Source organism: Hyla sarda, chromosome 8 (genome assembly GCF_029499605.1).
Source record: "Hyla sarda isolate aHylSar1 chromosome 8, aHylSar1.hap1, whole genome shotgun sequence".
Taxonomy (NCBI): domain Eukaryota; kingdom Metazoa; phylum Chordata; class Amphibia; order Anura; family Hylidae; genus Hyla; species Hyla sarda.
The window spans coordinates 231693621-231978654 of record NC_079196.1 but is presented as its reverse complement, the minus strand read 5'-3'; the positions used below and the strand labels follow the sequence as shown (position 1 = coordinate 231978654).

The window sequence follows — 285034 nt, the reverse complement described above, 5'->3', positions numbered from 1 at the left end:
ACATCCTGTCTTATCCTCCAGACCTGCACACACTATTCTGCTGTTACATCATGTCTTATCCTCCAGACCTGCACTCACTATTCTGCTGTTACATCCTGTCTTATCCTCCAGACCTGCACTCACTATTCTGCTGTTATGTCATGTCTTATCCTCCAGACCTGCACTCACTATTCTGCTGTTACATCATGTCTTATCCCCAAGTCACCTCCAGAGCTGCACTCACTATTCTGCTGTTACATCATGTCTTATCCTCCAACTCTTTCTATTCTAAAAATATAAAACATACCAGAAATAACCATTCATTGTATCCCCCCCACCAGCTGGCACCATACTCACACCCCCCACCAGCTGACACCATACTTACACCCCCCCACCAGCTGACACCATACTCACACCCCCCACCAGCTGACACCATACTTACACCCCCCCACCAGCTGACACCATACTCACACCCCCCACCAGCTGACACCATACTCACACCCCCCACCAGCTGACACCATACTTACACCCCCCCACCAGCTGACACCATACTTACAGCCCCCCCCCCACCAGCTGGCACCATACTTACTGCCCCCCCCCACCAGCTGACACCATACTTACACCCCCCCACCAGCTGACACCATACTTACAGCCCCCCCCCCACCAGCTGACACCATACTTACACCCCCCCACCAGCTGACACCATACTTACACCCCCCCACCAGCTGACACCATACTCACACCCCCCCACCAGTTGACACCATACTTACACCCCCCCACCAGTTGACACCATACTTACACCCCCCCACCAGCTGACACCATACTTACACCCCCCCCCACCAGCTGACACCATACTTACAGCCCCCCCCCCACCAGCTGACACCATACTTACAGCCCCCCCACCAGCTGACACCATACTCACACCCCCCCACCAGCTGACACCATACTTACACCCCCCACCAGCTGACACCATACTTACACCCCCCCACCAGCTGACACCATACTCACCCCCCCCCCCCACCAGCTGACACCATACTTACACCCCCCCACCAGCTGACACCATACTTACACCCCTCCACCAGCTGACACCATACTTACAGCCCCCCCCCCCCCCACCAGCTGACACCATACTTACACCCCCCCACCAGCTGACACCATACTTACACCCCCCCCCCACCAGCTGATGACACCATACTTACACCCCCCACCAGCTGACACCATACTTACAGCCCCCCCCCCCCCACCAGCTGGCACCATACTTACAGCCCCCCCACCAGCTGACACCATACTTACACCCCCCACCAGCTGACACCATACTTACACCCCCCCCAGCTGACACCATACTTACACCCCCCCCCACCAGCTGACACCATACTTACAGCCCCCCCCCCACCAGCTGGCACCATACTTACAGCCCCCCCACCAGCTGACACCATACTTACACCCCCCACCAGCTGACACCATACTTACACCCCCCCACCAGCTGGCACCATACTTACACCCCCCCCCCACCAGCTGACACCATACTTACACCCCCACCACCTGACACCATACTTACAGCCCCCCCCACCAGCTGACACCATACTTACACCCCCCCCCACCAGCTGACACCATGCTTACAGCCCCCCCCCCCCCACCAGCTGACACCATACTTACACCCCCCCCACCAGCTGGCACCATACTTACACCCCCCCACCAGCTGACACCATACTTACAGCCCCCCCCACCAGCTGACACCATACTTACACCCCCCCCCCACCAGCTGACACCATGCTTACAGCCCCCCCCCACCAGCTGACACCATACTTACACCCCCCCACCAGCTGGCACCATACTTACACCCCCCCCACCAGCTGGCACCATACTTACAGCCCCCCCACCAGCTGACACCATACTCACACCCCCCACCAGCTGACACCATACTTACAGCCCCCCCCACCAGCTGGCACCATACTTACAGCCCCCCCACCAGCTGACACCATACTTACACTCCCCCCACCAGCTGACACCATACTTACAGCCCCCCCCCACCAGCTGACACCATGCTTACAGCCCCCCTACCAGCTGACACCATACTTACACCCCCCCACCAGCTGACACCATACTTACACGCCCCACCAGCTGACACCATACTTACACCCCCCCCACCAGCTGACACCATACTTACACGCCCCCACCAGCTGTCACCATACTAAACCCCCCCACCAGGTGACACCATACTCACACCCCCCACCAGGTGACACCATACTCACACCCCCCATCAGGTGACACCATACTCACACCCCCCATCAGGTGACACCATACTTACCCCCCCCCCCCCCCCCAATGGGATTTTGCTGCAATTATATTTCAGCAGAACTTTTCACCAGCCAATGAAATAATATATTTTCCTCGCACCAAAGCTTGTGGGGCTCTTGTTCTTCGCTTTAGATCCCTTTTGCTGGTCCCCTCTCATGGCTCTCCCCATCCCTTGTGACCACAGCATTGAGGTAGTTTGAGGAAACCAGCTAAACCGGGGACCAAAATGACCCTCCACACAATGTGCACATCCGCTCGGAGCGGTGACTGAGATCACCACACTTGTGGGACAGTTTCGTCAGTCCCGGGTAAAAGACATGGATCGTATTGAGGCCCAGGAAGGCGACTGTTGGAATGTGCGGGGCAGTGTTGTCTGAACAACGGAGGCTCTGGACCAAATTACAAGTTTTTTTCAGATTTTTCCTGGGGACGTCCGTCACCTCCCCATACCTGCTCAGCCAGGTTATGATGTGATAGCAAGAAAGGGACTCATTACGTGGCAGGACGGTCACTTTCTTGACCAAAATCCCGCCAGACAGGCTCGTCCATTGCTTGTGATGAGACCAGAAGAGCTCGAGCCCTTCTGGCTTTATGCAACTGATGTCGAACTTTGAAGCCCGATTGGGTGGATCAGAGACGTCATTCGCCCTTAATCCCATTTGCAAAAGTATCTCCACGACTTTTTCCCTAGAAGGGCTCACATCATCCCCCCTCATACAGGACATTTGCCCGCCTGTTGGAAGGGAGCAGACCACCTCCCCATTGGGCTCCTAGAATGCCCCAAGTCAATGTCTTTCAACTGAAAAAGCCAAATTGACCTCCCGACCCTCTACCTGGAGCATCCTGTCCCTTCTCTTCAGGAGAAGATTCCGGTTCGGGATTGAAACACGTAGCAAATAAAGAAGTTATTCTCCACCTTTGGTTACCAGCGTCTTCTTTAGAGGAACTTATTTACACATCTCTTGCTATCTTACTCCACCTGTCCGACTGAAGTCACACCGGGAAGTTCCTCGTGGCAGCAATTCCATCTGACTATCTACATCCAGACGCTACTGTAGGTGTTGTGCTCTGAGCGCAACACCTAGGGGTAAGAACCCATCTTTGTCTCATCTCTTCACTCATGATAAACAGTCCTCACTAGGGGGCGCACCTCTTGTTGCCTTTTTTCGTTTATATATTAATTCTCTTCAGGAGGTGTCATTGCAAGTTACCTTCTCCTGGATGAAGAGGATCTCCTAGGACCCCCAGCAGCGATATAAGCATAGGTCCTTACCAGAGCAACAGCCACTAGTGGAGGGGCATCGAGACCACCCCCAGCAACAATAGCAGAAGTCACATGAGCAAAAGTAGTGCATCGAAAGACATAACATGAGCCTCCCTCTGCACTGGACTGACTGGCTTAGTTGCAGTGCGGCTGGTTTTAGTATAACATTATTGGGTTTTAGGCTGGCATCTCCGACCTCATTGGGCACATTTGATTTGGCCGTAGCTCTCCCTTTAAAAACTTCCGGAGACATCACTTTGCCCTCAGCTGCTTCTATCATAGCTTGGTTAGTATTACTTGGTTGGTTCTTATGCTAGTCCTGGCCTTGTCCATGTCATTTTGTCACTGGTCCAGTACCTTCTGAGACACACATATATACATATGATATTGTTGACAGTTGCCTGCAGAGGAATGTCCCGCAGCACTGGACCTACCTAGGGAGCCACCCACAACATTAAAGGGTGTATTCCAGCTTTATACAGCTTATCCCCTATCCAAAGGACCCCCACGATCTCGTTGCAGCCCACGGCATTCTGTGCCCAGTGCTGCCTCCAAGAGGGGGATGTGACGTCATGGCCACACCCGCTAGTGAGGACACATCACGCCCCCTCCATTCATGTCTATGGGAGGGGGCGTGACGGCCATCATGCCCCCTCCCATAGACATGAATGGGGTGGGGGCCGGCGTGATGTCCCATCTCGGAGGTAGCAACTGGGACAGAATGCCATGGGCTGCACCAAGATCATCGGGTCCCCAGCGGCAGGACCCCTGTGATCATACATCTTATCCCCTGTCCTTAGGGGATAAAGGATAAGATGTATAAACCCGGAATACCACTTTAAATTTTTTTATGGATTTTCCACCCCTACAATGCCAGAGCTCTCTGAATGGAGGCCCCTTACCTTGTCCACAACCATGTCCAGCCTCTCAGCCAGTCCCTTACTGGTGCCGGCCCTGACAAGCAAGGTTGGCATTCTCCGCTGTCTTAGTTGTCCTCTGGTCCACCTCTACACACACAGTAGTGGGGATAGGCAGATTATTGGGGTTTCACCATGAAATGGCCCACCGTGGAGATGGCCCAGGATGCACAAGAGGAACATTTGCAGTTTACTTGCTCTGATGGCTGCCCTCCAGGACCCCCAGCTCGCTCTCTCTGATCTCCTGCTGCAGAGCCTTTACCTTAGCGGAGCACTCCGACCTCTTATTCCCGGATGCTGACTTTGCTTGTGGCCTGGAAAAATTCAGGTAATCTCTAAACCCTTTCAGCTTTTTTCCTATCTGTTCATTTTCAACCAGCTTGGCTGAGATCCTGGACCCATCAGTCACCACTGACTCTCGTGGCCCCATGAGGCCCCATTGCTCTGCACCTGGACCTCCTTTTGTGCTGACCTTGTTTGTAGACTTTCCATCCATATTAGAATCCTTTTGGCCTCCACCCGTCGCTGGAAGAGTAGGGTCCACATTGTGGAGAACCCTATTAGATTTCCTTACTCCTCCACATAGAGCACTGTCCATTATCTTTATCTCAGCACCAGCCCCCCCCACCGGCAGTGACCATGAGGGCCCATGAGGGCTCACTGGGCCCATGCTGAGGTCACTGAAGCTGACACTTTCTCGGAAAGGAAGGTGGAAAAATCAGCCGCTCTCCTCCTGACAGTCTGGATTCTCAGGAGATCAGGGGCACACAGTGACTACACCCTCCTGTCCTCCTGTCACCTCCAGAGCTGCACTCATTTGGAGAAATGTATCAAAACCTGTGCAGAGGAAGAGCGGTTCAGTTGCCTATGGCAATCAATCAGATTGCTTCTTTCATTTTTCAGAGTCCTTTTTAAAAATTGAAGAAGCAATCTGGTTGCTACAAGCAACTCCACCACCCTTCCTCTGCACAAGTTTTAATGAATCTCCCCAATTGTTCTGCTGTTACATCATGTCTTATTCTCAAGTCACCTCCAAAGTGGCACTCACTATTCTGCTATTACTATTCCACTCTTATCCTCCAGTCACTTTCAGGGCTGCACTAACTATTTTGTTGATATCTTTCCCCCCTGTCCCCTGTTTATTCAGGCTCGGCCGCAGTGTATTGTTGTAGATGCAAAGGACAAGGCACATATGGCATCTGCTGATCCTCGGTGTCTATAGTGTTGATATTATTTTCTCTTCCCACAGGTTACAGGCCTCGAGTTCTTCAGGATCCTCATAACATGGACGCCCTCATGGTAGAGCTTGGGAGGGGTAAGGACAGAACTTTATATTACAGACCTTTATAAACTTCCCTCAGTTATATGTGAGTCAGTGAGTTAGAGGGGCCGGAGGAGTCATGGTGGATAGAGAGGGGGCCGAGGAGTCATGGTGGATAGAGAGTGGCTGGAGGAGTCATGGAGGATAGAGAGGGGCTGGAGGAGTCATGGTGGATAGAGAGGGGGCCGAGGAGTCATGGTGGATAGAGAGTGGCTGGAGGAGTCATGGAGGATAGAGAGGGGCTGGAGGAGTCATGGGGGATAGAGAGGGGCTGGAGGAGTCATGGGGGATAGAGAGGGGCTGGAGGAGTCATGGGGGATAGAGAGGGGCTGGAGGAGTCATGGGGGATAGAGAGGGGCTGGAGAAGTCATGGGGGATAGAGAGGGGCTGGAGGAGTCATGGGGGATAGAGAGGGGCTGGAGGAGTCATGGGGGATAGAGAGGGGCTGGAGAAGTCATGGGGGATAGAGAGGGGCTGGAGGCATCATGGGGATAGAGAGGGGCTGGAGTAGTCATGGGGGGATAGAGAGGGGGCTGGAGGAGTCATGGTGGATAGAGAGGGGCTGGAGGAGTCATGGTGGATAGAGAGGGGCTGGAGGAATCTTGGTGGATAGAGAGGGCTGGAGGAGTCATGGAGGATAGAGAGGGCTAGAGGAGTCATGGGGGGGATAGAGAGGGGCTGGAGCAGTCATGGGGGAAAGAGGGGGCTGGAGGAATCATGGTAGATAGAGAGGGGCTGGAGGCATCATGGGGGATAGAGAGGGGCTCAAGGAATCATGGGGGATAGAGAGGGGCTGGATGAGTCATGGGGGATAGAGAGGGTCCGGAGGCGTCATGGGGGATAGAGAGGGGCTGGAGGAATCATGGGGGATAGAGAGGGGGCTGGAGGAGTCATGGGGGATAGAGAGGGGCTGGAGGAATCTTGGTGGATAGAGAGAGCTGGAGGAATCATGGGGGATAGAGAGGGGCTGGAGGAGTCATGGGGGGATAGAGTGGGGCTGGATGAGTCATGGTAGATAGAGAGGACCTGGAGGTGTCATGGTCGATAGTGAGGGGCTGTAGGAATCATGGTGGATAGAAAGGGCTGGAGGAGTCATGGGGGATAGAGAGGGGCTGGAGGAGTCATGGTGGATAGAGAGGGCTGGAGGAATCATGGTCGATAGAAAGGGCTGGAGGAGTCATGGGGGATAGAGAGGGGCTGGAGGAGTCATGGTGGATAGAGACGGGCTGGAGGAATCATGGGGGATAGAGAGGGGCTGAAGGAATCATGGTGGATAGAGATATAGTATATTAACAATAAACTCCTTGGGGAATTTCTCCCCTCAGGGACAACCCTGACTAAAGACCCCCAATAAATTAAAACTTAACCTTTATTGTTTTAAAGGGGTACTCCCGTGGAAAACTTTTTTTTTTAAATCAACTGGTGCCAGAAAGTTACACAGATTTGTAAATCTTTTCTATTAAAAAATCTTAATCCTTCCAGCACTTTTTAGGGGCTGTATACTAAAGAGAAATCCAAAAAAAGAAATGCATTTCCTTTGATGTCATGACCACAGTGCTCTCTGCTGACCTCTGCTGTCCATTTTAGGAACTGTCCAGAGCAGCATATGTTTGCTATGGGAATTTTGCCAATGGGTCGTTCCCCCTGTGGGGACTGGTGTCGCGGCGGTGGTGGACGCCGCCCAGTGCTATGCCATTTTATGCTAGAGACGTTAGGGACCCACTCCTAATATGTGGCCTTGATGTGGCGAGTGGGCTTTTACCTTTTGATCAAAATGTATATTAACAACCTGTTTGTTTTTGAAATTATGCTGAGAAGCAAGTAGATCAAAATACAAAATTGTGGATGTGCGGCCATGTCTGTTTTTTCTACCTGGATTCACATTATTATTTGTACTAACACATAATCATTTTTTTGTTTGACGTTTTTTTTACCATCAGGTGAAGGAACCGCCATGGGCACGTTTTGTGCACCCACTTATGCAAATCTTTTTTTGGGGTAGTGGGAGAGCACTATTGTCTTTGGTGAGGATTTCAGTTTGTTCATTAAGCACATTTTATTTTGGGGAAGGTACATAGATTAATTTTTTGGGATGGGTTATCTTCTTTGTTTTCAGAATTTGTTAGTAGATTAAATCACAATACAGTAGGTATGAAATTTACATCAGACATTGGTTGAAGAACATTGAATTTTTTTGATATCACTTTATACATAGATAAAATTAATAAAATTCAAACAAACATCTACAGGAAACCAACAGCCACGAACAACTTATTACATTGGGAAAGTTGGCATCAAGCATCCCGAAGGAGGGCAATACCTCAGGGCAAGAAGAAACTGCTCTGAGGAGACCACTTTCAGTAATAATTTAATGAAAAAATTATATTTAATGAAAAAATTCAAGCAGAGAGGCTATCCAGCCAAATATATGCATCAAGCATTTAATAGAGCAAAGAGGACTAATCGTGTGGAATTACTGGACAGCAAAAGGAAAGAAGATGGGGAAGAGGAAAATCTAATATGATGCATAGAGACCTATGATGCCTACTCAGAGAGAATCTATGAGATTCTAAAAACACTGGCATATTCTTATGTCGGATCCAGATCTGAAGAGCAAAGTAGGCTTAAAACTGAGTCTTACTTATCGTAGAGGACAAAACTAACCCGGCTGCTCAGTCGGGCTGTTCAGGACCGCCGCGGTGAAATCGCAGTGTCCCGAAAAGATTCCAGGACACCGGGAGGGACCTTACCTGCTCCGGTGAATGACTGCTCCATGCCGGGATCCCCTGCATGGCCGGTGCTCTCCTTCGTCGTCATCACATCGTCGGCGGCGCCGATAGCCAGGGGGAGAGAAGGGCCGGCAGCAGGGCTCTAGACCCCAGGAAAGGCAGGGGGAGAGAAGCGGGCAGCGACGGCCTCTCTCCCCCTGCCTTTCCTGGAGGTGTATTGACGTATAACACGCACATAGACTTTAGGCTAAAAATTTTAGCCTAAAAAGTGCGTGTTATACGCCGATAAATACGGTAATTTTAATAGTTCAGACAATTAGCCATGCGGCAGATATGTAAAATAATTTTTTTGTTGTTTTTGTTTTAAATTTTTGTATAGCAATAGGAAAAGGTGGAGCTAATTTTTATTGGTGGGCAGTTTATTTACATTTAATTTGTTTTTACTTTACACTTTTTCGATAGCACTCCTATACACATGGGGGTATTTGCAGACTGCAGAGCATTGCACCCTAGTAGTAGTACGGACACTAGGATGCAATGCTCTGCACATACTACCATGTGTATAGCAGTGTGCATGTAGTACACACTTACATTACTATACACATGGGGGTATGTGCAGAGCATTGCATCCTAGTGTCTGTAGATGACACTAGGGTGCAATGCACTGCAGATACCCCCCATGTGTGTGTCAATAAGCAATGCGGCAGTAACAGGGGCAGAGCGCATTAAACTGCAGGAAACTGTCCTACCGGCGGCAGTAGTACGGAGTCCTCCACGGCAGGCTGAGGCTCCATAAGTGTAGAGCGTCCACAAGCGGCGGGGGAGGGGAGGAGTTCAAAGAAGCAGCCGCACACGTGATTAGTGAGCAGTGGGTAGCGGAAGGTGGGACAGGGACTAAACTAACTGAACAGAGGCTGCGGCGGTGCGGACTAGCGTCTGACCGCGCGCCTGCTGCAGTGTTATCACAGCCGAAACGTGGACAAATCCTGTTATTGAATTTTATCGATAATGGCGATTAATCGTTGCAGCCCTAGATTTTACCAATCCAGTTGATGGGAAAAAATATGTCATTTGGGATTTTGTGAATTGTGGGACAAATATTTTTATATCTGTGGCTCAATGCCCTTGTCCCAAATTATACATAGGTAAAACGATTCAGGAGCTCCGGAAGAGGGTGAGTAAAAGCACCATCCGTACAGGAGCCGATGCACCCTTGGCAAATCATATGAGCAAAGTACATGCCAAGGAGAAATATTCCATTAAAGGGGTATTCCGGCAAAAAACATTTTATCCCCTATCCAAAGGATAGGGGATAAGATGTCTGATCGCGGGGGTCCCGCTGCTGAGACCCCCCACAATCTCCCTGCAGCACCCTCATTCTATGTGGGGACTGCGTCTCTAGTTTCGGAAACCTCCAGGTTTCCGGGACTGGGGAGGTGACATGAATGGAGGGGGCGTGACGTGACGTCCCCAGTCTGGGAAATCTGGTGGTTTCCGAAACTGGAGAATCAGCACCCGCATAGAATGAGGGTGCTGCAAGGAGATTGCGGGGGGGGGGGGGTCTGGGCGGGACCCCCGCGATCAAATATCTTATCCCCTATCCTTTGGATAGGGGATAAAATATTTTTGCCCGGAATGCCCCTTTAAATTCTGGGGTTTGAGGAGGATGAAAATTGGCGAAAGGAAAGGAGACATGGAGCAATATATCGGCTAGGCAGCCGAAGTCCAAAGGGATTAAATGAAGATTTTTCCTTTTTAGCATTTTTGGAATAAGTAAATATTTATTTAATATATGTAACAATGTAGGCAGGGGTGATAATGTTAGAGTATCAATTGTTGTATAGAGCAGATCAACAACATCCACAAATAAAACAAAAGATTTATATACCATATTTATCGGGGTATACCACGCACCGGCCTATAACACGCACCCTCATTTTACCAAGGATATTTGGGTAAAAAAAGTTTTTTACCCAAATATCCATGGTAAAATGAGGGTGCGTGTGTGCGCGTGTATACCCCGATACACCCCCAGGAAAGGCAGGGGGAGAGAGGCCGTCGCTGCCCGCTTCTCTCCCCCTGCCTTTTCTGGGGTCTAGAGCGCTGCTGCCGGCCCTTCTCTCCCCCTGGCTATCGGTTCCGCTGCCCGTTGCCGCTGCCCGTTCTGTCCCCCTGGCCTCCGGTGTGCGTCCCCTGTGTCGTTGCTATGCACTGCACGGTGCGGCGCACTGACGTTATGCAGCGCATAGCAACGACCCAGGGGGCGCACACTGGAGGCCTGAAGCAGCGCGGACCCGACCCCGGCAACAGGTAATTATACAACCGGGGATGGGGGGAGGCAACGGGGCAGCGGCGCCGGCAATGGGTGCCGCTGCCCCTTCTCTCCCCCTGGCTGTCGGCGCCGCTTCTCTCCCCCAGGCTAGCGGCGCCAGCAATGGGGCGCCGGCACCGATAGTCAGGGGGACAGAATGGGCAGCGGCGCCAATAGCCAGGGGGAGAGAAGGGCCGGCAGCAGGGCTCTAGACCCCAGGAAAGGCAGGGGGAGAGAAGCGGCAGCGACGGCCTCTCTCCCCCTGCCTTTCCTGGGGGTGTATCGGCGTATAACACGCACATAGACTTAAGGCAAAAAATTTTAGCCTAAAAAGTGTGTGTTATACGCCGATAAATACGGGTAATAAAAATAATATTATATTGAAATAATGTAGTATGTCACCACTTACCGAGGAGGGATCTGGGTAATAAGTAATGGTATAATACCTATTGAATAAATAGAAAGAAAGGATCAATATATATAAAAAAGAGACAGATGATATAAATTCATGAATAAAATAATCCAGTTTAGGTAATATATATAATATTTATACCAACATAGTGAAATAAAACGGATGGTAAAAGTCAAATAATTCAATAAATAGTAATGATCTCTTTAGAGTTTCACTGATTTACTGGAGTGCATGACAAAGATCGATAAGTCCAATGAGATGCGCTGGATACAAAGTAACATATAGCCCATGAAGTATTACGGAATATTACATATATAGACACGGAAAAACAATGAAAAAATGATAAAGTCTGAAGACATGCGCAGATGTTGATGAGATAAAGAGAATATCACAAAGACCAAAACAGGCGCAGATACCGGAGCGCATTGCAATAAAAGAACTAAGTCCGAAAACATGTGCGAAAATCGGGTGATCATGCGCAGTATATACCTGGTGGGGTTAAATAGGTTAAAGTCCTCTGACATGCACGAGAAATGGGACTCACCTGGAGGGCACTGATTAGGTAACGTTTGCTGACATGCGCTGCACAAGCAATATAATAGGCACATAGAAAGATCACATGCACCAATGAATGTGCGGTAAATGACGTATTGATGTAGCTACGGATGTTAATTGGATGTTTAGAACGCTGAGCAATCAAATATGGAAATAGCTAGTCTATAAATAGCCGGAAGCCGGTATCTCTGACATGCCTCGCGCCTTTGAAAAAGCCATCTAATGGCGAAACGTTAGGAGAGAGGATAAGACATTTTAGCTCAACACTGTGACATTTGTTCCCAAAATATATGGATTGCTGGAAATACTAGTCTGTAGACGGTATAAACACATATCCAGCAATCCATTTCATTAAAGTCTGGATTCACGGACATAAGAAGTTAAAGGGATATTCCAGGAAAAAAAATTTTTTTATTTATATATATCAACAGGCTCCAGAAAGTTTAACAGATTTGTAAATTATTTAATCCTTTCAGTACTTATGAGCTTCTGAAGTTAAGGTTGTTCTTTTCTGTCTAAGTGCTCTCTGATGACACCTATCTCGGAAACCGCCCAGTTTAGAAGAGGTTTGCTATGGGGATTTGCTTCTAAACTGGGCGGTTCCTGAGACAGGTGTCATCAGAGAGGACTTAGACAGAAAAGAACAACCTTAACTTCAGAAGCTCATAAGTACTGAAAGGATTAAGATTTTTTAATAGAAGTAATTTACAAATCTGTTTTACTTTCTGGAGCCAGTTGATTTATATAAAAAAGTTTTTTTTCCTGGATAACCCTTTCATTCATTAGGAACCTGAATGCATACAGTGTAATTTTAATACACCACTGCCACCTAGTGGCCACTGCGCACAAATTTATAATTTTACTTAAAACAATAAAGGTTAAGTTTTAATTTATTTGGGGTCTTTAGTCAGGGTTATCCCTGAGGGGAGAATTTCCCCCAAGGAGTTTATTGTTTATATATATATATATATATATATATATATATAGATAGATACTGTATGTTTGCCCAATTATCCCCTGGGGACCTTTTCTGGTGTTTATGGGGGATAGAGAGGCCTGGTGGAATCATAGGGGATAGAGAGGGGCTGGAGGAGTCATGGAGGATAGAGAGGGCTGGAGGAGTCATGGAGGATAGAGAGGCCTGGAGGAGTCATGGTGGATAGAGAGGGGCTGGAGGAGTCATGGAGGATAGAGAGGCCTGGAGGAGTCATGGTGGATAGAGAAGGGCTGGAGGAGTCATGGTGGATAGAGAAGGGCTGGAGGAATCATGGTGGATAGAGGGGCTGGAGGAGTCATGGTGGATAGAGAGGGCTGGAGGAGTCATGGTGGATAGAGAGGGCTGGAGGAGTCATGGAGGATAGAGAGGCCTGGAGGAGTCATGGTGGATAGAGGGGCTGGAGGAGTCATGGTGGATAGAGAAGGGCTGGAGGAGTCATGGTGGATAGAGAGGGCTGGTGGAGTCATGGAGCATAGAGAGGCCTGGAGGAGTCATGGTGGATAGAGAGGCCTGGAGGAGTCATGGTGGATAGAGAGGCCTGGAGGAGTCATGGTGGATAGAGAGGGGCTGGAGGAGTCATGGTGGATAGAGAGGCCTGGAGGAGTCATGGTGGATAGAGGGAGGTGGAGGAGTCATGGTGGATAGAGAGGCCTGGAGGAGTCATGGAGGATAGAGAGGCCGGGAGGAGTCATGGAGGATAGAGAGGCCTGGAGAAGTCATGGTGGATAGAGGGAGGTGGAGGAGTCATGGTGGATAGAGGGAGATGGAGGAGTCATGGTGGATAGAGAGGCCTGGAGGAGTCATGGAGGATAGAGAGGCCGGGAGGAGTCATGGAGGATAGAGAGGCCTGGAGAAGTCATGGTGGATAGAGGGAGGTGGAGGAGTCATGGTGGATAGAGGGAGGTGGAGGAGTCATGGTGGATAGAGGGAGATGGAGGAGTCATGGTGGATAGAGGGAGGTGGAGGAGTCATGGTGGATAGAGGGAGGTGGAGGAGTCATGGTGGATAGAGGGAGATGGAGGAGTCATGGTGGATAGAGGGAGGTGGAGGAGTCATGGTGGATAGAGGGAGGTGGAGGAGTCATGGTGGATAGAGGGAGGTGGAGGAGTCATGGTGGATAGAGGGAGGTGGAGGAGTCATGGTGGATAGAGGGAGGTGGAGGAGTCATGGTGGATAGAGGGAGGTGGAGGAGTCATGGTGGATAGAGGGAGGTGGAGGAGTCATGGTGGATAGAGGGAGGTGGAGGAGTCATGGTGGATAGAGGGAGGTGGAGGAGTCATGGTGGATAGAGGGAAGTGGAGGAGTCATGGTGGATAGAGGGAGGTGGAGGAGTCATGGTGGATAGAGAGGGGCTGGAGGAGTCATGGTGGATAGAGGGAGGTGGAGGAGTCATGGTGGATAGAGGGAGGTGGAGGAGTCATGGTGGATAGAGGGAGGTGGAGGAGTCATGGTGGATAGAGGGAGGTGGAGGAGTCATGGTGGATAGAGGGAGGTGGAGGAGTCATGGTGGATAGAGGGAGGTGGAGGAGTCATGGTGGATAGAGGGAGATGGAGGAGTCATGGTGGATAGAGGGAGGTGGAGGAGTCATGGTGAATAGAGGGAGGTGGAGGAGTCATGGTGGATAGAGGGAGGTGGAGGAGTCATGGTGGATAGAGGGAGGTGGAGGAGTCATGGTGGATAGAGAGGGGCTGGAGGAGTCATGGTGGATAGAGGGAGGTGGAGGAGTCATGGTGGATAGAGGGAGGTGGAGGAGTCATGGTGGATAGAGGGAGGTGGAGGAGTCATGGTGGATAGAGGGAGGTGGAGGAGTCATGGTGGATAGAGGGAGGTGGAGGAGTCATGGTGGATAGAGGGAGGTGGAGGAGTCATGGTGGATAGAGGGAGGTGGAGGAGTCATGGTGGATAGAGGGAGGTGGAGGAGTCATGGTGGATAGAGAGGGAGATGGAGGAGTCATGGTGGATAGAGAGGGGCTGGAGGAGTCATCGGGGATGGGAGGCTGGAGGGATAAAAGGAGTTGGAGAAGTCATGAGGGGGATTAGAGGATGATGGGGGCTGCAGGAGGTCATTACATAACTAATATTTGTTTAATTGTTATTGCAGTAAGGCTGGGCCCAGTCCCTCTACCATATGTAAGTTTCCTGTTATATTATTATTATTATTCATTATTTTACTATTTTTCTTTTATTATTATGATTATTTTTGATATTTTTTTTATTTGTTTCACTCTCACAGATCTTTGTCTTGGTACTAATTCCCTTGTGGACATTTTTCTCCAGCCATGAAAACTCTTTGTTATTTTCTGTAAGTATTTCCCAAACCGACCCCAGAGTAGTCTCCAGGGGCCCCGAGTTGTGACCTGATAATGGAACAGAGGCCATGAGGTCCAGAAGTGAAGGACCTCTGCTGGAGCGGACCGGGGTGGGGATCACTTGATATGATTATGAGGAAGGGAGACTTACAAATTATCCGAGTTTACAATAAAATTGTTCAAGACATTGGTCAGTTCTGCACAGTGCATGATGGGCCATTGGGTAAGATCTTTAGTCGGGCCCTGCTCCACCATAGAAACTTTGTATCCTAGGTATACAGGAGCAGCATTACCCTCCCCCCCCACACTCTGTGGTCATCTTGTGTCTCTCCCTGTAGGATATTAATGGTTATTTATCTTTCCTTCCAGATGTTGGTCATCATCTCAGTCATCGTGAAGGGTTCGCTGCTCTCATGCTGGATCCTGATCAGAACGGTGAGTGGTCGGTCATGGATGATGTTTAGGACCCTTGTTTTCTGTGGATTTGCCATATATGTCTGATATATGTGGATCCCACCTTTTTCCAGATTAGGGCCCCCTGTCCCCCCTGGTGAGTTGGCCGCTGGTTGCTGCATCGAGGCGGAGACTAAACAGAGTAGAAACCGGGATTACAGGAACCGCCAAGATCCTGGGTTCTCCTCTAATTCTTATATCATCCACTGATCTATTCAGTTTATGGTTTCAGCGACCCCCTTATTAGGTGGGATAGTGGTCGGGGAGATTAATTTCCTGAGAAAAGTGTCAGTCCCAGACATGGGTCCCCATCCTGTGAATATTCCATAAATGTCTAGAATGTGACCACGTCTTCAATGGTGTAAACAAAATCATATTCCTTTATCCTGTTGGGATTGACTGGATGGTGGTTGGAGACCCCGCACCCTCTGATCCTGCCCTGTAGTGTAGCACTGTCATGTGTACCCTGGACCTACAGACTATGGATGGTGGTTGGGGCCCCCGCACCTTCTGATCCTCCCCTGTAGTGTAGCACTGTCATGTGTACCCTGGACATACAGACTATGGATGGTGGTTGGAGACCCCGCACCCTCTGATCCTCCCATGTAGTGTAGCACTGTCATGTGTACCCTGGAAATACAGACTATGGATGGTGGTTGGAGACCCCGCACCCTCTGATCCTCCCCTGTAGTGTAGCACTGTCATGTGTACCCAGGACCTACAGACTATGGATAGAGGATGGAGACCCCGCACCCTCTGATCCTCCCTGTAGTGTAGCACTGTCATGTGTACCCAGGACCTACAGACTATGGATAGAGGATGGAGACCCCGCACCCTCTGATCCTCCCTGTAGTGTAGCACTGTCATGTGTACCCAGGACCTGTAGACTATGGATGGTGGTTGGAGACCCCGCACCCTCTGATCCTCCCTGTAGTGTAGCACTGTCATGTGTATCCAGGACCTGTAGACTATGGATAGAGGATGGAGACCCCGCAGCATCTCTTCCTCCCCTGTAGTGTAGCACTGTCATGTGTACCCAGGACCTGTAGACTATGGATGGTGGTTGGAGACCCCGCACCCTCTGATCCTCCCATGTAGTGTAGCACTGTCATGTGTACCCAGGACCTACAGACTATGGATAGAGGATGGAGACCCCGCACCCTCTGATCCTCCCATGTAGTGTAGCACTGTCATGTGTTTCCAGGACTTGTAGACTATGGGTGGTGGTTGGGGCCCCCGCACCTTCTGATCCTCCCTGTAGTGTAGCACTGTCATATGTATCCAGGACCTACAGACTATGGATAGAGGATGGAGACCCCGCAGCATCTCTTCCTCCCCTGTAGTGTAGCACTGTCATGTGTACCCAGGACCTGTAGACTATGGATGGTGGTTGGAGACCCCGCACCCTCTGATCCTCCCATGTAGTGTAGCACTGTCATGTGTATCCAGGACCTGTAGACTATGGATGGTGGTTGGGGCCCCCGCACCTTCTGATCCTCCCTGTAGTATAGCACTGTCATGTGTATCCAGGACCTACAGACTATGGATAGAGGATGGAGACCCCGCAGCATCTCTTCCTCCCCTGTAGTGTAGCACTGTCATGTGTACCCAGGACCTGTAGACTATGGATGGTGGTTGGAGACCCCGCACCCTCTGATCCTCCTGTAGTGTAGCACTGTCATGTGTACCCAGGACCTACAGACTATGGATAGAGGATGGAGACCCCGCACCCTCTGATCGTCCCATGTAGTGTAGCACTGTCATGTGTACCCAGGACCTACAGACTATAGATAGAGGATGGAGACCCCACACCCTCTGATCCTCCCTGTATTGTAGCACTGTCATGTGTACCCAGGACCTGTAGACTATGGATGGTGGTTGGAGACCCCGCACCCTCTGATCCTCCCTGTAGTGTAGCACTGTCATGTGTACCCAGGACCTACAGACTATGGATAGAGGATGGAGACCCTGCACCCTCTAATCCTCCCATGTAGTGTAGCACTGTCATGTGTATCCAGGACCTGTAGACTATGGATGGTGGTTGGGGCCCCCACACCTTCTGATCGTCCCATGTATTGTAGCACTGTCATGTGTACCCAGGACCTACAGACTATGGATAGAGGATAGAGACCCCGCACCCTCTGATCCTCCCTGTAGTGTAGCACTGTCATGTGTACCCAGGACCTGTAGACTATGGATGGTGGTTGGAGACCCCGCAGCCTCTGATCCTCCCTGTAGTGTAGCACTGTCACGTGTACCCAGGACCTGTAGACTATGGATTGTGGTAGGAGACCCCGCACCCTCTGATCCTCCCTGTAGTGTAGCACTGTCATGTGTACCCTGGACCTACAGACTATGGATGGTGGTTGGAGACCCCGCACCCTCTGATCCTCCCATGTAGTGTAGCACTGTCATGTGTATTCAGGACCTGTAGACTATGGATGGTGGTTGGGGCCTCCGCACCTTCTGATCCTCCCTGTAGTGTATCCAGGACCTGTAGACTATGGAAGGTGGTTGGAGACGCCGCACCCTCTGATACTCTCTGTAGTGTAGCACTGTCATGTGTACCCAGGACCTACAGATTATGGATAGAGGATGGAGACCCCGCACCCTCTGATCCTCCCATGTAGTGTAGCACTGTCATGTTTATCCAGAACCTGTAGACTATGGATGGTGGTTGGAGACCCCACACCCTCTGATCCTCCCCTGTAGTGTAGCACTGTCATGTGTATCCAGGACCTGTAGACTAGGGATGGAGGTTGGGGCCCCCGCACCCTCTGATCCTCCCTGTAGTGTAGCACTGTCATGTGTACCCAGGACCTGTAGACTATGGATGGTGGTTGGAGACCCCCCACCCTCTGATCCTCCCTGTAGTGTAGCACTGTCATGTGTATCCAGGACCTGTAGACTATGGATAGAGGATGGGGACCCCGCACCCTCTGATCCTTCCCTGTAGTGTAGCACTGTCATGTGTACCCAGGACCTGTAGACTATGGATGGTGGTTGGAGACCCCGCACCCTCTGATCCTCCCTGTAGTGTAGCACTGTCATGTGTATCCAGGACCTGTAGACTATGGATGGTGGTTGGGGCCCCCGCACCTTCTGATCCTCCCTGTAGTATAGCACTGTCATGTGTATCCAGGACCTACAGACTATGGATAGAGGATGGAGACCCCGCAGCATCTCTTCCTCCCCTGTAGTGTAGCACTGTCATGTGTACCCAGGACCTGTAGACTATGGATGGTGGTTGGAGACCCCGCACCCTCTGATCCTCCTGTAGTGTAGCACTGTCATGTGTACCCAGGACCTACAGACTATGGATAGAGGATGGAGACCCCGCACCCTCTGATCCTCCCATGTAGTGTAGCACTGTCATGTGTACCCAGGACCTACAGACTATAGATAGAGGATGGAGACCCCACACCCTCTGATCCTCCCTGTATTGTAGCACTGTCATGTGTACCCAGGACCTGTAGACTATGGATGGTGGTTGGAGACCCCGCAGCCTCTGATCCTCCCTGTAGTGTAGCACTGTCACGTGTACCCAGGACCTGTAGACTATGGATTGTGGTAGGAGACCCCGCACCCTCTGATCCTCCCCTGTAGTGTAGCACTGTCATGTGTACCCAGGACCTATAGACTATAGATAGAGGATGGAGACCCCACACCCTCTGATCCTCCCTGTATTGTAGCACTGTCATGTGTACCCAGGACCTGTAGACTATGGATGGTGGTTGGAGACCCCGCAGGCTCTGATCCTCCCTGTAGTGTAGCACTGTCACGTGTACCCAGGACCTGTAGACTATGGATTGTGGTAGGAGACCCCGCACCCTCTGATCCTCCCCTGTAGTGTAGCACTGTCATGTGTACCCTGGACCTACAGACTATGGATGGTGGTTGGAGACCCCGCACCCTCTGATCCTCCCATGTAGTGTAGCACTGTCATGTGTATTCAGGACCTGTAGACTATGGATGGTGGTTGGGGCCCCCGCACCTTCTGATCCTCACTGTAGTGTATCCAGGACCTGTAGACTATGGAAGGTGGTTGGAGACGCCGCACCCTCTGATACTCTCTGTAGTGTAGCACTGTCATGTGTACCCAGGACCTACAGATTATGGATAGAGGATGGAGACCCCGCACCCTCTGATCCTCCCATGTAGTGTAGCACTGTCATGTTTATCCAGAACCTGTAGACTATGGATGGTGGTTGGAGACCCCACACCCTCTGATCCTCCCCTGTAGTGTAGCACTGTCATGTGTATCCAGGACCTGTAGACTAGGGATGGAGGTTGGGGCCCCCGCACCCTCTGATCCTCCCTGTAGTGTAGCACTGTCATGTGTACCCAGGACCTGTAGACTATGGATGGTGGTTGGAGACCCCCCACCCTCTGATCCTCCCTGTAGTGTAGCACTGTCATGTGTATCCAGGACCTGTAGACTATGGATAGTGGTTGGAGACCCCCCACCCTCTGATCCTCCCTGTAGTGTAGCTCTGTCATGTGTACCCAGGACCTGTAGACTATGGATAGAGGATGGAGACCCCGCACCCTCTGATCCTCCCCTGTAGTGTAGCACTGTCATGTGTATCCAGGACCTGTAGACTATGGATGGTGGTTGGGGCCCCCGCACCATCTGATCCTCCCCTGTAGTGTAGCACTGTCATGTGTACCCAGGACCTACAGACTATGGATGGTGGTTGGAGACCCCGCACCCTCTGATCCTCCCCTGTAGTGTAGCACTGTCATGTGTATCAAAGACCTGTAGACTATGGATGGTGGTTGGAGACCCCGCACCCTCTGATCCTTCCCTGTAGTGTAGCACTGTCATGTGTATCCAGGACCTACAGACTATGGATAGAGGATGGAGACCCCGCACCCTCTTATCCTTCCCTGTAGTGTAGCACTGTCATGTGTATCCAGGACCTACAGACTATGGATAGAGGATGGAGACCCTGCAGCCTCTGATCCTCCCCTGTAGTGTAGCACTGTCATGTGTATCCAAGACCTGTAGACTATGGATAGAGGATGGGGACCCCGCACCCTCTGATCCTTCCCTGTAGTGTAGCACTGTCATGTGTATCCAGGACCTGTAGACTATGGATGGTGGTTGGAGACCCCGCACCCTCTGATCCTCCCCTGTAGTGTAGCACTGTCATGTGTACCCGGGACCTATAGACTATGGATGGTGGTTGGAGACCCCGCACCATCTGATCCTCCCCTGTAGTGTAGCACTGTCATGTGTATCCAAGACCTGTAGACTATGGATAGAGGATGGGGACCCCGCACCCTCTGATCCTTCCCTGTAGTGTAGCACTGTCATGTGTATCCAGGACCTGTAGACTATGGATGGTGGTTGGAGACCCCGCACCCTCTGATCCTCCCCTGTAGTGTAGCACTGTCATGTGTATCCAGGACCTGTAGACTATGGATGGTGGATGGAGACCCCGCACCCTCTGATCCTCCCCTGTAGTGTAGCACTGTCATGTGTACCCAGGACCTGTAGACTATGGATGGTGGTTGGAGACCCCGCACCCTCTGATCCTCCCCTTTAGTGTAGCACTGTCATGTGTACCCAGGACCTGTAGACTATGGATGGTGGATGGAGACCCCGCAGCCTCTGATCCTCCCCTGTAGTGTAGCACTGTCATGTGTATCCAGGACCTGTAGACTATGGATAGTGGTTGGAGACCCCGCAGCCTCTGATCCTCCCCTGTAGTGTAGCACTGTCATGTGTATCCAGGACCTGTAGACTATGGATAGTGGTTGGAGACCCCGCAGCCTCTGATCCTCCCCTGTAGTGTAGCACTGTCATGTGTACCCAGGACCTGTAGACTATGGATGGTGGTTGGAGACCCCACACCCTCTGATCCTCCCCTGTAGTGTAGCACTGTCATGTGTATCCAGGACCTGTAGACTATGGATGGTGGTTGGAGACCCCGCAGCCTCTGATCCTCCCCTGTAGTGTAGCACTGTCATGTGTATCCAGGACCTGTAGACTATGGATAGTGGTTGGAGACCCCGCAGCCTCTGATCCTCCCCTGTAGTGTAGCACTGTCATGTGTATCCAGGACCTGTAGACTATGGATGGTAGTTGTAGACCCCGCACCCTCTGATCCTCCCCTGTAGTGTAGCACTGTCATGTGTATCCAGGACGGTGGTTGGAGACCCCACACCATCTGATCCTCCCTGTAGTGCAGCACTGTCATGTTTATCCAGGACCTATAGACTATGGATGGTGGTTGGAGACCCCGCACCCTCTGATCTTCCCTGTAGTGTAGCACTGTCATGTGAACCTGGGAACTATAGACTATGGATGGTGATTGGAGACCCCACACCCTCTGATCCTCCCTGTAGTGCAGCATTGTCATGTTTATCCAGGACCTATAGACTATGGATGGTGGTTGGAGACCCCGCACCCTCTGATCCTCCCTGTAGTGTAGCACTGTCATGTGTACCCAGGACCTGTAGACTTTGGATAGAGGATGGAGACCCCCCACCCTCTGATCCTCCCTGTAGTGTAGCACTGTCATGTGTATCCAAGACCTGTAGACTATGGATAGAGGATAAGGACCCAATACTCCCTAATCCTGTAGTTGAGTTTTGCTCCAGGCCCGATGACTTTTCTCTCTTTTGCCGCCTTCTCTCTTGCAGACATCTTGGATCCTGCAGGTGACGTTGGTTTTGTGTGGGATGATCGTTCAGATGATTCTCCTTGAGACAAGTCTTCATGCCTCTCTGTTCTCATTGGTGAGGATGAGACCCCCATCCTCCCCGAGCCTCGTCCTGTATAACCTCTGAGTCTGTATTAATCCCTTCTTCTCCTGTTTCCTCCTGAAGATCGTCCTTGTTCCTCCATCCACCTTCACTGGCATCTGTATCTTTAAATTACATCTATGGAACCGGGGAGATGTCAAGCACGAGGTGAGCACTGGGGTTTTAGGGTCTGTATAGACCCCTAACCCATTCACATTGGTGTTTGTAACCCAGCAGACAATGACACCCATCATCCACTTCCCAAATACTAGAAATATCCTCCTCCCTTGTTTCATCTGGATCAGTTCTTGGTGTTGAATTTTTCCTTTTTATTCCAGGATCCTGTCCCAAGCCCCCGGAGCAGACAGGTTATCGGGATATTCTCCCGGAGTTCAAAGGAAGAGTACGCATGGCTAACCTCTGACCTGAAGAGAGTGGGGTCAGTGGTTCCTTTCCTCATCACAAATTCCAATTCACGGCAATTTAGCCAGCAAGTCTCTCAGTGCACATCCGCCATATTGTATCACTCAAAAACGCGAGGACGGGTCAACATCACCAATGTTACGGACTCGCTGTACGACAAAGAACTGGAATACATGTCACGTGCGCTCGGTAAGAGAATGACACTCACAATTGACAATTATCAGGTGTTAAGGGTCTTCTTTCCCAAATATCTGGCATCAACACCAACATTGCAACCACACAAATGCCAGTTTAAAGGGGTACTCCGGCCCCAAGACATCTTATCCCCTATCCAAAGGATAGTTACAGAGCCAGGCTCCTGAGAGCAGTGAGTCAGCAGTGTGAGGGAGGGGGAGAAGTCATCACAGTTCAGGCAACAGAAGGACACGCCCCCTCCCTTTGACAAGATGGAAAAGACAGTGAGCAGCTGTAATATGCTATTTTTTTGTGAAATATAGGTCATAAAATCATAAAAATTACACGTACATGATTAGGATGAGGAACTGAGTAACAAATGACAGGTAATGTCTATAATTGTGAGTTGACCTATCGTGCTCTTCACACCCTTATTCTCCTCTTTTCCCAGTTCACACCATTAATCTCCATCATCCTTACAGGTAAGAGTAACGTGATTGTTGTGGCTGACGACATGGATGACAGTGGCCTTGCGGCAGAGCAGAAGATCCTGACCAGCCAGCCGTCCATCGCTCAGCTGAGCCGCCACCTCTATGTGTTCACTACAAAGGAGAAAAATGACGATCAACTGAGGAAAGATAAAATGGAATCAATGTATAATATAATCTCTAAAGGTACAGCTGAAGTCTAGGTCCAGAGAGGAGACAGTGGTGGTGGGGATAGCCGGGCAGCCATATTACATAGTAACAGTCTGATCTATGGAGATGTAGAAGAGTTTAACTTCATCTCTCTAAGATGTAACCATGCCCTATAATACTCAAACCCAACTGATCACAACCAATGGACCATCACTGTGTCCAGACGTGGAGACAAGATGGCCCCGTTGTAGGTGAAGAATTCTCTGGTGTATCACTCATGTCTCCACCCTACATGGAGCACAAAGCCTTGGAAAAAAGTCAGATCCGATCCGGCACTGGAACACGTAACGGCTTTATTCACACCACCACAGATAAAACATAAACCAACTCAACATCACAGTTTATATCTTGATGCGTTTCGAGTGCATGCGTTGTATGTTTTATCTATGTTGGTGTGAATACCCCTGGAGCCCGAGAGTAGATCCGCGCAGGGGCATGGTCTGGAGGTGAACTGGGATCTTGTTACGTTGTAGCACAAAGCCTTGAGATGGGGCTAAATGTAGAGACTGGTGCCCTGGACACAATAGAGAATTCTTCACCTGCGATCTGGATTAATAAGATGGATTCTCCCAGATAAGAGAAGAATAATCAGAGCATCGGCTCCATTAGTCGTCAGACCCTCTCACTGGGTATTTGTAGAATCTTCCCCAATACTCCCGGGTATCAGAAGAATTCTTACCCCCATCGTAATGTCTTATAAACTGTGTAATGTCTGTGCGCCCGATGGAGAAGGATCTGCCTCCTGTTTGTATTGTGTCACATTAAACATACATTGAAGCTACTTCTGGTCTAAGCTCGTGGCATCCAAACGCTCCTTCACCTTACACTGGTTAAAGGGGTACTCTTACCCTAAGACATCTTATCCCCTTTCCAAAGTCACGACTCCGCCCCCGTGTGACGTCACGCCCCATCCCCTCAATGCAAGTCTATGGGAGGGGGCTTGACGCCCGTCACGCCCCCTCCCATAGACTTGCATTGAGGGGGTGGGGCGTGAAGTCACACGGGGGGCGGAGTCGTGACATCACGATACTCCATCCCCGTGGTGGGGAGGCATAACACTAAGAGCCTCCAGTGCTTCCAGCAGTGCTTACAGGTGGGTGCTGAACCCAGCGGTGGGACCACCGCGATCAGACATCTTATCCCCTATCCTTTGGATGTGGGGTAAGATGTCTTGGGGCCGGAGTACCCCTTCAATATGGAATCACCATGGAGGGTCCCTAAGGGAGCATTTACACTACGTTTGGGCATATGACTGCCAGATCCAGCGGGAACATTTGAAATACCGCCGGCTGCCGTATCCCTGCCGGAACCCGCGCCGTATCCCTTTCATTTAAATGAGCCAGGGCGGAGTCAGTTTGTACCATATCAGTTATATTGTCGGACTGAAAACCGTGGCAGACCATGTTTTTTTTTTTTAGTCCAGCAGAAAAACTGAATACGGCACAAAAATGTGTCACAATCTGATTTCGGCCGGCTTATTTAAATGAATGTGAGGCGAAGCGGGTCTGGCATCCGTGTGCCCAAAACGTAGTGGGAATGTAGCCTTACACTGTGTATTTCTAATGTATCACTGTAGAACCCACTGACTGTAAAGCTTTGAGTATATTGTCCCTATAGGACAGCACATCCTTAAAGGGGTACTCTGCCCCTAGACACCTTATCCCCTATCCAAAGGGGATAAGATTGTGACATCACAACACACCCCCTCCATTCATGTTTATGGGAGGGGGGGTGTGACGGCCATCATGCCCCTTCCCATAGACATGAATGGAGGGGGCATGGTGTGACGTCACGATCACAGCCACCGGAACCCAACTTCTGAACATAATGTTCAGAGCGCTGGGTGCATGCACGATGACTGTGGGGGTCCCAGCTGCCGAACCATGTGATCAGACATCTTATTCCCTATCCATTGGATAGGGGATTAGATGTCTAGGGGTGGAGTACCCCTTTAAATAAACTAATCGCAATGCGGACGGACAATGAGTGTGCATGCAGTCGTAGACTGACCCTCCATTATACAGGACCATCACATTTGTCCATGCAATGGAGCTATAAATACAATGACTTATCCAAAATGATGTCTGTCGTATTCATACAATCATTCAATACAATTGGGTCCAGCCAACCAATCAGAAAGTGATTTAACAGATGCATTTTAGCTTCTTCCTTGGTCACTGGTAATTGTTGGGATATGGTTGATTTCACCTAAAAAAGTGAGGGAACTGTGTGATTTCAGATATGGTCTGATACCTCACTGAACAGGTAGGGCTGAATAAATTGGGGTACGATACATCTGCCAGGAAGTAAGGCTGACTAATGTCATGGAGAACAATCAATAAGGCAAAGAGATTGGCTGGGTGGAGAATGTTATCTCACAGAGGAGGCAAGGCTGACTAGCTAGGTGGGGTACATGACCTCATTGAGGAGGTACGGATGGACATCTTGGTAGAGTATGGTGCCTCATCTAGGAGGCAAGGCTGACTAGCTAGGTGGGGTACATGACCTCATTGAGGAGGCACGGATGGACATCTTGGTAGAGTATGGTGCCTCATCTAGGAGGCAAGGCTGACTAGCTAGGTGGGGTACATGACCTCATTGAGGAGGCACGGATGGACATCTTGGTAGAGTATGGTGCCTCATCTAGGAGGCAAGGCTGACTAGCTAGGTGGGGTATGACACCGTACTGAGGAGTTGGCCTGACTTATCTGGTGAAGAACAATACATTATGGGAAAGATAAGGCTGAATAATTGGGTGGAGTACGATACATCATTGAAGAGGTAAAGATGGACATCTTGGTAGAGTATGGTGCCTGTCGAGGAGGTAATCTAAAAGCAAATGTAAGAGCGCTCCATGGTGTATTAAAAGAGATATAAAAAGACAAAGAGGGAAGGCATGAAAGCCGCTCACCCCCGGTGGTTGTGTGCACAACAATGGTAGGCACATAAATGTAAGCGAGTGATCCGCTGCCCTCCGGCTGGTGTAGTCACAAGGAGTAGTTGGGCTTCAAGCAGGACGCCGACTCCACGAGGTGCAGGACACACTCCGAGGACGACCAGGCAAAACAAAGGTAGTTTATTCCCAAGATGCAACGCGTTTCACTGCAGTTCACACAGCTTTATAAGGCATAACACAAGGGGGTAAAGTGCTTATTTATAGGGACAATTAACCCCGTCACTGAAAGTGCAGGGGGTAATAACACAGTAATCCAAAAGATTGATTAAAATACACAATAAATGTATAAAAATATATTTAAAAAAAAGTATAAAAAAAACACAATATAACGAGAGAAAACCAAAAATAAGAGAAAAAATTAAAAAAAGACATACGGTGCGAAAACAGTCAGGAAACACAAGTGCGCAAGTGCCGCAATATCGCATCGGGTGTCCCGAAACGAACGAATGTTCTCTATAGTCTCATTCAGACCATGTGGTACCAAAGTAGACAACTTAAATATCCAGAATGATTTGCAGTTTATAAGGCATTGAAAACGATTAGGGGAATCATCAGGTATTGTATCAATAATTATACGTAAAGAAGACGTCTTTTTATGGATTACAGAAAAATGTCTGGAGACACTATGTAGTGCGAAGCGTTTTTTTTATATTAGACTTATGCTCGCACATCCGAGAACGCACAGTCTGAATAGTGCGTCCAATGTATTGAAGATGACGACTACAGGATAATAAAACAAACGTATATTGTGTGTCGCAATTCAAAGAATGAGTTATAGAGAACGTCTTCTCAATTTTATATGATTCAAATCTATCACTATGATAATATCAAGAATCATGCAGATAACACACAGGACATACACAGAGGCGATGCGTTTCGGCCGGTGGCACCGGCCGAAACGCGTCACCTCTGTGTATGTCCTGCATGTTATCTGCATGATACAATAAAGCCGCATATCTGTGAGAATCTGCGCTGGACCCTTTTCTTGTTCTTGATTGCTACAAGGTGAATCCGCACCTGTCCGTGCTGCAGCGAGTCTATGCCGGGTGAGCTGATCCTACTCTTCCTTTACTATTGACTATGATAATATGACCAATCGTATTACAGCATAAACAACCGTTTTTATTAAAGGGGAACAACCTTTTAATATCGGACTAGAGGGTAAATTCATTAGACTAGTCTTCTTAAATCTATTAGGGGCTAGAATATTGTGTAGATTTTTTGACCTCCTAAATGTTATACCTGGGGTGCTTGGTACTAAGTCTTTCAATATTGGATCACTCCGAACAATGCGCCAATTACATTTAGAAATTATAATTTGTAATAAAACTATATTTAAATCGATTATCTATATCATTTTTATTTACTTGTTTTTTTTGTATTTTTCTTCCTACTGTTTTGTTCCTCATTATTCTTTTTCTCAGGGTTAACCAAATCTAATAGTTTCATGTCTTTTACTTTTTGATAAGTTTTGGTCAGTAATCCCTCAGGATACCCCCTGGCTGAAAAGTGTTCCATAAGGAGGGCCACCTGATCGAAAAAATCTGAATCTAAAGTGCAGTTTTTACGTATCCTAAGATATTGCCCATAGGGAACGCCTTTCAGCCAATTGGGGTAATGGGCATTATTATAATCAAGGAAGCTATTGACGTCCACAGATTTAAAGTGGGTTTTCGTATGAATACTACTAGCTGAATTCTGAATTTTCAAGTCTAAAAACTGTATATTTACTGTAGAGAAATGTAAATGCCCATGTGGGGGAATTTAGATAGTTGAAAAATTCCCTATCTTGTAACTCGGTCCCTGTCCAAATAAAAAAATACATCATCTATAAAACGACGGAAAAATGAAATGTATGGAGAATAGATCAGAGAAAAGTAAATAAAAATGATATAGATAATCGATTTAAATATAATTTTATTACAAACTATTATTGTGGAGCAAAATAAATAAAAAACATTTCTAAATGTAATTGGCGCATTATTCGGAGTGATCCAATATTGAAAGACTCAGTACCAAGCACCCCAGGTATAACATTTAGGAGGTCAAAAAATCTACACAATATTCTAGCCCCTAATAGATTAAAGAAGACTAGTCTAATGAATTTACCCTCTAGACCGATATTAAACGGTTGCTCCCCTCGTAATAAAAACGGTTGTTTATGCTGTAATATGATTGGTCATATTATCATAGTGATAGATTTGAATCATATCAAACTCATATCAGACGTTCTCTATAACTCATTCTTTGAATTGCGACACACAATATAAGTTTTTTTTTATTATCCTGTAGTCGTCATCTTCAATACATTGGACGCACTATTCAGACTGTGCGTTCTCGGATGTGCGAGCATAAGTCTAATATAAAATACCGCTTCACACTACATAGTGTCTCCAGACATTTTTCTGTAATCCATAAAAATGACGTCTTCTTTATGTTTAATTATTCTTGAAACATTACCTGATGATTCCCCTAATCGTTTTCAACGCCTTATAAACCGCGAATCATTCTGGATATTTAAGTTGTCTACTTTGGTACCGCATGGTCTGAATGAGACTATAGAGAACGTTCGTTTGTTTTGGGACACCCGATGCGATATTGCGGCTCATAGCTGAGTTCACACACTTGCGCACTTGTGTTTCCTGGCCGTTTTTGCACCGTACGTCTTTTTTTAATAAATTTTTTTCACTTATTTTTCTTTTTCTCTTTTTTGCTTGTTATATTGTATTTTTTCATACTTTTTTTTTTAAATATATCTTTATACATATATTGTATATTTGAATCACTCTTTTGGTATATTGTGTTATTACCCCCTGCACTGCACTTTCAGTGAAAGGGTTAATTGTTGTCCCTATAAATAAGCTTTCTACGCCCTTGTGTTATGCCTGATGAAGCTGCGGAACTGCAGTGAAACGCGTTGCATCTTGGGAATAAACTACCTTTGATTTACCTGGTCGTCCTCTGAGTGTGTCCTGCGCCTCGTGGAGCCGGCGTCCAGCTTGAAGCCCAACTACTCCTTGTCTCTAGGAGGTTAGGCTGACTAGCTGGGTGGGGATGTTACCTCACTGAGGAGGTAAGCATGACTATCTTGGTGGGGTATATGACTTCACTGAGGAGGTAAGGATGACTATCTTGGTGGGGTACATGACTTCATTGAGGTAAGGATGACTATCTTGGTGGGGTATATGACGTCATTGAGGAGGTAAGGATGACTATCTTGGTGGGGTATATGATGTCATTGAGGAGGTAAGGATGACTATCTTGGTGGGGTATATGACATCATTGAGGAGGTAAGGATGATTATCTTGGTGTGGTATATGACTTCATTGAGGAGGTAAGGATGACTATCTTGGTGGGGTATATGACGTCATTGAGGAGGTAAGGATGTCTATCTTGGTGGGGTATATGCCTTAATTGAGGAAGTAAGGATGACTATCTTGGTGGGGTATATGACTTCATTGAGGAGGTAAGGATGGCTATCTTGGTGGGGTATATGACTTCATTGAGGAGGTAAGGGTGACTATCTTGGTGGGGTATATGACTTCATTGAGGAGGTAAGGATGACTATCTTGGTGGGGTATATGACTTCATTGAGGAGGTAAGGATGACTATCTTGGTGGGGTATATGACGTCATTGAGGAGGTAAGGATGACTATCTTGGTGGGGTATATGACTTCATTGAGGAGGTAAGGATGACTATCTTGGTGGGGTATATGACTTCATTGAGGAGGTAAGGATGACTATCTTGGTGGGGTATATGACGTCATTGAGGATGTAAGGATGACTATCTTGGTGGGGTACATGATGTCATTGAGGAGGTAAGGATGACTATCTTGGTGGGGTATATGATGTCATTGAGGAGGTAAGGATGACTATCTTGGTGGGGTATATGACGTCATTGAGGAGGTAAGGATGACTATCTTGGTGGGGTATATGACGTCATTGAGGAGGTAAGGATGACTATCTTGGTGGGGTATATGACGTCATTGAGGAGGTAAGGATGACTATCTTGGTGGGGTATATGACGTCATTGAGGATGTAAGGATGACTATCTTGGTGGGGTATATGACGTCATTGAGGAGGTAAGGATGACCATCTTGGTGTGGTATATGACGTAATTGAGGAAGTAAGGATGACTATCTTGGTGGGGTATATGACTTCATTGAGGAGGTAAGGATGACCATCTTGGTGGGGTATATGACGTCATTGAGGAGGTAAGGATGACCATCTTGGTGGGGTATATGACGTCATTGAGGAGGTAAGGATGACTATCTTGGTGGGGTATATGACGTAATTGAGGAGGTAAGGATGACCATCTTGGTGGGGTATATGACTTCATGAGGAGGTAAGGATGGCTATCTTGGTGGGGTATATGACATCATTGAGGAGGTAAGGGTGACTATCTTGGTGGGGTATATGACATCATTGAGGAGGTAAGGATGACTATCTTGGTGGGGTATATGACTTCATTGAGGAGGTAAGGATGACTATCTTGGTGGGGTATATGACGTCATTGAGGAGGTAAGGATGACTATCTTGGTGGGGTATATGACGTCATTGAGGAGGTAAGGATGACTATCTTGGTGGGGTATATGACTTCATTGAGGAGGTAAGGATGACTATCTTGGTGGGGTATATGACATCATTGAGGAGGTAAGGATGGCTATCTTGGTGGGGTATATGACTTCATTGAGGAGGTAAGGATGACTATCTTGGTGGGGTATATGACGTCATTGAGGAGGTAAGGGTGACTATCTTGGTGGGGTATATGACGTCATTGAGGAGGTAAGGATGACTATCTTAGTGGGGTATATGACTTCATGAGGAGGTAAGGATGGCTATCTTGGTGGGGTATATGACATCATTGAGGAGGTAAGGGTGACTATCTTGGTGGGGTATATGATGTCATTGAGGAGGTAAGGATGGCTATCTTGGTGGGGTATATGACATCATTGAGGAGGTAAGGGTGACTATCTTGGTGGGGTATATGATGTCATTGAGGAGGTAAGGATGGCTATCTTGGTGGGGTATATGACGTCATTGAGGAGGTAAGGATGACTATCTTGGTGGGGTATATGACGTCATTGAGGAGGTAAGGATGGCGATGGATCACAATTCTTTTTCATGGTCCTGTTGATGAAATAAATGACCCCAATCTCTTGTCCCCTTCAGGGTCGGTGAGTGGCGTTGTATCTGATCTGGTAAGTGTATGGCCATGTGATACTCCTCGTGATGCCGTTGTCTTGTGATACCGATGGATTGTTTCTTGTGCTCAGGTCTTGCTCTTCTTGGTCGTGGTGCCCTGGTTCTACTTCATCTATAACCTCTACCATGTAAGGAACTTTCTACTTTTTTTTCTTTTTTTTTTTGTGCTCCTCAATAGATACTTTATGGCGGGAGGTCAGTTCTTACACATTTAGCCTCATCTGTATACACCAAAACAACAGTACACTAACAATATGATGCAGTGAAAAATACCAATCTTTATTAGCCAGACAAATATAAAACAAATACAACAAACCTATAATAAAATGGCGCCAGTACACTGAACGCATACATGAGTGACCTCTGAATAGACAAAGAAGAAGCAAATAGTAAAGTGAAGCTACACAAGTAAAGCGGAAATCAAACAACACAAAAGACAAGAACTGTAGACACCGCCTAAAAATAATTATAAAAACACATGTATGTGACATGAATATAACGCACGACGTTCCGCTGTTGGGTGCTTCGTCATCGATCATTGATCCTCTCTTTTTTTTTGTTGCCATTTTTAGATTATTTTATTGATCACAACAAACCTGAACGGATCCTTTCTTGTGTATTACGCCATTTGTTCTTCGAATCATGTGAGTAACAGAAAAAGCTATGCGTCCAGGCTTAGATACAATGATACCTACAGACATTAGATACATATATACCCCCCTCTTCCTCTGGATAATCTCGCCGTGGATATACTGTATATGTGTCAGCATCCAGTGTACAGGGCTGTGTATATTTGTCCATGTATATTGTATGTAGTGTATATTGTGGTGGGGGGACCTGCCTGGCTCTACATATTGGGGTCTATGGGATATATTGTGATGTTTATAACAAGTCTCGGCCCCTGACCTCCCCAATGACTGACCTGCGTTTTTAGGGGAGACATTTTCTTTTCTTATTTTTATTACACCTGGTCTAATTTCGCCTCCCAGTGCGACTCTGTGCTTCCATCTACGTATCCCATCCAGAGGCAAAGAAACCTATGGAGGAAAAGGAAGGTAGGTGGGGGTCATGATTATTATTGAATCAAGGGATGAAGCTGCCAGAAGTAGAAGGGCACGCACTTTACAGAACAGAGGGCCATGTCTCATCACCATTAGGGCCTTTTGTCTTACAGGGTGCCCCCATGGTGGGACTGGCTGCTGTCCTGGTGCTGATGGTGGTGGAACTGTCCTCCCTGTATTGGGTGACATCACATATGGACATGGTAAGTTGTCCGTACCCTTCGGCCCCACCATGAATCTTCACCCTCTCTTCAATAACACGGCTCTACCTTCTCTATAGGTCTTGCTTATTGCACAGTCACTTGGGACCGGAGTGTTCATCCTTAAGATGTCCTTGCCTTGACCAAAGATCAGCCAGGTACGTAACCTTTATGGTGCGCTGTAAGAATCACCCCTCACCAGGCTTTTCTTTTTGCTCTCTGGTATGGTAAGATTTACAGTCTTGGGCCAATGAGCAGCCAGGAAGGGTTATTTCAGGCATCTAGAGCCTTCCAGCCCTTGCTGATGATTTTACTTTGCCCTTTTCTTTTCCCTCTTGTCTGTGCACACTTGTACGGTGTATATATCTTGGCTTATTAGTTCAGTCATGTTTAGCTTTTACCTTGTATTAGTGACTTGTTCCTTGTATTTTGGATTGTGTTCACACCTGTTTCGGTGTTGTTCTGTATCTTGACCAATGTTTGGATCTGTTTTATATTTTGTATTCTTCCATGTTTGATGTTTGGTTTTGAAGTTAACCCTATTCCTCTTATAGCTATTTCCTTTCTTGAGCTTGGGTACTGTATATAGTCGAGTATAAGCCGACCCAAATATAAGCCGAGGCCCCTAATTTTACCACAAAAACCCAGGAAGTTATTGACTCGACTATAAGCCTAGGCTGGGAAATACATCATCCCCCCCATGTAATCATCCAGACCCCCATCATTAACACCCCCCCCTCTTCATCATCACTGCCTGTCAATCCCTTCATCAGTGGTCTTCAACCTGTGGACCTCCAGATGTTGCAAAACTACAACTCCCAGCATGCCCGGACAGCCATCGGCTGTCCGGACATGCTGGGTGTTGTAGTTTTGAAACCTTTGGAGGTCTGCAGGTTGAAGACCACTACGGCCTTCGTCAACATCCTGCCCCCCCCCCCCCCCTTCTGTTTTGTACTCACCTCCACACAGCGGGAAGTTAGGGTGAGCTAGTCCGGGCCATCTATGCTGCAGGGACCGTCCGGTGGGGATGGTTAATCGTTGCAGGCTGTCCATTTTCACTGGGGGGACCTCTTCTCCGCGCTTCGGGCCCGGACTAGTGCATTGCCTTGACGACAACGCACAGGGACGTTGCGCATGAACGTCCCTGTGCGTCGTCGTCAAGGCAACGTCACTACTCCGGGGCCGGGCGCGAAGCGCGGAGAAGAGGCCCCCCACCGGTGAAAATGGACAGCCTGCAACGACTAACCCTCCCCACCGGACGGTCCCTGCAGCAGAGATGGCCCGGACCAGCTCACCCTAATTTCCCGCCTAGGGGAGGTGAGTTGTAGTTTTGCAATATCTGGAGGTCCGCAGGTTAAAGACCACTGATGAAGTGATTGACAGGTGGAGAGTTCACTCGAGTATAAGCCGAGGGGGGCGTTTTCAGCATGAAAAATCTTATACTCAAGTATATACGGTAGTTTTCTAACCTAAGAGTTAGTTTGGTCCATGTTCAGACCTGTTGTTCCTTGTGTGTTTTTGTATCACTTCTTGTTATTCAGTATTTGGCTATCCTTAATCTATATAGTGTCTGACTTCAGTTTTCCTGTTGATCCCCGGCATTCCTGGTTATTCTCGCCATTAGAAATGTTCCAGTTATCCTGTCTTGTTCCTATATTCATATGTGACGTTTCTCTTGCCTTGGTCCTAAGGCTGTTATCTGTATACTATATACCTGCTGCTGATGTTTATTATTTTGCAATCCTGAGATTATTCAGTATGCTGGTTCTGGTTTCCTTTCTTTGTTAACTTGTAACCTTTTGCATCCTGTGTCCCCGACTTTGCACAGTTCCTGCTTGTTGTTTTGACCTTGACGTCCCTGCACTTTAGTTAGTGTATGGATTGTCTCCAAGTTGTAGAGCAACTTTTCAGGGTGGCTTTACAAGTAGGCAGGGAAAGGGGTTCTGGGTAAAGCTCTGGGCTCACTTATTTCCTGCTCTATAGGACGCAATTACAAGACATGTGCATCCTATTCTTATCAGATCTGAGTAGGAAGAGCAATGTCACATGTAAGAATGAATATAAGGAAAGCGACGTGACCTCAGATGGCAGCAGAGGGCTCCTCCCTCTAAAAAGCATAGGAAGACAAACACAGCGCCCCCATTGGTTGTTATTTGAAATGACTACATTTACTTTGCTCTAGTTGAGATGTTTCTTTGTCTGGAGGGGACGCTTTTTCAAATTATGTCCTAAAAAAGGTGAAAAAGGAGAACTCCGTAAAAATGTTAATTTCTCATATATGCCCATGCTTCCAGAATAAAAATAATCTTTGATTTACCTTTCCCCGCTATCCTGTTGTGGCTTGAATCGGTCTCCTGTCTTCTTCCCTATTTTGGTGCCCGACACATCACACCACGTTCAGCTAATTGCTGGCCGCAGTGATGTCCAGCCTCGGCCGGTGATAGGCTGCGCGGCAATGGGATGTAACTGGCGGTGGACACCGGGAAGAAGACTGAAGCCGGAGGACGGAAGACCGATTCCAGCAGTATTGGGGAAGCGGCTCAAAGTAAGTCAAAGTTTTTTTTTTTATTATTCTGGCAGTCCGGACATTTAGGAGAAATAATAATTTTCACCTGAATTTCATCTTAAGTGCTGTACACATCCTACTGCCAACTTATAGACCGATCCCATCCCCCGTGCTCTGTCCTGTCATATAAAGACTATGACTCCCAATGTGAGATGATTCATATTTTATTTTTTCTTCTCAGGAAACGCCAGGAAAATTATCCAAAGATCAGAACCTCAGTGAATTGTATGCAGCCTCGTGCGGAATAATGGGAACCATTATAGAGTCCAATATTACACTTGTTTTCATCCCCTGACACCCCAGAACCATTCCTGCTCACCCCATTTCATTACGCAATTACCTCTCTTCTTACAGCTTTTGCTTCAAAAGGGAATTGTTTTATACAATTATTATGTACACGACAATGTGTGAATTTTGTAAAAAATAAAATGTACAATGTAACAGATTTCGTATTATTTTCCATAGGTGGCGCTATTCTAGAAGAGGGAAGCAGTATAATAGTAACTATATCCTTATACGTGTAACAGTTGTGTCTGCCTTAGTTTCTGGCAGCAGTTCTAACTCCTCCTGATTTCAGCTGCAGCATCACTTGTTGCCATGACAACGCCCGGGAAAATCAGGGGGTGTGGAGGACGAGCCAGTGGTATCCGCCCTTGACATCCACACCCTCCTGAGTTGTGCTATTTAAAACTCAAAATGTCCTTTGCCTGTGATAGAGATTTCTTCTTGTCACTGACTTTGTACCTGCTGTATTCTTGCATTATTGCCTTGGCTTGTGACCTGACTACTCTTTTGTTTCCTGATTCTGTACCTTGCCCCTTTATTGATTTTGACTTGGCTTCCCTGACTTCTCTTTACCTGTCTGTTTGTTCTTTCACTGTGTTTTTTGATGACTACTTGGTTTGTGTCTGTTTTAATCCACTTTGCCCTGACATAGTAACTAACCTCAGTTTGTTTTATTGTGTTTTATATTCCTACACAATTTTCTAAGAGTAACGACCATGAGCAAAATGGGGGTCAGTCTTGAGAGTAGATCATCAAATAGACAGGGTCAAGGGTTACCCTAGGGCTGCAATTACCCCTGCCTAACATGACATTATCATAGGACCATCTGCTATCCAAGAATTATGGATGCAATGTCAGCCATGTTACATCATATGTGGGGACTGACCCCGCTGGTCCACAATTTAGGGTGTTCAGGATGATAAAACTTTCCAGGCCCCTGTACCTCCTGTTGTTACAGCTGCTTAACCCAAATATAAGTTACCAGGCAGTTTTTTTTATTTTTATTTTTGAAGACCATAAACAGTTTTTCGTGATGGCTGTAAAATATATTATTGTTTGAAGCCTCAATAAGTTGGTACTGAGGCCCAGAAGATGGGAATTGTACTGTTTCTCCTCCAAGGAGACCCCAGAAGTGAGTTTTCTCTCCCACTTGATGCTCCTGAGTTGATGCCTGTGGATGTATTCTGACCTGGAAAAAGTTAACAAAAGCCAAGACTCTTCCTAGAGCTGCTACCCCGCCAAAATCAGGGGAGAACGGTCTTTGCTAGGCAGGTGACCAAGAACCCAATGGTTAATCTGAATCTGATCAAGCTTCAAATATCCTGTGTGCAGATGGGAGAAACTTCCAGAAGGTCCAGAACCATCACTGCAGCCTCCACAATCTGGGCTTTATGGCAGAGAAACCTCCTCAGTAATAACATGGAAGACGTCAGAGGAAACCAGGCGCCTGCCCAATATCATCCCTACATCTCAGTTCAGTGTGAGATGAGCTATGATTGGCTATGGCTGCACACCTTCACACCCTACTCAGCATTTCCTAATTTTGGACTTTTGCCAGGTTAGCAGGAGTCCAAAGTCTGTGCAAGAGATGGGGGGGAAATGTGCTCTTGACAAGTAGGGAGACATCTAGTGGCAGCTTTTTTAAACACAAATAAAACCTAGAAAACTTTTTTTTAAAACAAAGTAAATTAGAAAGATTTTTTATTTCCCATAAGGAGTGCAATAGCAAAACTTAGTTTTAATGACAGTGTCCATTTAATTATTTCCAGAACCAGGTCCGTGGCAGGTAATTAGGTAGAATAGGATTCTTGTACGGGGCCTCGCTTTTCAGGGCGATCACACTGTCTAGAAGTGAGTAACTTATTATATCAGGGATTGGTAGAAGGGTCATATCGATCACTGACTGTTGTGGTTCGTGGCATGGGGCCGAATTGGATTTGGCTCCAACGGTGTCACGACCAGTTATAATCTGCAGACCATGCATCTGAGATACAAAATGGCTGAGACCATGCGGGCTAGTGAATACAATATATTCACACAGACCGCAGATATTTAACTAGCTATATCACCGGAGATCAAATGCATTCATAAATAACCCACAGACCAACCTATTTAGGAATTTTGGAAGAGTTATATCCTAATATCCAATGCACAAATTAACACTACACATCCAAACACTGGCAGAAATAAAGATGTTTAATACACAGTCGTAAACTAAACAAACTCTAACTAAGAGAGAGAAGAGAAAAGATATTGCTAATACCTAGAAGTTTAAATCCGCAATGTAAGGAAACACATATACTACATTTATAGCAGAAATCCTATAATTGGCTATATGGGTGGATTTTCCTTAAAAAGATACAACTATACTAAATGAAACACACAGAGAATATAATACTGAAATACTTAGCTTCGGGGACCCTTTACAGCAAGTATGATGAACAAAGACAGGCATGGGGGTAGCTGCAGTCCTTTGTTTCAGGATTCAAGCCCAAACAGGAAGTTACTTGGCCAGGTGTGTTGGTATCCAGCCCCGCAATAGAAAGAGAGCCCTTTGCCCCCTTTGAATGGGCTTTTATTAGATGTTCTCTGCCCCCCAGCCAGCCCCCAGGTGGTCTGTCTAATGTTACAAAAGCCCCTGTAAGCATGCCTTGGAGACCCCTACTATAAAGATGATCCTCCATCTTTTCTTTTGTCTAAACTCCATGCGGCCTCCTTGGACTAGAATCACAAAATATAGCAAATAAAATGTATGTCATTTTCATGTCCATAACATTCCACCTCTTGATTCTAGTACCAGAAAAGCACATTAGAGTTGCTTGCTGGATGGGTAATAATCTAAACTCAGTATTCACAAATTATTAAATTTACATTAGGTAGCCCTAGATTCTTGCTGTCAGCTTACATAGATTATGGTGGACATCGCCCGCATTGTTCACTATGTAGCTATAGCACCGACTCTACTGTTGCCAGTAAAGGGATAGTCTAGGTCTTAGGCGAGTGATGGAGCTACTGTCCTCATTTTGTAGCTTCTCTTGAGACAGTTTTTTTTTTTTTTAAAGCGTCCTCTGTGGTGTCCAAAAGCCTTTTCCAAAATGTTGGAGGGAATCCTTTGGTTCTGGGTTCTCCTGCCTCGCGATGTCATCCAAACCCAGTCTTGACGACTTGATCCTTGTCATCTTCCAACCACGGGATGCTGGGGAATAGGTAGCCTTCTTCACTCCATTAGAAGCGCTGGTCATCTGGTCATCTGTTTGTGGTGAGCTTGGATTCTTCTGATTGGAGGTCCATGGGTTGAGCGGGGTTACACTGCCACTAATCTGCTGAATGGAAAATAAACAGGTTTAGAGTCACTTTCCAACAATACAATTTTAGTATTTCCAGGTCCATCAGAGATTCTCTTCTGCCTGTGCTGATCAGTGAACATTGGTAAAACCCAACACTAGACACAGTTGAACTCCACTCTGCATATCCACACTCACTTTCCCAGCATTATTCCGACCATTGCTAACTAATATTTGAGTGTGAGTGTTACCTCAGTCCCTCTAGGCATATTGCCTTCTAGTGGAAGGACTAGCTATTGCTAAACCTCCCCCACCTCTTGAAAAAAATAAATCAAAGTGGTTACTTAGTTTCTTCCCAATTAGTTTTCCCCACAAATTTGGGGAGGCTCCTGTAAATGTCAACCCTAAACTAACAAATGAATTGTCATTTTTACAAGTAAGCCTATGGTATGGCCCTAGTGGGCAGAAAGAAAGTTTAGTCAGTATCTTATGTACCTCCATTTTTCCCCAAAAGACAAAAAAGTGAACACTATTTACATGCAAAAGGAAGGTGGTCCTTGTTTACTCTTTAGTCTCCCTTCGCCCGTTTGACCAACAGGGGGCATGGGATCCTCCACCTGTATATACGGTTTCTGTAAGAATATTGCTACCTGTGCACACAACTCCTTGAACACGTATTTTGTAATGTCATCTTTCATAGGATTAAACAGATGAGGTTTATATGGGAAGCTGAGAGATTTCTCTGGAAAGTGTTGTTTGGAGGAGGAATGTATATTTCGGGATTTACCTGGTTCCCTCTGCTTCATGTTTCCAGTAGAATAACAACTTGTGGAGATATGGCCACTATGACCACATGTAGTACATTTAGCTGAACAGTGTTTCGTTTTGTTACTATGTGCCTTACAATATCTAGCGATATGGCCTGAAACACCACATGCAAAACAAGACTTTACCCTTTTAGCCGTATTTACTATCTGGGTCTCATTTTTCATAGCTGATCTATACCGCTTCACTGCCAGAGACACTTCTAACAACTCTTACACTTCTCCAATTTGCTTTGTATTTCCCCTTATTGTTATTCAATTTCTTTTTCTTACACAATTGAGAACCAACACTGGGAACTTCTACAATCTCACTCTCTAGCGCCCCCTTATTTGCACTTGAAACACAGACCTTTACAGAGGACAAATCTGCTGTGAAATGTGGCTGTGAATTGTGGGAAGAGGCCAGACCAGGCACCATTTTGGGGAACTCGCTTTTAGCAATCTCATTCCTAAACTCCTGGATTTCAGCATAAGACTGAGACAATTTTTCATCAGTATTTATACATTGGTTCTCCCATTCCAGTAATTTTGATTCCAACATGCGAATCTGCTTATCTTTATCACGAATCATCTGTGTTTTTGTCTGCAACTCTTTCTCAAGTTCCTCATTTCTCTGCACCTCACATTTTAGGGCATGTAACAAAGTCCAGCCAACTTCAGCCGCAGCTCGGCTCTCATTTTTGGGATAAACCCCTAAATCAAGCTTCAGAGCCATACCTCCTATCTCATCCCCCATCTCTGGGTAAACCGGTGCACCATAGCGTACAAGCTCTTCTGCTACAACACTCCATTTTCCCATAGTGGTAGCCCAATGTGGTACAGCCCCAAATTTGGGCCTTCTATCCTGCCGCAATGCACAAAACTTCCGTCTAATGAAGCTCATTCTCTCAGTCAGATATACTTGGAATATGATCGGACAAAGGAACCTCAAGCACAATATCAGATGGCAGGATAATCACCAACACATACACAAACAGGCTACACTGGGGTATCTCGTACAAACACTTGTGTATACGCCCTCCGACACTAGATAATACAGTGGAGAGTTACAGATCGCACAACTAAAGGTACAATCACAATATAAAACACATGTACAACAGGAGACTTTCAATACGCTTTACAGTCTGTGTCTAATAACTATCATGGATGCAATACAACCAACCATTACCTAGAAAAGCAATACTATTGATTACCAGTGACAAATCACTAAATAACTATCATGGATGCAATACAACCAACCATTACCTAGAAAAGAAATGCTATTAATGACCAGTGACAAATCACTAAATAACTATCATGGATGATATTCAAGTTACCCTTAAATAAGGAACACAAAGCAACAGTCTATGAGAATCCTGTATAACTAGTACAGTGCTACACGTGATAACCACATCTAAACAGATTAACCTATTGTATAAGAGTACAACAAAACATGCCCCTCCCCCGACCATGTGCTTTCTTTGTCCCCAAAAATGGCCACCAGCTATGTATAAAACGAAAGCAGGAAGTACAGGCCAACATACAAATCACCCTTTTAGTTAAGAAGCCCCTTGAAGACTACAAAGTTAATCATCAGAAAAATATTCCTTTATAGCAGTTTCATAAATAAATTATAATTGTTAGGAAAATGTTTGTTAATTTGGTCAATTGGTTACTAATATTCATAACTCCTGCAAAATCCCATCCTCGTCGCCATTTGTTGTGGTTCGTGGCTCTGGGGTTGAATTGGATTTGGCTCCAAGGGTCACACGCCCAGTTATAATCTGCAGACCATGCATCTGGGACACAAAATGGCTGAGACCATGCGGACTAGTGAATACAATATATTAACACAGACCGCAGATATCTAACTAGCTGTATCACCGGAGACCAAACGCAATCATAAACAACCCACAGACCAACCTATTTAGGAATTTTGGAAGAGTTATATCCTAGTATCCAATGCACAAATCAACACTACACATCCAAATACTGGCAGAAATAAAGATGTTTAATCCACAATTGAAAAATAAACACACTCTAACTAAGAGAGAGAAGAGAAAAGATAGCTAGAAACATAAATCCGCAATGTAAGTACACATATACAACAAATATAGTAGAAAACACTATCTGTTGGCTATTTGAGTGGATTTTCCTTAAAATATACAACTATATATATATATATATATATATATATATATATACATAACACACAAAAGAATATAACTGAGAATACTTAGCTTCGGAACTCTTTACAGCAAGTATGAAAATGGAAAAGGCTGCAGTCCTTTGTCTCAGGATAAAGGCCCAACAGGAAGTTGAATGGCCAGGTGTGTTGGTATCCAGCCCCGCAAGAGAAAAAGAAGAGCGCTTGGGCCTGTTCAATGGGCTTTCTTGGACTAGGATCACAAGTATAGCAAATAAAATGTATGTCATTTTCATGTCCATAACACACATCAATAAAGTTTCCCCCCCCCCCCCCCCCACACACACACCCGTATTCCCATTAGAGTAGGGAAATGGCCCGCAGAGTGTTTTCGGCGGAGGAGGCATATGACATAATTGCCTCCGACACCGAGAGCGGCTCAGAGGACGATGAAGACCCCACCTTCCTTATTTCATTGTCCGCCTCATCATCTAGTTCTGATGATGAGCCACCAAGGCGGCGGAGACGCCATTGTGCGGCGCTGCAAACCTCCTCTGTCCTTGACCCTGTGCCCCATGCTAGTATGAGTCCCCCTGGCGCTCATACTAGTGAAGCCCCCCAGCCAAGGTCACTGGTACATCGTACCGGAGAACTTGTCTGGACTCAGCCAGCAGACCACGAGCTGTGATTCCTGAGTTTGTTGGCGACTCAGGAATCAAAATTAACATTGTCGGGTTCACTGAAAAGGACTTTTTCGGTCATTTTTTCAGTGACGACTTTGTTAATTTGATGGTTATACAGACGAATCTGTATGCCCAACAGTTCGTCGCCGCTGACCCGGGCTCACTTTTAGCTAGACCCGGCGGCTGGACTCCAGTCGATGCAGCCAAAATGAGGACCTTTTGGGGCCTCGTGCTGCATATGGGTCTAGTTAAAAAACCCAGTGTCAGGCAATATTGGAGTGGGGACGTCCTTTACCAGACACCCCTCTACAGTATGGCCATGGCACGTTCCCGGTTCGAGGCCATTCGGAGATGTTTGCATTATGCTGATAATGCGGCATGTCCCCCCCGAACTGATCCCGTGTATGACCGCTTGTATAAAATCAGGCCGGTCATCAATCACTTCGGGGCCAGATTTTGGGAGGCCTATGTCCCGGGGCGGGAGGTCTCTATTGATGAGTCGCTCATCAGCTTCAAGGGGAAACTCAGCTTCCGGCAATACATCCCTACCAAGCGAGCGCGGTATGGCGTGAAGATGTATAAACTTTGCGAGAGTACCTACGGGTACACTTGCAAGTTTATAGTGTATGAGGGACGAGATTCCCGTTTTGAACCCCCAGAATGTCCCCCCACTCTGGGTGTTAGCGGGAAAATCGTTAGGGGCCTCTTGCACCCATTGCTAGATAAAGGTTACCACCTTTACGTGGATAACTTTTATACTAGTATCCCTCGCTTCACATCCCTCGCCGACAGATCCACGGTCACTTGTGGGACAGTCCGGAAGAATCAAAGAGGCCTTCCGCCCCATCCCCTACGTGCCTTTTACCATGAGAACCTGTTGTTGGTCCGGTATAAGCACAAGAGGGATGTCCTTATGCTCACCACAATTCATGGGAATGGCAGCACCCCTGTCCCTGTGCGAGGTACCGTGGGACCGGTCCTCAAGCCCGATTGTATTCTGGACTACAATCGGTATATGGGGGGAGTTGATCTTTCTGATCAAGTACTCAAGCCATATAATGCCATGCGGAAAACACGTGTATGGTATAAAAAGGTTGCGGTCTACATGGTACAGGTTGCCATGTACAACTCTTTTATATTGTACAAGTACGCTGGCAACACAGGGACATACCTGGAGTTCCAAGAGGTAGTTCTAAAGGCCCTCATCTATGGTGACCGCCAGGGAGCAGGTAAGAGCACCTCTGGAACTTTAGGTCCCCGGATCGTCCCCGGCCAACACTTTCTAGGTGTGATCCCCAACACTGGAAGGACGGGACGAACCCAGAAGAAATGCAGAGTGTGTCACAAGAAGGGGAGACGGAAGGACACCACATACCACATACCATACCAATGTGACACTTGCCCCGATCATCTGGGCCTCTGCATAGGCTGCTTCAGGGAGTATCACACTTCCATGGAGTACTACATTTTCCATCCTTTGCCCTAATTTTCATTCCCCAGAATTTGGCTCCAATGTACCAGTCCAGGGTACATTGACTTCCAAATTTTAAACCAAAACACCCCCCCAAAAAACAAAACCTTTTTCCCAATAGCCCAATATCTTTTTTTTTTTTCTTCCCCCTAAAAAATGGGTCATGGGACACAGGGGAGTCAACAGCATTGGAGGTTTGCAGTTGCCTCAAATGCGCAACGCTCGCTCCCCACCTGAGCAGGTTGAGCATTTGAGGTAACAGAATAGGGACGGCTCCACACATCCCCTTCCCAGAATGATGATTCAGAGTATAGGGTTTGGGGCGGGCATCATTTTAAAAAAAAAATTTCTTTCAAAGTTTTTTTATTTCAAATTACAAAATTACAATAATGCATTTCAAAATTCGCTTTACACAATATAAATAATCCCACCCACACCCCTATCCCCCCACCCACTACCAGCTAGGATGCCTCATCCCATTTCTTCCACTCGTTTTCAACTTTTTGGCCTATCTTTTTTCCCTGATAGTAAATAGCTTCAAATCTTCTCGTTTGTTGAACTTCCCTCTGCCACTCAACCCAACATGGGCCCTGGGGAGCAAACCATCTCCTAAGAATAATTATTCTAGCTAATCCGAAAGCCTTTATCAGAACACTGTTCTTACACTGCACCCTAAGTCCTATCCCTAGAATGGCCGTTTTAATATCAAAGCTTATCTTAGTACCCAATTTTTCCTATCTTATACAAGAACCCCGGCATATATGGGATCCTATGTATCAGCTTTATCATAGAGGTTTTATGGTTCATATTGAGAGATGATTGGGAAATATTTATAAATACTTCCCTCCATTCTTCCCCATCGATCTGACCTACTACTTGCTTCCATTTATCCCTACTCTTTGGAGGAAATTTTTCAACGGAAAATCTAACTAGGCCCTTATATAAGTTACCTAATACCTTTGTCGAGGAGGACCGAAGCCCAAACATATAGTCCATTAACTCATGTCTATTTATTGCCCATCTAGGGTTGTTCTTCTCCTTCTCAAAGCGCTTTTGATTTGTAAGTATGAAAAGTAATCGCTCTGACTAATACTAAATTCCCTATTGAATGTTTTCCACTCTTTTAACGTTCTTTCTATCACAAAATCTTTAACTCTAATAACCCCATTTCTTTCCCAGTTAACATATTCCTTTAGTTTCACCATTTCTGGAAAATTTCCATTCCCCCACATTAGTGTGTAGTGCATACTACCCTTAATCCCTAATAAACGTCTCGTGAATCAACATACTTTATTAAACATATTACAAGTGGGGATTTTTCCCCTGTGCATACATCTTCCCCCTTCAATTAATCCCCCCTAATACCTAGTTTAGAAAAAAAAACTTTTAAAACATCATCTTCCTTTATCATGTATTCAATTTGTGCCGCTATATAATACAGTTGCATATTTGGTAAACCCAAACCACCACTACTCAAGGGAGGACTCAGAAATGTGGGTTTCATCCGTATTTGTTTCCCATCCCATAAAAAATCATTAATCTCACTCTGTATTTTATTAAAATGGTGTTCCCCCAACCAAACCGGTGCTGCTCTAATCACATGCAAAACCATAGGGAAAATAATTGTCTTTATCAGAGTAATCCTTTCAGCCATATTCATACGCAGCTTTTTCCATATTTGAATTTTGTTTCTTACTTTCTGTCTCAATGGGGTAATATTCAACTGGGCAAACTCTTCTATATTTCTCGAAATCTTAATTCCTAGGTATTCCAGGGCCTCGTTTTCCTGCAAAACATGTATCACTCCCTGGCAGCCCTGGCTATCACCTGACAACATTAATAATCCTGATTTATTCCAGTTTATCTGAAAGCCAGAATATTTAGTGTTGCTCGCGAATATTCGCAATGCGAATTTTATTCGTGAATATCGCATATTCGCGAATTCGCGAATATTCGCGAATATAGCACTATATATTCGTAATTACGAATATTGTTTATTTTTTTTTATTTTTTTATTTTTTTCACAGTACACATCACAGTGATCATCCCTCTCTGCTTCCAGCTTGTGTGGTGTAAAGAAGGCTCTAATACTACTGTGTGAGACGGGGGCGCGGATTTTCGCATATGCAAAAATTTGCATATGCTAATTTTCGCATATGCAAATTTTCTATTATGCTAATTTTCGCATGCGCGATTATTCGCATATGCGAAAATAAAACGAAAATATTACGAATATGCGAATATTCGCGATTATATGACGAATATTCGTCCATATATTCGCGAATATTCGCGAATTCGAATATGGCCTATGCCGCTCAACACTAAGAATATTTACCAAAATCCTTTATCAAATCGATAATGCTAACAAGCTTTCTTCCTGGATCTGTGACAAACAATACAACATCGTCTGCATAAAGCAGTATTCTCTCCTCCTCTCCCTCGACACCAAACCCATCAAACAAGCTGGAAGATCTAATCAACTGCGCGAGTGGTTCAATGAGGAGGGAGAAGAGGAGCGGTGATAGGGGGCATCCCTGCCTAGTTCCTCTCTGCAGCGTCACTACCTCCCGGGAAATAATATTATTAATATTAACTTTGGCTTTGGGGGATCTATATAGGGCCCTAAGCCCCTGTAAGAAGCCTTCTCCAAGATTCATATGTTCTATTATTTTAAAGAGGAAGCCCCACTCCACCCTGTCAAATGCTTTTTGAGCGTCAAGAGACAGGATGGAGTGGGAGCCCCCCTCACCCCTTGCCTGCATATTAAGAAAAACTCTTCTAATATTATTATAGATATTTCTTCCCTGCATAAATCCTTTCTGTTCCTTCCCTATTAGCTTATCCATCACTCGTTGCAAGTGCCTGGCCCAAATTTGAGCTAATATTTTCTGGTCTGTGTTTAGGAGCGAAATTGGCCTAAAATCATCCATTACGCCACTTTCTCTACCTTTCTTAGGAATCAGTACAATGATGGCTTCAGCCATAGTTGGGGATAACTCCCCCCTACTCAAGGATTCATTATAAACCTCTAAAAGGTATGGCAGTGGCACCCCCCCCCCCCCCCCCGAAACATTTATAAACTTCAAAGACCAGACCATCCGAGCCCGGGGCAGAGTTATGTACAAAAGGGCTTTAGGGCAGATTCCATTTCTCCTATACTAATCTCTTCCCCCATTTTCACCTTTTCTTCCTCGCTGATACTAGGGAGCCCTATTTTCTTCAAAAAAATATCAATTTCATCATCTGACACAAAGCTTTCCCTCGAGTATAAATCCTGGTAAAATTGGGTTGCCACACTTGTTATTTCCTCCTGTTTAGTACATTCCCTACCCTCTTTATTTTTTATCCCAATAATTGTTTTTTTCACTTTCTGATTGATAATTCCCATCAGTTTTTTGTTTGGTTTACCTGTTTCAACATATTGTCTCTGTTTCCTGAAAAAAATAGCGTGTTGAGCCTTCTCTAGGGCAATCTTACTGTACAGGTCTTGCAGCTTTTTAGATGATCCCAGTTCTCCGAGTTAGGATTAATGCCATATGTATTTTCGGCTGCCGCTATTTTGCCCAGTATCGCGTTTTCCTTCTCCTTACATTTCCTTTTAAACCTGGCGATATTCCTAATGAGAAGCCCCCTCAAGAAAGCTTTTAGTGTATCCCATACTATCAGAGTATCAGCTGTGCTTTTGTTTATTTCCCAAAATTCTCTAATCTCGGAGCTTACCCCCTTTGTTACATCCTCAATTTTTAACCAATGGGGATTTATATACATACTCCTAGAGGCTACCTGTGTCTTCCTCTCCTTTTTAATATAACAGACTAACATTGCGTGATCTGACACACACCCCGGCTCATACACTATTTCGTGAGTAAAAATCAGACCTGCATTATTAACAAGGACGTGATCGATTCTGGAGGCTGTTTTGTGGCATTATAACAGGAGAATTTCTTCTTGTACGGGTATAACTTTCGCCAAGCATCCTCCCATCCCACCTCCTGACACCAGCTATAAAGCAGAGTATTATTATTTCCCAAATTTCTACAAGATCCTTATTCATGATGCCATTCATATCACCCATTACCCAAAGGTCAATAAACTCTTTATCCATTTGAAAATCCATTAAGACTTGAAATAGTTCTGTTGAAAAGGGAGGGGGGATGTATGTAAACGCTAAGATAGATAACCTACCCTCCCATTTAACATAGAGAAATACAAATCTACCTCTATGGTCGATTAGAGAGTTTAACACTTTCATGTTTACAGCCTTATGAATTAAGACTGAGACCCCTGAGGAATATTCTGAAAAAGTAGAATGAAAAGCTTCCTTTATCCAGCCCTTACTTAGGATATTCAGCGAATCCTTGGTCAGATGGGTCTCTAGGAGACATACAATTGTTGGGAGGCGCTTGTTTATTCTATCGAATATTGCTACCCGTTTACTCCTGTTTTTTTTAACCCTCTCACATTCCATATTAATATTTTATTACTGTTATTCGTAGACATAAACATTTTTCTGTTCTTTTTTACGGAACCGACAGGCTCCACTTCTCGCTATGGGGTGCATCCCAGCTGGTAGTGCCTCAACCCTCCCCCCAACCTCCCATCCTCCCCCCAACCCCCCCCCCCCCCCCTCTGTTGACTCGTGATACCCACGAATCTCTAAACTGCACTATACCCTCTCCCTCCGGACCCCACTTTCCCCACCTTCTACATAATTTCTGCTTCCCCTACCACTCCTACAATCCCCTCTCCTCCAGCCATTTACTGGTCTCATTGTCACTAGTGAAGAAATACACCCTTTCCTCAAATGTTATCCTCAGTCTGGCGGGGAACAAAAGAGAGAATTTAATGCCGGCCGCATGCAGTCTCTTTTTAACAGGATTAAAGGCCATTCTTCTGCGCTGGGTATCTCTTTTAAAGTCCGGGTACATGAACACCCTGGAGTTGCCGACTGGGATAACTCCCTTTTCTCTTGACAATTTCAAAAGGCAGTCTCTATCTTGAGAGCATAATAGTTTGACCAAGAGCGTTCTTGGCGCGAGACCCGGAGCAGGCTTTTTCATGGGGATCCTGTGGGCCCTCTCGACATGAAATTAATTTGTGAGTAGGGATTCCCCAGCAACCTCCTTCAACCATTTTTCAAAGTAGGATGTTGGGTTTTCCCCTTCTTCACCCTTCGGGATCCCCACAATTCGTACATTATTACGTCTTGATCTGTCCTCTAAGTCTGCCAGCTTTTCTCTGAAATATTTGTTATCCTCTTTCAGAACTTCTCGCTCCTTTCGCATTTCGCCCAGCTCTTTTTCCATACGTGGAACATTTTTACTTTTGGCTGTACTCTGGGTCATCATTCTGGGAAAATAATTGGCATATCAATATTAAAATTGCAATTTTCTTCCCCCCATAGTACACTTCATCCATTCCTGGAAAATAAATGAAGGGAACACCCGTCTGTTCCAAATCTCCACTTCACCCTATACACCTTCCCTAGGGGGTGCACTGTTTGTAGTATTCTCACATGTGGGTGTTCCTTTCTTGTATTTTCCTCTGAATGTATGTAACTGTTAGGTCCGTAACAAACATCCGCCTCAAATGCGAAGAGTTCTCGCTGAGCTCTGTCGTATTTCCAGGCGACAATTTTGAGTCACATGTTAGTTGTTCCCAAAAAGATGAAGCAGAGCAAAGGTTGAAAATTGCAATTTTCAAAAGCTACCCTTCATCCATTCCTGGAAAATAAATTTAGGAAACACCTGTGCATTAAAAATGTCCTCTTTACCCCTATACCCATTCCTCAGGGTGGGTACTTTCTGTAATGGTGTCACATGTGGGTGTTTCATTTTTGTATTTTTCTTGGAATGTATGTAACCGTCAGCTACTGATATGCCAAAGGTCACAAATACAAAGTGACCTCTATGACTTCTGAGCCTTGTTGTGCGCCCGCCCAGCACGTTACCCCATATGTGGATGTATTTTTATAGTCAGGGGGAAAAGCCCTCCAAAATTTGTAACCCAATTCCTCATATTACCCCTTGTGAAAATGTTAAAAATTGGGTAACCCCAGCATTCTAGTGTAAAAAAAATCAAATTTACACTGTACCCCTTGTTACGTTCATTGAGGGGTGTAGTTTCTAATGTGTTTTTCTTTTTTGCTGTTGGGGGCTTTATAAATGCACATGACCCCCGACTTCAATTTCAACAAAATTTTCACTCCTTCCATTCTGAGCATTGTAGTGCGTCCACAGAGCAATTTACATCCACATATGTTTTTTTGTTTTTTTTTCTCAGACAAAATTGTTCTACAAATTTTGGGGGCCTTTTGCCCTATTACCCAATGTGAAAATGAAACATTTGGGGTAACACTATCAATATAGTGCAAAAAAATAAAATTTTTCACTTTTACGTCCCACTGTTCAAAAAACCTGTGAGGTGTAAGTACTCACTGTAACACTGTTACGTTCCGCAAGGGGTCTAGTTTACAAAATAGTATGCCATGTGGGTTTTTCTTTGCTGTTCTGGCACCATAGGGGCTTCCTAAATGCGGCATGCCCCCAGAGCAAAATTTGCTTCCAAACAGCCAAAATGTGACTCCTTCTCTTCTGAGACCTGTAGTGTGCCAGCAGAGCACTTTTCACCCCCATATGGGGTGTTTTCTGAATCGGGAGAAATTGGGCTTCAAATTGTGGGGGGTGTTTTATGCTTTAGCCCTTTGTTAAAAAGTCAAATTTTTGGGAAACCAAGCATTTTAGGAAATTTTTTTTTTTTTTTTACATATGCCAAAGTCGTGAAACCCCTGTGGGGTATTAAGGTTCACTTTACCCCTTGTTACGTTCCCCAAGGGGTCTAGTTTCCAAAATGGTATGTCATGTTGGAGTTTTTTGCTGTCCTGGCACCATAGGGGCTTCCTAAATGCGGCATGCCCCCAGAGCAAAATTTGCTTCCAAACAGCCAAAATGTGACTACTCCTCTTCTGAGACCTGTAGTGCGCCAGCAGAGCACTTTTCACCCCCATATGGGGTGTTTTCTGAATCGGGAGAAATTGGGCTTCAAATTGTGGGAGGTATTTTCTGCTATTACCCTTTTTTAAAAATGTAACATTTTTTGGGAAAACAAGCATTTTAGGTAACATTTTTTTTTTTTTTTTTTTTACATTTGCAAAAGTCGTGAAACCCCTGTGGGGTATTAAGGCTCACTTAATTCCTTGTTACGTTCCTCAAGGGGTCTAGTTTCCAAAATGGTATGTCATGTGTTTTTTTTTTTTTTGCTGTTTTGGCACTCTAGGGGCTTCCTAAAGGTGACATGCCCCCCAAAAACCATTTCAGAAAAATGTTCTCTCCAAAATCCCCTTGTCGCTCCTTCCCTTCTGAGCCCTTTACTGCGCCCGTCGAACACTTTACATAGACATATGAGGTATGTGCTTACTCGAGAGAAATTGGGCTACAAATACAAGTAAAAATTTTCTCCTTTTACCCCTTGCAAAAATTCAAAAATTGGGTCTACAAGAAAATGCGAGTGTAAAAAATGAAGATTTTGAATTTTCTCCTTCACTTTGCTGCTATTCCTGTGAAACACCTAAAGGGTTAAAACACTGACTGAATGTCACTTTGAATACTTTGGGGGTGTAGTTTTTATAATGGGGTCATTTGTGGGGTATTTCTAATATGAAGACCCTTCAAATCCACTTCAAAACTGAACTGGTCCCTGAAAAATATTGAGTTTGAAAATTTTGTGAAAATTAGCAAAATTGCTGCTGAACTTTGAAGCCCTCTGGTGTCTTCCAAAAGTAAAATCATGTAAATTTTATGATGCAGACATAAAGTAGACATATTGTATATGTGAACCAAAAAAAAAAATTTTGGAATATCCATTTTCCTTACAAGCAGAGAGCTTCAAAGTTAGAAAAATGCTAAATTTTAAATTTTTTCAAAAAATTTTGGGATTTTTCACCAAGAAAGGATGCAAGTTACCACAAGATTTTACCACTATGTTAAAGTAGAATATGTCACGAAAAAACAATCTCGGAATCAGAATAAGTAAAAGCATTCCAGAGTTATTAATGTTTAAAGTGACAGTGGTCAGATGTTCAAAAAATGCTCTGGTCCTTAAAGGGGTACTTCGCCCCTGGCATCTTATCCCCTATCCAAAGGATAGGGGATAAGATGTCAGATCGCCGGGGTCCCGCTGCTGGGGACCCCAGGGATCGCTGCTGCGGCACCCCGCCATCATTACTGCGCAGAGCGAGTTCGCTCTGTGCGTAGTGACGGGCGATACAGGGGCCGGAGCAGCGTGACATCATGGCTCCGCCCCTCATGACATCACGGCCCGTCCCCTTAATGCAAGTCTATGGCAGGGGGCGTGACAACCGCCATGCCCCCTCCCATAGACTTGTATTGACGGGGGTGGGCCGTGACATCACGAGGGGCGGAGCCGTGACGTAACGATGCTCCGGCCCCTGTATTGCCCGTCATTACGTGCAGAGCGATCTCGCTCTGCGCAGTAATGATAGAGGGGTGCTGCAGCAGCGATCCCCGGGGTTCCCAGCAGCGGGACCCCGGTGATCTGACATCTTATCCCCTATCCTTTGTATAGGGGATAAGATGCCTAGGGGCGGAGTACCCCTTTAAGGTGTAAAATGGCCTGGTTCTTAAGGGGTTAAAATTGAGACATTAGCCAGTATATCCTTATATGAAGGACATACCTGAGCCCGCACACCAACGCCAAGGTTTCTTAAATGGCACGAGACCTAACACTAACCTACCTGTGCATGATAAGCAAAACCAGGCGCCAGTGGGCAATTACGGCAGCATTAGGTCCAACTCCCAGCCAGCTCCCAGTTACCTGCAGTGTGACAGCCCGCTCCCAGTTACCTGCAGTGTGACAGCCCGCTCCCAGTTACCTGCAGTGTGACAGCCCGCTCCCAGTTACCTCCAGTGTGACAGCCACTCCCAGTTACCTCCAGTGTGACAGCCCACTCCCAGTTACCTCCAGTGTGACAGCCCGCTCCCAGTTACCTCCAGTGTGACAGCCCACTCCCAGCTACCTCCAGTGCTCCCAGTTACCTCCAGTGTGGCCGGGCACATACAATGGGAGGAGGGAGGCCATGAGCCGTGTGTTACTGGTTTCTCCCAAGCATTGAATGGAACATTTAGTGCAGGTTACGAAGTAAGTGACATTTTTACTGTTACAATCGATATCGCTGCCAATGTCATATTGTACTCGTGTGCCACAAGAAGAAAATGGATTACCACCTTCCATATGATGAGACCCAACGACAAGGTTTAGTTCACAATAAATCTTTATTATTTTATATAACTTGTCTGTATTTTCGTTCTTTGATACAACTACTACCCAGAACCAGGCCTTTACAATGTCCATTTCTTCTGAGTACAATTGGAAGTAGGAAAAATACGGTTTTGGAGGCGCTGCTCAAAGTGGTCACGAAATGATAGACTCAGGCCGTGAGATTGTGGTGCCGGCATGGACTCACCCCGGGGTGTCCACGCCGGCACCACAATCTCACAGGATCCAGACCAGCACTCTCCCACTTTACCAACAACGAAGAGTGTACTAATTTATTGGACCTGAGAAAGGCATCCTGTATATGCCGAAACGCGTTCTGTTCTTTGCAAATAAAATATTCATTGTCCTGTGCCGGCCTGAGTCTGTAGTTTTGTGACCACTGCGAGCAGCGCCTCCAAAACTGTATTTTTCCTACTTCCAATTGTACCCATACTTGCTCCCCCATGGGATTCCAGTACCAGTCGTGAGTGCAGCAGCTCTATAGCATCCACCTACAATTCTATCCCACCACACTAAACGAAAGGACCGTGAATCAGATTGCCATCACCAAAAAGGTGAGTATATCACTTAGGTGTGGTGGAGGGCTTACAACAAGCTGATATACATAACAAGGGAGCGCCCCCTGGTCTTTTTTGCCAACCTCGTCTTCTGAGGGCTCCTGTCGATCTTATGGCTCACCCGGGGGCTCCCATAGATCTTATGGCTCACTCGGGGGCTCCCGTGGATCTTATGGCTCACCTTAGGGCTCCCGTGGATCTTATGGCTCACCTTAGGGCTCCTGTGGATTTTATGGCACACCTTAGGGCTCCTGTGGATTTTATGGCTCACCTTAGGGCTCCCGTGGATCTTCTGGCTCACTCGAGGGCTCCCGTGGATCTTATGGCTCACCTTAGGGCTCCTGTGGATTTTATGGCTCACCTTAGGGCGCCCGTGGATTTTATCGCTCACCTTAGGGCTCCCATGGTTTTTATGGCCCACCTTAAGGCTCCCATGGATTTTATGGCTCACCTTAGGGCTCCCGTGGATCTTATGGCTCACCTTAGGGCTCCCATGGATTTTATGGCTCACCTTAGGGCTCCCATGGATTTTATGGCTCACCTTAGGGCTCCCATGGATTTTATGGCTCACCTTAGGGCTCCTGTGGATCTTATGGCTCACCTTAGGGCTCCCATGATTTTATGGCTCACCTTAAGGCTCCTGTGGATCCTATGGCTCACCTTAGGGCTCCCGTGGATTTTATGGCTCACCTTAGGGCTCCCGTGGATTTTATGGCTCACCTTAGGGCTCCCGTGGATTTTATGGCTCACCTTAGGACTCCCGTGGATTTTATGGCTAACCTGATGGCTCCTGATCTACAGTTAATTTTAATTATCATTTTCTTTATTTTTCATTAATTGAGACGTGTGGTAAATTTTTGCATTAATAAGTCTTCTACAGTTCTTCATAGAACAAAGGTGGCAAATTTTCTGTTATTTAGACAGCATAAGTACTAGATGAAGATGGCCGACGGCCTGTTTGTCATCTGCATCTAGAACTTATACTGTCTGAATAACAGAACATTTGTTGTGATACATGGTGAGTGCCATCTTTGTTCTCTATAGAAATGATTCAAATGCGCCTATATCTGATAGAGCACCACCTAGGGGTAGCTTTCCATTGTGGATAAAGAGGTGTTTACCATTGTGTGGCTACTAAATTTTGCTTCTTGGCTTGTAATGGAAACTTCTACAGTGACATTACCATGGTGACACATCCTTTATATAGACATCTCCATAGTGACACGTCTTCCATAGGACATCTCCATCATGACATGTTCTATAAGCCATCAGCATGGTGACATGTCTTCTTATAGCGCCATCAACAACGTGACACATCTTCTATAGGGACGTCACCATGGTAACAATAGGTTGCTGTAATCACGTGGAATGACACGGGGTTGGAGGAGATCTCTTATGGTCCACGTGATTTTATTTTTTTTGTAGATTTAGCAAAATACGCAAAAATATAAAATAAATAAATAAAGTTAAATCCAGAAAATGTTCTCAAAAATATTTTTTTATTATTTCTTTATATTTTATGTAATATTATATCCTATACTCGGTACCAGGAGATACATTGATCCACATTACGTCATCACGGCTGGAACGTCATAAACAGCAGCAACAGAGAGAGAGAGAGCGAGACCCCCTGAGGGGATGTCCCCAATGCTTAAAAATGTGGTTAGAAAAAAAATAATAAAAAATTATGAAAACTGATTCCAAAAACATCTGAAAAATATATCTTATGTATAAATAACAGAAAATTTGAATAAAAAAACCAAATTGTTGTGCGGTCACCGGGGGGCGCTCAGGGCAGCGTCTCTATGGCGCAGGAGGCTGGACTGCTTCTCCATCAGTTTACTGAAGAGGCCGTTCCGGTTTTGCAGGAGTTGCTCGTGTTTACCGCATTCCACCACTCGGCCCTGGTCCAGGACGGCCACAGCATCTGCGTTCTGAATGGTGGACAACCGATGGGCGATGATGAGAACCGTCCGGCCTTCCATCAGACGGTCCAGGGCTTCCTGCACGAGGTATTCGTTCTCTGCGTCCAGGGCGCTGCGCGGAAACAAGTGTGAAAGTCAATAATGAATATGGAGGGTATCAATAATGGGGCACTGAAGTGATATGGTAGATGTTCTTAAAGGGGTACTCCAGTGGAAAACTTTTTTTTTTTTTCAATCAACTGGTGGTAGAAAGTTATACAGATTTGTAAATGACTTCTATCTAAAAATATTAACCCTTCCAGTACTTATCAGCTGCTTTATGCTCCATAGGAAGTTGTGTAGTTCTTTCCAGTCTGACCACAGTGCTCTCTGCTGACACCTCTGTCCATGTCAGGAACTATAAAGGGCAGGAACAATTCCCCATAGAAAACCTCTCCTGCTCTAGAAAGTTCCTGACATGGAAAAAGATGTCAGTAGAGTACACTGTGGTCAGACTGGAAAGAACTACACAACTTCCTCTGGAGCATACAGCAGATGATAAGTACTGGAAGTATTAAGATTATTATATAGAAGTAATTGACAAATCTGCATAACTTTCTACCACCAGTTGATTTAACCCCTTAAGGACCGGGGCTTTTTCAATTTTTTTCATTTTCAATTTTTCCTCGTTAACTTTAAAAAAATCATAACTCTTTAAAATTTTCACCTAAAATTCTATATGATGGCTTATTTTTTGCGCCACCAATTCTACTTTGTAATGACGTCAGTCATTTAACCCAAAAATCTACGGCGAAACGGGAAAAAAAAAATCATTGTGCGACAAAACTGAAAAAAAAATGCCGTTTTATAACTTTTAGGGCCTTCCGTTTCTACGTAGTACATTTTTCGGTAAAAATGACATCTTATCTTTATTCTCTAGGTCCATACGGTTAAAATAATACCCTACTTATATAGGTTTTATTTTGTATTACTACTGAAAAAAAATCATAACTATATGCAGGAAAATTTATACGTTTAAAATTGTCCTTTTCTGAGCCCTATAACTTTTTTTCTTTTCCGTTTTCAGGGCGCCATGAGGCCTCATTTTTTGCGCCGTGATCTGAAGATTTTGTCGGTACCATTTTTGCATTGATTGGACTTTTTGATCACTTTTTATTAATCTTTTCATGATATAAAAAGTGACCAAAAGTACGCTATTTTGGACTTTGGAATTTTTTTGTGCGTACACCATTGAACGTGCGGTTTAAAAAGCGGTATATTTTTATAATTCGGACATTTCCGCACGCGGTGATACTACATATGTTTATTTTTATTTACACTGTGTTTTTTTTTATTCTTGGAAATGCCGGGTGATTCAAACTTTTATTAGGGGAAGGAATGATTGAAAGAGTTAGTGATTTTTTTATTTTTTATTATGTTAATATTTTTATATGGAAAATGGAAAAACTTTTAGTAAGGAAGGGTTTAATTTATGTTAAACTTTTATTTAGTTTTTTTTGTTTCTTTATTGTTCCCATTGAGGAGGAATCATTAGATTCCTCATACAGATCAATGCAGTTCTATAGAATTGCATTGATCTGTGTGCTCTGCGCTCATCAATAAAGCCTGGTCCAGGTGCGCTCTATAAAATGTAGAGCCTCAGGCAGGCAGGAAGGAGAAGTAAGCCCATCCGGGGCTCCCGCAATGGTGCTGCGGGGCGGGTTGGGGGAGGGCTTTACCGTGGCCATCCACCCCACTAGACCATGAGGGGCCATATAAATGTCCCTTTAGCGTACGTTCAGATGAGCGGATTTACAGCGTATTTTACGCTGTGGATCCTCCGCTGAAGGACCACTGTATGCTGCCTTTACATGTGCCTGCTCGGAGCGGCAATACGCCACTACGTGCAGACACACTGCGATTTACTAGTCGCCTGCGCAATATACTCTGACATCGCGGCAGCTCTCGGCCTAGCTCATAGAGCAGGGGGAGCGGCCGCGATGTGTGCGAGTACACCGCGCATACGCGGCGACTCGCACATCGCTTCAGTGTGTCTGCACATAGTGGCGTATTGCCGCTTCGAGCAGGTACATGTAAAGGCAGCATACAGAGGTCCTTCAGCGGCGGATCCGCAGCATAAAATACGCTGTAAATCCGCTCGTCTGAACGTACCCTTAAAGGGTTAATAGCCCGCCAAATCTATGGCAGCCCTTAACTACTTTAATCAGCTAAGGACTGACCCATATGGCACAGGCTCGAGTCAGGAGCCCCTGCCAAACATCCTTAAAGGGGTACTCTGCCCCTAGACATCTTATCCCCTATCCAAGGGCCTATCAGTTGCGGCACCCCACACATCCGGTGCAGAGTGACTGGTGATGCGGGGCGGAGGCTCGTGACGTCACGGCCACACCCAGCGTGTGACTTTGCGACCACGCCCCCTCAATGCAAGTCTACGGGAGGGGGCGTGACGATGTCACGCCCCCTCCCATAGACTTGCATTGAGGGGGCGTGGCTGTGACATCACAAGTGGGGCGTGGTCGTGACATCATGAGCCTCCAGAGCTGCACCCGACGCTCAGCAGCAGGGAGATCGCGGGGGTCCTGCTGCTGGGATAGGGGATAAGATATCTTGGGGCGGAGTACTTCTTTAACACCACCATGACGTGTTTACGTCTCGTTAAAAGGGTTAACCCTATTGGTTTTTCGGCATCTTTTTGCCGCTATTCAGGTGTATATTCGGCGCAGCGTAGGAAATTTATTGATGGCCTAAAAATTATATGATGAAAAGTTAAAATAAATGAAGAAGGATCTCAAAAGAGGGAAAATGGGACGGAACAGATTTCTAATAATTCTTAAAAAAAAAAAATATTGGGTTATAAATGTAGCGAGAGATCACGACAAATAGTAAAATGTGGAATTTTCGGGAATAATATTGTAGCGTATCTCTCCGCCGCCGCCGCGCGTTCCAGCTCGTCCTCAGTTCTTCACTATTTCTAATATTTGCTCCGTATTAACCTTTGATTTTTGGTCACAGGAACAGTAAAGAAAAACATAAACCTCCCAAATCCGGTCGTACCGGCCCTGAGCGCCGAGGTTTGGATAGGGATCAAATATGTCCGTGATTAACCCTTAGCTGGTCGGAGGATCTGTGTAACAGTGCGCAGGATATTGGCGATGATTACGTTACCTCGTCGCTTCATCCAGGAGAAGAATTCTGGGGTTCTAAAGAAAAGGAAAAAAAAGGAATAAAAGTTATGGGGAGGCCTTTTACTCAAGGAGAAGTTTTCCATTTTTAATACATTTTTATAAATTTGCAAAAAAATTTCTAACATTCTGTTGTCATTGTGGGGTATTGAGCTCAGAATCATGGGTTAAACTGGATTATTTTTTACATTTTTATATTTTATGTTGCTCAGTACCTTAAAATGACAACAGAATGTAAATGCTTATTTATAAAAAAAAAAAAATATATAAAAAATAAAAAAAAATTATATACCGTAATTTTCGCCCTATAGGACGCACCGGCATATAAGACGCACCCAATTTTAAAGGTGCAAAATCTAGAAAAAAAAGATTCGGGAACCAAACAGTGATCTTCAACCTGCGGACCTCCAGATGTTGTGAAACTACAACTCCCAGCATGCCCGGACAGCCGTTGGCTGTCCGGGCATGCTGGGAGTTGTAGTTTTGCAACATCTGGAGGTCCGCAGGCTGAAGACCACTGGTATAGGAGGTAATACTCACGTGTCCCCGCCGCTCCAGACCCGTCACCGCTGCCCTGGATGTCGCTCCATCGCTGTCGCCGCGTCCCTGTGGTGTCCCCGACGCTCCGGACGTCTTCTTCCCCGGGATCCATGCTCTCCGTCGCCGTCATCACGTTGTTACGCTACGCACGCCGCTCCTATTGGATGACGGGACGACGCCGGGATGACGTCGAAGGAGAGCGCCGGCCATGCAGGGGATCCCGGTACGGAGAAGACACCGAGGAGGCAGGTAAGGTCTCTCCCGGTGTCCTGTAAGCTGTTCGGGACGCCGCGATTTCACCCGAACAGCCCGACTGAGCAGCCGGGTTAGTGTCACTTTAGGGTCACCTTTGATCGCCGCGTCTGAAGGGTTAATACAGGGCATCACCGCGATCGGTGATGTCCTGTATTAGCCGCGGGTCATGGCCGTTGATGGCCGCAGGGACCGCCGCGATAGGGGTGTATTCGCCGTATATGACGCACCAACTTTCCTCCCCCCCCCTCCCAGTTTTGGGGAAGAAAAAGTGCGTCTTATAGGGCGAAAAATACGGTATAGTATACAAAAAAAGAGGATTGCAGCAGCACATATTGGTCAAAAAATTGAGGCTCTTAGTGCACTCTTTGATCAAAACGTATCCCCCCACTGGGAGGTGGCCTAGCCGTGGTAGATGGGGGGACACGTTTTGATCAAAAAGTGCGCTAAGAGCCTCAATTTTTTCCACCAATGTGTGGTGCTGCTGCAATCCTCTTTTTTGGATATTCTGTATCTGCCACAGCAGCGTGCACCTGTGTATTAGGTTGTTGTGCTGACATATATATATATATATATATACAAATCCTAAAATGTCGCAGTATCTTGTAATAACCTTTTTTATTGGACTAACAGCATTTTGTAGAGAAGCTTTCGGGATTCCTCCCTTTAAAGATTTGCTTTGGACTTGATAAAGGGAGGAATCCCGAAAGCTTCTCTACAAAATGCTGTTAGTCCAATAAAAAAGGTCATTACAAGATACTGCGACATTTTAGGATTTACATCACTGGACTAATACGGCTGCTCAAATTTACTATATATATATATTATGTTTTATTTTAAATTATTTTTAGGTCAAGGCCGCAACAAAACAAAATGTGAAAGGATATAGAAGGGCGAGAACATTTTCCTAGTGCACTCTATAATGCAGCCCCCCAGTACCCCATTTGTCATTGGGCCGGGGGTCTCCTCCCACCGAGTGGCACACAAGGACGGTTTTATCATTTGTCAATAACCATATTTGTGACCAGATTGTGATCCAGTCCCAGGGACCCGATAGGAACAATGTAGAGATGAGCAAATCCATTTGGACTGTGGGGAAATGTCTTCTAAATTTTCAAAACACTTTGAGTGAATCAGAATCCAGAACATTTTGGATCTAATTTCAGGGACCTCGCTCACAATTTGGTGATCAGGAAAAAGGTGATTAGTGTTAGGGGTTATGGGGTCTTGGCGTTAAAGGAGTGCAGCAGCCAAAATTAACTCCACAGGATAGGGGATAACTAGCTGATTGTGGGGGTCCGACCACTGGGACCCCCATGATCTCTGAAACAAGCCCTATCACTGAGTAAGATAGGATCCCATTCCAGAGATCGCGGGGGTCCCTTCGCAATCAGCTACTTATTCCCTATCCTGTGGGAAGGGGATAAGTTAATTTTAGCTGCAGAACTCCTTTAAAGGGGTACTCCGGTGGAAAATAATACTTTTTAAACCAACTGGTGGCAGAAAGTTTAACAGATTTGTCATTTACTTCTATTAAAATATCTTAATCCTTCCAGTACTTATCAGCTGTTGTATGCTCCGGAGGAAGTTGTGTAGTTCTTTCCAGTCTGACCACAGTGCTCTCTGCTGACACCTCTGTCCATGTCAGGAACTGTCCGGAGCAGGAGAGGTTTGCTATGGGAATTTGCTCCTACTCTGGACCGTTCCTGACATGGACAGAGGTGTCAGCAGAGAGCACTGTGGTCGGACTGGAAAGAACTACACAACTTCCTGTGGAGCATACAGCATCTGTTTAACTTTCTGGAGCCACTTGATTTGAAAAAAAATAAAATAAAAAAAAAAACGTCAGATACAACAAAAAAACTTTTTTTTTGTAATATATCACTCAGTACCTAATCCTGACCATGTACAGTGGTCCCTCAACATATGATGGTGATCCGCTCCAAATGGACCATCGTTTGTTGAAACCATCGTATGTTGAGGGATCCATGCAATGTAAAGTATAGGACAGTGGTCTACAACCTGCGGACCTCCAGATGTTGCAAAACTACAACTCCCAGCATGTCCGGACAGCCAACGGCTGTCCGGACATGCTGGGAGTTGTAGTTTTGCAACATCTGGAGGTCCGCAGGTTGAAGACCACTGGTATTGGAGATTATACTCACCTGTCCCCGCCGCTCCGGACCGTCACCGCTGCCCTGGATGTCGCCTTCCATCGCTGTCCCCGACGCTCCAGCAAGGCCTCCGCTTCCCCGGCCTCCTCACTCTCTGTTGCCGCCATCACGTCGTTACGCACGGCACTCCTATTGGATGACGGGACGGCGTGCGCAGCGACGTGATGACGACGATGGAGAGCGCCGACGATGCAGGGGATCCCGAAGAGGACGGTCCGGAGCCCCATGGACAGGTAAGTGATCGTCAGCGGAGCACACGGGGCACCGTAAACGGCTATGCGGCGGTAGCTGAAGCAGTCTGCGCTGTAGGATAGCCGTTTATGCGATGGCCCCGACATACAAAAGCATCGGATTTTGAAATGATCGTAGGTCGGGGGTCACTGTACATCAAAGTTTTATGTGTCTAGCACCTTTATTTTTTATTACACTTTTATTTTAGCTGACTAGTCTGAATTCCTCTCAAAGGGAGGGGGCGTGGCCTCACTGTGCAGGTCTCCGCCCCCTCCCTCAGTATGCTGTCTGCTCACATCTCCCCTAGCATTAGCAAAACTACAACTCCCAGCTTGTCCTCACTGACAGTAGCGGGACACAAGCTGACAGTGGGAGGAGCCCTGCACTCACAGCTGTCAATCAAGGAAGTGTGTCCATGACATAGGTGATGACTCATGGACACAGCAGGACTAGTATGTGTTAGAGCAGGCAGGGGGGGGGGCAGTTGTCTGACTGGATTGTTCTGTATGAAATACTGAAAATTTTCTAATGAAATCAATTACAAAACCTATTGGTTATACATGCTTTACAACATATCAAAAGTTTTTGTATCTGACAGCGCCCATTTAAGGAACTTAGATACAGTAGGATACAGTCCTGTGAGACCTACACAACTTTTCAGGGCAATCGGGGCACTTCTAAATCTAAAACAAATCTGATGACTGATTCGGTAGAACATTGTATTATACGGAGACTCACCTTAAGTAACGCTCTGGCAATGGCAATTCTTTGTTTCTGTCCACCTGAAAAAAATCAAAAAATGGCGGATGTGTATTTTAAAAGATAACGGAAAAAAATGTTTTTTATTTTATTTATTTTTTACATTTCGACTAAACACAACATCGGGTAAGAAATAATAATATTGGAGAAAATAATAATATCTCTGGATGGAGGCTTCAATTTTGTGAAGATTTTCTCCTTTAATTTTACTCAAGTCTACACCGTGCACCCACAGAATGAATGGGAGGGGTCTCTGAGAAGGTGCCAGCGTGGTGAAGGTTAACGTGTCGCTGACTAATAACTCGTTAGATCAGGTTGTACTATCGGAAGGCGGATTAGATGGCGTCTAGCTGTCTGTGAGGTGGATATGAAGTTGTGTCTAGAAGTAAATCCACGATGGTTGGTCCCATAGCGATGGCCGTACCTGACAGGAGGACGCCTTTCTCCCCAACAACAGTGTCAAAACCTTTTGGGAAGTTTTCAATGAACCCCATGGCGTTGGCGACCTCAGCCACCCTCTGTATCTGCTCCGGTGTGACTGTAGAAGGGTCTTCTGCCCCATAGGCAATATTCTCCGAGATAGAGCAGGAGAACAAGACCGGTTCCTGCAGTGATGACAAAGAGAAGACAACAGGTCAAGGGAATCCTCCCTATATTCTCTTACGACAAATATATTCTGGGGGCCAGAGTCTCTCCTAGGGGGCTGGGGTAGAGCGGTGAGACACCTTAAAAGGGGTACTCCACTGGGCAGCGTTGAACTAAATGTTCCGAGCGCTGTTATTGCGCTGCGGGGGTCGGCCTCGCTCCGTTGTGACGTCATGGCCACGCCCTCTCAATGCAAGTATGTGAGAGGGGGCGTGGTGGCTGGCACACCCCCTCCCACAGACTTGCATTGAGGGGCGTGGCTGTGACATCACGAGGGGCGTGATCAATGCCCCCCAGCGCGAAAACAGCATTCAGACTATTTAGTTCCACGCTGCCCAGTGGAGTACCCCTTTAACCCCTTAACGATGCAGGAAGTAAATGTATATCCTGGTGAGGTGGTACTTAACGCACCAGGACGTACATTTATGTCCTATACATAACCGCGAGCATCGGAGTGATGCCCGGATCATGCGCGGCAGGTCCCAGCTGCTGATAGCAGCCAGGGACCCGCCGGTAATGGCCGACCTCCGCGATCACGCGGATGTCCGCCATTAACCCCTCAGATATTGTTATCAATACAGATCACGACATCTGCAGCATTGCTGACACTAAAATGGATGATGGGATCGCCCGCAGCGCTGCCGCGGCGATCCGATCATCCAGAACAGCAGACGGAGGTCCCCTCACCTGCCTCCACTGGCTTCCATGGGTCTTCTGCTCTGGTCTAAGATCGAGCACAAGATAGTGGATAACACTGATCAGTGCTATGCCCTATACATAGCACTGAACAGTATTAGCAATCAAATTATTGCTATAAATAGTCCCCTATGGGGACTATTAAAGTGTAAAAATACATTTAAAAAAAGTAAAAAAAATTATAAAAAAAGTAAAAATAATGTGGAAAAAACCCTCCCCCAATAAAAACGTAAATTGTCCCATTTTCCCTATTTCACCCCCAAAAAGTATAAAAAACATTTTTATATACATATTTGGTATCACATTGTGTGTAAATATCTGAACTTTTAAAATATTATGTAAATGATACCATACGGTGAACGGCGTGAACGTAAAAAAAAAATCCCAAAATTGCGGCTTTTTTATAACATTTTATTCCCCCAAAAATGTATTAATATTTTTATATAAGCAAATATGGTATCAATAAAAAGTACAGATCATGGCGCAAAAAATTAGCCCTCATACCGCCGCTTATACGGAAAAATGAAAAAGTTATAGGTCTTCAAAATAGGGGGATTTTAAACGTACTAATTTGGTTCAAAAGTTTGCGATTTTTTTTTAAGCGCAACAGTAATAGAAATAGTATGTTATCATGGGTATCATTTTAATCGTATTGACCCAAAGAATAAAGAACACACGTCATTTTTACCGTAAATTATACGGCGTGAAAACAAAACCTTGCAAAATTGCAGTTTTCTTTTTAATTTCCCCACACAAATAGTATTTTTTTGGTTGCGCCATACATTTTATGGTAAAGTGAGTGATGGCATTACAACGGACAACTGGTCGCGCAAAAAACAAGCCCTCATACTAGTCTGTGGGTGAAAATATAAAAGAGTTATGATTTTTTGGAGGCGAGGAGGAAAAAACTAAAACGAGTCCTTAAGGCCCAAATGGGCTGAGTCCTTTATAGGTTAATGTTAGTCTGCAGTGAGATTATCTGATCTAACCATCAGACCCCCATAGACTGCAGAACCATCAGACCCCCATAGAGATGTCCAAACCCTATCCCTTGTGAATGTGTTGTCTTCTAGAGGGAGAAGAGGCTGCACCTCCCACTTCTCTATTTGGGTTGTAACCCCCATGGACACCATTATAAGTATCATGGAGGTCAGTGATCATCCGGCTGCTTAGGCTGGTTTACTTTTACACCAATAATCTTCTTTTTTGCCATATGAAGCCAATCAGGTCCATGTAGGCACCAGGAATCATCACATAATTCCTATGATTACTAAGGATTTCAAGGAAGCGAACCACAGGGTCATGGCCATCTAGAGACTGAACGATCCTTGATAATAAAAGGTGGAGGAGGTTACCTGGCTGACGGTGCCGATCTTAGACCGTAACCAAAGTGGGTTGAGGTGACGCAGGTCATGTCCATCAATATAGATAGATCCTGGGAAAACAAAAGTGACAGTATGGCTATCCTGAGCGAGAAGAGGAGAACCCAACCCCTCCACCCATATCCAGAATAGTGGAAAAAACAGGTCACAGGGATGACCATGCCCAACATAACCAGTGCTCATCACCCATCACCACACAATACAGACTGGGGCCACTATACGGTGCAAGTATAGACCTGGTGGATCTACTGGAGCAGCCCGAGTGTCCTGCACCATCCTCGCTGTACAGCCCTCACCTGTGCTGGGATCGTACAGCCGCAACAGCAGAGAAACTAACGTGGATTTTCCAGAGCCGCTTGGTCCCACCACGGCCATCATTGATCCTGACGGGATGGAGAGGTTCAAATCTTGGAAAATAGGAGCATCTGGCCGGCTTGGGTACATGAAGCTCACGTCCCGGAAATCCAGGGCTCCTCTAAACTTCTCAGGTGTAATTACTAAGCCCTCTGTAATGTCCAACCAAGAGACGACAGAATTATCAGTAGGCATCACAGTCATCATCCATCAACCATCATCATCCACCAATCATCATCATCCATCAATCATCATCATCCATCATCCTCATCCTCCATCAACCATTATCCTCCATCAACCATCATAATCCATCAATCATCATCTATCATCATCATCCACCAATCATCATCATCCACCAATCATCATCATCCACCAATCATCATCATTCATCAATCACCGGTCACAGCCATCATCCATCAACCATCATCATCCACCAATCATCCTCATCCTCCAATCAACCATCATCTTCCATCAATTATCATCATCCATCAATCATCCTCCAGCAACCATCATAATCCATCATCCACCAATCATCATCATCCATCAACCATCATCATCCACCAATCATCATCATCCATCATTATCCACCATGTTTGCCACATATCCTCATGATCCATAATTGTCCACGATTTATCATCCATCAATCACTACCGACAACATCTTATGTCATATATCATCATTCATAACCACAGATTATCAATTATTTATTATCTGTCAATCAACATTCATCTTCATAGACATCATCTTCATTAGGCAAATCATTTCATCATAAATTATCTTCCACCTAGGTAAATCCATCACCCATCATCCACAATTCATCATCAATCATTGTCATCATCTTTCAGGGGTTTTTCCCATGATGGACACCCATCGTCGGACATGTGAAGAGTCTGATCAGAGAAGCACCAAACAATCAAAGGGCCCCTGTTCCCATGATCTTGGGGGTCCAAAGTGATGGACCCCACTGTTCAGACTCTCACCATCTATCCTGCAGATAGGAGACGTCATGCGTCAACCAGTACGGAAGTGTGTATCCAGGTAACCTCATAATCATTATCATCCATCAGCCATAAAACTTTAATTAGTGATATTACAGATGGATCCCCCCCCCCTCGCCGTTCTTTCCAGTCGCTGCGTCCAGGTTTACATCTTATCTTCAGGACTTTGCTCTCACCATTAAAAGGCATCACAGGTTTCCGGTCCAGCAATTCCCAGATACGAGATCCGGCACCAAATCCCTTCATCAACTCCGAGTAGAAGGAGCTGAGCCCTGGAACACAACAGTGGGGCCATAAATACATTATACAGTATATATAGTATATATATATATATATATATATATATATATATATACACAGGAGCCAAGCCTTAGAACATAACAGTGGGGCCATAAATACATTATACAGTATATATATATATATATATATATATATATATACACAGGAGCCAAGCCTTAGAACATAACAGTGGGGCCATAAATACAATATATATATATATATATATATATACACACAGGAGCCAAGCCTTAGAACATAACAGTGGGGCCATAAATACATTATACAGTATATATATATATATATATATATATATATATATATATATATATATACACAGGAGCCAAGCCTTAGAACATAACAGTGGGGCCATAAATACAATATATATATATATATATATACACAGGAGCCAAGCCTTAGAACACAACAGTGGGGCCATAAATACATTATACAGTATATATATATATATATATACACAGGAGCCAAGCCTTAGAACACAACAGTGGGGCCATAAATACATTATACAGTATATATATATATATATATATATATATATATACACAGGAGCCAAGCCTTAGAACACAACAGTGGGGCCATAATACATTATTTATATAAAACTCAATGGCCCAGATTTATGAAAGAACGTCTACGGTTGAGCTATTTCCCCACATTTATTTGGGTGGTGGGTTTGATGAGCGTGCATCTTATTTATCAAGATGATGAATTTTGCGCAGCTCTGCTGTGGTGGGAAGAGCTCGACCACATACACTTCTTCTAGACACTTTCCCGGGTCCTGAATTTGCAGGTTTGGTGTTTTTACTTTCTTAGGGCTGCCGGGACATTTTTACTTGCATTTTAGACGCTATAATAAAATTTGATTGTGGTGTCTAAGGGGTTAAATCCGGGCATCGCCGTGATCGGTGATGTCTGGCATTAGAGATGGGTCTTGGTGACCGATAGGACCACCCAGCTATGACTCGCGTTCAGCTCCTGAGCACGTGTCATCGAAAGGGAGTGGGACGCTGTCGTCCTCAAGGGGTTAAAGGTTGAATTGTGGAAGGTAGAAATTATTCTCGCGCCTACTGGTAGGGGGTGGAGCTTTGCGCCTAAAAAAGTACCTTTGCACACAAAATAGCGAATTTTGACAAAAGTCACAAATGATAAATACCTGACCCTGCATGGTCAAAAAGAGAAAGCTCTCCGGGTAGGCAAAAAGATTAAAACTGTCTGTATCAAAAGGCTCAAAACAAGCTGCATGCGCCTAAACCGCGCCAAAACATAGAGAAAAAATGCTCTAAAAGCAAAGATAAATCTCCCCCAATGTGTGTGTGTATATATGTATATATGTGTGTATATATGTGTGTATATGTATATATATGTATGTGTATGTATGTTCCACAATAACGTCCAAACGGCTAAAGATATTACCATTACACTTGGTCACATGTTACTTATATGTCACCAACAAACATAGGATCGGTGATTTAACCCTTACTCACCCCCATTTGCCAGGGGCGGGGCTTATGTTTAAAGTCCTATACAAGTCTATGGGAAATATATGTTACTGCATAACTTCCAAACGGCTGGAGATATTTCCATAATACTTGGTCACATGTTACTTATATGTCCACTTAAAATATAGGAGAGTTAATTTAACCCTTAACTACCCCCATTTGTGAGGGTCGGGGTTTTTGTTTAAAGTCCCACAAAAATCAATGGGGAATGTATGTTCCCACATAACTTCCCTACGGCCGGAGATATTTCATTACCTGGTCACATATTATGGATCGGGATATGAGGACGGGATAGGAGATCGTGATAGGAGGTGGAGATAGGAGGACAGGATCGGAGGAGGGGATAGGAGGTCGAGTTAGGAGGTCGGGATAGGAGGTGGAGATAGGAGGACAGGATCGGAGGAGGGGATAGGAGGTCGAGTTAGGAGGTCGGGATAGGAGGTGGAGATAGGAGGACAGGATCGGAGGAGGGGATAGGAGGTCGGGATAGGAGGTCGAGATAGGAGGTGGAGATAGGAGGTGGAGATAGGAGGTGGAGATAGGAGGACGGTATACAGGATAGGAGGTCGAGGATAGGAGGACGGGATATGAGGTTGGGATAGGAGGTCGAGTTAGGAGGTCGGGATAGGAGGACGGGATAGGAGGTGGAGATAGGAGGTGGAGATAGGAGGTGGAGATAGGAGGACGGTATACAGGATAGGAGGTCGAGGATAGGAGGACGGGATGGAAGGACAGGATCGGAGGAGGGGATAGGAGGTCGGGATAGGAGGACGGGATAGGAGGACGGGATAAGAGGTCGGGATAAGAGGTCGGGATAAGAGGTCGGGATCGGAGGACAGGATCGGAGGAGGGGATAGGAGGTCGGGATAAGAGGTCGGGATAGGAGGTCAGGATAGGAGGACGGGATTGGAGGACAGGATAGGAGGACGGGATCGGAGGACTGGATAGGAGGTCGGGATAGGAGGTCAGGATATGAGGACAGGATATGGGGTTGGGATATGACAACAATATATGAGGACGGGATATGAAGTCAAAAGTTTCCTCCTTTGTTGATTTTCCTCCCCAACAAGGATTAGGAAGGAAAAACCGGGCAACGGTACTCAGCTAGTGTATATATATAGGAGCCGAGCCCTGGAACACAACAGTGGGGCCATAATACATTATATACTACAGGGGTGTGGAAATTAAAAAAAAAAAAACGACTTGTCCACGGGACTAAAATGGAGCAAAATCTACTTGTCCCTCATGACGATCCACTTGTCCGGCCAATTTTCGCTTTTATGCTCTGATTTTTTCCTCCTCGCCCTATAATAGCCATAAATACCTACTATAATGATACCTACCTACTGTAATGATAACTACCTACTATAATGATAACTACCTACTATAATGATATCTACCTACTATAATGATAACTACCTACTATAATGATATCTACCTACTATAATGATAACTACCTACTATAATGATATCTACCTACTATAATGATAACTACCTACTATAATGATATCTACCTACTATAATGATAACTACCTACTATAATGATATCTACCTACTATAATGATATCTACCTACTATAATGATATCTACCTACTATAATGATATCTACCTACTATAATGATAACTACCTACTATAATGATATCTACCTACTATAATGATATCTACCTACTATAATGATAACTACCTACTATAATGATAACTACCTACTATAATGATATCTACCTACTATAATGATAACTACCTACTATAATGATAACTACCTACTATAATGATACCTACCTACTATAATGATAACTACCTACTATAATGATATCTACCTACTATAATGATAACTACCTACTATAATGATATCTACCTACTATAATGATATCTACCTACTATAATGATAACTACCTACTATAATGATATCTACCTACTATAATGATATCTACCTACTATAATGATATCTACCTACTATAATGATATCTACCTACTATAATGATATCTACCTACTATAATGATAACTACCTACTATAATGATATCTACCTACTATAATGATAACTACCTACTATAATGATATCTACCTACTATAATGATATCTACCTACTATAATGATATCTACCTACTATAATGATAACTACCTACTATAATGATAACTACCTACTATAATGATACCTACCTACTATAATGACACCTACTATAATGATACCTACCTACTATAATGATAACTACCTACTATAATGATACCTACCTACTATAATGACACCTACTATAATGATACCTACCTACTATAATGATAACTACCTACTATAATGATACCTACCTACTATAATGATACCTACCTACTATAATGATACCTACCTACTATAATGATAACTACCTACTATAATGATAACTACCTACTATAATGATAACTACCTACTATAATGATAACTAACTACCTACTATAATGACACCTACCTACTATAATGACACCTTTTAATTTTTCAATAATATATTCTCTGAACCAAAATATATATATATTTGGGGAAGTGAAATTGAAATAGTAAAAGATAATTTTGCAGATTTGGTGGTTTTTCTTTTCTGCGCCATTTACCTTGTGGTTGAGGTAACATGTTAGTTTTATACTTTAGGCTCCTGATTACAGCAATACCAGATTTTTATCGTTTACGTCATGTTTTACTAATTCTGAACTTTTTCTAATTTTTTTAATTGCCATTTTTTAACCCCTGCAGCTTTATATTTTTTTCCGCATACCAGGCTGTATGAGGGCTCATGTTTTGCGCCATAATCAGTTTTTTGTATCGGTACCATTTTGGTATTGATCTGACTTTTTAATCGCTTTTTAACTTTTTTTTCTGGAATATTATAAAAATTGCAATTCTGTGGTTTGGTATTTTTCTACATTTACCGTACGGGATACATAATGTTATATTTTAATAGGTTGTACAATTACGCACGAAACGATACCAAATATGTTTATTTTTATTATGTTTACATGTTTTTATATAGGAAAAGGGGGTGATTTGAACTTTTAACATGGAAGGGGTTAATGCAGCGGTCTTCAAACTGTGGCCCTCCAGATGTTGAAAAACTACAACTCCCAGCATGCCCGGACAGCCAACAGCTGTCCTGGCATGCTGGGAATTGTTTTATAACATCTGGAGGGCCACAGTTTGGAGACCATTGGGTTAATATGTGTCTTTCAAACTTATATTAAAACGTTTTTTTTTTTTTTCTTAACACTTTATTAGACTTATGAGGAATCATTAGACCATTGATCTGTGTGCTCTGTGATCCATTGATAGAGCCTGGTCCAGCCAGGATCCGTCAATGACAGAGCCGGGACAGCAGGGAACAGAGGTAAGTCCTCCGGCTACCTCCATAGTGGATCGCCCCCCTGCGATCGCGCTGCGGGGGGGAGATCCGCCCCACTAGCCCACCAGGGAGCATTCACATCTCCCTTTAGACGCTGCTGTCAGCTTTGACAGCGGCGATCTAAAGGGTTAATAGCCAGCCGCGGCGATCGCTGCATGCTGGCTATTAGCGGCTGCTCCCCGGCTACTGAGAACAGAGTATGAGCTGAGTATGGATCTGACAGGAATCCCGAGCCCGCTCCATACTCCCCTGTGAGTGCCGCATGCATCTCCCCGTGCAGACGCGCGTCCGCTCCTCAGCTCTCCGAAGCTACAGCTGGGGGGAGTGAAGGCAGAGGACGCAGGTCTGCACGGGGAGCAAGAAGCCACGCCCCCTTATCTCCCCCCACACGTATGCAGAGCAGGAAGCCACGCCCCCTTATCTCCCCCCGCACTTTTGCAGAGCAGGAAGCCACGCCCCCTCATCTCCCCCCCCCCGCACGTCTGCAGAGCAGGAAGCCACGCCCCCTCATCTCCCCCCGCACGTCTGCAGAGCAGGGGAGAGAAGACAAATACACAGCTTCTCATCTCCCCTGCTCTGCTTCTGAGGACACAGGCTGCAGAGTATGGAGTGGGCAGGAGTCGGGAGCCCGCTCCATACAGACTGCAGATCGCCGCCGCACTTGTCAGGTCCGGCCCTGCTTGCCCGAAGCCGGGCTAAGGGCCGGACAAATTCACCTGCCCGGCGCCCGAAACTGCTTTTCCCGGACGTATATATATATTTATATGAGGAACCGAGCCCTGGAACACAACAGTGGGGCCATAAATACTTCTTATCACATATTATTCCAGGCTATTACATCTGCTCCTCATATTCTCTGTATCTACAGGTCAGACATTTGTCTCCAGGTAACTGGGAGATGTTTTTCCATCTCTGAGAGAACGTGCTAATGGTGGAAACGAACACTGGACTCCTCAGTGATGAAAGTACCTGTCCCCCCTCCCCCCCCAATGGAGATGTCACCTATATGGACACATCCTCCATGGTATGATGTATGGTCTGACATTGAGTATATGTACCTCCGATGCTGATCCCCACCCAGAAGGCATACATGAGGAAGGAGGACAGCTCGCCCACCGTCATGTTTGCCGCCTCCATCAACAGGCCGCCCTTATATAACACCGCCAGCACAATAAGGTTCCCAGAGAGGCCGGTCTGCAGGACACAACAAAGAGAAGGGAAAAAACAAGTTACAGCAGATAGAGGAATACCAAGAAACATCACATAATAACAGAGAGGGCATGGTGCCAATACTCACAAGACCAAAGAAGCCGGCCCGGGCAAAGGCCTCCTTATAGGCCAGCTCCAGCACATAGTCCACCTTACTGTCATACTTCTTCATTTCCACTATCTCCTTCCCAAAGGCTCGCACCGTCCGGATGTTACTGATACGTTCTTCTGACAGCTGAGGCACCAAGGCAAAGATTAGGGATGAAAGAGCAACACATGGAAACCCAATAAAAGTCAACACAGGGGAACCCAATAAAAGACAACACAAGGGAACCCAACGAAAGTCAACCTAAGAGAACCCAACAAAAGTCAACACAAGGGAACCCAACAAATGTCAACACGAGGGAACCCAATAAAAGTCAACACGAGGGAACCCAATAAAAGTCAACACAAGGGAACCCAATAAAAGTCAACACACGGGAAGCCAATAAAAGTCAACACACGGGAAGCCAATAAAAGTCAACACAAGGGAACCCGATAAAAGTCAACGCAAGGGAACCCAATAAAAGTCAAAACAAGGGAACCTAATGAAGGCCAACACAAGGGAACCCAATAAAAGTCAACACAAGGGAACCCAATGAAGGTCAACACAAGGGAACCCAATGAAAGTCAACACAAGGGAACCCAATAAAAGTCAACACAAGAGAACCCAACGAAAGTCAACCTAAGAGAACCCAACAAAATTCAACACAAGGGAACCCAACAAATGTCAACACAAGGGAACCCAATAAAAGTCAACACAAGGGAACCCAATAAAAGTCAACATAAGGGAACCAGATAAAAGTCAACACAAGGGAACCTGATAAAAGTCAACACAAGGGAACCTGATAAAAGTCAACACAAGGGAACCCAATGAAGGATAACACAAGGGAACCCAATGAAAGTCAACACAAGGGAACACAATGAAAGTCAACACAAGGGAACCCAATGAAAGTCAACACAAGAGAACCCAATAAAAATCAACACAAGGGAACCCAATAAAAGTCAACACAAGGGAACCCGATAAAATTCAATACAAAGGAACCCAATAAAAGTCAACACAAGGGAACCCAATGAAGGTCAACACAAGAGAACACAATAAAAGTCAACACAAGGGAACCCAATGAAAGTCATCAGAAGGGAACCCAATGAAAGTCATCAGAAGGGAACCCAATGAAGGTCATCAGAAGGGAACCCAATAAAAGTCATCAGAAGGGAACCCAGTAAAAGTCAACACAAGGGAACCCAATAAAAGTCAACACAAGGGAACCCAATAAAAGTCAACACAAGGGAACCCAATGAAAGTCCACACAAGGGAACCCATTGAAGGTCAACACAAGGAAACCCAATAAAAGTCAACACAAGGGAACCCAATGAAAGTCCACACAAGGGAACCCATTGAAGGTCAACACAAAGGTCATCAAAGAACAGTCTGTACGGTTACACAATGGTCTACACATGTGACATGAATCAGTGCAAACAAGTGAAATTACATTTATAATTTTGAGAGAATAATGTCAAACTGTAATAAAAAATATAATAAAACAGAAAATTATGTGATCAGAGACAAAAACGACTCCTGTGGGGTGGAGGACGGGGCCGGAGATTACCTGGGCGGCTTCAGCAAGCGAGTCCTGAGTCAGTTTAGAGACTTTCCGTAAATATCTCCCGTAAATCACCGCGACAATGGCGAGTGGAGGAACAATGCTCAGGACAAAGGTGGCCAATTGTGGAGACACAAAAAACTGCACAGGAGGGAAAGAAAGTCATATGAAATAAAAGGAATGTGTGTATAATAAGTGTATGCGTGAGTGTGTGCGTATAATAAGTGTATACGTAAGAGTGTGCGCGTATAATAAGTGTATGCGTGAGAGTGCGCGTGTAATAAGTGTATGCGTAAGAGTGTGCACGTATAATAAGTGTATGCGTAAGAGTGTGCGCGTATAATAAGTGTATACGTAAGAGTGTGCACGTATAATAAGTGTATGCGTAAGAGTGTGCACGTATAATAAGTGTATGCATAAGAGTGTGCGCGTATAATAAGTGTATACGTAAGAGGGTGCGCATATAATAAGTGTATACGTAAGAGTGTGCACGTATAATAAGTGTATGCGTAAGAGTGTGCACGTATAATAAGTGTATGCGTAAGAGTGTGCACGTATAATAAGTGTATGCGTAAGAGTGTGCGCATATAATAAGTGTATATGTAAGAGTGTGCGCGTATAAGTGTATACGTAAGAGTGTGCACGTATAATAAGTGTATACGTAAGAGTGTGCGCGTATAATAAGTGTGTATGTAAAAGTGTGCGCGTTTTATAAGTGTATACATAAAAGTGTGCGCGTTTTATAAGTGTATACGTAAGAGTGTGCGCGTTTTATAAGTGTATACGTAAGAGTGTGCACGTATAAGTGTATGCGTAAGAGTGTGAGTGTATTAAAAGTGTATGCACGTATTATAAGTGTACATGTAAGAGTGTGCGCGTATAGTAAGTGTATACGTAAAAGTGTGCACGTACAATAAGTGTATGCGTAAGAGTGTGAACATATAATAAGTGTATGCATAAGATTGTGCACGTATAATAAGTGTATATGTAAGTGTGCACGTATTATAAGTGTATATGTAAGAGTGTGCGCGTAATATAAGTGTATACGTAAGAGTGTGCGCGTAATATAAGTGTATACCTAAGAGTGTGCACGTATAATAAGTGTATACGTAAAAGTGTGCACGTATAATAAGTGTATGTGTAAGAGTGTGCACGTATAATAAGTGTATACCCAAGAGTGTGGGCATATAATAAGTGTATATGTAAGAGTGTGCGCGTATTATAAGTGTATATGTAAAAGTGTGCACGTATAATAAGTGTATATGTAAGAGTGTGCGCGTATTATAAGTGTATGTGTAAGAGTGTGCACATATTATAAGTGTATACCCAAGAGTGTGCGCATATAATAAGTGTATACGTAAGAGTGTGCACGTATAATAAGTGTATGCGTAAGAGTGTGCACGTATAATAAGTGTATGCATAAGAGTGTGCGCGTATAATAAGTGTATACGTAAGAGGGTGCGCATATAATAAGTGTATACGTAAGAGTGTGCACGTATAATAAGTGTATGCGTAAGAGTGTGCACGTATAATAAGTGTATGCGTAAGAGTGTGCACGTATAATAAGTGTATGCGTAAGAGTGTGCGCATATAATAAGTGTATATGTAAGAGTGTGCGCGTATAAGTGTATACGTAAGAGTGTGCACGTATAATAAGTGTATACGTAAGAGTGTGCGCGTATAATAAGTGTGTATGTAAAAGTGTGCGCGTTTTATAAGTGTATACGTAAGAGTGTGCGCGTTTTATAAGTGTATACGTAAGAGTGTGCACGTATAAGTGTATGCGTAAGAGTGTGAGTGTATTAAAAGTGTATGCACGTATTATAAGTGTACATGTAAGAGTGTGCGCGTATAGTAAGTGTATACGTAAAAGTGTGCACGTACAATAAGTGTATGCGTAAGAGTGTGAACATATAATAAGTGTATGCATAAGATTGTGCACGTATAATAAGTGTATATGTAAGTGTGCACGTATTATAAGTGTATATGTAAGAGTGTGCGCGTAATATAAGTGTATACGTAAGAGTGTGCGCGTAATATAAGTGTATACGTAAGAGTGTGCGCGTAATATAAGTGTATACCTAAGAGTGTGCACGTATAATAAGTGTATACGTAAAAGTGTGCACGTATAATAAGTGTATGTGTAAGAGTGTGCACGTATAATAAGTGTATACCCAAGAGTGTGGGCATATAATAAGTGTATATGTAAGAGTGTGCGCGTATAATAAGTGTATATGTAAAAGTGTGCACGTATAATAAGTGTATATGTAAGTGTGCACGTATTATAAGTGTATATGTAAGAGTGTGCGCGTAATATAAGTGTATACGTAAGAGTGTGCGCGTAATATAAGTGTATACCTAAGAGTGTGCACGTATAATAAGTGTGCACGTATAATAAGTGTATGTGTAAGAGTGTGCACGTATAATAAGTGTATACCCAAGAGTGTGGGCATATAATAAGTGTATATGTAAGAGTGTGCGCGTATTATAAGTGTATATGTAAAAGTGTGCACGTATAATAAGTGTATATGTAAGAGTGTGCGCGTATTATAAGTGTATGTGTAAGAGTGTGCACATATTATAAGTGTATACCCAAGAGTGTGCGCATATAATAAGTGTATACATAAGAGTGTGCGCATATAATAAATTTATATGTAAGAGTGTGCACGTATGATAAGTGTATATGTAAGTGTGCACATATTATAAGTGTATGTGTAAGAGTGTGCGCATATAATAAGTGTATACCTAAGAGTGTGCGCTTATAATAAGTTTATATGTAAGAGTGTGCACGTATGATAAGTGTATATGTAAGAGTGTGCGCATATAATAAGTGTATGTGTAAGAGTGTGCGCATATAATAAGTGTATGTGTAATAGTGTGCACATATTATAAGTGTATGTGTAAGAGTGTGCGCATATAATAAGTGTATACCTAAGAGTGTGCACGTATGATAAGTTTATATGTAAGAGTGTGCACGTATAATAAGTGTATGCGTGAGAGTTTGCGCGTATAATAAGTGTATGCGTGAGAGTGTGCGCGTATAATAAGTGTATACCTAAGAGTGTGCACGTATAATAAGTGTATGCGTGAGAGTGTGCGCGTATAATAAGTGTATACCTAAGAGTGTGCACGTATGATAAGTGTATATGTAAGAGTGTGCACGTATGATAAGTGTATATGTAAGAGTGTGCACGTATGATAAGTGTATATGTAAGAGTGTGCACGTATGATAAGTGTATATGTGTATACGTATGTGTGTGTGCGTATAATAAATGTATATGTAGGAGTGTGTGCGTCTATTCTCCTCAGTCCCCCTGTCCTGTCCATTCGTCTCTGTCCTCCTCATCCCATCTATTTCCCTCCACCCCCCCTCCCATCTATACGCCTTTTTCTCCCCCCGTCCTGTCTATTTCCCTCTATCCCCCCCCGTCCTGTCTATTTCCCTCTATCCCCCCCCCCCGGCCTGTCTGTCTATTTCCCTCTATCCCCCCGTCCTGTCTATTTCCCTCTATCCCCCCGTCCTGTCTATTTCCCTCTATTCCCCCCGTCCTGTCTATTTCCCTATATCCCCCCCCCCGTCCTGTCTATTTCCCTCTATTCCCCCCGTCCTGTCTATTTCCCTATATCCCCCCCCCGTCCTGTCTATTTCCCTCTATCCCCCCGTCCTGTCTATTTCCCTCTATCCCCCCGTCCTGTCTATTTCCCTCTAAGCCCCCGTCCTGTCTATTTCCCTCTATACCCCCGTCCTGTCTATTTCCCTCTATCCCCCCCGGCCTGTCTATTTCCCTCTATCCCCCCCCCCGTTCTGTCTATTTCCCTCTATCCCCCCCCCCCGTTCTGTCTATTTCCCTCTATCCCCCCCGGCCTGTCTGTCTATATCCCTCTATCCCCCCGTCCTGTCTATTTCCCTCTATCCCCCCCGTCCTGTCTATTTCCCTCTATCCCCCCGTCCTGTCTATTTCCCTCTATCCCCCCCCGGCCTGTCTGTCTATTTCCCTCTATCCCCCCGTCCTGTCTATTTCCCTCTATCCCCCCCCCGGCCTGTCTGTCTAATTCCCTCTATCCCCCCGTCCTGTCTATTTCCCTCTATCCCCCCGTCCTGTCTATTTCCCTCTACCCCCCCGTCCTGTCTATTTCCCTCTATCCCCCCCCCGGCCTGTCTGTCTAATTCCCTCTATCCCCCCGTCCTGTCTATTTCCCTCTATTCCCCCCGTCCTGTCTATTTCCCTCTATTCCCCCCGTCCTGTCTATTTCCCTCTATCCCCCCCGTCCTGTCTATTTCCCTCTATCCCCCCCGGCCTGTCTGTCTATTTCCCTCTATCCCCCCGTCCTGTCTATTTCCCTCTATCCCCCCGTCCTGTCTATTTCCCTCTATTCCCCCCGTCCTGTCTATTTCCCTCTATCCCCCCGTCCTGTCTATTTCCCTCTATCCCCCCCCCCGGCCTGTCTGTCTATTTCCCTCTATCCCCCCGCCCTGTCTATTTCCCTCTATCCCCCCCGACCTGACTGTCTAATTCCCTCTATCCCCCCGCCCTGTCTATTTCCCTCTATCCCCCCGTCCTGTCTATTTCCCTCTATTCCCCCCGTCCTGTCTATTTCCCTCTATCCCCCCCCGTCCTGTCTATTTCCCTCTATCCCCCCCCCCCGTCCTGTCTATTTCCCTCTATCCCCCTGTCCTGTCTATTTCCCTCTATCCCCCCGTCCTGTCTGTCTATTTCCCTCTATCCCCCCGTCCTGTCTATTTCCCTCTATCCCCCCGTCCTGTCTGTCTATTTCCCTCTATCCCCCCGTCCTGTCTATTTCCCTCTATCCCCCCCGGCCTGTCTATTTCCCTCTATTCCCCCGTCCTGTCTATTTCCCTCTATCCCCCCCGTCCTGTCTATTTCCCTCTATCCCCCCCGTCCTTTCTATTTCCCTCTATTCCCCCCGGCCTGTCTGTCTATTTCGCTCTATCCCCCCGTCCTGTCTATTTCCCTCTATCCCCCCGTCCTGTCTATTTCCCTCTATCCCCCCCGGCCTGTCTATTTCCCTCTATCCCCCCCGTCCTGTCTATTTCCCTCTATCCCCCCGTCCTGTCTATTTCCCTCTATCCCCCCCCCCCGGCCTGTCTGTCTAATTCCCTCTATCCCCCCGTCCTGTCTATTTCCCTCTATCCCCCCGTCCTGTCTATTTCCCTCTATCCCCCCCGTCCTGTCTATTTCCCTCTACCCCCCCCCCCCCGTCCTATCTATTTCCCTCTATCCCCCCCCCGGCCTGTCTGTCTAATTCCCTCTATCCCCCCGTCCTGTCTATTTCCCTCTATCCCCCCGTCCTGTCTATTTCCCTCTATCCCCCCCGTCCTTTCTATTTCCCTCTATTCCCCCCGTCCTGTCTGTCTATTTCGCTCTATCCCCCCGTCCTGTCTATTTCCCTCTATCCCCCCGTCCTGTCTATTTCCCTCTATCCCCCCCGGCCTGTCTATTTCCCTCTATCCCCCCCGTCCTGTCTATTTCCCTCTATCCCCCGTCCTGTCTATTTCCCTCTATCCCCCCCGGCCTGTCTGTCTATTTCCCTCTATCCCCCCGTCCTGTCTATTTCCCTCTATCCCCCCCCCCCCGGCCTGTCTGTCTAATTCCCTCTATCCCCCCGTCCTGTCTATTTCCCTCTATCCCCCCGTCCTGTCTATTTCCCTCTATCCCCCCCGTCCTGTCTATTTCCCTCTACCCCCCCCCCCCCCGTCCTATCTATTTCCCTCTATCCCCCCCCCGGCCTGTCTGTCTAATTCCCTCTATCCCCCCGTCCTGTCTATTTCCCTCTATCCCCCCGTCCTGTCTATTTCCCTCTATCCCCCCCGTCCTGTCTATTTCCCTCTACCCCCCCCCCCCGTCCTATCTATTTCCCTCTATCCCCCCCCCGGCCTGTCTGTCTAATTCCCTCTATCCCCCCGTCCTGTCTATTTCCCTCTATCCCCCCCGTCCTGTCTATTTCCCTCTATCCCCCCCGTCCTGTCTATTTCCCTCTACCCCCCCGTCCTGTCTATTTCCCTCTATCCCCCCGTCCTGTATTTCCCTCTACCCCCCCTGTCCTGTCCATTTCCCTCTATCCCCCCCGTCCTGTCTATTTCCCTCTATCCCCCCCATCCTGTCTATTTCCCTCTATCCCCCCCATCCTGTCTATTTCCCTCTATCCCCCCCATCCTGTCTATTTCCCTCTATCCCCCCCGTCCTGTCTATTTCCCTCTATCCCCCCCGTCCTGTCTATTTCCCCCTATCCCCCCCGTCCTGTCTATTTTCCTATATCTATGCCCTGATCTATTGGCCTTGACACTCCGGTTTAGAAGAATGTGCGCGTATAATAAGTGTATACCTAAGAGTGTGCACGTATGATAAGTGTATATGTAAGAGTGTGCACGTATGATAAGTGTATATGTCCTGTCCTGTCCATTTCCCTCTATCCCCCCCGTCCTGTCTATTTCCCTCTATCCCCCCCATCCTGTCTATTTCCCTCTATCCCCCCCGTCCTGTCTATTTCCCTCTATCCCCCCCGTCCTGTCTATTTTCCTATATCTATGCCCTGATCTATTGGCCTTGACACTCCGGTTTAGAAGAATGTGCGCGTATAATAAGTTTAGAAGAATGTATCCCCCCCTTTCTACAGGATGGCCATAAGTGTCTGATCTCCTGTACGGGGCCCGGGCTCCCGCTTCTTCTTCCTTAAGTGCCCGGGCCTCCCCCCCCTCCCAATCGGAGAATTATTTCAATCACCGGTCGGACCTCACATGATTAAATAAAATATGATTTTCTAAGCCGGAGTACCCCTTTAGATACTCTGCCCTTCTACCTCTCTTAATAGCTGACTTTACTCCTCTTCTTGTCGGGGTTCCTAAGGGGTCGGTCTTGGTTCCTCTCCTCACATCTGATCATGTCGGACCCTCTGTATTGTTTACATACATGTGCATTGAGCGCAGCATTACCATCATCCCCACTCCGACCGACGCCTGCGCCAGGGCCCTCAGTCCATCCGACAGGTTCTCCGTGACCGATCTGCCAATCAGAACTGTGTCCGAGGACAATCGGTTGATCAGCTCCCCCGTACGCGTCTTGTCAAAGAAGCCGACCTCCTGCCTGAGCAGCGAGGAGAAGAGCGAGGAGCGCAGCCTGCGCACAATCCGCTGTCCTGTGGGGCGATGAGAAGACGTGAGGAATGGGGCCTAATGGTGTCGTCTACCGCTCCTGAACTATACGTATCAGTGCTGATCTCCCCACTATGTAGACAGGCTGCCAAATAGCTCAGGATAATGGACCTGTAGTAGGACCCCCAGAGTAAATCATTGGGGGATCAGTGGGCCACAAGTGGTTAACACCCAAGCTGTATACTGAGGGAACAATAGAAGGGATTATGCTGCTATATCCAGTCCAGCAGGTTTGGGATGAAACCAGAAACCTCGACTGGATATAATAACACAGCCGTCTGGACAGAGGGGCCCCAGGGGCAATGTGAGGGTCCAATCATATTAACAATCCAAAATGCAGGCAGAACAAGTATGGTACATGGGGACTGGACCCTAAATAATGTCCCAATATAACAGCAACAACAAAATGGGGCCAAGGACATAAATGGCCATCAGCAATCTGTGCCATTATATGGTCCTATACTTAGTGCTGTGCCACTCTATAGACCTATACTCAGTGCTGTGCTACCCCTATAGACCTATACTCAACGCTGTGCTACCCTATAGACCTAAACTCAGTGCTGTGCCACCCTATAGACCTATACTCAGTGCTGTGCCACCCTATAGACCTATACTCAGTGCTGTGCCACCCTATAGACCTATACTCAACGCTGTGCTACCCTATAGACCTAAACTCAGTGCTGTGCCACCCTATAGACCTATACTTAGTGCTGTGCCACCCTATAGACATATACTCAGTGCTGTGCCACCCTATAGACCTATACTCAGTGCTGTGCCACCCTATAGACCTATACTCAGTGCTGTGCCACCCTATAGACCTATACTCAGTGCTGTGCCACCCTATAGACCTATACTCAGTGCTGTGCCACCCTATAGACCTATACTCAGTGCTGTGCTACCCTATAGACCTATACTCAGTGCTGTGCCACCCTATAGACCTATACTCAGTGCTGTGCTATCCTATAGACCTATACTCAGTGCTGTGCCACCCTATAGACCTATACTTAGTGCTGTGCCCCCCTATAGACCAATATTCAGTGCTGTGCCATCCTAAGAGACCTATACTCAGTGCTGTGCCACCCTATAGACCTATACTTAGTGCTGTGCCACCCTATAGACCTATACTCAGTGCTGTGCCACCCTATAGACCTATACTCAGTGATGTGCCACCCTACAGACCTATACTCAGTGATGTGCCCCCCTATAGACCTATATTCAGTGCTGTGCCACCCTATAGACCTATACTCAGTGCTGTGCCACCCTACAGACCTATACTCAGTGATGTGCCACCCTATAGACCTATACTCAGTGCTGTGCTATCCTATAGACCTATACTCAGTGCTGTGCTACCCTATAGACCTATACTCAGTGCTGTGCCACCCTATAGACCTATACTCAGTGCTGTGCTATCCTATGGACCTATACTCAGTGCTGTGCTACCCTATAGACCTATACTCAGTGCTGTGCCACCCCATAGACCTATACTCAGTGCTGTGCCACCCTATAGACCTATACTCAGTGCTGTGCTACCCTATAGACCTATACTCAGTGATGTGCCACCCTATAGACCTATATTCAGTGCTGTGCCACCCTATAGACCTATACTCAGTGCTGTGCCATCCTATAGACCTATACTCCGTGCTTTGCCATCCTATAGACCTATACTCAGTGATGTGCCACCCTATAGACCTATACTCAGTGCTGTGCCACCCTATAGACCTATACTCAGTGCTGTGCCACCCTACAGACCTATACTCCGTGATGTGCCACCCTATAGACCTATACTCAGTGCTGTGCCACCCTATAGACCAATACTCAGTGCTATGCCATCCTATAGACCTATACTCAGTGCTGTGCCACCCTATAGACCTATACTCAGTGCTGTGCCACCCTATAGACCTATACTCAGTGCTGTGCCACCCTATAGACCTATACTCAGTGATGTGCCACCCTACAGACCTATACTCAGTGCTGTGCCACTTTATAGACCTATACTCAGTGATGTGCCATCCTATAGACCTATACTCAGTGCTGTGCTACCCTATAGACCTATACTCAGTGCTGTGCCACCCTATAGACCTATACTCAGTGCTGTGCCACCCTATAGACCTATACTCAGTGCTGTGCTACCCTATAGACCTATACTCAGTGCTGTGCCACCCTATAGACCTATACTTAGTGCTGTGCCACCCTATAGACCTATACTCAGTGCTGTGCCACCCTATAGACCTATACTCAGTGCTGTGCCATCCTATAGACCTATACTCAGTGCTGTGCCACCCTATAGACCTATACTCAGTGCTGTGCCACCCTATAGACCTATACTCAGTGCTGTGCCACCCTACAGACCTATACTCAGTGCTGTGCCACCCTACAGACCTATACTCAGTGCTGTGCACCCTATAGACCTATACTCAGTGCTGTGCCACCCTATAGACCTATACTCAGTGCTGTGCCACCCTATAGACCTATACTCAGTGCTGTGCCATCCTATAGACCTATACTCAGTGCTGTGCCACCCTATGGACCTATACTCAGTGCTGTGCCACTCTATGGTCCTATACTCTGTGCTGTGTCATCCTATGGTCCTATACTTAGTGCTGTGCCACCCTATAGACCTATACTGATTGATGTCCATCCTATAGTCCTATACTCAGTGCTGTCCATCCTATAGTCCTATACTGCTTACTGTCCATCCTATGGTCCTATACTGCTTGCTGTCCATCCTATGGTCCTATACTGCTTGCTGTCCATCCTATGTTGGTCCTATACTGCTTGCTGTCCATCCTATGGTCCTATACTGTTTGCTGTCCATCCTATAGTCCTATACTCAGTGCTGTCCATCCTATAGTCCTTTACTGCTTGCTGTCCATCCTATAGTCCTATACTGCTTGCTGTCCATCCTATAGTCCTATACTCAGTGCTGTCCATCCTATAGGTCCTATACTGCTTGCTGTCCATCCTATAGTCCTATACTGCTTGCTGTCCATCCTATGGTCCTATACTGTTTGCTGTCCATCCTATAGTCCTATAATGATTCCTGTCAATCCTATAGTCCTTGATGCTTGCTGTTCATCCTATGGTCCTATACTGCTTGCTGTCCATCCTATAGTCCTTGATGCTTGCTGTCCATCCTATAGTCCTATACTGCTTGCTGTCCATCCTATAGTCCTATACTGCTTGCTGTCCATCCTATGGTCCTATACTGCTTGCTGTCCATCCTATAGTCCTATACTGCTTGCTGTCTATCCTATGGTCCTATACGGCTCTCTGTCCATCCTATAGTCCTATACTGCTTGCTGTCCATCCTATAGTCCTTGATGCTTGCTGTCCATCCTATAGTCCTTGATGCTTGCTGTCCATCCTATAGTCCTTGATGCTTGCTGTCCATCCTATAGTCCTATACTGCTTGCTGTCCATCCTATAGTCCTTGATGCTTGCTGTCCATCCTATAGTCCTTGATGCTTGCTGTCCATCCTATAGTCCTTGATGCTTGCTGTCCATCCTATAGTCCTATACTGTTTGCTGTCCATCCTATGGTCCTATATGGCTCTCTGTCCATCCTATAGTCCTATACTGCTTGCTGTCCATCCTATAGTCCTTGATGCTTGCTGTCCATCCTATAGTCCTTGATGCTTGCTGTCCATCCTATAGTCCTATACTGCTTGCTGTCCATCCTATAGTCCTTGATGCTTGCTGTCCATCCTATAGTCCTTGATGCTTGCTGTCCATCCTATAGTCCTATACTGTTTGCTGTCCATCCTATGGTCCTATATGGCTCTCTGTCCATCCTATAGTCCTTGATGCTTGCTGTCCATCCTATAGTCCTATACTGCTTGCTGTCCATCCTATAGTCCTTGATGCTTGCTGTCCATCCTATAGTCCTTGATGCTTGCTGTCCATCCTATAGTCCTTGATGCTTGCTGTCCATCCTATGGTCCTATACTGCTTGCTGTCCATCCTATAGTCCTATACTCAGTGCTGTCCATCCTATAGTCCTATACTGCTTGCTGTCCATCCTATAGTCCTTGATGCTTGCTGTCCATCCTATAGTCCTTGATGCTTGCTGTCCATCCTATAGTCCTTGATGCTTGCTGTCCATCCTATGGTCCTATATGGCTCTCTGTCCATCCTATGGTCCTATACTGCTTGCTGTTCATCCTATGGTCCTATACTGCTTGCTGTCCATCCTATAGTCCTTGATGCTTGCTGTCCATCCTATAGTCCTATACTGCTTGCTGTCCATCCTATAGTCCTATACTGCTTGCTGTCCATCCTATAGTCCTTGATGCTTGCTGTCCATCCTATAGTCCTATACTGATTGCTGTCCATCCTATAGTCCTATACTGCTTGCTGTCCATCCTATAGTCCTATACTGATTGCTGTCCATCCTATAGTCCTATACTGCTTGCTGTCCATCCTATAGTCCTATACTGCTTGCTGTCCATCCTATAGTCCTATACTGCTTGCTGTCCATCCTATAGTCCTATACTGCTTGCTGTCCATCCTATGGTCCTATACTGCTTGCTGTCCATCCTATAGTCCTATACTGCTTGCTGTCCATCCTATAGTCCTATACTGCTTGCTGTCCATCCTATAGTCCTATACTGCTTGGTGTCCATCCTATGGTCCTATATGGCTCTCTGTCCATCCTATGGTCCTATACTGCTTGCTGTCCATCCTATGGTCCTATACTGTATTACATACCTGAGGTTTGCATGAGGTAGACGCGGGTCCCGTTGGCGACGGCTCCGCACAGGAACACCCCGCTCAGTAAGGCACACAGGGTGGTGAGGCTGGTTGTCAGGTCCTGGTTGGGACTGGAGTAAATCACATCAATCACTTTACCGAGGAAGAAAGGGGCCGACATGGTGATAACACTGGAGACGGTGAGGAAACCAACGGCGGCTGCGGAGGAAGAAAAGGCAGCGTCATGTGATTATTTACCGACATCTCACCGCCAGGGGATTGGTGTAAACTACCACATACCAGGAGGCTGCCGGGACCCCCGGACCCCATCATAATAACAGAAGGAAACATTCCATAAGGTTCAACCTAAAACCTACTGTGATTATCCAGAGAAAGACAAAAATAATAATAATAACCCCTTCTTCCCTGTAGACGTAGAGGACGCCTCGTTGTCATGGTTACCGGCCTAGGTATAAACATAACCCTACTGTCCATTCATATATCTGAACATTGTGATCAGACGTCTCCAGACTAAATCCTGGGGACCGCATTGTCCAGTCCTGAACACGTAGGAGCGGTCACTCTCCATTATAATGACTAGAAGCCTGTAACTAGGACATGTGATCACCGGCGTGTGCTGTGGGCCAGGTATCATGGACTCTCCATGTGAGAGAGGGAAGGGGCGACCACCGGGACCCCGAACCACAGCTATCGAAAATGTCAGGATGGGGGATAAGATTTTATCCCAAAGATATTTTTGTGAGATGTTTTTGGAAGTTTTAGATTGCGGGGGTCCCTACGATCTCCTGTAAGGAGCCCCAAATTTTCCCTGGAGTGGTGCATCACAACTCCCGCCGAACTCGGGGTCCACCCCCCCCCCCCCCTCCATATGTCTGTATGAGGGAGCCGAAGATGGCCGGGGAGAATGACTCTGCCACAGAGATATATGGAGGGGATGTAGCGCCCCCCCGCTTCGGATGGAGGTTGTGACGTGCCGTTCCAGGGGAGAGCCAGGGATTGCATACAGGAGATTGTAGGGGGGGGGGGGGGGAGGGGACCAAGCGCTAGGCCCCCCAGCAACCTAAATACAGGATACAGTTTTATCCATGAGATAAAGGGGTACTCCTCCCCTAGACATCTTATCCACTATCCAAAGGACAAGGTCTCGGCGGCGGCACAACGGACATCCGGTGCACGGAGCGAACTTCACTCTGTGCCGGGTGACTAACAATGCGGGGCGGAGACTTGTGACATCATAGCCACGCCCCCCTCAATGCAAGTCTATTGCCGTCACGCCCCCTCCCATAGATCTGCATTGAGGAGGCGTGCCCGTGATGTCACGTGCCTCAGTCGCTGCACCTGACGCTCTAAACGAATACAGTAGGGAGATTGCGGGGGTCTCCAGCGGCGGGACCTGTAATCAGGCCTCTCCTTTGGATAGGGTTTAAGATGTCTAGAGGTGGAGTACCCCTTTAACTGGATGCAGACAGGAGACATGAATAATGGAGGATACTTGGGGGGACCTGCTGTGTGAGGCCAATGATCTACAGATAACATCTCCAGGTCCAGGTGGTCCGAGCTGACTGTATATACCGTGTGCTGCACATGTGACTGTATATACCGTGTGCTGTACATGTGACTGTATATACCGTGTGCTGCACATGTGACTGTATATACCGTGTGCTGCACATGTGACTGTATATACCGTGTGCTGTATATGTGACTGTATATACCGTGTGCTGTATATGTGACTGTATATACCGTGTGCTGCACATGTGACTGTATATACCGTGTGCTGCACATGTGACTGTATATACCGTGTGCTGTATATGTGACTGTATATACCGTGTGCTGTATATGTGACTGTATATACCGTGTTCTGTACATGTGGTATATACCGTGTGCTGCACATGTGACTGTATATACCGTGTGCTGTATATGTGACTGTATATACCGTGTGCTGTATATGTGACTGTATATACCGTGTTCTGTACATGTGACTGTGTATACCGTGTTCTGTACATGTGACTGTATACCGTGTGCTGTACATGTGACTGTATACCGTGTTCTGTACATGTGACTGTATATACCATGTGCTGTATATGTGACTGTATATACCATGTGCTGTACATGTGACTGTATACCGTGTTCTGTACATGTGACTTGTATATACCGTGTGCTGTACATGTGACTGTATATACCGTGTGCTGTACATGTGACTGTATATACCGTGTGCTGTACATGTGACTGTATATACCGTGTTCTGTACATGTCACTGTGTATACCGTGTTCTGTACATGTGACTGTATACCGTGTTCTGTACATGTGACTGTATATACTGTGTTCTGTACATGTGACTGTATATACCGTGTTCTGTACATGTGACTGTATACCGTGTTCTGTACATGTGACTGTATACCGTGTTCTGTACATGTGACTGTATATACTGTGTGCTGTACATGTGACTGTATACTGTGTTCTGTACATGTGACTGTATATACCGTGTTCTGTACATGTGACTGTATATACCGTGTTCTGTACATGTGACTGTATACCGTGTTCTGTACATGTGACTGTATATACTGTGTACTGTACATGTCACTGTGTATACCGTGTGCTGTATATGTGACTGTATACCGTGTTCTGTACATGTGACTGTATATACTGTGTTCTGTACATGTGACTGTATACCGTGTTCTGTACATGTGACTGTATATACCGTGTGCTGTACATGTGACTTTATACCGTGTGCTGTACATGTGACTGTATATACCGTGTTCTGTACATGTGACTGTATATACTGTGTGCTGTACATGTGACTGTATACTGTGTTCTGTACATGTGACTGTATATACCGTGTTCTGTACATGTGACTGTATACCGTGTTCTGTACATGTGACTGTATATACTGTGTGCTGTACATGTGACTGTATACTGTGTTCTGTACATGTGACTGTATATACCGTGTTCTGTACATGTGACTGTATACCGTGTTCTGTACATGTGACTGTATATACTGTGTGCTGTACATGTCACTGTGTATACCGTGTGCTGTATATGTGACTGTATACCGTGTTCTGTACATGTGACTGTATATACTGTGTTCTGTACATGTGACTGTATACCGTGTTCTGTACATGTGACTGTATATATACCGTGTGCTGTACATGTGACTTTATACCGTGTGCTGTACATGTGACTTTATACCGTGTGCTGTACATGTGACTTTATACCGTGTGCTGTACATGTGACTGTATACCGTGTGCTGTACATGTGACTGTATACCGTGTTCTGTACATGTGACTGTATACCGTGTTCTGTACATGTGACTGTATACCGTGTTCTGTACATGTGACTGTATACCTTGTTCTGTACATGTGACTGTATATATCGTGTGCTGTACATGTGACTGTATACCATGTGCTGTACATGTGACTGTATACCATGTGCTGTACATGTGACTGTATATACCGTGTGCTGTACATGTGACTGTATATACCATGTGCTGTACTTGTGACTGTATACCGTGTGCTGTACATGTGACCGTATATCGTGTGCTGTACATGTGACCGTATATCGTGTGCTGTACATGTGACCGTATATCGTGTGCTGTACATGTGACCGTATATCGTGTGCTGTACATGTGACCGTATACTATGTGCTGTACATGTGACTGTATATACCGTATGCTGTACATGTGATCGTATACTGTGTGCTGTACATGTGACTGTATATACCGTGTGCTGTACATGTGACAGTATACCATGTGCTGTACATGTGACCGTATACCATGTGCTGTACATGTGACCGTATATACCGTGTGCTGCACAAGTGACCGTATACCATGTGCTGTATATGTGACTGTATATACCATGTGCTGTACATGTGACTGTATATACTGTATGCTGTACATGTGACTGTATACCGTGTGCTGTACATGTGACTGTATATACCATGTGCTGTACATGTGACTGTATACCATGTTCTGTACATGTGACTGTATATACCATGTGCTGTACATGTGACTGTATATACCGTGTGCTGTACATGTGACTGTATATACCGTGTGCTGTACATGTGACTGTATACCATGTGCTGTACATGTGACTGTATACCGTGTTCTGTACATGTGACTGTATATACCGTGTTCTGTACATGTGACTGTATATACCGTGTGCTGTACATGTGACTGTATATACCGTGTGCTGTACATGTGACTGTATACCATGTGCTGTACATGTGACTGTTATACCGTGTTCTGTACATGTGACTGTATATACCGTGTTCTGTACATGTGACTGTATATACCGTGTGCTGTACATGTGACTGTATATACCGTGTGCTGTACATGAGGTTACGACCTGTGTATAACAGCAAAATGGCGGAACGGACACAGTACAGAAGGGCAATGTGACCCCGTCCTGTGTGACCCCACAGCTGGACCTCATGACCCCCCCCATGTGACTGCAGTCTAAGGTGAACCTCACGTGTGTGAATAAGCCTCTACCTCAGTCCTTGGAGTCCCAGTCTCAGGATTTGGTGTGACCCAGTCATGGAGGGGGAGGGGGGGTCTGAGGCTTCACTAAAGACCGGAGCGCAGCACAAAATATGTAACGTCTGCAGAAGAGCCGGGTGTATCCGAAAACAGCAAGAACCTCGAAGATAAGACCCAACACCCACACAGGAGACTCTGAAGTCCCTTATCTCAGGGACATTGGCCGCCCAACACCCATCACACCCCACCAACAGCCATCACACCCCACCAACAGCCATCACACCCCACCAACAGCCATCACCCCCCACCAACACCCATCACACCCCACCAGCACCCATCACACCCCCACCAACACCCATCACACCCCACCAACACCCATCACACCCCCACCAACACCCATCACACCCCCACCAACACCCATCACACCCCCACCAACACCCATCACACCCCCACCAACACCCATCACACCCCCCCAACAGCCATCACACCCCCCCCCAACAGCCATCACACCCCCCCCCCAACAGCCATCACACCCCCACCAACACCCATCACACCCCACCAACAGCCATCACACCCCACCAACAGCCATCACACCCCCCCCAACAGCCATCACACCCCCACCAACACCCATCACACCCCCACCAACACCCATCACACCCCCACCAACACCCATCACACCCCCCCAACAGCCATCACACCCCCCCAACAGCCATCACACCCCCCCCCAACAGCCATCACACCCCCCCCAACAGCCATCACACCCCCCCCAACAGCCATCACACCCCCACCAACACCCATCACACCCCCCCAACAGCCATCACACCCCCCCAACAGCCATCACACCCCCACCAACAGCCATCACACCCCCACCAACACCCATCACACCCCCACCAACACCCATCACACCCCCACCAACAGCCATCACACCCCACCAACAGCCATCACACCCCCCCCAACAGCCATCACACCCCCCCCAACAGCCATCACACCCCCCCCAACAGCCATCACACCCCCACCAACACCCATCACACCCCCACCAACAGCCATCACACCCCACCAACAGCCATCACACCCCACCAACAGCCATCACACACCCCCAACAGCCATCACACCCCCCCCCCCACAGCCATCAGCACACCCCCCCAACAGCCAGCACACCCCCCCAACAGCCAGCACACCCCAACAGCCAGCACACCCCCCCCAACAGCCATCACACCCCCCCCAACAGCCATCACACCCCCCCCCAACAGCCAGCACACCCCCCCCCAACAGCCAGCACACCCCCCCCAACAGGCATCACACCCCCCACCAACAGCCATCACACCCCACCAACAGCCATCACACCCCACCAACACCCATCACACCCCCCAACAGCCATCACACCCCACCAACACCCATCACACCCCCACCAACAGCCATCACACCCCACCAACAGCCATCACACCCCCACCAACAGCCATCACACCCCCCCCAACAGCCATCACACCCCCCCCAACAGCCATCACACCCCCCCCAACACCCATCACACCCCCCCCAACAGCCATCACACCCCACCAACAGCCATCACACCTCCCCCCACAGCCATCACCCCCCCCCCAACAGCCATCACACCCCACCAACAGCCATCACACCCCCCCCAACAGCCATCACACCCCCCCCAACAGCCATCACACCCCCCCCAACAGCCATCACACCCCCCCAACAGCCATCACACCCCCCCAACAGCCATCACACCCCCACCAACAGCCATCACACCCCCCCCAACAGCCATCACACCCCCCCCCAACAGCCATCACACCCCACCAACAGCCATCACACCCCACCAACAGCCATCACACCCCCACCAACAGCCATCACACCCCCACCAACACCCATCACACCCCCACCAACACCCATCACACCCCCACCAACACCCATCACACCCCCACCAACAGCCATCACACCCCCACCAACAGCCATCACACCCCCACCAACAGCCATCACACCCCCACCAACAGCCATCACACCCCCACCAACAGCCATCACACCCCCCCAACAGCCATCACACCCCCACCAACAGCCATCACACCCCCCCAACAGCCATCACACCCCCCCAACAGCCATCACACCCCCCCAACAGCCATCACACCCCCCCAACAGCCATCACACCCCCCCAACAGCCATCACACCCCACTAACACCCGCAGGAGACTCAGCTGAATAAGATGGGGGGAGGGGGGGATCAGATCTTGGTGGAAAGTTGTGCAGAGCGGCTGAGGACGTATCCGAGACTGTGTGATGAGAAGAACTTAGATACACCTGAGCTCCTCAGGAACCACAGCCGGGGCCCTAGAGGCTGAGGGGCCACAGATGCTTCTGTGCCATATAACAAGGTAAATGTAAGTAGGGGCCCTGGGGGAGAGAGTGCACTGGGGCCCCGGAGCAGCGCAGGAAAAGACGCTGCACAGAAAGAGCAGATAGAAAGGTAAATCCCCCCGCAGCTCATTACATCTCCGGAAACATCCGGCAACGACCCCCATAGGGAACTAACAGGGGCCCCGGGGGCCAAACAGCACAGGAGGATCGGCATATATAAAGAACTGATCTGTAATATATATATATATACATACACCACAAAATCACTCAACATACAGGACAAGGGAAGTGGTACTGAGCATTGTCCATATATACAGGACAAGGGAAGTGGTACTGAGCATTGTCCATATATACAGGAGAGGGGAAGTGGTACTGAGCAGTGTCCATATATACAGGACAAGGGAAGTGGTACTGAGCAGTGTCCATATATACAGGAGAGGGGAAGTGGTACTGAGCATTGTCCATATATACAGGAGAGGGGAAGTGGTACTGAGCATTGTCCATATATACAGGAGAGGGGAAGTGGTACTGAGCAGTGTCCATATATACAGGCCAGGGGAAGTGGTACTGAGCAGTGTCCATATATACAGGCCAGGGGAAGTGGTACTGAGCAGTGTCCATATATACAGGACAGGAGGATTGGCATATATAAAGAACTGATCTGTAATATATATATATACATACACCACAAAATCACTCAACATACAGGACAAGGGAAGTGGTATTGAGCATTGTCCATATATACAGGACAAGGGAAGTGGTACTGAGCAGTGTCCATATATACAGGAGAGGGGAAGTGGTACTGAGCAGTGTCCATATATACAGGACAGGGGAAGTGGTACTGAGCAGTGTCCATATATACAGGACAAGGGAAGTGGTACTGAGCAGTGTCCATATTTAAAGGAGATGGGAAGGGGTACTGAGCAGTGTCCATATATACAGGAGAGGGGAAGTGGTACTGAGCAGTGCCCATATATAGGACAGGGGAAGTGGTACAGAGCAGTGTCCATATATACAGGACAAGGGAAGTGGTACTGAGCAGTGTCCATATATACAGGACAAGGGAAGTGGTACTGAGCAGTGTCCATATATATAGGACAGGGGAAGTGGTACTGAGCAGTGTCCATATATGCAGGAGAGGGGAAGTGGTACTGAGCAGTGTCCATATTTATAGGAGATGGGAAGGGGTACTGAGCAGTGTCCATATATACAGGAGAGGGGAAGTGGTACTGAGCAGTGTTCATATATACAGGACAGGAGAAGTATTACTGAGCAGTGTCCATATATCTACAGGACAAGGGAAGTGGTACTGAGCAGTGTCCATATATACAGGAGAGGGGAAGTGGTACTGAGCAGTGCCCATATATAGGACAGGGGAAGTGGTACAGAGCAGTGTCCATATATACAGGAGAGGGGAAGTGGTACTGAGCAGTGTCCATATATACAGGACAAGGGAAGTGCTACTAAGCAGGGTCCATATATATAGGATAGGAGAAGTGGTGCTGAGCAGTGTCCATATTTATAGGAGATGGGAAGGGGTACTGAGCAGTGTCCATATATACAGGAGAGGGGAAGTGGTACTGAGCAGTGTTCATATATACAGGACAGGAGAAGTATTACTGAGCAGTGTCCATATATCTACAGGACAAGGGAAGTGGTACTGAGCAGTGTCCATATATGCAGGAGAGGGGAAGTGGTACTGAGCAGTGTCCATATATACAGGACAGGAGAAGTATTACTGAGCAGTGTCCATATATACAGGACAAGGGAAGTGGTACTGAGCATTGTCCAAATATACAGGACAGGAGAAGTGGTACTGAGCAGTGTCCATATACAGAGGACAGAAGTAGTAGTACTGAGCAGTGTCCATATACACAGGACAGGGGAAGTGGTGCTGAGCAGTGTCCATATATACAGGACAGGGGAAGTGGTGCTGAGCAGTGTCCATATATACAGGACAAGGGAAGTGGTACTGAGCAGTGTCCAAATATACAGGAGAGGGGAAGGGGTACTGAGCAGTGTCCATATATACAGGACAAGGGAAGTGGTACTGAGCAGTGTCCAAATATACAGGAGAGGGGAAGGGGTACTGAGCAGTGCCCATATATAGGACAGGGGAAGTGGTACTGAGCAGTGTTCATATATACAGGACAGGGGAAGTGGTACAGAGCAGTGTCCATATATACAGGACAGGGGAAGTGGTACTGAGCAGTGTCCATATATATAGGACAAGGGAAGTGGTACTGAGCAGTGTCCACATATACAGGACAAGCGAAGTGGTACTGAGCAGGGTCCATATATATATAGGACAGGGGAAGTGGTATTGAGCAGTTTCCATAAATAAAGGACAGGAGAAGTGGTACTGAGCAGTGTCCATATATACAGGAGAGGGGAAGGGGTACTGAGCAGTGTCAATAAATACAGACCAAGGGAAGTGGTGCTGAGCAGTGTCCATATATACAGGACAAGGGAAGTGGTGCTGAGCAGTGTCCATATATACAGGACAAGGGAAGGGGTACTGAGCAGTGTCCATATGTACAGGACAAGGGAAGTGGTACTGAGCAGTGTCCATATATCTACAGGACAAGGGAAGGGGTACTGAGCAGTGTCCATATGTACAGGACAAGGGAAGTGGTACTGAGCAGTGTCCATATATACAGGACAAGGGAAGGGGTACTGAGCAGTGTCCATATGTACAGGACAAGGGAAGTGGTACTGAGCAGTGTCCATATATACAGGACAAGGGAAGTGGTACTGAGCAGTGTCCATATATACAGGACAAGGGAAGTGGTACTGAGCAGTGTCCATATCTACAGGACAAGGGAAGTGGTGCTGAGCAGTGTCCATATATACAGGACAAGGGAAGGGGTACTGAGCAGTGTCCATATGTACAGGACAAGGGAAGTGGTGCTGAGCATTGTCCATATATCTACAGGACAAGGGAAGGGGTACTGAGCAGTGTCCATATGTACAGGACAAGGGAAGTGGTACTGAGCAGTGTCCATATATACAGGACAAGGGAAGTGGTACTGAGCAGTGTCCATATATACAGGACAAGGGAAGTGGTACTGAGCAGTGTCCATATCTACAGGACAAGGGAAGTGGTGCTGAGCAGTGTCCATATATACAGGACAAGGGAAGTGGTACTGAGCAGTGTCCATATATACAGGACAAGGGAAGTGGTACTGATCAGTGTCCATATATACAGGACAAGGGAAGTGGTACTGAGCAGTGTCCATATATACAGGACAAGGGAAGTGGTACTGAGCAGTGTCCATATATACAGGACAAGGGAAGTGGTACTGAGCAGTGTCCATATATACAGGACAAGGGAAGTGGTACTGAGCAGTGTCCATATATACAGGACAAGGGAAGTGGTACTGAGCAGTGTCCATACAAACACATAAAGCAGAATGGAATTATTACATTCAAATGTATCTAAATACAGAACAGATTTACATAGAGAATATTGTGAGGACTCCGGGAATAAGATCAGGAATTCACAAGAAGCAACAGAACGAAAGGTGTTTATAGTAAGAAGACGCCTGAGATATATATATATACACACACACACATACATACACATATATATATACTGAGAGCAAGACATGGAAGACCTGGAGCAAAGAGAATAAACACATAAAAACAAGACCAGGAGAGGACACATAATAATACCATGATCAGGAGATCACACATAATAATACCATGATCAGGAGAGGACACATAATAATACCATGATCAGGAGATCACACATAATAATACCATGATCAGGAGAGGACACATAATAATACCATGATCAGGAGATCACACATAATAATACCATGATCAGGAGAGGACACATAATAATACCATGATCAGGAGAGGACACATAATAATACCATGATCAGGAGATCACACATAATAATACCATGATCAGGAGAGGACACATAATAATACCATGATCAGGAGATCACACATAATAATACCATGATCAGGAGATCACACATAATAATACCATGATCAGGAGAGGACACATAATAATACCATGATCAGGAGATCACACATAATAATACCATGATCAGGAGAGGACACATAATAATACCATGATCAGGAGATCACACATAATAATACCATGATCAGGAGATCACACATAATAATACCATGATCAGGAGAGGACACATAATAATACCATGATCAGGAGAGGACACATAATAACACCATGATCAGGAGAGGACACATAATAACACCATGATCAGGAGAGGACACATAATAATACCATGATCAGGAGAGGACACATAATAACACCATGATCAGGAGAGGACACATAATAATACCATGATCAGGAGAGGACACATAATAACACCATGATCAGGAGAGGACACATAATAATACCATGATCAGGAGAGGACACATAATAATACCATGATCAGGAGATGGACACATAATAATACCATGATCAGGAGATGGACACATAATAATACCATGATCAGGAGATCACACATAATAATACCATGATCAGGAGATGACACATAATAATACCATGATCAGGAGAGGATACATAATAATACCATGATCAGGAGATGACACATAATAATACCATGATCAGGAGAGGACACATAATAATACCATGATCAGGAGAGGATACATAATAATACCATGATCAGGAGATGACACATAATAATACCATGATCAGGAGATCACACATAATAACACCATGATCAGGAGATCACACATAATAATACCATGATCAGGAGATCACACATAATAATACCATGATCAGGAGATCACACATAATAATACCATGATCAGGAGATGACACATAATAATACCATGATCAGGAGATGGACACATAATAATACCATGATCAGGAGAGGACACATAATAATACCATGATCAGGAGAGGACACATAATAATACCATGATCAGGAGAGGACACATAATAATACCATGATCAGGAGAGGACACATAATAATACCATGATCAGGAGAGGACACATAATAATACCATGATCAGGAGAGGACACATAATAATACCATGATCAGGAGATCACACATAATAATACCATGATCAGGAGATGACACATAATAATACCATGATCAGGAGATGACACATAATAATACCATGATCAGGAGATGACACATAATAATACCATGATCAGGAGATCACACATAATAATACCATGATCAGGAGATCACACATAATAATACCATGATCAGGAGATGACACATAATAATACCATGATCAGGAGATGACACATAATAATACCATGATCAGGAGATCACACATAATAATACCATGATCAGGAGATCACACATAATAACACCATGATCAGGAGATCACACATAATAATACCATGATCAGGAGATCACACATAATAATACCATGATCAGGAGATCACACATAATAATACCATGATCAGGAGATCACACATAATAATACCATGATCAGGAGATCACACATAATAATACCATGATCAGGAGATCACACATAATAATACCATGATCAGGAGAGGACACATAATAATACCATGATCAGGAGATCACACATAATAATACCATGATCAGGAGAGGACACATAATAATACCATGATCAGGAGATCACACATAATAATACCATGATCAGGAGAGGACACATAATAATACCATGATCAGGAGAGGACACATAATAATACCATGATCAGGAGAGGACACATAATAATACCATGATCAGGAGAGGACACATAATAATACCATGATCAGGAGATCACACATAATAATACCATGATCAGGAGAGGATACATAATAATACCATGATCAGGAGAGGACACATAATAATACCATGATCAGGAGATGACACATAATAATACCATGATCAGGAGATCACACATAATAATACCATGATCAGGAGATCACACATAATAATACCATGATCAGGAGATCACACATAATAACACCATGATCAGGAGAGGACACATAATAATACCATGATCAGGAGATCACACATAATAATACCATGATCAGGAGATCACACATAATAATACCATGATCAGGAGATCACACATAATAACACCATGATCAGGAGAGGACACATAATAATACCATGATCAGGAGATCACACATAATAATACCATGATCAGGAGATCACACATAATAATACCATGATCAGGAGATCACACATAATAATACCATGATCAGGAGATCACACATAATAATACCATGATCAGGAGATCACACATAATAATACCATGATCAGGAGAGGACACATAATAATACCATGATCAGGAGATCACACATAATAATACCATGATCAGGAGATCACACATAATAATACCATGATCAGGAGAAGATACATAATAATACCATGATCAGGAGAGGACACATAATAATACCATGATCAGGAGAGGACACATAATAATACCATGATCAGGAGAGGACACATAATAATACCATGATCAGGAGAGGACACATAATAATACCATGATCAGGAGATCACACATAATAATACCATGATCAGGAGATCACACATAATAATACCATGATCAGGAGATCACACATAATAATACCATGATCAGGAGATCACACATAATAATACCATGATCAGGAGATGATACATAATAATACCATGATCAGGAGATCACACATAATAATACCATGATCAGGAGATCACACATAATAATACCATGATCAGGAGATCACACATAATAATACCATGATCAGGAGATGATACATAATAATACCATGATCAGGAGATCACACATAATAATACCATGATCAGGAGATCACACATAATAATACCATGATCAGGAGATGATACATAATAATACCATGATCAGGAGAGGACACATAATAATACCATGATCAGGAGAGGACACATAATAATACCATGATCAGGAGAGGACACATAATAATACCATGATCAGGAGAGGACACATAATAATACCATGATCAGGAGAGGACACATAATAATACCATGATCAGGAGAGGACACATAATAATACCATGATCAGGAGATGGACACATAATAATACCATGATCAGGAGATGACACATAATAATACCATGATCAGGAGATGACACATAATAATACCATGATCAGGAGAGGACACATAATAATACCATGATCAGGAGAGGACACATAATAATACCATGATCAGGAGAGGACACATAATAATACCATGATCAGGAGATCACACATAATAATACCATGATCAGGAGAGGACACATAATAATACCATGATCAGGATATCACACATAATAATACCATGATCAGGAGAGGACACATAATAATACCATGATCAGGAGAGGACACATAATAATACCATGATCAGGAGAGGACACATAATAATACCATGATCAGGAGAGGACACATAATAATACCATGATCAGGAGAGGACACATAATAATACCATGATCAGGAGAGGACACATAATAATACCATGATCAGGAGATCACACATAATAATACCATGATCAGGAGATCACACATAATAATACCATGATCAGGAGAGGACACATAATAATACCATGATCAGGAGAGGACACATAATAATACCATGATCAGGAGAGGACACATAATAATACCATGATCAGGAGATCACACATAATAATACCATGATCAGGAGAGGACACATAATAATACCATGATCAGGAGAGGACACATAATAATACCATGATCAGGAGATGACACATAATAATACCATGATCAGGAGAGGACACATAATAATACCATGATCAGGAGAGGACACATAATAATACCATGATCAGGAGATCACACATAATAATACCATGATCAGGAGATCACACATAATAATACCATGATCAGGAGATGATACATAATAATACCATGATCAGGAGATGATACATAATAATACCATGATCAGGAGATGACACATAATAATACCATGATCAGGAGAGGACACATAATAATACCATGATCAGGAGAGGACACATAATAATACCATGATCAGGAGAGGACACATAATAATACCATGATCAGGAGAGGACACATAATAATACCATGATCAGGAGAGGACACATAATAATACCATGATCAGGAGAGGACACATAATAATACCATGATCAGGAGATGACACATAATAATACCATGATCAGGAGATGACACATAATAATACCATGATCAGGAGATGACACATAATAATACCATGATCAGGAGATGACACATAATAATACCATGATCAGGAGATGATACATAATAATACCATGATCAGGAGATGATACATAATAATACCATGATCAGGAGATGATACATAATAATACCATGATCAGGAGATGACACATAATAATACCATGATCAGGAGAGGACACATAATAATACCATGATCAGGAGAGGACACATAATAATACCATGATCAGGAGAGGACACATAATAATACCATGATCAGGAGAGGACACATAATAATACCATGATCAGGAGAGGATACATAATAATACCATGATCAGGAGATCACACATAATAATACCATGATCAGGAGAGGACACATAATAATACCATGATCAGGAGAGGACACATAATAATACCATGATCAGGAGATCACACATAATAATACCATGATCAGGAGATCACACATAATAATACCATGATCAGGAGAGGACACATAATAATACCATGATCAGGAGATCACACATAATAATACCATGATCAGGAGATCACACATAATAATACCATGATCAGGAGAGGACACATAATAATACCATGATCAGGAGATCACACATAATAATACCATGATCAGGAGATCACACATAATAATACCATGATCAGGAGATCACACATAATAATACCATGATCAGGAGATCACACATAATAATACCATGATCAGGAGATCACACATAATAATACCATGATCAGGAGATCACACATAATAATACCATGATCAGGAGATGGACACATAATACCATGATCAGGAGAGGACACATAATAATACCATGATCAGGAGAGGATACATAATAATACCATGATCAGGAGAGGACACATAATAATACCATGATCAGGAGATCACACATAATAATACCATGATCAGGAGATCACACATAATAATACCATGATCAGGAGATCACACATAATACCATGATCAGGAGATCACACATAATAATACCATGATCAGGAGATCACACATAATAATACCATGATCAGGAGATGGACACATAATAATACCATGATCAGGAGAGGACACATAATAATACCATGATCAGGAGAGGACACATAATAATACCATGATCAGGAGATGACACATAATAATACCATGATCAGTAGAGGACACATAATAATACCATGATCAGGAGAGGACACATAATAATACCATGATCAGGAGAGGACACATAATAATACCATGATCAGGAGAGGACACATAATAATACCATGATCAGGAGAGGACACATAATAATACCATGATCAGGAGAGGACACATAATAATACCATGATCAGGAGAGGACACATAATAATACCATGATCAGGAGATGGACACATAATAATACCATGATCAGGAGATCACACATAATAATACCATGATCAGGAGAGGATACATAATAATACCATGATCAGGAGATGATACATAATAATACCATGATCAGGAGATCACACATAATAATACCATGATCAGGAGAGGACACATAATAATACCATGATCAGGAGATCACACATAATAACACCATGATCAGGAGAGGACACATAATAATACCATGATCAGGAGAGGATACATAATAATACCATGATCAGGAGAGGACACATAATAATACCATGATCAGGAGAGGACACATAATAATACCATGATCAGGAGATCACACATAATAATACCATGATCAGGAGATGGACACATAATAATACCATGATCAGGAGATGGACACATAATAATACCATGATCAGGAGAGGACACATAATAATACCATGATCAGGAGAGGACACATAATAATACCATGATCAGGAGATCACACATAATAATACCATGATCAGGAGATCACACATAATAATACCATGATCAGGAGAGGACACATAATAATACCATGATCAGGAGATGATACATAATAATACCATGATCAGGAGAGGACACATAATACCATGATCAGGAGATCACACATAATAATACCATGATCAGGAGAGGACACATAATAATACCATGATCAGGAGATCACACATAATAATACCATGATCAGGAGATGATACATAATAATACCATGATCAGGAGAGGACACATAATAATACCATGATCAGGAGATGATACATAATAATACCATGATCAGGAGATCACACATAATAATACCATGATCAGGAGAGGACACATAATAATACCATGATCAGGAGATCACACATAATAATACCATGATCAGGAGATCACACATAATAATACCATGATCAGGAGATGATACATAATAATACCATGATCAGGAGATCACACATAATAATACCTTGATCAGGAGATCACACATAATAATACCATGATCAGGAGATCACACATAATAATACCATGATCAGGAGAGGACACATAATAATACCATGATCAGGAGAGGACACATAATAATACCATGATCAGGAGATCACACATAATAATACCATGATCAGGAGATCACACATAATAATACCATGATCAGGAGATCACACATAATAATACCATGATCAGGAGATCACACATAATAATACCATGATCAGGAGAGGACACATAATAATACCATGATCAGGAGAGGACACATAATAATACCATGATCAGGAGATGATACATAATAATACCATGATCAGGAGATGGACACATAATAATACCATGATCAGGAGATGATACATAATAATACCATGATCAGGAGAGGACACATAATAATACCATGATCAGGAGAGGACACATAATAATACCATGATCAGGAGAGGACACATAATAACACCATGATCAGGAGAGGACACATAATAATACCATGATCAGGAGATCACACATAATAATACCATGATCAGGAGATCACACATAATAATACCATGATCAGGAGAGGACACATAATAATACCATGATCAGGAGATGATACATAATAATACCATGATCAGGAGAGGACACATAATAATACCATGATCAGGAGATCACACATAATAATACCATGATCAGGAGATCACACATAATAATACCATGATCAGGAGAGGACACATAATAATACCATGATCAGGAGAGGACACATAATAATACCATGATCAGGAGAGGACACATAATAATACCATGATCAGGAGAGGACACATAATAATACCATGATCAGGAGAGGATACATAATAATACCATGATCAGGAGAGGACACATAATAATACCATGATCAGGAGATGACACAAAATAATACCATGATCAGGAGATGACACAAAATAATACCATGATCAGGAGATGACACATAATAATACCATGATCAGGAGATGACACATAATAATACCATGATCAGGAGAGGACACATAATAATACCATGATCAGGAGATCACACATAATAACACCATGATCAGGAGATCACACATAATAATACCATGATCAGGAGAGGACACATAATAATACCATGATCAGGAGATCACACATAATAATACCATGATCAGGAGATCACACATAATAATACCATGATCAGGAGAGGACACATAATAATACCATGATCAGGAGAGGACACATAATAATACCATGATCAGGAGATCACACATAATAATACCATGATCAGGAGATCACACATAATAATACCATGATCAGGAGAGGACACATAATAATACCATGATCAGGAGATCACACATAATAATACCATGATCAGGAGATCACACATAATAATACCATGATCAGGAGAGGACACATAATAATACCATGATCAGGAGATCACACATAATAATACCATGATCAGGAGATCACACATAATAATACCATGATCAGGAGATCACACATAATAATACCATGATCAGGAGATCACACATAATAATACCATGATCAGGAGAGGACACATAATAATACCATGATCAGGAGATCACACATAATAATACCATGATCAGGAGAGGACACATAATAATACCATGATCAGGAGATCACACATAATAATACCATGATCAGGAGATCACACATAATAATACCATGATCAGGAGATCACACATAATAATACCATGATCAGGAGATCACACATAATAATACCATGATCAGGAGATGACACATAATAATACCATGATCAGGAGATCACACATAATAATACCATAATACACCACAACATTCTCAGGACATGGCCCCTGGAGCAGCATTAGTCAGTGACTAGCAGGTACCTGTGAGCCTCCACTTCTCTGGTTCGGACAGGGTCAGCAGCCTCTTGACATCTTGGGAGGGCAGCCTCTGGGGACCTTTATCGTCCTTTCTTGGGACCTTCTCAGATGCCCCCTCGGCTCTTGGGAAGTTGCTGTAATACCGGTAGGTGGCAGCAGTAGGTGTCTGGCAGCGCCATGCCCAGTGCAGTCTGTGGGCACTTGTAGTCCTCCAGGGCTCAGGCCATTGGGGTCTTGTCTTGGGGAGGGTCTTCTGAGGGTCTCTCCACAATGCTCTATAGACGGGCTGTGTGTGCAGCTGCCATAGTCTTCCCCTGGCAGTGCCATGCCCCACTGAGAGGATACCCAGCATGCCGGCCCCAGGTCACAGCACAGCACAGGGGCACATGTAGTGAGGGGGCAGGAGGGCAGATCATGAAGGTCAGGAGCCGGGGTCACGTGTGCGGGGAATGCTGGGAGTTGTAGTGCAGGAGCAGTGAGGCCTGTGAGATAAGCTGCTCCCTCCTCCCGGTGGGTGAGATAAGCTGCTCCCTCCTCCCGGTGGGTGTGAGTCTCTCATGATCTGCTATGTCATGGTGCCCGCTCCCTCTGTATTACAGCAGCCTCCACTTCCCTCTATTACACCCCGCCCCCACACATTAACCCGCTCCCTGCCGGCAGAGCCTCAGGATCCTTCACCCACAAGCTATATCCTGTATTACATCTCCTGAATCCACCATATACAGACAGCAAGTCACCATATCATCATCTTCATCATCATCAATCATATTATTATTATTATATACATTGTATCCTCCTGTCTCCTGTACAGTATATATATATATATATATATATATATATATATATATATACATTGTATCCTCCTGTCTCCTGTACAGTATATATACATTGTATCCTCCTGTCTCCTGTACAGTATATATATATATATATATATATATATATATATATATATATATATATACATTGTATCCTCCTGTCTCCTGTACAGTATATATACATTGTATCCTCCTGTCTCCTGTACAGTATATATATATATATATATATATATATATATATATATATATATACATTGTATCCTCCTGTCTCCTGTACAGTATATATATATATATATATATATATATATATACATTGTATCCTCCTGTCTCCTGTACAGTATATATATATATATATATATATATATATATATATATACATTGTATCCTCCTGTCTCCTGTACAGTATATATATATATACATTGTATCCTCCTGTCTCCTGTACAGTATATATATATATACATTGTATCCTCCTGTCTCCTGTACAGTATATATATATATACATTGTATCCTCCTGTCTCCTGTACAGTATATATATACACATTGTATCCTCCTGTCTCCTGTACAGTATATATATATACATTGTATCCTCCTGTCTCCTGTACAGTATATATATATACATTGTATCCTCCTGTCTCCTGTACAGTATATATATACATTGTATCCTCCTGTCTCCTGTACAGTATATATATACATTGTATCCTCCTGTCTCCTGTACAGTATATATACATTGTATCCTCCTGTCTCCTGTACAGTATATATACATTGTATCCTCCTGTCTCCTGTACAGTATATATACACATTGTATCCTCCTGTCTCCTGTACAGTATATATACACATTGTATCCTCCTGTCTCCTGTACAGTATATATATACATTGTATCCTCCTGTCTCCTGTACAGTATATATACATTGTATCCTCCTGTCTCCTGTACAGTATATATATACATTGTATCCTCCTGTCTCCTGTACAGTATATATATACATTGTATCCTCCTGTCTCCTGTACAGTATATATATACATTGTATCCTCCTGTCTCCTGTACAGTATATATACATTGTATCCTCCTGTCTCCTGTACAGTATATATATACATTGTATCCTCCTGTCTCCTGTACAGTATATATATACATTGTATCCTCCTGTCTCCTGTACAGTATATATATACATTGTATCCTCCTGTCTCCTGTACAGTATATATACATTGTATCCTCCTGTCTCCTGTACAGTATATATACATTGTATCCTCCTGTCTCCTGTACAGTATATATATACATTGTATCCTCCTGTCTCCTGTACAGTATATATATATATACATTGTATCCTCCTGTCTCCTGTACAATATATATATACATTGTATCCTCCTGTCTCCTGTACAATATATATATACATTGTATCCTCCTGTCTCCTGTACAATATATATATACATTGTATCCTCCTGTCTCCTGTACAGTATATATATACATTGTATCCTCCTGTCTCCTGTACAGTATATATACATTGTATCCTCCTGTCTCCTGTACAGTATATATATACATTGTATCCTCCTGTCTCCTGTACAGTATATATATACATTGTATCCTCCTGTCTCCTGTACAGTATATATACATTGTATCCTCCTGTCTCCTGTACAGTATATATATACATTGTATCCTCCTGTCTCCTGTACAGTATATATATACATTGTATCCTCCTGTCTCCTGTACAGTATATATATACATTGTATCCTCCTGTCTCCTGTACAGTATATATACATTGTATCCTCCTGTCTCCTGTACAGTATATATATACATTGTATCCTCCTGTCTCCTGTACAGTATATATACATTGTATCCTCCTGTCTCCTGTACAGTATATATATACATTGTATCCTCCTGTCTCCTGTACAGTATATATATACATTGTATCCTCCTGTCTCCTGTACAGTATATATATATACATTGTATCCTCCTGTCTCCTGTACAATATATATATACATTGTATCCTCCTGTCTCCTGTACAGTATATATATACATTGTATCCTCCTGTCTCCTGTACAGTATATATATACATTGTATCCTCCTGTCTCCTGTACAGTATATATATATATACATTGTATCCTCCTGTCTCCTGTACAGTATATACACATTGTATCCTCCTGTCTTCTGTACAGTATATATATATATATACATTGTATCCTCCTGTCTCCTGTACAGTATATATATATATACATTGTATCCTCCTGTCTCCTGTACAGTATATATATATACATTGTATCCTCCTGTCTCCTGTACAGTATATATATACATATTGTATCCTCCTGTCTCCTGTACAGTATATATATATATATATATATATATATATATATATATATATATACATTGTATCCTCCTGTCTCCTGTACAGTATATATATACATTGTATCCTCCTGTCTCCTGTATAGTATATATATACATTGTATCCTCCTCTCTCCTGTACAGTATATATACATTGTATCCTCCTGTCTCCTGTACAGTATATATATACATTGTATCCTCCTGTCTCCTGTACAGTATATATATACATTGTATCCTCCTGTACAGTATATATATACATTGTATCCTCCTGTCTCCTGTACAGTATATATATATACATTGTATCCTCCTGTCTCCTTTACAGTATATATACATTGTATCCTCCTGTCTCCTGTACAGTATATATATACATTGTATCCTCCTGTCTCCTGTACAGTATATATATATACATTGTATCCTCCTGTCTCCTGTACAGTATATATACATTGTATCCTCCTGTCTCCTGTACAGTATATATATATACATTGTATCCTCCTGTCTCCTGTACAGTATATATATATACATTGTATCCTCCTGTCTCCTGTACAGTATATATATATATATATATATATATATATATATATATACATTGTATCCTCCTGTCTCCTGTACAGTATATATATACATTGTATCCTCCTGTCTCCTTTACAGTATATATACATTGTATCCTCCTGTCTCCTGTACAGTATATATAAATTGTATTTAGCTGCAGCAGAACCTCACTATACACATCTTCTGCAGAACCTCACTATACACACAGCTGCTGCAGAACCTCACTATACACACAGCTGCTGCAGAACCTCACTATACATATCTTCTGCAGTACCTCACTATACACACAGCTGCTGCAGAACCTCACTATACATATCTTCTGCAGTACCTCACTATACACACAGCTGCTGCAGAACCTCACTATACACACAGCTGCTGCAGAACCTCACTATACACACAGCTGCTGCAGAACCTCACTATACACTCAGCTGCTGCAGAACCTCACTATACACACAGCTGCTGCAGAACCTCACTATACACACAGCTGCTGCACAACCTCACTATACACACAGCTGCTGCAGAACCTCACTATACACACAGCTGCTGCAGAACCTCACTATACACACAGCTGCTGCACAACCTCACTATACACACAGCTGCTGCAGAACCTCACTATACACACAGCTGCTGCAGAACCTCACTATACACTCAGCTGCTGCAGAACCTCACTATACACACAGTGTCTGCAAAACCTTCAAGCTCCTTACATTCATTTTAAATAATTAACAAATATTTTTTGCGTATAAAATCTTTATTTCTAGTGACCGCCGGAGAGAGGTTTATAATACAGTCTGGAGGAGGGGGGAGGGGGGGATTTTATTTACAGAAGTTTCTCCCAACCCCCCAGTGACACTTCTATCCTCCCCATGAACATTCTCTCCTCTTCTGGTCACTTTCTCCCTCCTCTCCTCCTCTGGTCACTTTCTCCCTCCTCCCCTCCTCTGGTCACTTTCTCCCTCCTCTCCTCCTCTGGTCACTTTCTCCCTCCTCCCCTCCTCTGGTCACTTTCTCCCTCCTCCCCTCCTCTGGTCACTTTCTCCCTCCTCTCCTCCTCTTGTCACTTTCTCCCTCCTCTCCTCTTCTGGTCACTTTCTCCCTCCTCTCCTCTTCTGGTCACTTTCTCCCTCCTCTGGTCACTTTCTCCCTCCTCCCCTCCTCTGGTCACTTTCTCCCTCCTCCCCTCCTCTGGTCACTTTCTCCCTCCTCCCCTCCTCTGGTCACTTTCTCCCTCCTCTCCTCCTCTGGTCACTTTCTCCCTCCTCTCCTGCTCTGGTCACTTTCTCCCTCCTCTCCTCCTCTGGTCACTTTCTCCCTCCTCCCCTCCTCTGGTCACTTTCTCCCTCCTCCCCTCCTCTGGTCACTTTCTCCCTCCTCTCCTCCTCTGGTCACTTTCTCCCTCCTCCCCTCCTCTGGTCACTTTCTCCCTCCTCTCCTCCTCTGGTCACTTTCTCACTTCTCTCTCATGGAAGTATCTGGTGAGGAATTTCTTGCGCTCGGCCCGCTCTCTCCGGGGATTACGTTCCTCTGACATTCTGAAGTTGACGTTTAGTAGGACTTTATGAATCAGGTTCAGGAACTGAAGATGTCTCCCCAGGGTCTTCAGGTTGTCTTCAGGGGTGTAATTCTCCACAGACAAGATCTCCTCGGCCCCCATACCCTCAAACAGGTCTCGGAATTTGGAGAAGGCTCCGCTGGTCTTGTGGGTGAGGACGATGATGGGGAAGATTCCTGTTTAGGGGAGAATTAACATTTAGAATGAGAATGAGAGATGATTTACACCTCCTGCCTCTATATTTACTTCATTATTTATGTGAACCCCAACAATTAGGTGTATGATATAATGTAGGGTTATATGTGAACCCCAACAATTAGGTGTATGATATAATGTAGGGTTATATGTGAACCCCAACAATTAGGTGTATGATATAATGTAGGGTTATATGTGAACCCCAACAATTAGGTGTATGATATAATGTAGGGTTATATGTGAACCCCAACATTTAGGGTTATGATATAATGTAGGGTTATATGTGAACCCCAACAATTAGGGTTATGATATAATGTAGGGTTATATGTGAACCCCAACATTTAGGTGTATGATATAATGTAGGGTTATATGTGTACCATACAATTACGAAAGATAATAAAATAGCAACAAAGTATCGGGGTATAAATATATCAATAAGACATACAATATGTCTAAAGTGCATCCCCGGTACAAAGGGGCTTCATATATGGCCTCCAAAAATTGTTAGACAAAAGACTAAGAGAACGGAGTCATTTAAATAGAATTAAAACATGATTGCTTTTATTAGTTACATAAAAACATAAAAAAAGGGGAAAGAACAACCTGACTGTGGGAGGTTAGACAAAAAGGGGCGACACTACCTGCTCATGTGCATAATACTATAATACAACAGGTGCATGGTGCATTGGATAAAGTGCATACATCAAAGGGTCAGGAAAAGACCTCTATAAAGTGCACATAGCTAAAAAAATACAAACATGCATACCACTCGTAAGAGGTGATTGATACTACCAGCAGCAGAGCAGGAGCGACGCCACCCCTACGATCGTTTCAGCGAACCTTCGTCCTGGTTCGCTGAAACGATCGTAGGGGTGGCGTCGCTCCTGCTCTGCTGCTGGTAGTATCAATCACCTCTTACGAGTGGTATGCATGTTTGTATTTTTTTAGCTATGTGCACTTTATAGAGGTCTTTTCCTGACCCTTTGATGTATGCACTTTATCCAATGCACCATGCACCTGTTGTATTATAGTAATATGCACATGAGCAGGTAGTGTCGCCCCTTTTTGTCTAACCTCCCACAGTCAGTTTGTTCTTTCCCCTTTTTTAATGTTTTTATGTAACTAATAAAATCAATCATGTTTTAATTCTATTTAAATGACTCCGTTCTCTTGGTGTTTTGTGTGCCATACAATGCACTGTAGACACCATCATGGTTTGGGCTTAGACGTCCTGTAGAACCCTTGTAGCCGATGGTGTCACATGAGTAGAGGTGGAGGCCGGATGTTTATCACTTTATTCCACACTCACCTGGTTGTTATTCGGCTTTGAATAAAAGTTACATTTTAATCTCATGACACATGACATTGGATGGATTCATCAACCCCGAAGAGTTATCTGTTGTGATGTTGTATATGAGTAGAATCCCCAGATAATACATTTACCCGTCAGGTCTCGACAGGATTTCAGGAACGTCTTGATTTCCTCCACCTCATTGGCTGCAAGTTCTCTCTTCACACTGTAAAAGAAAGATATAATATGGCTTCATTATTGGATGGTGACTGCACCGACCATCACCTGACCTCATCCTACACTGAGGAGCCCAAGTGTCTGATCAGAGGTCAGCGCCGCCATTATTGGATGGTGACTGCACCGACCATCACCTGACCTCATCCTACACTGAGGAGGCCGAGTGTCTGATCAGAGGTCAGCGCCGCCATTATTGGATGGTGACTGCACTGACCATCACCTGACCTCATCCTACACTGAGGAGGCCAAGTGTCTGATCAGAGGTCAGCGCCGCCATTATTGGATGGTGACTGCACCGACCATCATCTGACCTCATCCTACACTGAGGAGGCCAAGTGTCTGATCAGGGGTTAGTGCCGCCATTACTAGATGGTGACTGCACCGACCATCACCTGACCTCATCCTACACTGAGGAGGCCAAGTGTCTGATCAGAGGTCAGCGCCGCCATTATTGGATGGTGACTGCACCGACCATCACCTGACCTCATCCTACACTGAGGAGGCCAAGTGTCTGATCAGAGGTCAGCGCCGCCATTACTGGATGGTGACTGCACCGACCATCACCTGACCTCATCCTACACTGAGGAGGCCAAGTGTCTGATCAGAGGTCAGCGCCGCCATTATTGGATGGTGACTGCACCGACCATCACCTGACCTCATCCTACACTGAGGAGGCCAAGTGTCTGATCAGAGGTCAGCGCCGCCATTATTGGATGGTGACTGCACCGACCATCACCTGACCTCATCCTACACTGAGGAGGCCAAGTGTCTGATTAGAGGTCAGCGCCGCCATTACTGGATGATGACTGCACCAACCATCACCTGACCTCATCCTACACTGAGGAGGCCGAGTGTCTGATCAGAGGTCAGCGCCGCCATTATTGGATGGTGACTGCACCGACCATCACCTGACCTCATCCTACACTGAGGAGGCCAAGTGTCTGATTAGAGGTCAGCGCCGCCATTATTGGATGGTGACTGCACCGACCATCACCTGACCTCATCCTACACTGAGGAGGCCAAGTGTCTGATCAGAGGTCAGTGCCACCATTACTGGATGGTGACTGCACTGACCATCACCTGACCTCATCCTATACTTAGGAGGCCAAGTGTCTGATCAGAGGTCAGCGCTGCCATTATTGGATGGTGACTGCACCGACCATCACCTGACCTCATCCTATACTTAGGAGGCCAAGTGTCTGATCAGAGGTCAGCGCCGCCATTATTGGATGGTGACTGCACCGACCATCACCTGACCTCATCCTACACTGAGGAGGCCAAGTGTCTGATTAGAGGTCAGCGCCGCCATTACTGGATGATGACTGCACCGACCATCACCTGACCTCATCCTACACTGAGGAGGCCAAGTGTCTGATCAGAGGTCAGCGCCGCCATTATTGGATGGTGACTGCACCGACCATCACCTGACCTCATCCTACACTGAGGAGGCCGAGTGTCTGATCAGAGGTCAGCGCCGCCATTATTGGATGGTGACTGCACCGACCATCACCTGACCTCATCCTACACTGAGGAGGCCGAGTGTCTGATCAGAGGTCAGCGCCGCCATTATTGGATGGTGACTGCACCGACCATCACCTGACCTCATCCTACACTGAGGAGCCCAAGTGTCTGATCAGAGGTCAGCGCCGCCATTATTGGATGGTGACTGCACCCGACCATCACCCAACCCCATCCTATACTTAGGAGGCCAAGTGTCTGATCAGGGGTTAGTGCCCCCATTACTGGATGGTGACTGCACCCGACTATCACCTGACCTCATCCTACACATTATTGATGCCTCTGTCATTATCGACCTCATATAGCCCCCTCATGTGTGCCATCTACTGGTATATGACACATGCTCCTTACCGGAGATCATGGGGACCTCCGCGATCAGCTACTTATCCCCTAACCTGTGTATAGGGGATAAGTTAACTTTTGCTGGAGTTCTCCTTTAATACTTTTGACAGTCACTACAATAAATACTCATATCTAGTAATATTAAAGGAGATCTCTGGACAGAGGATAGGTACAAAGGATATGTCTCCACAGGATAGGGGATAAGTAGCTGATCATGGGGGTCCAACTGCTGGGGGAGGGGACCCTGGCGCTCAGTGAGGAGTCCATGCTGCAGCCGGCACACCTTCCATTCATTCCTATGGGAGCGCCAAAAAGACCAGAGTACAGCTCTCAGGCATCATCGGCACTCCCATGGGAATGAATGGAGTGCGTAATGTCAACCGGTAGATGACACACGCTCCTCGCTGAGAATGCCGGGGTCCAGTCCAGGTGATTACGGGGGGGCCCCAGTGTTCGGACCCCACAATCAGCTACTTATTCCCTATCCTGTATAGAGGGGATAGGTTAGTTTTCGTCAGAGTACGCCTTTAAGCCCATTACCCCCATGTAGATGATGACGTATCACACAGCTTCCCCAGTTATCCTCCTACCTATAAACAAATACTGGCACAATGATATCAGTGAAGTTCGGCTCAATATCGGAGTCTTCCAAGCGATTCACCACATCACCAAACTCCTTCGTCCATTCTACTCCTTCATTCAATGGGATAAAATTCCCTGGAGAAAAAAAATATATAAATAAATACATATATCTGACCTCTCACCCCTGAGGACTCTCCAATTATTTATTCATTAGTCTCATTAAAAGAGCCTTTACCTAAAAAATGATCACTTTGAATTAAAAGGTTTTCGATGTCCTCCCCCCTCTATAGAGGACTCTTAAAGGGGTACTCCAGTGGAAAACATGTTTTTTCTTTTTTTTTCCATATCAACTGGCTGCAGAAAGTTAAATAGATTAGTAAATTATTCAAAAAAAGATAAAGTATGCCATTTATGAATATAAATTTTGGAACAATATATCTATTTCCTTTCTTGGTGATACCAGACAGATATCTTTTAACTTTTTGAAGAATTAATGTACTGAGGACTGGCACACGTTATCTTTCTTTTGAATAATTTCCTTTTTCCTCTGTTGGGTGAGAGGTACCCAGTTAACCTCGTACATTTTTATGTTGTAGAGCTACGCATCTCCATTGTTAGATTTGTAAATTACTGTTATTAGAAAATCTTAATCCTTCCAGTACTTATCAGCTATTGTATACTACAGAGGAAGTTGTGTAGTCTTTTCTGTCTGACCACAGTGCTCTCTGCTGACACTCTTTTTATTATAAAAATACAAAACTTATCCAATACAGGAAAAAAAGAAAAAGAAAACAAGCTTAACCAGCTATAACATAAATCAAAAACAAAACCCTGCCTAACCGGCCAGCCCAGCTTAACAGAAAAATTAATAAATAAATAAACCCACTTACCTAATTAAACTTTCTAAACAGCACACTGACAGACACATAGCGAAAATGAACATAAAATAGCACAACTTGGCTTAAAAAAAAATAAAAAAATGAATAAGAATAAACAAATTAGCACTACCCGGCTGCAACTCAAAAACATCCATACTCGGGAAACACACAAGAAGAAAACAAAACAATAAAACAAAACAGAAAACATAGCAAGTACAAAAAAAAAAAAAAAAAGCTGGAATAAATTAAATAAACCACATATCAACTGAAATAAATCAAATAAACCACATATCAACTGAAATAAATCAAATAAACCACATATCAACTGAAATAAATCAAATAAACCACATATCAACTGAAATAAATCTAATAAACCATATATCAACTGAAATAAATCTAATAAACCACATATGAACTGAAATAAATCTAATAAACCACATATCAACTTAACTGGTCTGACTGCCAAAACAATATAGAATATAAATAAACAAACAAATATATAAACATATAAATAAACATATGCACTACAGAAAACCTTTTATTTTATTTTTTTTTACAAAATCAACAGAAAACCCTAGGGAGAAAAAAAAAAAAAAAAAAAAACCCTAGGGGAAAAAAAAAATTCCCTACACTAAAACTGTGCCCTCACCCGCACCACCCCTCCTGTACTTGGGTCAGAGTCCATACCATTCATACAGTTCACAAAATCCTGTCCTTAACTGACCCATGTCAGGCCCTCCCCAAAGCAAACAAATAAACAAAAACACCACCACCCACAAATACACCCTCCCCACCTAGAACTCCTCCCAACCAACTTATACACAAACTTACACACACTGAACCACAACCCACTTTGGGCCCAAGTTTGGTCGCCTGTAAGCCCTTCATAACGTATCAGCTTAAAACAAAACAAAAAGCTAGCGTGTGCATGACTTGATACATCAAAATAATTTTAAACTCTTTTCCTAACTCCCCCTACAATTCTCCCTAATTCTATCCCTCCATTAAAACTGACCTTACTCTCACCCTATCTCTATCCCTAGAACACTTCCCCTACCCAAAACAAGGGTACTCTACCCAAAAGATCTAGTACCTAGGGCACATCAAAAGAAAACCCTCTCCACAGGAGAGAAGCCCTACTGGTACCAAGACTGCCATACTCCAAAGACCTGATCTTCCCAAGGTCACCGGTGATATTCCTACAGACCTCCACCTCGGAGAGGATTTTCTGTTGGGTTGACACTAAACACCGTGCATTCCACGTGTAGTACTTAACCACTAAGCTGACTAAGAATAAAGTGCCCCGGTCTCGGCCACCCAGGTTCCTAAATGCCCCATAAGCCCACTCCGGGTAGGTAAGGCCGGCAAGTTGACTCCAGCCGATGGAAGCGCCCACCCGGTTGTAGACCCCTATATTAAAGGGACAATGAAGCAGGAAGTGGTCCATGCTTTCCAGCGTGTCCCCGCACTCTTCTCGGGGACATTCACAGTCATCAGAGTTCCTGCACTTCAGGTTGTCCCTTACATATAGCTTCCCCTGAAAGAAGCGCCAGGCCAAGTCCCAAAACTTCTGGGGGATCCTTTTCATGTTCAAAAGATGCAACCCCACCCTCAGATCCCGACATGGGCAGTCTTTACAGAGGTTTGAGATGTTGGCTTTCAAGAAGGTGTTCGTTAAGAACACTACTGGGTTTACCATAGATAAACCCCCTAGTCTCCTCGTGCGGTACGTAACCTCCCTCTTGACTAGGTTCATCCTGTTCCCCCATAACAGTTGGAAAAACAGGCTGTAGAACCTAGTGTAGTAAGCCTCTGGCAAGATACATACACTGCCCAAATAGATAAACAAGGGGAGCAGGTACGATTTGATCAGGTGTACCCTCTCCCTGAGGGTCATAGACCAACCCTTCCACTGGTCTACCTTCTGAGTGGCATCCTGGAGCTTACCATCCCAGTTTTTGGTGGGATAATCATCCTGGCCGAATGTGATGCCTAAGACTTTTGCTGATTCTTGGGGCCCTCAAACGTGGGATCCCCCCTCCCAGCCAGAGACTCTCACACTTATCCCGATTGATCTTAGACCCGGATGTCTCCGAGTAGCGGTCCACCTCCAACATCACCACATCGACCTCTTCTCTCGAGGACACGAAAATAGTGACATTGTCAGCGTACGCCACCACCCTCTGGGTGACATCCAGCTCCGCCAGACTCATCCCGACTCCCGCCAACGGCCCAAAATCTACCCTCCGGATGAAGGGATCGATTGCGAACACGTATAAAAGCGGGCTCAATGGACAACCCTGACGGACTCCGGACTCAAAAGAGCGGCCAGACCAACCGTTCACCAGTGGGAAACTCTCTGCCCCTGCATACAAGATCTTAAGCCAATTAACAAAAGTACTCGGTAAGCCATATCTCAGGGGGACGGACCATAGGTAGTTGTGGTTCACCCGATCAAATGCCTTGGCCTGATCCAGGGACAGCAGGTACCCCTTTCAGAAACCCGCACAACTCCACTCCACTGCCTCCCTGACACTGAGGAAAGCACTTAAGGTGCTTCGGTCTGGAACAGAGCATTGCTGGGCCCCCGAAAGGAGCCGGGGTGCAAACTTCACCAGCCGATTAAACAATATCTTGGCCAGAAGCTTCCTGTCCGTATTGAGAAGAGCTATGGGCCTCCAATTCTCAATACGGCTGGCATCTTTACCCTTTGAGAGAAGAATCAGGGCTGACCTCCTCATTGACTTCAGCAGAGTGCCCGAGGAGAGACACTCATTGAATACCTCAGTCAAGAGGGGAGCTAAAGACTCCTTAAAGGTCTTGTACCACTCGGATGTTAAGCCATCCGAACCTGGTGACTTCTTAGGGGCAAGCCCCTCGATCACCAGTCTCACTTCCTCTTCCCTGATTTCTTCTGCCAAAACGCCAAGAGAGGGGTCTACCCCTGGCTCAGGAATGGTTTCAGCCAGGAAACCCGACATCTTGTCTGGATCTAGATCCTTCCTTCCCAAGAGGTGCGAGTAGAAGGATCTGACGACTTCAAAGATCCCTGATCTGGACCGATTTAGAGATCCTGTACTATCAATCAGTCCTGAAATGACTTTACTACTCACTGACATATTACAGTTTTTGTAAGGGTCGGGTGAGCGGTACCTCCCGTAATCCCTCTCAAAAACCAAAGATGCGTGCCTATCATACTGACACCTAATCAGCAAGGATTTCACTCTGGAGATATCCTCTCGGCTACCTCCAGTTGAGACAAGAAGTTCAAGTTTTCTCCTCAGGCCCTGATACAGGGGATACCTGTTCAGGGACCTGAGGCTCGAGAGCTGGCGGAAGAACCCCGCAACCCGCTTCTTGAATATCTCCCACCACTCCAGCTTATTACTACAAAGATCCAGAAAAAGTACCTGACTCTGAAGAAAATCTTCAAAGTACTGTCTTACCTCCACTTCCTCCAGGAGGGACTAATTCAGCTTCCAGTAACCTTTACCCATCCGGGGGTTCTCTGAAACATTCAGGGAAAACAAAATCATACAGTGATCAGAAAAGTCCACCATAACCACGGACACTGCGGAAGAGACGGCTTCCTCCTTTAAATAAAACCTATCTATCCTAGACCTGCGACTACCTTGATGATAGGTGAAACCCATGTGGCCCGAGGGGCTCCAGATGTGGGCGTCCTCTAGGCGAGCTTCTCTAGCTATGCTAATCAGCGCCACACTATCGCAAGTCAGCGGACCATTGGAGCCTCTCCTATCTTGGGACCTCGGGACATTATTGAAGTCCCCTCCAAAGATCACTTGCCGACTCGTAAAAAGAAAGGGCTTAATCCTCATAAAGAGATCTTTACGGCCCCGCTTAGTTTGCGGGGCGTAGATGTTAATGAGCCGGAGCTCTTGTCCCTTCATGAGGACATCTAAGATCAGGCACCTCCCCATTTCTAATTCAATAATCCGTCAGAATTCAACAGGAGCAGTAAAAAGGACCGCCACCCCACTATACGGCTCAGCCGCAAGAGACCAGTGGGAGGGGCCGCGCCTCCACTCTCTTCTGGCTTTTACCAGAGAGGCTAGATCTGACAACCTGGTCTCCTGTAAAAAGAAAATGTCGGCTTCAACACAGCCGAGAAAATCAAAGGCTGCAAATCTAGCCATATCCGAGTTTATGCTGGCACAGTTAATAGATGCCAGCGTCAATGGGGTGAGTGCCGCCATACAGGTTGATTAAATTAGACGGCCACACCCTTCACTTTTGTTTTCCCTTCTTTTTTGCCCCCTCATCCACCGGAGAAGATGAGAGGGCAGGACCACTCTTGGATCTTTTTCTTTGATACAGATAGATCCATATTATCCCCGTCTCCGTCCGGCCCCGGCCTAGCCCTGCCCTCTGAGGAAGGTGGGGGAGGAGATGGTATCGAGGACGAGGGGGGGCAGCCAGGCTTTGGACCTGGCCCGTAGTACAAGGAACAGAGGGCTCTGACCTCTTCTTTCTCCCTTTCCTTTTGCCCTTTTCTTTCTTTTTAGGCCTCTCCCCACTCTCCTCATCCACACTTTCATAATGGGAGGAATCAGAAGGGTCGGCCATATTGCCTTCCTCTTTGCGCAGCCTCCTGATCTCCTCATCCAGCACGTTCTCCTCCAGGGCTTCAGTGGTTACAGGGCCAGCTTCAGGAGCAGGGGCTGAAGCTACCCCGCCACTTGGGCACTCTCCAGCTCCTTACTCCTTCTACGATTTTCCTCCCGCCTTAATTTGGCGGGGCCCTTTTTCCTCCTCACAAGCCCTGTTGCACCCCCATCCCTGCCCGTACCCTCCCCAGCCGAGGCAACTTCACAGCTCTCCTGAGCCGGAGCGGCTGCTGCATGGGCGAGGGTGCTAGGACAACGGCTAAAAGGGAGCCCGAGGACACCACACAGGTGGCACCGGATCTGCCTACAGGATGCGGCCAGATGACCCACCACACAAAGCGCAGACCTGCACAGTACAGGCTGCGCTAAAGTGGGTGGGGCTGCCACACCTTTGACAGACCTTAGGCTGCCCCTGGTAGAAGACCTGAATCCTATCACGTCCAAGGAAGGTGGCTGACGGAATGTGGGCAACCGTACTGCCTGAACGCTTGAGTTTGACAGAAAACGTCCAGGCCCCAGACCAGATCCCGTGCTCATCCAAGTTTTTCTTGGGCATGTCCATCACATCCCCTTACCGTTCAAGCCAATGTTACATAGTTACATAGTTAGTATGGTTGAAAAAAGACATACGTCCATCAAGTCCAACCAGGGGTATGAAGGGAAGGATGTGAGGGGATAAGGGAAAGGGATGTAGTTTTATAATTCTGCATAAGCATTAATGTTATTTTGTTCCAGGAATGTATCTAACCCTGCTTTAAAGCTGTTAATTGTTCCTGCTGTGACCAGTTCCTGAGGTAGACCGTTCCATAAATTCACAGTCCTCACGGTAAAGAAGGCGTGCCGCCCCTTTAGACTAAACCTTTTCTTCTCCAGACGGAGGGAGTGCCCCCTCGTCCTTTGGGGGGGGTTTAACCTGGAACAGTTTTTCTCCATATTTTTTGTATGGGCCATTAATATACTTATATACGTTTATCATATCCCCCCTTAAACGTCTCTTCTCAAGACTAAACAATTGTAACTCCTTTAATCGCTCCTCATAGCTAAGATGTTCCATGCCCCATATTAGTTTAGTCGCGCGTCTCTGCACCCTTTCCAACTCCGCAGTGTCCCTTTTATGAACAGGCGACCAAAACTGAACAGCATATTCCAGGTGAGGCCGTACCAATGCTTTATAAAGGGGGAGTATTATACACTATAGACTGTACCAATACTTTATAAAGGGGGAGTATTATACACTATAGACTGTACCAATGCTTTATAAAGGGGCAGTATTATGTCCCTGTCCCTTGAGTCCATGCCTCTTTTTATACATGACAATATCCTGCCGGCTTTGGAAGCAGCAGCCTGACATTGTGCTATTCTGTAGTCTGTGATCTACAAGTCACCCAGATCCTTCTCTACCAGTGACTCTGCCAGTTTAATCCCCCCTAAGACATACGATGCATGCAGGTTATTAGTGCCCAGATGCAGAACTTTACATTTATCCACATTGAACCTCATTTGCCAAGTGGAGGCCGAGACACTTAGTCTATCCAAGTCATCTTGTAACTTATGCACATCCTCTATAGACTGTACCCCCCCCTCTATATACACAGCCCCCTCTATATACACCTCCTCTATAGACTGTACCGTGCTACAAAGCTTGGTGTCATCTGCAAAGATAGAAACAGAGCTGTTAATACCATCCTCTATATCATTAATAAATAAATTAAACTACAGCGGGCCCAGTACTGAACCTTGGGGTCACCACTAATAACCGGGGACCAATCAGAGTACGAATCATTTACCACCACTCTCTGGGTACGATCCATGAGCCAGTGTTCAATCCAGTTACAAACTAAAGTTTCCAAGCCCAAGGACCTTAACTTACCTGTCAGACGTCTATGAGGGACAGTATCAAACGCTTTAGCAAAATCCAGAAACACTATATCCACAGCCATTCCTCTGTATACACAGCCCCCCTCTATATACACAGCCCCCCCTCTATATACACAGCCCCCCCCCTCTATATTCACAGCCCCCCCTCTATATACACAGCCCCCCCTCTATATACACAGGCCCCCCCTCTATATACACAGCCCCCCTCTATATACACAGCCTCCCTCTATATCCACAGCCATCCCTCTATATACAGAGCCCCCCCTCTATATCCACAGCCATTCCTCTGTCAAGGCTTCTACTCACCTCTTCATAAAAGCAAATTAGATTGGTTTGACAACTTGTATCCTTAGTAAACCAATGCTGGCTATCACTTATAATACTATTATCCCCTATGTATTCCTGTATGTAATCCCTTATAAGTCCTTCAAACAATTTACCCACAATGCACGTTAGACTTACCGGTCTATAATTGCCTGGCGAAGACCTAGTGCCCTTCTTGAAGATTGGTACCACATTAGCCTTGCGCCAGTCCCTTGGCACAATACCAGACACCAGAGAATCTCTAAATATCATGAACAAGGGTACAGATATTACTGAACTTACCTCTCTAAGAACTCTTGGGTGTAGTCCATCCGGCCCTGGAGATTTGCTTACATTTACTTTACTTAACTTACCTTGTACCATCTCTACATTAAGCCAGTTCAATACATTATATGATGTGTTACCAGCACTGACCTGTACATGATGTGTTACCAGCACTGACCTGACCAATGTCAGCTCCTTCTTCCATAGTATATACAGAACTAAAGAACCCATTCAGTAGCTCCGCCTTCTCTTGATCGCCCGTGACAACCTCCCCAATGTCATGATGTCATAACAAGAAAGCGACTCGTTACGGGTCAAAGCGGTCAATTTCTTGACAGCGTTCTGACGGGAAATCGCCTTTACGGCGAAATCCCGCCAGCCGGGCTCGTTCTTTGCCACTTCGTAGTTTGACCAGAAGAGTTCAAGACCCTCTGGTCGAACGAAACTGACGTCAAACTCAGACGAACCGTAGGGATGAATCAGGACAAAGATGTCACTCGCCCTGAATTCCATTTGAAGGAGGAGCTCAACCACTGTTACGCGGGGTGGACATGCATCCTCGCCCCTCCAAATCAGATGGACCACATTCCTACGGTTATTGTCCTGCCCGGTTGTTGGGAGAGACCAGACCACCTCCCCATTCTGCTCTCGGAAAGCCCCCAAACCATGCCTATCTATCCAGAAAGACAGGCTGACCTCACCCCTTCCCTCTACCTGGATTGACCTGTCGGCCCTGCGTAGAGCCTCCAGGAGGCGCTGTTGCAAGTGGCATCCGGAGCCGGATGGAGACGGGGACCCCCCTGAACCCTCGGCAGTAACATTGGCATAGCTCCTAGGAGCAGTCACTACTGGGGGGGCAGCCAGACCAGACTAAGAACCACCTATACCACCATTCACACCACTACTCTCATCCTCTCTATTTCCATCCATTCTAGACTTCCCATTCATACCACCACCACTCCCACCAACATTCACTCCACTGACACTCCCACATACACTACTACACTCATTATTCACACACCCTGCACTCTTGACCTTACTAACAAACTCTGGGCTGGCTGGGACTTGTAGTGTTGCTGGTCTTAGTATGCTCTTCTGTGCTGGCCTAGCTGCTGGGGTCGGCGCTCATGGCTCCTCCTCCATGGCTGTTGTCTCCTCCTGAGTATGGGGCTGCCCCTCCGGGCGCACCCCAGCTCCTCCCACAGTGCCAGCACCTTATTTTCCCGACTGCATGGGCTCTGCGGATGAAATCGGCACCCGGACACTCCCCCCCCCCCCTCACAGGGGAGGGCCCTGCACCGCCGGTAGTGCCCACATCACTCGGGGAACCGCCCCCCCGAGCACACGGCGGCATAGCTCGCCTCTGGCACTTGGACACGCCCCCCTGCCACCCTGGGGCGGTTCTGTAGTGCCAAAGCTGCCCACCATGAGCCCATCCTGCCCCTCCCTATCGGCAGGATGGGTGGGCTTCATTTCTATTGCGTCCACAGCCTTTACTGACGCCATGCTGTACCCCCCCCATGCTGGCTCCGTTCCACCACAGAAACGGGGTCTGGCAGTCTGGGGGGCCCAGCAGCCTGAACCAGCTTTGAAGCTGACCCAGACTGCTGGAAAGGAACAAAGACATACTGCACAGATTCTTGTGTCTTCTGTTTCTTTACTTTCCTCTTCACTACCACATCCTCACATAGGTCATCACCAAAGGTAAAATTTTGGAGGTGGGCTGGGGACTCCTGCATGACTATAGCCCTCAATAAGCCCCCAGCCTCACCCTCCACATCCTCCTCCTCACTCTCACTCAAAGGAAGCGCCACCTGGGCAGGTTCAATGTAGCTATCCTGGGTGGTCTGGTCGTCACAGGGGGCAGCCACATGCACAGCATCTTCCTCCACCCTCTCCTCCTCCTTTTCTTCTTCACCACCATCATCACTATCTTCACCGCCACTACTCTCCCCATCATCCACCACCACCTTACCTGGGGATTTCATGGCGGCAAACCGATCCCCGTTCATCAGCTTCTCCTTGAAGAGGATTTCTGTCCTCCTTTCCTCCAGCTTCACAATCTCGGCTTTTAGAGCCATGATTCTTTTTTTCAGCTCACTCTTATTCCTCTTTGACCCACGCAGATCTTCTCTTGTCAGCTTGAGCTCCTTACTGCAGCGGTCATATTCCGCAAACCTTGCAGCCATGCGGGAGCAGTAAGTGGAGCTGGACTCTTTGGGCCCTCTTTCAGCCCACATCTCCACGCTCTTTCTCCCTGCCTTTCTTCCACTGCTGGATCTCTGGCTCACCGTTGCCGGAGGAGCAGAGCCTGCATTGCTGCAGACTCTGCTGGATCTTCTCCCTCCGGCCGGAACAATTACTGTTGCTGTTTTCTCTCCACCCCCCGCCAGCCTTGAAGAACGTGAGGTGGAGGCCCGAGACTCCATGCAGGGAGGCTCTCCCCAGGAGCCTGCCACGCTCCTGGGAAAGACGAATGTAACACCTGCTGCTTTCTGCTTCTGGAAGTCTGGAGGAGCACACAAAGGGACACACCCGCTCGCTTCTCACACTGAACGGTTCTGGACTGCTGTGTTCACAGGAATTGCTCTCTGCTGACACCTCTGTCCATGTCAGGAACTGTCCAGAGCAGGAACAAATCCCCATAGAAAACCTCTCCTGCTCTGGAAAGTTCCTGACATGGACAGAGATGTCAGCAGAGAGCACTGTGGTAAGACTGGAAAGAACTACACAACCTCTTCTGAAGCATGCAGCTAAGCATGCTGATAAGTACTGGAAGGATTAAGATTTTAATAGAAGTAATTTACAAATCTGATTAACTTTCTGGCACCAGTTGGTTTGAAAAACAAAAATGTTTTTCACCGGAGTACCCTTTTAATCAAAACTGGACATTGCTATTATCCAACTTTTTCTACCCATTTAGTATATTGGGATGAGTCAACTCCATTTTACCCATTTTGGATATTTGTATTGCCTAACTCCTCTCTACCCATTCTGGATATTGGTATGTCCAAAATATTCTGGTCACTAGGATGTCCCAACATATTTCTACCTATTCTATATAATGGTATGACCCAACTTTTTAATATAACATTTTATTGGGAGGACTTAAAGGGGTTATCTAGAGAGAGAGTTTTTTTTTTTTAACAAGCTTGCCCAACTGAACCAGCGGTGGCTGTGGTGTCCCATTTTGGTCCCTCGCTTCCCTTCCGGTCAAGATGCCCAGGCATGGAGTGACATCAGAGCCCGAACTGTCACACTGCCCCTCAGCCAATTACTGGCCATGGAGATGTCTCACCTTGCCAGTCATTGGCTGAGGGGCAGTGTGACAGTTCGGGCCCTGGCATTACTCCGGGTCCGGCACCATGATTTTTCAGTAGACGAGGAGTGCAGCCAGGGATCGGAGTGGGACACCGGAGCCACCGCTGGATCTCAGGAGGTAAGTAAAAGTTTTTTTTCTTTTTTTTTTTATAGACTTTCAGTTGGGTAAACTTGTAAAAAAAAAAAAAAACATTCCCACTGCATTTTTATTATTTTGGATATTGGTATGACCCAACGTCTTTCCGCCTATTCTAGATATTGGGATGACCTGACTTCTTTCTTCCCATTATGAATATTGAGATGACCCCACGTCTTTCTACCTATTCTAGATATTGGGATGATCTGACTTCTTTCCACCCATTTTGGATATTGGTGTGACCCAACGTCTTTCTACCTATTCTACATATTAGGATGATCTGACTTCTTTCCACCCATTTTGGATATTGAGATGACCCAACATCTTTCTACCTATTCTAGATATTGGGTTGACCTAACTCGGTGGTCTCAAACTGTGGCCCTCCGTATGTTGTACAACTTCAACTCCCAGCATGCTCGGACAGCCATTGGCTGTCCGGGCATGCTGGGAGTTGAAGTTTTGCAACATACGGAGGGCCACAGTTTGAGATCACCGACCTAACTGCTTTCTACCCATTCTGGATACTGGTATGATCCACCTTGGTGGTCTTGTTATTCTTTGTTCACCCAACACAGATTAAATACAGTATCTCTTACCCAGTTGGGTGTAAAACTCCCCGGTCTCGAAAGGGTTCAGCGTGGCACATCCTCGGTTGTCCACCATGGTGATTGTGTCGGTGAGTGGATAGGCATTCCTGGCAACAGTGAGACCTCCATCGGCTGATCCGGCCGCAGCATGGGCTGTGAACTCCTTATTATAGAGGGCATATTTACACGAGTTGATCAATGATGATTTCCCATGTCCCAGGAAGCCGATGAGCTGGATGAGGACCCGGTTGTAGCCTTGGTTCCCCAGGGGGCAGTTATTGAGGGTATAAGATATGATATATTCCTTCAGCTGCCCGATATCCATCTCTGCTTTCTTCTAAGTTCTGATCGTCCACAATGGAATCTGAATTAGAACTTAAATGAAAGTAAAAGGTTTTCCTGTAAATTATGGATTGGGGCTTTATGTGAAAGCAGAAAGACTGTAAAATACAGAAGTGACTCATCTACTGTAAAATGTGACTCCACCTGAACCAGACCCGACCCCCCCGGCTGTAAGAATCTGCCGTCACCTAATCTCCAGAGTAGTGACCATGTAATGTTATTGACTTCCCTCAGAGTAAATAGGGTGAATCTTAATATTCTGGGAATTCAGGAAGTTTTCTCTTCTGTTTTCCTTTCCTTTAAGATCAGATCTCTGGAATCACCTGCGTTATATGAAAATACAATTCCCCGGGGCGCTCTAGATTTCTCTCTAGTTTCTTTTTAAAAAGGGTTAAAAAAAAATTCAACAGAACTTTCAGAAAAACTAATGAGAACACCAGTGCTTCCTCCCGTGCAGTCTCTGTGTGCAGTCTCTTTCTCCTGTGCAGTCACTATGTGCAATCTCTTCCTCCCATGCAATCTCTGTGTGCAGTCTCTTTCTCCTGTGCAGTCTCTGTGTGCAGTCTCTTTCTCCTGTGCAGTCACTATGTGCAATCTCTTCCTCCCATGCAGTCTCTGTGTGCAGTCTCTTTCTCCTGTGCAGTCTCTGTGTGCAGTCTTTCTCCTGTGCAGTCACTGTTTGCAGTCCCTTCCCCATGTTCAGTCTCTTCTTCCTCTGCAGTCACTGTGTGCAGTCTCTTCCTCCTGTTCAGTATTTTCTTCCTGTGAAGTCACTGTGTGCATTCTTTCCCTCATGTGCATTTATTGTGTGCAGTCTCTTCCCCCTGTGCAGTCACTGTGTGCAGTCTCTTCCTCCTGTGCAGTCAATTTTTGCAGTTTCTTCCTCCTGTGCAGTCACTGTGTACAGTTCCTTCCTCCTGTGCAGTCTGTGTGTGCAGTCTCTTCCTCCTGTGCAGTCACTGTGTGCAGTCTCCTCCTCCTGTGCAGTCACTGTGTGCAGTCTCTTCCTCCTGTGCAGTCTCTGTGCGCAGTCTCTTCCTCCTGTGCAGTCACTGTGTGCAATCTCTTCCTCCTGTGCAGTCACTGTGTGCAGTCTCTTCCTCCTGTGCAGTCTCTGTATGCAGTCTCTTCCTCCTGTGCAGTCACTGTGTGCAGTCTCTTCCTCCTGTGCAGTCACTGTGTGCAGACTCTTCCTCCTGTGCAGTCACTGTGTGCAGTCTCTTCCTCCTGTACAGTCACTGTTTGCAGTCTCTTCCTCCTGTACAGTCACTTTTTGCAGTCTCTTCCTCCTGTGCAGTCACTGTGTACAGTTTCTTCCTCCTATGCAGTCACTGTGTCCAATCTTTTCCTCCTGTGCAGTCTCTTCTTCCTGTGCAGTCACTGTGTGCAGTCTCTTCCTCCTGTGCAGTCACTGTGTGCAGTCTCTTCCTCCTGTGCAGTCACTGTGTGCAGTCTCTTCCTCCTGTGCAGTCACTGTGTGCAGTCTCTTCTTCCTGTGCAGTCACTGTGTGCAGTCTCTTCCTCCTGTGCAGTCTCTGTCTCCTGTGCAGTCACTGTGTGCAGTCTCTTCTTCCTTTCTCTCCTGTGCAGTGTTAGAGGCTGAGTGTCCCCTCAGTTAGATAATGTACAATAATAACAGTCAGCCAAACAATTAATGGATGTAGAGATATCAAAAGAAGGTTATTGGGGAAAACGGTACAATGGAAAGGAGGTAGGATGAGATATGGTTTGGATACATGGAGGCTCTAGTACCCTGTTGGGCGCCTCTAGCCTAGATACAAGATGAGATCCAGTTACGATACATGGAGGCTCTAGTGTCTTGTTGAGCACCTCTAGCCTGGATACAAGATACAATTGGGATACATGGAGGTATACAGGTTCCATATTGTATTCTGTGGCACAGATGTTGCAGTTAGGCCTATAGACCATGCACTCTTGTAGGTTGCTGAAGTTGGCGCCATAACTTCTAGACTGGTTATAAATCTGGTGGAGATTGACGGAGAACACGACTACAGGATGAGACAATGCAAGAAAATTATTAGAACATTTCTTATTGTGAATCTATTAAGAGAATTAAAAAAACAATGTCAGCAATGGTGACATCCAGTCTCCTCCCATTGTGTCCTTCTATGGTGGCTGCACCGGAGGTGCGGGTTGGGGTGGGGGGGCGTTAGCTCCTAAATAATCCTGAACCTAAGGCTTAGTGAGTAGAAACAATCTGCGAGTCATGTGCTGGGTGTATGTGACTGTAAACCACCGGGACCGGTGACCTGAAGATTTTAATCTCGCTGTGGCGGCTGCGTTCCGTTCCCTCCTGGATTCCACAGGCGACTTGTATGGGAGACTTCACCTGATCCCTGTCACCTGACATTACTAAATGAATGTCCGACACATTCACTTATAAACTTTATACAACTTCTATAATTGAAGAACATTTCTTTAAATTTGTATTTATTTACATTGTTTTTTCCTGTTTAAACCATTTTCTTTCCATAAACAATGTACTTCTTCCAATGAAAGCTTATGGTGCTGTTACAGAGTCTGTGGAATGACATTTAAGTATCGGCGGCTTCTTCTGTATCAGCTGCTTTTAAAGGGGTACTCCGCCCCTAGACATCTTATCCCCTATCCAAAGGACAGGGGATAAGATGTCTGATTGATGCAACAAAAGGGACCTATGAGTGGAGGGTAAATCCAATATTATTAACATTTGACCGCTAAGCGGTCACTGAGACCCTAAATTTCCCACCCAATATAAAACTTAACGTTTAATGAGCCAGGCTCATTAAACGTTAAGTTTTATATTGGGTGGGAAATTTAGGGTCTCAGTGACCGCTTAGCGGTCAAATGTTAATAATAAGATGTCTGATTGCACCCAGCTTTTGTCTAAATGAACGCTGGGTACCGGCGGCGGGGGTCGTGACGTCACAACCACAACCCTTGTGACATCACAACATGCCCCCTCAATGCAAGTCTATGGGACGGGGTGTGGCGATTGCTATGCCCACTCCAATAGACTTGCTTCGAGGGGGCGTGATGTGACGTCACGAGGGGCATGATCGTGATGTCACGACCACTGCCGTCCACTCCAAGTGTTCGGAACAAAATGTTCTGAACAATGGGGCAGCGGAGTACCCCTTTAAGTGTAAAATGTGAATTCTGCCTATGAAATGTCCACTGACGCCAAAATTGAATGGTGTGTACAGACAGTGGAGGCTCAGGACCAGGGCAAGGCCATCATCTTCTTACCAGTAGGCAGGACCAATAATATAATAGCTTAGATCCACATCGGCATCCTCCATCCGGTTACATCATGTCCATGCGCATTGGTCCACTTGGCCCAATTACCTGAAGAAAGAAATAATGTTGTAAAGAATGATGGAAGTAAGTCAGGATAGTAGATGGAAGACCCCCACCACCTCTACGGTTTTATATCCCGGCTTTTTAATTAGATTATTGTCTTCTCTACCATCATTGACTTTATAGAATGTGAAATGGAATCGTTTGACTCTACATTAATCTCATGTCTATGGCCTCATTGACCCTGATTACATAAGATACATAGCAGCTGGTTTTGGCTTCTTCCTTTGTCAGTTAAAGGGGTATGCCAGTGCTTTCTAAAACGTATACTTACCTATTTCCAATCAACTCCCTTTGATTCACCTTTGTCTGGACCCGCAATCTTCTCTCTTCTTCCCGCTTCACTTGTTGCAGGACCTGCCGGCTCAGCCAATCATTGGCAAGACAGGACATCACTGAGACCAGTGATTGGCTGAGCAAGCAGGTCCTGTACCCAGCGGCTATCTTGGAAGCACGAAGAAGATAGAAGATTGGGGAACCGGACAAAGGGAATGGGAGTTGAGGGGACCAGGGATAAATAAGTATAGGGTTTAATTTCCCCCTCCCACCACAGCACTATGTTATTTTTTTAGGAAACACTCGATAACCTCTTTCAAGGGCATCTGTCATCAGCGTCACTCGCACCTACCTATAGGCTTGTAGTGCGGGTGACACTGATGATACCTTATCTGTCCCCACTCCATGCCTCCTCTCTGCCTTTAACCTGGTTCTTCGATACACGCAAATGACCTGTTTGGTGCATGGTAAACATATTAGATGTATGCATAGTAGATTAAGGCTACAGCTTCTGTTATGGCTGAGGAGTAGTGGATCCGCTGAACCTGTGTGGATGATGACATGGGCCGTATCAGGGAGTGGAGTCTAAGGTGCCGTTGTTTTTCACAAGAGCCCGCTGCAAAGCGGGATGGACTTGCTGCGGCAGGCGGCACCCAGGTCGCTACCCCTTATACGACTCGTCCACACAGGCGGCCTAGATGTATGTGGTACTGGATGGCTAAGGCAACTAGTAGTCAGGACAGGCAGGCAGTCAGGGCAGGCGGCACAGGAGCAAGGTCATGGTATGTAGCAACAGGGTCGGGAACACGGCAAGGCACAAACAGAACACTTCCTCTTGGGCTGATAAGGCACCAAGATCCAGCAAGGGTCAAAAGGAAGTGCTTGTACTTATAGGGAAGCAAGAACCAATTAAATGTGTACTGTCCCTTTAAATTTCACAGAGCCGACGCGCGCGCCCTAGGAGGCGGGGGCACGCGTGACGGCAAGCAAGAAAATAGCAGAGACCACAGGGAAGGTAAGAGGTGGTGGACAGGCTGCGGTCGCATTGCGGCATGTGAACCGCAGAATGGGACAAGCTGGGCAGCAGAGGAGGAGTGCGTCCGCGGCCAGCATGTCTGACCGGGGCGCAACTCCTAACAGCTACAGCTACAACTCCACTCTGCTTCTCCGCTGGCTCTGCCAATCATTGCCCGAAAGTGCTTTGCTACTCCGCCATTGGCTCTGCTATACCAGCTCTGATCTGCTGCCCTGTGGATTGCCACACACTGCTGTACCAATCCAAGTCAGAGTAGCAGAGTAGTGTGCAGTGATTGGCACAGCAGTGTGGAGGCAGTGATCGACAGAGGTGGCGGAGATGCAGGAGCTGTGCCAATCACTTTGCTACTCCGGCTCAGCTCTGCTGTATGTAGCTAACGACGTACCAGCTTGGGCACGCGCAGCGACACACTGTACGTGGTGAAACAGCTGTCTGGAAGTGAGGACTCTTGAGTTTACCTTGAGAAAAATTTCAGAAGACCAGCAAATCATATAACACAGTGGTCTCAAACTGTTGCCCTCCAGATGTTGCGAAACTTCAACTCCCAGCATGCCCGGACAGCCGTTGGCTGGTATAACAAAACCACGAGTTATAACAATAGTATAAAGCAGAAACGAAGGTGTAATCCAGCTCACCCCCAAATAGGAGCCCGGACTGGACTTGGACTCGTCCCACAATAATGTAGAGAAAAAGGGAAATGTCCAGCGCCAACTTGTGAATAGAACTCTTTATTGGTCAGCACTCCGCCCCACCCCCTCAGCCCAACCCTATATATAGTAGCAGTAAGCTACACAAGGGCCCCTTCCTTTCTGGCAGTCTCCCAGTCTGACTGGGAGCACATGATAAGTGAGCTTTTACACCTTGTTCACACTGTTGTGGTGCTGTGCGCGTCTGTTGCTGCTGTGGCACTGTGTCTGTGGGGGGCGCGGCCCAGGGACTGGTTTGAGTGGCATTGGGGCCGCTCTGCCAGTGGGTCATTCCCCCTGTGGGCACTGGTGTCGCGGCGGTGGTGGTGGCCACCCGGCGCCACGCCATTTTATGCTAGGGACGTTAGGGACCCACTCTAAATAGGTGGCCTTGACGTGGCGAGTGGGCTTGTACTTTTTGATCAAAATTAGAGATGAGCGAACTTTTCAAAAATGTGATTCGTCCGATTCGCCGAATTTTCCCGAAAAGTTTGTTTTGATCCGAATTTGTTTGCGGCAAATCGATATTAAAAAAGGCTATTTCTAGCCTACATACAGCCTCTATAGGGGTATATAACACTTTGTTGTGTCCTAAAACGCATATGGAGTGTGCTGGGGTAGTGAAATAATACTGTTATTCAGAATAACATGCAGATTACCGGCATCGCTCTTAGAATCACTGCCGCACAGCAGCACAATGACAGAGCCTGGTGGTGGCATCAGTGTCAGGAGACCATATAGTGGCTGAATGACACAGCGTGGAGGTGTTGGCAGCATGAGGAGACCATTTAGTGGCTGAATGACACAGCGTGGAGGTGTTGGCAGCATGAGGAGACCATTTAGTGGCTGAATGACACAGCGTGGAGGTGTTGGCAGCATGAGGAGACCATATAGTGGCTGAATGACACAGCGTGGGAGGTATTGGCAGCATGAGGAGACCATTTAGTGGATGAATGACACAGCTTGGATGACGCTGAAGCATGAGGAGACCATATAGTGGCTGAATGACACAGCGTGGAGGTGTTGGCAGTAGGAGAAGACCATATAGTGGCTGAATGGCACAGTGTGAAGGTGTTGGCAGCATGAGGACACCATATAGTGTCTGAATGGCACAGCGTGGAGGTGTTGGCAGCATGAGGAGACCATATAGTGGCTGAATGGCACAGCGTGGATTTGGCTGATGCACTAGTACACTACACACCAGGGCTTCACAATCCCCCCCAAAAAAACAACACAATATATGAAATTTTTGACAAAGATTTCTCATAGGTAGCACCCGCTATCCAAAAATTAGAAATTTCCAGACCCAGGCCCCACCTCTGCGGCATCAGGAACCCATATATTGCCTGAAGGACACAGCCTGGAGTTGGCTGAAAGCACGAGTACACACCAGGGCTTCACAATCCCCCCCCAAAAAAATGCTAAATTTTATTGAAATTGTCTGACAAAATACCTGTTTTTTAAAAACAAGTGCATATACAGCAGTTCAGAAGACTCTATAATGCAGGATGGTGGACCACCAAAAGACATTCTTCTCAAAAATAATAAACCACACAAAGTTTGAAATTTGGTTAAAAAAAATGATTACATGTGTGTAAGGGCATCTGTCTCCAAAAAATCAGATCACAAGAGTGTTTAATTACCCCATACATTGCACCAGGAGCAGTCAGGAGTAGGCCTCAGCAGTACCCAAGAGGCTTTAATAACCCCTTACCTTGCCCGATCAATTGTGAGATCGAGCAATAACAGGTGTGTTATGGCCTCAGATGTCCTGGGCCGCACTAGCGCTCCGCTGAACGGATTAGCGTGTCTCTATCTTTCAAGGACAGGTGCGTGTTGCACGCTGAAACCAGTTCGTGATAAGGATCTGTGATTGCAATTATTTAACCTTAAAACGAGGAATTACCAGTAAGTGAGGGTCATAAGCTGGTGTTTATTAAGTCCCTGCCCTTTGTACACACCGCCCGTCGCTATAAGCGATTGGATTAGTTAGTGAGTTGGTTAGTGAGGTCCTCGGATCGGCCCAGGCGGGGTAGGAGAAGGCCCTGGCAGAGCGCAGAGAATTTAACGATCATTGTTGAAATTTGCATTAAGCATGTATTTAGCTACTGCTAAACATCCAAAAATTATAGGCCCAAGGCCTGAGGCACCAGGGAGGCAAGTAGTTCCTGAAAGACACAGAATGAGTCTGGAGCAGTCATTCACAGTACCCAAGAGGGTTTCATAACCCCTTACATTTAAAGATCAATGTTAACATTTGCATTAAGCATGTATTTAGCTACTGCTAAACTTCAAAAAATGATAGGCCCAAGGCCAGAAGCATCAGTTTTCCCCATATTAGGAGCATAGTTGTCCCCCAGATTAGGCACCATAGATGTCCACCAGATTAGGAGCTTAGTTGTCCCCCAGATTAGGCAGCATAGTTGTCCCCCAGATAAGGAGCATAGTTGTCCCCCAGATTGGGCAGCATAGATGTCACCCAGATTAGGCAGCATAGATGTCCCCCACATTAGGAGCATACTTGTTCCCCAGAGTAGGCAGCATAGATGTCCCCCAGATTAGGAGCATACTTGTCCCCCAGATTAGGCAGCATAGATGTCACCCACATTAGGAGCATACTTGTCCCCCAGAGTAGGCAGCATAGATGTCCCTCAGATTAGGCAGCATAAATGTCCACCAGATTAGGCAGCATAGATGTCCCCCCCATTAGGAGCATAGTTGTCCCCCAGATTAGGCAGCATAGATGTCACCAGATTATGCAGCATAGATGTCCCCCCCATTAGGAGTGTTACGCCTAGCGCTCCGGGTCCCCGCTCCTCCCCGGAGCGCTCACGGCGCCTTTCTCCCTGCAGCTCCCCGGTCAGCGCTGACCGGGAGCGCTGCCCTGTCATGGCCGTTGGGGATGCGATTCGCACAGCGGGACGCGCCCGCTCGCGAATCGCATCCCAGGTCACTTACCCGTTCCCGTCTCCTGCGGTCATGTGCTGGCGCGCGCGGCTCCGCTCTCTAGGGCGCGCGCGCGCCAGCTCCCTGAGACTTAAAGGGCCAGTGCACCAATGATTGGTGCCTGGCCCAATTAGCTTAATTGGTTCCCATCTGTTTCCTGGCTATATCTAGTCTCCTCCCTTGCACTTCCTTGCCGGATCTTGTTGCCCTAGAGCCTAGTGAAAGCGTTTTTGTGTGTTTATACCCTGTGTACCAGAACTTTGCTATCTCCCCTGACTACGAACCTTGCCGCCTGCCCCCGACCTTCTGCTACGTCCGACTTTGCTTCTGCCTACTCCCTTGTACCTCGCCTATCTTCAGCAGCCAGAGAGGTGAGCCGTTGCTAGTGGATACGACCTGGTCACTACCGCCGCAGCAAGACCATCCCGCTTTGCGGCGGGCTCTGGTGAAAACCTGTAGTGTCTTAGAACCGGTCCACTAGCACGGTCCTCGCTATCCCTCTCTGGCACAGAGGATCCACCTCCTGCCAGCCGGCATCGTGACAGTAGATCCGGCCATGGATCCCGCTGAAGTTCCTCTGCCTGTTGTCGCCGACCTCCCCACACTGGTCGCCCAGCAAGCCCGACAGATTGCCCAACAAGATCACCAGCTGTCGTACTTGACCACCATGACTCAGCAACTCCAGTCGCAGCTACAGCAGATTCAGTCTCAGCTACAGCAGCAGCAACCATCTCCTCCGCCAGCTCCTGCACCTCTTCCGCAGCGAGTGGCCACTCCTAGCCTCCGCCTGTCTTTGCCGGACAAATTTAATGGGGACTCTAAGTTTTGCCGTGGCTTTCTTTCCCAATGTTCCCTGCATCTGGAGATGATGTCGGATCTGTTTCCTACTGAAAGGTCTAGGTGGCTTTCGTAGTCAGCCTTCTGTCTGGAAAAGCCCTGTCATGGGCCACACCGCTCTGGGACCGTGATGACCCCGTCACTGCCTCTGTACACTCCTTCTTCTCGGAAATTCGAAGTGTCTTTGAGGAACCTGCCCGAGCCTCTTCTGCTGAGACTGCCCTGCTGAACCTGGTCCAGGGTAATTCCTCCGTTGGCGAGTACGCCATACAATTCCGTACTCTTGCTTCTGAACTTTCCTGGAATAATGAGGCTCTCTGCGCGACCTTTAAAAAAGGCCTATCCAGCAACATTAAAGATGTTCTGGCCGCACGAGAGACTCCTGCTAGCCTGCATGAACTCATTCATCTAGCCACTCGCATTGACATGCGTTTTTCTGAGAGGCATCAAGAGCTCCGCCAGGAAAAAGACTTAGATCTCTGGCCACCTCTCCCACAGTCTCCACTGCAATCTGTGCCTAGGCCTCCCACCGAGGAGGCCATGCAAGTGGATCGGTCTCGCCTGACCCTGGAAGAGAGGAATCGCCGTAAGGAAGAGAATCTTTGTTTGTACTGTGCCAGTACTGAACATTTTCTGGTGGATTGCCCAATCCGTCCTCCACGTCTGGGAAACGCACGCTCACACTCAGCTCTCGTGGGTGTGGCGTCTCTTGATGCCAAGTCGGCTTCTCCACGTCTCACGGTACCTGTTCGGATTTCCACTTCAGCCAGCTCTCCCCTCTCAGCCGTGGCCTGTCTGGACTCTGGAGCTTCTGGGAATTTTATTCGGGAGTCCTTTGTGAATAAATTCCATATTCCGGTGACCCGTCTTGTCAAGCCACTCCGCATCTCCGCGGTCAACGGAGCCAGGTTGGACTGTACCATACGTTTCCGCACGGAGCCCCTTCTTATGAGCATCGGATCTCATCACGAGAGGATTGAACTTTTGGTCCTCCCCAATTGCACCTCGGAAATTCTCCTTGGACTTCCCTGGCTTCAACTTCATTCCCCAACCCTGGATTGGTCCACTGAGGAGATCAAGAGTTGGGGGTCCTCTTGTGCCAAGAACTGTCTAAAACCGGTTCCCAGTAACCCTTGCCGTAACTCTGTGGTTCCTCCTGTATCCGGTCCCCCTAAGGTCATTAAGGACTCTGCCTGCCACAGGAAATGCCCCTCCCCCCCTCCCAGGCAAGCTTCTGTGTCCCCTCATGGCCCTCGTCCTGGTGTCACACTGCCCCGTGCCAGGTCTCGCCCTCTGCCCTCTCTCCCCATTCCTACTCCTGCGGTTCTGCCTGCCGTTGAGGAATCCCTCCTTCCTTTCCCGGTGTCCTCATCCCAGGGGAGGCAGTTACCCGATAAAGAGAAGGGGAGACCTAAGGGGGGGGGTACTGTTACGCCTAGCGCTCCGGGTCCCCGCTCCTCCCCGGAGCGCTCACGGCGCCTTTCTCCCTGCAGCTCCCCGGTCAGCGCTGACCGGGAGCGCTGCCCTGTCATGGCCGTTGGGGATGCGATTCGCACAGCGGGACGCGCCCGCTCGCGAATCGCATCCCAGGTCACTTACCCGTTCCCGTCTCCTGCGGTCATGTGCTGGCGCGCGCGGCTCCGCTCTCTAGGGCGCGCGCGCGCCAGCTCCCTGAGACTTAAAGGGCCAGTGCACCAATGATTGGTGCCTGGCCCAATTAGCTTAATTGGTTCCCATCTGTTTCCTGGCTATATCTAGTCTCCTCCCTTGCACTTCCTTGCCGGATCTTGTTGCCCTAGAGCCTAGTGAAAGCGTTTTTGTGTGTTTATACCCTGTGTACCAGAACTTTGCTATCTCCCCTGACTACGAACCTTGCCGCCTGCCCCCGACCTTCTGCTACGTCCGACTTTGCTTCTGCCTACTCCCTTGTACCTCGCCTATCTTCAGCAGCCAGAGAGGTGAGCCGTTGCTAGTGGATACGACCTGGTCACTACCGCCGCAGCAAGACCATCCCGCTTTGCGGCGGGCTCTGGTGAAAACCTGTAGTGTCTTAGAACCGGTCCACTAGCACGGTCCTCGCTATCCCTCTCTGGCACAGAGGATCCACCTCCTGCCAGCCGGCATCGTGACAAGGAGCATACTTGTCCCCCAGATTAGGCAGTATAGATGTCCCCCAGATTAGGAGCATAGTTGTCCCCCAATCAGCACGGGCCGGTCAGAGCCAATCAATCAAAGGGCCATATGTGGCAAGCGGGCCGTACAATGCCCAGGTCTGCCCCAGAGGGTTTCATAACCAACCACAATAGAGAAAATGTTGTTGTAGCAGCATGGTCAATCTACTCAGACCCATCTGTCATTGGTGGCTGGAAATCCTGACTGATCCATCCCTGATTCATCTTGACAAACGTCAGTCTCTCCACATTTTTAGTGGACTGACGAGTTCGCCTTGGGGTGACTATGGCCCCGGCCGCACTAAACACCTGCTCTAATGGCACATTACTGGCCGGGCAGGACAGCTTTTCCAGGGCAAAACTCCGCTAGTTGCGGCCATAAATCGAGTTTGGCTGCCCAGAAGTCCAGCGGATCTTCAATGGTTGTTGGCAGGGTCATGACGAGGTATGCCACCACCTGCTGGTTCAGGTCCTGCTCCATGTCCACCTGCTGCTGACCAGCTGCTTCACTATGCGGCTGAAGGAAGCTACTCATCAGCGACTCTAGACTCAGGCTGCTGCTGATTGAGCCGGTACTGCTCCTGCCACCCCTCCCCAGCAGCCGTGGCAGTGGAAGGTGAGTGCAGAGGGCCCCCCGAGTCAGATCTGCGAGTGGATGGACCATGTGGCCGATAGGCATCGGCCAACCGACTACGTAAAATCTCTCTGTAGTAGGTCAGTTTGTCCTCCCTCTCAGTGGGTGTAAAAAAGGCCCCCATTCTGGGCCGGTAGCGAGGGTCTAATAAGGTGGAGATCCAGAAGTCATCGCGCTGACGAATTTTGAAAATTCGGGGGTCACTACGCAAGCAACTCAGCATGCATCGTGCCATTTGTGACAGTGACTCGCTGGGACCCCCTGCCTCCACCTCCACTGCATACTGCCACGGTGTGTCCCGGTCCTCTGTCTCGCCTCCCTCGTAATAACCCTCCAGCTCCTCTGGCTGCTCCTGCTCCTCCTCCTCCTCCTCTCCTGTCCAATGACCAGAAACACCGCCCATCTCATCCACCGTAAACTGCGCTCCGCTCTGCCACTCATCATCCTCCTCCAGTTCATCCCCCACAGGACTCATGTAGCCTATTGATGTAGGCGCAACGTCTCCATTGCCGTGACCAGCCATGTTTTCAATCATTTTTTGGAGTAAATGTAGGAGTGGAATTACGTCGTTCATGGCATAATTTGAGCGACTAACAAAAAATGTGGCTTCCTCAAAGGGCCTCAGCAAACGGCAGGTGTCACGTATGAGCTGCCACTCGTTCACATTGAAGTTACACAGGGGAGTACTCCTATCTGCTTGTATCATCAAAAAATCTGTGATAGCTTTTCTTTGTTCGTATAGTCTGTCCAACATTTGGAGGGTGGAATTCCAACGTGTTGCAACGTCACAAATGAGACTATGTTGTGGGATACCGTTCTGACGCTGCAGCTCAAGCAAAGTGTGCTTGGCGGTGTACGAGTGGCTGAAGTGCATGCACAGTTTCTTTGCCATTGTCAGGACGTCTTGCAAATGGGGTGAAGACTTGATGAACTTCTTGACAACCAGATTCAACACGTGTGCCATGCAGGGCGAATGGTTCACACTTCCTTGTCGCAGCGCGGCCACAATGTTCTTCCCATTGTCGGTCACCATGGTTCCCATTTCCAGATTTCGTGGAGTAAGCCATACTCGGAATTCTTCCCTAATGAACTTTAGCAGTTCCTCCCCTGTGTGACTCCGTTCTCAAAGGCAAACCATGTGAAGGATGGCTTGACACCGCTGTGCCCTACACACGTGGTACGATGAAGGGCCACTGAGATTTGGACGTGCAGTGGAGGCCGAGGACACGGGGGAGGAGGAATAGGAGTCGCACGCTGTAACAGGACCAACTGCCTGGGAGCGAGAGCGTGGAGGAGGAAGCGGTGTGACCTGTCCAAGTTGCTGTTGTGGCTGTGCAGGAACCACATTTACCCAGTGAGCCGTAAAAGACACGTATTGTCCCTGCCCGTAGTTACAGCTCCACATGTCGGCGCTGCCGTGCACTTTTGAACACACCTACAGGCTCAAGAACTAGCCCACCTTCTCTTGTACAAACTTATGCAGGGCTTATGACGGTTTGGGACTTTCCACCTCGGCTCGGCACAAGCCATCAATTCCCTGAAAGCTGCAGAGTCCACCAGTTGGAAAGGGAGGGACTGCAACACCAGCAACTTGGACAGGAGCACATTCAACTTCTGCGCCGTTGGATGAGTGGACGCATACTGTTGTCTCTTGGACATGGCTTCGCCGATCGATTGTTGGAGGAATGGCTGACTAAAAGCAGGAGAAGCAGGAGCATCTGGAGCGACAGAAGGAGGGTTTGACACAATGCTCCCTTCGGCTGAGGTGGTGGAGCCTTGGCTGGATGACGTAGGGAGCGGATGGCCACTGGGTGATGAGGCAGGCTGGACCACTACATCGGAGCCACGGTTATCCCAGGCCGCTTTATGGTGGTTAATCATATGTTGACGCAGGGCCGTGGTGCAGAGATTGGGACCCTGGCCACGCTTCATTTTCTGCCCACAGATTTTGCATGTGACTACGCTAACGTCCTCCAGATTCTTTATGAAGAACAACCACACCGCAGAGTAGCTGATTTTCCCACCCGTAGTTTGCACTATTTCACTGCTATTGGCGCCGTCTCCAGGAACCCCTGTTCCACTACCTCCCTGAATGGTAGCTTGCCGCGAAGCAGGTGGTCTCCCCCTGGCACGTTTGTCTCCTGAATTTCCACTACTGCCACCACCACGCTGATTGCCAACCGTGCTACCGCCTTGCTGCCTCATAGACAAAGAGCAGATCTCTTCTCCTGATGATGATGAAGCCCCTTCTGCACCCGGCTCCCAATTGCGATCGGCTTCATCATCATCAAAAGATGTGTGCACGTCACTGATGTCCTCCTCGTGTTCCACAACAGTGTCTGCCTCAGGACCCTGAACAATTGAAACACCGCCTCCCACGTCACTCTCCTCATCACTACTTGGCCGCCTTGCGGAGCAAACGACACATGTCTCCTCATATTCTTGGCTGCCCATTAGCTGCTGATTGTCCTCTATTACATCGTCCTCAGTAAATAGTGGAGCTGAACCCAAAGCATGAGATACTTCATTGGGAGAGGGAACAGCATAGGACAAAGGCAATGGGATTACGGGGACTGCTCCCGGGCCATGCCAACTGAGGGTTACATAGTTACATAGTTAGTACGGTCGAAAAAAGACAAATGTCCATCAAGTTCAACCAGGGAATTGAAGGGTGGGGTGTGGCGCGATATTGGGGAAGGGATAGGATTTTATATTTCTTCATAAGCATTAATGTTATTTTGTTCCAGAAATGTATCTAATCCTGTTTTAAAGCTGTTAATTTTTCCTGCTGTGACCAGTTCCTTAGGTAGACTGTTCCATAAATTCACAGTCCTCACGGTAAAGAAGACGTGTCGCCCCTTGAGACTAAACCTTTTCTTCTCCAGACGGAGGGAGTGCCCCCTCGTCCTTTGGGGGGGTTTAACCTGGAACAGTTTTTCTCCATATTTTTTGTATGGGCGATTTATATACTTATATACGTTTATCATATCCCCCCTTAAACGTCTCTTCTCAAGACTAAACAATTGTAACTCCTTTAATCGCTCCCCATAGCTAAGATGTTCCATGCCCCATATTAGTTTAGTCGCGCGTCTCTGCACCCTTTCCAGCTCCGCAGTGTCCCTTTTATGAACATGCGACCAAAACTGAACAGCATATTCCAGGTGAGGCCGTACCAATACTTTATAAAGGGGGAGTATTATGTCCCTGTCCCTTGAGTCCATGCCTCTTTTGATACATGACAATATCCTGCCGGCTTTGGAAGCAGCAGCCTGACATTGTGCTATTCTGTAGTCTGTGATCTACAAGTCACCCAGATCCTTCTCTACCCGTGACTCTGACAGTTTAATCCCCCCTAAGACATACGATGCTGCAGGTTATTAGTATACACAGCCCCCCTTCTATATACACAGTCCCCCTCTATATACACAGCCCCCCCCTCTATATACACAGCCCCCCCTCTATATACACAGCCCCCCCTCTATATACACAGCCCCCCCTCTATATACACAGCCCCCCTTCTATATACACAGCCCCCCTAAGATATACGACGCTGCAGGTTATTAGTACCCAGATGCAGAACTTTACATTTATCCACATTGAACCTCATTTGCCAAGTGGAGGCCCAGACACTTAGTCTATCCAAGTCATCTTGTAACTTATGCACATCCTCTATATACACAGCCCCCCTCTATATACACATCCTCTATAGACTGTACCCCCCTCTATATACACAGCCCCCCCTCTATATACACAGCCCCCCCTCTATATACACAGCCCCCCCTCTATATACACAGCCCCCACTCTATATACACAGCCCCCACTCTATATACACAGCCCCCAATCTATATACACAGCCCCCCTCTATATACACCTCCTCTATAGACTGTACCGTGCCACAAAGCTTGGTGTCATCTGCAAAGATAGAAACAGAGCTGTTAATACCATCCTCTATATCATTGATAAATAAATTAAACAACAGCGGTCCCAGTACTGACCCTTGGGGTACACCACTAATTACCGGGGACCAATCAGAGTATGAATCATTGACCACCACTCTCTGGGTACGATCCATGAGCCAGTGTTCAATCCAGTTACAAACTAAAATTTCCAAACCCAAAGACCTTAACTTACCTGTCAGACGTCTATGAGGGACAGTATCAAACGCTTTAGCAAAATCCAGAAACACTATATCCACAGCCATTCCTCTATATACACAGGCCCCCCCTCTATATCCACAGCCCCCCCCTCTATATACACAGCCCCCCTCTATATACACAGCCCCCCCTCTATATACACAGCCATTCCTCTGTCAAGGCTTCTACTCACCTCTTCATAAAAGCAAATTAGATTGGTTTGACAACTTCTATCCTTAGTAAACCCATGCTGGCTATCACTTATAATACTATTATCCCCTATGTATTCCTGTAATCCCTTATAAGTCCTTCAAACAATTTACCCACAATGCATTTTAAACTTACCGGTCTATAGTTTCCTGGGGAAGACCTAGTGCCCTTCTTGAAGATTGGCACCACATTCGCTTTGCTCCAGTCCCTTGGCACAATACCAGACACCAGAGAATCTCTAAATATCATGAACAAGGGTACAGATATTACTGAACTTACCTCTCTAAGAACTCTTGGGTGTAGTCCATCTGGCCCTGGAGATTTGCTTACATTTACTTTACTTAACTTACCTTGTACAATCTCTACATTAAGCCAGTTCAGTACATTACATGATGTGTTACCAGCACTGACCTGTACATGATGTGTTACCAGCACTGACCTGTACATGATGTGTTACCAGCACTGACCTGTACATGATGTGTTACCAGCACTGACCTGTACATGATGTGTTACCAGCACTGACCTGGCCAATGTCAGCTCCTTTTTCCATAGTATATACAAAACTAAAGAACCCATTCAGTAGCTCCGCCTTCTCTTGATCGCCCGTGACAACCTCCCCATTATCATTATTAAGGGGTCCTACATGCTCTGTCCTTGTTTTTTTTGCATTTATATATCTAAAAAAATATTTAGGATTAGTTTTGCCTTTTTTGGCCACCTGTCTCTCGTTTTTAATTTTTGCTGTTTTTATTACATTTTTACAGATTTTATTAAGCTCTTTGTACTGTTTAAATGTTATCGCTGACCCATCAGATTTGTATTTTTTGAAGGCTATTTTTTTGTTGTTTATTGCTCTTTTAACATAATTTGTCAGCCATGTAGGATTTAGTTTTAATGGTTTATATTTGTTCCCCTTTGGTATATATTTAGCTGTATAGTTATTTAGAGTTGATTTAAAGATGTCCCATTTACCTTCTGTATCAGTATTTGAGAACACCTCCCCCCAGTCTATGTCCTGTAGTGCAGCCCTCAGCCCAGGGAAGTTTGCCTTTTTAAAGTTATATGTTTTTGCCTTCCCCGCCTGTCTTTGTTTTTTACATTTTAAGTCAAAAGTAACTATATTGTGGTCGCTATTACCAAGGTTTTCCCGCACAGTTACATTACCAACCAGCTCTGCGTTGTTGGAAATGATCAGATCCCACAAGGCATCACTTCTTGTTGGGTCCTCCACAAACTGGCCCAGAAAATTATCCTGCAATAAATTTAGGAATTTTCTCCCCTTTGTAGTTTTAGCCAACCCCCGACCCCAATCCATATCTGGATAGTTAAAATCTCCCATTATTACCACTGTACCTGCCCGGGCGGCCTCTCTATTTGTTTATACCTTCTATCTCTTCAGTGATATTAGGGGGTCTGTAGATTACACCAAATATTATTTTTTCAGTATTTCCCTCCTTTTGTAATTCTACCCACAGTGACTCCACATCCTCAGAATCATCACACACTATGGCATCGTTCACACTGACTTTCATACCACTTCTTACATACAGACAGACTCCACCACCTTTTCTGTTCATTCTATCCTTGGGGAACAATGTAAACCCCTGCAGATTAACAGCCCAGTCATGCGAGGAGTCCAGCCATGTCTCAGTGACCCCAACTATATCACCAGCCATGTCTCAGTGACCCCAACTATATCACCAGCCATGTCTCAGTGACCCCAACTATATCATCAGCCATGTCTCAGTGACCCCAACTATATCACCAGCCATGTCTCAGTGACCCCAACTATATCACCAGCCATGTCTCAGTGACCCCAACTATATCATCAGCCATGTCTCAGTGACCCCAACTATATCACCAGCCATGTCTCAGTGACCCCAACTATATCACCAGCCATGTCTCAGTGACCCCAACTATATCACCAGCCATGTCTCAGTGACCCCAACTATATCACCAGCCATGTCTCAGTGACCCCAACTATATCAATATGTTCCTCCAGTATCAAGGCCTCAAGCTCCCCCATTTTATTTGCTAGGCTTCTGGCATTTGTGAACATACACTTTACATTTCCATCCTTTATGTTATTGGGGTTAATGGGATTCAAGGGTGTAAGTTTTATTTTCCTATGAAGCTTATTCCTATTAACTATTCTAACCCCTCCCTCCGCTCCACCCCCAGGTACATTTATAATTCCCACCTCTCTATCTACACTATCTTCCCCCTCTTTGCTGTAGGTTCCCTCCCCCCAAGTCCCTAGTTTAAACACTCCTCCACCCTTCTAGCCATCTTCTCCCCAAGCAAAGCTGCACCCTCCCCATTGTGTCTGAGGAACCCACCGACTCTTGACTGGGGTTGTCAGATGTCGCTTGTGATGATGGGGATGAGTGTGCAAACCAATTGACGAGGAGAGATGGGTCGACGACACGACCGCTGGGTGTTAACGGGAGCTCAGGCCTATTGCTGCGACTCCTGCTGCCACTCGCCCCAAGTCTGCTGCCAACTCTGCCTGACATATGTAGGCCTCTGCCCCTTCTCTGTGCATGTCCTGGCACTTCCCTGCCTGACATACTTAGTGCGTTTATGAGGGTATAGAACAGCAGCAGGCGATTACTTACGGCTGTCCTTTCAAAGTATATAGGCCCTAGACAGAATAACAGTTACTAAATAGTACACTCCTTTGTTGTATGTATGCCCTTTGCAATGATGAGCGCACTGGTATGCGTATTTCTACACAGAAAAAAAACAAACATTTTTTTTTTTTATATACACCAGCCAGTGTATACTAATGTGTGGAATAGCACTAAATTTAGCACAGAGACAGAATAACAGGTAGTAAATAGTACACTACTTGGTTGTATGTATGCCCTTTGCAATGATGAGCGCACTGTTAAGCGTATTTGTACGCAGGAAAAACTTTTTTTTTACTTTAATACACCGGCAGGTATATAACGTGTGGTATAACACTGAATTTAGCACAGAGACAGAGTAACAGGTGAAAAATTGTAAAAAGGCAATAAAGTCCACACTAAAATGACTTATTTCTGAACAGCAGCAGGACCCAACTAGGAAGCACCACAGAAATTTTATTTTTTACAGGGATTAAACCCTAAATTGAACTCTGTCACACAATTGTGAGAATCAGATTTGTGGAGCAACAGAAAAAATTCAATTGGGCTGAAAAAAGAGGAGATTAGATGCTCCATCCAGGTAAAACAGCTGTGAGATCTATGACGCAGGTGACTGCTGTTCCGCACCTCTATGCCTGCTATATGGAGTAAGGAGAATACGAGGTTTTGCTAGAATCGTTCTTGGTCAGAACTGCAGCAACACTGGGCCCTGTGTCTTTCCCTAATGCTGATGTCACCGCTACTCGTAGCGGTCGGATTCTGTATAACGCCATTGTATGCGATCAGCACACAGACGTGCAGTCACTTCCTTTCCCTATCTCGTGTGGAGAAGATATGACCAGAGGCAAGATGGCCGCCGATTATATAGGGGCTGTGACATCACAGGGGTCAGTGAATACTGATCTCACACGTGATTCAGGGTCAGCCCGCCTACCTTCATTCCCACCGCTGTTTCCCGCCCTCCCATATTCCCCTGCCCCATGTACTCACATGTGGATCCACCATCTTAGGTCTCCAATAGCCTGGAACGCTGTAAAAAGGAGTTTAATTAAGCGATTCGCGCGATAGAATCGCGGCGATATTGGTATTCGTTGCAAATCAAATTTTTCCTGAAATTCGGAACAAATTTGGGTTCGTCAACTTTGATTCGCTCATCTCTAATCAAAATGTATAATAACAACCTGTTAGTTTTTGAATTTATGCTGAGAAGCAAGTAGATCAAAATACAAATTGTGGATGTGCGACCATGTCTGTCTTCTCTACTTGAATTCACATCAAACTCTTTATTCAGTTGCCGTAGGAAACATCACACGGACTCAAGTAACGTGACGCGTATAAAGCACTATGGGATTCCAATGCTGCATCCGATGCTCTAAACGAACGCCGTGTGCAGCAGGGAGATCGCCGGGGTTCCCAGCGGCAGGACCCCCGCGACCAGACATCTTGTCCCCTATTCTTTGGATAGGGGATAAGATGTCTAGGGGCGGAGTACCCCTTTAAGGGTTGTTTCCCTATTGGTGGAAGTTGGTCATGTGCTGCCCTATCCGACTATCCCTATCCGGCTGTCAAACCCTACTGCTCACGCGCTAATGGTTCATACAAACGCAACAAAGATAACTCATCCTATGAAATTCTGCCCATAATTATCTCCCAGTCTACTAGAACTAAGGGTCAACCGATTGACTCTCTCAGGAATCCACTAACATATCCACATCAACCATTCACCTCCCGGAGAAATTCCTCGCCATTATGGTATCAGAGGTAATACTATTAGGCCTCTATAATATATATGGGTATCACTATAGAGCTATACCATCCAAAATAAATGAGTCACCTGATTGGTAACCGCAGAAATTCACATCAAATGACTTTATTATGTTCTCAATAATACGAACAATTAAACTCACTGTTGTATCAAGAAAAATGATGAACAATGCGACAATAAACTATAAAAAAGGGATAAAATATCCAAATCAGTTCTAATGTATACATTATAAGTCTCTGAGCAAGAGGGAAGAAGGAAAGAATAGAGAAGGGAAAATAAAATAAAAAAAAGTGAGAAAAATTTGGAAGAAAAAAAGGAAAAAATTCAAAAAAACTAAAAGTGAAAAAAAAAAGAAGAGGAGTAAGAAGAAGAGATGCAGAAGCAAGAGTGAAAGAGAAGGGAAAGACAAGCAAGGAGAAAAAGAACAAAGGAGAGAGAAAAAGAGGAAAACAAAAGAGAAAAGGAAAATGACGGGGAAATAATGAGAAAAATGGGAAAGGCAAGCAAAGAAAAAAGGTGGAAAAAGAAATAAACAGAGATCAAAACACATTGACATATATGGCTTTAGACTAATGTCTATATTCAACCCCTTAGGGTGCATGGTGTTCAGGGAAGCACATGACCAGCTTCCACCAATTCTTATGGGATTTTCGCCCCAATATTTATTTTTAACAGCATACAATATTAATCAGGTCTCGGGTTTTCCCAGGTTGCAGTGTGTCGAGACCTGACATCAGTAGTCAGGTGATCAGATGGAGCCAGTCCTGCTTCAATGGGTAGAGCGAGCGCTGGGTGCGAGAGAGATCAATCTGAAATAGCTGTATGCACCCTGGTTAGAAAACACTGGTCTTCTGAATGGGAGAACAAAATCCAACAGGTAATACCCAGTCCTGGTAGGTACGAACTAAAATCACCTTATGGTGGATAACCCCTTTAAGTTCTTCCAAAAAACATTGCAACTGATGAGATACCCATTCCACACGAGAAAGTTATTGTTTATGTAGCGGAACCAAGTCTCATACCATCAAGAGGTGTATCCATATCAGTCCTTGAAATCCAACATATACATGTTGGCATAGGTGGGCACCATATTAGAGCCCATGGTTGTTCCAATGTTTTGGACATAGAAGTCATCCCAAAACAAAAAGTAATTCTTTCTGAGGATGACTCCCTGTAAGTCCACAACAAGGAACAGGCTTCCCGCAACAACTCTGTCTTAGACAGTCTTAGACAGTCAGCAACAGCTGGTAAACCTTTGATGGGTTCAATAGAAGTGTAGAGATGGACAACATCGAAGGACACCAGCATGAATCCTGGAGTGAAATCTCAGGATTTTATCAAGGGGGGATTTTGTAGATTGTTATGGATCTTTGGGAGACAATATAGGACCAGAGTCCTAGGATAGTCCTGAATCAGATATGTCTCCAATTCCTTTGTGAAGGATCCCTATCGAGTTTTTGATACACATGGTTGTCCACCAATTGCCTGTAAATCTCAGACAGATATTGGGGGGTGTCCAGTTATTCGTTCTCAGATTATGTAATTTTCTGGACCTTTCTTTAGTATTTAAAGGGGTACTCCACTGCTCAGCATTTGGAACAAACTTCCGAACTCTGGAGCCAGGAGCTCGTGACATCATAGCCACACCCCTTCATGATGTCACGCCCCGCTCCCTCGATGCAAGTCTATGAAAGGGGCTGGGGCTGTCACGCCCCCTCCCATAGACTTGCATTGAGGGGACGGGGTGTGACGTCATGAGGGGGCGTGGCTATGACGTCACAAGCTCCCGGCTCCAGCGTTCGGAACAGTTGGTTCCAAACGCTGAGCAGCGGAGTACCCCTTTAATGTCTCTAGTTACAAGCTGTATAAATACTTCAATACCATTCTCCGTTTTCGGTGGCATAAATGTGATCTCATTAAATATACCCGTTGTTTTTAACGGTAGTTCAGAAAATGACATAACACCACTTTCTATTTGCATCTCCTTGTCCTGGAAGTAACCCTTTAAACACAAGTGATGAATGCCTCGGAGATTTGTGATGTGGACATTGGAACTGCATTCGATATTTTATCCCTTTTTTTTTTGGTGTTTATTAGATTCATGGGGAGTAACAACATATAGAGGATGTTTTTTTGTCACATACGGCACAGCAGATCGGATGTAAGGGAACCTCTCGCCACGGTAACCTTAAAGGGGTACTCCACTGTCCCAGTGTCTGGAACATTTAGTTCCAAATGCTGGGTATGGGCTACGGGGGTGGTGATGTCATACCACGCCCCCTCAATGCAAGTCTATGGGAGGGGACTTGCATTGAGGGGGTGTGATGTCATGAGGTGCGTGGCCTCTACGTCACGACCCCTGCACCCAGCGTTCTGAACTAAATGTTCCGGACACTGGGGCAGTGGAGTACCCCTTTAATCATACTCCTGCTTTAGATATATTCATTTTCAATTGTATTAGAAATGTAATAATTGTCACATTGTTTATCGTTTGATTAATTGTTCATATTATTAGGACAGAATAAAGTCATTTGATGTGAATTTTTGCAGTTACCGTTATGTGTCTCATTTATTTTGGATATTATAGCTCTATAGTGATACATAAATATATATATATATATATATATATATATTTATATATATATATATATATATATATATATATATTATATATATATACATACATACAGCTAATAGTATAGTATAATATGCCATAATGGCTAGGAATTTGTCCCATGATGCCATTTATCCGACAACTTTTAAGTATTTGGGTTAGTATCCTCTGACGCCGCACACAGGCAGAGTGACAATGTTTACAAATGGGGATAGGAGACATGTTACGGAGCTGCTTACATCCATTTCAGGTATGATCGGTGAGTGATTATGGCTATTTCCTGTTGGAGTTCCCTCCAACTACAAGACCCATGATGCCTTGTTTGTAAGTGTGAGGTCACTTTTCTTCCTCCCACACATTAGCCCCCCCACCCATTGAAGCACACTTGTGCTCCCATGTTGTGCTGTAAAAAGTAGACACATGTTTTCTAATCAGGTTGCCTCCAGCTGTTGCAAAACTACAATTCCCACCCACAGAAACGCTCCCTTTTATCACCAGACTAGTGATGTAATGTCTCTGGCCACACTGTAACCTGGGAAAACCTGAGACTTTACTCATTTTGCATATTGTTAAAAAATAAACATTGTGGCAAACATCACATAATTGCGAGACCATTCATCAAACACAGGTACAGACACTATGTTATGAACTACACTAACGTTACAGCCCCTGTAGCATAGTCAAATAAAAACATTTCCTGGAATACTCCTTTAATGTTATATGTAAAGATATGTAAACTATCAGGTCTCCATGACGACCATGTCTTGTTTTTATCTGAACCAATAGGGGATTTATAGAGGTGCGGTTACAATCTATGGTAACCTGTGACACTTGAGTCAATGAATGATAACTGGTGTATATTTAAAGGCACTTTATTTACTTGAATGCTTGACAAAGAATTGATACTAGCCGAAACGTTGCGGATTGGGGAACCAATAAAATACTACAGCTTTTCGGATAAATCTGGAGTTCTTCACTTTGATGCTGCGACCAGGACTGTGTTTATGTTATTTATGACATACGTATGTGCTGGGGTTGTTATTAGGGTGATGTCAGTTTGGCGTTTGTGTGTTTGGTTTTTGTGTGTTTTTTGGGATTTGCGTGTTTGTGTGTTTTTTGAGGGTTTCAGTGTTTGGTGCTTGTATGTTTTGTTTTTGTGTGTTTGAGTGTTTGGACTTTGGAGTTTGTATGTTTGGGATTTGTATGTTTGTGTGTCTGTTTGTTTTTGTATGTTTGTGTGTTTGGAATTTGTATGTTTATGTGTATGTGTTTTTGTGTGTTTGGTGTGTTTGGTGTTTGTACGTTTGTGTTTTTGCTATTTGTGTGTTTGGTGTTTGCGTGTTTGGTTTTTAGGTTTTTTTGGGGGGGATTTGCGTGTTTGTATGTGCGTATTTTTTAGGGGTTTCTGTGTTTGGTTTTTGTGTGTTTGGATGTTTGTCTGTTTGGAGTTTGTATGTTTGGGATTTGTGTGTTTGTGTTTTTGTATGTTTGTACATTTGTGTGTTTGTCCGTTTGTGTTTTTGTATGTTTGTGTATTTGGTGTTTGTACAATTGCTATTTGTGTGTGTTTGGTGTTTGCGTGTTTGGTTTTTGTGTGTTTTTGGGGGATTTTCGTGTTTGGGCGTTTGTGTTTTTTCTGAGTTTGTGTGTTTCGGGTTTGTATGTTATATGAGTACTTGGATGTATTTTGCATCTATATGTTATTTGTATTATTGTTATGTTGCTGTATTTTTATAATGTTTTAGACTTTTAAATAAAAGAACCCAAACCGCCTGTAGGTGTCACTCAACAACTGCTGAGATTCCTCATTATCATCGTGATGCGATAGTGAAAGAGAAACTAAAATCCATCCACAAGGACGTTACGTAGGAGCAGACGCCCCCTGTATTACCAATCCCACCTGACCCAGGATTACTGAGACCACCTGTCTCTACCTGGACCTGTTTCTTATTTACAGCCTCATCCCCTCCACATCTAGAGCTCAGCATGAGACAGGTAAGTACAGAACATCTGGGGCTGCAGGAAGTCCTGACTGGTTTTGGCTCAAAAACTGCAGTGACAATAAAAAAAGAAAACAATCAGCAGTGAGTGATGTCTGGGCGCAGGTCACACTTTGTTATAAGTCTCTGTCAAAGGTGTCTGCCCCACCGAGAGCAGGAGACATATACAGGAAGAGAGAAGAGATGACGTGTATACAGGGGCGGGGGGGATGTATAGAGGATCGGGGGGGGGGGGGGGGGATGGTGTATAGAGGAGCGGGGGGGGGGGATGGTGTATAGAGAAGCGGGGGGGGGGAAGTTGTATAGAGGAGCGAGGGGATGGTGTACAGATGAGCAGGGGGGATGGTGTATAGAGGAGCGGGGGGGGATGGTGTATAGAGAAGCGGGGGGGAGAAGTTGAATAGAGGAGCGGGGGGGAGAAGTTGAATAGAGGAGCGAGGGGATGGTGTATAGATGAGCAGGGGGGATGGTGTATAGAGGATCAGGGGGGATGGTGTATAGAGGATCAGGGGGGATGGTATATAGATTAGCGGGGGGATGGAGTATAGATGAGCCGGGGGGATGGTGCATAGATGAGCGGGGGGGGGATGGTGTATAGATGAGCGGGGGGGGGATGGTGTATAGATGAGCAGGGGGGGATTGTGTATAGAGGATCAGGGGGGGGATGGTGTATAGATTAGCGGGGATGGTGTATAGATTAGCGGGGGGGATGGTGTATAGATTAGCGGGGGGGGATGGTGTATAGATTCGCGGGGGGGATGGTGTATAGATTCGCGGGGGGGATGGTGTATAGATTCGCGGGGGGGATGGTGTATAGATTCGCGGGGGGGATGGTGTATAGATTCGCGGGGGGGATGGTGTATAGATTCGCGGGGGGGATGGTGTATAGAGGAACGGGGGGGATGGTGTATAGATGAGCGGGGGGGATGGTGTATAGGGGAGCAGGGATGGGGGGTGTATATAGGAGTCGGGGGGGGGCAATGTAGATAGGATCGGGGGTGGTGGTGCACAGTGTTGCAGGGGGGTGGTGTGAAGCTCTTACAGGGTGTCACCACATTTCTGACCTGACAGGTTATAACATACTGATCAGTTTCGGCCAAAAATAAACATTTCCATCCAGTGCCTACAGGGGGCGTCTTTCTGGATGTTTCTGCCTTTATCTCGTCATTTAGTCCATACATTGGAGTATTGTGATGCGGGGTCTTGGTTATTAACGTGACCTCGTGGTAATAATCCAATATGGAGGCCATCTTGTCATCTCGTCGTTGAGGTTCTGACTTTCTTATTATTTTCAGAAAGGTTTTGGCAAAAAACATTTCCATGTGGCCATCTGCTCCCGAGACCATGAGGTCAACTTCACATGGCTCAAAGACCTGATGGACCGAAACTGTAAACCCAAAGTGAGAGATGTGACCGCTGTCAGTGTGACCAATGACTCCTCCCACTTCCGTCAGGAGATGTCACAATACACATTCGCCGTCCTGTATCACACAAGAAGACGAGGAAGAATCAACATCACCGACGTCACCGACTCCCTGTACGATGAGGAGCTAAGATTTCTTCATGAAGAGCTTGGTGAGTATCTGTCTGTCTATCTCATATCATATCTATCTATCTCATATCTATCTATCTATCTCATATCTATCTATCTATCTATCTCTCTATCTCTCATATCTACATATCTATCTATCTATCTATCTCTCTCATATCTATATCCTATCTATCTATCTATCTCCTATTTATTTATTTATTTATATAGCGCCTACAGATTCCACAGCGCTTATAATTATGGGGTACAAACAAAGACAAGTATCAGACATAATATTACACAATAACTATTCAAACAAGAGGTGTGGGGATATGTTGGGGATATGTTGGGGGATATGTTGGGGGATATGTTGGGGGATATGTTGGGGGATATGTTGAGGCCAATTAGAGAATGTTATAGGCCTGTCTGAAGAGATGTGTTTTTAGGCCACATTTGAAGCTATGGATGTTGTTGTTGAGTCTGAGGGATGGAGGGATAGCATTCCTGAGAACCGGTGCAGCACGAGTGAAGTCTTGGAGACGGGAGTGAGAAGTTCGGATTATAGAAGATGTTAGTGTGAGATCATTAGCAGATCGGAGAGAACGTGTAGGATGGTAGACGAAGATGAGAGAGGAGATGTAGGGAGGTGCAGCATTGTGGAGAGCTTTGTGTGTGAGACTGAGGATTTTGTACTGTATTCTGGACTGAATTGGTAACCTGTGTAGTGACTGGCACAGGGAGGAGGAGTCAGTGTAGCGGCTGGAGAGGAAGATGAGTCTGGCTGTGGCATTAAGGATGGACTGGAGAGGAGAGAGTTTGGAGAAAGGAAGGCCTATTGGTAAAGAGTTACAGTAGTTGAGGAGGGAGTGAATCAAAGCAATAATGAGAGTTTTAGCAGTTTCAATAGTGAGAAACGGGCGGATTCTGGAAATGTTTTTGAGATGCAGGTGACAAGAACGTGAAAGAGACTGAATATGGGGAGTGAAAGACAGATCAGAGTCAAGTATAACTCCAAGACAGCAAGCCTGCTGCCCGGGAGTTATGGTAGTACCACATACCGAGATGGAAATGTCAGGGTTAGGTACAATATCAGTTGATGGAGAAAAAAACAAGAATTTCTGTTTTAGAAAGATTTAGTTTCAGATATAAAGAGGACATGATGTCTGAGACGGCAGAGAGACAGTCACTGGTATTCTGTAGGAGTGCAGGGATGATGTTGGCGGAGGAGGTATAGAGTTGGGTGTCATCAGCGTAGAGGTGGTACTGGAAACCAAATCTACTGATTGTTTTTCCAATGGGGGATGTGTAGAGTGAAAAGAGTAGAGGACCCGGGACCGATCCCTGGGGAACCCCGACAGCAAGGGGAAGAGGAGAAGAAGTAGAGCCAGAAAATGAGACGCTAAAGAAGCGGCCAGAGAGATAGGAGGAAAACCAGGTGAGAGCAGAGTCCTTGAGACCGATTGAGCGGAGACTACTGAGGAGGAGTTGGTGATCCACAGTGTCAAAAGCCGCAGACAGGTCCAAGAGAATCAGTAAAGAGAAATTGCCATTTGATTTGGCCGTCAGAAGATCGTTAGTGACTTTGGTTAGGGCCGTTTCTGTGGAGTGAAGGGAGCGGAAACCAGACTGTAAGGGGTCAAGGAGAGAGTTCTCGGAGAGATAGCGGATAAGGCGGGAGTAGACCAAGCGTTCCAGGAGTTTGGAGATAAAGGGGAGATTTGAGACAGGTTGATAGTTGGCTGCACAGGACGGGTCCAGAGATGGTTTTTTCAATAGTTGAGTTATGATAGAGTGTTTGAAGGAGGAGGGAAAGACCCCAGAAGAGAGGGAGTGGTGAAAGATTTTAGTTAGGTGACAGCTGATAGCAGGAGAGAGAGACTGGATGAGTTGTGAAGGCATGGGGTCACTAGAGCACTTAGTGGGGCGGGCGGAGGAGAGGAGCCTGGAAACCTCATCCTCCGTTACAGGCTCAAAAACTGAGAGTGATGAAGAGGAGACGTGGCTGGGAATTGGATCAGAACTTTTAGGGGACTGGGAGAGGATTTCATCACGAATGTCATCGATTTTAGTTTTGAAGCATTTAGCCAGGTCTTCAGCACAAAGATCAGTGATTGGGGTCTGTACTTTAGGCCGAAGGAGAGAGTTGAATGTGTCAAAAAGGCATTTTGGGTTGTTAGACAGAGAGGAAATGAGGGAGGTAAAATATGTTTGTTTGGCGAGATGAAGAGCGGAGTAATAGGATTTAAGCAGGAATTTATAGTGCAGATAGTCTGAAGAAGTCTTAGTTTTCCTCCACAGACGTTCAGCACACCTAGAGCATCGCCTGAGAAAGCGGGTTGTTAGCACGTGCCAGGGTTGCTGCCGTCTGTGTCAGGAGGTTGGTATTTTAGAGGGTGCCATTTGATCCAGGGTAGACTTGAGGGTGTCATGGTAATGTTTGGCTGCTAGATTAAGGCAGGAGAGAGAAGATATTGGTGATAGTGAAGATTGTAGAATGTCTATAAATTGACTGGTGTTTATGGCACGCAGGTTTCTTTAAGTGTACAAGGTTGGAGTGTCCAGAAGAGGATAAGAGTTACTGATAGAGAAAGAGAGAAGGTTGTGGTCAGAGAGAAAGAGAGAAGGTTGTGGTCAGAGAGCTCAAAAGGAGAATTAGTGAATTTAGAGACAGAGCAAAGTCTAGAGAAGATCAAGTCCAGTGTATTCCCATCCTTGTGTGTGGGAGAGTCAGTAAGCTGTGAAAGGGCATAGGAGGAGGTTAGAGACAGAAGCCGAGAGGCAGAAGAGGAGATTGGGGTATCGATGGGGCTATTAAAATTGCCCATGATGAGTGTAGGTGTTTCTGAGGAAAGAAAGTGAGGGAGCCAGGTGGCAAAATGATCCAGGAACATTTGGGGAGAACCAGGAGGACGATAGATGACCGCCACTCTGAGAGACAATGGGCGGAAGAGCCTGAGGGTGTGGACCTCGAAAGAGGGAAACGTGAGTGAGGGTAATGGGGGGATGACTTGAAAAGTGCATTGTGGGGCTAGAAGCACCCCAACTCCTCCACCATGCCTGGTGTCAGATCTAGGGGTATGGGAAAAGTGAAGGTCACCATAAGATAAAGCAGCGAGAGAAGCAGTGTCAGAAGGTTGTATCCATGTTTCTGTGAGAGCCAGCAGATTAAGAGAATTAGTGAGAAATAAGTCATGAATCTGGGTGAGCTTATTGCACACAGATCGAGAGTTTAGGAGAGCGCAGTTAAAGTTTGTAAGTGGTTCCGCAAGAGGCAGGTAGTGTAGTGCAAATATTAGTGAAAGGTGGGTCAGGGTTAGGAGCAATGTCCCCAGCAGCTAAAAGCAGAAGAAAGAAAAGGGAGAGCAGATGGCTGGGTGAAGTGATGGAGCGACTTCTGTGCTGTACCATGGAATGAGGTGACTTTGGGTGGTTTATGATGGTGAGCAGTGCATGCGAGCAATACATAGGTGAGGGAAGGAGACATGGACAGATGTATATAGAGTCCACCGGAGAAATTGGTGGGGGATAGAAGAGAAAATGTATCGCAATGATGTAAATAATAAGTGAGTGCATGTTTGTGTTTAGTTTTTTTCTGAAAAAGAGTGACTTACTTTTGTAGTTATAATGTTGAGTTAGTTACCTTTTGTTCCCTTCTGGTTCAATTCTGGTATAATTCTTGATGTCACACTTAAGAAGCACTTTAGATAGCAGCTTTAGATGTCTCCAGACCTAAGGTCAACAGACCTGTAGCCTCTGATATACAGTGCTAGGGTAAGCCAGAGAATTGGCAGAGGAGTGCAATCAGGTGTGAAACAGGGTGGGGAGCAATAAAGTTTGGGGAATAAAGTTAAGAAAAAAATAAACAGTTTGGGATCACTCAGGGGAAATAAAATGTGATCAAACAAAATAGAAACACTAACCAGATAACAGTAATAAATATACATGACAATGCAATAATGGGAGAATGGGAGTACACAATCACAGGATGAGTGACAGACCAGGTTGATTATTTAAATACAGCTAAATAGATATGCAGTGGTGAGAACAAATGATGGTGGTAGTTGTTCAAGAAATGAATGATGACATACCAGGTTGATTATCTATCTATCTCATATCTATCTATCTATCTATCTCATATCTATCTATCTATCTCATATCTATCTATCTATCTATCTCTCATATCTATCTATCTCATATCTATCTATCTATCTCATATCTATCTATCTATCTCATATCTATCTATCTATCTCATATCTATCTCATATCTATCTCTCATATCTATCTCTCATATCTATCTCTCATATCTATCTCATATATCTATCTCATATATCTATCTCATATATCTATCTCATATATCTATCTCATATCTATCTCATATCTATCTCATATCTATCTCATATCTATCTCATATCTATCTCATATCTATCTCATATCTATCTCTCATATCTATCTCATATCTATCTCATATCTATCTCTCATATCTATCTCTCATATCTATCTCTCATATCTATCTCTCATATCTATCTCATATCTATCTCATATCTATCTCATATCTATCTCATATCTATCTCATATCTATCTTTCTATCTATCTATCTGTCTATTTCTCCTATGTGTCATACCTTCTGTGTCCTCCAGGGAAGGACAATGTGATTGTGGTGATCGATGATCTGGAGAGTAGCGGTGAGGAGGACAGGACCAGGATTCTTTCCAGTCAGGCGTCTATCGGTGAATTTTCCAGCGAGCTCCTCCTCTTCACTGAAGATGATAAGAAGAGTTCTTCTCCGGAGCTGCAGAAGAGACTGGAAACACTAAACAATGTGCTGAAGAAAGGTGACCTATGGGTTTATAGTGATAAAGGTACAGGTAGTAGGGTGCCCCCTAGAGGTCAATCTATAGTTGGTAGGGACAGTCCATTTACTTCATGAGACTCAATCGGCCGACACTTCGTCATCATCTCCCAATCATTTCATTGAATACTTGCCAGACACTTCCCCGCACTGACCGGAGCGATGACCTCATCCCATCTGCCCGGGGATCCTGTCCCGGCACCTCACAGGCTGCAGCCCTGAAGAGATGATCCAATCATTAAGGGGGCAGATGAGATGAGGAGATTACTATTGGTAATTAGTAATTTTTTTTCTCATTGGCCACATTGGGGCATTATTCCTATATAGGGGCACAGGAGATATTATTACTATATGGGGGCACAGGAGATATTATTACTATATGGAGGCACATGAAGAATTATTACTATATGGAGACACATGAAGAATTATTACTATATGGGGCACAGGAGATATTATTACTATATGGAGACACATGAGGAATTATTACTATATGGGGCACAGGAGATATTATTACTATATAGAGACACATGAAGAATTATTACTATATGGGGCACAGGAGATATTATTACTATATGGAGACACATGAGGAATTATTACTATATGGGGCACATGAGGAATTACTACTTTATGGGGGCACAGGAGATATTACTATATGGGGGCACATGAGGAATTATTACTTTATGGGGGCACATGAGGAATTATTATATGGAGACATGAGGAATTATTACTATATGGAGGCACATGATGAATTATTACTATATGGGGGCATAAGGGACATTCTTACAATATGGGGCAAAAAGGGGCATAATTACTATATTAGAGCACAGGAGGGTATTATTCCTGTATGGGGCACAAGGAGGCAATATTACTATATGGACTACAGGAGGCATTATTACTATATGGAGTACAGGAGGTATTATTACTTCATGGGGCACAGGAGATCTTATTCTTATATGGGGCACAGGAGGGAATTATTACTATATGGAGTACAGGAGGCATTATTACTTCATGGGGCACAGGAGATCTTATTCTTATATGGGGCACAGGAGAACATTATTTCTATATGGGGACACAAGGCATTATTACTGTGTAGAAGCATTAGTGGTACTGGCCTCTCACCTTCACAGGCCCCTTTAAGACTACCAAAGAGCATTTAACCCTTACAGCTGCTGCAAATACTGACCTCTCCAATGTCTCCAATTAATATCTCACTTTTATTTCCAGCTAAATATTTAAAAAGAAAAACAAAAACAAGGAGAAAAGTAAGTAAGGGCGGGGTCTGCCTTAATTCTACAGGCGGGCTGGGGTCTGTCTCCACTCTACAGCAGGGGCGGGGTCAATCTACATTTTAAAGTAAGGGCGGGTCTGCCTTAATTCTACAGACGGGCTGGGGTCTGCCTCCACTCTACAGCAGGGGCGGGGTCAATCTACACTCTACAGCAGGGGTGGAGTCTGCCTTAATTCTACAGGCGGGCTGGGGTCTGTCTCCACTCTACAGCAGGGGCGGGGTCAATCTACATTTTAAACTAAGGGCGGGGTCTGCCTTAATTCTACAGGCGGGCTGGGGTCTGTCTCCACTCTACAGCACGGGCGGGGTCAATCTACACTCTACAGCAGGGGTGGAGTCTGCCTTAATTCTACAGGCGGGCTGGGGTCTGTCTCCACTCTACAGCAGGGGCGGGGTCAATCTACATTTTAAAGTAAGGGCGGGGTCTGCCTTAATTCTACAGGCGGGCTGGGGTCTGCCTCCACTCTTTCCCTCGATGTTTTCTCTCCTCTGCTCCCATGAGACTTAATTAGAAGTCTCTAAACATTTCTGCACAAAGCTCAGTAGGGGATTTGTTCTATGGCAATCGATAAGTCTATTATCTGTTTCTTGTACAGGAATAAAACATAGAAGGGTCCATGAATCCCCTGACGCTGAGCACCACAGACTTTTTCTATCAGAAGAATTCAACACAACTTCATCTTTTTGGACTTATTAATCTGTGACTTCTAATGGGTCATCTGTATAGACCGTTGCCGGGTGATCTCTATAAATGTGCCCCAAATCCTTCTGCCCCACAGACTACGCCGGCAAATCCACAAGTAAAAGAGGCCAGGAGACCATTGTGTCATATCTACCACGTACTCATTCTCTATATATATGTCGGTGCTACAACAGGTGCCTGGTGCCCGGTGGGAAGCGGACTTTCTCTTCCTTCCAGCATCGGTTGGACAGTAGTTTATTGTGTATCCAATAGTGAGCAGTGATCAAATATATGAAATATATAATTGTGCCTGGTATATAGATGACATCATTATCCCCAGTATATAGATGACATCATTGTCTCTGGTATATAGATGACATCATTATCCCCAGTATATAGATGACATCATTGTCTCTGGTATATAGATGACATCATTGTCTCTGGTATATAGATGACATCATTATCCCTGGTATATAGACAACATCATTATCCCTGGTATATAGACAACATCATCATCATCATCATCCCTGGTATATAGACAACATCATCATCATCATCCCTGGTATATAGACAACATCATCATCCCTGGTATATAGACAACATCATTATCCCTGGTATATAGACAACATCATCATCATCATCATCCCTGGTATATAGACAACATCATCATCATCATCCCTGGTATATAGACAACATCATCATCCCTGGTATATAGACAACATCATCATCATCATCCCTGGTATATAGACAACATCATCATCATCCCTGGTATATAGACAACATCATCATCCCTGGTATATAGACAACATCATCATCCCTGGTATATAGACAACATCATCATCATCCCTGGTATATAGACAACATCATCATCCCTGGTATATAGACAACATCATCATCATCCCTGGTATATAGACAACATCATCATCCCTGGTATATAGACATCATCATCATCATCCCTGGTATATAGACAACATCATCATCCCTGGTATATAGACAACATCATCATCCCTGGTATATAGACAACATCATCATCCCTGGTATATAGACAACATCATCATCATCCCTGGTATATAGACAACATCATCATCATCCCTGGTATATAGACAACATCATCATAGTTACATAGTTAGTACGGTCGAAAAAAAGACATATGTCCATCAAGTTCAACCAGGGAATTAAGGGGCGGGGCGCGGCGCGATATTGGGGAAGGGATGGGATTTTATATTTCTTCATAAGCATTAATCTTATTTTGTTCCAGGAATGTATCTAATCCTGTTTTAAAGCTGTTAATTGTTCCTGCTGTGACCAGTTCCTGAGGTAGACCGTTCCATAAATTCACAGTCCTCACGGTAAAGAAGGTGTGTCGCCCCTTGAGACTAAAAACTTTTTCTTCTTCCAGGTTAAACCCCCCCAAAGGACGAGGGGGCACCTCGTCCTTTGGGGGGGTTTAACCTGGAACAGTTTTTCTCCATATTTTTTGTATGGGCCATTAATATACTTATATACGTTTATCATATCCCCCCTTATACGTCTCTTCTCAAGACTAAACAATTGTAACTCCTTTAATCGCTCCTCATAGCTAAGATGTTCCAGGCCCCATATTAGTTTAGTCGCGCGTCTCTGCACCCTTTCCAGCTCCGCAGTGTCCCTTTTATGGACAGGTGCCCAAAACTGAACAGCATATTCCAGGTGAGGCCGTACCAATGCTTTATAAAGGGGGAGTATTATACACTATAGACTGTACCAATGCTTTATAAAGGGGGAGTATTATACATTATAGACTGTACCAATGCTTTATAAAGGGGGAGTATTATACACTATAGACTGTACCAATGCTTTATAAAGGGGGAGTATTATACACTATAGACTGTACCAATGCTTTATAAAGGGGGAGTATTATACACTATAGACTGTACCAATGCTTTATAAAGGGGGAGTATTATACACTATAGACTGTACCAATGCTTTATAAAGGGGGAGTATTATACACTATAGACTGTACCAATGCTTTATAAAGGGGGAGTATTATGTCCCTGTCCCTGGAGTCCAGGCCTCTTTTGATACATGACAATATCCTGCCGGCCTTGGAAGCAGCAGCCTGACATTGTGCTATTCTGTAGTCTGTGATCTACAAGTCCCCAAGATCCTTCTCTACCAGTGACTCTGCCAGTTTAATCCCCCCTAAGACATACGACGCTGCAGGTTATTAGTATACACAGCCCCCCCCTATATACACAGCCCCCTCTATATACACAGCCCCCCTCTATATACACAGCCCCCCTCTATATACACAGCCCCCCTCTATATACACAGCCCCCCTCCTCTATATACACAGCCCCCCCTCTATATACTCAGCCCCCCCTCTATATACTCAGCCCCCCTCTATATACACAGCCCCCCTAAGACATACGACGCTGCAGGTTATTAGTATACACAGCCCCCCCTCTATATACACAGCCCCCCCCTCTATATACACAGCCCCCCCCTCTATATACACAGCCCCCTCTATATACACAGCCCCCTCTATATATACACAGCCCCCCCCTCTATATACACAGCCCCCCCCCTCTATATACACAGCCCCCCTCTATATACACAGCCCCCCTCTATATATACACAGCCCCCCCCTCTATATACACAGCCCCCCCATATACACACAGCCCCCCCTCTATATACACAGCCCCCCCATATACACACAGCCCCCCCTCTATATACACACAGCCCCCCTCTATATATACACAGCCCCCCTCTATACACAGCCCCCCTCTATATACACAGCCCCCCCCTATATACACAGCCCCCCCTATATACACAGCCCCCCCCCCTCTATATACACAGCCCCCCCCCTCTATATACACAGCCCCCCCCTATATACACAGCCCCCTCTATATACACAGCCCCCTCTATATACACAGCCCCCTCTATATACACAGCCCCCCTCTATATACACAGCCCCCCTCTATATACACAGCCCCCCTCTATATATACACAGCCCCCCTCTATATATACACAGCCCCCCTCTATATATACACAGCCCCCCTAAGACATACGATGCTGCAGGTTATTAGTATACACAGCCCCCCTCTATATACACAGCCCCCCCCCCTCTATATACACAGCCCCCCCCTCTATATACACAGCCCCCCCCCTCTATATACACAGCCCCCCCCCTCTATATACACAGCCCCCCCCAAGACATACGACGCTGCAGGTTATTAGTATACACAGCCCCCCTCTATATACACAGCCCCCCTCTCTATATACACAGCCCCCACCCCCTCTATATACACAGCCCCCCCCCTCTATATACACAGCCCCCCCCTCTATATACACAGCCCCCCCCCGTCTATATACACAGCCCCCCCCCCCCCTCTATATACACAGCCCCCCCCCCTCTATATACACAGCCCCCCCCCCTCTATATACACAGCCCCCCCCCCTCTATATACACAGCCCCCCCCCCTCTATATACACAGCCCCCCTCCTCTATATACACAGCCCCCCTAAGACATACGACGCTGCAGGTTATTAGTATACACAGCCCCCCTCTATATACACAGCCCCCCTCTCTATATACACAGCCCCCCTCTATATACACAGCCCCCCTTCTATATACACAGCCCCCCCCTAAGACATACGACGCTGCAGGTTATTAGTACCCAGATGCAGAACTTTACATTTATCCACATTGAACCTCATTTGCCAAGTGGAGGCCCAGACACTTAGTCTATCCAAGTCATCTGGTAACTTATGCACATCCTCTATATACACAGCCCCCCTCTATATACACATCCTCTATAGACTGTACCGTGATGATGATCCCTGGTATATAGACAACATCATCATCCCTGGTATATAGACAACATCATCATCATCCCTGGTATATAGACAACATCATCATCCCTGGTATATAGACAACATCATCATCCCTGGTATATAGACAACATCATCATCCCTGGTATATAGACAACATCATTATCCCTGGTATATAGACAACATCATTATATCTGGTATATAGAAAACATCATTATATCTGGTATATAGACAACATCATTATCCCTGGTATATAGACAACATCATTATCCCTGGTATATAGACAACATCATTATATCTGGTATATAGACAACATCATCATCCCTGGTATATAGACAACATCATCATCCCTGGTATATAGACAACATCATCATCCCTGGTATATAGACAACATCATTATATCTGGTATATAGACAACATCATCATCCCTGGTATATAGACAACATCATCATCCCAGGTATATAGACAACATCATTATATCTGGTATATAGACAACATCATCATCCCTGGTATATAGACAACATCATCATCCCTGGTATATAGACAACATCATCATCCCTGGTATATAGACAACATCATTATATCTGGTATATAGACAACATCATCATCCCTGGTATAAAGATGACATCATTATCCCCAGTATATAGAGGACATCATCATCCCAGGTATATAGACAATGTCATTATCCCCAGTATATAGAGGATATCATTTCTCCCTTATATAGACTACATTATTATCGACAGTATATAGAGAACATATTTTTCCTGCTATATAGATGGCATCATATAAAGGACATTGTTATCACTTGTAAATAGATGACATTATTGTCTCCGGTATATAGAGGACACTATTGTCCCTGGTGGTCCAGTGGTTATTCCAGATTATAGATGCTGATGTTCTTTCCCATCCAATGCCTGATAAGTACACCCGGGGCTTATATTTTTTATTTTTTTTTATCGGAATGGGCTGATAGTAACCATACTTCAATATAGATAGTCAGACAATATCACAAAATATTACAAAACTAGCTCTGCTACAGAGAAGCCACCTGTATTGCTAAAGAAAAACAAACTTTTTGCCCATTATGAAAAACTAGTCAATAAAATGGAGTCCTGCCCGGAATTATTTCTAGTGTATCAATGTGAGATGTAGAGTGATGACTCGATGACCACCAGGACACAACCGCTTACGTACTGGGAAGATACGGTTATGTGGGGGGCCTCCTGTCCCACCTGATGCCCCCTGGTCCCAGGCATGCGTGTCTGTACACCACAGCACCGGCCCGGAGATTGCAGGGGTCCCAGCATCCGGACACCCCGCGATCAGACATGTGGATAGGGGATAACATGTCTAGGGGCTGAGTACCCCTTTAGGGTGGGGTCACACGTAACTGATCCGCAGCGTATTTTATGCTACGGATCCACCGGTGACCCTACCCATAGTGCGCCTCCAGCTGTTTGAACTAACCCGAGCAATACGCCGCTCCGAGCAGACACATCTTGTAGTCAGACATGGCGGATCCCTTGTGTGGGACCCTACTCTTCATAAAGTCCCATTTTTTAAACCTTTCATGTGTAATAACATTAGATGCTTTTACTGATCTAAGCGATTCTGAGATTGTTTTTCGGGACATATTGTACTTTATGTTAGTGGTTAAGTTTTTGTTAATACAGTGGTCCCTCAAGTTACAATATTAATTGGTTCCAGGATAACCATTGTATGTTGAAACCATTGTATGTTGAGACAAGAACTCTATGGAAACCTGGTAATTGGTTCTGAAGCCCCAAAATGTCATCCAAAAATAGGAAAAAGTGAGGATTAAAGAAAAATAAGTAGATAACTAATATAGATAAAGCAAATCCTTCCATATAATAGTAATAAAGATCTGCTGGGAGCTGTAAATCACTTTCTAATTCAATGTTTTCCAACCAGGGTGCCTCCAGCTGTTGCAAAACTACAACTCCCAGCATGCCCGGACAGCCTTTGGCTGTCCGGGCATGCTGGGAGTTGTAGATTTGCAACAGCTGAAGGCACTCTCGTTGGGAAACACTGGTCTATGTAGAGAACAAGAGCTTCTTCAGGGTCCTGTACAGTACACGAAATGTCCTAAAAAAAGTAAAATGGAGCCGCCCATACTTGGTGTCCAAAGGAGCAGAGTACAGAACATGTAATACCTCCCTGTACTGTAGGGGATTCTACCAGACACCAGTCAGTGCATACACTTCAATAATACAGGTAAAGAGTACAGAACATGTAATACCTCCCTGTACTGTAGGGGGCACTACCAGACACCAGTCAGTGTATACACTTCAGTAATACAGGTAAAGAGTACAGAACATGTAATACCTCCCTGTACTGTAGGGGGCACTACCAGACACCAGTCAGTGCATACACTTCAGTAATACAGGTAAAGAGTACAGAACATGTAATACCTCCCTGTACTGTAGGGGGCGCTACCAGACACCAGTCAGTGCATACACTTCTGTAATACAGGTAGAGAGTACAGAACATGTAATACCTCCCTGTACTGTAGGGGGCGCTACCAGACACCAGTCAGTGTATACACTTCAATAATACAGGTAAAGAGTATAGAACATGTAATACCTCCCTGTACTGTAGGGGATTCTACCAGACACCAGTCAGTGCATACACTTCAATAATACAGGTAAAGAGTACAGAACATGTAATACCTCCCTGTACTGTAGGGGGCGCTACCAGACACCAGTCAGTGTATACACTTCAGTAATACAGGTAAAGAGTAGTACAGAACATGTAATACCTCCCTGTACTGTAGGGGGGGGGGGGCTACCAGACACCAGTCAGTGCATACACTTCAGTAATACAGGTAAAGAGTATAGAACATGTAATACCTCCCTGTACTGTAGGGGGCGCTACCAGACACCAGTCAGTGCATACACTTCAGTAATACAGGTAAAGAGTAGTACAGAACATGTAATACATCCCTGTACTGTAGGGCAGTGGTTCTCAACCTTTTTTGCCTGAGTACCCCTTGACAGCCCATTCCCAAAAAATTGTACTCCCATATTCTAGACATTTTGTAGTGATTATAGTATAATTCATATGCTTTACTTTCCTCTAAAGCAGGCCCCTGTTACTTTCCCAAGTCCCCCGATTTACAGGTGACGTCTTCTCTAACCGGAGTTGTTTACTTTTCTTTTCTTCACTGTCTGGCCTAGACCGCCATTAAGATTTCTCCCATACAAGACTTCTCCACAGAACCCAGCCAAACAAACATTTTAGGCTCCTTTCTGCAGTACAATACCCACCTATTTACAAACTCCCCATGTTTATTGTCACACACAGTAATAGTACCCGCTTTGCGTCCCCATAAAGTTGTGCTGTGCTGTTGTGCTGTGCCCCCAAATATAGCTGTAGGCCCCCAGACTGCCCCATATATAATTGTAGGCCACCATACTGTCCTGCTTTGGTGCTCCACTGCTCCTCTGGTCTGGGGACCTATTGCTTTGGTTCATAGCGGTAGGTCCCCGGTCTGCAGGGGCAGTGGAGCAACAAAGCTGATGGTAGTTATTGCTCACAGCAGCGCAGTGCCTGCGCTTCCACTTTCCTGTCCTCCTGCTCCTCGGTGCAGTTTTGTCTGACTACCATTTCTTTCAAATATGTCCAGACCAGTAACCAGTGGCTGTTATTACTGTATTTTTTTCTTTCAAGTACCCCCCTGGAGAACTGCTAAGTACCCCTCGGGGTACTTGTACCCCAGGTTGAGAACCACTGCTGTAGGGGGTGCTACCAGACACCAGTCAGTGCATATACTTCAGTAATACAGGTAAAGAGTACCGAACATGTAATACCTCCCTGTACTGTAGGGGGCACTACCAGACACCAGTCAGTGCATACACTTCAGTAATACAGGTAAAGAGTACCGAACATGTAATACCTCCTTGTACTGTAGGGGGCGCTACCAGACACCAGTCAGTGCATACACTTCAGTAATACAGGTAAAGAGTATAGAACATGTAATACCTCCTTGTACTGCAGGGGGCGCTACCAGACACCAGTCAGTACATACACTTCAGTAATACAAGTAAAGAGTACAGAACATGTAATACCTCGCTATACTGTAGGGGGCGCTACCAGACACCAGTCAGTGCATACACTTCAGTAATACAGGTAAAGAGTACAGAATATGTAATACCTCCCGGTTGTTAGGATTCGGCAGGCTGGAGGTGGATCCTCTGTGTCAGCGAGGGATTGGCGTGGACCGTACCGGTGGACCGGTTCTAAGTTGCTACTGGTATTCACCAGAGCCCGCCGCAAAGCGGGATGGTCTTGCTGCGGCGGTAGCTATCAGGTCGTATCCACCGGTAACGGTTAACTTCGCTAACTGCTGAGAAGGCGTGGGACAGAAGGACTAGACAGAGGCGAGGTCAGACGTAGCAGAAGGTCGGGGCAGGCGGCAAGGGTCGTAGTCACTGGTGATAGCAAGAGGTCAGGAACACTGGTAAGGCAAACACAGGAACCGCTTTCACTAGGCACAAGGGCAACAAGATCCGGCAATGCTGGGAAGGGGAAGTGAGGTTATAAAGGCGTGGAGCAGTTGGGAGCTAATTACACTGATTGGGCCAGGCACCAATTAGTGGTGCACTGGCCCTTTAACCTCTTAAGGACGCAGGGCGTATCCATACGCCCGTGGGAATTCCGGTCCCCACCGCTAGCCGGTTGGGGACCGGAGCCGGATGCCTGCTGAAATCATTCAGCAGAAATCCCGGCATATCGCCCAGGGGGGTCATTATGCCCCCCCATGTCGGCGATGGCGGCAGATCGCTGGACAATTCAGTCCAGCGATCTGCGGCGATTCCGGGTCAATCGGGTCTCCAGTGAACAGCCAGAGCCAGCAGGGGTGAGGTGGCAGCAGGGGTGAGGTGGCACGGTTTACCGGCCGACCAATCAGGGCGCCTGCTGCGGGTGTCACTCCCGCACCCGCTCCGCCCCTCTTCCGGAGGACGTGAGCGGGAAGAAGACCCCGGGTGCTGAGGACCCCGATCCCCGGCGTCCCTGTTGGCATCGGGGCCCCAGAAGCGACGGCCACGGCGAGGGACTGTCCTGCGACGGAGCAGCAGCAGGAGGTGAGTGACAGCCTCCTGCTGTTGCTTAGCAACAGCTCCCAGCATGCAAAAAGGGCATGCTGGGAGCTGTAGTTATGCAACAGCAGGAGGCAGACCACCACAACTCCCAGCATTCTCTTATGGGCATGCTGGGACTTATGGTTTTGAAACAGCTGGAGGCACATTTTTTCTATAGAAAAGTGTACCTTCAGCTGTTGTATAACTACAACTCCCAGCTTGCACAATCAGCTAAAGTGCATGCTGGGAGTTGTAGTGGTGCATCTGCTGGTTGCATAACTACAACTCCCAGCATGCCCATTGGCTGTCGGTGACTGCTGAGTTGTAGTTTTGCAACAGCTGAAGGCACACTGGTTGTGAAACTCTGAGTTTTTTTTTACCTAACTCAGTGTTTCACGACCGGTGTGCCTCCAGCTGTTGCAAACTACAACTTCCAGCAGTCACCTTACACCATGCACCGTAATGCTGGGATTTGTAGTTTTGCAACAGCTGGAGGCACACTGGTTTTGAAACACTGAGTAAGGTCACAAACTCAGTGATACATAACCAGTGTGCCTACAGCTGTTGCAAAACTAAAACTCTCAGCATGTACAGTCTGTCAGCGCATGCTGGGAGTTGTAGTTTTGCAACAGCTGGATGTTCCCTCCCCCCCCCAATGTGAATGTACAGGGTACACTCACATGGGCGGAGGTTTACAGTAAGTATCGGGCTGCAAGTTTGAGCTGCGGCAAATTTTCTGCCGCAGCTCAAACTGCCAGCGAGAAACTACTGTGAACCCCCGCCCGTGCGACTGTACCCTAAAAACACTACACTAACAAAATAAAATAAAAAGTAAAAAACACTACATATACACATACCCCTACACAGCCCCCCCTCCCCTCCCCAATAAAAATGAAAAACGTCTGGTACGCCACGGTTTTCAAAACGGAGCCTGCAGCTGTTGCAAAACAACTACTCCCAGTATTACCAGACAGCCACTGACTGTCCAGGCATGCTGGGAGTTTTACAACAGCTGGAGGCACCCTGTTTGGGAATCACTGGCGTAGAATACCCCTATGTCCACCCCTATGCAAGTCCCTAATTTAGGCCTCAAATGCGCATGGCGCTCTAACTTTGGAGCCCTGTCGTATTTCAAGGCAACAGTTTAGGGTCACATATGGGGTATCGCCGTACTCGGGAGAAATTGTGTTACAAATTTTGGGGGGTATTTTCTGCTTTTACCCTTTTTAAAAAATTTTTGGGAAAAGAAGCATTTTAGGTAAAAATTATTATTATTTTTTTTTACATATGCAAAAGTCATTAAACGCCTGTGGGGTATTAAGGTTCACTTAACCCCTTGTTACGTTCCCTTAGCGGGTTTAGTTTCCAAAATAGTATGCCATGTGGTTTTTTTTTTGCTGTCCTGGCACCATAGGGGCTTGCTAAATGCGGCATGCCCCCAGAGCAAAATTTGCTTTCAAAAAGCCAAATGTGACTCCTTCTCTTCTGAGACCTGTAGTGCGCCAGCAGAGCACTTTTCACCCCCATATGGGGTGTTTTCTGAATCGGGAGAAATTGGGCTTCAAATTTTGGGGGGTATTTTTTGCTATTACCGTTTTTAAAAATGTAAAAGTTTTGGGAAACCAAGCATTTTAGGTAAAAATTTTTTTTTTTTTTTTACATATGCAAAAGTCGTGAATCACCTGTGAGGTATTAAGGTTAACTTTACCCCTTGTTATGTTCCACGAGGGGTCTAGTTTCCCTTCCGAGCCCTCTACTGCGGAACAATTAACATAGACATATGAGGTATTTCCTTACTCGAGAAAAATTGGGTTTCAAATACAAGTAAAAATGTTCTCCTTTTTACCCCTTGCAAAAATAAAAAAATTGGGTCTACAAGAACATGCGAGTGTAAAAAATGAAGATTGTGAATTTTCTCCTTCACTTTGCTGCTATTTCTGTGAAAACCCTAAAGGGTTAAAACGCTTACTGAATGTCATTTTGAATACTTTGGGGGGGGGGGGGTGCAGTTTTTATAATGGGGTAATTTATGGGGTATTTCTAATATGAAGACCCTTCAAATCCACTTCAAACCTGAACTGAAAAAAAGCGAGTTTCATAATTTTGTGAAAAATTGGAAAATTGCTGCTGAACTTTGCAGCCCTCTGGTGTCTTCCAAAAGTAAAAACTCACAGATTTTATGATGCAAACATAAAGTAGACATATTGTATATGTGAATTAAAAAAAATTATTTGGAATATCCATTTTCCTTATAAGCAGAGAGCTTCAAAGTTAGACAAATGCTAAATTTTCAAATTTTTCATCAAATTTTGTGATTTTTCACCAAGAAAGGATGCAAGTTACAATAAAATTTTACCACTAAGTTAAAGTAGAATATGTCACGAAAAAACAATCTCGAAATCAGAATGATAACTAAAAGCATTCCAGAGTTATTAATGTTTAAAGTGACAGTGGTCAGATGTGCAAAAAATGGCCTTGTCCTTAAGGTGAAAAAGGGCTCAGTCCTTAAGGGGTTAAATCTTAGAGAGCAGGCGCGCGCGCGCGCGCCCTAGAGAGCGGAGCCGCGCGCGCCAGGACGTGACAGCCAGGGACCGGGACAGGTAAGTGGATTGGGATGCGATCGGCGAGCGGGCGCATCCCGCTATGCGAATCTCATCCCCGTCGGCAGTGTCGGTGCAGCGCTCCTGGTCAGCGGGCCTGACTGGGGCGCTGCAGAGAGGAGAATGCCACGAGCGCTCCGGGGAGGAGCAGGGACCCGGAGCGCTCGGCCTAAGACCTGTACTGTAGGGGGCGCTACCAGACACCAGTCAGTGCATACACATAATTAATACAGGTAAAGGGTGCCGAACATGTAATACCTCCCTGTACTGTAGGGGGCGCTACCAGACACCAGTCAGTGCATAAACTTCAGTAATACAGGTAAAGACTATAGAACATGTAAAACCTCCATGTACTGTATGGAGCGCTACCAGACACCAGTCAGTGCATACAGTTCAGTAATACAGGTAAATAGTACAGAACATGTAATACCTCCCTGTACTGTAGGGGGCGCTACCAGACGCCAGTCAGTGCATACAGTTCAGTAATACAGGTAAATAGTACAGAACATGTAAAACCTCCATGTACTGTAGGGGGCGCTACCAGACACCAGTCAGTGCATACAGTTCAGTAATACAGGTAAATAGTACAGAACATGTAATACCTCCCTGTACTGTAGGGGGCGCTACCAGACGCCAGTCAGTGCATACACTTCAGTAATACAGGTAAAGAGTACAGAACATGTAATACCTCCCAATATATACAATTGTAACCGAGTTGTATTAGTGCGTTATTTGTATGAACACTGCCCATACAACAGAGCTCCAGCCTCTCTGTTCAATAGTTCATGATTACAGGTAAAGAGTACAGAACATGTAATACCTCCCTGTACTGTAGGGGGCGCTACCAGACACCAGTCAGTGCATACACTTCAGTAATACAGGTAAAGAGTACAGAACATGTAATACCTCCCTGTACTGTAGGGGGCGATACCAGACACCAGTCAGTACATACACTTCAGTAATACAGGTAAAGAGTATAGAACATGGAATACCTCCATGTACTGTAGATTAACCTGTAGACGTGTCGGTAGACAGTCGCATGATAGCGTGGTATTGCTCTGAAGACGTGTCAGTAACAATAGGCCATGCCTGGACCCTAGATTTAACCTGCAGACGTGTCGGTAGACAGTCACATGATAGCGTGGTATTGCTCTGAAGACGTGTCAGTAACAATCGGCCATGCCTGGATCCTAGATTTAACCTGCAGACGTGTTGGTAGAGAGTTGCATGATAGCGTGGTATTGCTCTGAAGACGTGTCAGTAACAATGGGGAGTGTGGACGTACCTAGACTGCTCTGAAGACGTGTCAGTAGACAGTCGCATGCGTAACTTTGCTCTGAGGACGAGTCAGTAACAACTAGGACTACAATAAGGCCTAGACCGCTCTGAAGACGTGTCAGTAGCCAGTCAAACTGGTGAAAGTTGCCCTGAAGACGTGTCAGTCACAACATAACCCGCCAGTATACCCCACCCCTAAGACTGTGCGTACGTGTGTTTTTTAAAAAATTTTTTTAAACCAGCAAGCGCTACCAATTTGCGGAGCTAGGTTCAGGCCAGGAACTACCTTTACTGAACCACCCACCCACCCAGCGAATGCACTACACACAGAGTAACCATTACACTACACACCTTCTGTGTATCCGAGGTAAGCAGGAGTTGACACGAAGTAACTAGGATATAACAAGCAAATAAACGTGTATAATACTGAACAACCGTACACCACATGCCTGCCCCCCAGGCCTGTTAACACCTGGGGTGACCACCGTGGCTCTGAGGAAGCACTGTGTTGGTGCCAACTGAGCCAGGAGCGTCCAGACATGTGATTTGGGCAGAAAATGGGTTAATTGGCAGGTGAAAATGATCCCCAGCCTGCTGCACTGCACTGTGCAGTAGTGCAGGACCAGCAGACACTGCAGCAGTATGCCCTGAGAGGGAACTTTTTAGAGCACTCAATGCAGCAGGAGTGCTGGCCAACAGAGGGTAAACCTCTGAGCACAGCACAGCAACATCGGCAGCACCCCAGCTCACACTGAGTGGCGCGAGCCGCTGCCTGCCCTCCCCTAAAGCCATGCCCCCCGCAGAGAAAACCGTCTGTAAAGAACCGCCTCCGCTGCAAGGGACGCGACTGCCGGGTGTAGACACGCCCTGAGCGGCATCCCCGCTACACAGCTATGCCGCGCCGGCCGCTCCTGAACCAGCGGCGCGACACACTGCGTCGCGGAGCGCACCGAGAGGTACGTGGGAAACCAAGCACGAGGCCCCGTGAGTACCCACACCCATCCCCGGAGGCCCTCCCCCCCCCCCCGTCCTGACGTGACGCGTAGCGAGCCCCCCCCCGCTGCTGCAAGCGAGTAAAGCCCGCAGTGGGGGAGACACTGATCACAACAGAACTGGGCACAATTAGGAGAGAAATGAGAGGGATGTGACAAGAGCAGGGACCCCTTGAGGACAGTGGCTGGCACGGCGGCCAGTGACATGTAGACAACATAGCAGGGCCGAGATGGCGCTTACCTGGCAAAACGTCGGAGCGGGCAGGAACAAAACACACGGAGGAACACACGGACACACGAAACAGCACCGGGAATGTATGAGCTAACTGCAGTGTAAACACTGCACAACACCGCATACGCCTTTCACACAACGCCACATACGCCTTGATTGCTGCAGGAGGGGGGTATTTATGGGAGACCGCCCCCTCCCACAAATACAGCCCAAGGGCTTAACACGTGCAATATACATGACGTGAGCATGTCTGTGGTATGAATACAACAAGTGTATATGTGGAATAAATGCTATGAGCATATAGTGGTATGATACTATGAGCAGTATAATGCTATGAATATACTTGCGGTATCAATGCTAAAAGCGTATGTGCCTGATGTAGGCCATGTGTATGTGCAGTATATAAGCTACAAGTACATGTGCAGTATAACCAGCATATGTGCGTCATGAGTGCTATGAATTAATATGTGGTATGACGCTATGAGGTATGAGTACTATGAGCAGTATAATGCTGTGAACATGCTATGAGCGCGTGGCCACAACCGCACGAAACAACATGACACTATGTGTGAGAACCATAGGAAACCTGCGTGTATGAATGCGGTGAACGTGTGAACAACAAAACCATAACCGTGTAACCAATACAACCGCCATGAGCGTATGAACCGTATGAACCCTGCGGTGAACATGTGAACAACTTACGAACCGTGAGCGTGTGACCACTATAACTGCCATGAGTGTATGAACCGTATGATTGCCATAGGCAGTATACTGCCGTAACCAGTATGAAATACCATTAACTTTTGAACCGAATGACACTTTGAGCGTATGAACCAGTGATAAGTACGAGGTGTTTGATTGCCACGAACGTAACATGGTAGAAAGAACGTAAGACCGTGAACATGCCAAGAATATATGAGCAGCATAAAAGCCAAGTTTGTGGACCGTGTAAAACACCAGCGAGTGAGAGAATAACCATGAGGTGAACAGCATAAACGAGTTTGCCCAGTATAAATGCTGTGAATATATAATCAGTGAGTATATGTACCGTATATAATGATATTAGCACATGAAACTGTATACATACTATGCGCGTACGAGCAGTGTGGCCATAAGCGTATGAATTAACCATGAGAGTACGGACGATAAGAAACTCAAGGAGTTATCAAACCGTGAAGATGCTCTACTCGTGTGCACCTTGTACCAGTAATGCGTGTATCCCCATAATAAACCAAGCGTATGAACCGTATGGACACCATGATTGCGCAAATAACGAGTATTACACTGTGTATACTAGGATTTAATTAGATGTGGCCTATGTTATATCTCTACAGAGCATTGCACCCTACTGTATACTATATTGAAACAAGACACTCTGCAGAGCATTGCACCACCACACAGCATATGCTACCCTGCAACGAGATAATCTGCAGAGAATTGCACCACACCAAACACAGTACATGCCACCCTGTGTTGCAACGAGACCCTTCGCAGAGCATTGCACCACACTGCACATGCTAACTGTAACGACCCTCTGCAGAGCATTGCACTATACCCTATATAGTATGTTATATTGAAACCATCCCATCTGCAGAGCATTGCACTAACTGTATAAAGTGTGTTTATCATGAGACCATCTGCAGAGTATTGCCCTATACTGTATATAGTATATATTATATTGTAACGAAACCATCTGCAGGGCATAGCACCATAACTGTATCTCATGTATACTATATTGTAATGAGACCATCTGCAGAGTATTGCACTATACTGTATATAGTATATATTATATTGTAACGATACCACCTGCAGAGCATTGCACCATAACTGTATATCATGTATATTATATTGTAATGAGACCATCTGCAGAGCATTGCACCATAACTATATATCATGTATACTATATTGTAACAAGACCATCTGCAGAGCACTGCACCATAACTGTATATCATGTATACTATATTGTAACAAGACCATCTGCAGAGCATTGCACCATAACTATATATTATGTATACTATATTGTAACGAGACCATCTGCAGAGCATTGCACCACAACTGTATATCATGTATACTATATTGTAACAAGACCATCTGCAGAGCATTGCACCATAACTATATATCATGTATACTATATTGTAACGAGACCATCTGCAGAGCATTGCACCATAACTATATATCATGTATACTATATTGTAACGAGACCATCTGCAGAGCATTGCACCACAACTGTATATCATGTATACTATATTGTAACGAGACCATCTGCAGAGCATTGCACCATAACTATATATCATGTATACTATATTGTAACGAGACCATCTGCAGAGCATTGCACCACAACTGTATATCATGTATACTATATTGTAACGAGACCATCTGCAGAGCATTGCACCATAACTATATATCATGTATACTATATTGTAACAAGATCATCTGCAGAGCATTGCACCATAACTATATATCATGTATACTATTGAAAGGATCTGCAACTCCTCACTATATACCCCTGGCATATAGCGCCTTTGTTCTACCTTGGTTTGTGTCACCTTCTCTGGTACCAGGAGAGTCTCCCTCATAGGAAAAGAGAACGGACAAAAAGAAAAATTATGAGGGAAAAACTCTGGTTTATTGCATTAAGCATCAGTATAAAAAGGCAAAGGGCGTATTTACATTGACCAATTAAAATGTGGACACGAATAAAAAGCGTATTTACATTGACCAATAAAAATGTGGACACCTCTAAAAGGTGATATAATTGTTGTGATTTTCCACACTCCTTCCCAGGGTCCATAGCGCCAATTAGCAGATAGTGAAATTCTTTAGTTACAGGAAATGTATCTTATTAGGAACGACCTTGAGGAGACTGAGAACGAGAAGAAGGAGATAAGAAAGAAAGAGAATAAAACAATAATAAAGGAGAACTCTAGTGCAGCCTTTCACTAACTACAACTCCCAGCATGCCCTGCTACAACCTTTCACTAACTACAACTCACAGCATGCCCTGATCCAACCTTTCACTAACTACAAGTCACAGCATGCCCTGATCCAACCTTTCACTAACTACAACTCACAGCATGCCCTGCTACAACCTTTCACTAACTACAAGTCACAGCATGCCCTGCTACAACCTTTCACTAACTACAACTCACAGCATGCCCTGCTACAACCTTTCACTAACTACAACTCACAGCATGCCCTGATCCAACCTTTCACTAACTACAACTCACAGCATGCCCTGATCCAACCTTTCACTAACTACAACTCACAGCATGCCCTGCTACAACCTTTCACTAACTACAACTCACAGCATGCCCTGCTACAACCTTTCACTAACTACAAGTCACAGCATGCCCTGATCCAACCTTTCACTAACTACAACTCACAGCATGCCCTGATCCAACCTTTCACTAACTACAACTCACAGCATGCCCTGATCCAACCTTTCATTAACTACAAGTCACAGCATGCCCTGATCCAACCTTTCACTAACTACAACTCACAGCATGCCCTGCTACAACCTTTCACTAACTACAACTCACAGCATGCCCTGATACAACCTTTCATTAACTACAACTCCCAGCATGCCCTGCTACAACCTTACACTAACTACAACTCACAGCATGCCCTGATCCAACCTTTCACTAACTACAACTCACAGCATGCCCTGATACAACCTTTCACTAACTACAACTCACAGCATACCCTGATACAACCTTTCACTAACTACAACTCACAGCATGCCCTGATACAACCTTTCACTAACTACAACTCCCAGCATGCCCTGATACAACCTTTCACTAACTACAACTCACAGCATGCCCTGATCCAACCTTTCACTAACTACAACTCACAGCATGCCCTGATACAACCTTTCACTAACTACAACTCACAGCATGCCCTGATACAACCTTTCACTAACTACAACTCCCAGCATGCCCTGATACAACCTTTCACTAACTACAACTCCCAGCATGCCCTGCTACAACCTTTCACTAACTACAACTCCCAGCATGCCCTGCTACAACCTTTCACTAACTACAACTCACAGCATGCCCTGATACAACCTTTCACTAACTACAACTCACAGCATGCCCTGATACAACCTTTCACTAACTACAACTCACAGCATGCCCTGCTGCAACCTTTCACTAACTACAACTCCCAGCATGCCCTGATACAACCTTTCATTAACTACAACTCCCAGCATGCCCTGCTACAACCTTACACTAACTACAACTCCCAGCATGCCCTGCTACAACCTTTCACTAACTACAACTCACAGCATGCCCTGCTACAACCTTTCACTAACTACAACTCACAGCATGCCCTGCTACAACCTTTCACTAACTACAACTCACAGCATGCCCTGCTACAACCTTTCACTAACTACAACTCACAGCATGCCCTGATACAACCTTTCACTAACTACAACTCCCAGCATGCCCTGTTACAACCTTTCAATCCCCTCTTAGAACCATAATTTTCTCAAATAACATGGTTCTGTTTCCGCATGTTCTTATAATGCTGCCCGTACGATTTGTAGCTTCCGGAGAGCGTCCTGTGGGAAGGGATTGATACATAGAACGATCGCTTACACTCTTAGAGAGGACACACATGGCAATGAAAGCAACAATCAGCAGTACTATACCTATCACTGTAAACACTTACTATAGTAGGACATGTGTACATTGGGGGGGGGGGGGGGGGGGTGGATAAGCCAGGTAACAGCACTCGAGGATGTGGAGTTATACCATAGAACAGGGATCCCGCCCTCCCACGTTTTGCCTACTTGCCCCTGAGTGCAGCTAATAGTCAATAAAGTCAATAAGGTTATTGACCATGATGGGAGCGCCAGGCAGCGTTTTTTTCCCACATGGTTCCAGAACTCTTCAAACTTCGCTAGAAGATGGATGTCAGGGCTGTCTGCCCCCCGTTAGTACCTCTGGTTGGGTCTTTAGGTCAGGGCTGTCTGCCCCCGTTAGTACCTCTGGTTGGGTCTTCAGGTCAGGGCTGTCTGCCCCCGTTAGTACCTCTGGTTGGGTCTTTAGGTCAGGGCTGTCTGCCCCCGTTAGTACCTCTGGTTGGGTCTTTAGGTCAGGGCTGTCTGCCCCCATTAGTACCTCTGGTTGGGTCTTTAGGTCAGGGCTGTCTGCCCCCATTAGTACCTCTGGTTGGGTCTTTAGGTCAGGGCTGTCTGCCCCCATTAGTACCTCTGGTTGGGTCTTTAGGTCAGGGCTGTCTGCCCCCGTTAGTACCTCTGGTTGGGTCTTTAGGTCAGGGCTGTCTGCCCCCGTTAGTACCTCTGGTTGGGTCTTCAGGTCCGGGCTGTCTGCCCCCCATTAGTACCTCTGGTTGGGTCTTCAGGTCAGGGCTGTCTGCGCCGTTAGTACCTCTGGTTGGGTCTTCAGGTCAGGGCTGTCTGCCCCCGTTAGTACCTCTGGTTGGGTCTTTAGGTCAGGGCTGTCTGCCCCCGTTAGTACCTCTGGTTGGGTCTTTAGGTCAGGGCTGTCTGCCCCCGTTAGTACCTCTGGTTGGGTCTTCAGGTCCGGGCTGTCTGCCCCCCATTAGTACCTCTGGTTGGGTCTTCAGGTCAGGGCTGTCTGCGCCGTTAGTACCTCTGGTTGGGTCTTCAGGTCAGGGCTGTCTGCCCCCCGTTAGTACCTCTGGTTGGGTCTTCAGGTCAGGGCTGTCTGCCCCCGTTAGTACCTCTGGTTGGGTCTTTAGGTCAGGGCTGTCTGCCCCCGTTAGTACCTCTGGTTGGGTCTTCAGGTCAGGGCTGTCTGCCCCTGTTAGTACCTCTGGTTGGGTCTTCAGGTCAGAGCTGTCTGCCCCCATTAGTATCTCTGGTTGGGTCTTCAGGTCAGGGCTGTCTGCCCCCGTTAGTATCTCTGGTTGGGTCTTCAGGTCAGGGCTGTCTGCCCCTGTTAGTACCTCTGGTTGGGTCTTCAGGTCAGAGCTGTCTGCCCCCATTAGTATCTCTGGTTGGGTCTTCAGGTCAGGGCTGTCTGCCCCCGTTAGTATCTCTGGTTGGGTCTTCAGGTCAGGGCTGTCTGCCCCCGTTAGTATCTCTGGTTGGGTCTTCAGGTCAGGGCTGTCTGCCCCCGTTAGTACCTCTGGTTGGGTCTTCAGGTCAGAGCTGTCTGCCCCCCGTTATTACCCCTTTCACTTCTTTCTTCTGGTACAGCTTGATCCTAGTGGCGTGGATCCAGGTAGGGGAATCGTCGGTGAGTACAGCTGTGCGGGTTACTGCTACCACAGAGGTCGGGGGACCGTAGGAAAAGTCAGCCTGGGACTTCTTTCCTCGCAGTTCTTTGACCAGTACTAGGTCTCCCACTTCGAAGGAATGAGTTGGTTCCTGTGAAGAAAGAGGAGAATTCAAAGAGATTTTGTTCTCAATGTCTGACAGAGTTTGAATAAGTTGTGACATTGGTTCCTGATTTGGTCTAGGTCACCTTCTAGAGTCACCAAAGGTTTCTTTGCCCAAGGTGTGGGGAAGGGTCTACCCATGAGGATTTCAAAAGGAGACAGGCCAAGGGTCTTATGTGGGGTCATTCTAATTTCAGCTAATATGATGGGAAATATTTTATTTATTTTATAATGCTCCCCCTGTTGCTTCCTAGAACTCTGAAGGGTGGTAGGGGATATGGAAATTCCATTCTACCAAAAGGATTTTTTTTTACAAGATCTTTTGAGTCTAGAGGTGAAAGCTGGACGCTGATCAGACTCGATTACAAGTGGAAATCCCCATCGGGGATGATGTGTTGTGTGAGTATGTGTGCAGTGGTTTTTGTATCTTCTTCTCTTGGTAGGAAATACTTAAGGCCATCTGGAGAACATGTCTACGATGACCAGGGCATACTCTTGTTTACCCTTTACCTTTTGATATGTGGGTGTAGTCAATTTGTAGGTGAGTGAAATGTGTTGTGGTGTACAACAAGTGTTGGTGTTGTACACAGTGGTGTGTATTGGGGTTGTTCCTGAGACATACGAGGCAACGTTTGATGTAGTCGCCTACCAGTTGTTTAGATGTAAAAGTGTTGGGAGAGGAGGGTGTGTGTGGTGGAGATGCTGTTGTGACCTACTCCGTGGAAATGAGCAATAAAGACTGGGGCACTGTGTTGGGGTATGCATGGTCTCCCCTCTTTGTAGATCAATCCTGTTACAGGATTTTTCTGCAATACCGGATAACACCAATCATATTCCTCTTGTTCGGGAACAGAGGACTGGAGAGAGAGAAGAAGTTGTGTGTCTTCGAGTGAAGGAGGTGTAAGAACTGGTAACATCAGTGAGGCAGGTTGTTGTGTAGCAGCCAGTTTGGTGGTGTGGTCTTCTAGAGCATTGCCCTTTGAAATGTGATCAGTCCCACGTGTGTGTCCTGCAGTGAATGATGACTAATTGTGATGGTAGGGTAAGTGCATGTAAGAGATCATTGACAAGGGTGGAGTGGGAGATGGATTTTCCATCTGCTGCGACAAAGCCTCTTCTTTGCCAGATAACTCCGTGGTCCCAAACCACCCCATGGACATATTTGCTATCAGTGTAAATGGTGACTGGTTTATTAGCAAAAAGTGTACAGGCTCTTGTGAGGGCGATGAGTTCTGCAGCTTGTGCGGACTGATAGGGGATGGACTGGGCCTCAAGGACAACGTCAGGAGATTGGACAATAGCATAACCGGCATGGTAAACATTGTCATTGGGGCGGGTGCATGACCCATCTACAAAGACTTCTAGAGCATCAGGTATGGGCACTGAAGAGAGGTCGGGCCGGGGTGAGGTGTCAGTGTGGATGACTTGCAGGCAGTCATGTATGTCCGGCATTACATCATCATGATTTTTTAGCCCAATTATTGTGTTGAGTATTGGAGCAGTGCCAGATGTAGGGGAGGCATACACCATTTTCAAGGATGGGTTACTGAGTAAAATTACCTCATATCCAGAGAGCCGTTGTGTATGTAGGCCATTAAGGAGAGAGATAACATCATGAGAAGTGTACAAGGTAGTGTCATGTCCTAAAGTGAGGATGGTAGATTGTTCAACAATCACAGCACAGGCAGCAAGAGCTCGCAGACATGCCGGCATCCCCTGTACGGAGACGGGCATCACCTTTGAGAAAAAACCAAAAGGACGCAGTTTGCCTCCGGGAAATTTTTTCAGCACACCCGCCATGGTTTTACAATTGTCTCGGGCATACATATGGAAAGGCAAATTGTAATCTGGGTGGCCTAGCCCTGGACTTGTCATTAATGCACATTTCAAGTAATCAAAAGCTTTGTACATGTCGGAGGACCATTTGATTAGATCTGGTTTGCCTGATAGGGTAGCATCTCTATGAGCAGTCGGGAATCCACTGTCTGCAGTAGTTTATTATACCCAAGAAAGATTGCATTTCCTTCCGGGCGTGCGGGGTGACCAGGCCCGCTACAGACTGGACTCTAGACCTGCTCAACTCCCTTTTCCCTTTTGGCAGAACAAAACCCAGATATTCAACCTGTTCACAACACCATCCTCAAGGCAGGCCTCCTCAGAGAAACTACACAGTAACAAATCATCAACATATTGGAGGAGAACAGAACCTTGGGGGGCGTGCCATGATTGTAAAAAGGCTTGGAGGACAATGCTGAACACAACTGGTGAATCAGCATACCCCTGGGGCATTGTACACCAGGTTAACTGTAGTCCCTCAAAGGAAAAAGCAAAAAGGAGTCTGGTCTCTTCGTCCACTGGGATCGAGAAGAAAGCAGTCTTCAGATCGAGGACAGAAAAATGAGTTGCCTGTGCTGGGATTGATGACAACAGTCGGGTGACATCAGGAACTATAGGGGCAATAGGCACAATTAGTCTTTTGATGGCTCTCAGGTCTGGTACAAAACGGACAGTACCATCGGGTTTGGGGACCAGATTAATTGGAGTGCAGTAGGGAGAGACAGTATGTTCTAAAACTCAAGTGTGTAGGAAATGTTTGATCATAGGGTGGATACCTTTTATTTTTTTTAGGTGGCATGGGGTACTGTTTTTGGTAGACCGGGAGGATGTCTGGTTTGAGTCTTGCCTTGTATAGTGTACAGTCAATATGTCCTACATCATGGTCTCCATGTGACCAGACAATGGGGTCTACCTCAGGTGGGACCTGGGCCGGGGACATAACATGACAATGTCCAGCAGTATAGGACCCCGCAGGTGTGACCATGGGTGAGGTCAAACGTGACATGTAACCTGGACGGGGATGAAGTGATATGTAATTTGAGTTTACATGTGAGGTCTCTTCTCAGGAGGTTTACAGGACATTCAGGTATGATGCGAAAGGAATAGAAGGTTAAATGGTCACCCTCGGGGCATTGTGTATACAGCTACTATGAACATACTCAATTTCAAACAGTAGACATATATACAGATATACATATATCTCCTTCAAATCTAATGTGATTTTGTTTTTCAATAAGAAGAGGCTGTCATGCTCCCTGTAAACCCCCCTTACTCCTCCCAAACCTCTATGTCCCCAGTCACCGCCCCTTTGACTCTGGCTCCTAGTCTTTCCCCAGTTCTGGTCAGTCACCCTTGAACATCTAGTATCAAACTGTGTTACTTTACATCAAGAGACATCCAAGAAACATGTAACATGTAACAATACCGACATTCAACTATATTGTAACGAGACCATCTGCAGAGCATTGCACCATAACTATATATCATGTATACTATATTGTAACGAGACCATCTGCAGAGCACTGCACCATAACTGTATATCATGTATACTTTATTGTAACGAGACCATCTGCAGAGCATTGCACCATAACTATATATCATGTATACTATATTGTAACGAGACCATCTGCAGAGCATTGCACCATAACTGTATATCATGTATACTATATTGTAACGAGACCATCTGCAGAGCATTGCACCATAACTATATATCATGTATACTATATTGTAACGAGACCATCTGCAGAGCACTGCACCATAACTGTATATCATGTATACTTTATTGTAACGAGACCATCTGCAGAGCATTGCACCATAACTATATATCATGTATACTATATTGTAACGAGACCATCTGCAGAGCATTGAACCATAACTATATATCATGTATACTATATTGTAACGAGACCATCTGCAGAGCATTGCACCATAACTATATATCATGTATACTATATTGTAACGAGACCATCTGCAGAGCATTGCACCATAACTATATATCATGTATACTATATTGTAACGAGACCATCTGCAGAGCATTGCACCATAACTATATATCATGTATACTATATTGTAACGAGACCATCTGCAGAGCATTGCACCATAACTATATATCATGTATACTTTATTGTAACGAGACCATCTGCAGAGCATTGCACCATAACTGTATATCATGTATACTTTATTGTAACGAGACCATCTGCAGAGCATTGCACCATAACTATATATCATGTATACTATATTGTAACGAGACCATCTGCAGAGCACTGCACTATACTGTTATAATGTAACGAGACCCTTAGCAGAGCATTACACTGTACCGTATACTGCAAGGGCACCGCATACCCCGCAGAGCACAAAAGTTATATTTGAAACAATTCTTTGCAGATCATTGCACCACACTGTATACAGCAAACGTTATATTGAAACAACCCTCCGCAGAACATTGCACTATACTTTAGATTAACGATAGCAGACAAGCTGACAGGACCGCCTAACGAGGACTGGGCAGCTGCCGCAACCTGTCCCAAGGGCATAGACAATTGTAGCTGTGCGGGTGGCGGGTGGTCCACATGCCGCCATGAGGCAGCTAGCGGACTGTGCGAGATGCTGAGGTCGCGCCACCCCCAGCACCGATTTAACTCACCTGCCTGCCGCTCCTGGCCCCCACTACCTCTGCGGGCAGAGCCAGTCAGCACCATACCTGCCCTATATTACCTTATAATCAGAGTGAGACACCCCCAGATAAGACAGTCAGCACTATACCTGCCCTATATTACCTTATTATCAGAGTGAGACATCCCCAGATAAGACAGTCAGCACTATACCTGCCCAATATTACCTTATAATCAGAGGAGACATCCCCAGATAAGACAGTCAGCACTATACCTGTCCTATATTACCTTATAATCAGAGGAGACATCCCCAGATAAGACAGTCAGCACTATACCTGTCCTATATTACCTTATAATCAGAGGAGACATCCCCAGATAAGACAGTCAGCACTATACCTGCCCTATATTACCTTATAATCAGAGGAAACATCCCCAGATAAGACAGTCAGCACTATACCTGTCCTATATTACCTTATAATCAGAGGAGACACCCCAGATAAGACAGTCAGCACTATACCTGTCCTATATTACCTTATAATCAGAGTGAGACATCCCCAGATAAGACAGTCAGCACTATACCTGTCCTATATTACCTTATAATCAGAGGAAACATCCCCAGATAAGACAGTCAGCACTATACCTGTCCTATATTACCTTATAATCAGAGGAGACACCCCAGATAAGACAGTCAGCACTATACCTGTCCTATATTACCTTATAATCAGAGGAGACATCCCCAGATAAGACAGTCAGCACTATACCTGTCCTATATTACCTTATAATCAGAGTGAGACATCCCCAGATAAGACAGTCAGCACTATACCTGCCCTATATTACCTTATAATCAGAGGAGACACCCCAGATAAGACAGTCAGCACTATACCTGTCCTATATTACCTTATAATCAGAGTGAGACATCCCCAGATAAGACAGTCAGAACCATACCTGCCCTATATTACCTTATAATCAGAGGAGACATCCCCAGATAAGACAGTCAGCACTATACCTGTCCTATATTACCTTATAATCAGAGGAGACATCCCCAGATAAGACAGTCAGCACTATACCTGCCCTATATTACCTTATAATCAGAGTGAGACATCCCCAGATAAGACAGTCAGCACTATACCTGCCCTATATTACCTTATAATCAGAGTGAGACATCACCCCCAGATAAGACAGTCAGCACTATACCTGTCCTATATTACCTTATAATCAGAGGAGACATCCCCAGATAAGACAGTCAGCACTATACCTGTCCTATATTACCTTATAATCAGAGTGAGACATCCCCAGATAAGACAGTCAGCACTATACCTGTCCTATATTACCTTATAATCAGAGTGAGACATCCCCAGATAAGACAGTCAGCACTATACCTGCCCTATATTACCTTATAATCAGAGTGAGACATCCCCAGATAAGACAGTCAGCACTATACCTGCCCTATATTACCTTATAATCAGAGGAGACACCCCAGATAAGACAGTCAGCACTATACCTGTCCTATATTACCTTATAATCAGAGTGAGACATCCCCAGATAAGACAGTCAGAACCATACCTGCCCTATATTACCTTATAATCAGAGGAGACATCCCCAGATAAGACAGTCAGCACTATACCTGTCCTATATTACCTTATAATCAGAGGAGACATCCCCAGATAAGACAGTCAGCACTATACCTGCCCTATATTACCTTATAATCAGAGGAGACACCCCAGATAAGACAGTCAGCACTATACCTGTCCTATATTACCTTATAATCAGAGTGAGACATCCCCAGATAAGACAGTCAGCACTATACCTGCCCTATATTACCTTATAATCAGAGGAGACACCCCAGATAAGACAGTCAGCACTATACCTGTCCTATATTACCTTATAATCAGAGTGAGACATCCCCAGATAAGACAGTCAGAACCATACCTGCCCTATATTACCTTATAATCAGAGGAGACATCCCCAGATAAGACAGTCAGCACTATACCTGTCCTATATTACCTTATAATCAGAGGAGACATCCCCAGATAAGACAGTCAGCACTATACCTGCCCTATATTACCTTATAATCAGAGTGAGACATCCCCAGATAAGACAGTCAGCACTATACCTGCCCTATATTACCTTATAATCAGAGGAGACATCATCCCCAGATAAGACAGTCAGCACTATACCTGTCCTATATTACCTTATAATCAGAGGAGACATCCCCAGATAAGACAGTCAGCACTATACCTGTCCTATATTACCTTATAATCAGAGTGAGACATCCCCAGATAAGACAGTCAGCACTATACCTGTCCTATATTACCTTATAATCAGAGTGAGACATCCCCAGATAAGACAGTCAGCACTATACCTGTCCTATATTACCTTATAATCAGAGTGAGACATCCCCAGATAAGACAGTCAGCACTATACCTGCCCTATATTACCTTATAATCAGAGGAGACATCCCCAGATAAGACAGTCAGCACTATACCTGCCCTATATTACCTTATAATCAGAGGAGACACCCCAGATAAGACAGTCAGCACTATACCTGTCCTATATTACCTTATAATCAGAGGAGACATCCCCAGATAAGACAGTCAGCACTATACCTGTCCTATATTACCTTATAATCAGAGGAGACATCCCCAGATAAGACAGTCAGAACCATACCTGTCCTATATTACCTTATAATCAGAGTGAGACATCCCCAGATAAGACAGTCAGCACTATACCTGTCCTATATTACCTTATAATCAGAGGAGACATCCCCAGATAAGACAGTCAGAACCATACCTGTCCTATATTACCTTATAATCAGAGTGAGACATCCCCAGATAAGACAGTCAGCACTATACCTGTCCTATATTACCTTATAATCAGAGGAGACACCCCAGATAAGACAGTCAGCACTATACCTGCCCTATATTACTGTCACGATGCCGGCTGGCAGGTAGTGGACCCTCTGTGCCAGAGAGGGATTGGCGTGGACCGTGCTAGTGGACCGGTTCTAAGCCACTACTGGTTTTCACCAGAGCCCGCCGCAAAGCGGGATGGTCTTGCTGCGGCGGTAGTGACCAGGTCGTATCCACTAGCAACGGCTCACCTCTCTGGCTGCTGAAGATAGGCGCGGTACAAGGGAGTAGGCAGAAGCAAGGTCGGACGTAGCAGAAGGTCGGGGCAGGCAGCAAGGATCGTAGTCAGGGGCAACGGCAGAAGGTCTGGAAACACAGGCAAGGAACACACAAGGAACGCTTTCACTGGCACTAAGGCAACAAGATCCGGCAAGGGAGTGCAGGGGAAGTGAGGTGATATAGGGAAGTGCACAGGTGAACACACTAATTGGGACCACTGCGCCAATCAGCGGCGCAGTGGCCCTTTAAATCGCAGAGACCCGGCGCGCGCGCGCCCTAGGGAGCGGGGCCGCGCGCGCCGGGACAGAACAGACGGGGAGCGAGTCAGGTAGGGGAGCCGGGGTGCGCATCGCGAGCGGGCGCTACCCGCATCGCGAATCGCATCCCGGCTGGCAGCAGGATCGCAGCGCCCCGGGTCAGAGGACGTGACCGGAGCGCTGCAGCGGAGGGAGTGAAGCGAGCGCTCCGGGGAGGAGCGGGGACCCGGAGCGCTCGGCGTAACAGTACCCCCCCCCCTTGGGTCTCCCCCTCTTCTTGGAGCCTGAGAACCTGAGGAGCAGACTTTTGTCAAGGATGTTGTCCTCAGGTTCCCAGGATCTCTCTTCAGGACCACAACCCTCCCAGTCTACTAAAAAAAAATTTTTCCCTCTGACCTTTTTGGCAGCCAAAATTTCCTTGACCGAGAAGACGTCCGAGGAGCCGGAAACAGGAGTGGGAGGAACAGATTTGGGAGAAAAACGGTTGAGGATGAGTGGTTTGAGAAGAGAGACGTGAAAGGCATTAGGGATACGAAGAGAAGGAGGAAGAAGAAGTTTATAAGAGACAGGATTAATTTGACACAAAATTTTGAAAGGACCAAGATAGCGTGGTCCCAACTTGTAGCTAGGGACACGGAAGCGGACATATTTAGCGGAGAGCCATACCTTGTCTCCAGGGGAAAAAACGGGGGGAGCTCTTCTTTTCTTATCCGCGAACCTCTTCATGCGTGAAGAAGCCTGTAAGAGAGAATTTTGGGTCTCTCTCCATATAATGGAAAGATCACGAGAGATTTCATCCACAGCGGGCAGACCAGAGGGCAAGGGGGTAGGGAGGGGGGGAAGAGGGTGACGGCCGTACACCACGAAAAATGGGGATTTGGAGGAAGATTCAGAGACCCTGAAGTTATACGAAAATTCGGCCCATGGAAGGAGATCTGCCCAGTCATCCTGGCGGGAGGAAACAAAATGTCGCAAATAATCACCCAGGATCTGGTTAATTCTTTCTACTTGTCCATTGGACTGGGGATGATATGCAGAGGAAAAATTTAATTTAATCTTGAGTTGTTTACAGAGAGCCCTCCAGAATTTAGACACGAATTGGACCCCTCTATCCGAGACAATCTGTGTAGGCAACCCGTGAAGACGAAAAATGTGTACAAAAAATTGTTTAGCCAACTGAGGCGCAGAAGGAAGACCAGGAAGAGGGATAAAATGTGCCATTTTGGAGAATCGATCAACGACCACCCAAATAACGGTGTTGCCACGGGAAGGGGGTAAATCAGTAATAAAATCCATACCAATCAGAGACCAAGGCTGTTCGGGGACAGGCAGAGGATGAAGAAAACCAGCGGGCTTCTGGCGAGGAGTCTTATCCCGGGCACAGATAGTGCAGGCTCGCACAAAGTCCCCAACATCCGTCTCCAGAGTCGGCCACCAATAGAAGCGGGAGATGAGTTGCACAGATTTTTTGATGCCCGCATGACCTGCGAGATGGGAGGAGTGACCCCATTTGAGGATTCCGAGGCGTTGGCGTGGAGAGACAAAGGTCTTTCCTGGAGGAGTCTGCCTGATGGAGGCAGGAGAAGTGGAGATCAGGCAGTCAGGTGGAATGATGTGTTGCGGAGGGAGATCAATTTCTGAGGCATCCGAGGAACGAGAGAGAGCATCGGCCCTAATGTTCTTATCGGCAGGACGAAAGTGAATCTCAAAATTAAATCGGGCAAAGAACAGAGACCACCGGGCCTGGCGAGGATTCAGCCGTTGGGCCGACTGGAGGTAGGAGAGGTTCTTGTGGTCGGTGTAAATAATAACAGGAAATCTTGATCCCTCCAGCAGATGCCTCCATTCCTCAAGTGCTAATTTAATGGCTAGAAGCTCTCGATCCCCGATGGAGTAGTTCCTCTCCGCTGGAGAGAAGGTCCTAGAGAAAAAACCACAAGTGACAGCATACCCGGAAGGATTTTTTTGTAGAAGAACAGCTCCAGCTCCTACTGAGGAGGCATCAACCTCCAATAGGAAGGGTTTGGAAGGGTCAGGTCTGGAGAGCACGGGAGCCGAAGAAAAGGCAGACTTGAGTCGTTTAAAGGAGTCTTCTGCTTGAGGAGGCCAGGACTTGGGATCAGCATTTTTCTTGGTTAAAGCCACGATAGGAGCCACAATGGTAGAAAAATGTGGAATAAATTGCCTGTAATAATTGGCGAACCCCAAAAAGCGTTGGATAGCACGGAGTCCGGAGGGGCGTGGCCAATTTAAGACGGCAGAGAGTTTGTCTGGATCCATCTGTAGTCCCTGGCCAGAGACCAAATATCCTAGAAAAGGAAGAGATTGGCATTCAAACAGACATTTCTCAATTTTGGCATAGAGTTGGTTGTCACGAAGTCTCTGAAGAACCATACGGACATGCTGGCGGTGTTCTTCTAGATTGGCAGAAAAAATTAGGATATCGTCCAGATATACCACAACACAGGAGTATAACAGATCACGAAAAATTTCATTGACAAAGTCTTGGAAGACGGCAGGGGCATTACACAGTCCAAAGGGCATGACCAGATACTCAAAGTGTCCATCTCTGGTGTTAAATGCCGTTTTCCACTCGTCCCCCTCTCTGATGCGGATGAGGTTATAGGCGCCTCTTAAGTCCAATTTAGTGAAGATGTGGGCACCTTGGAGGCGATCAAAGAGTTCAGAGATGAGGGGTAAGGGGTAGCGGTTCTTAACCGTGATTTTATTAAGACCGCGGTAGTCAATGCAAGGACGTAGGGAGCCATCTTTTTTGGACACAAAGAAAAATCCGGCTCCGGCAGGAGAGGAGGATTTACGGATAAAGCCCTTTTTTAAATTCTCCTGGACGTATTCGGACATGGCAAGAGTCTCTGGGGCAGAGAGAGGATAAATTCTGCCCCGGGGTGGAGTAGTACCCGGGAGGAGGTCGATAGGGCAATCATAAGGCCTGTGAGGAGGTAGAGTCTCAGCTTGTTTTTTGCAGAAAACATCCGCGAAGTCCATATAGGCCTTAGGGAGACCGGTTACTGGAGGAACCACAGAGTTACGGCAAGGGTTACTGGGAACCGGTTTTAGACAGTTCTTGGAACAAGAGGACCCCCAACTCTTGATCTCCCCAGTGGACCAATCCAGGGTTGGGGAATGAAGTTGAAGCCAGGGAAGTCCAAGGAGAATCTCCGAGGTGCAATTGGGGAGGACCAAAAGTTCAATCCTCTCATGATGAGATCCGATGCTCATAAGAAGGGGCTCCGTGCGGAAACGTATGGTACAGTCCAATCTTTCATTATTTACACAATTGATGTAGAGGGGTCTGGCGAGACCGGTCACTGGGATGTTGAACCTGTTGACGAGAGAGGCCAAAATAAAATTTCCTGCAGATCCAGAGTCCAAGAAAGCCACTGTAGAGAAGGAGAAGGCAGAGGCAGACAACCGCACAGGCACAGTAAGACGTGGAGAAGCAGAGTAGACATCAAGGACTGTCTCACCTTTGTGCGGAGTCAGCGTACGTCTTTCCAGGCGGGGAGGACGGATAGGACAATCCCTCAGGAAGTGTTCGGTACTAGCACAGTACAGGCAGAGGTTCTCCATACGGCGTCGTGTCCTCTCTTGAGGTGTCAGGCGAGACCGGTCGACCTGCATAGCCTCCACGGCGGGAGGCACAGGAACAGATTGCAGGGGACCAGAGGAGAGAGGAGCCGAGGAGACGAAACGCCTCGTGCGAACAGAGTCCATATCTTGGCGGAGTTCCTGACGCCTTTCAGAAAAACGCATGTCAATGCGAGTGGCTAGGTGAATAAGTTCATGTAGATTAGCAGGAATTTCTCGTGCGGCCAGAACATCTTTAATGTTGCTGGATAGGCCTTTTTTGAAGGTCGCGCAGAGGGCCTCATTATTCCAGGACAATTCTGAAGCAAGTGTACGGAATTGTACGGCATACTCGCCAACGGAAGAATTACCCTGGACCAGGTTCAACAGGGCAGTCTCAGCAGAAGAGGCTCGGGCAGGTTCCTCAAAGACACTTCGGATTTCCGTGAAGAAGGAGTGTACAGAGGCAGTGACGGGGTCATTGCGGTCCCAGAGCGGTGTGGCCCATGACAGGGCTTTTCCGGACAGAAGACTGACTACGAAAGCCACCTTAGACCTTTCAGTGGGAAACAGGTCCGACATCATCTCCAGATGCAGGGAACATTGGGAAAGAAAGCCACGGCAAAACTTAGAGTCCCCATCAAATTTATCCGGCAAGGATAAGCGTATCCCAGGAGCGGCCACTCGCTGCGGAGGAGGTGCAGGAGCTGGCGGAGGAGATGACTGCTGAAGCTGTGGTAGCAACTGTTGTAGCATAACGGTCAGTTGAGACAGCTGTTGGCCTTGTTGCGCTATCTGTTGTGACTGCTGGGCGACCACCGTGGTGAGGTCAGCGACAACTGGCAGAGGAACTTCAGCGGGATCCATGGCCGGATCTACTGTCACGATGCCGGCTGGCAGGTAGTGGACCCTCTGTGCCAGAGAGGGATTGGCGTGGACCGTGCTAGTGGACCGGTTCTAAGCCACTACTGGTTTTCACCAGAGCCCGCCGCAAAGCGGGATGGTCTTGCTGCGGCGGTAGTGACCAGGTCGTATCCACTAGCAACGGCTCACCTCTCTGGCTGCTGAAGATAGGCGCGGTACAAGGGAGTAGGCAGAAGCAAGGTCGGACGTAGCAGAAGGTCGGGGCAGGCAGCAAGGATCGTAGTCAGGGGCAACGGCAGAAGGTCTGGAAACACAGGCAAGGAACACACAAGGAACGCTTTCACTGGCACTAAGGCAACAAGATCCGGCAAGGGAGTGCAGGGGAAGTGAGGTGATATAGGGAAGTGCACAGGTGAACACACTAATTGGGACCACTGCGCCAATCAGCGGCGCAGTGGCCCTTTAAATCGCAGAGACCCGGCGCGCGCGCGCCCTAGGGAGCGGGGCCGCGCGCGCCGGGACAGAACAGACGGGGAGCGAGTCAGGTAGGGGAGCCGGGGTGCGCATCGCGAGCGGGCGCTACCCGCATCGCGAATCGCATCCCGGCTGGCAGCAGGATCGCAGCGCCCCGGGTCAGAGGACGTGACCGGAGCGCTGCAGCGGAGGGAGTGAAGCGAGCGCTCCGGGGAGGAGCGGGGACCCGGAGCGCTCGGCGTAACAATTACCTTATAATCAGAGTGAGACATCCCCAGATAAGACAGTCAGAACCATACCTGCCCTATATTACCTTATAATCAGAGGAGACATCCCCAGATAAGACAGTCAGCACTATACCTGTCCTATATTACCTTATAATCAGAGTGAGACATCACCAGATAAGACAGTCAGCACTATACCTGTCCTATATTACCTTATAATCAGAGTGAGACATCCCCAGATAAGACAGCCAGCACTATACCTGCCCTATATTACCTTATAATCAGAGGAGACATCATCCCCAGATAAGACAGTCAGCACTATACCTGTCCTATATTACCTTATAATCAGAGGAGACATCCCCAGATAAGACAGTCAGCACTATACCTGTCCTAAATTACCTTATAATCAGAGTGAGACATCCCCAGATAAGACAGTCAGCACTATACCTGCCCTATATTACCTTATAATCAGAGGAGACATCCCCAGATAAGACAGTCAGCACTATACCTGCCCTATATTACCTTATAATCAGAGTGAGACATCATCCCCAGATAAGACAGTCAGCACTATACCTGCCCTATATTACCTTATAATCAGAGGAGACATCCCCAGATAAGACAGTCAGCACTATACCTGCCCTATATTACCTTATAATCAGAGTGAGACATCACCAGATAAGACAGTCAGCACTATACCTGTCCTATATTACCTTATAATCAGAGGAGACATCCCCAGATAAGACAGTCAGCACTATACCTGTCCTATATTACCTTATAATCAGAGGAGACATCCCCAGATAAGACAGTCAGCACTATACCTGTCCTAAATTACCTTATAATCAGAGTGAGACATCCCCAGATAAGACAGTCAGCACTATACCTGCCCTATATTACCTTATAATCAGAGGAGACATCCCCAGATAAGACAGTCAGCACTATACCTGCCCTATATTACCTTATAATCAGAGTGAGACATCATCCCCAGATAAGACAGTCAGCACTATACCTGTCCTATATTACCTTATAATCAGAGGAGACATCCCCAGATAAGACAGTCAGAACCATACCTGCCCTATATTACCTTATAATCAGAGGAGACATCCCCAGATAAGACAGTCAGCACTATACCTGTCCTATATTACCTTATAATCAGAGTGAGACATCCCCAGATAAGACAGTCAGCACTATACCTGTCCTATATTACCTTATAATCAGAGTGAGACATCCCCAGATAAGACAGTCAGCACTATACCTGCCCTATATTACCTTATAATCAGAGGAGACATCCCCAGATAAGACAGTCAGCACTATACCTGCCCTATATTACCTTATAATCAGAGTGAGACATCCCCAGATAAGACAGTCAGCACTATACCTGTCCTATATTACCTTATAATCAGTGAGACATCCCCAGATAAGACAGCGGAGCTGCCAGGATGCCGCGCCTGCACCCCCCAGACCCATGATCAGCGCGGCCTCCGCACCGTGAGCAGCAGCTCTGAAGATTTTGCGGAAGATTCAAACACCAGACACAGGAAGCAGAGATTCCACAAATGACACATGCTCCGCCCCTGTAGGAGAGGGAGGAGTTATATACACCCGCCCCCACCTGTTCCCAATAAGCCCCACCTGGAAATGCAGGGAGCGATAATTACTTCTGCCCCTCGCACAAACACAGCCCTGCGGGCATTATACTTCTGAAGTGGATTTGAGTGATCGGTAGGCTAAAAAAAAACAAAACATAAATCCCCCCATTTTAAACATTGCACCCAAAGTATTTAGAATGATGTTTAGAAAGCTTATTAACCCTTTTTGGTGGTTCAAAAGAATAAACCTCTTCAGGACACAGGGCGTATGGATACGCCCTGCACTCCGAGTCCTTAAGGACCGAGGGCGTATTCATACGCCCATGGGAAATCCGGTCCCCACCGCTAGCTGGCTGGGGACCGGAGCCGGATGCCTGCTTAAATCATTCAGCAGGCACCCTGGCACATCGCCCAGGGGGGTCCTGAGACCCCCCATGTCGGCGCTCAGAGAAAATCGCATGTCAATTCAGACATGCGATGTTCTCCAATTCCGGGCTGATCGGGTCTCTGGTGACCCGATCAGCCGGAAAATAGGGCTGATCGGAGCTGTTAGCGACAGCCCCGATCAGCCTAAGGGATAGGAGTGAGGTCGCAGAGCTGCGATCTACTCCTATCCCCTGCCATTAGTCAGAACGGAGTTCTGACCAATGGCAGTGCAGGACAGGGGGTACCTGCAGATGGAGGCTGGTACCTGCAGGAGAAGATGCCTGGGGACCTGGGATCTTCGCTGGAGCCTGCTGGATCCTTGCTCAGGTAGGGAATCGACGGGGGGGGGGGGGGGGGATGGAATTGAAAGTGAAATTAAAACGATCTTTACTGTGGCAACCACTAGGAAGGCCAAACTGCAACTCCCAGCATGCCCAAACAGCCAAAGGCTGTCTGGGCATGCTGGGAGTTGTAGTTTTGCAACATCTGGAGGGTCAAGGTTTGGAGACCACTGTTACAGTGGTGCCCAAACGGTAGCCCTCCAGATGTTGCCAAACTACAACTCTCAGCATTCCTCGACTGCCCAGGCATGCTGGGAGTTGTAGTTCTGTAACATCAGTCCCTTCATATTTAGCAATTTTCATGAAATTTTAGAAAATTGCTGCTCTAATTTTTTTCAAAAAGCAAAAATATGTCCATTTTATGATGTCAACATAAAGTGGACATATTGTATTTGTGAAGAAAAATAAAATTTATTGTGAGTATTCATTTTCCTTACAATCAGAGAGCTTCAAAGTTAGAAAAATGCAAAATTTTCAAAATTTTCATGAAATTTTGGGATTTTTCACTAAAAAAGGATGCAATTAACGCCAAAAATTTACCCCCAAAATAAATTAGAATATGTCATGAAAAAACTATCTCAGAATCAGAATATTCGGTAAAAGCGTTTTCACGTTATTAATTCGTAAAGTGACGGTGTTCAGAATTGCGAAAAAGGGCTCAGTCCATAAGGTGAAAAGGGCTGCGTCCTTAAGGGGTTAAAGCAAAGTAAAGAGAAATTAAAAAATGTCCACATAGCAGGTACTAACAGAAATATTGACATTTACACTTATTACTCCAATTCTTCAGTTTTTATAAATATCCCATATGTCCCCCTAGTGTGTTTTGCATTTGACCATAATATTTTACATAAATTGATTGCACTTTTAGCGCCAATTTTTATTACTTTCACAAGAAGCACAGGGATAATATCCCCTGATTTATAATGAATTGGTCAGTTCTATGTGGCTCTTGTTACTCCAACTGCACAAAAGGATACAAAAAGTCTGTAAGGTAAAGTATATATATATATTGGATTCTATCTTCCCCGGTCATTAGCTGCAGCTTGTTTTGCAGATCTTTACACATAGTTCTTGTCTTTAGTCTGAGATGAACATTAGTCCTGATTTACTTAGAGTGTTGTGTGGTTTTCTTTGTGGGTTTTAATTCCCTAAACATTTTTTTCCCACGGTATTTGCTAAGGTTTCCCTACATTTTCCACTTTTCCTACATTTTGCTTTTTTTACACCCGCTCCGATCTGTCGGGTTTTTCCTCAGCTCAAATCCACCACATTTTCTTTGGAAACCTTAGTAAATATCTTGTATTTTTATGAAAATGTCGGGAACACGCCCCTTTTTCTGAGACCACGCCACCTTTTCCTGACAGACACGCCCCTTTTTCGGGTTTTCTCAGTAAAATGGAAGTGTTGGTCGGGTTATTCATTTCTGGCGCAGACAGAATTCTGGCCCAGTGAGAAAGAATTATGGCACAAATTCTGGTACAGTCAGAATTTATGGCGCACAACCCGACAAAACATGTCGGGTTTACAATAGTAAATCAGGGCCATTGTCTCTGGTAGATCTAAGTGAATAGGGATCCACCGCCCGGAGTCTTGGACTCTTGTGACCACAAACCCTCATGGATTCCAGAAGATTGTTCAGCACTTCTGACTGAGAAGGGACGTTATCTGGGCAGCTTGGTTCCTGCTACGTAAGCGTCATTTCCACATCAGCCCAGGTGGAGGCGCCTTTTCCCGGCAGGAGGGCTTGTCCATGGTTTTCCAGGTTTGTATATTAAACCATCTGCATATTCATAGAGTAGGTTGGATGCAATAAGGAACTTCTATCTCACATATAGTAGTAACTCCCCAGACCTTTGAACCTTGGACAGCAGCCTTCATTATATGGGCTGCACATTTCTTTCACTTCTGATGTTTCCTGCAGTGTGTGATCTACACGAGACATTAGAGAAGAAACCGTAGAAGAACTGACTGCAAACACAGCGACGAGAGGGACAACTGTGTCCTAACTCTGACCCCCGAGACATCCATGACATTAGAAAAGTGACTGATATCAGTGACCAATGCAAGAAAATCAGGAGCGGGAGAAAAATGGGGAACATCTGTGGTAAGGAAAAAAAAGATAAGACTGATAATGCAGAACTTCTAAAATATGAAAACACAGATCAAACAACATCATCCTCAACATCTCTGCAAGATAAAGATGTAAAAATTACAAGAGAGAATGGACAACCAGCCTCAACAAAGCCAACTCCACCCGCTACATCAACCCCAAAGTCACAAGAACCAGCAAAAGTAGATATCAAAAAGGAGCAAGAAGAGTCAAACATGTCCTCTTCAGATACAGGAACACAAACCCCAAAAGTACAAGAACCAGTAATGGAAAGTACAAATGATGACCCAATAGCAGAGTCACCTTCATCCACTTCAACAGAAGATACAGGAGCACTAATCCCAACAACGCAAGAACCAGTACAGGAAAGTACAGAGCAGAGGCCAAAAACAGAGTCATCTCCATCCTCTACAACAGGAAATACAGGAACATCAACCACAACAACAGAGTCATCTCCATCCTCTACAACAGGAAATACAGGAACATCAACCACAACAACAGAGTCATCTCCATCCTCTACAACAGGAAATACAGGAACATCAACCACAACACCAGAGTCATCTCCATCCGCTACAACAGGAAATACAGGAACATCAACCACAACACCAGTGTCATCTCCCTCCTCTACAACAGGAAATACAGGAACAACAACCCCAACACCAGTGTCACCTCCACCCTCTACAACAGGAAATACAGGAACATCAACCACAACACCAGTGTCATCTCCATCCTCTACAACAGGAAATACAGGAACATCAACCCCAACACCAGTGTCATCTCCATCCTCAACAACAGGAAATACAGGAACATCAACCACAACACCAGTGTCATCTCCATCCTCTACAACAGGAAATACAGGAACATCAACCACAACACCAGAGTCATCTCCATCCTCTACATCAGGAAATACAGGAACATCAACCACAACACCAGAGTCATCTCCATCCTCTACAATAGGATATACAGGAACATCAACCCCAACACCAGTGTCATCTCCATCCTCAACAACAGGAAATACAGGAACATCAACCACAACACCAGTGTCATCTCCATCCTCTACAACAGGAAATACAGGAACATCAACCACAACACCAGAGTCATCTCCATCCGCTACAACAGGAAATACAGGAACATCAACCACAACACCAGTGTCATCTCCCTCCTCTACAACAGGAAATACAGGAACAACAACCCCAACACCAGTGTCACCTCCACCCTCTACAACAGGAAATACAGGAACATCAACCCCAACACCAGTGTCATCTCCATCCTCAACAACAGGAAATACAGGAACATCAACCACAACACCAGTGTCATCTCCATCCTCTACAACAGGAAATACAGGAACATCAACCACAACACCAGAGTCATCTCCATCCTCTACAACAGGAAATACAGGAACAACAACCCCAACAACAGTGTCACCTCCACCCTCTACAATAGGATATACAGGAACATCAACCCCAACACCAGTGTCATCTCCATCCTCAACAACAGGAAATACAGGAACATCAACCACAACACCAGTGTCATCTCCATCCTCTACAACAGGAAATACAGGAACAACAACCCCAACAACAGTGTCACCTCCACCCTCTACAACAGGATATACAGGAACATCAACCCCAACACCAGTGTCATCTCCATCCTCAATAACAGGAAATACAGGAACATCAACCACAACACCAGTGTCATCTTCATCCTCAACAACAGGAACTACAGGAACATCAACCACAACACCAGTGTCATCTTCATTCTCTACAACAGGAAATACAGGAACATCAACCACAACACCAGTGTCATCTCCATCCTCTACAACAGGAAATACAGGAAAAACAACCACAATACCAGTGTCATCTCCCTCCTCAACAACAGGAAATACAGGAACAAAAACCACAACAACAGTGTCATCTCCATCCTCTACAACAGGAAATACAGGAACATCAACCACAACACCAGTGTCATCTTCATTCTCTACAACAGGAAATACAGGAACAACAACCCCAACAACAGTGTCATCTCCATCCTCTACAACAGGAAAAACAGGAACAACAACCACAACAACAAAAGTATCACCAAAAGTAGAAACTCCATCCTCTATAACAGGAAATACAGGAACAACCCAAACAACAGTGTCATCTCCATCATCTACAACAGGAAATACAGGAACATCAACCACAACACCAGAGTCATCTCCATCCTCTATAACAGGAAATACAGGAACAACAACCACAACAACAGAGTTATCTCCACCCTCTACAACAGGAAATACAAGAACAACTACCCCAACACCAGAGACATCTCCTCCGGCTACAACAGGAAATACAGGAACAACAACCCCAACACCAGAGTCATCTCCACCCTCTACAGCAGGAAATACAGGAACAACTACCCCAACACCAGTGTCATCTCCATCCTTAACAACAGGAAATACAAGAACAACAACCAAAACAACACAAGAACCAGCAGGATCCAGTCCAGAGAACGATGGAGTAACATCATCAGCGGATCCATCATCCTCATCCTCACTGCCAGATGGAAAACCTGTAACTACACCAACAATAGGGGGCGACATAGAGCCGAGCAACAGGAGAAAGGACACCAATACAACAAGGTAGGTGTAAGCTGTGTTACCCCAAACTGAGGGGGTGCTCTAGAGCTTTACTGCTGGGATAGAAGATCTCACCATTCATTCATCCACTCAGCAACCATCAAATCTATACTGTAGGGTGTATGTCTGATCACATGTCATTATATTACTATTATATCAGTGATGTCATACAGGGGGCGGGGCTGTGATCACATGTCATTATATTACTATTATATTATATCAGTGATGTCATAAAGGGGGTGGGGCTGTGGTCACATGTCATTATATATTATAGTACAAAAGTGTTGCCATACAGGGGGCAGGGCTGTGGTCACATGTCATTATATTACAATTATATTATATCAGTGATGTCATACGGGGGCGGGGCTGTGATCACATGTCATTATATTACTATTATATCAGTGATGTCATACAGGGGGCGGGGCTGTGATCACATGTCATTATATTACTATTATATCAGTGATGTCATACAGGGGGCGGGGCTGTGATCACATGTCATTATATTACTATTATATCAGTGATGTCATACAGGGGGCGGGGCTGTGATCACATGTCATTATATTACTATTATATCAGTGATATCATACAGGGGGCTGTGATCACATGTCATTATATTACTATTATATCAGTGATGTCATACAGGGGGCGGGGCTGTGATCAAATGTCAATATTTTACTATTATATTATATCAGTCATGTCATACAGGGGGCGGGGCTGTGATCACATGTCATTATATTACTATTATATTATATCAGTGATGTCATACAGGGGGCGGGGCTGTGATATCACATCATTATATGGCTATTATATTATATCAGTGATGTCATACAGGAGGCGGGGCTGTGATCTGATGTCAATAACCTCTTAAGGACCCATGAGGTACTGGTACGTCATGAGTCTGCTCCCGTCTAAAGTAAAAGTAAAACCATGCCGGTTAGCTCAGGGAGCTGTTCGGGATCGCCGCAGCAAAATCGCGGCATCCCAAACAGCTTACGTGACAGCTGGAGGATCCCTACCTTCCTCCTCGCTGTCCGATCGCCGAATGACTGCTCAGTGCCTGAGATCCAGACATGAGCAGTCAATCAGCAGAATCATCGATCAGTGGTTTCCTATGAGAAACCACTGATCAATTTAAAAGATCAGTGTGTGCAGTGTCATAGGTCCCAATGGGATAACAATGATCAGTATAAGAGATCAGTGTGTGCAGTGTTATAGTCTCCTATGGGATAACAATGATCAGTATAAGAGATCAGTGTGTGCAGTGTTATAGTCTCCTATGGGATAATAATGATCAGTATAAGAGATCAGTGTATGCAGTGTTATAGTCTCCTATGGGATAACAATGATCAGTATAAGAGATCAGTGTGTGCAGTGTTATAGTCTCCTATGGGATAATAATGATCAATATAAGAGATCAGTGTGTGTAGTGTTATAGTCTCCTATGGGATAATAATGATCAATATAAGAGATCAGAGTATGCAGTGTTATAGTCTCCTATGGGATAACAATGATCAGTATAAGAGATCAGTGTGTGCAGTGTTATAGTCTCCTACGGGATAATAATGATCAGTATAAGAGATCAGTGTGTGCAGTGTTATAGTCTCCTATGGGATAAGAATGATCAGTATAAGAGATCAGTGTGTGCAGTGTTATAGGTCATTATGGGATAACAATGATCAGTATAAGAGATCAGTGTGTGCAGTGTTATAGGTCCCTATGGGATAATAATGATCAGTATAAGAGATCAGTGTGTGCAGTGTTATAGTCTCCTATGGGATAATAATGATCAATATAAGAGATCAGTGTGTGCAGTGTTATAGCCTCCTATGGGATAATAATGATCAGTATAAGAGATCAGTGTGTGCAGTGTTATAGTCTCCTATGGGATAACAATGATCAGTATAAGAGATCAGTGTGTGCAGTGTTATAGTCTCCTATGGGATAATAATGATCAATATAAGAGATCAGTGTGTGCAGTGTTATAGTCTCCTATGGGATAACAATGATCAATATAAGAGATCAGAGTATGCAGTGTTATAGTCTCCTATGGGATAACAATGATCAGTATAAGAGATCAGTGTGTGCAGTGTTATAGTCTCCTACGGGATAATAATGATCAGTATAAGAGATCAGTGTGTGCAGTGTTATAGTCTCCTATGGGATAAGAATGATCAGTATAAGAGATCAGTGTGTGCAGTGTTATAGTCCCCTATGGGATAACAATGATCAGTATAAGAGATCAGTGTGTGCAGTGTTATAGTCTCCTACGGGATAATAATGATCAGTATAAGAGATCAGTGTGTGCAGTGTTATAGTCTCCTATGGGATAAGAATGATCAGTATAAGAGATCAGTGTGTGCAGTGTTATAGGTCCCTATGGGATAACAATGATCAGTATAAGAGATCAGTGTGTGCAGTGTTATAGGTCCCTATGGGATAATAATGATCAGTATAAGAGATCAGTGTGTGCAGTGTTATAGTCTCCTATGGGATAATAATGATCAATATAAGAGATCAGTGTGTGCAGTGTTATAGCCTCCTATGGGATAATAATGATCAGTATAAGAGATCAGTGTGTGCAGTGTTATAGTCTCCTATGGGATAACAATGATCAGCATAAGAGATCAGTGTGTGCAGTGTTATAGTCTCCTATGGGATAATAATGATCAATATAAGAGATCAGTGTGTGCAGTGTTATAGTCTCCTATGGGATAACAATGATCAATATAAGAGATCAGAGTATGCAGTGTTATAGTCTCCTATGGGATAACAATGATCAGTATAAGAGATCAGTGTGTGCAGTGTTATAGTCTCCTACGGGATAATAATGATCAGTATAAGAGATCAGTGTGTGCAGTGTTATAGTCTCCTATGGGATAAGAATGATCAGTATAAGAGATCAGTGTGTGCAGTGTTATAGGTCCCTATGGGAGCTATAACAATGCAAAAAAAAAAAAGTGGAAAAAAAAGTGAATAAAGATCATTTAACACCCCCCTATTAAAAGTTTGAATCACCCCCCTTTTCCCATTAAAAACAAAACAAAACAGTGTAAATAAAAATAAACATATGTGGTATCACCACATGCGGAAATGTCTGAATTATAAAAATATATAATTACTTAAATCGCACGGTCAATGTACGCGCAAAAAAATTCCAAAGTCCAAAATAGTGCATTTTTGGTCACTTTTTCTATCATGAAAAAATTAATAAAAGTGATCAATAAGTCCTATCAATACAAAAATGGTATCACTAAAAATGTCAGATCACGGCGCAAAAAATGAGCCTCATACCGCCCCATAAGAGGAAGAATAAAAAAGTTATAGGGGTCAGAAGATGACATTTTTAAACGTATACATTTTTCTGCATGTAGTTATGATTTTTTCCAGAAGTGCGACAAAATCAAACCTATATAAATAGGGGATCATTTTAATCGTATGGACCTACAGAATAATGATAAGGTGTCATTTTTACCGAAAAATGTACTGTGTAGAAACGGAAGCCCCCAAAAGATACAAAATGGCGTTTTTTTCTAATTTTGTCTCACAATGCTTTTATTTTCCGTTTTGCCTTAGATTTTTGGGTAAAATAACTGATGCCATTACAATGTAGAATTGGTGATACAAAAAATAAGACATCAGATGGATTTTTAGGTGCAAAATTGAAAGAGTTATGATTTTTTAAAGGTGAGGAGGAAAAAACGAAAATGCAAAAACGGATGTCAACAGGGGGCGGGGCAGTATATAAGTTAGGTGGATCTCATTAACACTGTCACTGAGGCTTATGGGTAAATTCTTCAGGATTTCTGGCAATAGTTTATAGTCCTTATCTCTGATTTGTTGGATCATTTCCTTAAAGCTCAAAGGTTAAAGTCATTGATGAATTGTTTTATTTCAGCTGTGGAATGTCACAAGTGTCTAGATGGAGCCCGATCTTTAGGGGCCCTTTATGTATATGGTGACATCGATCAGTAGGTGAAAGTATAGGGTGTAGGGTGATGATTGAGACCATAGATGAATCCATCAGAGCCCAAGGACTTCTCAGCCTGGTGACAGTCCTGGTTTATATTTCACCATTGTGGCCTCTGAGAGTTTAGACTTCTTATAGTCACAGATCCCAACATTGTTTACAAACTGGGGCCACTAAAATATGTGCAAAATTGTGCAACCCTGGGAGAGTGCAAGGTCCATAAAATAACAGCAGTCCTAATACATCATGTCATGTACAGCAGTCCTCATACCATCATGTCATATACAGCAGTCCTCATACATTATGTCATAGACAGCAGTCCTCATACATCATGTCATATACAGCAGTCCTCATACCATCATGTCATATACAGCAGTCCTCATACATCATGTCATAGACAGCAGTCCTCATACATCATATTATATACAGTAGTCCTAATACCATCATGTCATATACAGCAGTCCTCATACATCATGTCATATACAGCAGTCCTCATACCATCATGTCATATACAGCAGTCCTAATACATCATGTCATATACAGCAGTCCTCATACCATCATGTCATATACAGCAGTCCTCATACCATCATGTGATATACAGCAGTCCTCATACCATCATGTCATATACAGCAGTCCTCATACATCATGTCATATACAGCAGTCCTAATACATCATGTCATATACAGCAGTCCTCATACATCATGTCATATACAGCAGTCCTCATACATCATGTCATATACAGCAGTCCTCATACATCATGTCATATACAGCAGTCCTCATACCATCATGTCATATACAGCAGTCCTCATACCATCATGTCATATACAGCAGTCCTAATACATCATGTCATATACAGCAGTCCTCATACCATCATGTCATATACAGCAGTCCTCATACCATCATGTCATATACAGCAGTCCTCATACATCATGTCATAGACAGCAGTCCTCATACATCATGTCATATACAGCAGTCCTCATACCATCATGTCATATACAGCAGTCCTCATACATCATGTCATAGACAGCAGTCCTCATACATCATGTCATATACAGCAGTCCTAATACATCATATTATATACAGTAGTCCTAATACCATCATGTCATATACAGCAGTCCTCATACATCATGTCATATACAGCAGTCCTCATACCATCATGTCATATACAGCAGTCCTAATACATCATGTCATATACAGCAGTCCTCATACCATCATGTCATATACAGCAGTCCTCATACCATCATGTGATATACAGCAGTCCTCATACCATCATGTCATATACAGCAGTCCTCATACATCATGTCATATACAGCAGTCCTAATACATCATGTCATATACAGCAGTCCTCATACATCATGTCATATACAGCAGTCCTCATACATCATGTCATATACAGCAGTCCTCATACATCATGTCATATACAGCAGTCCTCATACCATCATGTCATATACAGCAGTCCTCATACCATCATGTCATATACAGCAGTCCTAATACATCATGTCATATACAGCAGTCCTCATACCATCATGTCATATACAGCAGTCCTCATACCATCATGTCATATACAGCAGTCCTCATACATCATGTCATATACAGCAGTCCTCATACATCATGTCATATACAGCAGTCCTCATACATCATGTCATATACAGCAGTCCTCATACCATCATGTCATGTACAGCAGTCCTCATACCATCATGTCATTTACAGCAGTCCTAATACATCATGTCATATACAGCAGTCCTCATACCTTCATGTCATATACAGCAGTCCTCATACATCATGTCATATACAGCAGTCCTAATACATCATGTCATATACAGCAGTCCTCATACCATCATGTCATATACAGCAATCCTCATACATCATGTCATATACAGCAGTCCTCATACATCATGTCATATACAGCAGTCCTCATACATCATGTCATATACAGCAGTCCTAATACATCATGTCATATACAGCAGTCCTCATACCATCATGTCATATACAGCAGTCCTCATACATCATGTCATATACAGCAGTCCTCATACCATCATGTCATATACAGCAGTCCGCATACCATCATGTCATATACAGCAGTCCTCATACATCATGTCATATACAGCAGTCCTCATACCATCATGTCATGTACAGCAGTCCTCATACCATCATGTCATATACAGCAGTCCTCATACATCATGCCATATACAGCAGTCCTCATACCATCATGTCATATACAGCAGTCCTAATACATCATGTCATATACAGCAGTCCTAATACATCATGTCATATACAGCAGTCCTCATACCATCATGTCATATACAGCAGTCCTCATACCATCATGTCATATACAGCAGTCCTCATACCATCATGTCATATACAGAAGTCCTCATACCATCATGTCATATACAGCAGTTCTCATACATCATGTCATATACAGCAGTCCTCATACCATCATGTCATATACAGCAGTCCTCATACATCATGTCATATACAGCAGTCCTCATACCATCATGTCATATACAGCAGTCCTCATACATCATGTCATATACAGCAGTCCTCATACATCATGTCATATACAGCAGTCCTCATACATCATGTCATATACAACAGTCCTCATACATCATGTCATATACAGCAGTCCTCATACCATCATGTCATATACAGCAGTCCTCATACCAATATGTCATATACAACAGTCCTCATACCATCATGTCATATACAGCAGTCCTCATACCATCATGTCATATACAGCAGTACTCATACATCATGTCATATACAGCAGTCCTCATACATCATGTCATATACAGCAGTCCTCATGCCATCATGTCATATACAGCAGTCCTCATACATCATGTCATATACATCAGTACTCATACATCATGTCATATACAGCAGTCCTCATACCATCATGTCATATACAGCAGTCCTCATACATCATGTCATATACAGCAGTCCTCATACATCATGTCATATACAGCAGTCCTCATGCATCATGTCATATACAGCAGTCCTCATGCATCATGTCATATACAGCAGTCCTCATACTATCATGTAATATACAGCAGTCCTCATACATCATGTCATATACAGCAGTCTTCATACATCATGTCATATACAGCAGTCCTCATGCCATCATGTCATATACAGCAGTCCTCATACCATCATATCTTAAACAGCAGTCCTCATACCATCATGTCATATACAGCAGTCCTCATACCATCATGTCATATACAGCAGTCCTCATGCCATCATGTCATATACAGCAGTCCTCATACCATCATATTATATACAGCAGTCCTCATACCATCATGTCATATACAGCAGTCCTCATACCATTGTATTATATACAGCAGTCCTCATACCATCATGTCATATACAGCAGTCCTCATGCCATCATATTATATACAGCAGTCCTCATACCATCATATTATATACAGCAGTCCTCATACCATCATATTATATACAGCAGTCCTCATACCATCATGTCATATACAGCAGTCCTCATACATCATGTCATATACAGCAGTCCTCATACATCATGTCATACACAGCAGTCCTCATACCATCATGTCATATACAGCAGTCCTCATACATCATGTCATATACAGCAGTCCTCATGCATCATGTCATATACAGCAGTCCTCATGCATCATGTCATATACAGCAGTCCTCATACTATCATGTAATATACAGCAGTCCTCATACATCATGTCATATACAGCAGTCCTCATACATCATGTCATATACAGCAGTCCTCATGCCATCATGTCATATACAGCAGTCCTCATACCATCATATCTTAAACAGCAGTCCTCATACCATCATATTATATACAGCAGTCCTCATACCATCATGTCATATACAGCAGTCCTCATACCATCATATTATATACAGCAGTCCTCATACCATCATGTCATATACAGCAGTCCTCATACATCATGTCATATACAGCAGTCCTCATACATCATGTCATACACAGCAGTCCTCATACATCATGTCATATACAGCAGTCCTCATACCATCATGTCATATACAGCAGTCCTCATACCATCATGTCATATACAGCAGTCCTCATAAATCATGTCATATACAGCAGTCCTCATACATCATGTCATATACAGCAGTCCTCATACCATCATGTTATATACAGCAGTCCTCATACATCATGTCATATACAGCAGTCCTCATACCATCATATTATATACAGCAGTCCTCATACCATCATGTCATATACAGCAGTCCTCATACCATCATGTCATATACAGCAGTCCTCATACCATCATGTCATATACAGCAGTCCTCATACATCATGTCATATACAGCAGTCCTCATACCATCATGTTATATACAGCAGTCCTCATACATCATGTCATATACAGCAGTCCTCATACCATCATATTATATACAGCAGTCCTCATACATCATGTCATATACAGCAGTCCTCATACATCATGTCATATACAGCAGTCCTCATACTATGATATTATATACAGCAGTCCTCATACCATCATGTCATATACAGCAGTCCTCATACATCATGTCATATACAGCAGTCCTCATACCATCACATTATATACAGCAGTCCTCATACCATCATGTCATATACAGCAGTCCTCATACCATTGTATTATATACAGCAATCCTCATACCATCATGTCATATACAGCAGTCCTCATACCATCATATTATATACAGCAGTCCTCATACCATCATATTATATACAGCAGTCCTCATACCATCATATTATATACAGCAGTCCTCATACCATCATGTCATATACAGCAGTCCTCATACATCATGTCATATACAGCAGTCCTCATACATCATGTCATACACAGCAGTCCTCATACATCATGTCATATACAGCAGTCCTCATACCATCATGTCATATACAGCAGTCCTCATACCATCATGTCATATACAGCAGTCCTCATAAATCATGTCATATACAGCAGTCCTCATACATCATGTCATATACAGCAGTCCTCATACCATCATGTTATATACAGCAGTCCTCATACATCATGTCATATACAGCAGTCCTCATACCATCATATTATATACAGCAGTCCTCATACCATCATGTCATATACAGCAGTCCTCATACCATCATGTCATATACAGCAGTCCTCATACCATCATGTCATAGACAGCAGTCCTCATACCATCATATTATATACAGTAGTCCTCATACAATCATATTATATACAGCAGTCCTCATACCATCATGTCATATACAGCAGTCCTCATACATCATGTCATATACAGCAGTCCTCATACATCATGTCATATACAGCAGTCCTCATACATCATGTCATATACAGCAGTCCTCATACATCATGTCATATACAGCAGTCCTCATACATCATGTCATACAGCAGTCCTCATACATCATGTCATATACAGCAGTCCTCATACATCATGTCATATACAGCAGTCCTCATACATCATGTCATATACAGCAGTCCTCATACATCATGTCATATACAGCAGTCCTCATACCATCATATTATATATAGCAGTCCTCATACATCATGTCATATACAGCAGTCCTCATACATCATGTCATATACAGCAGTCCTCATACCATCATATTATATATAGCAGTCCTCATACATCATGTCATATACAGCAGTCCTCATACATCATGTCATATACAGCAGTCCTCATACATCATATTATATACAGCAGTCCTCATACATCATGTCATATACAGCAGTCCTCATACCATCATATTATATACAGCAGTCCTCATACATCATGTCATATACAGCAGTCCTCATACATCATATTATATACAGCAGTCCTCATACCATCATGTCATATACAGCAGTCCTCATACATCATGTCATATACAGCAGTCCTCATACATCATGTCATATACAGCAGTCCTCATACATCATGTCATATACAGCAGTCCTCATACATCATGTCATATACAGCAGTCCTCATACATCATGTCATATACAACAGTCCTCATACATCATGTCATATACAGCAGTCCTCATACCATCATGTCATATACAGCAGTCCTCATACCATCATGTCATATACAGCAGTCCTCATACCATTATGTCATGTACAACAGTCCTCATACCATCATGTCATATACAGCAGTCCTCATACCATCATGTCATATACAGCAGTCCTCATACATCATGTCATATACAGCAGTCCTCATACCATCATGTCATATACAGCAGTCCTCATACATCATGTCATATACAGCAGTCCTCATACCATCATGTCATATACAGCAGTCCTCATACCATCATGTCATATACAGCAGTCCTAATACATCATGTCATATACAGCAGTCCTCATACCATCATGTCATATACAGCAGTCCTCATACCATCATGTCATATACAGCAGTCCTCATACATCATGTCATATACAGCAGTCCTCATACATCATGTCATATACAGCAGTCCTCATACATCATGTCATATACAGCAGTCCTCATACCATCATGTCATGTACAGCAGTCCTCATACCATCATGTCATTTACAGCAGTCCTAATACATCATGTCATATACAGCAGTCCTCATACCTTCATGTCATATACAGCAGTCCTCATACATCATGTCATATACAGCAGTCCTAATACATCATGTCATATACAGCAGTCCTCATACCATCATGTCATATACAGCAATCCTCATACATCATGTCATATACAGCAGTCCTCATACATCATGTCATATACAGCAGTCCTCATACATCATGTCATATACAGCAGTCCTAATACATCATGTCATATACAGCAGTCCTCATACCATCATGTCATATACAGCAGTCCTCATACATCATGTCATATACAGCAGTCCTCATACCATCATGTCATATACAGCAGTCCGCATACCATCATGTCATATACAGCAGTCCTCATACATCATGTCATATACAGCAGTCCTCATACCATCATGTCATGTACAGCAGTCCTCATACCATCATGTCATATACAGCAGTCCTCATACATCATGCCATATACAGCAGTCCTCATACCATCATGTCATATACAGCAGTCCTAATACATCATGTCATATACAGCAGTCCTAATACATCATGTCATATACAGCAGTCCTCATACCATCATGTCATATACAGCAGTCCTCATACCATCATGTCATATACAGCAGTCCTCATACCATCATGTCATATACAGAAGTCCTCATACCATCATGTCATATACAGCAGTTCTCATACATCATGTCATATACAGCAGTCCTCATACCATCATGTCATATACAGCAGTCCTCATACATCATGTCATATACAGCAGTCCTCATACCATCATGTCATATACAGCAGTCCTCATACATCATGTCATATACAGCAGTCCTCATACATCATGTCATATACAGCAGTCCTCATACATCATGTCATATACAACAGTCCTCATACATCATGTCATATACAGCAGTCCTCATACCATCATGTCATATACAGCAGTCCTCATACCAATATGTCATATACAACAGTCCTCATACCATCATGTCATATACAGCAGTCCTCATACCATCATGTCATATACAGCAGTACTCATACATCATGTCATATACAGCAGTCCTCATACATCATGTCATATACAGCAGTCCTCATGCCATCATGTCATATACAGCAGTCCTCATACATCATGTCATATACATCAGTACTCATACATCATTTCATATACAGCAGTCCTCATACCATCATGTCATATACAGCAGTCCTCATACATCATGTCATATACAGCAGTCCTCATACATCATGTCATATACAGCAGTCCTCATGCATCATGTCATATACAGCAGTCCTCATGCATCATGTCATATACAGCAGTCCTCATACTATCATGTAATATACAGCAGTCCTCATACATCATGTCATATACAGCAGTCTTCATACATCATGTCATATACAGCAGTCCTCATGCCATCATGTCATATACAGCAGTCCTCATACCATCATATCTTAAACAGCAGTCCTCATACCATCATGTCATATACAGCAGTCCTCATACCATCATGTCATATACAGCAGTCCTCATGCCATCATGTCATATACAGCAGTCCTCATACCATCATATTATATACAGCAGTCCTCATACCATCATGTCATATACAGCAGTCCTCATACCATTGTATTATATACAGCAGTCCTCATACCATCATGTCATATACAGCAGTCCTCATGCCATCATATTATATACAGCAGTCCTCATACCATCATATTATATACAGCAGTCCTCATACCATCATATTATATACAGCAGTCCTCATACCATCATGTCATATACAGCAGTCCTCATACATCATGTCATATACAGCAGTCCTCATACATCATGTCATACACAGCAGTCCTCATACCATCATGTCATATACAGCAGTCCTCATACATCATGTCATATACAGCAGTCCTCATGCATCATGTCATATACAGCAGTCCTCATGCATCATGTCATATACAGCAGTCCTCATACTATCATGTAATATACAGCAGTCCTCATACATCATGTCATATACAGCAGTCCTCATACATCATGTCATATACAGCAGTCCTCATGCCATCATGTCATATACAGCAGTCCTCATACCATCATATCTTAAACAGCAGTCCTCATACCATCATATTATATACAGCAGTCCTCATACCATCATGTCATATACAGCAGTCCTCATACCATCATATTATATACAGCAGTCCTCATACCATCATGTCATATACAGCAGTCCTCATACATCATGTCATATACAGCAGTCCTCATACATCATGTCATACACAGCAGTCCTCATACATCATGTCATATACAGCAGTCCTCATACCATCATGTCATATACAGCAGTCCTCATACCATCATGTCATATACAGCAGTCCTCATAAATCATGTCATATACAGCAGTCCTCATACATCATGTCATATACAGCAGTCCTCATACCATCATGTTATATACAGCAGTCCTCATACATCATGTCATATACAGCAGTCCTCATACCATCATATTATATACAGCAGTCCTCATACCATCATGTCATATACAGCAGTCCTCATACCATCATGTCATATACAGCAGTCCTCATACCATCATGTCATATACAGCAGTCCTCATACATCATGTCATATACAGCAGTCCTCATACCATCATGTTATATACAGCAGTCCTCATACATCATGTCATATACAGCAGTCCTCATACCATCATATTATATACAGCAGTCCTCATACATCATGTCATATACAGCAGTCCTCATACATCATGTCATATACAGCAGTCCTCATACTATGATATTATATACAGCAGTCCTCATACCATCATGTCATATACAGCAGTCCTCATACATCATGTCATATACAGCAGTCCTCATACCATCACATTATATACAGCAGTCCTCATACCATCATGTCATATACAGCAGTCCTCATACCATTGTATTATATACAGCAATCCTCATACCATCATGTCATATACAGCAGTCCTCATACCATCATATTATATACAGCAGTCCTCATACCATCATATTATATACAGCAGTCCTCATACCATCATATTATATACAGCAGTCCTCATACCATCATGTCATATACAGCAGTCCTCATACATCATGTCATATACAGCAGTCCTCATACATCATGTCATACACAGCAGTCCTCATACATCATGTCATATACAGCAGTCCTCATACCATCATGTCATATACAGCAGTCCTCATACCATCATGTCATATACAGCAGTCCTCATAAATCATGTCATATACAGCAGTCCTCATACATCATGTCATATACAGCAGTCCTCATACCATCATGTTATATACAGCAGTCCTCATACATCATGTCATATACAGCAGTCCTCATACCATCATATTATATACAGCAGTCCTCATACCATCATGTCATATACAGCAGTCCTCATACCATCATGTCATATACAGCAGTCCTCATACCATCATGTCATAGACAGCAGTCCTCATACCATCATATTATATACAGTAGTCCTCATACAATCATATTATATACAGCAGTCCTCATACCATCATGTCATATACAGCAGTCCTCATACATCATGTCATATACAGCAGTCCTCATACATCATGTCATATACAGCAGTCCTCATACATCATGTCATATACAGCAGTCCTCATACATCATGTCATATACAGCAGTCCTCATACATCATGTCATACAGCAGTCCTCATACATCATGTCATATACAGCAGTCCTCATACATCATGTCATATACAGCAGTCCTCATACATCATGTCATATACAGCAGTCCTCATACATCATGTCATATACAGCAGTCCTCATACCATCATATTATATATAGCAGTCCTCATACATCATGTCATATACAGCAGTCCTCATACATCATGTCATATACAGCAGTCCTCATACCATCATATTATATATAGCAGTCCTCATACATCATGTCATATACAGCAGTCCTCATACATCATGTCATATACAGCAGTCCTCATACATCATATTATATACAGCAGTCCTCATACATCATGTCATATACAGCAGTCCTCATACCATCATATTATATACAGCAGTCCTCATACATCATGTCATATACAGCAGTCCTCATACATCATATTATATACAGCAGTCCTCATACCATCATGTCATATACAGCAGTCCTCATACATCATGTCATATACAGCAGTCCTCATACATCATGTCATATACAGCAGTCCTCATACATCATGTCATATACAGCAGTCCTCATACATCATGTCATATACAGCAGTCCTCATACATCATGTCATATACAACAGTCCTCATACATCATGTCATATACAGCAGTCCTCATACCATCATGTCATATACAGCAGTCCTCATACCATCATGTCATATACAGCAGTCCTCATACCATTATGTCATGTACAACAGTCCTCATACCATCATGTCATATACAGCAGTCCTCATACCATCATGTCATATACAGCAGTCCTCATACATCATGTCATATACAGCAGTCCTCATACCATCATGTCATATACAGCAGTCCTCATACCATCATGTCATATACAGCAGTCCTCATACATCATGTTATATACAGCAGTCCTCATACACCATGTCATATACAGCAGTCCTCATACATCATGTGATATACAGCAGTCCTCATACCATCATGTCATATACAGCAGTCCTCATACATCATGTCATATACAGCAGTCCTCATACATCATGTGATATACAGCAGTCCTCATACATCATATTATATACAGCAGTCCTCATACATCATGTCATATACAGCAGTCCTCATACCATCATATTATATACAGCAGTCCTTATACATCATGTCATATACAGCAGTCCTCATACATCATATTATATACAGCAGTCCTCATACCATCATGTCATATACAGCAGTCCTCATACATCACGTCATATACAGCAGTCCTCATACATCATGTCATATACAGCAGTCCTCATACATCATGTCATATACAGCAGTCCTCATACATCATGTCATATACAGCAGTCCTCATACATCATGTCATATACAACAGTCCTCATACATCATGTCATATACAGCAGTCCTCATACCATCATGTCATATACAGCAGTCCTCATACCATCATGTCATATACAGCAGTCCTCATACCATTATGTCATATACAACAGTCCTCATACCATCATGTCATATACAGCAGTCCTCATACCATCATGTCATATACAGCAGTCCTCATACATCATGTCATATACAGCAGTCCTCATACCATCATGTCATATACAGCAGTCCTCATACATCATGTTACATACAGCAGTCCTCATACATCATGTCATATACAGCAGTCCTCATACATAATGTGATATACAGCAGTCCTCATACCATCATGTCATATACAGCAGTCCTCATACATCATGTCATATACAGCAGTCCTCATACATCATGTCATATACAGCAGTCCTCATACATCATGTGATATACAGCAGTCCTCATATATCATGTGATATACAGCAGTCCTCATACATCATGTCATATACAGCAGTCCTCATACATCATGTGATATACAGCAGTCCCACAGTGGTCGGTCCTCTACAACCAGTGTCTCATTACCCATCTGAGATGATGTAACAATATGGAGGAGAAGTCGCTTTATATTTCTCAGTACAGACGGTTCTGTTTATGTTGAGACCATAAATCACAGCTTATTGTATAAGGAAGGTGATTCTAATAACGATGGGGGATGCACCAACTGGAACCTCCGTCCCTCCGCCATTACATACCCCCCCGCTGCACGCTGTAGGGCTCTTCTGGACCACCATTGTTCTTTTGGCAGATGTTACAGGACAAGACCCAGAACGTTCATGTTTTACTTAATCATGGAAAAGATAAAAAAAAAAAAAAAAACATAATAAAAATGCATAATGATTGCTGAACAGCTAATCAGGGGCCCTCCTGATCCATGCACCCAAATATTTCTGGGGAAGTCAATCAGGGTTCCTGGCAGTCTAGGATTCCTTGGAACCTGACCAGGGGGTCCCCTAGGAAGACCCTTCACTTCACCCCAGAAGTAAAAACTATTTTCAGGGCTTTCCCCTTAGTAATACAATTGGGCATCACAGATGGGGCCCCTAGATTCTCAGCTCACCCTTTAGCACCTTTGCCCCTGTAGTCAGGTATACAGGACGGTGTGGTGCCAACAAGGATATAAGTGACTTAAAAACACTGAAAAGTATAAAATTTATGAGGAGCAATTTACATAACACAAAGTGCAGATCAGGTGTTCTCTACAAGAGGAATGTAGGAATGTGTCTCCACGTCTTATGTCAGGAGAGATCTCATAGAAATGTACAGAATGTGGGTCAGGATCAGAACATTGTACGGCCCCAGATATCAGTATAGGATCAGTACTGGGATCAGAACATTGTACGGCCCCAGATATCAGTAAAGGATCAGTACTGGGATCAGAACATTGTACGGCCCCAGATATCAGTATAGGATCAGTACCAGGATCAGAGCATTGTACGGCCCCAGATATCAGTATAGGATCAGTACCAGGATCAGAGCATTGTACGGCCCCAGATATCAGTATAGGATCAGTACCAGGATCAGAGCATTGTATGGCCCCCAATATCAGTATAGGATCAGTACCAGGATCAGAGCATTGTACGGCCCCAGATATCAGTATAGGATCAGTACCAGGATCAGAGCATTGTATGGCCCCATATATCAGTATAGGATCAGTACCAGGATCAGAACTGTCACGATTCGGCTGGCAGGAGGTTGATCCTCTGTGCCAGAGAGGGATTGGCGTGGACCGTGCTGGTGGACCGGTTCTAAGTTGCTACTGGTATTCACCAGAGCCCGCCGCAAAGCGGGATGGTCTTGCAGTGGCGGTAGCAACCAGGTCGTATCCACCAGCAACGGCTCAACCTCTCTGACTGCTGAAGATAAGCGCGGTACAAGGGAGTAAACAAGAGCAAGGTCGGACGTAGCAGAAGGTCAGGGCAGGCAGCAAGGATCGTAGTCAGGGGCAACGGCAGGAGGTCTGGAACACAGTCTAGGAACACACAACAAGATCCGGCGAGGGAGTGCAGGGGAAGTGAGGTATAAGTAGGGAGTGCACAGGTGAGAATACTGATTTTAGGCCTGCTGCGCCAATCAGTGGCGCAGCGGCCCTTTAAATGGCAGAGACCCGGCGCGCGCGCGCCCTAAGGAGCGGGGCCGCGCGCGTCAGGACAACACAGACGGGGAACGGGTCAGGTACGGGAGCCGAGATGCGCATCGCGAGCGGGCGCGTCCCGCATCGCGAATCGCATCCCGGCTGGGAGTAATATCGCAGCGCACCCGGTCAGCAGGTCTGACCGGGGCGCTGCGAATGTGAGAACGCTGCGAGCGCTCCGGGGAGGAGCGGGGACCCGGAGCGCTCGGCGTAACAGTACCCCCCCCCCCCTTGGGTCTCCCCCTCTTTTTGGAGCCTGAGAACCTGAGGACAAGACTTTTGTCCAGGATGTTGTCCTCAGGTTCCCAGGATCTCTCCTCAGGGCCACAATTCTCCCAGTCAACCAAGAAGAATCTTTTACCTCTGACCGTCTTGGATGCTAGAATCTCCTTCACAGAAAAGACGTCAGAAGATCCGGAAACTGGAGTGGGAGAAACAACTTTGGGAGAGAAGCGGTTAAGGATGAGTGGTTTAAGGAGAGAGACATGGAAGGCATTGGGAATACGGAGAGAAGGAGGAAGAAGGAGTTTGTAAGAGACAGGGTTGATCTGGCACTTGATTTTGAAAGGACCAAGATAGCGTGGTCCCAGTTTATAACTGGGGACACGAAAGCGGACATATTTAGCGGAGAGCCTTACCTTGTCTCCGGGAGCAAAAATGGGGGGAGTTCTTCTTTTTTTATCAGCAAATCTTTTCATCCGGGATGAAGCCTGTAAAAGAGAATTTTGGGTCTCTTTCCATATGGTGGAAAGATCACGAGTCTATTCATCCACAGCGGGCAAACCAGAGGGCAAGGGAGTAGGGAGGGGAGGAAGAGGGTGACGGCCGTACACCACGAAAAATGGGGATTTAGCAGAAGATTCGGAGACTCTAAAGTTGTATGAGAATTCGGCCCATGGTAGAAGATCTGCCCAGTCATCCTGGCGGGAGGAAACAAAATGCCGTAAATAGTCACCCAGGACCTGATTAACTCTTTCTACTTGCCCATTGGATTGGGGATGATAAGAAGAGAAGTTTAATTTGATCTTGAGCTGTTTACAGAGGGCCCTCCAGAATTTAGACACGAATTGGACGCCTCTATCTGAGACGATATGCGTGGGCAAACCGTGAAGGCGAAAAATGTGTACAAAAAATTGCTTTGCCAACTGAGGCGCTGAAGGAAGACCAGGAAGAGGAATAAAATGTGCCATCTTGGAAAATCGATCAACGACCACCCAAACAACTGTGTTGCCACGGGATGAGGGCAAGTCCGTAATAAAGTCCATACCAATCTGTGACCAAGGCTGTTCAGGAACAGGCAGAGGATGAAGGAGACCAGCAGGCTTCTGGCGAGGAGTCTTATCCCGGGCACAGACCGTACAGGCCCGCACGAAATCAATAACATAAGTCTCCAGAGTCGGCCACCAATAAAATCGAGAGATGAGTTGCAAGGATTTTTTGATGCCCACATGGCCTGCGAGGTGGGAGGAGTGTCCCCATTTGAGAATCCCGAGACGCTGGCGTGGAGAAACGAAGGTCTTCCCTGGAGGAGTTTGCCTGATGGAAGCTGGAGAAGTGGAGATCAGACAGTCCGGAGGAATGATGTGTTGCGGAGAGACCTCTACTTCAGAGGCATCAGAAGAACGAGAGAGGGCATCGGCCCTAATGTTCTTGTCAGCAGGGCGAAAATGGATTTCAAAGTTAAAACGGGCAAAGAACAACGACCACCTGGCCTGGCGAGGGTTCAGACGTTGGGCAGACTGGAGATAGGAGAGATTCTTGTGATCAGTGTATATGATAACTGGAAATTTTGATCCCTCCAGCAGGTGCCTCCATTCCTCAAGCACCAATTTAATGGCCAGTAGTTCTCGATCCCCGATGGAATAGTTTCTCTCCGCCGGGGAGAAGGTCCTAGAAAAAAAACCACAAGTAACAGCATGCCCGGAAGAATTTTTTTGTAGAAGGACAGCTCCAGCTCCCACTGAGGAGGCATCTACCTCCAATGGGAAGGGTTTAGATGGGTCAGGTCTGGAGAGCACGGGAGCGGAAGAAAAGGCAGACTTGAGATGTTTAAATGCGTCTTCCGCTTGGGGGGACCAGGACTTGGGATTGGCATTTTTCTTGGTTAAAGCCACGATAGGAGCCACAATAGTGGAAAAGTGTGGAATAAACTGTCTGTAATAATTGGCGAACCCCAAAAAACGTTGGATAGCACGGAGTCCGGAGGGGCGTGGCCAATCTAAGACGGCAGAGAGTTTATCTGGGTCCATTTGTAGTCCCTGGCCAGAGACCAAGTATCCTAGGAAAGGAAGAGATTGACATTCAAAGAGACATTTCTCCAATTTGGCATAAAGTTGATTGTCACGAAGTCTCTGAAGAACCATGTGGACATGCTGGCGGTGTTCTTCTAAGTTGGCAGAAAAAATCTGAATATCGTCCAGATAAACCACAACACAGGAATATAGGAGATCACGAAAAATTTCATTAACAAAGTCTTGGAAGACGGCAGGGGCGTTGCATAGGCCAAAGGGCATGACCAGATACTCAAAGTGTCCATCTCTGGTGTTAAATGCGGTCTTCCATTCGTCCCCCTCCCTGATGCGGATGAGATTATAAGCACCTCTTAAGTCCAGTTTGGTAAAGATGTGGGCGCCTTGTAAGCGATCAAAGAGTTCTGAGATAAGAGGTAAGGGGTAGCGTTTTTTTTACCGTGATTTTATTAAGTCCGCGGTAATCAATACAAGGACGTAGGGAGCCATCTTTTTTGGACACAAAAAAAAGATCCAGCTCCGGCAGGAGAGGAGGACTTGCGGATAAACCCCTTTTTTAAATTCTCCTGGATGTACTCCGACATGGCAAGAGTCTCAGGAGCAGACAGAGGATAGATTCTGCCCCGGGGTGGGGTAGTACCCGGGAGGAGGTCAATAGGACAGTCATAAGGCCTGTGAGGAGGCAAAGTCTCAGCTTGTTTTTTGCAAAAAACGTCAGAATAGTCCATATAAGCCTTAGGAAGACCGGATACAGGGGGAACCACAGGGTCACGGCAAGGAGTACTGGGAACCGATTTAAGACAGTCCTTGTGACAAGAAGTACCCCAGTTCTTGATTTCTCCTGTGGACCAATCAAGGGTTGGGGAATGGCGTTGAAGCCACGGTAATCCAAGAAGAATTTCAGAAGTGCAGTTGGAGAGGACCAAAAATTCAATTTTTTCGTGATGAGGTCCGATGCACATTAGGAGAGGTTCCGTGCGGTAACGCACGGTACAGTCCAATCTTTCATTGTTAACAGAATTGATGTAGAGGGGTCTGGCGAGACTGGTCACCGGGATGTTGAACCTGTTGATGAGAGAGGCCAAAATAAAATTTCCTGCAGATCCGGAATCCAAGAAGGCCGTAGCAGAGAAGGAGAAGGTAGAGGAAGATATCCGCACAGGCACAGTAAGGCGTGGAGAAGCAGAGTTCACATCAAGAACTGTCTCATCTTTGTGCGGAGTCAGCATACGACTTTCCAGGCAGGGAGGACGGATAGGACAATCTTTCAAGAAGTGTTCGGTACCGGCACAGTACAGGCATAGGTTCTCCATGCGGCGTCGTGTCCTCTCTTGAGGTGTCAAGCGAGACCAGTCAACTTGCATAGCCTCCACGGCGGGAGGCACAGGAACGGATTGCAGAGGACCAGAGGAGAGAGGAGCCGGGGAGAGAAACCGCCTCGTGCGAACAAAGTCCATATCCTGGCGGAGCTCCTGACGCCTTTCGGAAAAACGCATGTCAATGCGGGTGGCAAGATGAATAAGTTCATGCAGGTTAGCAGGAATTTCTCGTGCGGCCAGCACATCTTTAATGTTGCTGGATAGGCCTTTTTTAAAGGTCGCGCAGAGGGCCTCATTATTCCAGGATAATTCGGAGGCAAGAGTACGGAATTGGATGGCGTACTCGCCAACAGAAGAATTACCCTAGACCAGGTTCAGCAGGGCAGTCTCAGCAGAAGAGGCTCGGGCAGGTTCCTCAAAGACACTTCGGATCTCCGTGAAGAAGGAGTGTACAGAGGCAGTGACAGGGTCATTGCGGTCCCAGAGCGGTGTGGCCCATGACAGAGCTTTCCCAGACAGAAGGCTGACTACGAAAGCCACCTTAGACCTTTCAGTTGGAAACTGGTCCGACATCATTTCCAAGTGCAGGGAACATTGCGAAAGAAAGCCACGGCAAAACTTAGAGTCCCCATCAAATTTATCCGGCAAGGATAATCGTAAGCCGGAAGCGGCCACTCGCTGCGGAGGAGGTGCAGGAGCTGGCGGAGGAGATTGTTGCTGGAGTTGTGGTAATAACTGCTGTAGCATCACGGTCAGTTGAGACAGCTGGTGACCTTGTTGCGCTATCTGTTGCGACTGCTGGGCGACCACCGTGGTGAGGTCGGCGACAACTGGCAGTGGGACTTCAGCGGGATCCATGGCCGGATCTACTGTCACGATTCGGCTGGCAGGAGGTGGATCCTCTGTGCCAGAGAGGGATTGGCGTGGACCGTGCTGGTGGACCGGTTCTAAGTTGCTACTGGTATTCACCAGAGCCCGCCGCAAAGCGGGATGGTCTTGCAGCGGCGGTAGCAACCAGGTCGTATCCACCAGCAACGGCTCAACTTCTCTGACTGCTGAAGATAGGCGCGGTACAAGGGAGTAGACAAGAGCAAGGTCGGACGTAGCAGAAGGTCAGGGCAGGCAGCAAGGATCGTAGTCAGGGGCAACGGCAGGAGGTCTGGAACACAGGCTAGGAACACACAAGGGAACGCTTTCACTGGCACAATGGCAACAAGATCCGGCGAGGGAGTGCAGGGAAGTGAGGTATAAGTAGGGAGTGCACAGGTGAGAATACTGATTAGGCCTGCTGCGCAAATCAGTGGCGCAGCGGCCCTTTAAATGGCAGAGACCCGGCTCGCGCGCGCCCTAAGGAGCGGGGCCGCGCGCGCCGGGACAACACAGACGGGGAACGGGTCAGGTACGGGAGCCGAGATGCGCATCGCGAGCGGGCGCGTCCCGCATCGCGAATCGCATCCCGGCTGGGAGTAATATCGCAGCGCACCCGGTCAGCAGGTCTGACCGGGGCGCTGCGAATGAGAGAACGCTGCGAGCGCTCCGGGGAGGAGCGGGGACCCGGAGCGCTCGGCGTAACAAGAACATTGTACGGCCCCAGATATCAGTATAGGATCAGTACCAGGATCAGAACATTGTACGGCCCCAGATATCAGTATAGGATCAGTACCAGGATCAGAACATTGTACGGCCCCAGATATCAGTATAGGATCAGTACCAGGATCAGAGCATTGTATGGCCCCATATATCAGTATAGGATCAGTACCAGGATCAGAACATTGTATGGCCCCATATATCAGTATAGGATCAGTACCAGGATCAGAGCATTGTACGGCCCCAGATATCAGTAAAGGATCAGTACCAGGATCAGAACATTGTACGGCCCCAGATATCAGTATAGGATCAGAACCAGGATCAGAACATTGTACGGCCCCAGATATCAGTACAAGATCAGTACCAGGATCAGAGCATTGTATGGCCCCAGATATCAGTATAGGATCAGTACTGGGATCAGAACATTGTACGGCCCCAGATATCAGTAAAGGATCAGTACTGGGATCAGAACATTGTACGGCCCCAGATATCAGTATAGGATCAGTACCAGGATCAGAGCATTGTATGGCCCCATATATCAGTATAGGATCAGTACCAGGATCAGAACATTGTACAGCCCCAGATATCAGTATAGGATCAGTACCAGGATCAGAGCATTGTATGGCCCCATATATCAGTATAGGATCAGTACCAGGATCAGAGCATTGTACGGCCCCAGATATCAGTAAAGGATCAGTACCAGGATCAGAACATTGTACGGCCCCAGATATCAGTATAGGATCAGTACCAGGATCAGAACATTGTACGGCCCCAGATATCAGTATAGGATCAGTACCAGGATCAGAGCATTGTACGGCCCCAGATATCAGTATAGGATCAGTACCAGGATCAGAACATTGTATGGCCTCAGATAAAAGTACAGGATCAGTACCAGGATCAGAACATTGTACGGCCCCAGATATCAGTATAGGATCAGTACTGGGATCAGAACATTGTATGGCCCCAGATATCAGTATAGGATCAGTGCTGGGATCAGAACATTGTACGGCCCCAGATATCAGTATAGGATCAGTACCAGGATCAGAACATTGTACGGCCCCAGATATCAGTATAGGATCAGTACCAGGATCAGAACATTGTACGGCCCCAGATATCAGTAAAGGATCAGTACCAGGATCAGAACATTGTATGGCCCCAGATAAAAGTACAGGATCAGTACCAGGATCAGAACATTGTACGGCCCCAGATATCAGTATAGGATCAGAACTGGAATCAGAACATTGTACGGCCCCAGATATCAGTATAGGATCAGTACCAGAATCAGAACATTGTACGGCCCCAGATATCAGTATAGGATCAGTACCAGGATCAGAACATTGTACGGCCCCAGATATCAGTATAGGATCAGTGCCAGGATCAGAACATTGTACGGCCCCAGATATCAGTATAGGATCAGTACCAGGATCAGAGCATTGTACGGCCCCAGATATCAGTAAAGGATCAGTACCAGGATCAGAACTTTGTACGGCCCTAGATATCAGTATAGGATCAGTACCAGGATGAGAACATTGTACGGCCCCAGATATCAGTATAGGATCAGTACCAGGATCAGAACATTTTATGGCCCCAGATAAAAGTACAGGATCAGTACCAGGATCAGAACATTGTACGGCCCCAGATATCAGTATAGGATCAGTACTGGGATCAGAACATTGTACGGCCCCAGATAAAAGTACAGGATCAGTACCAGGATCATAACATTGTACGGCTCCAGATATCAGTATAGGATCAGTACCAGGATCAGAACATTGTACGGCCCCAGATATCAGTATAGGATCAGTACCGGGATCAGAACATTGTACGGCCCCAGATATCAGTATAGGATCAGTATCAGGATTAGAACATTGTACGGCCCCAGATATCAGTATAGGATCAGTACCAGGATCAGAGCATTGTACGGCCCCAGATATCAGTATATGATCAGTACCAGGATCAGAACATTGTACGGCCCCAGATATCAGTATAGGATCAGTACCAGGATCAGAACATTGTCTGGCCCCAGATAAAAGTACAGGATCAGTACCAGGATCAGAACATTGTACAGCCCCAGATATCAGTATAGGATCAGTACCAGGATCAGAACGTTGTACGGCCCCAGATATCAGTATAGGATCAGTACTGGGATCAGAACATTGTACGGCCCCAGATAAAAGTATAGGATCAGTACAAGGATCAGAACATTGAACGGCCCCAGATATCAGTATAGGATCAGTACCAGGATCAGAACATTGTACGGCCCCAGATATCAGTATAGGATCAGTACTGGGATCAGAACATTGTACGGCCCCAGATAAAAGTATAGGATCAGTACAAGGATCAGAACATTATAAGGCCCCAAATAAAAGTATAGGATCAGTACCAGGATCAGAACATTGTACGGCCCCAGATATCAGTATTGGATCAGTACTGGGATCAGAACATTGTACGGCCCCAAATAAAAGTATAGGATCAGTACCAGGATCAGAACATTATACGGCCCCAGATAAAAGTATAGGATCAGTACCAGGATCAGAACATTGTACGGCCCCAGATATCAGTATAGAATCAGTACCAGGATCAGAACATTGTACGGTCCCAGATATCAGTATAGGATCAGTACTGGGATCAGAACATTGTACGGCCCCAGATAAAAGTATAGGATCAGTACCAGGATCAGAACATTCTACGGCCCCAGATAAAAGTATAAGATCAGTACCAGGATCAGAACATTGTACGGCCCCAGATATCAGTATAGGATCAGTACCAGAATCAGAACATTGTACTGCCCCAGATATCAGTATAGGATCAGTACCGGGATCAGAACATTGTACGGCCCCAGATAAAAGTATAGGATCAGTACCAGGATCAGAACATTGTACGGCCCCAGATAAAAGTATAAGATCAGTACCAGGATCAGAACATTGTACGGGGCCAGATATCAGTATAGGATCAGTACCAGAATCAGAACATTGTACGGCCCCAGATATCAGTATAGGATCAGTACCGGGATCAGAACGTTGTACGGCCTCAGATATCAGTATAGGATCAGTACAAGGATCCGAACATTGTACGGCCCCAGATATCAGTATAGGATCAGTACCAGGATCAGAACATTGTACGGTCCCAGATATCAGTATACGATCAGTAACAGGATCAGAGCATTGTACGGCCCCATATATCAGTATAGGATCAGTACCGGGATCAGAGCATTGTACGGCCCCAGATATTAGTATAGTATCAGTTCCGGGATCAGAACATTGTACGGCCCCAGATATCAGTATAGGATCAGTACAAGGATCAGAACATTGTACGGTCCCAGATATCAGTATACGATCAGTAACAGGATCAGAGCATTGTACGGCCCCATATATCAGTGTAGGATCAGTACCGGGGTCAGAGCATTGTACGTCCCCAGATATTAGTATAGGATCAGTTCTGGGATCAGAACATTGTACGGCCCCAGATAAAAGTATAGGATCAGTACCAGGATCAGAATATTGTACGGCCCCAGATAAAAGTATAAGATCAGTACCAGGATCAGATCATTGTACGGCCCCAGATATCAGTATAGGATCAGTACCAGAATCAGAACATTGTACGGCCCCAGATATCAGTATAGGATCAGTACCGGGATCAGAACGTTGTATGGCCCCAGATATCAGTATAGGATCAGTACAAGGATCAGAACATTGTACGGCCCCAGATATCAGTATACGATCAGTAACAGGATCAGAGCATTGTACGGCCCCATATATCAGTGTAGGATCAGTACCGGGATCAGAGCATTGTACGGCCCCAGATATTAGTATAGGATCAGTTCTGGGATCAGAACATTGTACGGCCCCAGATATCAGTATAGGATCAGCACACCAGGATCAGAGCATTGTTCGGCCGCAGATATCAGTATAGGATCAGTACCAGGATCATAACATTGTACGGCCCCAGATATCAGTATAGGATCAGTACCAGGATCAGAACATTGCACGTCCCCAGATATCAGTATGGGATCAGTACTGGGATCAGAACATTGTACGGCCCCATATATCAGTATAGGATCAGTACCAGGGTCGGAGCATTGGACGGCCCCAGATATCAGTAAAGGATCAGTATCAGGATCAGAGCATTGTACAGACCCAGATATCAGTATAGGATCAGTACCAGGATCAGAACTTTGTACGGCCCCAGACATCTGTATATGATCAGTACCAGGGTCAGAGCATTGTACGGCCCCAGATATCAGTATAGGATCAGTACTGGGATCAAAACATTGTACGGCCCCGGATATTAGTATAGGATCAGTACCGGGATCAGAACATTGTACGGCCCCATATATCAGTATAGGATCAGTACCAGGATCAGAACATTATACGGCCCCAGATATGAGTATAGGATCAGTACCAGGATCAGAACATTGTTCGGCCTCAGATATCAGTATAGGATCAGTACCGGGATCAGAGCATTGTACGGCCCCGGATATTAGTATAGGATCAGTATCGGGATTAGACCATTGTACGGCCCCAGATATCAGTATAGGATCAGTACAGGGATCAGAACATCGTACGGCCCCGGATATTAGCATAGGATCAGTACTGGGATCAGAACATTGTACGGCTCCGGATATTAGTATAGGATTAGTACCGGGATCAGAACATTGTACGGCCCCAGATATCAGTATAGAATCAGTACCAGGATCAGAACATTGTACGTTCCCAGATATCAGTATAGGATCAGTACCAGGATCAGAGCATTGTACGGCCCCAGATATCAGTATAGGATCAGTATTGGGATCAGAGCATTGTACGGCCCCATTTATTAGTATAGGATCAGTACCGGGATCAGAACATTGTACGGCCCCAGATATCAGTATAGGATCAGTGCCGGGATCAGAACATTGTACGGCCCCAGATATCAGTATAGGATCAGTTACGGGATCAGAACATTGTACGGCCCCAGATATCAGTATAGGATCAGTACCGGGATCAGAACATTGTACGGCCCCAGATATCATTATAGGATCAGTACCAGGATCAGAACATTGTACGGCCCCAGATATCAGTATAGGATCAGTTACGGGATCAGAACATTGTACGGCCCCAGATATCAGTATAGGATCAGTACCGGGATCAGAACATTGTACGGCCCCAGATATCATTATAGAATCAGTACCAGGATCAGAACATTGTACGGCCACAGATATCAGTATAGAATCAGTACCAGGATCAGAACATTGTATGGCCCCCAATATTAGCATAGGATCAATACCAGGATCAGAACATTGTATGGCCCCCAATATCAGTATAGGATCAGTACCAGGATCAGACCATTGTATGGCCCCCAATATTAGTATAGGATCAGTACCAGGATCAGAACATTGTATGGCCCCCAATATTAGTATAGGATCAGTACCAGGATCAGAGCATTGTACGGCCCCAGATATCAGTATAGAATCAGTACCAGGATCAGAAAATTGTATGGCCCCCAATATCAGTATAGGATCAGTACCAGGATCAGAACATTGTATGGCCCCCAATATTAGTATAGGATCAGTACCAGGATCAGAACATTGTATGGCCCCCAATATTAGTATAGGATCAGTACCAGGATCAGAACATTGTGTGCATCTGTTTCCCCCTTTGGCTGCTCCTGGTCCTGAAAACTTAGATAACTTCTTCCCTTTTAAAAAACTTCCTACAATGCTCTGTGGTTGTTTACACAATACTCTGTGGTTGCTTATACATTGTCTGCCCAACCTGCTGGATTTTGGTGGGAGCTGGGGACATGTCATGTATGTGGTGGTCTCCGGAGAAGGAGCGGATGTACTAGATTCCATGTTCTTTGTGGGAGATAACATTAGAGGAGTCTGTGTAGCGGCATTCTCCCATCTCTCCTCCAGGCCAAGTGTGGAGATCAGAAGATGTAGTTGTCCCCAAACAAGTGTCTGACCGATAGCTGTCTTATTGGTTTTTCCAGCTTAAAAGGGTAATCCGCCCGTAGACATTTTATACCCTATGCAAAGGATGGGGGATAAAATGTCTGATCGCAGGTCCCCCCGCTGGGGACCCCCGCAATCTCCCTGCTGCACTTGGCATTCGTTTAGAGCATCGGGTGCAGCGCTGGAGGCTCGTGACATTGCAGTCATGCCCCGTCAATGCAAATCTATGGGAGGGGGCTTAATGGCCATCAAGCCCCCTCCCATAGATTTGCATTGAGGAGGCATGGTCGTGACTTCATGAGTGGGCGTGACGGTGATGTCACGAGGCTCCACCCACATCACCAGTCATCTGGCACAGAGCGAAGTTCGCTCAGTGCACCGGTTGTCTGGGGTTCCGCAGCCAAGATCACGGGGGTCCCGAGCAGCGGGACCCCCGTGATTAGACATGTTATCCCCTATCTTTTGGATAGGGGATAAGATACCTAGGGGCGGAGTACCCCTTTAAGAGAGTGAAAAAATTGGTCTTAACTAGAGTTAAGTGAACTTACAGTAAATTGGCTCATAGTGAACTTTGCAGCTCGGCTGTTGATCACTTTAGTCTGCATTAACCCTTTAACGACGCAGGACGTATATTTACGTCCTGCGCCGACTCCCTCGATCACATCGCATCGCATCGATCACATCGCGTCGGTCCCGGCGCTCATCAACGGCCGGGACCCGCGGCTAATACCACACATCGCCGATCGCGGCGATGTGCTGTATTAACCCTTTAGAAGCGGCGGTCAAAGCTGACCGCAGCTTCTAAAGCCAAAGTGAAAGTATCCCGGCTAGTCAGTCGGGCTGTTCGGGACCGCCGCGTGAAATCGCGCCGTCCCGAACAGCTTGCAGGACACCGGGAGGGCCCTTACCTGCCTCCTCGGTGTCCGATCGACGAATGACTGCTCCGTGCCTGAGATCCAGGCAGGAGTAGTCAAGCGCCGATAATGCTGATCACAGTAAATGTCCGAACTATAAAAATATATCATTAATTAAACTGCACGGTCAATGGCGTACACGTAAAAAAAATTCAAAAGTCCAAAAAAGCGTATTTTGGTCACTTTTTATACCATTAAAAAATGAATAAAAAGTGATCAAAAAGTCCGATCAAAACAAAAATCATACCGATAAAAACTTCAGATCATGGCGCAAAAAATGAGTACTCATATCGCCCTGTATGTGGAAAAGTAAAAAAGTTATAGGGGTCAGAAGATGACATTTTTAAACGTATACATTTTCCTCCATGTAGTTATGATTTTTTCCAGAAGTGCGACAAAATCAAACCTATATAAGTAGGGGATCATTTTAACCGGATGGACCTACAGAATAAAGATAAGGTGTCATTTTCACCAAAATATGCACTGCGTAGAAACGGAAGCCCCCAAAATGTACAAAATGGCGTTTTTTCTTCGATTTTGTCGCACAATGATTTTTTTTTTCGTTTCGTCCTGTATTTTTGGGTAAAATGACTAATGTCACTGCAAAGTAGAATTGGTGATGCAAAAAATAAGCCATAATATGGATTTTTAAGTGGAAAATTGAAAGGGTTATGATTTTTAAAAGGTAAGGAGGAAAAAACGAAAGTGCAAAAATGGAAAAACCCTGAGTCCTTAAGGGGTTAATTAGTTCAGCTTTCCAAGGGTTCTGGTTTCCTGGAAAAGTCCTGGATAATAGTCTTAGGTTTCCTAGGACTGTATCCACCTTTTCCAGGCAACCGGAGCCCTTGGAAAACTGAACTAATTAATGCAGACTAAAGTAATCAACAGCCGAGCCCGTGAGGTTCGCTATGAGCCAGTCTACTTGAAGCTCTCTCAACTCTACTCTTAACCTACTTATTTTTTAGTATCTTCTAGTAAGAACAGTGAAAAGGAAGAAGCATTAAAGGGGTACTCCTCCACTAGACATCTTATCCCCTATCCAAAGGAGCTGAAGACCCCCACGATCTTGGCTGTGGCACCCCAGACATCCGGTGCATGGAGCGAACTTCGCTCCATGCTGGATTACTGGTGATTCGGGGCGGAGGCTTGTGACGACAAGGCCACGCCCCCTCAATGCAAATCTATGGGAATGGCTTCATCCTACACTCTAAACGAATGCCAGGTGCTGCAGGAAGATCAGACATCCTTTGGATAGGGGATAAGATGTCTAGGGTCGGAGTACCCCTTTAAGTATACAATCTTACTGGTGGACAGGCACATGTTCAGACAGACATAAGTCTTCATATCAGGTTTACATAAGTTATTTGGGGCTCAGTGAGGTGAAAGTGATGTACTCCCCTGAAAGGTTCCCTTTAGTAAATCTGAGATAATAGGTTGTCCCAGATGGGGGATATTTGTGGGGGCGCCATGTAGGTACATGACGTGCAGTTGTTTTGACATACCGTATTTATTGTAGGTTTATTTGCAGCTTCCAAGTGTTGTATACAAGAAAGGGATCTGTAGGTCCACGTGAGGGAGGTGAAGGGGGTCAGCCAGACCTAAACATTGAACATTGGTCTGAAGGATGAGAATAATAGCGCATTAAATTCTGGACATCCTTATGAGACTATAAGTCATGTGATTCTTTCATTATGTGACTCAATGATTTATTTTAATGAGTTGAAAGAAAAACCATAAAAACCCATTAAAGGGGTACTCTGGCCCTAAGACATCTTATCCCCTATCCAAAGGATAGGGGAAAAGATGTATGATGGCGGGGGGTCCCGCCGCTGGGCACCCCCACAATCTTACATTCGCCACCCACCTCTTTGAGCTGCATGGCGAGCTGCCAGCTCACAAACTGCCGCGTGCCGACCATGGAGCCGGAGTATCGTGATGTCATGACTCCGCCCCGTGTGATGTCACCCCCGCCCCTGCTATGCAAGTCTATGGGAGGGGGCGTGACGACCGTCACGCCCCATCCCATAGACTTGCATAGCGGGTGGTGACGCCACGTGGGGGCAGAGTTGTGACGTTGCAATACTCCGGCCCCGTGGTCGGCACCCAGCAGTTTGTGAGCTGACAGTTTATTTTCGTGTCACTTTTGGGTTTTATTACACCACTTTTGTTTATTTTTATGCATAAAAATTTACCGAATTAGGTGCCAAATTGTAAATCTATGAAACTTCTGTCAATAATAAACTAAATTTCATGTAATATTCAATGACTGCACCATTAGGCTGGGATTAGATATATCAGGGGTCCAGCCTAAAACTCAACACAGCTGATGCCACAACTGCGGAGGACAATGTGCATGAGTTGCCATCAGTTGTGTAGCATCTGGCCTCCATTGTTTCTGAATGCCGGAGGGAGGAAAGCAGCAAGGTTCGTTCCCCTGACCAGTGCCGTCCGGCGCCCAGATTGAGACGCCAGACGAACATGAACTGTCCTATTTTAATAAATGTAATCAGTTCTATCATCAGTTTCCCTCCAGCACATTTTTTACTGTGCTGGAGGAAAAAGATGCCGGAGCCCTGGACATATACAGTATATATCCTTAGTGCCCAGAAAAACATCTACTGTGAGGGAACAACTAATAAAATGAATGAAATGTCTGAGGGCAAATACAAATGATCACAGGGTCTGAAGGGTTAGTGGGAGACAGCTGTGCGATCGTTGACGTCCACATTAGCGACGAGTCCTGGCTGCTGATAGCGCCCGGGACCCGCAGTCTATGACTTGAGCGCAGCTCTTACTATTATAAAATATTATGTAAAACATTAAATGTACGCCCACCTGACATTACAAGGGATCTCCATGACTGATATAGAGATCTGTACAATGGTGATATCTTTCATAGCAAAACATAACAATGCAGAGTATTCTAGTCTTGTCTCCAAAATAATCCGGGAGGAAAGGTAACAACATAAATATTATGCAGGGAAAACAATCTACAAATTCCAAGGCCCATTTGCCATCCAGTCTTTGGCTGCTCTATAGATATGATGGTTCTGGTCAGAGAGCTGGTGACCACAATGCCCGTGGGTTATATCCTCTCCTATGGCTGTCCTCCTCCATGACCCCTCCATGATGGCTGTCCTCCTCTATGACCCCTCCATGATGGCTGTCCTCCTCCATGACCCCTCCATGATGGCTGTCCGCCTCTATGATCCCTCCATGATGGCTGTCCTCTTCTATGACCCCTCCATGATGGCTGTCCTCTATGACCCCTCCATGATGGCTGTCCTCTATGATCCCTCCATGATAGCTGTCCTCTATGATCCCTCCATGATGGCTGTCCTCTTTGATCCCTCTATGATGTCTGTCCTCCTCTATGATCCCTCCATGATGGCTGTCCTCCTCTATGATCCCTCCAATGGCTGTCCTCCTCTATGATCCCTCCATGATGTCTGTCCTCCTCGATGATCTCTCTCCATGATGTCTGTCCTCCTCTATGATCTCTCCATGATGGCTGTCCTCCTCTATGATCCCTCCATGATAGCTGTCCTCCTCTATGATCGCTCCATGAGGGCTGTCCTCCTCTATGACCCCTCCATGAGGGCTGTCCTCCTCTATGACCCCTCCATGATGGCTGTCCTCCTCTATGATCCCTCCATGATGGCTGTCCTCTTCTATGACGCCTCTATGATGGCTGTCCTCCTCTATTACCCCTCCATGATGGCTGTCCTCCTCTATGATCCCTCCATGATGGCTGTCCTCCTCTATTACCCCTCCATGATGTCTGTCCTCCTCTATTACCCCTCCATGATGGCTGTCCTCCTCTATGATCCCTCCATGATGGCTGTCCTCCTCTATGATCCCTCCATGATGGCTGTCCTCCTCTATGATCCCTCCATGAGGGCTGTCCTCCTCTATGACCCCTCCATGAGGGCTGTCCTCCTCTATGACCCCTCCATGAGGGCTGTCCTCCTCTTTGACCCCTCCATGAGGGCTGTCCTCCTCTACGACCCCTCCATGAGAGCTGTCCTCCTCTATGACCCCTCCATGATGGCTGTCCTCCTCTATGATCCCTCCATGATGGCTGTCCTCTTCTATGACGCCTCTATGATGGCTGTCCTCCTCTATTACCCCTCCATGATGGCTGTCCTCCTCTATTATCCCTCTATGATGGCTGTCCTCCTCTATTACCCCTCCATGATGGCTTTCCTCCTCTATTACCCCTCCATGATGGCTGTCCTCTTTGATCCCTCTATGATGTCTGTCCTCTTCTATGATCCCTCCATGATGGCTGTCTTCTATGATCCCTCCATGATGGCTGTCCTCCTCTATGATCCCTCCATGATAGCTGTCCTCTATGATCCCTCCATGATGGCTGTCCTCTTTGATCCCTCTATGATGTCTGTCCTCCTCTATGATCCCTCCATGATGGCTGTCCTCCTCTATGATCCCTCCAATGGCTGTCCTCCTCTATGATCCCTCCATGATGTCTGTCCTCCTCGATGATCTCTCTCCATGATGTCTGTCCTCCTCTATGATCTCTCCATGATGGCTGTCCTCCTCTATGATCCCTCCATGATGGCTGTCCTCCTCTATGATCCCTCCATGATGGCTGTCCTCTTCTATGACGCCTCTATGATGGCTGTCCTCCTCTATTACCCCTCCATGATGGCTGTCCTCCTCTATGATCCCTCCATGATGGCTGTCCTCCTCTATTACCCCTCCATGATGTCTGTCCTCCTCTATTACCCCTCCATGATGGCTGTCCTCCTCTATGATCCCTCCATGATGGCTGTCCTCCTCTATGATCCCTCCATGATGGCTGTCCTCCTCTATGATCCCTCCATGAGGGCTGTCCTCCTCTATGACCCCTCCATGAGGGCTGTCCTCCTCTATGACCCCTCCATGAGGGCTGTCCTCCTCTTTGACCCCTCCATGAGGGCTGTCCTCCTCTACGACCCCTCCATGAGAGCTGTCCTCCTCTATGACCCCTCCATGATGGCTGTCCTCCTCTATGATCCCTCCATGATGGCTGTCCTCTTCTATGACGCCTCTATGATGGCTGTCCTCCTCTATTACCCATCCATGATGGCTGTCCTCCTCTATTATCCCTCTATGATGGCTGTCCTCCTCTATTACCCCTCCATGATGGCTTTCCTCCTCTATTACCCCTCCATGATGGCTGTCCTCCTCTATGATCCCTCCATGATGGCTGTCCTCCTCTATGATCCCTCCATGATGGCTGTCCTCCTCTATGATCCCTCCATGAGGGCTGTCCTCCTCTATGACCCCTCCATGAGGGCTGTCCTCCTCTATGACCCCTCCATGAGGGCTGTCCTCCTCTTTGACCCCTCCATGAGGGCTGTCCTCCTCTACGACCCCTCCATGAGAGCTGTCCTCCTCTATGACCCCTCCATGAGGGCTGTCCTCCTCTATGACCCCTCCTTGAGGGCTGTCCTCCTCTATGACCCCTCCATGAGGGCTGTCCTCCTCTACGACCCCTCCATGAGAGCTGTCCTCCTCTATGACCCCTCCATGAGGGCTGTCCTCCTCTATGACCCCTCCATGAGGGCTGTCCTCCTCTATGACCCCTCCATGACGGCTGTCTTCTATGATCCCTCCATGATGGCTGTCCTCTTCTATGATCCCTCCATGATGGCTGTCCTCTATGATCCCTCCATGATGGCTGTCCTCTTTGATCCCTCTATGATGTCTGTCCTCCTCTATGATCCCTCCATGATGGCTGTCCTCCTCTATGATCCCTCCAATGGCTGTCCTCCTCTATGATCCCTCCATGATGTCTGTCCTCCTCGATGATCTCTCTCCATGATGTCTGTCCTCCTCTATGATCTCTCCATGATGGCTGTCCTCCTCGATGATCCCTCCATGATGGCTGTCCTCTTCTGTGATCCGTCCATGATGGCTGTCCTCTATGATCCCTCCATGATGGCTGTCCTCCTCTATGATTAGTGTTGCTCGCGAATATTCGCAATTCGAATATTATTCGCGAATATCGCATATTCGCGAATTCGCGAATATAGCGCTATATATTCGTAATGACGAATATTCGTTTTTTTTTTTTATTTTTTCTTCACAGTATACATCACAGTGATCATCCCTCTCTGCTTCCAGCTTGTGTGGTGTAAAGAAAGCTGTAATACTACTGTGTGAGACTGCCGTGCGAAAAATCGCATATGCGAAAATTTGCATATGCTAATTTTCACATATGCGAATTTTCGCGTATGCTAATTTTGTATATGCTAATTTTCACATATGTTAATTTTCGCATACGCGAATATTCGCATGTGCGAAAATAAACGAGAATATAACGAATATGCGAATATTCGCGAATATATGACGAATATTCATCCATATATTCGCGAATATTCTGATCCCTTATGATCCCTCCATGATGGCTGTCCTCCTCTATGATCCCTCCATGATGGCTGTCCTCCTCTTTGATCCCTTCATGATAGCTGTCCTCCTCTATGATCCCTCCATGATGGATGTCCTCCTCTATGATCCCACCATGAGGGCTGTCCTCCTCTATGACCCTCCATGATGGCTGTCCTCCTCCATGACCCCTCCATGATGGCTGTCCTCCTTTATGATCCCTCCATGATGGCTGTCCTCCTCTATGACACCTCCATGATGGCTGTCCTCTTTCATGACCCCTCCATGATGGCTGTCCTTTATGATCCCTCCATGATGGCTGTCTTCCTCTATGATCGCTCCATGACGGCTTTCCTCTTTGATCCCTCCATGATGGCTGTCCTCCACTATGATCCCTTCATGATGTCTGTCCTTCTCTTTGATCCCTAAATGATGGCTGTCCACTTCTATGATCCCTACATGATGGCTGTCCTCCTCTATGATCCCTCCATGATGGCTGTCCTCCTCTTTGATCCCTAAATTATTTACGTCCTCCTCTATGATCCCTCCATGATGGCTTTCCTCTTCTTTGATCCCTCCATGATGACTGTTCTCCTCTATGATCCCTCCATAATGGCTGTCCTCCTCTATGACCCCTCGATGATGGCTGTCCTCTTCTATGATCCCTCCATGATGTCTGTCCTCTTCTATGACCCCTCCATGATGGCTGTTCTCCATGATCCCTCCATGATGGCCGTCCTCTTCTATGATCCCTCCATGATGGCTGTCCTCCTCTATGATCCCTCCATGATGACTGTCCTCCTCTATGATCCCTCCATGATGGCTGTCCTCCTCTATGATCCCACCATGATGGCTGTCCTCCTCTATGACCCCTCCATGATGGCTGTCCTCCTTCATGATCCCTCCATGATGGCTGTCCTCCACTATGACCCCTCCATGATGGCTGTCCTCTTCTATGATCCCTCCATGATGGCTGTCCTCTATGATCCCTCCATGATGGCTGTCCTCTATGATCCCTCCATGATTGCTGTCCTCCTCTATTATCCCTCCATGATGGCTGTCTTCTATGATCCCTCCATGATGGCTTTCCTCCTCTATGTTCTCTCCATGATGGCTGCCTTCCTCTATGATCCCTCCATGATGGCTGTCCTCTTCTATGATCCGTCCATGATGTCTGTCCTCCTCTATGATCCCTCCATGATGGCTGTCCTCCTTTATGATCCCTCCATGATGGCTGTCCTCTTCTATGATCCCTCCATGATGGCTGTCCTCCTCTATGATCCCTCCATGATGGCTTTCCTCTTCTTTGATCCCTCCATGATGACTGTCCTCCTCTATGATCCCTCCATGATGGCTGTCCTCCTCTATGACCCCTCCATGATGGCTGTCCTCTATGATCCCTCCATGATGGCTGTCTTCTTCTATGATCCCTCCATGATGGCTGTCCTCCTCTATGACCCCTCCATGATGGCTGTTCTCCATGATCCCTCCATGATGGTGGTCCTCTTCTATGATCCCTCGATGATGGCTGTCCTCCTCTCTATCCCTCCATGATGGCTGTCCTCCTCTATGATACCTCCATGATGGCTGTCCTCTTCTGTGATCCGTCCATGATGGCTGTCCTCTATGATCCCTCCATGATGGCTGTCCTCCTCTATGATCCCTCCATGATGGCTGTCTTCCTCTATGATCCCTCCATGATGGCTGTCTTCTATGATCCCTCCATGATGACTGTCCTCTTCTATGATCCCTCCATGATGGCTGTCCTCTATGATCCCTCCATGTTGGCTGTCCTCTATGATCCCTCCATGATGGCGGTCCTCCTCTATTATCCCTCCTTGATGGCTGTCTTCTATGATCCCTTCTCTATGATCATTCCATGATGACGGTCCTCCTCTATCATCCCTCCATGATGTCTGTCCTCCTCTATCATCCCTTCTCTATGATCATTCCATGATGACGGTCCTCCTCTATCATCCCTCCATGATGTCTGTCCTCCTCTATGATCCCTCCATGATGGCTGTCCTCCTCTATGATCCCTCCAATGGCTGTCCTCCTCTATGATCCCTCCATGATGTCTGTCCTCCTCGATGATCTCTCCATGATGTCTGTCCTCCTCTATGATCTCTCCATGATGGCTGTCCTCCTCTATGATCTCTCCATGATGGCTGTCCTCCTCTATGATCTCTCCATGATGGCTGTCCTCCTCTATGATCTCTCCATGATGGCTGTCCTCCTCTATGATCTCTCCATGATGGCTGTCCTCCTCTATGATCCCTCCAATGGCGGTCCTCCTCTATGATCCCTCCATAATGGCTGTCCTCCTCCCTCAGAGCCGTGATCTTCTCTACAGAAGAGGATAACAGTGCCAAGAATCTAGAGAGATGGATGAGAAGTTTCATGGACGACTGTCAGCACATCAATCCATCGACTACAGACTGGGAGTCGGATGTGGAGGATTCCTCCTTAGTCATATTCTATTTTTCTTCACCCCCATCCGGAAGATCCATAGAAAAGATGGAACCTCATCTGGGGCACAGCGTCTCTGTGAAAGGTTGGTCGAGGATTGGGATAGAAGGAATTTACCTTAGAAAAACATTGAACGTAAGAAAGATAGATATGAGATAGACAAATAGATAGATAAACATGAGATAGATAGATAGATAGATATGAGATAGATAGGTATGAGATAGAAAAATAGATAGATATGAGATAGATATTGTCACGATTCGGCTTGCTGGAGGTGGATCCTCTGTGCCAGAGAGCGATTGGCGTGGACCGTGTTGGTGGACCGGTTCTAAGTTGCTACTGGTATTCACCAGAGCCCGCCGCAAAGCGGGATGGTCTTTTAGCGGCGGTAGCAACCAGGTCGTATCCACCAGCAACGGCTCAACCTCTCTGACTGCTGAAGATAGGCGCGGTACAAGGGAGTAGACAAGAGCAAGGTCGGACGTAGCAGAAGGTCAGGGCAGGCAGCAAGGATCGTAGTCAGGGGCAACGGCAGGAGGTCTGGAACACAGGCTAGGAACACACAAGGAAACGCTTTCACTGGCACAATGGCAACAAGATCCGGCGAGGGAGTGCAGGGGAAGTGAGGTATAAATAGGGAGTGCACAGGTGAACACACTAATTAAGCCAGCTGCGCCAATCAGTGGCGCAGTGGCCCTTTAAATTGCAGAGACCCGGCGCGCGCGCGCCCTAAGGAGCGGGGCCGCGCGCGCCGGGACAAGACCGACGGAGAGCGAGTCAAGTACGGGAGCCGGGATGCGCATCGCGAGCGGGCGCCTCCCGCATCGCGAATCGCATCCCGGCTGAGAGAGGGGACCCGGAGCGCTCGGCGTAACAGTACCCCCCCCCTTGGGTCTCCCCCTCTTCTTAGAGCCTGAGAACCTGAGGATAAGACTTTTGTCTAGGATGTTGTCCTCAGGTTCCCAGGATCTCTCTTCTGGACCACAGCCCTCCCAATCCACCAAGAAATTTTTTTCCCTCTGACCGTCTTGGAGGCCAGAATCTCCTTCACGGAGAAGACGTCAGAAGAACCGGAAACAGGAGTGGGAGAAACAAGTTTGGGAGAGAAGCGGTTAATGATGAGTGGTTTAAGGAGAGAGACATGGAAGGCATTGGGAATACGAAGAGAAGGAGGAAGAAGGAGTTTGTAAGAGACAGGGTTAATCTGGCACAAGACTTTGAAAGGACCAAGATAGCGTGGTCCCAGTTTGTAACTGGGGACACGAAAGCGGACATATTTAGCGGAGAGCCATACCTTGTCTCCGAGAGCAAAAATGGGGGGAGTTCTTCTTTTCTTATCGGCAAACCTTTTCATGCGGGATGAAGCCTGTAAAAGAGAATTTTGGGTCTCTTTCCATATGGTGGAAAGATCACGAGTCACTTCATCCACAGCGGGCAAACCAGAGGGCAAGGGAGTAGGGAGGGGGGGAAGAGGGTGACGGCCGTACACCACGAAAAATGGGGACTTAGCAGAAGATTCGGAGACTCTGAAGTTGTATGAGAATTTGGCCCATGGTAGAAGATCTGCCCAGTCATCCTGGCGGGAGGAAACAAAATGCCGTAAATAGTCACCCAGGACCTGGTTAATTCTTTCTACTTGCCCATTGGATTGGGGATGATAATAAGAAGAGAAGTTTAATTTAATCTTGAGCTGTTTACAGAGGGCCCTCCAGAATTTAGACACGAATTGGACGCCTCTATCCGAGACGATCTGTGTGGGCAAACCGTGAAGACGAAAAATGTGTACAAAAAATTGTTTTGCCAACTGAGGCGCTGAAGGAAGACCAGGAAGAGGAATAAAATGTGCCATCTTGGAAAATCGATCAACGACCACCCAAACAACTGTGTTGCCACGGGATGGGGGTAAGTCTGTAATAAAGTCCATACCAATCAGTGACCAAGGCTGTTCGGGGACAGGCAGAGGATGAAGGAGACCAGCAGGCTTCTGGCGAGGAGTCTTATCCCGGGCACAGACAGTACAGGCCCGCACAAAATCAACAACATCCGTCTCCAGAGTCGGCCACCAATAGAAACGAGAGATGAGTTGCAAGGATTTTTTGATGCCCGCATGGCCTGCGAGGTGGGAGGAGTGTCCCCATTTGAGAATCCCGAGATGCTGGCGTGGAGAAACGAAGGTCTTCCCTGGAGGAGTTTGCCTGATGGAGGCTGGAGAAGTGGAGATCAGACAGTCCGGAGGAATGATGTGTTGCGGAGAGAGCTCTACTTCCGAGGCATCCGAGGAACGAGAGAGAGCATCGGCCCTAATGTTCTTGTCGGCAGGGCAAAAATGAATTTCAAAGTTAAAACGGGCAAAGAACAACGACCACCTGGCCTGGCGAGGGTTCAGCCGTTGGGCAGACTGGAAATAGGAGAGATTCTTGTGATCAGTGTATATGATAACTGGAAATTTTGATCCCTCCAGCAGATGCCTCCATTCCTCAAGCGCCAATTTAATGGCCAGTAGTTCTCGATCCCCGATGGAGGAGTTTCTCTCCGCCGGAGAGAAGGTCCTAGAAAAAAAACCACAAGTAACAGCATGCCCGGAAGAATTTTTTTGTAGAAGGACAGCTCCAGCTCCCACTGAGGAGGCATCTACCTCCAATAGGAAGGGTTTAGATGGGTCAGGTCTGGAGAGCACGGGAGCAGAAGAAAAGGCAGACTTGAGATGTTTAAATGCGTCTTCCGCTTGGGGAGACCAGGACTTGGGATTGGCGTTTTTCTTGGTTAGAGCCACGATAGGAGCCACAATAGTGGAAAAGTGTGGAATAAATTGTCTGTAATAATTGGCGAACCCCAAAAAACGTTGGGTAGCACGGAGTCCGGAGGGGCGTGGCCAATCTAAGACGGCAGAGAGTTTATCTGGGTCCATTTGTAGTCCCTGGCCAGAGACCAAGTATCCTAGGAAAGGAAGAGATTGACATTCAAACAGACATTTCTCCATTTTGGCATAAAGTTGATTGTCTCGAAGTCTCTGAAGAACCATGCGGACATGCTGGCGGTGTTCTTCTAAGTTGGCAGAAAAAATCTGAATATCGTCCAGATAAACCACAACACAGGAATATAAGAGATCACGAAAAATTTCATTAACAAAGTCATGGAAGACAGCAGGGGCGTTGCACAGGCCAAAGGGCATGACCAGATACTCAAAGTGTCCATCTCTGGTGTTAAATGCAGTCTTCCATTCGTCCCCCTCCCTGATGCGGATGAGATTATAAGCACCTCTTAAGTCCAGTTTGGTAAAGATGTGGGCACCTTGTAGGCGATCAAAGAGTTCCGAGATAAGAGGTAGGGGGTAGCGGTTCTTTACCGTGATTTTATTAAGTCCGCAGTAATCAATGCAAGGAGGTAGGGAGCCATCTTTTTTGGACACAAAAAAAAATCCAGCTCCGGCAGGAGAGGAGGATTTGCGGATAAACCCCTTTTTTTAATTTTCCTGGATGTACTCTGACATGGCAAGAGTCTCTGGAGCAGACAGAGGATAAATTCTGCCCCGGGGTGGAGTAGTACCCGGAAGGAGGTCAATAGGACAGTCATAAGGCCTGTGAGGAGGTAAAGTCTCAGCTTGCTTTTTGCAAAACACGTCAGCATAGTCCATATAAGCCTTAGGAAGACCGGTTACAGGGGGAACCACAGGGTCACGGCAGGGAGTACTGGGAACCGGTTTAAGACAGTCCTTGAGACAAGAAGTACCCCAGTTCTTGATTTCTCCTGTGGACCAATCAAGGGTTGGGGAATGGCGTTGAAGCCACGGTAATCCAAGAAGAATTTCGGAAGTGCAGTTGGAGAGGACCAAAAATTCAATTTTTTCGTGATGAGGTCTGATGCACATTAGGAGAGGTTCCGTGCGGTAACGCACGGTACAGTCCAATCTTTCATTGTTAACAGAATTGATGTAGAGGGGTCTGGCGAGACTGGTCACCGGGATGTTGAACCTGTTGATGAGAGAGGCCAAAATAAAATTTCCTGCAGATCCGGAATCCAAGAAGGCCATAGCAGAGAAGGAGAAGGTAGAGGAAGATATCCGCACAGGCACAGTAAGGCGTGGAGAAGCAGAGTAGACATCAAGAACTGTCTCATCTTTGTGCGGAGTCAGCATACGTCTTTCCAGGCGGGGAGGACGGATAGGACAATCCTTCAAGAAGTGTTCGGTACCGGCACAGTACAGGCACAGATTCTCCATGCGGCGTCGTGTCCTCTCTTGAGGTGTCAGGCGAGACCGGTCAACTTGAATAGCCTCCACGGCGGGAGGCACAGGAACGGATTGCAGAGGACCAGAGGAGAGAGGAGCCGGGGAGAAAAAACGCCTCGTGCGAACAAAGTCCATATCCTGGCGGAGCTCCTGACGCCTTTCGGAAAAACGCATGTCAATGCGAGTGGCAAGATGAATAAGTTCATGCAGGTTAGCAGGAATTTCTCGTGCGGCCAGCACATCTTTAATGTTGCTGGATAGGCCTTTTTTAAAGGTCGCGCAGAGGGCCTCATTATTCCAGGATAATTCGGAGGCAAGAGTACGGAATTGTACGGCGTACTCGCCAACAGAAGAATTACCCTGGACCAGGTTCAGCAGGGCAGTCTCAGCAGAAGAGGCTCGGGCAGGTTCCTCAAAGACACTTCGAATCTCCGAGAAGAAGGAGTGTACAGAGGCAGTGACGGGGTCATTGCGGTCCCAGAGCGGTGTGGCCCATGACAGAGCTTTCCCAGACAGAAGGCTGACTACGAAAGCCACCTTAGACCTTTCAGTAGGAAACTGGTCCGACATCATCTCCAAGTGCAGGGAACATTGCGAAAGAAAGCCACGGCAAAACTTAGAGTCCCCATCAAATTTATCCGGCAAGGATAATCGTAGGCCGGAAGCGGCCACTCGCTGCGGAGGAGGTGCAGGAGCTGGCGGAGGAGATGATTGCTGAAGCTGTGGTAGTAGCTGCTGTAGCATCACGGTCAGTTGAGACAGCTGGTGGCCTTGTTGCGCTATCTGTTGCGACTGCTGGGCGACCACCGTGGTGAGGTCGGCGACAACTGGCAGTGGGACTTCAGCGGGATCCATGGCCGGATCTACTGTCACGATTCGGCTGGCTGGAGGTGGATCCTCTGTGCCAGAGAGGGATTGGCGTGGACCGTGTTGGTGGACCGGTTCTAAGTTGCTACTGGTATTCACCAGAGCCCGCCGCAAAGCGGGATGGTCTTGCAGCGGCGGTAGCAACCAGGTCGTATCCACCAGCAACGGCTCAACCTCTCTGACTGCTGAAGATAGGCGCGGTACAAGGGAGTAGACAAGAGCAAGGTCGGACGTAGCAGAAGGTCAGGGCAGGCAGCAAGGATCGTAGTCAGGGGCAACGGCAGGAGGTCTGGAACACAGGCTAGGAACACACAAGGAAACGCTTTCACTGGCACAATGGCAACAAGATCCGGCGAGGGAGTGCAGGGGAAGTGAGGTATAAATAGGGAGTGCACAGGTGAACACACTAATTAAGCCAGCTGCGCCAATCAGTGGCGCAGTGGCCCTTTAAATTGCAGAGACCCGGCGAGCGCGCGCCCTAAGGAGCGGGGCCGCGCGCGCCGGGACAAGACCGACGGAGAGCGAGTCAGGTACGGGAGCCGGGATGCGCATCGCGAGCGGGCGCCTCCCGCATCGCGAATCGCATCCCGGCTGAGAGAGGTATTGCAGCGCACCCGGTCAGCAGGTCTGACCGGGGCGCTGCAAATGCGAGGATGTTGCGAGCGCTCCGGGGAGGAGCGGGGACCCGGAGCGCTCGGCGTAACAGATATTAGATAGATATGAGATAGATAGATATCATATAGATAGATAGATATAAGATATATAGATAGATATGAGATAGATAGATATCATATAGATAGATAGATATAAGATATATAGATAGATATGAGATAGATATGAGATAGATTGACATGAGATAGATATGAGATAGATAGATAGATAGATAGATATGAGATAGATATGAGATAGATAGATAGATAGATAGATATGAGATAGATAGATATAAGATAGATAGATATGAGATAGATAGTAGAGATTAATTAATTTTCTAAATTTAGTTTTCAGTCTGATTTAGTTAAATTTGATTGGTATTTGGATCCCCTGATCTATGAGGAATTGCGTTGTGTGACCCCCGAGGTCTCCTAGGACAGTATCCAATCAATTTCAAGCTCCTTAATGCCAAGAACGCCATCATTTTGAGCAATTCTCCCTAAACAAATGGCAGTAGTTTGGGACTCACCTTTCGGATGCACCAGAGTTTTATGTTACATTTAGGCCATATTTGATTGGTGCCGCACTGATTCCTACATCTCTAATAGATAATAATGAGACAGGCAGAGATTACATAGAGAGGGATGGATGTTCCACTCTTTTATCTCTTTCTGTCTTTCTTCTTGTCCAGGACATGAGGGGGTGATAGTGGTGATCGGGGACATCGACCCCCCAGAGGATGGGGTCAGATCTTTGTGGAAGGAAAGTAAATATCCCCAATGTGAACTGCACCTGTTTACAAGGACAGAGAAGGAATGGATTAGCCAAGATCCTCAACAGCAAGAAATGGCACGAAAAATAAGGAGGGTCCAAGACATCTTATCTGGAGGTGGGTGCAGGTTATCATCGTATTATAGAGATCTTCTCCATGGGGTAATGGGCCGATCATGTGACCCCGTCCCTTCTTGTTATACAAGTGATGGATAGTACTATAGACAGAGGGACGTCCTAGCCCACTATTCTGCACGCTATGTCTCGTTCTTACATCCGTCTTTACAGATGCCCTTTTATGTCTCTCTTTCTAATTTACAGGTTCTCAGGAGAAGACAATTCAGGTAAGACAAATGCTCCATGGGAATATATCTATATATGAGAAGTCTCATATGTGATCATGTGGTTTATCTTAATACATCCTGAAGGACTCAATGCCAATCAGCAGCAGCAAAAGCAAAAATAAAGAGGTAAAACCACAGAAAGCCAAATGTAATGTTGAAGATCTGTCACATCTTCATATGTGTCTCCTGGTTCACTTTCTCTTACCACTAGGACCTGTAGGAAGTTCTGCACTAGAGGCTATTCTACATGTATGGAGGAGACTACATCATCTGTATATAACAAAACCAATCAGATTGCTTCTTTCATTTTTGAAAAGGCCTCTGAAAAATGAAAGAAGCGATCTGATTGGTTGCTATGGGCAACTCAGCAACTTTTCCTCTGAACAGGTTTTGATAAATCTCCCCCCTTAAAGGGGTACTCCACTGCCCCAGCGTTTGGAACTAATATGCTCCTAACACAGGGTGCAGGCTTCGGGGGTCGCCACACCCCTTGAGGGGTCACATGCATGACCCCTCAATGCAAGTTTATGGTAGGGGGTGTCGCTACCACCACGCCCCCTCCCATAGACTTGCATTGATGGGGCGTGGGGTGAGGTCACGAGGAGCGTGGTGACCCCTGAAGCCTGCACCCAGCATTCGGAACATTTAGTTTCTAACGCTGGGGATTTGAAATACCCCATTATGGGGAACACCATGAAATAGCAATAACCAATGACTGGATCTCCTAGAAATTATCTGACCACTCTGAAGAGGGGTGGGGGTCTTCTTCCTCCCTCAGGGTAGGAACATTGTCTACAATGACTGGATCTCCTAGGGAATGATCTGACCTCTCTGTAGGGTCCGGTGGGGGAGTCTTCTTTATCTCTCAGGGTGAGAACATTGTCTACAATCGCTCCACAAGGGGAGAAGAGCTAAAAACACAACATTTTTTATTTTGCTTAGAAATATAGAAAGAATGGTCCTGGAAAAGTCTTCTTCATGCGGGAGTCTGCACAGAGTACGGGGCCCTGGCTGGAGCCGCTGCTGAGGACGGACAAAGTGAATATTATTGTCACTGACATCTCAAAGATGAAGAAACTCTTATCCAAGAACGACGATGTCTACTGCATCTTAAACCTCAGCAAAGAAACTCTCCGAAAACCCCCCCAAAAAAACAACAACATCCTAAGATTCTTAGGTAAATATTCTACCATTCATATCCACAATATATGATAAATGACAGACACAATGTATACTGTAGATTATATCGTACTGTAGATTATACTGTAGATTATTCTGTATACTGTAGATTATATCGTACTGTAGATTATACTGTAGATTATTCTGTATACTGTAGATTATATCGTACTGTAGATTATACTGTAGATTATTCTGTATACTGTAGATTATATCATACTGTAGATTATACTGTAGATTATACTGTAGATTATTCTGTATACTGTAGATTATACTGTAGATTAAACTGTAGATTATTCTGTATACTGTAGATTATACTGTAGCTATACTGTATACTGTAGATTATACTGTATATCTGTCTACTATAGATTTTTGCTTTATGTGCAGAAAAAGGAAAGTATGATGTGATAGTTGTGGTTGATGATCTGGATGATGAGGATTCAGAGGAAGAACTCCTGGTGCAGTATAATAGATTAAAGAATAGACAAGCAGCACCTCTCTTCTTGTTCAGGAGGAAGGATCAGCAGACAAAATATGTCTCATCCTCCAGTGAAGAAGACAAGAAAATCCAAGACAAGTGGGCAAAACTCCAGGAATCAATCGAGAAGAGAGTGAAGTCCAAGACCCCTGAGACCGATGACCCCCAAACTATTATACCACCTGGTAAGAACCTATCTGTAAGACCCCCGACTCATCCTGTAAGTCATCTATAAGTCCCCCGACTCATCCTGTCAGTCATCTACAAGATCCAACCCTCATCCTGTCAGTCATCTATAAAACCATCATCCTGTCAGTCATCTATAAGACCCTCATCCTGTCAGTCATCTATAAGACCATCATCCTGTCAGTTATCTATAAGACCCTCATCCTGTCAGTCATCTATAAGACCCCCGACTCATCCTGTCAGTCATCTACAAGACCCCACCCTCATCCTTTCAGTCATCTATAAGACCCTCATCCTGTCAGTCATCTATAAGACTCTCATCCTGTCAGTCATCTATAAGACCCTCATCCTGTCAGTCATCTATAAGACTCATCTTGTCACTCATCTATAAGACCTTCATCCTGTCAGTCATCTATAAGACTCTCATCCTGTCAGTCATCTATAAGACCCTCATCCTGTCAGTCATCCATAAGACCCTCATCCTGTCAGTCATCTATAAGACCCTCATCCTGTCAGTCATCTATAAGACCCTCATCCTGTCAGTCATCTATAAGACCCTCATCCTGTCAGTCATCTATAAGACCCTCATCCTGTCTGTCATCTATAAGACCCTCATCCTGTCTGTCATCTATAAGACCCTCATCCTGTCAGTCATCTATAAGACCATCATCCTGTCAGTCATCTATAAGACTCCGTCCTCACCCCTGGATCTCCCATGGACATCATGTTGTGGAGTTAATAATGTAACATATGGAGGCTGCACACATTATAGGGAGGGGGCACTTACTTAGTTACTTGATATAACGTGATGAGATTAGTACATTGATAACTAATGAATCTTATCCATTTTCATTCTTTTATTTTACAGCGTCTACAGATAAAAAGACAAAACCTATAAAGGTGACAAATCTTATACTAACTATATCTCCTATCTCATATCTATCTATCTATCTCATATCTATCTATCTCATATCTATCTCATATCTATCTATCTATCTATCTATCTATCTATCTCCTATCTATCTATCTATCTCATATCTATCTATCTATCTATCTCCTATCTATCTATCTATCTATCTATCTCATATCTATCTATCTATCTATCTCCTATCTATCTATCTATCTATGTCATATCTATCTATCTATTTATCTATCTCATATCTATCTATCTATCTATCTATCTATCATCCATCCATCTATCTATATATCTAGGGAACCTTTAAAATGTTACTTTTTAATTATCCTTCTTAGAAACATACAAAGAACAAAACAATAAACAATTTATATTCTTGACCGTCACCAGTGTATTTGGATCTTGCAATTCAAACGCTATTCATCAGTTCCTGTGTATTAGTTTACAAGTCTGTTGATCAGTCGCAGTATAAGAGCCCAATCACATGAATGGCCGCTGCGCATGCGTTTTTTCAGTGTGTGATTGACACAACAAGAGTTATTTACAAGGACAGTTCTATATTGGATTGATTTATTGCTTATAGTGCTGTTCTTGATAATTGTTGTTCCGACACTATATATCTGTGCTTGTTCACACTCCTGCCGGTTGCGATATATTCTTCAGTAAATCACAGTGGCGTGATCGCCGTCATAGGCGCATATCCTCCACATATTGCACTCGCCGTATACTTTTGTTGCTTAGATTCATGTATTTGGATATGTGGACCCAGTTTTTGTCCTCACAGTTATTTTTATTTGTTATAGTTGTTGTATGCAACTCAGATATCCACTCTGCGTTATTTGTGTTGTAGCTCTGTGTTCACATTAGTATATTCGTTTCTCAGACTAATGTACCTTATTGAGACATATAGAACCACTATAGCACTTCATTCATACAGTGTCATTTATTCACTGATGTTATATTATGATTGGATCTGTCTGTTCACTGCACTGAAGAGCTCTTTATAGTGAATGCTGGAAGCACAAAGTTATGTTCTCCGATCCGTCACTGTCGCTGATCATGAGTGTATTCCTTATAGGTATGTGAACGTAGCAATCACTATATAATCAGTAAATCACCACATGCATACTATTGTTCACACAATTTGTATAGTTACTTCATATATGGATCTTTACTCGTCTCTCAGCAACCTGTTATATCGCGTATATCCCTCTAAGTAAATAACAACTCCGTTCACATTGTTCTGCGATCACAAGTAATATTAGGTACGTATACAACCACTTGCAGAGTTATAGAGATTATACCCAGATATACGCCCTCATTTACTAAGAAAATCGGGTTGTAAGTCTATGTTGCTTTCTTACCCGACTGCTTTTTTCCCTGGTATTTATTATTATGTCGCATCCTGTTTGTCGCACGTGGGTTTTGTCGGTTTTGGTTTCCAACTCCTCTGAGCTGTCGGGAAAAAATCCACAACAATTCAACAAATTCGCGTTGGAAACCTTAATAAATACGTGGGAAAGCTCAGAAATGTTGGGTAACGCCCCTTTTTCGGGTTTGGGAGAATCCACATCAGGTCCGTCGGGAAAAAATGTCGCATCGTGTCGCAGACTGGCGCAGACATAGATGCGACAAAAAAACCCGACAAAAGAGGTCGGGTTTAGAATAGTAAATGAGGGCCATAGTGTTGGTACATATGCAATAACTTTATACTTGTGCGATATATACGTGGAGCTCAAGCATTGGTAATACATTGTTGTAGTTATATTTGCTATGCATAGCTATACATGCTGGCGTCAACAGTTTTAAGACTTTGTCAATCTTAGTATGTTTAAATATACATTTTGTTCTTTAATATCCCATTTGCATATTTAATGTACATAATACAAGTGTTTCATAGTCATTGTTCACTTAGTATTATTATTCCTTTCTCACAGGAATCCATTTACACTTTATATTCATATATTGTCTTATTTTTCTTGAAAGGTCAATTGATTAAAAAAGAGTAGATCAAAAACCTGGTGTTGATCAAGGATGCAGTTCACATTGTCAGGGTTCGACGCGTTTCTTTTGCAAGGTCTTCATGTTAGGCCATTTTCTTCTGTTAGAAGTACAGAGCCAAGTTGTTTGATGTCCGACACTGATGGCGGTCAGCATCAAATGCCGCCGCTGTAGCTTCCTTAAATAGGACGTCATTTCCACTCCACACTCCGACCTTTCTGGTTCTACCTATCCCTACTTCCTACGTCAGTTACCTGGCGGGTCTATGTGCAGGGATGGTGTGTCTTAGAACCAGGTGTGTAGGGGAGTGATTTCTGGTCGGGTTTGGGGTAACAAGACACGTTCTAACCATTCTGTAAGATTCTAGTTATATGGAAACAATAGGGCTGCATATGTTACATTAGTAAAAAAGATTATTATTTATGAGGCGCTCCGAATTATTACCGATCAGGTACATTTGCTTTAAAAGATTATACTAGTTAGGTGAGGGACAAGCAGAGGACGAAGAGGGAAGTAACAATATGGAATAGAGAAGACACTACCCTATAGAGTTATTTTATGTAATGAAGCTAGGGAATAGCTAGGGCAGGGCAAAATTACTGTCAGGAAAAATTGATGGAAATCGTTGGCTGGAGGACATAAAGAGGTGTTTTCCGAAAAAGAAGTTACGTTCAACACTCAAGCAACTTCAATTAAACAAGCTTTCAAAAATGTGACCAAATTGTTCAAGGATCATGCTCGTTCTAGCTTGGAAATATCAAGTCTAGAAAGCTATCTCACAAACTCCATTGTACCAAGAGGCCTAAGAATTACATTAGCACCAGCATCACGGATACAAACACCAAATATAAAAGACCGTTGGGAAAAAGAGGCAACAGAGAGCTCCCTTCGCTTGATGCACATTCTATTGGAAGAGGAGAAAATTCAATTTCAACAAATAACAGTTAAACTAAATCAGGCAATAGAGAATATAAAAACATTTAAAGAAGATTCTACATTTCAAAATAAAAAAAAATATTGGACGACACAGTATCAAAATTTGTAGCATATATAAAAGAGCGTAAACATATACAGTTTAAACGCGATCTCCAGGATTTTAAAAACAAACAAGAATACGAAATCCTGCGTAATCCAGGGGCTCAACCCCAAGAAACTGATATATCATCCTCTGAATGTGAGGAATCGGACCCTGAGAGACCACAAAGTAATTATTATATCCCAAGAGGTACGAGAGATAGGGGATTCAATAGAGGTAGAAGGAGGGGAGCGAGAGGCCCTAGAGGACCAAGGGGAGGAAGAGGTGGTTTTTTAGACAATCCTTCGAACATATCCAATTACCTGCTCAGGGGTGGGGCTCAATAAACATACAGGACTCAGTAAGTACAACACATAGTATTAACACTTCGAAAGACCTGCAAGTTATAAACCTATCAGGTAAAACACTAAGTGAGGCCGAAATAAATGTATTAGCTAGGGGACTTACATTTGTCCCCACAGTGAAATTTGACCCATTCACATGGGTAAAAGATCTCAACTTGTTCACAAGAAAATTAAAATGGAGGAAATATTTCCTTCTGCAAGATCAAAAACAAAGCAGAGAAATAGGGTTAGAATTAGAGGATATGTCACTATTCCATAATATGGTTAATTTAACAGAAGAAGCTGAGTGAAGGGCTGGGGCCATTCACTCAATTACATAAAAAAAAGTACGAGACCGGCCCCTATTGGAGAGTATAGCAACATAGAAGTATTTACCGATGTTGTAACGAAAGCATTGAGATCCTTGGACACCAAGTCTAGTGCACCACATAATCTTACTAAGGCAGAAGGACAGGCACTTAGAATCTTAGAACAAGATTCCTCCCTGGTCATCAAACCCTCGGATAAAGGGGGAAACATTGTACTGATGGCCAGGGAGGAATACAAAAAGATGTGCCTCAATCTGCTAGATGACAGGCAGTGTTATCAGCGTTTGTCAGAAAATCCTACGAAAAAATTTAGTGTTGAGCTGTTACAGATACTAAATGAGGCTAAAGCAGAGAAACGGATAAGCAATGCTGAATATGAATATTTAAAACCTGACATGCCACAAACAGCGTGTTTTTATGCTATTCCCAAGATACACAAGGGGTACCCCCCGTTAAAGGGGAGACCCATTGTGTCAGGAGTGGACAACTTCACGCAAGCCCCAAGTCAATACGTGGACCAAGTATTAAGACCATTTGTGTACTCATTACCGTCATACGTACGTGATACAATGGATGTACTGAGGAGACTCGAGGGACTAGTACTTGAAGAAGGGTCCTACTTGGTGTCCTTAGATGTAGAAGCGCTATATTCTAGCATTCCGCATGACTTGGGGCTTAAAGCGACTGAGTTTTTTCTAAAAACCAGGGGACTTCAATATACCCCACACAATGATTTTGTTATCCGATTGCTGTCATTCGTGCTTATTTTGTCTTCGAGGGGAGGTCCTTCCACCAGCAGCGTGGAACAGCCATGGGGAGCCCCTGCGCACCCAGTTACGCTAACCTATATTTAGGCTGGTGGGAGGACCAAACCGTATTCGGAGATGAAATGATCGAATGGACACAATACATCAGTTTATGGATACGCTTTATAGATGACGTCCTGTCAATCTGGACGTCATCTAGAAACAAATTTGAAGAGTTTGTACGAATTTTGAACAGCAATACACTTAATCTTAGATTTACACATACATTCAGCCAACACGAAATCGAGTTTCTGGATATCAAAATAAAATTGACAACAAATAGCACTATTGAGACCACACTCCACAGGAAAGAGACAGCTACGAATACCCTTCTTCAGTGGAGAGCCATCATCCTCTCCCCCTTAGGTAGGGTATACCGACAGGACAATATTTGCGTGTGAGATGCAATTGCTCAAGCCTCACAGAATTTCAAACTAAAGCTATGGAGCTAAGGCAACGACTGAGGGAAAGGGGGTACCCCAATAAAGTGCTAAAAAAAAGCTTACCATAGGGCCCTCAAAAGTCCTAGGACAGAATTACTGATCCCAAAACCAAAACAGGAAGGAGAGGAGGTTATCAGAATAATTGGTAACTATGATGCTAAATTTCGGGAGGTGAGAGAAATCTTCCAAAAATATTGGGAGATATTGAGGGCGGATAAGACACTGGCAGCAGTGCTACCCGAAGATTCCTCTATAACATATCGGAGAGGGAGGAATTTAAAAGATAGACTCACAAGAAGTAACTTTGAACCAGAAAAAAACCAGGAGACCTGGTTGAAAACGGGAGCAAAAAGGTACCTATCCATGTAGTGGATGCATTGTATGCCCGCATATCAAAATGGGCAATCATTGTGAAAGTGCCACCAATCGAAAGCTATTCCCCCTCAAACACTGGGCGAATTGCAATATGAAAGGGGTGGTCTATGTATTGAGTACCCCTATGTGGGCAAAACCTTTAGGACATTGAAAAACAGGATACAGGAAAACCTATCTGATATAAGGCATCGGAGAGATACCCCAGTGGGAAATCACTTCTCATGCTCTCACGATGGTGACCCTAGAGAACTAAAGGTACAAATATTGGAAGTGGTTAAGCCCCCAGTGAGAGGGGGGAACTGGGATAAAATTCTCTTACAAGTAGAAGCTAAATGGACATTTCTCATGGATTCAGTCAAACCCAAGGGACTAAATGAATTCATAGCATTTTCAAGTTTCATATAAACATATAAATTCGCAGTGAATCCCTGAATATTCCCTAGCTTCATTACATAAAATAACTCTATAGGGTAGTGTCTTCTCTATTCCATATTGTTACTTCCCTCTTCGTCCTCTGCTTGTCCCTCACCAACTAGTATAATCTTTTAAAGCAAATGTACCTGATCGGTAATAATTCGGAGCGCCTCATAAATAATAATCTTTTTTACTAATGTAACATATGCAGCCCTATTGTTTCCATATAACTAGAATCTGACAGAATGGTTAGAACGTGTCTTGTTACCCCAACCCCGACCGGAAATCACTCCCCTACACACCTGGTTCTAAGACACACCATCCCTGCACATAGAACCGCCAGGTAACTGACGTAGGAAGTAGGGATAGGTAGATCCAGAAAGGTCGGAGTGTGGAGTGGAAATTACGTCCTATTTAAGGAAGCTACAGCGGCGGCATTTGATGCTGACCGCCATCAGTGTCGGACATCAAACAACTTGGCTCTGTACTTCTAACAGAAGAAAATGGCCTAACATGAAGACCTTGCAAAAGAAACGCGTCGAACCCTGACAATGTGAACTGCATCCTTGATCAACACCAGGTTTTTGATCTACTCTTTTTTAATCAATTGACCTTTCAAGAAAAATAAGGCAATATATGAATATAAAGTGTAAATGGATTCCTGTGAGAAAGGAATAATAATACTAAGTGAACAATGACTATGAAACACTTGTATTATGTACATTAAATATGCAAATGGGATATTAAAGAACAAAATGTATATTTAAACATACTAAGATTGACAAAAATCTTAAAACTGTTGACGCCAGCATGTATAGCTATGCATAGCAAATATAACTACAACAATGTATTACCAATGCTTGAGCTCCACGTATATATCGCACAAGTATAAAGTTATTGCATATGTACCAACACTATATCTGGGTATAATCTCTATAACTCTGCAAGTGGTTGTATACGTACCTAATATTACTTGTGATCGCAGAACAATGTGAACGGAGTTGTTATTTACTCAGAGGGATATACGCGATATAACAGGTTGCTGAGAGACGAGTAAAGATCCATATATGAAGTAACTATACAAATTGTGTGAACAATAGTATGCATGTGGTGATTTACTGATTATATAGTGATTGCTACGTTCACATACCTATAAGGAATACACTCATGATCAGCGACAGTGACGGATCGGAGAACATAACTTTGTGCTTCCAGCATTCACTATAAAGAGCTCTTCAGTGCAGTGAACAGACAGATCCAATCATAATATAACATCAGTGAATAAATGACACTGTATGAATGAAGTGCTATAGTGGTTCTATATGTCTCAATAAGGTACATTAGTCTGAGAAACGAATATACTAATGTGAACACAGAGCTACAACACAAATAACGCAGAGTGGATATCTGAGTTGCATACAACAACTATAACAAATAAAAATAACTTTGAGGACAAAAACTGGGTCCACATATCCAAATACATGAATCTAAGCAACAAAAGTATACGGCGAGTGCAATATGTGGAGGATATGCGCCTATGACGGCGATCACGCCACTGTGATTTACTGAAGAATATATCGCAACCGGCAGGAGTGTGAACAAGCACAGATATATAGTGTCGGAACAACTATTATCAAGAACAGCACTATAAGCAATAAATCAATCCAATATAGAACTGTCCTTGTAAATAACTCTTGTTGTGTCAATCACACACTGAAAAAACGCATGCACAGCGGCCATTCATGTGATTGGGCTCTTATACTGCGACTGATCAACAGACTTGTAAACTAATACACAGGAACTGATGAATAGCGTTTGAATTGCAAGATCCAAATACACTGGTGACGGTCAAGAATATAAATTGTTTATTGTTTTGTTCTTTGTATGTTTCTAAGAAGGATAATTAAAAAGTAAAATTTTAAAGGTTCCCTCAATTATATTTTTTTCTGATTAATACTGGGAGACCAAACCTGCACAGTAGTCAGTACCACACCATCCCTATCTATCTAATATCTATCTATCTATCTATCTATCTATCTATCTATCTCATATCTATCTATCTCATATCTATCTATCTCATATCTATCTATCTATCTCACATCTATCTATCTATCTCATATCTATCTATCTCATATCTATCTATCTATCTATCTATCTCATATCTATCTATCTATCTCATATCTATCTATCTATCTCATATCTATCTATCTCATATATATCTATCTATCTATCTATCTCATATCTATCTATCTATCTCATATCCATCTATCTATCTATCTATCTCATATCTATCTATCTATCTATCTATCTATCTATCTCATATCTATCTATCTATCTATCTATCTCATATCTATCTATCTATCTATCTCATATCTATCTATCTATCTATCTCATATCTATCTATCTATCTATCTATCTCTCATATCTATCTATCTATCTCATATCTATCTATCTCATATCCATCTATCTATCTATCTATCTATCTCATATCTATCTATCTATCTATCTCATATCTATCTATTTATCTATCTATCTATCTCATATCTCTCTATCTATCTATCTCATATCTATCTATCTATCTATCTATTTATCTCATATCTCTCTATCTATCTATCTCATATATATCTATCTATCTATCTATCTCATATCTATCTATCTCATATCTATCTATCTCATATCTATCTATCTATCTATCTATCTATCTATCTATCTCATATCTATCTATCTATCTCATATCTATCTCATATCTCTCTATCTATCTATCTCATATCTATCTATCTGTCTCTCCATCTGTCTATCATATCTAGTTATCTACCATAGAACAATAGAGACTGCCCCTGACCGGTTACATCACTCACTATTGCTCTCTCTTCCAGGACCTCGGCACTGTTGGGATTTTCTCTCGCTCTTCTACCACTGACTACTCCTGGATGGAGACGCTGCTCAGGTCTGACCTTAGTCCAACCGTCTCCTCCGTCAGACCCTTCTATATATCTAACAACCAGACTGTGCAGTTTTTTGAAGAACTACAATTCTGCAAGTTTGGTATTTTGTATCACACCAAGAACCGAGGCCGAGTGAATGTCACCGATGTGACGGACTCTCTGTACGATGAGGAGCTGGAGACCATGAGCATTATGCTGGGTAAGTGGCTCAGAAGTGGTAAGTGGCTCAGAAATGGAAAGCGCTAATAGTGGGTGTGGGGACTCGTGAAGGGCCAGTGGTGTTTGGCACAAACTTATATACTATTATATAGAGGATGTGGGCAGCATAGAGACAGGAATACACGGAAGAATACTACCAAGACTACTACTACAACTACTACCATGACTACTACTACCATGACGACGCCTACTACTACTCCAACTACTACTAAGACTACTACTTCTACAACTCCAACTACTACTATTACTACTAAGACTAATACTAAGACTACTTCTACTACTACTACTCCAACTACTACTTCAACTACTACTATTATTACTAAGGCTACTACTCCAACTACTACTATTACTACTAAGACTACTGCTACTAAGACTAATACTAAGACTACTTCTACTACTACTACTCCAACTACTACTTCAACTACTACTATTATTACTAAGGCTACTACTCCAACTACTACCATGACTACTAATACGATGACGATGCCTATTACTACTCCAACTACTACTACTACTACTATTCCAACTACTACTAAGACTACTACTACTACTCCAACTACTACTAAGACTACTACTACTACTACTACTATTCCAACTACTACTAAGACTACTACTACTACTACTACTACTACTACTACTCCAACTACTACTAAGACTACTACTACTACTACTACTACTATTCCAACTACTACTAAGACTACTACTACTACTACTACTACTATTATTACTAAGACTACTACTACAACTACTACCATGACTACTACTTCGATGACGACGCTTACTACGACTCCAACTACTACTTCAACTACTAATATTACTACTAAGACTACTACTACTAAGACTTATACTAAGACTACTACTACTACTACTACTACAATTACTACTAAGACTACTAAGACTACCACTACTGCTACTAAGACTACTACTAACTAAGACTACAACTACTACTAAGACTACTACTACTAAGACTACTATTACTACAACAACTGTCAGGATCTGGATAGGTATGCAGCGAGGACACTGGTGGTGGATCCTCTGTGTCAGTGGGGTGATGACGTGGGCCGTACCAGGGGAACGGAGTCTAAGGGGTTACTGGTTTTCACCAGAGCCCGCCGCAAAGCGGGATGGACTAGCAGCGGCAGGTAACCCCCAGGTTGTTCCACCCGATAGCGACTCAACCCCACTGACAGCTGAGACAGGTGCGGTACAAAGGGACAAGGCAAAAGCAAGGTCGGACGTAGCAGAAGGTCAGGGCAGGCAGCAAGGGTCATAGTCAGGGGCAACAGCAGAAGGTCTGGAGACACAGGCTTGGAAATACAGTAAACGCTTTCACAGGGCACTAGGCAACAAGATCCGGCGATGACAGGAAGGGGAAGTGGGTTTTTATAAGGAAGGCACAGGTGCAGGTACTGATTGGGCCAGGCGCCAATCAATGGCGCACTGGCCCTTTAAATCTCAGAGAGCCGGCGCGCTTGCGCCCTAGAGAGCGGGGCCACACGCGCCTGGACTGAACAGACAGAGAACGGGCCAGGTGACGAGATTGGGATGCGACCCGCGTCCCGCTACGTGGATCACTTCCCCGCCGGTGACACTAGTGCAGCGCTCCCGGTCAGCGGGTCTGACCGGGGCGCTGCACAGAGACGAACGCTGCGAGCGCTCCGGGGAGGAGCAGGGACCCGGAGCGCTCGGCGTAACACTAAGACTACTAAGGCTATTACTGCTAAAACTAAGACTACTACTACTAAGACTGCTACCACTACTACTACTACTTCTATTACAACTACTACTAACACTGCTACTATGACTACAACTACTATTACTACAACTACTACTACCTAAAACTACTACTACTAAGACTACTACTACTACTAAGACTACTACTAAGGCTACTACTACTAAGACTACTACTACTAAGACTACTACTACTACTACTACTTCTTCTATTACAACTACTACTACTACTACAACTAAGACTACTACTACTAAGACTACCACTACTACTTCTATTACAACTACTACTACTACTAAGACTGCTACTATGACTACAATTACTACTACCTAAGACTACTACTACTAAGACTACTACTACTACTAAGACTACTACTAAGGCTACTACTACTAAGACTACTACTACTAAGACTACTACTACTACTACTTCTTCTATTACAACTACTACTACTACTACTACAACTAAGACTACTACTACTAAGACTACCACTACTACTTCTATTACAACTACTACTACTACTAAGACTGCTACTATGACTACAACTACTACTACCTAAGACTACTACTACTAAAACTACTACTACTACTACTAAAACTACTACTACTAAGACTACTACTAAGGCTACTACTACTAAGACTACTACTACTACTACTACCTAAGACTACTACTACTAAAACTACTACTACTACTACTACTACTACTACTAAGACTACTACTAAGGCTACTACTACTAAGACTACTACTACTAAGACTACTACTACTACTAAGACTACTACTACTACTACTACTACCTAAGACTACTACTACTAAAACTACTACTACTAAGAATACTACTAAGGCTACTACTACTAAGACTACTACAACTGCTACTAAGGCTACTACTACTACTACTAAGACTGCTACTATGACTACAACTACTACTACATAAGACTACTACTACTAAAACTACTACTACTACTACTACTAAAACTACTAAAACTACTACTACTACTACTAAGACTACTACTAAGGCTACTACTACTACTAAGACTACTACTACTACTACTAAGGCTACTACTACTACTACTAAGGCTACTACTACTACTAAGACTGCTACCACTACTACTACTACTTCTTTTATTTCAACTACTACTACTACTACTACTACAACTAAGACTACTTCTAAGACTGCTACCACTATTACTACTACTACTACTACTACTACTTCTATTACTACTACTACAACTACTACTAAGACTACTACTATGACTACAACTACTACTACCTAAGACTACTACTACTACTAAAACTACTACTACTACTAAGACTACTACTAAGACTACTACTACTACTAATGCTACCACTACTACTTCTTCTATTACAACTACTACTACTACTAACACTGCTACCACTACTACTACTACTATTACTACAACTACTACTACCTAAGACTACTACTACTACTACTAATGTTACCACTACTACTACTACTTCTTTTATTACAACTACTACTACTACTACAACTAAGACTACTACTAAGACTGCTACCACTACTACTACCACTACTACTACTTCAATTACTACTACTACTACTACTACTAAGACTACTACTATGACTACAACTACTATTACTACAACTTCTACTACCTAAGACTACTACTACTAAAACTACTACTACTACTACTACTACTACTAAGACTACTACTACTACTAATGCTACCACTACTACTACTACTTCTTTTATTACAACTACTACTACTACTACTACTACTACTAAGACTACTACTATGACTACAACTACTATTACTACAACTTCTACTACCTAAGACTACTACTACTAAAACTACTACTACTAAGACTACTACTATGACTACAACTACTATTACTACAACTTCTACTACCTAAGACTACTACTACTAAAACTACTACTACTACTACTACTACTACTAAGACTACTACTACTACTAATGCTACCACTACTACTACTACTTCTTCTATTACAACTACTACTACTACTACTACTACTACTAACACTGCTACCACTACTACTACTACTACTACTACTACTACTACTACTATTACAACTATTACTACTACTACTAAGACTACTACTACTACAACTACTACTACTATTACAACTATTACAACTACTACTAAGACTGCTACTATGACTACAACTACTATTACTACAACTACTACTACCTAAGACTACTACTATTACTACTACAACTACTACTACTTCTAAGACTACTACTAAGGCTACTACTACTAAGACTACTACTACTAAGACTACTACTAAGACTTCTACTACTACTAATGCTACCACTACTACTACTTCTTCTATTACAACTACTACCACTACTACTACTAACACTGCTACCACTACTACTACTACTACTACTACTGCTACCATGACTACAACTACTATTACTACAACTACTACTACCTAAGATTACTACTATTACTACTACAACTACTACTACTACTACTACTACTTCTAAGACTACTACTAAGGCTACTACTACTAAGACTACTACTACTACTACTACTAAGACTACTACTACTACTACTACTACTACTAAGGCTACTTCTACTAAGACTGCTACCACTACTACTACTACTACTTCTAATACAACTACTACTACTACTACTAAGACTGCTACTATGACTACAACTACTATTACTACAACTACTACTACCTAAAACTACTACTACTACTACTACTACTAAGACTACTACTAAGGCTACTACTACTACTAAGACTACTACTACTACTAAGGCTACTAATAAGACTACTACTACTAAGACTACTACTACTACTAAGGCTACTAATAAGACTACTACTACTAAGACTACTACTACTAAGACTACTACTACTACTAAGACTACTACTACTACTAAGGCTACCACTACTACTAAGACTGCTACCACTACTACTACTACTTCTTCTATTACAACTACTACTAGGGGAGTGTGAGAATGAGGTGAAAGGAAAGTATGAGAATAGGTGAGTATGTAGGTATGGTTGCTAAGGCTTGGCTGTTGGGACAGAATTTCTGTCTATGTCATTCTTCTCCCATACCCCCTTTTATTAGGTTTAGGGGGGGATGGAGGAAGTTTCTGTTTTTTCTTTTTTTTTTTTTCTCTTTGTGTTTTGTGTTTTCTTTTTTTGCATTATTCCCTCCCTTTGTAAATGTATTATTATATTAACCCCTTCCCGCTATTGGACGTATGCATACGTCCAGGCGAACTACAAGTTCGCGCAAATGGACGTATGCATACGTCCAAGCGATCTCCTGCTCTGCAGCGGGCAGCGCAGGAGATCGCGGGTGGGACTCAGCTGTCAATCACAGCCGGAGTCCCACCGCAGCTGCCGGGGCCGCGATCGCGCCGGTCCCGGCAGCATTAACCCCATAGATGCCATGATCAGTTCTGCCATCAACGGCGGCGCCGCGATAAAATAAGGGGGATCGAGGGTGTCCAAGACACCCTCGATCCCCCTTGAAGAGATAGGAGTGAGGTGGCAGGGTTGCCACCCCTCCTATCCCTGCTATTGATCAGCGAAGCGACCGACCAATAGCAGACTGGGGGCGGGGAATTAAAGTTTGGTTCCCCCCCCCCCGCTATGCCCACCCATCGGTGTCGGGGCACAGCGGGGGGAACCGTGTAGTTGCGGCGGCAGCGGCGGTCACTTACCCGGCGGCGGCTGTGATCATGGCGGCGGCGGTGGAGGTGAGTATGGCGCCGCGTGTCCGGGGTCTGTTGCCTAGCAACATCTGCAGGGCGACAGTTTGGAGAGTGGTCTCTAAACTGTGGCCCTCCAGATGTTGCAAAACTACAACTCCCACCATGCCTTGACAGCTGTTTGCTGTGTTGGCATGCTGGGAGTTGTAGTTTTGCAAGATTTAGAGGGGTTCAGGCTAGAGATCACTGACAGTGGTCTCTAAACTGTAGCCCTCCAGATGTTACAAAACTACAACTCCCAGCATGCCCAGACAGCAGTTTGCTGTCTTAGCATGCTGAGATTTGTAGTTTTGCAACATCTGGAGGGCCACAGTTTAGAGACCACTGTCAGTGATCTCCAGCCTGAACCCCTCTAAATCTTGCAAAACTACAACTCCCAGCATTCAGGAACAGCAAATGGCTGTCTCGGGATGCTGGGAGTTGTACTTGCGTGCCTCCAGCTGTTGCATAACTACATCTCCCAGCATTCCCTTTGGCAATCACCTATTGCCTAGCTCAGTATTTTCCAACCAGTGTGCCTCCAGCTGTTGCAAAACTACGACTCCCAGCATGCACGTTCTGTCAGTGCATGCTGGGAGTTGTAGTTTTGCCCCCCCCCCCCCTCCCATGTGAATGTACAGGTTACATTCACACTGGCGGCGGATTACAGTGAGTTCCCTGCTTCAAGTTTGAGCTGCAGCCGCAGCTCAAACTCCTAGCGGGAGACTCAGTGTAATCCGCCGTCAGTGTGAATGTAACCTAAAAACACTACACAAACATAAATAAAGAGTAAAACACTACATATACACATGTACACTGCCCCCCCTACCACCCCCCTTCCCCCCAATAAAAATGAAAAACGTATCCTACAGCAGTATTTCCAAAACGGAGCCTCCAGCTGTTGCAAAAGAAAAACTCCCAGCATTTCCGGACAGCCATTGACTGTCCAAGCATGCTGGGAGTTTAGCAACAGCTGGAGGCACCCTGTTTGGGAATCACTGGTGTAGAATACCCCTATGTCCACCCTTATGCAAATCCCTAATTTAGGCCTCAAATGCACATGGCGCTCTCACTTTGGAGCCCTGTCGTATTTCAAGGCAACAGTTTAGGGCCACATATGGGGTATCGCCGTACTCGGGAGAAATTGCCTAACAAATTTTGGGGGTCTTTTTCTCCTTTTACCCCTTATGAAAAGGTAAAGTTGGGGTCTACACCAGCATGTTAGTGTAAAAAAAAACATTTTTGTACACTAACATACTGGTGTTGCCCCATACTTTAAAATTTCACAAGCGGTAAAAGAAAGAAAGCCTCCAAAATTTGTAACGCAATTTCTCCTGAGTACGGAAATACCGCATATGTGGGCGCAAAGTGTTCTGGGGACGTACAACAAGGCTCAGAAGGGAGAGTGCACCATGTAAATTTGAGGTCTAAATTGGTGATTTGCACAGGGGTGGCTGATTTTACAGCGGTTCTGACATAAGTGCAAAACAATAAATACCCACATGTGACCCCATTTTGGAAACTACACCCCTCACGGAATGTAATAAGGGGTACATTGAGCATTTACACCCCACAGGTGTCTGACAGATCTTTGAAACAGGGGTCTGTGAAAATGAAATTTTTTTTTTTTTATTTGCACAGCCCACTGTTCCAAAGATCCGTCAAATGCCAGTGGGGTGTAAATTCACCCTGCACCCCTTATTACCTTCCGTGAGGGGTGTAGTTTTAAAAATGGGGTCACATGTGGGGGGGGTCCACTGTTCTGGCACCACGGGGGGCTTTGGAAATGCACATGGCCAAATTCTCTCTCCAAAAGCTCAATGATGCTCCTTCTCTTCTGAGCATTGTAGTTCGCCCCCAGTGCACTTCACGTCCACTTATGGGGTATTTTCATACTCAGAAGAGATGGGGTTACAAATTTTGGGGGGTATTTTCTGCTATTATCCCTTGTAAAAATGTAAAATTTGGGGGAAAACAAGCATTTTAGTGTAAAAAAAATAATTTTATTTTTACATATGCAATAGTCGTGAAACACCTGTGGGGTATTAAGGTTCACTTTACCCCTTGTTACGTTCCCCAAGGGGTCTAGTTTCCAAAATAGTATGCCATGTGGTTTTTTTTTTCTGTCCTGGCACCATAGGGGCTTGCTAAATGCGGCATGCCCCCAGAGCAAAATTTGCTTCCAAAAAGCCAAATGTGACTCCTTCTCTTCTGAGACCTGTAGTGCGCCAGCAGAGCACTTTTCATCCCCATATTGGGTGTTTTCTGAATCGGGAGAAATTGGGCTTCAAATTGTGGGAGGTATTTTCTGCTATTATCCCTTGTAAAAATGTAAAATTTGGGGGAAAACAAGCATTTTAGTGTAAAAAAAATAATTTTATTTTTACATATGCAATAGTCGTGAAACACCTGTGGGGTATTAAGGTTCACTTTATCCCTTGTTACGTTCCTCAAGGGGTCTAGTTTCCAAAATGGTATGCCATGTGTTTTTCTTGCTGTTCTGGCACCATAGGGGCTTCCTAAATGCGACATGCCCCCCGAGCAAAATTTGCTCTCAAAAAGCCAAATATGACTCCTTCTCTTCTGAGCATTGTAGTTCACCCGTAGTGCACTTCAGGTCAACTTATGGGGTACCTCCATACTCAGAAGAGATGGGGTTAAAAATTTTGGGGGGTATTTTCTGCTATTAACCCTTGCAAAAATTTGAAATTTGGGGGGAAACACACATTTTAGTGAAAAAAAATGCAACATGCCCCCCAAAAACCATTTCAGAAAAATGTACTCTCCAAAATCCCCTTGTTGCTCCTTCGCTTCTGAGCCCTCTACTGCGCCCGCTGAACAATTTACATAAACATATGAGGTATGTGCTTACTCGAGAGAAATTGGGCTACAAATTCAAGTATAAATTTTATCCTTTTACCCCTTGTAAAAATTCAAAAATTGGGTCTACAAGAACATGCAAGTGTAAAAAATGAAGATTTTGAATTTTCTCCTTCACTTTGCTGCTTTTCCTGTGAAACACCTAAAGGGTTAAAACACTTACTGAATGTCATTTTGAATACTTTGGGGGCGTGCAGTTTTTGTAATGGGGTCATATATGGGGTATTTCTAATATGAAGACTCTTCAAATCCACTTCAAACCTGAACTGGTCCATGAAAAATAGCGAGTTTAAAAATTTCGTGAAAAATTGGAAAATTGCTGCTGAACTTTGAAGCCCTCTGGTGTCTTCCAATAGTAAAAACATGTCAATTTTATGATGAAAATATAAAGTAGAGATATTGTATATGTGAATCCAAAAAAAAATATTTGGAATATCCATTTTCCTTACAAGCAGAGAGCTTCAAAGTTAGAAAACTGCTAAATTTTTAATTTTTTCATCTAATTTGCGGATTTTTCACCAAGATAGGATGCAAGTTACCACAAAAATTTACCACTATGCTAAAGTAGAATATGTCACGAAAAAACAATCTCGGAATCAGATTGATAAGTAAAAACATTCCAGAGTTATTAATGTTTAAAGTGACAGTGGTCAGATGTGCAAAAAAGGGCTGCGTCCTAGAGGTGAAAATGGGCTTTGTCCTTAAGGGGTTAAATACCAATAAAAAATAAAAAAAAAACTACTACTACTACTACTAAGACTGCTACCACTACTACTACTTCTATTACAACTACTACTACTACTACTACTACTACTAAGACTGCTACTATGACTACAACTACTATTACTACAACTACTACTACCTAAGACTATTACTACTAAAACTACTACTACTACTAAGACTACTACTAAGGCTACTACTACTAAGACTACTACTACTTAGACTACTACTACTACTAAGACTACTACTACTACTAAGACTACTACTACTTAGACTACTACTACTACTACTACTAAGGCTACTACCACTACTACTAAGACTACTACTAAGGCTACTACTACTAAGACTACTAAGACTATTACTACTACTAAGGCTACTACTACTACTAAGACTGCTACCACTATTACTACTACTACTTCTTCTATTACAACTACTACTACTTCTACTAAGACTGCTACTACTACTACTACAACTACTATTACTACTACTACTACTACCACTAAGACTAATACTACTACAACTGATACTAAGACTACTACTACTAAGACTGCTACTACTACTACAACTACAATTACTACTAATACTACTACTAAGAATAATACTACTACAACTACTACTAAGACTACTACTAAGACTACTACTACTAAGACTACTAGTAATACTACTACTACTTAGACTACTACTACTGAGCCTACTGCTACTACTACTTAGACTACTACTACTACTTAGACTACTACTACTACTAAGACTACTACTACTAAGACTACTACTACTACTAAGACTACTACTACTACTAAGACTACTACTACTTAGACTACTACTACTAAGACTACTACTACTTAGACTACTACTAATACTAAGACTACTACTTCAACTACTACTACTATTACTACTACTACTACTTAGACTACTACTACTACTACTAAGACTACTACTACTACTACTAAGACTACTACTACTTAGACTACTACTACTACTACTACTACTACTACTTAGACTACTACTACTAAGACTACTACTACTACTACTTAGACTACTACTAATACTTAGACTACTATTTCAACTACTACTACTATTACTACTACTACTTCTTAGACTACTACTACTACTACTAAGACTACTACTACTACTACTTAGACTACTACTACTACTAAGGCTACCACTACTACTACTACTACTACTACTACTACTAAGACTACTACTACTACTTAGACTACTACTACTACTACTAAGACTACTACTACTATTACTACTACTACAACAACTAGACATTAATCCTGGCACATAACCCTCTCAGTGCAATAACAAACTGTATAATAGAGGAGGGACTCCTGTTACAATGCTAATAGGCTATACATAAAATACTACTGCTAGATTACTGATAGACTACTACATTATTATAAAGATTTCTACAGTATTATGAACCTGTCCATGATGCTTACTATATGTGACCTAGATGTGATCTTTTCATGATTCTGTATTATTATTATTACTATTATTATTATTTTTGTGGTTAATAGAGTTGGGTGGTTACTTGTTTGCATATCATAGTGTTTTATACTCTCAGAGGTGTTTGCTGTTGCTTATTTCTCCTTGAAAGAAAAATAGAATGTGTCGGCAGATAAGAACCATTCGGGCCATCTAGTCTGCCCAGTAATGTGAATATGATGAATAGACCCTGTCCCTATCTTATATGAAGGATAGCCTTATGCCTATCCCTATCTTATATGAAGGATAGCCTTAGACCTATCCCTATCTTATAGGAAGGATAGCCTTATACCTATCCCTATCTTATATGAAGGATAGCCTTATACCTATCTCTATCTTATATGAAGAATAGCCTTATACCTATCTCTATCTTATATGAAGAATAGCCTTATACCTATCCCTATCTTATATGAAGGATAGCCTTATACCTATCCCTATCTTATATGAAAGATAGCCTTATACCTATCTCTGTCTAATATGAAGGATAGCCTTATACCTATCCCTATCTTATATGAAGGATAGCCTTATACCTATCCCTATCTTATATGAAGAATAGCCTTATACCTATCCCTATCTTATATGAATGATAGCCTTATACCTATCCCTATCTTATATGAAGGATAGCCTTATACCTATCCCTATCTTATATGAAGGATAGCTCTATGTCTATCCCTATCTTATATGAAGGATATCCTTATACCTATCTCTATCTTATATGAAGGATAGCCTTATACCTATCCCTATCTTATATGAAGGATAGCCTTATGCCCATCCCTATCTTATATGAAGGATAGCCTTATGCCTATTCCTTTCTTATATAAAGGATAGCCTTATACCTATCTCTATCTTATATGAAGGATAGCCTTATACCTATCTCTATCTTATATGAAGGATAGCCTTATGCCTATTCCTATCTTATATAAAGGATAGCCTTATACCTATCTCTATCTTATATGAAGGATAGCCTTATGCCTATTCCTATCTTATATGAAGGATAGCCTTATGCCTATTCCTATCTTATATGAAGGATAGCCTTATGCGTATCCCTATCTTATATAAAGGGTAACCTTATACCTATCCCTATCTTATATGAAGAATAGCCTTATGCTTATCTCTATCTTATATAAAAGGACAGCCTTATTTATTTCTCATGCTTACACTCTTCACTATATTTACAGCTACCACTATTGTACTAGTGCACTATTGTACTCTCTCTCCCTATACACCCATGAGCACTTCCCTCTATTGCTAATACCTCTCCCTATACACCCATGAGCACTTCCCTCACTCTACTGTTAATACCTCTCCCTATACACCCATGAGCACTTCCCTCTACTGCTAATACCTCTCCGTATACACCCATGAGCACTTCCCTCTATTGATAATATCTCTCTCTATACACCCATGAGCACTTCCATTTACTGGTAATACCTCTCTCTATACACCCATAAGCACTTCCCTCTACTGCTAATACCTCTCCCTATACACCTATGAGCACTTCCCTCTACTGCTAATACCTCTCCGTATACACCCATGAGCACTTCCCTCTATTAATAATATCTCTCTCTATACACCCATGAGCACTTCCCTCTATTGCTAATACCTCTCCCTATACACCCATGAGCACTTCTAATTACTGCTAATACCTCTCTCTATACACCCATAAGCACTTCCATTTACTGCCAATACCTTGCCCTATACACCCAAGCATTCTGCTAACATTTCCAGCTGATCTATGACATTGTCTGTTTACCTTTTAGTCTCCTAAAGTAATTACCCCTAAATCCCCCCCCCCCCCCCCGCAATACTGAGGTTAGGACTGTATCACATATTCTATATTCTGCCCGAGGGTTTTTTCTTTAACTTATCTACATTAAAGGGGTATTCTGGCCTTATACTTCTTATCTTCTATCCAAAGGATACGGGATTAGATGTATGATCCCAGGGGACCTGCCACTGGGACTCTCTCGATCTCAGTGTAGCCCCCAGCATTTGGTGTTGGGTGGCCGTGACTTCACGTCTCAGAGGCAGTGCTTGGCACAGAATGCCAGAAGCTGCACCGAGATCGCGGGGATCTCAGCGGTGGGACTCCTGCGATCATATATCTTATTCCCTATCCTTTATATAGGATGTATAAGGCCAGAATACCTTTCTAAATGTCTGTGTCCACAGTTCTTACCATTCTTCTAGTTTGCCTAAATCCTTTTCCATTTGGCTGATCCCTCCCGGAACATCAAACCTGTTACATATCTTTGTGTCATCAGCAAAAAGAGCAAAACCATTGAGACCTTCTGTAATATCACTAATAAAGATATTAAACAAAATTGGTCCCAGTACAGATCCCTGAGGTCCCCACTGGTAACAAGACCTCGCTCTGAATATTCTCCATTGACCACAACCCTCTGTTATCTGTCACTCAGCCACTGCCTAATCCACTCAACTATATGGAGTCCAAGCTCAATGACTGTAGTTTATTGATAAGTCTTCTATATGGACAAAGTCAGAAGCCTTACTAAAATCTAGATAAGTGATGTCTAATGCCCCTCCGCCATCTATTATTATAATCACCCAATCAAAAAAAAAAAAAAACAGCAAAACAAAAAAAAAAACAAGATTAGTCTGACATGATCTCCCTGAAGTAAACCCATGTTGTTTTTCTTCTTGCAGTCCATTTGATATTAGATGTTCCACAATCCTATCCTTTAGTAGGGTTTCCATTAATTTCCCCACTATTGATGTCAGACTTACTGGCCTATAGTCGCCTGATTCCTCCCTACTACCTTTCTTATGAATTGGGACATTCGCTAATTTACAATCTTCCGGGACGAATCCTGTTACCAGTGATTGGTTAAATAAATCTGTTAATGGTTTAGTTCACAGCTAAGCTCTTTAAATAACTTTGGGTGTATCCCATCAGGCCCTTGTGATATGTTTTAACTTTAGACAGCTGACTTAGAACCTCTCTCTGTAAAAACGCATGCATCAAAAGATTCATTAGTCTTTTCCCTAACTGAGGTCCTTTCCTTCATCTTCTGTAAAACCTGAACAGAAGAATTAATTTAAGTAGACAGTTAGTCTTTATTCTCATCTACATACCTTCCTTCCTTTTTTTATTGAATCATTTTTTGTTTTAATTTCCTTTTCTTCATTTATATATTATATACATTATACTGTCATATATAACCTCGTCCTATGTCATCTATATATTATATACATTATACTGTCATATATAACCCCGTCCTGTGTCATTTATATATTATATAGATTATACTGTCATATATAACCCCCGTCCTGTGTCATTTATATATTATATACATTATACTGTCATATATAACCCCGTCCTGTGTCATTTATATATTATATACATTATACTGTCATATATAACCCCGTCCTGTGTCATTTATATATTATATACATTATACTGTCATATATAACCCCCGTCCTGTGTCATTCATATATTATATACATTATACTGTCATATATAACCTCGCCCTGTGTCATTTATATATTATATACATTATACTGTCATATATAACCCCCGTCCTGTGTCATTTATATATTATATACATTATACTGTCATATATAACCCCGTCCTGTGTCATTTATATATTATATACATTATACTGTCATATATAACCCCGTCCTGTGTCATTTATATATTATATACATTATACTGTCATATATAACCCCGTCCTGTGTCATTTATATATTATATACATTATTCTGTCATATATAACCCCATCCTGTGACATTTATATATTACATACATTATACTGTCATATATAACCCGTCCTGTGTCATTTATATATTATATACATTATACTGTCATATATAATCCCGTCCTGTGTCATCTATATATTATATACATTATACTGTCATATATAACCCCCGTCCTGTGTCATTTATATATTATATACATTATACTGTCATACATAACCCCGTCCTGTGTCATTTATATATTATATACATTATACTGTCATATATAACCCCCGTCCTGTGTCATTTATATATTATATACATTATACTGTCATATATAACCCCGTCCTGTGTCATTTATATATTATATACATTATACTGTAATATATAATCCCCGTCCTGTGTCATTTATATATTATATACATTATACTGTCATATATAACCCCGTCCTGTGTCATTTATATATTATATACATTATACTGTAATATATAATCCCCGTCCTGTGTCATTTATATATTATATACATTATACTGTCATATATAACCCCGTCCTGTGTCATTTATATATTATATACATTATACTGTCATATATAACCCCCGCCCTGTGTCATTTATATATTATATACATTATACTCTCATATATTACCCCGTCCTGTGTCATTTATATATTATATACATTATACTGTCATATATAACCCCTCCTGTATCATTTATATATTATATACATTATACTGTCATATATAATCCCCGTCCTGTGTCATTTATATATTATATACATTATACTGTTATATATAACCCCGTCCTGTGTCATTTATATATTATATACATTATACTGTCATATATAACCCCCGTCCTGTGTCATTTATATATTATATACATTATACTGTCATTTATAACCCGTCCTGTGTCATTTATATATTATATACATTATACTGTCATATATAACCCCGTCCTGTGTCATCTATATATTATATACATTATACTGTCATATATAACCTCGTCCTGTGTCATTTATATATTATATACATTATACTGTCATATATAACACGTCTTGTGTCATTTATATATTATATACATTATACTGTCATATATAACCCCGTCCTGTGTCATTTATATATTATATACATTATACTGTCATATATAACCCCGTCCTGTGTCATTTATATATTATATACATTATACTGTCATATATAACCCCCGTCCTGTGTCATTTATATATTATATACATTATACTGTCATATATAACCCCCGTCCTGTGTCATTTATATATTATATACATTATACTGTCATATATAACCCCGTCCTGTGTCATTTATATATTATATACATTATACTGTCATATATAACACGTCTTGTGTCATTTATATATTATATACATTATACTGTCATATATAATCCCCGTCCTGTGTCATTTATATATTATATACATTATACTGTCATATATATCCCCCGTCCTGTGTCATTTATATATTATATACATTATACTGTCATATATAATCCCCGTCCTGTGTCATTTATATATTATATACATTATACTGTCATATATAACCCCGTCCTGTGTCATTTATATATTATATACATTATACTGTAATATATAATCCCCGTCCTGTGTCATTTATATATTATATACATTATACTGTCATATATAACCCCGTCCTGTGTCATTTATATATTATATACATTATACTGTCATATATAACCCCCGCCCTGTGTCATTTATATATTATATACATTATACTGTCATATATAACCCCGTCCTGTGTCATTTATATATTATATACATTATACTGTCATATATAACCCCGTCCTGTGTCATTTATATATTATATACATTATACTGTAATATATAATCCCCGTCCTGTGTCATTTATATATTATATACATTATACTGTCATATATAACCCCGTCCTGTGTCATTTATATATTATATACATTATACTGTAATATATAATCCCCGTCCTGTGTCATTTATATATTATATACATTATACTGTCATATATAACCCCGTCCTGTGTCATTTATATATTATATACATTATACTGTCATATATAACCCCCGCCCTGTGTCATTTATATATTATATACATTATACTCTCATATATTACCCCGTCCTGTGTCATTTATATATTATATACATTATACTGTCATATATAACCCCTCCTGTATCATTTATATATTATATACATTATACTGTCATATATAATCCCCGTCCTGTGTCATTTATATATTATATACATTATACTGTTATATATAACCCCCGTCCTGTGTCATTTATATATTATATACATTATACTGTCATTTATAACCCGTCCTGTGTCATTTATATATTATATACATTATACTGTCATATATAACCCCGTCCTGTGTCATCTATATATTATATACATTATACTGTCATATATAACCTCGTCCTGTGTCATTTATATATTATATACATTATACTGTCATATATAACACGTCTTGTGTCATTTATATATTATATACATTATACTGTCATATATAACCCCGTCCTGTGTCATTTATATATTATATACATTATACTGTCATATATAACCCCGTCCTGTGTCATTTATATATTATATACATTATACTGTCATATATAACCCCCGTCCTGTGTCATTTATATATTATATACATTATACTGTCATATATAACCCCCGTCCTGTGTCATTTATATATTATATACATTATACTGTCATATATAACCCCGTCCTGTGTCATTTATATATTATATACATTATACTGTCATATATAACACGTCTTGTGTCATTTATATATTATATACATTATACTGTCATATATAATCCCCGTCCTGTGTCATTTATATATTATATACATTATACTGTCATATATATCCCCCGTCCTGTGTCATTTATATATTATATACATTATACTGTCATATATAACCCCGTCCTGTGTCATTTATATATTATATACATTATACTGTCATATATAACCCCGTCCTGTGTCATTTATATATTATATACATTATACTGTCATATATAACCCCCGTCCTGTGTCATTTATATATTATATACATTATACTGTCATATATAACCCCGTCCTGTGTCATTTATATATTATATACATTATACTGTCATATATAACCCCGTCCTGTGTCATTTATATATTATATACATTATACTGTCATATATAACCCCGTCCTGTGTCATTTATATATTATATACATTATACTGTCATATATAACCCCGTCCTGTGTCATTTATATATTATATACATTATACTGTCATATATAACCCCGTCCTGTGTCATTTATATATTATATACATTATACTGTCATATATAACCCCGTCCTGTGTCATTTATATATTATATACATTATACTGTCATATATAACCCCCGTCCTGTGTCATTTATATATTATATACATTATACTGTCATATATAACCCCGTCCTGTGTCATTTATATATTATATACATTATACTGTCATATATAACCCCGTCCTGTGTCATTTATATATTATATACATTATACTGTCATATATAACCCCCGTCCTGTGTCATTTATATATTATATACATTATACTGTCATATATAACCCCGTCCTGTGTCATTTATATATTATATACATTATACTGTCATATATAACCCCCGTCCTGTGTCATTTATATATTATATACATTATACTGTCATATATAACCCCGTCCTGTGTCATTTATATATTATATACATTATACTGTCATATATAACCCCGTCCTGTGTCATTTATATATTATATACATTATACTGTCATATATAACCCCGTCCTGTGTCATTTATATATTATATACATTATACTGTCATATATAACCCCGTCCTGTGTCATTTATATATTATATACATTATACTGTCATATATAACCCCGTCCTGTGTCATTTATATATTATATACATTATACTGTCATATATAACCCCCGTCCTGTGTCATTTATATATTATATACATTATACTGTCATATATAACCCCGTCCTGTGTCATTTATATATTATATACATTATACTGTCATATATAACCCCGTCCTGTGTCATTTATATATTATATACATTATACTGTCATATATAACCTCGTCCTGTGTCATTTATATATTATATACATTATACTGTCATATTATAACCCCGTCCTGTGTCATTTATATATTATATACATTATACTGTCATATATAACCCCGTCCTGTGTCATTTATATATTATATACATTATACTGTCATATATAACCTCGTCCTGTGTCATTTATATATTATACACATTATACTGTCATATATAACCCCCGTCCTGTGTCATTTATATATTATATACATTATACTGTCATATATAACCCCGTCCTGTGTCATTTATATATTATATACATTATACTGTCATATATAACCCCCGTCCTGTGTCATTTATATATTATATACATTATACTGTCATATATAATCCCGTCCTGTGTCATTTATATATTATATACATTATACTGTCATATATAACCCCGCCCTGTGTTATTTATATATTATATACATTATACTGTCATATATAACCCCGTCCTGTGTCATTTAAATATTATATACATTATTACTGTCATATATAACCTCGTCCTGTGTCATTTATATATTATATACATTATACTGTCATATATAACCCGTCCTGTGTCATTTATATATTATATACATTATACTGTCATATATAACCCCGTCCTGTGTCATTTATATATTATATACATTATACTGTCATATATAACCCCCGTCCTGTGTCATTTATATATTATATACATTATACTGTCATATATAACCCCCATCCTGTGTCATTTATATATTATATACATTATACTGTCATATATAACCCCGTCCTGTGTCATTTATATATTATATACATTATACTGTCATATATAACCCGTCCTGTGTCATTTATATATTATATACATTATACTGTCATATATAACCCGGTCCTGTGTCATTTATATATTATATACATTATACTGTCATATATAACCCGTCCTGTGTCATTTATATATTATATACATTATACTGTCATATATAATCCCCGTCCTGTGTCATTTATATATTATATACATTATACTGTCATATATAACCCCGTCCTGTGTCATTTATATATTATATACATTATACTGTCATATATAACCTCGTCCTGTGTCATTTATATATTATATACATTATACTGTCATATATAACCCCGTCCTGTGTCATTTATATATTATATACATTATACTGTCATATATAACCCGTCCTGTGTCATTTATATATTATATACATTATACTGTCATATATAACCCCCGTCCTGTGTCATTTATATATTATACACATTATACTGTCATATATAACCCGGTCCTGTGTCATTTATATATTATATACATTATACTGTCATATATAACCCGTCCTGTGTCATTTATATATTATATACATTATACTGTCATATATAACCCCGTCCTGTGTCATATATATACTATATACATTATACTGTCATATATAACCCACGTCCTGTGTCATTTATATATTATATACATTATACTGTCTATATAACCTCGTCCTGTGTCATTTATATATTATATACATTATACTGTCATATATAACCCCGTCCTGTGTCATTTATATATTATATACATTATACTGTCATATATAACCCCGTCCTGTGTCATTTATATATTATATACATTATACTGTCATATATAACCCCGTCCTGTGTCATTTATATATTATATACATTATACTGTCATATATAACCCCGGTCCTGTGTCATTTATATATTATATACATTATACTGTCATATATAACCCCGTCCTGTGTCATTTATATATTATATACATTATACTGTCATATATAACCCGTCCTGTGTCATTTATATATTATATACATTATACTGTCATATATAACCCTGTCCTGTGTCATTTATATATTATATACATTATACTGTCATATATAACCCCGTTCCTGTGTCATTTATATATTATATACATTATACTGTCATATATAACCCCGTCCTGTGTCATATATATATTATATACATTATACTGTCATATATATCCCCGTCCTGTGTCATTTATATCATTAAATACATTATACTGTCATATATAACCCCGTCCTGTGTCATTTATATATTATACTGTCATATATATCCCCGTCCTGTGTCATTTATATATTATACACATTATACTGTCATATATAACCCCCGTCCTGTGTCATTTATATATTATATACATTATACTGTCATATATAACCCCGTCCTGTGTCATCTATATATTATATACATTATACTGTCATATATAACCCCGTCCTGTGTCATCTATATATTATATACATTATACTGTCATATATAACCCCGTCCTGTGTCATCTATATATTATATACATTATACTGTCATATATAACCCCGTCCTGTGTCATTTATATATTATATACATTATACTGTCATATATAACCTGTCCTGTGTCATTTATATATTATATACATTCTACTGTCATATATAACCCGTCCTGTGTCATTTATATATTATATACATTATACTGTCATATATAACCCCGTCCTGTATCAATTATATATTATATACATTATACTGTCATATATAACCCGTCCTGTGTCATTTATATATTATATACATTATACTGTCATATATAACCCCGTCCTGTGTCATTTATATATTATATACATTATACTGTCATATATAACCCCCGTCCTGTGTCATTTATATATTATATACATTATACTGTCATATATAACCTGTCCTGTGTCATTTATATATTATATACATTATACTGTCATATATAACCCTGTCCTGTGTCCATCTATATATTATATACATTATACTGTCATATATAACCCCGTCCTGTGTCATTTATATATTATATACATTATACTGTCATATATATCCCCGTCCTGTGTCATTTATATATTATATACATTACACTGTCATATATATTCCCGTCCTGTGTCATTTATATATTATATACATTATACTGTCATATATAACCCCGTCCTGTGTCATTTATATATTATATACATTATACTGTCATATATAACCCCGTCCTGTGTCATTTATATATTATATACATTATACTGTCATATCTAACCCCCGTCCTGTGTCATTTATATATTATATACATTATACTGTCATATATAATTCCCCGTCCTGTGTCATTTATATATTATATACATTATACTGTCATATATAACCCCCTCCTGTGTCATTTATATATTATATACATTATACTGTCATATATAACCCTCGTCCTGTGTCATTTATATATTATATACATTATACTGTCATATATAACCCCGTCCTGCTGTCATTTATATATTATATACATTATACTGTCATATATAACCCCGTCCTGTGTCATTTATATATTATATACATTATACTGTCATATAAAACCCCGTCCTGTGTCATTTATATATTATATACATTATACTGTCATATATAATGCCGTCCTGTGTCATTTATATATTATATACATTATACTGTCATATATAACCCCGTCCTGTGTCATTTATATATATTATATACATTATACTGTCATATATAACCTCGTCCTGTGTCATTTATATATTATATACATTATACTGTCATATATAATCCCCGTCCTGTGTCATTTATATATTATATACATTATACTGTCATATATAACCCCCTCCTGTGTCATTTATATATTATATACATTATACTGTCATATATAACCCCGTCCTGTGTCATTTATATATTATATACATTATACTTGTCATATAAAACCCCCGTCCTGTGTCATTTATATATTATATACATTATACTGTCATATATAACGCCGTCCTGTGTCATTTATATATTATATACATTATACTGTCATATATAACCCCCGTCCTGTGTCATTTATATATTATATACATTATACTGTCATATATATCCCCCGTCCTGTGTCATTTATATATTATATACATTCTACTGTCATATATAACCCTGTCCTGTGTCATTTATATATTATATACATTATACTGTCATATATAACCCCGTCCTGTGTCATGTATATATTATATACATTATACTGTCATATATAACCCCGTCCTGTGTCATGTATATATTATATACATTATACTGTCATATATAACCCCGTCCTGTGTCATTTATATATTATATACATTATACTGTCATATATAACCCCCGTCCTGTGTCATTTATATATTATATACATTATACTGTCATATATAACCCCCGTCCTGTGTCATTTATATATTATATACATTATACTGTCATATATAACCCGTCCTGTATCATTTATATATTATATACATTATACTGTCATATATAACCCTCGTCCTGTATCATTTATATATTATATACATTATACTGTCATATATAACCCCGTCCTGTGTCATGTATATATTATATACATTATACTGTCATATATAACCCCGTCCTGTGTCATTTATATATTATATACATTATACTGTCATATATAACCCCCGTCCTGGTGTCATTTATATATTATATACATTATACTGTCATATATATCCCCGTCCTATGTCATTTATATATTATATACATTATACTGTCATATATAACCCTCGTCCTGTTGTCATTTATATATTATATACATTATACTGTCATATATAACCCCGTCCTGTGTCATTTATATATTATATACATTATACTGTCATATATAACCCCGTCCTGTGTCATTTATATATTATATACATTATACTGTCATATATAACCCCGTCCTGTGTCATTTATATATTATATACATTATACTGTCATATATAACCCCGTCCTGTGTCATTTATTATATTATATACATTATACTGTCATATATAACCCAGTCCTGTGTCATTTATATATTATATACATTATACTGTCATATATAACCCCGTCCTGTGTCATTTATATATTATATACATTATACTGTCATATATAACCCCCGTCCTGTATCATTTATATATTATATACATTATACTGTCATATATAACCCCCGTCCTGTATCATTTATATATTATATACATTATACTGTCATATATAACCCCCGTCCTGTATCATTTATATATTATATACATTATACTGTCATATATAACCCCCGTCCTGTGTCATTTATATATTATATACATTATACTGTCATATATAATCCCCGTCCTGTGTCATTTATATATTATATACATTATACTGTCATATATAATCCCCGTCCTGTGTCATTTATATATTATATACATTATACTGTCATATATAATCCCCGTCCTGTGTCATTTATATATTATATACATTATACTGTCATATATAACCCCCGTCCTGTGTCATTTATATATTATATACATTATACTGTCATATATAATCCCCGTCCTGTGTCATTTATATATTATATACATTATACTGTCATATATAATCCCCGTCCTGTGTCATTTATATATTATATACATTATACTGTCATATATAACCCCCGTCCTGTGTCATTTATATATTATATACATTATACTGTCATATATATCCCCCGTCCTGTGTCATCTATATATTATTTACATTATACTGTCATATATAATCCATCCTGTGTCATTTATATATTATATACATTATACTGTCATATATAACCCCTCCTGTATCATTATATATTATATACATTATACTGTCATATATAACCTCGTCCTGTGTCATTTATATATTATATACATTATACTGTCATATATAACCCCCGTCCTGTGTCATTTATATATTATATACATTATACTGTAATATATAATCCCCCGTCCTGTGTCATTTATATATTATATACATTATACTGTCATATATAACCCCGTCCTGTGTCATTTATATATTATATACATTATACTGTCATATATAACCCCCGCCCTGTGTGTCATTTATATATTATATACATTATACTGTCATATATAACCCCGTCCTGTGTCATTTATATATTATATACATTATACTGTCATATATAAACCCCGTCCTGTGTCATTTATATATTATATACATTATACTGTAATATATAATCCCCGTCCTGTGTCATTTATATATTATATACATTATACTGTCATATATAACCCCGTCCTGTGTCATTTATATATTATATACATTATACTGTAATATATAATCCCCGTCCTGTGTCATTTATATATTATATACATTATACTGTTCATATATAACCCCGTCCTGTGTCATTTATATATTATATACATTATACTGTCATATATAACCCCCGCCCTGTGTCATTTATATATTATATACATTATACTCTCATATAACCCCGTCCTGTGTCATTTATATATTATATACATTATACTGTCATATATAACCCCTCCTGTATCATTTATATTATATATACATTATACTGTCATATATAATCCCCGTCCTGTGTCATTTATATATTATATACATTATACTGTTATATATAACCCCGTCCTGTGTCATTTATATATTATATACATTATACTGTCATATATAACCCCCGTCCTGTGTCATTTATATATTATATACATTATACTGTCATATATAACCCGTCCTGTGTCATTTATATATTATATACATTATACTGTCATATATAACCCCCGTCCTGTGTCATCTATATATTATATACATTATACTGTCATATATAACCTCCGTCCTGTGTCATTTATATTATATACATTATACTGTCATATATAACACGTCTTGTGTCATTTATATATTATATACATTATACTGTCATATATAACCCCGTCCTGTGTCATTTATATATTATATACATTATACTGTCATATATAACCCCGTCCTGTGTCATTTATATATTATATACATTATACTGTCATATATAACCCCCGTCCTGTGTCATTTATATATTATATACATTATACTGTCATATATAACCCCCGTCCTGTGTCATTTATATATTATATACATTATACTGTCATATATAACCCCGTCCTGTGTCATTTATATATTATATACATTATACTGTCATATATAACACGTCCTTGTGTCATTTATATATTATATACATTATACTGTCATATATAATCCCCGTCCTGTGTCATTTATATATTATATACATTATACTGTCATATATATCCCCCGTCCTGTGTCATTTATATATTATATACATTATACTGTCATATATAATCCCCGTCCTGTGTCATTTATATATTATATACATTATACTGTCATATATAACCCCGTCCTGTGTCATTTATATATTATATACATTATACTGTCATATATAACCCCGTCCTGTGTCATTTATATATTATATTACATTATACTGTCATATATAACCCCCGTCCTGTGTCATTTATATATTATATACATTATACTGTCATATATAACCCCGTCCTGTGTCATTTATATATTATATACTTATACTGTCATATATAACCCCGTCCTGTGTCATTTATATATTATATACATTATACTGTCATATATAACCCCGTCCTGTGTCATTTATATATTATATACATTATACTGTCATATATAACCCCCGTCCTGTGTCATTTATATATTTATATACATTTATACTGTCATATATAACCCCGTCCTGTGTCATTTATATATTATATACATTATACTGTCATATATAACCCCGTCCTGTGTCATTTATATATTATATACATTATACTGTCATATATAACCCCCGTCCTGTGTCATTTATATATTATATAACATTATACTGTCTATATAACCCCCGTCCTGTGTCATTATATATTATATACATTTATACTGTCATATATAACCCCGTCCTGTGTCATTTATATATTATATACATTATACTGTCATATATAACCCCGTCCTGTGTCATTTATATATTATATACATTATACTGTCATATATAACCCCCGTCCTGTGTCATTTATATATTATTACATTATTACTGTCATATATAACCCCGTCCTGTGTCATTTATGATATTACTATACATGTTATACTG

At 44.4% G+C, this 285034-nt stretch overlaps 4 protein-coding genes across 13 annotated transcripts in view; 2 read left to right on the top strand and 2 right to left on the bottom strand.

The window, feature by feature from the left end:
• The window catches only part of LOC130284324 (uncharacterized), a 40416-nt gene extending 4400 nt beyond the window's left edge, over positions 1-36016 (top strand). The window contains exons 1-16 of one of the 3 annotated variants that reach the window (XM_056534565.1): positions 4738-4786; positions 5708-5773; positions 14886-14914; positions 15018-15086; positions 15463-15528; positions 22198-22293; positions 22384-22467; positions 22638-22911; positions 23379-23570; positions 31723-31751; positions 31827-31883; positions 32328-32399; positions 32745-32810; positions 32930-33019; positions 33097-33174; positions 35764-36016. In XM_056534565.1, coding sequence (XP_056390540.1) covers positions 4753-4786; positions 5708-5773; positions 14886-14914; positions 15018-15086; positions 15463-15528; positions 22198-22293; positions 22384-22467; positions 22638-22911; positions 23379-23570; positions 31723-31751; positions 31827-31883; positions 32328-32399; positions 32745-32810; positions 32930-33019; positions 33097-33159 — 1287 coding nt within the window. In that variant the 5' untranslated portion in view covers positions 4738-4752 and the 3' untranslated portion in view covers positions 33160-33174; positions 35764-36016. Of the gene's footprint in view, positions 1-4737; positions 4787-5707; positions 5774-14885; positions 14915-15017; positions 15087-15462; positions 15529-22197; positions 22294-22383; positions 22468-22637; positions 22912-23378; positions 23571-31722; positions 31752-31826; positions 31884-32327; positions 32400-32744; positions 32811-32929; positions 33020-33096; positions 33175-35763 lie in introns of those variants that run through there. The other 2 variants (XM_056534567.1, XM_056534566.1) reach the window with 2 other exon arrangements.
• A 19582-nt stretch (positions 36017-55598) lies between these two features.
• ABCB10 (ATP binding cassette subfamily B member 10) lies at positions 55599-106737 on the bottom strand. 4 transcript variants are annotated; one of them, XM_056534804.1, is made up of 13 exons: positions 106165-106737; positions 87123-87323; positions 82197-82399; positions 75251-75385; positions 73690-73836; positions 73451-73586; positions 67420-67515; positions 66188-66397; positions 65865-65944; positions 63593-63773; positions 63148-63191; positions 59196-59230; positions 55599-56142 (listed from the first exon to the last, which is right to left on the bottom strand). In XM_056534804.1, the coding sequence occupies exons 1-13, from the start codon at positions 106511-106513 to the stop codon at positions 55881-55883; spliced, it is 2079 nt and encodes a 692-aa protein (XP_056390779.1). In that variant the 5' UTR covers positions 106514-106737; the 3' UTR covers positions 55599-55880. The 4 variants fall into 4 exon arrangements, with proteins under 4 accessions (XP_056390779.1, XP_056390783.1, XP_056390782.1 ...); XM_056534808.1 differs by lacking the exon at positions 106165-106737 and adding an exon at positions 91612-91922 and having other exon boundaries at positions 55600-56142; XM_056534807.1 differs by lacking the exon at positions 106165-106737 and adding an exon at positions 88194-88340 and having other exon boundaries at positions 55600-56142.
• Positions 106738-111104: 4367 nt separating this feature from the next.
• On the bottom strand, positions 111105-178578 carry LOC130283886 (uncharacterized). Of its 5 annotated transcripts, none has more exons than XM_056533536.1 (7): positions 178105-178576; positions 159359-159526; positions 131161-131259; positions 127579-127944; positions 115562-115688; positions 113027-113100; positions 111105-111564 (listed from the first exon to the last, which is right to left on the bottom strand). In XM_056533536.1, exons 4-7 carry the CDS (start codon positions 127892-127894, stop codon positions 111278-111280), a joined length of 804 nt encoding a protein of 267 aa, XP_056389511.1. In that variant the 5' UTR covers positions 127895-127944; positions 131161-131259; positions 159359-159526; positions 178105-178576; the 3' UTR covers positions 111105-111277. The 5 variants fall into 5 exon arrangements, with proteins under 5 accessions (XP_056389511.1, XP_056389512.1, XP_056389513.1 ...); XM_056533537.1 differs by lacking the exon at positions 178105-178576 and adding an exon at positions 175583-175856; XM_056533538.1 differs by lacking the exon at positions 131161-131259 and having other exon boundaries at positions 178105-178578.
• Positions 175076-259785, top strand: LOC130285389 (uncharacterized). Its single transcript, XM_056536748.1, has 9 exons — positions 175076-175333; positions 240333-240553; positions 246906-247103; positions 247307-247329; positions 248272-248506; positions 248893-249168; positions 250038-250069; positions 258686-258953; positions 259706-259785. The coding sequence occupies exons 2-9, from the start codon at positions 240388-240390 to the stop codon at positions 259783-259785; spliced, it is 1278 nt and encodes a 425-aa protein (XP_056392723.1). The 5' UTR covers positions 175076-175333; positions 240333-240387.
• Positions 259786-285034: the final 25249 nt, after the last annotated feature.

Excerpts from the sequence above, each read along its gene's own strand:
- LOC130283886 (XM_056533538.1), bottom strand. The coding sequence starts at position 127,894 with ATGGATATCGGGCAGCTGAAGGAATATATCATATCTTATACCCTCAAT. Across the intron at positions 115,689-127,578 it reads GGAGTTTTACACCCAACTGG|GGAATTTTATCCCATTGAAT; the intron begins GTAAGAGATACT and ends TTTTTTCTCCAG. Across the intron at positions 111,565-113,026 it reads ATCCTGTCGAGACCTGACGG|GAATCTTCCCCATCATCGTC; the intron begins GTAAATGTATTA and ends TCCCCTAAACAG.
- ABCB10 (XM_056534804.1), bottom strand. The coding sequence starts at position 106,513 with ATGCTGGGTATCCTCTCAGTGGGGCATGGCACTGCCAGGGGAAGACTA. Across the intron at positions 75,386-82,196 it reads CGGTCGGAGTGGGGATGATG|TTTTTTGTGTCTCCACAATT; the intron begins GTAATGCTGCGC and ends CCTCCTGTGCAG. Across the intron at positions 67,516-73,450 it reads GGTGGGGATCAGCATCGGAG|GGCTCAGCTCCTTCTACTCG; the intron begins GTACATATACTC and ends GTTGTGTTCCAG.
- LOC130285389 (XM_056536748.1), top strand. The coding sequence starts at position 240,388 with ATGAGAAGTTTCATGGACGACTGTCAGCACATCAATCCATCGACTACA. Across the intron at positions 248,507-248,892 it reads CAACATCCTAAGATTCTTAG|AAAAAGGAAAGTATGATGTG; the intron begins GTAAATATTCTA and ends CTTTATGTGCAG. Across the intron at positions 249,169-250,037 it reads CCAAACTATTATACCACCTG|CGTCTACAGATAAAAAGACA; the intron begins GTAAGAACCTAT and ends TTTATTTTACAG.